Below are 288,358 nucleotides of genomic sequence, written 5' to 3'. Positions count from 1 at the left end.
AAAAATAAAGTATGTATTTTCTGGTCAAGATTCTGCCTAAATATTTATAAACAAATATTTCTTGAAATGTTATTTACATAGCTATAGTCAAAGGACTCTACATTTTTTAGATGGATGGACACTGGAATCGCCATGTCAGTAAAGCTTAAAATACTCCATCTTGACTTAGAGAAGATAAAATACATTAAATCATAAGGTGCCTATTTGCAGCTATGTTACCCTGTCTGAGAAACCCATATTTTTTGTTATCTTATTTCTGCTTCTTATTCCTTAGTTCACAGATTTTTATATTCTAAAAATGGCAATAAAAAATGAAATTTTCCTGTTTTTTTTTTTTTTTTTTTTTCCTTTTGATACGGAGTCTCACTCTGTTGCCTAGGCTGGAGTGCAGTGGCACAATCTCAGCTCACTGCAACCTCCACCTCATGGGTTCAAGTAATTCTCCTTCCCCTCGGCCTCCCAAGTAGATGAGAATACCGGAACTTACCACCACGCCTGGCTAATTTTTGTATTTTTAGTAAAGACAGTGTTTTACCATGTTGGTAAAGCTTGAACTCCAGGGCGATCCTCCTACATCAGCCTCCCAAAGTGCTGGGATTACAAGCATGAGCCACTGCTCCCGGCCAAAAAATGGAATTTTCAAAGATAAACAGTGTAAGAAGAAAGAAATAGGAAAGATAAATACAGACACAAGATGACAATATTTTTTTAGCAGTTTTATTGACAGAAAATGTAACCAGAATGTTTTTAACCACTTTTTAAATAATAAATTAATAATTAAACCAATTCTCTTTAAATATTGAATTTATATGTTTATAATTCTGTATGTAATTCTTATTACTTTTAAATTTCAAATTATTAATGTTACTTGTCCAAAATATGCAAATATATTAGTACAAACATAAATACTCTCACTACCATGTTCCTTAAAACCCTAACCAACACGTTTTAAATGGCTTTACTAGCTGCATAATATAGCAAATATAAATGTACTTTATTCAACTATTATTGACTTTGTAACTTCAGATATTTTTCAGGAGTTGGGTAGCCAGCTATCCAACTTATCTTTTGATAAGATAGATCCTGCCAAAGTAAAATGTAAATAGACACAATAGCTCATGTATAATAAAATTATAAGAATTATAATTAGCTAGGATTGATCATCATGTTTTAGTTTGGTTTGGTTTTGGTTTTGTCCATTGAATGCATAAAAATCACATTCCTTTTTGGTAGATTTATTTTCCCTTTTTGATTCACTAGTTACATATCTATTACCAAATTTATTGATAATTTGCATTTCTTCCTTTGTGAATCCTCAGATTCTTTCCTTTTCCTCTTATCTATATTTCTAACATTCATTATATTCAGGGTTCTCTAGAGAAAGAACCATAGGAGATACTGGGAGAAAGAGAAATTTATGTTAAGGAGTTTGTTCATGTGATTGGTGGGGGCAGGCAAATCTGAATCTGTAAGGTTAGGGAGGCCAGAAGAATGAAAATTGAAATAAGAGTTCATGTTGCTGTCTTTAGTCTAAAATCTGCAGGGCAGACCAGCTGGCTGGAAACTCAGGCAGGATTTTAATATTACAGTATTAGGGCAGAATTCCTTCTTCCCAGAGAAACCTTAGTTTTTGCTCTTAAGGACTTTATCTGATTAAATTAGGCCCACCTACATTATGGAGGGTCATCTGCTTTAATTATAGTAAACTGATTATGATTGTTAATCATATCTGCAAGACACCATCATACTAACATCTGGAATAGTGTTTGATCAAAGCATCATAATCTAACCAAGTTGAAACATTAAATTAACCATCACCATATATATATACATAAATATATATATACATAAATATATATATACATAAATATATATGTATGTGTGTGTGTGTGTATATATATATATATAGTGTGTGTGTGTGTGTGTGTGTGTGTATTGCCAGTTAGGCCCTGAACCCTTGAATTATAGATAACTTGGCTGACAATAAGTGTTAAGCTTTCTTGGCTAACTAGCACACTTCTAAAAATAAAGACGGGGCCTGATGTGATAATTACACATTGTACGCCTGTATCAAAACATCACATATACCCCATAAGTATATATACTTGTGTACCCATAAAAATTAAAAACAAAATACAAATTGAAAATAAACAAAAGGAAAAATGAAGACTAGGAAGTTAGGGCTTGTCCTACAACATGTCAAGACCTGTTATGAAGTTAATCTAATTCAGACAGTATGGTAAGCACAGAGATAGATCAACTGATCCACAGAATAAGATATAAAGCCCATGCATGTGTGGTACATTAATGACATGCTGGGTAAATTGGAAATACAAGGACTTTTCAATAATTGGAAGTAGAAGAAATTATATTTCATATGAAGAAAAATGATGTTCATTTCTACTTTTCACTTTAAGGAAAATGTATTAATGAAAATGAAAGTCAAGTTATAACTGGAAGTAGATTCTCATGATACACAATTGAAAACATATTATTATCAACATATACAAAAATACATTCCTCAAAGTTAGAAAGAAGAGCACAAACAACTCAAAAGTCCCTGGACAAGAGACATGATTATGCATTTTTCCAAAAGGGAAAAGCATGTGAAGCAATGCTAAGCATCATGTGACTCGTGAAAATTGAATCAAAATAACAAAGTAACACACATACACAAATTCTACAATCATTAACATGCTCATTTTGTAATATGGAATGCATCTAATCAATTCGTAGAAACTATATATTAGTGATGCTGTTTTTTGCCTGCTATATGTTATACATAATTTCCATTGTATTATTTGTCTTAGTCTTTGTGTTGTATCTTATTCCATATAAATATTTTATTTTATTTTTTATTTGTGTATATTTTTGAGACAACATCTTGCTCTGTCACCCAGGCTGGAGTGCAGTGGCTAATCTCTGTTAACTGCAACCTCTGCAACCCAGGCTCAAGCAATTCTCGTGCCTCCGCCTCCCGAATAGCTGGGATTACAGGTGTGCACCACCACACCAAGCTAATTTTTGTACTTTTAGTAGAGACAGGGTTTCATCACGTTGGCCAGGCTGGTCTCAAACTCCTGGCCTCAAGTGATCCACCCGCCTCAGCCTTCCAAAGTGCTGAGATTACAGTACTTTGTGAACCACCATGCCTGGCCTTTTTCACTTTTTGAGCGAGTATCTCCTCTGTTGCCCAGTGAGCAATGGTGTGAACACTGCTCACTGCAGCCTCTATCTCCTTGGCTCCAGCAATCCTCTCACCTCAGCCTCCAAAGTATCTGAGACTACAAGTATATGCCACCATGCCCAGATAATTTTTTAAGCTTTTTTTTTTTTTTTTTTTTTTTTGACAGAGTCTTGAGTTTTGAGGCTGGTCTTGAACTCCTGGACTCAAGCAATCCTCCTGCCTTGGCCTCCCAAAGTACTGGAATTACAGACATGAGCCACTCTGCCTGGCTCATAGGAATATTTTAATTTTATATTTAAATCTTCCAATTGAGGTGTCCAATGTGATGGAGCTTTTTTATATTTCATGTAGCCAAGATGTTTATATTTTGCTGTCATCCAATGCTATGCAAATAATAACCTAAATTATTCATTATAATAAAGAAAATTAATTAAAAGCCACTGTGAATGTATCTTATTAAATGGTAAATTTGGAAAATATATTCAACAACATCTGGCAAAATGTCCAGAATAACAACTTCCACTAATATTATTCAATGCTGACTTATGTTTTAGATAAGTAAAGGTATAGACTAGTAGACAAAGCTAAGTTAACTTCTTTTTGAATTTTTAGAAAATACCATTTGACAGATGATACAAGTACTGTTGTAAGGTACTATTTTAATGAAAGCTGTGTTTTGTCACTTGGGCTTTATTGTTCAAAAATACTGTGACTCACTGAGATAGATCAGCGGGAAATTCCAAATATATCCCAGACACCAGCTAGGTTGATTCTCTTTTAGCTAGAAATAAAATGTCCTTAAACTTTCATTACAGTGATATTGAAACACACATTGCCCTCCACAGGATTTCTGAATATTCCCAAGAGGCATATGTTCTTATAATCATGTATGGCTCATAAATTCTGCTTCTGCTAAATTAGTTCAAGTTAACAATCATATGCCATTACTTTTGGGCTATTCTCATTCTCTACACATTTGCCCAATTGTAAAACTTTGCCCTTTGTTTTAATTTTTACACACACACACACACACACATACACACAAACATATTCACACCACCATTTTTAAGTCAATTGTGTGTACAGTGTGCTCTTGTGAAAGTTGGGAGACAATGAAGAATGCAGAGGTTTCCATTATCTCCATTTGAAATATTTTACCTGCTGATCATTACCTCCCATCTTCTGGCTCATTTCCTCTAACAACCCAATACAACCCTCAAAACAAATCTGGAAGTGTCTTAGTCCCTAGATCCTATCTGGGTTTCACTGTCCATGACCTACTTCATACGTCCCTCACCCTTCTAACATCACAAGGAAAATCATCATAGTCACTCCCTCACATAAAGCCCTCAAACCTTTTCTGGCTGCATAGCACTCACTGGGTTAAACTGCAATCCTTGTTAAACCTAAAAATCTACCCTCGCCTCCTATGTACTTATACAGCTGAACCCAAATGAGACAAATAAGTGGCCTTCTTTCGTATGAAATTCATGATCAGTAACTTCAGTCGGGGCTTTATGTTGTTGACGGTTGGATTGCATTGAATTGGGGCTTTCCCATTTTCAAGTTCCCAGTTGTTATTTCCTAATTTCTTAATTTCATCAAAATCCAGCACTTCTTTTCCCATTATCACATCAAACTAATGGCATTACTTCTTCTTTTACTGAAGAAATCTCCATGATTACATTTTTCTAATTTGGGTCCTTTTACTTTTTTTGTAGGGAAAACAACCCCCTTGCCTATAGAGTACATCTCAATATTTCTCACTTATTCAAAGAGTTTGCTCTGAAAAGATTTCACTTTTTCCTTCATTATTATTATTTATGGTATCACTGGAGTATTCCTATATACATAAAAACACGCTATTATTTTTCCACCTTAAAAAAATTGTAAGCCCTTCCAATATGACCATTAAAGAGTAGATAAAATCATACTTATTTTCTTATTGTTAATAATTATACATCTTAGCATACTACAGAAACACTTCTTAAAGAAGTTGGAAACAATTAACCAACATAAAATTCGGGAAATGAAGAAGATAAGGGAAGTGATTTTTAACCAGGAAAGGGTTTAAAAGGAAGTATTAATCCAGACTTTCTTCAGGAGAGCATTTTCTAAACAATCATGGAAAAGAAAATAACAGCAAGGGCAGGCTTTTCTAATCACAATTGTCTTTCTGAGTGGAGCAAAGAGAGACTGAAGATCAGAGCTGCTTTAAAGTTTTGAACTTTCTCAGGTGAAGATCCACAGAGTAAGGATTTGCAGAAACATAGCCTGATAAATCTGTGTAAGAACTCCCATCAGTTCCTTGGCTGGCCCCTATTCCATGTATGCACAGGGCAAAATTCTAAGAGGCTTAACAGAGAACAGCCACTATAAGTCTGGATTACCTACCAGAGATTTCAGAGGTTGTACAAAACAGAAGAAATATTAAAGTTCATGTGCATCTATAGTAGAGATAACCTCTTTACGTGCACGTGGTGTGTTTATGAAACTAGGTCATATCCTGGCCACAAGGCTAGCTTTAACAGTTTTCAAAGAACTGATTTTATACAAAAGATATTCTCTGACCACTGTGAAGTATAATTAGAGCTCAATAACAGAAAAGTTGCTAGAAAATACTTGAAAATTAAACTTATATGACTCATATTTTAAAGAAGAAGCAAAAATGAAGATTACAAATACTGAATCATAATGAAATACAACAGGTCAAGACTCATGACATGCAGTTAAAGTGGTGCTAAGAGGGCATTTATAGCTTTAAATGCATATGTAAGAAAATAAGACTTGTTTAAAATTAATGATTTAATAAACTTCTAATCCAAAGATCTATAAAAATGAAAGGAATTAACCCAAAGAAATTAAAGGCAGGAAGTAACAGTAACAACAATGACAAATAGAAGAATAAATCAATTTAAAAACAGTAAAACAGAGAAACCAATAAAACAAAGTATATTCTCTCAAAAGCTTATTAAAACTAACATATTAGCCTTCAAGAAAATTAAGAACAAGTGTCCAAAAGGCATGATTAAGGGAGTTAAATTAAAAGCAAACCACAGTTTAGGAAAAGATATGAACAGTACATGCCAGGAGCTCTGATGAACAAAAGGTGGGAGAAGAAGAGAAAGTGAGTAAGTCCTTCCTCTGCCTTTTTGGTCTATCCAGACCCTCAACGGATTGGACGATGCCGGGCCACATTAGTGAGGAGGAATCTTTACTCAGCCTGCTGATTCCAACATTAATCTCTTCCAGAAGTACCCTCACAAACACAGAGAAATAATGTTTTACCAGATATCTGGGTATTTTATGATTATTAATTATCACTATTATTATTATTATTATTATTATTATAGACAGGGTCTTGCTCTGTCACCCAGGCTGGAGTGCAGTGGCACGATCATATCTCACTGCAGCCTCCACCTCCTGGGCTCAAGCAATCCTCTCTCCTCAGCCTCCTGAGTAGCTGGGATTATAGGCATGCATCACCACACCTGGCTTATTTATTTATTTATTTATTTATAATTTATTTTTGTAGTGATGGGATCTTGCTGTGTTGCCCAGGCTGATCTCAAACTCCTGAGCTCAAATGATTCTCCCACCTTAAATTCCCAAAGTGCTGAGATTATAGGTGTTAGCCACCACTTTAACCCAGTGAGGTGATCCATAGAATTACCCATGATGATATCTATGAAAAGATATGTACAAGAATGTTCATAACAGTTTCACTAATAGTAATTTTTAAGTTGTAAACAACCAAACATTCAACAGTAGTAGAATGAGTGAATAATTTGTGGTATAATTTTAAAATATGCTGTTACACATTGTGATATTACCCAGTGAAAATGAGCCATTTTATGATACCATGTCTAAATTTATAGACATATTTTTGAGTGGGAAAAAAATAAGAATCTAAAGAATGTATATCATACAACATTTTATTTTTGTATAACTCAAAAATAAGCAAGGCTAATTGATGATGTCTGGATAAGTGACCACATGGACGTACTCAGGTAAAAATGAAACAATCTACATACTTAAGACTTGTGGCCTTATGTATATTGTATATCTTCTCGATTAATTAATTTATTGATACCACTGCTTCTGTAGCTGATGGCTCAATCTTTCCTTTTCATAGCAAAATTCCATAAAATAGTTGCTATTTGTCTTTAATTTCTCTTCCAATTTTCTATTAAATCTATCATAATCAGGCTGTCATGTCCACTGCTTAAGCAAACTTTCTTATCAGGCTTAGCAATTATCTTCACATTACAAAATTCAGTATCAATTCTCAATCTTAATATTTTAGCAGCATTTCATATAGTTTATCACTCTCACCAAATGAAGGCTGTTATCTTCTTGGCTTTGTTTGTGTTTCTTCCTATCTTACTGATGACTACTCCTTCTCTGTCTTTTTTTTTTAACCAGTATTTCACTCCCCGATGTAATGTATGAGTACCCCAGGGCTTAGGTGCTGCACTATTTTCTCACTAAAATAACTTCCCAGTTGACAATCAGATCTTATGGCTTGATGACTGTTGATTTTATATCTACAGCTCTGACCTCTCTGTTGAAATCTAGGCTCATATGTCCAATTGCATAATCAACATTTTTTAGACGTCGAATGAAACTTTATACCTCCCGAACTGAACTAAACTCCAATCCACTTCTTTCTTAGTATTCTTCCTCTCAGTTGATATAAAATTCATCATTCCAGTAGTTCAAGCCAAAACTTCTGAAATCATCTTTGACTCTTTTGTTTCATTTTCTGCATCTGAAGCAAGTGATTATCTTTCAAAAATAGATAGTATATGACTGCTTGTTACGACCTCTTTTCCCACCACCATGGTTCAAGTTACTATTATATTTTGCCTGGATTGTTGCAAAATACTTCTAACTGGTCTTTCTATTTCTACTTTTTAAAAAATCACAGTGCGTTCTCAACATAACACTGAGAGAGGTCCTATTAAAATATGACTAAGATTGCTACACTCCTCTGCTCAAAACTTCTCAATAAATTTCTATCTCAAATTTCCACGTAGAGTAAAAGGCAAGTCCTCATAATTTAGCAGCCCCATGTAATCCCCTCTACTCATTAACTCTTTGGTATATCATATTACCGCTCTTCCTCTTGTTCCTTCTGGAACAGCCACACTGTCCTCATGATTGTTTTTACTCTATGCAGTTAACCAACTCGCAGCATTCACAGTTAACTCTTTCTTCTACTAGAACGGCCTTTCCTCTGATCATATCCACATAGCACACTCCTGCCTTTCTTCAGGTCAGCTTTTCAGCATGGCTTTCACTTAGCACCAAACTTACAATTTTAAACTTTTAGTGTATATAAACACTTACTATCCCTCTTCAAAGCTTTGTTTTTCTCTTTTTACACATGTCATCATCTAATATGCTATGTATTTTACTTATTTATCGGCTTCCTATTGTACTAGAATGCAAGTTCTATAAAGGTTTTTTGTTGATGTTTGTTTGTTTGTTTGAGACGGAGTTTCCCTCTCGTTGTCCAGGCTGAAGTGCAATGGCGTGATCTTGGCTCACAACAACCTCCACCTCCAGGGTTCAAGTGATTCTCCTGCCTCAACCTCCCAAATAGCTGGGATTACAGGCATGCACCACCATGCCTGGCTAATTTTGTATGGCTCTATAAAGTCTAGAATTTTTATTGTTATTATTTTTTCAAAGCATTCCCAGAATCTAAAAGAGTACCTCACCAATAGTAGGGCTCAATAAAACATCTTACATAAATAATTGAATAAATTCAAATAAAATATGAGATACATCTATTCTTAAATTTCACAGCCCCATCTCCTTTTTACTGCACTGCAGATTATGGTTTCTTCTCATAGTATTCAGACTTATTCTTATGCCTTCCCTCCTGAGGTGTTTCTAGAATTTTGACTTCTTCCACTAAATTGTATGGAACAATTCAGTGCTTTTAATTCTCAAACTCATATCCAGGCCCACACAGTCTTAGCAAAAATCCATGGATATTCTCAAGAAAAAAAAAATCCCTTGGTTCAATAATATCCACTTTTCTGAAAAAGCAGTTGCTTAGATGTTGTATAACCATGGCTTAATTCAGTTTTTAAATATATTATACATAGATATATCCCACCCAGCCCTGCCATCTGCTGGGGTATGTGCATGTATTCTCAAAAGGATTCTTTATTTTGTTATTAAACTAACATGTTCGTGGAAACTTATGAAAAACCTTTCTGTAGTTTTGGGATGGAAGTTATGGTCAAGGTAGTATGTAAATGTATGTATTTATTATGTGGAATATGTAAGAGAGGAAGTATGCTAACAGCAAAAGATCAGTTAAGACACATTCACTTTTGTAAGTGTGAGGTGTAGAGTATCTAGCTTATCATTTAAGTAATAGAAGCAGAAAGAGGAGCAATAGCTGCTACCAAGAAGTAAATGAATTCAAATGATGACTGGCGTCAGAGAGGAAAATGTAGAGAAAGAAGAATCAAGATGGGATCAGAAAAGAATTAAACCACCCTTGTTTTGAGATCTTTCTTTCTCTAGAGATATATTTGAACCTTTTAACCTTTTAAGTCATAAGCCATAAAGATAGCATGTTAATGCTAGATGCCATATAAAGGCATCTTTTAAGGCATATCCACAGTACATTTTCATAAAACATCAATTTAAGCTCTGTCGGTTACATCTGCTCCTGAGAGATTTCACCAGTCATATTGTATTATATCACATGACTGTTCATAAAATGATTGATAGTATACAGACAGGACACATCCAAATAAACAGGTTTTATTTGAAGATCTTTAAATGATCCATGAGCATTTCATATAGGACTCTAATAACAAGAGTTTACCATAATTTTATTTAACACATAGGTTTTAATTCAGATAAATAAACTTTCATTGGGTTTTTTTGTTGGAAAGACAAGGCAGAGCACAGTGATGAGTTTAGGACTGGCTAATTTGAATAATTTCAGCAGGGCTCTAAACTAGGGGTTCCTCTTTGCCTGGTGCCTGGCCCTGGGATGGTTAAGGCAGGGGAATACTGCTTTCTGGGGTAAGGGCCAAGTAGAAGAGGTATGGCTCCTTCTACTATTTGCATAACAAAGGCATGCTCCTGGCTGGGCCAATCTCTACAAATAAACTAATCTCAGTAGACGCAGTCTTTCCCCAGCTAGAAATGTTTAAGATGTGTAAACATACTGTACGGAAAAAAAAGTGTATACAATACAGAACCTCAAACAAAATGTCAATATGGAATATAAAATGTAGTTGGCATATCATCTGCCAGGTATTCATAACATTTGTATTTTAAAATCTATCAATTACCCTTCATTTACACTCATTTTCATCATTCACGTGGCAATTAATTACATGCTAATGTGTAAAGTTGCAATATCATTGGGTGACTCTTCAAGACTTTTAGTCTTATTTGGGAACTTATAATAAGTTGAGAATGATTCTATTAAAAGAGACTATGAAAGTTACACTATAAGATGTCAGGTCCTAGTGAGGAGTTATAAATAGCCCGCGGAGGAGCAAAGAAATGACAGGTTTTAATGAGGAAACTTCATCATTAAATTACCTACAAAAGAACTAATATCTAGTCATGTGGCAAACAGGAAGCTCTTATGACAGCACTTTCCATTAATGTACCATGCCCTTTTCCTTTAATTTTATATTTTTCCTTTGCCCAACAATAAAGGAGCTAGAAACTGCAACTATTGAGAGATAAAAAGAGACAGAAATCACAACAGTGTTCTCTCCCTCAGTGCCTAACAACACTGAGTCAGGTCAGATGGTCAAAGGAAAACACATTGAAGTGAATGACAGTGTACCTTTTTAATCTGAATAATAATGAACTAAATTCCTGCCTTTGATTTACTCCTTTCTACTACCCTTCTTTTCTCTTTTACTGTAGTATCTCAGATAAGTTTTAAGGTGTTTCAATATTACTGTGCTTCCCTCCTTATTAATCACAAATGACATCCTAGTTTTATTTTTCTATAACATACCCACTGAAAAACCAGCCTCTTATCCAACCATTTTTCAAAATTCTGATTTATGAAACTTTGGATACTGAGTAACGAAGAGACTTGTGCCTTAGGGAGACTGGCTTTGATAACCTGACCATAAATATAGAACAAGTACAAAAAGAAGTCCCCAGTATACTGGCTACAGTATACATGGTCATATCCAGGGCTGTGCCTGGTTCCTTATGGGTGATAAATTATAATCAGTACTAACACTTCATTCTTATGGTCCTCTGCTACATCAGACCTTTCTATGTTGCAGGAGTGGCCAATAATCACAGCAGAGCATGTCTTTCAAGTTTTGCTTGATGCTTAGGATAAGCAATTAGGAAGATCTTCCAGCAAGGACCCATACATATTGAATCATAAGAAAAAATCTGAGTAAAAAAGTTAGAAACAAATAATTATGAAGACCATAAACCTATCATTAATATGTAAAATATATTTTTGCACAAGGTTATTAAAAATATTTAAGCAATATTTTAAAAACAGAACACCTTGCATAAAAACTAAGATTTGGAGATTATCATAACAGGTTTATGTTCCTGCTGTCAAAAATCAAAAGGGGCTGAATTTTTCTCTACACTTTATGGGAGACATTTTTTTCTTGTATATATACTACATATATGTATATATTATATATATATTTATATGTCTTAGTCATTTTATCGTATCCACATCTTTGATTATTTTATGTATGTATCACACACACACACACAGAGATTTATTATAAGGAATTGGCTTATGCAGTAACGGAGGCTGAGAAGTCAGAAGACCTGCCATCAGCAAACTGGAGCCCCAGGTGCTGCAGATTAAATCTTTGTGTTGTGAAACTTGATTATACAAATTGGGCCATTCTTGTCATATCCAACTAAATCAGAGTCAAGGGGTCAGGTAGAAAAAAACATTCAGGGCACATAACACCAACTCCGCAACTGAATTTTCTACCAGGCCACCTGCTGAAATGTTTTGCTGTAGCTCCTATATTCAAAACAAAATAAGGAGAAAATACTCATGACAATTACAGTTCTAACTTATATAACTGGTTATATGGTTCCAGCTGGTATTTATAACTATCTTCTTCCACTATCCATTTTTTATTCTTTTTACCTACAGCAATCCCCTCACTTGGTTGTGGTTCTTTACCTGGTGTTGTGACCCAAATCTTTATTCCTAAAGGGTTTGGGTCATTAGTAGTTGTGTTAGTTCATTTTGTGCTGCTGTAGCAGAATACCACAGCCTGAATAATTTATAAAGAACAGAAACTTATTTCTCAAAATTCTGGAAGCAGGAAAGTACAAGATCGAGGCGACAGCAGCATCTTGCAAGGGCTCTCTTACTGTATCTGCATGGCAGAAGGCAGAAGGGCAAGAGATAGCAAAGCTATTTTCACAAACCCTTTTTATAAGGACATTAGTCTACCGATAAGGGCAGCGCCCTCATGATAGAAACACCTTCAAAAGGTCCCACCTTCCAACACTGGCATTGAGAATTAAGTTTCCAGCCCATGAATTTTGGTGGACACATTTCGACCAAAGCAGTAGTCTTACCTAGGTTGGATTGTTGTAGTTTTTTATTGACGTCAGTCACAGGGCATGGTAATACTAAAAGTCACCCTAAGGGATCTCCTGTATTCCACACATATTGTTCTTTACTTCCATCTCGTAATAGTAGTTTGATTTCCTCTCGGTAGGCAGGATTAATGTGCCCCGGCCAGCACAGTAACTCCCTGTTTACCTGTTAATTCAGAGGCAAGATGTGCCCGAAGTTGTCATAGTCTTAACTTCCAGTTTCTTGGAGTCATTGTTGCGTCTCCTGGTGGAAGCATTCCTTCCTTTGTAACCAAAACCTGAAGGGAAACATGAGATGAGGTTGGGGAAGAAGAAGCAAAAATTTCATTAGTGGGTCACTAGCAGTGACAGTGTGTAATGACACTCCCATTTCTACCCCTCAATACCTGGCTATGGGAGAAACAGCACCTGGTAGGATTGAATATGAGTGTCCCTTCAAAATTCATATGTTGAAATCCTAACCCCCAATATAATGGTATTAGGAGGTGAGAGCCTATGGGAGGTAGTTAGGTACTTAGGATAGATCCCCCATAAATGAGATTAGTGCTCTTACAAAAGAGGCCCCAGAGAGCTCACCAATCTCTTCCCCTGCTTTGTCTAGTAACGTTAGGAACACTCAATCTCATTATCAACCAATATAAGCATATTTGCAATATTTTGTAAATCTCTGCTGCTAGATCATGACATAAACTATCAGTGCTCTCTTTACTGCTGGAAAGAGAGTCATTGGCATATTTAAATGTAATCAGATATGTACTCAATTCTCAAACCCCTACAATCAACTGAGAAAATCTCTCCTTAAAATTCTGTTTCTCTAGAACTGATCATGATGCCAAAGTCTGTATTTGTCAGAGTTCTTTAGATATCTATAGATTAGATATATCCAATGGGATATAGGATTGGGTATATCCTACTGGTATATCTATATGGATATAGATATTTCTCACAGTTCCAGAAGCATTAATGTGTTCATGAGGGCAGAACCCTCATGACCTAAACACCTGCCAAAAATCCCAAACTTTATAATATACATTTTTACATCTACAAATAAATATAGACATACAGTTGACCCTTCAACAACATGTGATTGAGCTGTGCAGAACAACTTATACATGAACATTTTTCTGCCTTTGCCAATCTTGAGACAACATCAATCCTTCTTTTTCTTACTCCTCCTCAGCCTGCTTAACATGGAGATGATGAGTGTGAAGAATTTTGTGATGATCTACTTTTACTTCATGAATAGTAAATATATCTTCACTTCCTTATGATTTTAATATCATTTTTTCTCTAGCTTACTTTGTTATAAGAATATAGCATATATATATATATATATATATATATATATATATATGAGTCTGTAGGATGTACAAGGATGGTACCTGCATCTGCTTGGCTCCTGAAGAGACCTGAGGAAATTTTTACTCATGGCAGAAGGTGAAGGGAGAGCAGGAGTGTCACATTTTAAGAAAGCTAAGAGGTGAGAGAAGAGAAGGGAGGAAAGAAGAGAGGAGGGGACAGGCTCCTTTAATAACCATATCCCAAATAAACTTACTGCCAACCATTACCATTGGGGAGGGCACCAAGACATTCCTGAGGCATCTGCCCTCATGTCCTAAACACCTTTCATTAGGCCCCACCTCCAACATTGGAGATTACATTTCAACGTGAGATGAGGAGGGAATAACAGCCAAACTATATCAGTATATAATATATATAACATACAAATACGTGTTTCTCATCAACAGTAAACTATTAAGTATTGGAGAAGGAGGAGTCAAAAGTTGTATGGAAATTTTCTACTGCACTGAAGTCAGCATTCCCAACCTTTGCATTGTTCAAGGATCAACCTAAAATAAATCTATCTATCTATCTATCTATCTATCATCTATCTATCTATCTATCTATCTATCTATCTATCTATCTGTCATCTATCTATCTATCTATCTATCTATCTATCTACACACACACACACACACACACACACACACACTTACTTAAATCACTACCTCCTACCATGATAACTTCTTGAACTTACATCCGGCAGGAGTTCCAAATTGTCTAGCCAATTAGAATATAGACGGCAAGATCCCTGTAAAAACCCAACCATCCACAAATGGCAGCAACTCTTTTCCTGCTTAGATACTTAAGGGCAAATGGAGGAAAAAAAAAAGTGAACACGACTCATCTTATACCAAAAATATCAGATCAGAATAGTAGAATTTATATGTTCAAACAAATGCATTTATCCAAGAAAATCCCTTAACATTGAGAAGGAGAGTTTATGACAGTAAAGTTAATCTTGAAGTTAAAATTAAAGAAAACACATTAAGACAAATTTCCTATTAACCTATCAAATATAAAATTTCAATCAAAAATATACAATTTCCAGAAACATTAATATTATTTGTCTTTTTTTTTTTATTATACTTTAGGGTTTTAGGGTACATGTGCACAATGTGCAGATTTGTTACATATGTATCCATGTGCCATGTTGATTTCCTGCACCCATTAACTCGTCATTTAGCATTAGGTGTATCTCCTAATGCTGTCCCTCCCCCCTCCCCCCACCCCACAACAGTCCCCGGAGTGTGATGTTCCCCTTCCTGTGTCCATGAGTTCTCATTGTTCAATTCCCACCTATGAGTGAGAACATGCGGTGTTTGGTTTTTTGTCCTTGCGATAGTTTACTGAGAATGATGTTTTCCAGTTTCATCCATGTCCCTACAAAGGACACGAACTCATCATTTTTTATGGCTGCATAGTATTCCATGGTGTATATGTGCCACATTTTCTTAATCCAGTCTATCGTCGTTGGACATTTGGGTTGGTTCCAACTCTTTGCTATTGTGAATAGTGCCGCAATAAACATACGTGTGCATGTGTCTTTATAGCAGCATGATTTATAGTCCTTTGGGTATATACCCAGTAATGGGATGGCTGGGTCAAATGGTATTTCTAGTTCGAGATCCCTGAGGAATCGCCACACTGACTTCCACAATGGTTGAACTATTTGTCTTTTTATTTACAGACTTTTTTGCATAAAATGCAACAGGGCATAACATACTTCATTTAAGTATTTTATCATCAAATTTGTGTTTGTGAGTTGGAAAGGAAAAGATTTAAAATATGTTACTTTGCCTATTAAATTATTATATATTAAATTAGTTTTTGCCTATGGAAAATTAAAGTATTTGGTTTATTTCCTTCGTTATTATGACATTGAAAAATGTTTTTAATATCCGGATTATACTGAGTTATATTGAGAGACAATAGTATTACAGTCTGGTATGTTTTAAAAGTCTGACTCCCTAATTTGCTTAAAAGCATTTTCTTGGATGTTCTGAGTCAGTTTTTTTTCTAAGTTCTAAGAGCCATTGCCAAAAGTGACTGGTTTAATTAAAGTCACTTTTTGTTTTTGAAATGGTTGTTTCTCATATATTATGTCTAAGTTAAATATTCACCATGGGAAAATTTTATTTTGTTTTAACCAAGCATCAAAAATTATTTCCATTCAAAGTGATACTAGAAATTATTAGAATAAGAGTAACTTTATGTAAGCATAAAGCACTAGTGATTTGTAGAAACACTTGCATTACAAAGTTTCCACATGCAAAGGCCTGATGGAGTCAGTTTCTCAAAATACTGAGGTTTATACTTAGAGAAGATGAAACTCATGTGTTTAAAAAATAATATGTTCCATATGTTTCTGATTGCATTTTAAAAGTCACTGCCTTAAAAACTATAACCCAAAACAAATTGAATTTCCAGCTTCATGATTTGCCAGCCTAAGAACAGCTGTTGGAATTGAACATTATTTTACCCCATTGTTAACTAATGTCAGTGTGAGCATCATGGTAGAGACTATAATATACATCCATCTATATCCATTAGTCTCTCCTGAACACATGAGGGGATTATTCTTGCTTGATTTTAGTTATGCAGGACCAAATGACTGGTTCCAGCCAATGAAATCTGTGTAAAAAATAAAGATGTAATGTGTGCATGCAATTGTGTGTCCTTCTAAGGCAAAGTGTTTAACTGGCTAATACAAGAGCCTCCAGCAGCCACAGAAGTCATATATCTCTGATGGTGCAATTTCAAGGTAACAGAGCTTTCCTATCCAAGATACTTGAGTCACTGTGTATAGCAGAGACCACATTGACCCATGATGAACATGTTATGTGAGTAAGACATAGTCTTTGTTGGACTAAGCCCCTTCAACATATATGTTGATCTCCTAACCCCCAATATAATGGTATTAGGAGGTGAGAGCCTATGGGGGGTAGTTAGGTACTTAGGATAGATCCCCCATAAATGAGATTAGTGCTCTTACAAAAGAGGCCCCAGAGAGCTCACCAATCTCTTCCCCTACTTTGTCTAGTAACGTTAGGAACACTCAATCTCATTATCAACCAATATAAGCATATTTGCAATATTTTGTAAATCTCTGCTGCTAGATCATCACATAAACTATCAGTGCTCTCTTTACTACTGGAAAGAGAGTCATTGGCATATTTAAATGTAATCAGATATGTACCCAATTCTCAAACCCCTAGAATCAACTGAGAAAATTTCTCCTTAAAATTCTGTTTCTCTAGAACTGGAATAAGCCACCGGAATTTGGGAGATAATTCGTTACTGTGGTATTACCTAGTCTCAACTAATGCACGTGTCGACACATGTGTATTTGCATATATATGTATTTGCATATATTAGTACCATTTATCAATTAATAAGCAATGTTTACAGCATTTAATAACCAGCAATACAAATAATGTCTCTCCAATTGACCATTACAGGTTATTCTATCTATTTTGTCCATGAAAATCCGAATACTCTATGTGCATGTCTATTTCTCTTTTGTTCCCTATCTTCTATTGTCTAAAACTAGTCCTATGACAATCATTAAGAAGTTAGCACCTTTATTCAACATTATTATAAATTTATTTGCTGGTTTGAATTTTTTGTTTGCTTTTTAATGACAGAGAGGGAAAAGAGTCATTGCTACGTTGTATGTTAAAAGTTTTAGCTTCCTATTAGGTTGTAAATATACATTGTGGGTCCAGAGCTATATCTTATAAACTATTTCTAAAATGATTAACTTTTCAATAGAGTCACTGTGCTATCCATACTGTCATATGGATAACTTTACCATGAACAGTCTGGACATCTAGAACATCCAGACTCTGAATCCCACTCGTCTTTACTATTTACAATGACTTTTTTGGTTAGAGTTTCCTTTCTTTCTTAGGGGTTTTCTTTTTTTCCTGTGCTCCATGCATTCTACCCACTAATTGTGTTATATTCTCTACATGTAACTTATTTTCTAAAATTAGCTACCTGTTTCTATTTTTTTAAATAATGCTTGTTCTGTTATCTAACAATAATATATTTGGAAAGATACAAAATTATTGATATTTTCAAAATAATGTTTTTTATTTGAGAATAAGTTATGCCATATTGTAATTTTTTTCTAGAGAATTTTACATAAACCAAGGTAGAAGCCAATCTAGTCATTAATAAAGAAAATAATAAAATTACTTAGTATATTTCTGTGATTCATGTATGTTTTTGAATAGCTTGCTTTAGGTACGTAGGACTTTCTTTTCATTCCTTGACTTCTATAACTACATGCTTATTCAAGTTAAAAATGACAGCTGCTTGAAATACTTTTGTTATCTATGTAAACATAAAAGGAAGGATAATGTTATGCACTCAAAATAATTATCACTTCGTTAATAATATTTATTTACATTTCTCCAGGGAACCCTTAAATTTAACACTTCATCATAAAACAAAACAATATATGCAAACAATATATGCAAAACAATATATGCAAACAATATAAAGCAAGCTTTATGTTTGAATCAAAGCAATATATTTTGAAAGCTGAGTTAATTTCTTTTAATAATGGATATGGTTACATGGCATAGTTTCTATTATTAGAAAATGAAGGAAAGTGGCAATAGAAGAAAGTAGATGACAGTGAAGGAGTTCTTGTTAGAAACAGAAGATTGTAGCTCAAACATAAGAACATATGCCAAATTAAATTGATTAATTATTTCAGTCCTTTCTGTCATACTTTCCTTAGTGAAAGTACTTCAACTCAGAATAAGTGTGCCAATTAGAACCACTCAAAAAGATTGTCAAAATTTTATTAAGTGAAGTTAAAATAAAGTTGTAGCTAAAATTGTTTCTTAATCTGAATTAATATGCTGGTTGAAAATGATCTAGTCATAGAGTGTCAAAGCATTCTAGAGCTTTGGGAGAAAACTAAGAGATCATCTGAATAAATTCTTCTATGAAGCATTGAAAATTGCGGTTTATGCATGTTCTCACTCATAGGTGGGAATTGAACAATGAGAACACTTGGACACAGGAAGGGGAACATCACACACTGGGGCCTGTAACGGGGTTGGGGGCAGGGGTAGGGATAGCATTAGGAGATACACCTAATGTAAATGACGAGTTAATGGGTGCAGCACACCAACATGGCACATGTATACATATGTAACAAACCCGCACGTTGTGCACATGTACCCTAGAACTATATATATAACTATATATAACTATATATATAACTATATATATAACTATATATAACTATATATATAACTATATATATAACTATATATAACTATATAACTATATATATAACTATATATAACTATATATAACTACATATATAACTATATATAACTATATATAACTACATATATAACTATATATAACTATATATATAGTTATAGTTATATATATTTGTATTCTATAACTATATATATATAGAAAATTGCGGTTTAGAAAAATAAAGTGAGTCATTTGTGTTGACACTTTTAAGCTTTCTTAAATTTGGTATTGCTTTTGTGGTTTGTTTCTTTGAGGTTTTAAAATTTATTAGTTACCCTTTTTTTTCTTTCTTAATGCTATAATAATATTAAGGAAATTGGGGTTTTAGTCCTAAGGCAAGATATAATGTGTGCATGCAATTTTGTTTACTTTCAATTATAATGCAATTTCTAATACTGTTACCCTTGTAATTATTTACTGGTAAGATATCCTACAGTTATTTCTTACTTTTACTAGAAGCAAGCACAGAGAATATCTGACTCCTAGAAAAGTGGTGTTGGGACCCTGTGACCAAAGCATCTACTGATTGTTGGTTTTGGAAAAGCCTCTCTGTCCAAGTGTTAATTTTGTACTGCCTTTGTAAAAATGCACATTCTAGACGTAGTTAAACAACAGGAGACATGTACTCTAGCCATTTTTCTGTGTATTTAGGAAATGCTTTTCCTACAACTGCCTGAATATTCTACTTTACCATGAAACTTGCGTAGTTGGCATGAGCTGGGTAACAATTAAGAATATCATTTTTCATACCATGCCAAATATTGTTCTACTTTACTTAGCTCATATTTTGCATTTTGGACTTTCGTATTTAACTTGATTCAAATAGGTAGTTTTTGGTTTAAAATAGTTTGGAAATAACAAAGGTATTTGTTTTAGTCTTTACCTTCTATACAAGTTTAAAGCAAAACTGATCACTGGAACAAAGTGTGGGCAATAATTAGAACCTTTTTTTTCTTTTGGTTTTCAAAATTTTTTTCAGATCAAAAGAGTATGGAAATTTAAGGAGAATAGAAGTGATATAATGTGTAGGAAAATAATATGCTGGGAGCTATGTTCAGCAATCCAGCATTATGTGTTTGCTTGACAGCCTGCCTTTCATGATTTCAAATGCACTAAATAAGGTTTGTAGAAATTTCCAATGGCCAGCATTAATTCAGTCTCTACTGCTAGTGCAAGGAATGCATATGAGGTGCATGATTTGTTGAGAGCAGAATTAATGCAACTTAACTGAGTCTATTATTCTGTGGATATTAATAGGGGACACTGCTGAGAATGAACATTGAGAGACAAAAGGAAAAAAGAAAGGATATAGACCCAGTTTTTAGAAAGTTGTAAGCGAGGGCTTGATGTGAAAGCTCGTAGTTCCATTATATCTGTGAGTAACTCAGTGGTGCCTGTCCATATCAAATTCCTTCATCTGGCATGATTACAGTGGGAAAAAAGAAGGAGTTAATGTGTTACTAAGTTGTGTCTAGCTTATTTAATTCCACTCAGCAATGTTTGGAGATTGCATCAGCATGTACCTAGGATTACCATCATCCTAAAATTTAATTGAAAAAGGGAAATATAAAATACATTGTATTAAAATACTGTTCTGTAGCAGGGTGTGGTGGCTCATGCCTGTAATTCCAGCACTTTGGGAGGCTGAGGTGGGTGGATCATCTGAGGTCAGGAGTTTGAGACTAGCTTGGCCAACATGGTGAAATCCCCTCTCTACTAAAAATACAAAAATTAGCCAGGCATGGTGGCAGACACCTGTAATCCCAGCTACTTGGGAGGCTGAGGCACGAGAATCGCTTGAACCTGGGAGGTGGAGGTGGCAGTGAGCCGAAATTGTGCCATTGCACTCCGGCCTGGGTGACGAGAGCAAGACTCCATCTCAAAAAAGAAAAAAAAAAATTGTTTTGTAAAGGATATTGGGAAAGTTTTGGATAATCTTCTACCTGGAGAACTGAACAAAATCTCATAAATAGCAATCCTATAACACTTTCTCTTATTATTGCCCACATCTAAGCAATCCCAAAGCCCAGCTGATTCTCTTTTCTTAAATGTCCATTCATGTTGTCAACTCACTGCCAACTACATTCCCACTACTACTGATGAAATTCTCATTGCTGCAGTTCCTTATCAACTCTTACCTTCAAATTTATCTCTCTGCCTATAATTTTCTCTCCAAATCATTCTCCATATTGCCTCTAGAGTTAGTGCATTTGAAAAAATTCCCAAAAAATAAAATTGCAAAATTTTTCACTAACATCAGAGAGAGAGAATCCTCATCATGAAGAAAGTGATTCTCAAATCTTTGTGTCCAGAATATTTACCTAAAAACCTTGTAGTCTGGCTTAGAATAGGAACTCAAAATTATGTGTTCTATAAACAAAGTCACATTTATATTTGGTCTTAAAGGACAAAAAGGTGTGATCTGGGTTAAAAAGTAAGAGAGGATATTCTAGGTGTAAATGATATTTTGCAGAAGAAAAAAGATTTGGAAAAATAATTTTAGTGAGTCTATGACATATTTTCTATTTTAAAGGTCTAAGGTATACATAAACCATAATTAACAAATGTGTAATAAAGTATAATGTATGTATAAACATATGCCTGCATATGTTGATATGCATACATATGTATGTATATTTAAAAGAATAAATTTTAAAAATAGATTTAAAATCTTTAACTCATGCAAGAAATACTTACTATACCTGGAAACATCTTGCAACTTGTCATAGTTTTCAAAAGATTTCTAATTATCTGAGCTGCATTTTATTTTAAATTGATAACCTCAAAGAAATATCAACTGGAATATCTTCTTTGATGTCACTGTCATCTGACTAATTTTCCCTGTTCAAACAACTGTAAAAGTGGGTCAATTATAAGTTATGAAGTAACTGTTTTCACATTTTGAATGATAGGCAGCACAGGATGGTGAGCCGTAATAGAAGGGAAACAAACGAGGCAAATGTTGAGAGTCAGTCCTCCACTGGTGTTCCACATTTCTGTACATGTCAGCAGAAATACTGACATTGTTTTACCCAATCCATTTCAAGTACACCTATATAACAAACAGGCTTGGAAGAGAGAGTCCCTTCCTCCTGGGAAAAGGTTAGGCAGGTTTGCTTGCAAACCCAGTATAAAATATTGGAATTCCCTGTAATCCCAGCACTTTGGGAGGCCGAGGTGGGCACATCACGAGGTCAGGAGATCAAGACCATCCTGGCCAACATGGTGAAAGCCCATCTCTACTAAAAACACAAAAATTAGCTGGGCATGGTGGTGCGCACCTGTAATCCCAGCTACTTGGGAGGCTGAGGCAGGAGAATCGCTTGAACTAGGGAGTCAGAGATTTCAGTGAGGCGAGATCTTGCCACTGCACTCCAGCCTGGCAACAGAGCAAGGCTCAACCTCAACCTCAAAAAAAAAAAAAAAAAGATTGGAATTCACTAGGCTCTGGATTCTACAGCTGTAACACAAACTCACTGTATGTGTAGCATTCACATTGGCCTTTCTGTGGGACTTCAGGGACAAGGGAAACTCACATAAAGTTTATTATGCTGCAGCACCATGAGTAATATAAAGTCTTTTTGTCTCTGATCCTGTATAGTGTCTTCCACCAACAACCATGAGACTATGGCAGGTTAACTAGTTAACTTGTAAGTAGGGTAAATCTCAGACTCATCACAGATTTTGACAGTGAAGTCACAGTTGCTCCAGCTTTCTGTCAAGGTCCCCTCCAGACTTGGAGGGGTACCCCCCTTCCCACAAGGAAGGCAAACTCAGAGCATGGTAGTTTTATTATGAGAGAGAGGTACTAGAGTTTGGAGCTATTTGATCCGCTGGGATTTGTGGGACAGAGCACCATAGAGAGAAGAGATACCTTGAAAAAAAGATCCAGAAATATCATAGGCAATCTCTTGAATGTTTCACATATACAAAGCTGCTCATGCATGGAGCAAGGCTCCAAGGGACCAAAGAACAATTTAAAATAAAAACAGCATCTACCATAAAAAGAGCAATTACTGGGAAACTTTGAGCTGAACAACCTGGGGTTGTGAGACACTTGAGTTTCAAATAGTGACCATAGAGAGATTTCTTGAACACTCCAAGTATTGTATATATACCCCAGACAGGGAATATTTTAGGAATAGAGTTAATCTAGATCTAGAGATAAGACTACTTCAAACTCATTCTACCAAAGCTAAAAAACAAATCTTACGGGATCAAGCTAATCTGAAAGTGAATTAATTTAATATTCTAATTGAGCAAGGAAGCAAAATCTTGAAATATAAAAACCATAGCATCCATAATGTCTTTAAAAATTAATAGACAATGGAAGAAGAAAAAAATGTGATCCATAATCAGGACAAAAATCAATAAATAGAAACAAACTAGAAATGTCAGAGATTTTAGAATTATCCAAGGACTTTAAAACAGGCACTAACAATATATTCAAAGATTGGAAGCAAAAATTGAACATAATGAGGAATATCACAGGGATCTAAATAGAGAAATAGAAGACATAATAGAGAATCAACAGGGGATTCTAGAGATGAAAAATATAATCTCCTAAAAATGACAAATTCACTGAATCTACCTAATAGCAGACTAGAGACTTCAAATAAAAAGATAAATAAACTTGAAGAGAGGGCAATAGGAATTATACAAATTTAATATAAATAGAAAAAGGGTTGAAAAAATAAACAACATGGTCCATGGCACAACATCAAGCAGTCTAATGTGCATGTAACTGAAGGGTCAGCATATGAAAATAGGGAAATTGGAGCATAAAAAATAGGAAGGATTGTTACACATTTTTATGAAAACTATAGGCCAAAATATCCAAGCTGTTCAATGAACCCCAAGCAGAATAAAGAGATAAAACAGCTCCAAAGCACATTACCATCAAATTGCTGATGCTCAATCATATGAAGAAAATCTTAAAGGCAACGTGTAAAGAAGGACATAACTGCATTTGTTACCGGAAACAATGATAAGAATAACCATTGCATTATCATAAGAAACCAAATGGTGAGAATTTATAAAATATATTCAAATATATTTATTTTGTGAGCATACACAATTTTTTAAATGTCTTCACATTATTTGAGAAAATATGGAAGATCTCTTTCTCCCTAAAAGAATGTCTTTCCTTGTCAGTTTCTGCTCCTAAACTATTCATGTTTAAATTATTTTGGTTGAAATTTGTGATCGTCGATTTCAAGTGTCAACTTGCTGGGGTTAAGAGATACTCAAATAGCTGGTAAAGCATTATTTCTGGATATGTCTATGAGGGTGTTTCTGGAAGAGACTGGCATTCGAATCACAGAACTAAGATCTGTCCTCACCCAATGTGGACACACCCCATCTAATTGGCTGAGGGCCTAGATAGAGCACAAAGGGAGAGGAAAGGTAAATTGACTCTCTGTCTCTCTTTTCCAGAGTGCGGACACCTTTCTTCTCCTACATCTTGTACAACAGAACTCCAAGTTCTCTGGCCTTTGGACTCTGGAATTTGCACCAGTTCTTCCCCAAGGTTCTCCTGCCTTTGGCCTCAGCCTGTGAGTTACATCATTAGCTTTACTGATTCTGAGACTTTAAAAGTTGGACTGAGCAACGTTACAAGTTTCACTGGTATTTCAGCTTTTGGATGGCTTTTGGTCAGACTTCTCAGCCTCCATAATTGCATAATCCAATTCCCTTTATAAAGCCCCATTATATCTATCTATCTATCTATCTATCTATCTATCTATCTATCTATCTATCTAATCATCTATCTAGCTATACAATGTGTATGTGTAGCCTATTGGTTCTGTTTACCTGGAGAACTCTAATACAAAAGTATTTTAAGGTAAAATATATTTCAATCAAATAGTTAAATTTATGAAAATTAAATGCAGAAAGTATTTTTCAGTAATTTTTGCCATTTTGAGAGACTATGTATCCAGTTGTTTTTTTCTGGAGAAACAGTTGAGAGAAGACAGAGAAATATAGTAATTTTAGTAATAAAACAAGTTACATAGTAGAATACAGTGGCAAATATTGATCACTAGCACCCTCAATCTCAGCATACATATTAAGCATAAAAATAAAGCCCATGTTGTGCTCTCAAGTTTATCTTTAAACTGCTGTAAATTTCTATTCCATGGGCACAAACTTTCTACTGCTTACATCGCCCCAGACGTGCACATTCAGCTGTGTCCTCTTAAAGCTAATTATATATATATTATTCAACATCCCTGGTGTTTTTGTTATAATATTAAAGCTTTCAGGTATAAATAATAACTATCATTATATAATTGTATAATTTTAGGCTTCAGCCATAAGAGGAATCCAAGGAACGCCAGGCTGTTTCTTGTGTCCCTGAACTCATTCTATATAGGAAATTATTTACTCAATACATGAATTAAGTTAAATAAAGAATGAATATTACAAGATAACAGGCAGCCAGGAAAGACGGGTAATTAAAGGATATATCTGAATGCAAATTAAGCACACATCATAAGGACCATGATAAAGTATGATTTAACTAAACAGAAGAATCTAGAATCAAGAAAAGGGGGAGCACATAATAGGCCCATAGATGAGACACACGAATGAATTTATTTACATTCATGATTTTGATGAATACAAGTTGCAGGGTAAAAATAGTGTTGTGAGTGAAAATAATTCTACAACCACAGAAACTAGTTCAGTATTATCATTAAAAGTTGAAATAATCCATATCCTGTGACCAGCAATTTCATACCTAGGTAAATGCATTACAGAAACTATTGTAGTTGTGAACAGAAGATGTGTACAAAAATGTTTTTAACATCAACACCGTTTAAAGTGAAAATAAATATTCGTGTAGTAAAAATGAATTGTAGATTCATCAATATCACCAATGAACATAAAATTGAAACCTAAATAAACAAATCAGAGAAGAATACATGAGAAATGATTTAATTAATTCAAAATTTCAAATAAAACTAAGCCATATATGTTGTTGTCTTACATGCTATTATGAGATGATACAAATGAGATAATACCATAAATCAAACTAAGGGAATGAGCTCCACAAAGTAATGAAGATATTTTCTTTTGAAGTTTAGGAGAGAAATGTGATTGGAGGAGGACATATGGAAGGCTTGAAATGAACAGATAGTTTCTCTCTTTAAGCTGGGCACCTAGTAAGTACATGTTTTTTGTTTGTTTTTGCTTGGACATATTTTGACAGTCTGTAGGGTGTGGTGTTTGAAAACATGGCATGGTTAAGTTAAATAGACTTAATTTAAACTGCTTTCACTACTTATTAGCTTGTAGCTTTCAGCAAATTACTTGAACCTTTTGGGCCTCAGTTTGCTCACCTGGCTGTCAATTGGGAATAACTCATGAAATTATTGTGAAAATAAAATGATTGATAGATAATTAAAATATGGCACAAAGAAATAACTCTTTGAGGTTAAGTTGGTGTTATTGGTAATTTTTATAAGTATTATAAGTATCACTTTAGGAGACTCCATTTTAACTTATATGGCATGTTTTCCCTTGTTTTAATTTAAAGTCTTTCTAAAATTACATATCTTCTGGTACACTGACAGTGTATTTTTCTATCAAAAATTTATTATAGAAGCTCAACTAATAAACAGTATAATTTAACTGTCTTTAATGTGTATTATATTGAATTCCACATACATTATCATAAAAATTTGTCTCATAATAGTCTAATAGATTTAATAATGACAATAATTACCAACAATATTAATGTGTTAAAAGATATTTAATAAAGTGAAATGACAATCTCACATTTTAATTTGAAGCACTTTTGAAAAAGTATGTTAACTCATTTAACGACTATCTACATATTGAAATATAGTTGTTATGGAAGCTATTTGCATAATCAGAAAAGTAGAGAATTATATTGTAAACATTTTTATATTCACTACCATAATGTAAGATACATGTTTAATAACTTATTTTAATTTTTTTGAAAAGTGAAATGTAACTGATAACCATGCGGTTACTTTTATTTTCATTCACATAATTCTATTCTACTAAGAAGCAAACATGATCATGAATTTGGTGAATAAGCATCTTAGGTCTATATATGTGTATACATGTGAATATCTATCTATCTATACACACACACACACACACACACAAATACATGGATATGGGTTCATATGAAATATATATCATGCTTCTGTGATTTCTGACAAGTTATATAATTATATTATGCTACAAATATCTTTATGAAACACCATTTTTCATTTAATGATATTTTTGAAATTTTATTATCAGATATGTATCTATTTTTACTGGCATATAGTAACCATCTTTTATTTAATGATTCCCTACTACAAAGTATTCAGGTGGTCTATAATTTTTCACAGGTCCAAATAATGCCAGAATGAACATAATTTGCATATTAACTTATAAACATATATGAAGTTTTATGTAAAATAAAATTAATTTTGTCTCCCAAAAGAAAATTATATTCCTGTATAAAAACATGAAATATTTATTTTCTTTTTTCTTAAAAATTAGAAATGGATATCTAAATTGTATTTAGATAGGGAAGCTTTTATGTTAGTTCTGATTGAGTCTTCCTGAATGGCAATCACAAATAATTGGTATATTTACCAATTTCATTAAAAGATGAATGCTTTATTCACTAAATCATGGCCAATTCTACCAAAATATATTAATTTTTAGGTGACATTATTATGAAAATGATATTGCTTGAATAATTTAGTTTCATTTCCATCCTATTGTTTTTTAAAATGTTAAAATTAAGTCTATTTTCCCCATAAAGGAAAGGTAAATATATAGAAGTTTTTTTATACTAGTAAAATTATAGTTATTTCTACCAAAAAATAGACATGCCTAGTTTTGTGAGAAGCAAACCTGACTTTGATCTCTCACTAGTGAACACTTACAATCCAACTCTTAAAAACAGAGTCAGAGATCAACATGTATTACATTAATGACGTCTTGACATAAATATTTAGATCGTGAAAGAAATACACAATTAATACTCCATAAATTATAGTTAAAGTGTAATTATGAGCGTTTGGGGAGGATATGTAGTCATTTGATATGACACATTTTGGTCTTGCTTTAGCCAAAACCAAAGTTTGAACACTCTCCAAATAAAAATCTAAGATTTTGGAAACCAACTTCACGTATGTAAATTTTCTTCCTGCACTATTCAGAATACAACTTGATGGGTCAGAATAGAAATTCCATGGTCTTTTTTAAAATTATTATTGTGTTTTAAGTTCTAGGTTTCATGTGCACAGCGTGCAGGTTTATTACATATGTATACATGTGCCATGTTGGTATGCTGCACCCATTAACTTGTTATTTACATTAGGTATATCTCCTAATGTTATCCCTCCCCTGTTATGTGATCCTGGGTTGGATCTTGTGCTAGAAAAAGAACGTTAGTACAACAAAGGGAGAAATTTGAATAAGGTCTTTAGATGAGATAATAGTATTGTATCAGTGTTTGATCATTGTACTGTGATTATATAAGCTGTTAATAATTGGAAGTCTGGGAGAAGGGCAATAAGAAATAATTGTACTAATTTTCCAACAGTGTGAAAGTAATTCAAAATGAAAGTTTAAAAATAAAAGTATGGTGCCTGAATTCTAGTCAAAATATTCATCAACTGATGGTAATTAACAAAATGTAGCATGTCTGTAACTAGACAGTAGAATATTATTCATCTCTAAAAAGAATTGAAGTACTGACGTGGGCTATAATATGATGAACCTTGAAAACATGCTACGTGAAAGACACCAGGCACAAAAGATCACACTGTATGATTGCATTTATGTGAAATGTCCAGAATGGGAAAATATATATATACAGAAAGTAGATTAGTACTTGGCAGGGGTTGGGGGCTCAAGGGGAATGGAGAGTGACTGCTCATGGATACGGGGTGGCTTATGGGGGTGACAAAAATGTTCTAAGATTAGATAGTGGTGACATTTGCACAACTATGTAAATCTATTAAAAACTTCTGAACTGTTAAAAAAAAAAAGAAAGAAATTCCAACAGTAATTCATTTATTAGTATGGACTTTTCTCCACAGGATGAGGAAAAAGTATCCCAAAAGAAATGTATTATTTTTATTTAAGTATTATAGCTTCCTTAAGTATTACCATGAAAATTAGATGCCTGGACATGATGAAGTAAACAGTCCGAGATTTTTCCTCCCATTATATCCTCATTTTTCAAAAATAGACACAATAAATAAACTTTTCAGCATTGATCAACAGGAGGCACAGGATTGTTATCTCTGAGAAAAGCAAAACAAATTTGGTTTCCTTTCTTTCCAAGAAAGGGAACCCACGCTGAGCATGGTGCTCTCACTGAATAGAAAAGCCAGAGACCAGAGCGTGGAGGGCCTAGGGAAGCTGGAATTCACAGGTAGAGTATCAGAGAGGATGAAGTGACAATAACATAGAGCTCTCCATAGCGGACACCTCCAGTCTTTGATTAGATGGTGAACCACATGTGGGTCTGTTGAGGCTCCAGCAGACTAGGCAAAGAGCAAGTAGCATGGAGTTAAAAGATGAACAATTTCCAGAGCTCACAAAGTCCTGGGAGACCTCTGAGTTTTGATCATCCAAGTCAGAGAGAATGTAAGGTTGTTTAATATTCAAAATTAATCAGTGTAATTGCTTACATTAATGGAATAGAGAAGAAATAAATCATATGATTTACCATCCATCTTGAGAAACTACCTTAATCTAACAAAGAGCATATACAAGATAATGTACAACTAACATCACACTTAATGGTGAAAGACAAAATGCTTTCTTTATAAGATTAGAAACAAGACATTTATTCTGACTAATTATTGTCAACACTGTATTGGAGTCCGTAAAAAGGGCAATGAATCAAGAAAAGGAAATAAGATAAACAAATTGGGAGAAAAAAAGCAGAACCGTACCTATTCATAATTTATACACATAGAATATTCCAGGAAAACTAAAAAAGAACTCCTAGAGTTAATGACTGAATTTAACTGTATGTTCATAAAAAAAACAAATAATGAAAAAATAATGTAAGAAAAAATCAAATTTGACAGCATTGGAAATGTAGGAAAAATTCTTAGGAAGACATTTGACAAAATATGTATGAGATATGTACACTGAAAATTATAACATTGCTGACAGAATAAAGAAGACCTGTATATGAACAAATGTTCTATGTTCATAAATTGAACATTTATTTATTTATACTTTAAGTTTTAGGGTACATGTGCACAATGTGCAGGTTAGTTACATATGTATACATGTGCCATGTTGGTGTGCTGCACCCATTAACTTGTCATTTAATGTTAGGTATATCTCCTAATGCTATCCCTCCCCTCTCCCCCCACCCCACAACAGGCCCCGGTGTGTGATGTTCCCCTTCCTGTGTTCATGTGTTCTCATTGTTCAATTCCCACCTATGAGTGAGAACATGTGGTGTTTGATTTTTTGTCCTTGTGATAGCTTGCGGAGAATGATGGTTTCCAGCTTCATCCATGTCCCTATAAAGGACATGAACTCATCATTTTTTATGGCTGCATAGTATTCCATGGTGTATATGTGCCACATTTTCTTAATCCAGTCTATCGTTGTTGGACATTTGGGATGGTTCCAAGTCTTTGCTATTGTGAATAGTGCCACAATAAACGTATGTGTGCATGTATCTTTATAGCAGCATGATTTATAGTCCTTTGGGTATATACCCAGTAATGGGATGGCTGGGTCAAATGGTATTTCTAGTTGTAGATCCCTGAGGAATCACCACACTGACTTCCACAATGGTTGAACTAGTTTACAGTCCCACCAACAGTGTAAAAGTGTTCTTATTTCTCCACATCCTCTCCAGCACCTGTTGTTTCCTGACTTTTTAATGATGGCCATTCTAACTGGTGTGAGATGGTATCTCATTGTGGTTTTGATTTGCATTTCTCTGATGGCCAGTGATGATGAGCATCTTTTCATGTGTCTGTTGGCTGCATAAATGTCTTCTTTTGAGAAGTGTCTGTTCATGTCCTTTGCCCACTTTTTGATGGGGTTGTTTGTTTTTTTCTTGTAAATTTGTTTGAGTTCATTGTAGATTCTGGATATTAGCCCTTTGTCAGATGAGTAGATTGCAAAAATTTTCTCTCATTCTGTAGGTTGCCTGTTCACTCTGATGGTCATTTCTTTTGCTGTGCAGAAGTTCTTTAGTTTAATTAGATCCCAGTTGTCAGAGTTTTGTTGCCATTGCTTTTGGTGTTTCAGACATGAAGTCCTTGCCCACGCCTATGTCCTGAATGGTATTGCCTAGGTTTTCTTCTACGGTTTTTATGGTTTTAGGTCTAACATGTAAGTCTTTAATCAATGTTGAATTAATTTTTGTATAAGGTGTAAGGAAGGGATCCAATTTCAGCTTTCTACATATGGCTAGCCAGTTTTCCCAGCACCATTTATTAAATAGGGAATCGTTTCCCCATTTCTTGTTTTTGTCAGGTTTGTCAAAGATCAGATGGTTGTAGATACGCAGCATTATTTCTGAGGGCTCTGTTCTGTTCAATTGGTCTATATGTCTGTTTTGGTACCAGTACCTTGCTGTTTTGGTTACTGTAGCCTTGTAGTATAGTTTGAAGTCAGGTAGCATGATGCCTCCAGTTTTGTTCTTTTGGCTGAGGATTGACTTGGTGATGCGGGCTGTTTTTTGGTTCCATATGAACTTTAAAGTAGTTTCTTCCGATTCTGTGAAGAAAGTCATTGGTAGCTTGATGGGCATGGCATTGAATCTATAAATTACCTTGGGCAGTATGGCCATTTTCACAATATTGAATTCTTCCTACCCATGAGCATGTAATGTTCTTCCATTTGTTTGTATCCTCTTTTATTTCACTGGGGAGTGGTTTGTAGTTCCTCTCAAATTGATCTATAAACTCAATGCAATCATAATGAAAATATTAGGAGTTTTATTTTTTGCTGAAATTAACCATCTGATTCTAAGATTTATGTGAAATTACAAAGAACATGGAATGGCCAATATTATTTTGAAGTCGAGGAAAAAAATTAGAGGACATTTGCCAGATTTCCAAGCATACTATAATGCTACCATAATCGTGACAGTATGCTGGAATAAAGATATAGCTTACAGATCAGTGGAACAGAATAGAGAGTTGAGAAACTGACCCACATAAATATGTTTATTTACTTTTTTTACAAATACAGAAATGTTTTCCAATGGGGGAAAGAATAGTACTTTCATCAAATAGTGGTAGAACAATTAGCTATTTATAAGAAAAAATAATGGACCTTAACTCTTACTACACACACAATCTTAAAATTTTTCTTAGACCTACCTATAAAATAAGTGGAAAAATAATACAGAAAAAAATTCTCATAATCTTGGAGTTGATAAAGCCTTTTTAAATGATATAAATACAAGCAAATTTTAGGAAAAAAATGATAAACAATCAAATAAAATACCTCTGTGATTCAAAGACATATGAAAATGAGATAAAATACACAAAATACATATGTCTGGGAAAGAACTTGCATCTAGGGTATATTAAAGCCTTCTATAACTCAGTCATAATTTAAAAACCAAGTCACAAATGTGCAAAATGTTTGAAAAGGCACTTCACAAAAGAAGATGTGTAACTAGCCAGTAAGCAAATTATGCTGTGCTCAATATAATTTGTCATTAGGGAAATGCAAATTAAAACTACAACTAGTTACATAAGCACTATAATAGCTAAATTTAAATGATTGACAATATTAAATATTCGAAAGGATATGGATCAACTAAAACTCATATCACTGATGTGAATGTAAAATGGTACAATTACCTCAGAAAATAGTTTGCTAGTGTTTTGCAAAATACAGTACCGCAAAGTACATACCGCAACACGGTTATGGTATAATGCAGCAATATCACATCTTGGTATTTGTCAAGATAAACTAAACATAAACTGAAAGAAATTATCCTGTATGACTGCTCATAGCAGCTTTATTCATAATAATCCCAAACTGGATACAATCTAAATGTTCATCAATAGGTGAATAAATTAACAAGTGATGGTACCGCTATGCAATAGAATACTACTCATCAGCAAAAGAAACAAACCACCGATAAATTAACAGCCTGAATGAACCTGAAGCCGTTTGGCTGCTAAGCGGCCCAAGGAAATTTTGGGGATTCTGAAAATATTTTACTTTTTGATAATGGAATGGTAGCCATTGGGAGTATATGTTTGTCAAAACATATCAAACTTTATTATGAAAATTTATTTTATATAACTCAATATAGTTAATTACATGATTAAAAAATAACTTCACCTATACATTTTCAATTGGTGACACTTTTATATCACAATTTTATTTTCAGGGTACATACAATAAAACTAGAATAAAATAGTTTTTACACAGATACATATTTCTGGATTTTGGCATAAATAGCATTAATAATACATAAGAAATTATAAACTTCAGACACTGGCTATAAACAATTTACATTTAATTTGGTTATATAATCTATGTATACTTTTTCCTCCTGTTTATTTATATATTGTTTAATTTTTGTTTTTAAGATCAAAAGCTACAGAAAAACATATCAAGTATCACAAATGCAAAGTTTTAAAAAATGGCAAATGAGGAGTAATAAGTAATAGTTGCCATTAAAGTCACAAGCACTTAGCTGGACAAATGGATGCTAAGAGAACTTTATTTAGCCTAGTCCACAAAATTACAATATAGTTATGCCTTAGAGAAATATAAAATAAGACTACTTACATAGATTTTGGAAATGATATTCCAAATAATAAAAAAAAAAGATCAGGCCGGGCGCGGTGGCTCACGCTTGTAATCCCAGGACTTTGGGAGGCCGAGGCGGGCGGATCAGGAGGTCAGGGGATCGAGACCACGGTGAAACCCCGTCTCTACTAAAAATACAAAAAATTAGCCGGGCGTGGTGGCGGGCGCCTGTAGTCCCAGCTACTCGGAGAGGTTGAGGCGGGAGAATGGTGTGAACCCGGGAGGCGGAGCTTGCAGTGAGCCGAGATTGCGCCACTGCACTCCAGCCTGGGCGACAGAGCGAGACACCGTCTCAAAAAAAAAAAAAAAAAAAGATCATGAGCAACTGGGGTAAAGATAAAAGCAATTTTCCTCTTGATTCATACACATTGCCAATATTAACTAGTTATGTGAACTTGTATTTTCAATATAAATTAGTTTTACACCGGAATCAAATAGCTATTTCACAACCTTAACTAAATGAATCTTTATTAATCCTTATCTGAAAACCAAAATTGTATTTCAAAGTCCAGGTTTGACTGGATGAAACTATGAGTTTGCATATATTTGTTTATTTAATGTTCTTTTAGTCTATCGCCTCATTCAGATTATGACTGATGACCTAGGTAACAAATGAAATGACAAAGTATCAGGTTCGATATACTTTGAGAAAAAAAAAAAGAATTAAGTTACAGGTTCTAAATAAATGAAGTTATTTAACCCTGGTTTCGTTTTCCTTTTTTCTTCAGTAAACATGAGACAGCCAGAGTTTTCTGTGCTATTCCCAAACCAGCTTGCCAGAGCAAACAGGGCATTGAAAAGTGCCAAAAGAAAAATAAAATCACACATTACAATGATAATTACCATCTTGTTAAAACACAGTATAATAAGATTCCAATTTGGTCCATAGCTTTTGTCACATAAAATGACGCTTAAACCACAGTAAAAGGACTGATCCACATGCTACTGTATTTAATATTATACCAATGTATTTTCAGAGCAAAAGAATTAAAATACTTAAGTTAGCCAACAAATTGCCCTACTAAAAATTCCCCTAGTACATTTCTTAATATATAAATAACAAAATAACAATTAAATAATAGATAATAAATTGTTTATAATAATTAACAAATAATAATAACAAATAATAGGTGGTATCTATGGTGTACTTATCCCTGCTTGCATTATTTAGTTAAGTTTGAAAATTACTGTAAAGTGGAAATCCCAATAGTCTCTAAAATTTTAATGATATGAATAACTATTGTGAAATTAATAATTATCCTTGTCATATTACTCTTGAGAGTTAAAATATTAGATATTAATTTGGAATAATTAAATAATAGAAACAATTCACATGTAGGTTAAAGTAACTGCTACCAAAAAGGATTACAATCACCAGCACAACTTATTTTCTTTGATCTTCTATTGAATTGTTATGTAATATAAATTTAATTCTGCATATATATTATTTGCTAATTTACATAAACAGAGCCATAATATAAAGTTTAAAACATTAAGCTATTTTTGGAATTATGTATTAAATATTTTAATGAAAATTAACATGCATGTTAGAGAAATTTAATAACATGTACATGGATGTTGATTGTTTTCTCAATGTGAAATTTAAAAGTAATCCAACTCAGACCAATAAAATATGTATTTTAAATATTCTAAAGAATATTCTAACACACTAAGACTAATCAATTTCCAAAATTCTAAAATATTTACATTTAAGTTATAATTTTAAATTTTCTAAGCCATAGTAATAACTATCCTGGAATGAAATGTAGGTTTTATACATCGAAGCACAATATTAACAATGAAAACATGAGCCTTTTTCCCCTTTTCTAGTACAATATATTATTTGCTAAGCAGCTTGACACTTAGCTTTATCCAGGAAATACTAATATTTTTCTCTTCTTGTTACACCAGCTTATTCATTATAGGCATTAATTTGATGCTGGATATAAGATATTCTGAGGTCCCAATAGGATATAAGTAAGTTGCTATTCAGAATTTTCTGAGTGTTCAAAAATATTATGCATTGTAGAAGCAATATATTCATTTACAATTTGGTCTTTACTACCCACGAACTTAGCTTCCTGTGTGTTACAAATGCATCGGCAGTATTGGTAAAACTCAGGGTTTATATTGATTAGCCTACTAAGAGGGTTTTTGTTTCTTGAAGGAATTGCACAGCTGGAAAAAATGCAATAAAGAAATCAGTAAAATAACAAACTTCTTTAGAACTTATGTTTATCCTTAAGATACTATTTTGGCACCAAGTCGGAGGAAAGCAAGAGAATATTTAAACTGCCACTCATTATGCCCCATTTTCTTTTATTCTTCTAGCTCATATTAAATACTAAACAGATTTTGTATACTAGTTTTTATTTTTTGAATGTTGGATAGGTTATATCTTTCTCATTTCCACATTGTATTTCACTTTAAACTCTAAAAATTACCTTAAATCAGCAAAATAACATAAAAAAGAATATTAGAAAACTTTCACTGCAGAATTGGACTTTAAGTTTCAGTGGTTATTAATGCCTTATTGGAAGATTGAATTGGCCATTAAGCTTCCTTTCCATTATATTATCTTCATGGAATTGTATAATTTAGGCATAATAATAAGGAAAATAGTGGTCATTGCTCAAAATCTATTCAAAACCCCTCTATATAAGAGTAGAAAACAAAGAAAATAATGACTATACTACTGATGACTCAAATTTTGAATTGTGTGAATTTTGGAGGACTAATACAATTGGATAATTCAATGCTCTGATAAAAGTATTTTCAGAGGAAAGGGTTATATATTAGTTTTTTTCTTTTTTGAGACGGCATCTTGCTCTGTTGCCAGGCTGGAATCCAGTGGCACAATCTTGGCTCACTGCAACCTCTGCCTCCCAGGTTCGAGCAATTCTCCTGCCTCAGCCTCCAGAGTAGCTGGTATTACAGGCACATGCCACCATTCCCAGCTAATTTTTGTATTTTTAGTAGAGACGAGGTTTCACCATGTTGGCCAGGATGGTCTCGATCTCCTGACCTCAAGTGATCTGCTTGCCTCAGACTCCAAAGTGCTGGGGTTACAGGTGTGTGCCCCTGTGCCTAGCCGAAAGGGTTATATTTTGATGTCCCCTACTCAGGGTTTGAAAACAAATCATTGCTACATGCCATGAGTACGGGTAGGTTTTAGACTGATGGTAGTCTAAAGCAATAGCTGAATACGTACCTGCAAGCAACAAAAAATATATATGCTTTTAACATGATGCTTTTAGAGTACCCAAATGAGTTAACATCTAAAACTGAATCATTAGCCAAAATGCGTGGTCATAAGTTTTCTACAAGGAAAGATATTAAAGAACATATCAGATGCCATAAGAATATTTCTCTTTAGAGTTAGGCCACGCTCTAGTACATGATAATATTGTGTTATAGAACACTGACAGAGGCCAAAAGTTAACCAAATAATAAAAATGAAGGCATATACCATTATCTGAAATAATGTTAGTTCAGCAATAAGCAACATGGGAAATAGTATCCAAGAAACAGACCTTTAGCGTTCCGGGTAGTATGAAGAAAAGTATGGTGAGAAGAGACATTTACCACTTTGGGATGCAAATTAGGCACACTTCTTAGAGTAATGAGGCATTTAATGAGAATGATGTTCTTAACTAACATAGGATCTGTGTTCCAGGAATTATTCTAAGTGCTTTTCGTGCATCATACAATGAAATCGCATCATCCTATGAAATAGGAACTATTATTACCTCCATTGTACATATGAGAAAACCTAGGGTTAGATACATAAGCAACTTATTCTAGTCATATCACTAGAGGTAGAATTAGAATTTAAATGCAGGCAATTTGAAGCCAGAGATTAGAGGACTCAGAACATGATACCCCAAAAAATGGCATTTTTACATATTTGGTATTTTAAGCTGAAGGAAATTGAGGAAACAACAGAAGCAGAAAGATCATTCTGTTACTTTCTTCCACCTCTCTGTGTGAAGACAGGCCATAGAGAATTCTCGGAGCTACTTCCACTGAAAGTTCGTCATAAGACACTCATGTGACAGATGTCCTGCCCTATATCCAGAGGAAAGAAATGAAAGCACAGAGATACCAGGAAGAATTTGAATAGACAGGCCTTGCTACGTTTCTGTTTATTACCATTAGATCATAACTCCTTTTGTCCAATCATATTTCTATACAATTCTCCAGTCTTCATTAAATATAAGCTTAAAATAGTTTTCCCTGAGTTCTTGGGCCCTTATTTCTGAGAGCTCCTGGGTCATGTAAAAATTTGGCTAAATAAATGTTGTATGCCTTTCTTCCATTAACCTATGGTTTGCTATAAGGGTGTCAGCAATGAACCTTGTGATGGGTGAGGAAAATAGATTTCTTCTCTACAGAGTTTTGTCCGTTTCACAATAGTATCTCCTCATGAACTCAATATTTAGTTGAGCCAACTTTGAGAAACAACTTAACCAGAAACATTGGTTGAGGAAAGGATGATGGAATATTTAGTCACACATTTTTAAGTACTTGTCAAATGGCACTCAAATAGGAGCAAGCGTAGGCAGGAAGAGTAGACTGATGGATATTCTAGGCAGGTTATTAGTTAAGGAGTCTGTTAGTAAATCATATCTCTTTCAGGAAATGTATTTATAGGCCGGAGGACCTAGATACTGAGATAATTAGATTCTTCAAGTAGAAAGATCTCTTAAAAACATCAGGATAAGATGAGGGATGAAGGGACAGAAAATTTAAAAAGCAATTTTTGCAGTATGATGATTTAAAAAAATTAATTTCTTGGTAGTCCTAGGCATTTTAAGAAATTCTAAGAGAACCAAAACATAACCTCTTCCTTTATGTAACCTATAGTCCAGCATGGTAAACGATTTATGCATGACAGGAACTTTAAAATTACTGAAGGTTGGTCTATCTAATCATAAGTGTTCTTAGAATATGAGAAATTCAGTTCTGCTTTCAAGATCTGATATATTGTATAAAAATTATTCTAAGATGAAGAACATGGTTCACCAAGCCTCTGAGAAGTTATGAGTGAAACTTAGATAACAGCACCTTCTCATTTCCAGTATATCCTCAGTATTTCTCCCATTCTCACGTGTCTATCTATCTTTTGTGATGAGATCAACACCACATTGTGTTTTGGTGTTAGGACACAAAAATGCTTGTATACGTTTTAGTATTTTAAATTACAAGGACAGTAAATATTGTAATTTTTGACACTATAAAATTATGGTTTAGTGCTAATTGCCAGTTTACAACATAATTTCCTTATTAATGCCTACTAATTGTCAATTAAGTGCTCATAGAGAATGGATTTTAAAACCGAAAACGATGAATGCATTCTGCCTCATTAGGGTGGAAGTGAGATCATTTACCATACTATTAGGCTATTGGGAAGTGCAATATTTCATCAAAGGCCAGTAATAATCTGCAGATCTCAAGTTGCTTCAGATATCAACTGGCATTTACCATCTTTGCCAAAATTTGAATGAACCCTTATAATAGGAGTCAGACTGAAGTACATGACACCATGGTTAGTGATAACTGGTGTTAATTTTTATGGAGTACTTGACAGCTTCTAAGTCTTGACTTTAAATAAATATCTTAAACAGATAATTGCATGATTAAACACTGGCTTTTAATTTTGAATAATTTATCTTTAAGACAGTTTTATATTTGCAGAAAAATTGTGATGGTAGTAGAGATGGTTTCCATCTACCCCACTCCTAGTTTCCCCTATTATCAACATTGTCCATTACCACTGTATATCTTTTATGATTAATTAACCAATACTAATACATTATTGTTAACAAAAGCCCATACCTTATTTAGACATACTTAGTATTTTACCTAATGTCCTTTTTTCCATTCTAGGACTCCATTCCAGGAATCAATATTACATTAAGTTTTTATGTCTCTTTATAGGTTCCTTTAAACTGTGACATTTCATAACAATGTTTCCTATTATTCATGATTTTGACAGTCTGGGCAATTAATAATGGTCAGGAATTTTTTAGGATCACCCTTTATTGAAATTTTTGGATGTTATTCTTGTTACTGGACTGGTTTTCTGGAATTTAGGAAGGAGGATAACAAGGTAAAGCGGCATTTCCATCATGCCGTATCAAGATAACATACTACTAACATGACTTATGGCTATTGATGATGACCTTGATCACCTGGCTGAGGTAATATTTGGCAGATTTCTCTACTTTAAAGTTACCCACAAATATAGCCTCTTCCTATACGTAACTCATAATCTAGTCTTATGCATGAATAGATTTTTTAAAATGACTGATGGTTGGCAAGGCACGGTGGCTCATGCCGGTAATCCCAGAACTTTGGGAGGCTAAGGTGGGTGGATCACTTGAAGCCAGGAGTTTGAGATCAGTCTGGCCAACACAGCAAAACCCTGTCTCTACTAAAAATACAAAAAATCAGCTGGGCCTGGTAGCACATGCCTGTAATCCCAGCTACTGAGGAGCCTGAGGTACGAGAATTGCTTGAACCCATGAGGCAGAGGTTTCAGTGAGCCCAGATTGTGCCACTGCACTCCAGCCTGGGTGACCAAGCAAGACTCTGTCTCAAAAAAAAAAAAAAAAGTTACTAACTGTTGTGGTATCTAACCGTGATACTCTACCGTACATGGAAGTCAGTAAGCACAGCCCACATTTAAGAAGCAGGAGTTATGGTATACCTCATATAGGGAGGAATATCCATAGAAATTATTTGTACTTCTTCTACACTGACAATTTGTGTCTTCTCCATCATTCATTAAAATGTTCATCTATGTATTTACATTAGTATGAAAAGTTTTTTCTGTCTTTATGTAGGTTTTAAGCTTCTTTTCATATTTTTTTTTTCAAGGAAGTTCCACTGTTGATGAATTCCTCAGTTTTAGTTTGTCTGAGCAATTATTTATCATTTACTTTTTATAGATAATTTTGTTAGGTATAGAATAATAAATAAGCAAATACTTTCAAAATTTTGCCCTAGTCTTTCCTTTCTTGCAAGTTTTCTGATTAGGTGTTCAATGTAATTCTCATCCTTTTTCCTCTAGTCACTGGCCACTTTAAAGTTTTCCTTACTGTTTTTGGTATTCTACAGTTTGAATATGATATGCCTGAGTACAAAGTTTATATATATAAATGTGTATATAAATCTTGCTCGGTGTTCTCTGAGCTTCCTGGATCTATAGTTTTGTGTCTGTCACTAATTTTGCAAAATTATTGACCTTTACTATTTCCAATATTTATTCTATTCTGACCTTTTTCTAGTTATGGTATTCCAATTGCATGTACTGAAATTGTCCAACAGTTCTTGGATATTGTCAACTATTTTTTCCCTTTTATTTTCTCTTTGCGTTTCAAAAATAGAGCAAATTTTTAATAATGTCCCCAAAATTTTAAAATGGCAGAAATAATTTATATTGCCTTATTTAGTATATGTAAAATAATATACCCAAGTATATGATGAGATGAGTTGTTATGATGATAACGGTAATGGCAATAAAGCAACTATAAAAAAGATGAATTTATTGTTAAGATTGACCTTAAGGCTATATGCTTACAGAAGACAACTATACTTCTTTTTTTGGATAAAATATGTTGGCAAGTTTTTACTCTTCTATATCCATTTCTTTATTCAAGAAAATGTTATTGGTGTGTACTAAAGTGCAGATAATTTGCTCAGGCTAAGGATAAAAATATAAAAATCTATTTCCTGACCCTAACGTTGAAGAACTTAAATATAAGAAAGTAAATGTTATAAGAAAGAAAAAGAACAGCTAATGAAAAAATAAAATTTGGAAAATTAAATAATGCATCTATCATAGAGCATAGAAGAAAGACTGCTTTATAATGCTAGGGAATTCAGAGGGAACTTCACAGAAAAGGCAGTTATTGAGGAGTTTCTTGAACAATCAGTCAGAATTTTGTCACATGGGAAAGGATGAGAAGACCTTATACTTATAGGTTATAAGATTTGTTAAGAATGAATGAGAAAGACCAGGATAATTATGAGGTATAAATTGTGTAGGATTTGTAAACTGTATAATGTAAGAAGGGGAATTATAGGAAGTAAAGCAGACATACAAGCAAGGACCAAGTCATACAGGGCTTTCCAGACTGCGTGTTTGAGGAGATCCAACATGAATATTATGGAATACATTTCTGGAACCTATAATAATGTAGCTTTTTAAGGGGACTAGTGTTCTCTTGTAAGAAGTCAGCTGGAGGAAATAAAGATAAAAGCATGCAAATTTTTATCTAATAAAGCTAGTTGTCAAAGAAGAGGAACAATCATCAGTAGAACATGATGCTCTCTTGAATACTTTGGGAGGTTTTAGGCAACTCTGAGTATCCTGATTTTCAAAACCTTGAAATACTTCCCACTTAGTCTGCTTTACCTGAAAAAACAAAACAAAACAAAATCCAAAAAAACAAAACATTATCTTGTAGACAAAATTACCACTTCTCAAATCTTCCCCTCATTAGAAACCATTTAATAATTTACAGTTTCATAACAGAATATCCACCACCAGAAAATATTCACCACCCCTTGTTGACATCACCTGATAACATAATTTGTGGGACAAGGAGAAACATGCTTTTATATAGTTAATATGCACACATACTAGACAATGGTCATTAAGCCCACCAAAGCACAACAACCGACAACTTCGGTGAAGTTTCTGAGAAGCTGAACTATGTAGAGTAAAAAAATAAATAAAACTATTTATATTAAACCATGTGATCACTAGGATCTCTTGCAGGAGATTGATTGAGAAAGGACATTGGTTGAGTTAATTTGGTTGATCAAAACTGTAATCCAGAAAATCCAAAATAAGTATGATCTTAACACTATAAATAAAAGGCAGGATTTGTAGGCATATTAAGTTTTGTAATTATCTAAATACATGTTTGAGAAAATAACTAGCAAGCTATGACTTTACAACTAATTTCATTCAATGAAATGTTTTCTCTATCTATAATTTAATCTAATGAACAAAACCCCTCCTATTCCCTATGCTTAATCATACATGCATATGAATATGAAAAATTCATTTTCATATTTTGGTGATTAAATGAAATATATGCAACATTCCAAGCAGATTGGGTTGAACCATTTCCTTCCACCCAGATGTTTTGGTATCAAGTTGATGGTATTTCTTTTTATACTATAGAGCAATATAATTTTATAGTTCATTGCTGAGTATTTCATTAAATCATAAAATAATAATAATTCAATTAAATCATCAAAGAGCATGTTGTGATAATTGAAATTATGTTTTAACAGCCTCATTACTATAATTAGTCTTAGATAACCAACATGATTGGGCCCTAGTAAGATGAGATTTAATTGGCTCATTTCCATAATTGGAGCTAGCCTATTTAACTTACCACTTTTCTCTTTTAAAAACAAAGTTGTTTCATTTTCACAAAATAAGCTTTTTGAATTAGATATGAGATGTAGAATTTCAGTGAAACTTAAGCACTGGTCTCCATTTATCCCTGAGATTAAACCCAATGGACCTCCTCCTTAATTTTAATTACTGATCCAGGATGTAATACACGTGTTGCCTCTGGCATTTCTAGATAATTCAGCTCTGTCTGTCTCTGGGGTTTTAGTCTTTAAAAACAAAAAGAAAAAAGAGGAGTTATTTCTCCTCACATGGACGTTAAAATAATAAAATCAGGTTATAGATTTCTAAATATATGATATTTCCAAACTTAATTTCTAAAATGCCATAATGGTTCTGCTGAAGCTCTGGTAATTTAGGATTTGTGTGTATGGTATTCTGATTACTGGAGTTAAGACAATATCCTTATTAGCAGCTGCCTGGCCAAATTCAGTGTCACTGAGGATCTTAGTGATGCTCTCTGATATGAAATGTGGAGTCAACTCATCAAGAAGAGCAGTAAAAGATGCAGGAAATGGCCTACCGATAATGCTTCATCTGTAAACATTGAAAAAGAACTAGAAGTGATCAAAGATGTATGACAGCATCCCATTAAAAAGTTTTACTCAGGAACTCCAGCAATAGATTTGTGCTAAGGAATATATTGTGTACCTGAATATATTAAAGTGGTCTATTTGGGAATAAAAATAATATATATGTCATTCCTACTTTCTAAATAAAGATATCATAAGTTTTCATAAATGCTACCTCTGTAAGCGAAGTGAGTTTCACCGTGGTCTCGACCTCCTGACCTCGTGATCCACCCGCCTCGGCCTCCCAAAGTGCTGGAATTACAGGCCTGAGCCACTGCACCCGGCCCTTTTTTTTTCTTTTCTTTTTTTTTTTTTTTTTTTTAAATTTATCTTGTATTTTGAGCTCTAAGGTACATGTGCAGGTTTGTTATATAAGTAAAATTTTGTCATGGGGTTTTTGTGCAGATTATTTCATCACTCAGGTATTAATCACGATCCTCCCTCTCCTTCCACCCTTCATCCTCTAATAGGCCCCGTGTCTGTTGTTCCCCTGTATGTGTCCATGTGTTCTCATCATTTAGCTCCACTTGTAAGTGAGAACATACAGTATTTGCTTTACTGTTCCTGTGTTAGCCTGTCAAAGATAATGCACTCCAGCTCCATGCTTGTTTCTGAAAAGGACATTGCTGCATGTACTTTCTTTTTTATTGCTGTATAGTATTCCTTGGTGTATATGAACCATATTTCCTTTATTCAGTCTACCATTAATGGGCATTTAGGTTGACTGCATCCCTTTGCTATTATGAATAGTGCTGCGATGAACACATTAATGTGTCTTTATGGTAGAAAAATTTATATTCTTGTGGGTGTATACCCAGTAATGGGATTGCTAGGTTGAATGTTAATTCTATTTTAAGTTCTATGAGGAATTGGCACACTGCTTTCCACAATGGCTGAACTACTTTACACTCCCATCAGCAGTGTGTAAGCATTCTCTTTTCTCTGCAACCTCACTAGAGTCTGTTATTATTTTTATTTTTTAATAACCATTCTGACTGGTGTGACATGGTATCTCATTGTGGTTTTGATTTGCATTTCTCTAATGATTAGTGACATTCGGCATTTTGTCATATGCTTGTCAGCTGCATGTATGTTTTCTTTCGACAACTGTCTGTTCATGTCCATTGCCTACTTCTTAATGGAGTTGTTTTCTTTTTTTTTCTAAATTTAAATTTTATAAAGTAATATGTGTACAGAAGAGACAAATAGTTCCACAAGACTTATAATGAAAAACTGCAGTCCTCTATCCCACCATCCCAACCTTGGGGTCTCACTCTCCAAAAAGAAATGCTTGGAGCACTTGAGCTATCTTTTGGTACTTACCTCCTCATTGCTACAAAACATGCTCATATTACTATTTCCTCATTTTTTTCCATTACAGATATTTTCTCTAGGCTTCCTAATATGGAGATGAGGAATTAACCTTCTCCTATCCTCTTCTATACTTATATCACAATTTCTCATGTTTGTTTTCTGCTTGTAAATCTAAGTTCCTTATCTATTTTGGATATTAGACTTTTATCAGAAGAATAGTTTGCAAATATTTTCTCACATTGTGTAGGTTGTCTGTTTACGTTGTTCTTAATGTCTTTTGGTATGCTGAAGCTCTTTAGTTACAGTCCATTTGTTAATATTTTTGTTGTTGTTGGAATTGCTTTTGATATCTTAGTCATTAAATTTTGCCCATTCCTATGTACAGAATGGTACAACACTTATTACCACTTTATGGATGAGAAAACTAAGACATGAAGAGATTATGTAATTCGATGTCACCCAAAATTACAGAAACCCTGCAAGACAAATACCGTTCTGGACGAATCCTTATCTTTATCAATGCTTCACAGCTTAGCTAATGGTAATTCTCACAAATATCGAGCTTTTACTTTGTCTCAGGAAATGCTTCAAGTATTTTGCTTATATTATCAAATTTAACATGAAAAATAAGCCTAAATAATGATTAATGAGTCAGTTATGGAAACTACTCTTGAGTAGGCAAGGAACCTCTAGTTAAAGTCTTGTCACCACCTATAGTTTATTATATTAATGGAATTTTATTGTTATAATTAGTTTTATTTTCTTTACCTCTACATTTTAAATACAGTGTGGGTAGATGCAGTACCTATTCATCATTTACTCACACCACATAATACATTACTGTCCTCATAATACATATTTTAAAAGGACTTATTGGGCTATATAACAAATAGAGATTTGAGTTAGCAGGGAGAAAATTAGTACATTCTGAAGAACTTAGAGTTAAAAATAATTAGATGGTGTAAATGAATTCTGCGATTACTCTTTTAAATGCTTGCAATTTGAATAATGTTAAAGAATAAAAAAAGTATATTACTAGTAGAATGCCTTGATTTCAACAAAATATGTAAACAACTAGTAAAATGCTTTCATTTTGTCACAGGATACTTGAGGTGTTGCTTTTATGTCCAGAAACTTCTGTGGCCAGTGGGCCTTTGCCCAGGTTTTGCTTGGGCCCACTGGGCTCGTTCTGCTCCCTTGGCCTGGCAGGCTGTACTCTGCTCATGCTACTGGCCTGAATCCTATGCCTGCCAAGGGTGAGCCAGGTACAGAGCGGCGAGGGGTGTGTCAGTGAGTGAGTGTGGGGTCCAGCCAACTGTGCATACCTAGGCATGCCAGCTGCAGCGGGGTGGGCAGCTCCAGGTGCTGGCATGGGTGCCAGCTTCCTGCAAGGCTGGAGCTGGACCAGGTGAACTGCAAGCAGCTTTCACAGCTGGCACCAGGGATTGTGGTGGCAACCAGAAGCTTGGAGATGTCAAGAACTGCAGACGATCAAAGAGGGTGTCACAGCCTTGGCTTGGGGACCTCCTAAGTCGGGGCTTCCTGAAGGGCCTCAGCTCTTCTCTCCTTCTCTCTTCTCTCCTTATCACTTACAACGTGGTGAGCAAGGGGTGTGCTTCAGTTCTGTTTGTGTTACAGTTCCTTCAACCCCACCATTCGGCAGTTCCTAAGTTCTTGCCCCTCGTCTGGGAAGAATGAGGTACACAGAGAGTGGAGAGAGAGCAAGGTGAAGAGTTTATTTATTGAGTGACAAAACAGCTCAGAGGAGACCCACATTGGTTAGCTCTTCTCCACAGGCAAGTTATCCCGCCGGAGTCTGGCTGAGTCCTGAGGTTTTTGTGGCTTCAGAGGGGAGGAAGTGTGTGTGCTGACTGGTCCATGGACAGCCATAAGCTGCCTGGAAAAAGCACCAGAAGTTCTCACTCTGATCCACAGACTGGCTGCCTGGCCCCCAGGCCTCAGGCCGTCCGTGGCCTGAAGGTGGAGTTTCACTGCAGATCCATCCCTTTCTGACCAGGACCCTGTTGCTACCTGTTGTCATTAACCAGCCATGGCATCCAGGCTGTTTGTGCCAAGGGGTGCCTGCAGGCCCATGCCAAGCCACCCGAGGGCATGCACACCCAGTCAGGTTGTGATAGCACCCGGGCTCGCCCACAACTTTGCTCCAAAACTGGAGTAGGCACTGGGAGTGAGAAGAGGCCAGGCAGTGGGAGCAGAAACTTCTGAACCTGCCGGGACAAGGGAGCTTTCTGGGCCCCTCAGAATGCAGAGATACCCAGGTCTAGAGCCACGGCTTGGCAGCTGCAGCTGTACTCAGGAGGGCAGGGTTCCCGCCCCTCCAACATGGAAGGGAGTGGGACTTCAGCCTGTTTCCTGCTCCCACCGGATTCCTGGAGTGCACAGTCATGACCTCACCTCTACTGCGGCCAGCCTCATGGCAGGGGCCACTCCAGATGGTATCAATCCAGCTGCTCTCATCAATTTCAACAAAATATCTAAACAACTAAATTTTTTCAGCTGCCTCCTTTTGACAGGTGCTTAGAAATAAATGCATGAGCATATCCAAATGAATTAACACACTGGTCATTTCCTCCAGTACAGTTACACAGAGCTTATTTCTGCCCACAAGTGAAAATAACATGTCTTAAAACCTAAAGCTAAAGTGTTCTCTGATTTTGTCTCAAGTGGTGACTCAGATCCATAACTGTTATGCCTATCAACCTGTATGAACATTGATTTTAGCTCTGGAGTCTGCCATCTTGAACATTTTACCAGCTGACTGGGCTTTGTGCAAATGTTTATTGTATCTACCCCATCCTACTTCTCTTTCTGCGCTTTGTTCTTGATCAGTTATATTCCCTTCGGGATCAAAGCACTTGCTTTAATGGGTTTTTCCATCTCTGTTGTCTTTTTTTCTGCTTCCAGCATTTGCAGCTGTTTCCTAGTATCTTTCCTCTATGTATGAAAAAAGACAAAACCCTGAAAGGTACATGAAATAATTCAGGAAATATTCTTCTAAGCTTAAGAGGTCAAATGTTCAAGGAACTCTTCTACAGGGAAGTATGCTTAATAGTCTTTCATGTGTACAAGTGTGATATATTTAAATAAATGGACTTTGACCCAATGCTCAACCAAGTTATTCTTCCATCACTATAGAAGTATGCAGATTATAACTGTAATTTTATTATGAAATATTAAAATTGTCAGTGTACATGACATCATACATAATTTTTACAATATGCTGTAATCAATTTTATTTCCGTTGGTTTGGATGATACCTTATACCTGTTAAGGACAATCTGAAGAAATTAACTCACAGACAAGATCCATTGAGGGCATAAGATTTCAAATTACATATGTAACTTGGATATACTAACCAATTAAATTTTGTTAAAAACAAATCATTCACTCCAAACTCATGTTAAGTAATAGACCCTAAGCCCACAGTACGTTTTTAATCAAAACCTTTTACTGAATAATTAAAAGGGATATTAAGTTATTTAAATGGCTGAAGGTTAATCAGATTGTTTACATTTAAAAACTATATGAAATTAATATTATTGATTAGAAGCCCTAAATTAATATTTCCGTAATTGAGAGAGTTTTCCAATTTTCGAATGGACAGTGATTTTTAAGTGACTTTCAGCATTTGATCCTAAATAATAATAATAATCAAATGTGTGTATGTATTTTACAAGTATAACTTTGAAATATGTATAATATTAATATGTGCAAAAATAACAAATATATTGCACATATTATAGCTTAATGTTGTAAACAGTTTACCCATGTTAACACCTTTTGTCTTCCTAGTAATCCTATGTAATAGACACAACTCTTATTACCACTTTATGGATAAGACAAATAAGACATGAAGAGCCAAGATTCAAACCAAGAATTTTTGTTCAAGGCAATATGCATGTAATCCCTCTCTATAATACAACTCTACATAAATTACATGAATAAAGAACATGAGAGTTTTTAGAGTTTATTTTTGATGTCTCAAAAGACATTAAACATCAAGGGAGCTTTCTCTCGTAAATGTTTGCATCCATAACAAATGTTTCTTCCAGTTGAAGAACATTTATTATTGCCAGAGGCTTAAAAGTAAACTATTTCTAATAGCATAGGAAATTGAACAATGCTGATTCTTAGAGTCAGTGTATTTTTGTTTGTAGAAAATGCTTTTAGCAATTGTATGTATTTTTTAAAGTATAATCTAAAGTGAAGTAAACATTGAGACATTTCTTAGGTATATTGTTAATATTTTCTATACTGTATACTATCTAAATAATGAAAGATATTAATAATAGGAGTGAGAATAAAAATAAATCTCAATGGAGTATACTATTTTAATTTTCTACTGCTGTATATTATCAAAAATTTACTGGCTCAAAACAGCACCAATTCTTTACTTCTCAGACTGTGGTGTGACCAAGTTCACTAGGTATCTACTGGAGTGTCAGGATAGATAAAATGTTTAAAATATTCTTAGTCACATGGTTCGCAGTTCGGGCTGGATCTAAACTTCTGTTAAAAGGAACAAGGGCTCCTTGGAGAAATGGCTGATTCTTGGACTGGTTGGGATAAGAAACATACAAGATTGAGCCTGGAGCACGTTTTATCTCCATAAAATAAAGAAGTGTCAAAAAAACAAAAAAGAAATGATCCATAATCTTGGTGGTAGTATACCAAAAGGATTCAAAGAAAGGGCTCCCAAAGGCCAAAGGTGGAAGAAGTTAAGAAACAAAATAAATAAAGTAGCGTTGGACTGTAGCCCAAAGTTTAAAATAGATGTAAACGAATCCATGTGTTACTTATTCAACTTAAAATTGAATAAGTAAGTAAATGTGGAGAATAGACAAATCTTTCTTGCAGAAGGGCTCCAAATAAATTATGTTAATACTCTGCCCTCAAGGAGGAGGAGTGTAACTCTTTATTCCTTAGATGTGGGCTGTACACAGTGACTTTCTTTCAAAGAAACTCCGTTACTATTTAAAAAAAAAAAAAAAAAAATTAGGTGGGCGTGGTGGTACACACCTGTAGTCCCAGCTACTCAGGAGGCTGAGTCAGGAGAATTGCTTGAACCCAGGACATGGAGGTGGCAGTGAGCTGAGATTGCACAACTGCACTCCAGCCTGGGCAACAGGGCGAGACTCTGTCAAACAAAACAAAACAAAACAAAACAAACAAAAAAAAACCTAAGAAACCTTCAAAGGACAAGCTGACTCTCTTGTTAGGGATAATGTTGAAAATAAAAGTATTTTAAATATTAATGAAAACTCTTAAAGCTGGTGACTTTAAGTTAAAGCTGATGCTAACTTACTCCAAAAAGGCTTGGGCCCTTAAAAGTTGTGCTTACTCTATCTTCCTGTGCTCTATACATAGAAAAATGAAACCTGAGTGGCTACACATCTGTTTACATCGTATTTTATAGAATATTCTAAGTATATTGGGACATATTCCTCAGAAAAAAGATTCCTTTCAAAATAGTACTGTTCATTGACAATTTATCTGGCCACACAAGAGCCGTGATGGAGCTGTACAAGGAGAGTAATGTTTTCATTTCTTCTACCACAACATCTATTCTGCAGTTTTTGGATCAACGTGTAATTTCTACTTTTAAATTTCCTTATTTCAGAAATCCATTTATTAAGGCTATAGCTGCCAGAGATCATGATTCCTCGGATGGATCTGGGCAAAGGCAAATGGAAACCTTGTGGAAAGGATTTACCATTTTAGATGCCATTTAGCACATTTGTGGTATCATGGAGGGGTGGTCAAAATATCAACATTAATAGGAGTTAGAAGTAAGTTGATTCTAACTTTCATGGATGACTTTGTGGGGTTCAAGATTTTAGCTGAGGAAATAACTGTAAATGTGGTGGAAAAAAGTAACAAAACTAGAATTAGAAGTAGAGCCTGAAGATGTGATGGAATTGACGCCATCTCACTACAGAACTTTAATAAATGAGGAGTTGCTTCTAATAGATAAACAAATGAAGTCGTTTCTCGAGGTACAGTCTACTCCTGATGAAGATACTGTGAACGTTTTCAAAATTACAACAAAGGATTTAATTGATAAAGCAAAGACAGTTTGAGAGATTTGACTCCAATTTTGAAACGTCTACTGTAAGTAAAATGCAAACAGCATTGCATGCTACAGAAAAATCTCTTGTGAAAGGAAGAATCAGTTGATGTGGCAAACATCACTGTTGTTATTACTTGAAGAAATTGCCACAGCCTCTCCAAGCTTCAGCAATCACCACCCTGATCAATTAGAGTCACACATATCGAGGCATGGCCAGCAAAAATATTATAACTTACTGAAGGTTCACATGAATTTTAGCATTTTTTAGCAATGAGGTGTTATTTAAAATTAAGATATGTACACTATTTTTTAAACATAATGCTGTCACACACTACAGTATAGTGCAAACAACTTTCATATACGTTGGTAAACCAAAAACTTTATGTGGCTCACTTTATTGCAGTGGTTATGAACTAAACCTGCAAAATTTACGAGGTATGCTTGTATTATTTTACTGAAAATTCCATTTTAGAAATAAATGTAAGTATCCAAAAAAAATGAAGTCTGTAAATAGATATTACATTGCAATTATCATTCCAGGGATGATAGTAGACACATCACTAGGTATTATTTTTTTAATCTTATGAGACCCATAAAGGGCAGCCTTTGTTTAATAGCACCTTTTGACATTTATTACCCTTCTTCTGAATTTTTTTCTTTAATTTATGAAGTCATAAGTGCATCATCTCTTTTCTTAAATATCATATTATCACTAGTATTCTAAATTGCTCTTATTTTCTTTGCTTTAAATGAGACGGGTTTTAATATAATGTTCTTAAATAATGAAGACAAAGTTTGCATCTGCATAGCTAGTGTTTCTAATAATGGCAGAAAGCTTTCCTGTTTAGTGAGAGGAAAGCTACAGGTTAAAAAATTAAATTAAAACAATATAACATAAGTTATTATGTGCTTGCATATTCTTGTATGCATAGGCAAATTCATGTACGTAATTTTGTGGTGGGATAGCATATAAAGCCAATGTTTTGAATTTTCAATTACTCGAATGATAGGGTGATAAAATATCTTTGATTCTTTTCATTTTTTAACTTTGCATTCCTCTTGTTATAAAACAGAGAATAACTTTTATGATATTTTAGCTAAATACTTGCGTTTAGTAAAATAATTTGGCTACTGTATTTACCTCTTTCAATTCTCCTATTTTCTTGGTTGATTACCTTTATCACTCAATTGTCATGTCCTTTATAATAATTTATCTGTTCCTTTTATGTTTTATAGTCATCTCTGTCTTTATTCATCATAAGGCAGAAATTCAGAATATCAATACATAAAGAAAAATGCATTTTTATTATTAACGGAAACTCTTTGTTTAATTAAACTTAATAAAACTGAAACTTTTTTGCCCTCCTTTTTTAAAAATAAAAACTGTAAAACTGTTGTAAAACTGTAAAACTGTTGTATATATTTTAAGTATACGACATGATGTTAGGGAGTACATATAGATAGTAAAATGTTAACGATATCAAAGCAAATTAATATAGCCATTCTCTCACATAGTTAACTCATTTTTTGTGTATGTGGCAGAAGCAGCTAAAATTTTATTTAGCAATAATCCTGAATACAATATTAATAACTTTAGTTTTCATGTTGTACATTAGGTCTCTAGGCCTGTTCATCCTGCATATGTACCACTTTGTATCCTTCGAGCCTCATCTTCTCATTTTCTCCTTCCCATTTTGCCACCAACAATTACTGTTTCATTCTCTATCTCTGTATATTTGAATTTCTCTGACCACAACGGAATAAAACTATAAATTAATAGCAAGAGAAATTTTGGAAACGCTACAAATGCATAGAAAGTAAACAATATGCTCCTTAATGACCAGTTGGTCAATGAAGACATTTAGAATAAAATTAAAATATTTCTTGAAACAAATGATAATGAAAACAAAACATACCCAAACCTATGGGATATTGGAAAAGCAGTTCTAAGAGGGAAGTGTCTACATTAGAAAAGAATAAAAACTTCAAATGTACAATCCAACAATGCATCTTAAAAAAACTAATAGAGCAAGAGCAAACAAAACCCAAAATTAGTAGAAGAAAAGTTATAATAAAACTCAGAGCAAAAAATAAATAAAATTGAAATTTAAAATGCAAAATATTAATAAACCAAAAGGTGTTTCTTTAAGAAATATTTAAATTGACAAACCTTTAGTCAGACTCACTAAGAAAAAAGAGATAATCCACATAAATAAAATAAGAAATGAAAAAGGAAACACTAAAGTTAATGTAGCAGAAATTCTAAGGACCATTAGTAGCTACTGTCAGCAACTATATGCCAATAAGTTGGAAAATATAGAAGAAATGGACAAATTCCTAGATACCTACAACCTAGCAAGATTGAACCAGAAAAAATCCTTACTTGAATGGACCAATAACACGTAATGATACAAGCCATAATAAAAAGTCTCCCAGACAAAAAAGAAAAAGAAAAATAAATAAACCCAGGGCCCGATGGCCTCACTACTTAATTCTACCAAACATTAAAAGAATAACTAACACCAATCCCACTCAAACTATTACAAAACATAGCAGAAGAGGAGATACTTCAAAACTCATTCTACAAGGCCAGTATTACCCTGCTACCCAAGCCAGAAAAAGACATATCAAAAAATAAAAATGACAGGCCAATATCTCTGATGAATATTAATGCAAAAATCTTCAACAAAATGCTAGCAAACCAAATTCAACAATATAGTAGAAAGATTACTAATCATGACCAAGTGGGATTTATCCCTGAAATGCAAGGATGGCTCAACATATGCAAATCAATCAATGTGATACATCAAATCAACAGAATGAAAAATATAAGTTATATGACCATTTCTATTAATGCTGTGAAAGTATTCTATAATATTCAACATCCCTTCATGATGAAAACCCTAAAAAACTGAGGGTAGAAGGAGCATACCTCAACGTAATAAAAGCCACGTATTACAGACCCACAGCTCATATCATACTGATGGGGAAAACCTGAAAGCCTTTACATTAAGATCTGGAAAATGACAAGGATGCCCACTGTCACCGTTATTCAACATAGTACTGGAAGTCATAGCTAGAGCAATCAGACAAGAAGAAGATATAAAGGGCATCCAAATTGGAAAGGAAAAAGTAAAATTATCCCTGTTTGCAGATGATATGATCTTATATTTGGAGAAACCTAAAGACTCCACAAGGAAACTATTATGTGATAAATTCAGTAAAGTTGCAGATTACAAAATCAACATATAAAACTCAATAGCATTTCTATATGCCAAATGTGAACAATGTGAAAATAAAAACCTCATTTACAATAGCCATACATAAAATTAAATGACTAGGAATTAACCTAACCAAAGAGGTGAAAGATCTCTATAATGAAACTACGAAACACTGAGGAAAGAAATTGAAGAGGACACAAAAATGGAAAAATATTTTATGTTCATGTATTGGAAGAATCGATATTGTTAAAATGTTTATATTACCCAAAGAAATCTACAGATTTGATGCAATCCTTATCAAGGTGCCAATGATAGTTTTTACAGAAATAGGAAAAAAAGCCTAAAATTTATATGGAACCACAAGAGACCCAGAGTAGCCAAAGCTATTCTGAGGAAAAAGAACAAAACTGGAGGAATCACACGACCTGACTTATATTACAGAACCATGGTAACCCAGACAACCTGGTATTCACATGGTAACAGAAACATAGACCAACAGAACAAAATCAAGAACCCAGAAATGAATCCACACGCCTAGAGTGAACTCACTGTTGACAAAGGTGCCAAGAGCATACACTGGGAAGAAAACAATCTCTTCAATTAACGGTGCTGGAAAAACTGAATATCCATATGCAGAAGAATGAAATTAGATCCTAATCTCTTGCCATATACCAAAATCAAATCAAAATGGATTAAAGACATAAGTCTGAGACCTCACCCATTAAATTACTTCAATAAAGCCTTGGGGAAAATCTCCAGGACATTAGTCAAGGCAAAAAGTATTGAGCAATACTTCACAGTAACAGGCAACCAAAGCAAATGGGAACACATCAAGTAAAAAAGCTTCCTCACAGCAAAGAAAACAATCAACAAAGCAAAGAGACAACTCAGAATGGGAGAAAATATTTGCAAGCTACCCATTTGGCAAGGGATTAATAACCAGAATATATACAAAGCTCAAACAACTCCATAGGGAAAAAAAAAGTCTAATAATAAAAGACTTTTTAAAAAAATATTATTAAAAGATAGGCAAAAGATTTGGATAGGCAAAAGATTTGAATAGACCTTAAAAGAAGGCAAAAGATTTGAAAAGACGTTAAAAGAAGACACAAAAATGGAAAACAGGCATATGAAAAGGTGCTTAACATCATTGATGAACAGCGAAATTCAAATAAAAGCTAAAATGACATATTAACTGACCCTTAAAATGGCCTATATCCAAAAGACAGAAAATAGAAAATGCTGAAGAGGATGTGGAGAAAAGGGAACCGTCATACGCTATTGGTGGGAATGTAAATTAGTACAATCACTATTCAGAACAGTTTGAGGGTACCTGAAAATACTAAAAATAGAGCTACCATGTGATCTAGCAATCCTATAGCTTGGAATACAACCAAAAGGAAGAAAATCAGTGTATCAAAGATAAATCTACACTTTCATGTTTGTTGCAACACTGTTCATAATAACTAAGATTTGTAAGCCACCTAAGTGTCCATAACCAGAGGAATGGATAAAGAAAATGTGGTATATATACACAATGGAGTACTACTCAGTCATAAAAATAAGAATGAGACCCAGTCGTCTGCAACAACATGGTCGTAACTAGAAATCATTATGTTTGTGAAATAAGCCAGGCACACAAAGACTAACGTCACATGTTCTCACTTTTTTCTGGCATCTAAAAATTAAAACAACTGAACTCATTGACATAGAGAGTAGAAGAATGGTTACCAGAGCCTGGGAAGTGTAGTGTATTGCTGGGGAAAGGTGGGGATGGTTAATGAATACAAAATTTCGTTAGAAAGAATGAATAAGACCTACTATTTGATAGCACAACAGGGTGACTATAGTCAATAATAACTGTACATTTTAAAATAAAGAGTATAGTTGGATTGTTAGCAACTTAATGGATAATTGCTTGAGTGGCTGGATAACTTGTTCTTCATATTGTGCTTATTTCACATTGCACTCCTATATCAAAATATCTTGTGGACCCCATAAATATACACACTTACTATCTACCCACAAAAGGTGAAAATTTAAACCTAAAAATTTAAAAGGAAAATATACATGTATGTAATTTTACATCACCTAAACCAGACTCTAATAGCTATTAAGGTTATTAATTTAATATATTTTTTCTGGTTATAGAACAATAATTGGTTATACTTTTAATTCTAAGAATATTTTTTCTTTCATAGAAAATGAGCCTTCAAATAGCTACTGAATATACTTTATATACCATATCTTTTAAACAAAATCTCATAATTTCATTGTTTTCATTTAAATAAAAGATGACCCTGAAACTGGATGATGCTCTTTCTCCCTTGTGTCTTTGTTCAAAACATTCATATATACTAGTGGCCGGTAAACTTCACAACAATCCCTTTGTAGTTTAGCCTTCTTCCAGAAAATCCTTAGTCTTATAGCCGTAGGCATTCTGCTTTCTTTCATAAGGCTGCTTTCTTTGGGCACAATGGGAAACATTCTTATCACACGTCATGTTATGAGGCTGGTGCTAGCCACATTTGAACTGAATGTTTGGTGTGTTTTACAAATGTTCACTATGTCTCCAGGAAAAACACTGGCACGGAAAGGTATTCACTATTTTATTTGAAGAAAACAGGTTGAGCTATTGTGACATAGTTTGTGAGCTGCATCTGATTGCCTCAATTTGAGATTAATTTAAATCAATTTAGTTGGCAGAGTGTAATTCACACTGTAATATTTCATTTATTTTATTAATATTTTTATTTCACTAGGTTTTCAGGGAACAGGTGGTGTTGGGTTACAAGAATAAGTTCTTTAGTGGTGATTTCTGATATTTTGATGCACCCATCACATGAGCAGTGTACATTATGCCCAGTGTGTAGTCTTTTATCTCTCACCCCCCTCCCATCCTTTCCCCTGAGTCCCCAGAGCCAATTATATTATTCTTATGCCCTTGGATCCTCATAGCATAGATCCCACTTATGAGTGAGAACATATGATGTTTGATTTTCCATTTCTGAGTTACTTCACTCAGAATAATGGTCTCCAATACCATCCAGATTGCTGCAAATGCTATTATTTTGTTCACTTTTATGGCTGAGTAGTATTCCGTGGTGTGTGTGTGTGTGTGTGTGTGTGTGTGTATTTCATTATCCACTCATTGATTGATGGGCATTTGGGGTGGCTCTGTATTTTTGCAATTGTGAATTGTGATGCTATAAACATGAATGTGCAGGTATCTTTTTCTTATAATGACTTCTTTTCATCTGAGTAGACACCCAGGAGTGGGATTGCTGGATCAAATGGCAGATCTACTTTTAGTTCTTTAAGGAAGCTCCACACTATTTTCCATAGTGATTGTACTAGTTTACAGTCCCACAACAGTGTAAAAGTGTTTCCTTTTTACCATATTCACACCAAAACCCATTTTTTAAATTATGGCCATTCTTGCAGGAGTAAGGTGGTGTCACATTGTGATTTGCATTTCCCTGATAACTAGCGATTTGGGGCATTTTTCATGTTTGTTGATCACTTGTATATCTTCTTTTGAGAATTGTCTATTCATGTCCTTAGCCCACTTTTTTAATGGGATTGATTTTTTCTTGCTGATTTGCTTGGGTTTCTTGAAAATTCTGGATATTAGTTATTTGTCAGATGTATAGACTGTGAAGATTTTCTCCCATTCTGTGGGTTGTCTGTTTACTCTGCTGATTATTTCTTTTGTTGTGCAGAAGCTTTTTGTTTAATTAAGTCCCATCTGTTTATCTCTGTTTTTGTTTGTTTGTTTGTTTGTTTTGCATTTGCTTTTGGGTTCTTGGTCACGAAGTCCTTGCCTAAGTCAATGTCTGGAAGGATTTTTCCAGTGTTATCTTCTATAATTTTTATGATTTCAGGTCTTAGATTTAAGGCTTTAATCCATCTTGATTTGATTGTTGTATAAAGTGAGAGATGGGGATCCAGTTTCATTCTTCTACATGTGGCTTGCCAATTATGCCAGCACCATTTGTTGAATAGGGTGGCCTTCCCCCCCTTCATGTTTTTGTTTGCTTTTTCGAAGATCAGTTGATCATAAGTGTTTGGCTTTATTGCTGGATTATCTATTCTGTTCGATTGGTCTATATGCCTGATTTTATAATAGTACCGTGATGTTTTGGTGTCTATGGTCTTACCGTATAGTTTGAAGTGGGTAATGCCTCCATGTTTGTTCTTTTTGCTAGGCTTGGTTTGGCTATGCGGGCTCTTTATTGGTTTCATAAGAATTTTAGGATTTTTTTTCTAGTTTTGTGGAGAATGATGGCGGTATTTTGATGGGAATTAGATTGAATTTGTAGATTGCTTTTGGCAGTACAGTCATTTTCACAATACTGATTCTACCCATTCATGAGCATGGGATATATTTCCATTTGTTTGTGTCTTCTATGATTTATTTCAGCAATGTTTTGTAGTTTTCCTTGTAGAGGTCTTTCACCCCCTTGGTTAAGTATATTCCTAAACATTTTATTTTTTGCAGCTGTGGTAAAAGGGGTTGAGTTCTTGATTTGATCCTCAGTTTGCTCGCTGTCAGTGTAGAACCAGGCTACTAACTTGTGTACATTAATTTTGTATTCTGAAACTTTACTGAATACATGTACCAGTTCTACATTTGAATAATTCTTTATGGTTTTCTATGTACACAATAATGTCCTCAGCAGAAAAAGACAGTTTGACTTCCTGTCTGCCAATTTGGATGCCCTTTACTTCTTTGTCTTGTCTGATTTCTCTGGCTTGGAATTCCAGTACAATGTTGAATAGAAGTTGTAGGAGTGGGCTTCCTTGTCTTGTTCCAGTTCTCAGAAGGAATGCTTTTAGTTTTTCCCTGTTCAGTATATTGTAGGCTGTGGGTTTGTAATAGATGGCTTTTATTACATTAAGGTGATGTCTCCTCTAGGCCAATTTTGCTGACAGTTATAATCATAAAGGGATGTTGGATTTTGTCAAATGCTTTCTCTGCATCAATTGGGATGATCATGTGATTTTTGTTTTTAATTCTGTTTATGTGGTGTATCGTATTTATTGACTTGTGGATGTTAAGCCATCTCTGCATCTTTAGTATGAAACTCATTTGATCATGGTGGATTACTTTTTTGATATGCTGTTGGGCTCAGTTACCTAGTATTTTGTTGTTGAGGATTTTTAATTTTTATTTTTATTATGTTCATCAGGGTTATTGTTCTGTAGTTTGTTTTGTTTTTTTTTTTGTTTTTTTTTTTTTTGAGATGGAGTTTTGCCTTTGCCACCCAGGCTGGAGTGCAGTGGTGCCATCTTGGCTCACTGCAACCTCCGCCTCCTGGATTCAGGCAATTTTCCTGCCTCAACCTCCTGAGTAACTGGAATTACAGATGCCTGCCACCATGCCCAGCTAAATTTTGTATTTTCTATAGAGACAGGGTTTCATTCACCATGTTGACCAGACTGGTCTCAGACTCCTGACCTCAGGTGATCCACCCACTTCAGCCTCCCAAAGTGCTGGGATTACAGGCTTGAGTCACCACACCCAGCCTAGTTTGTTTTTTTTTGTTATGTCCTTTCGTGGTTTTTAGTATTAGGGTAATGCTGGCTTCACAGAATGTTTTAGGGAGGACTTTCCTTCTTTCTCTTTTTGAATAGTTTCAATAGGATTAGTACCAATTCGTCTTTCAATGTCTCATAAAAGTCTGGCCCTGGACTTTTTTGGGGGTAACTTTTTAATTACCATTTCAATCTCACTGCTTGTTATTGGTCTGTTCAGAGTTTCTATTTGTTTCTGGTTTAATCTATGAGGGTTGTGTATTTCCATCAATTTATCCATCTCCTTCAGGTTTTCTAGTTTATATGCATAAAGGTGTTCATAGTAGTCTTGAAAGTTCTTTTGTATTTCTGTGATATCAGTTGTAATATCTCCCATTTCATTTCTAGTTGAGCTTTTTTGGATCTTCTCTCTTCTTTTCTTGTTAATCTTGGTAATGGTCTATACATTTTATTTATCTTTTCAAAGAACCAGCTTTATGTTTCATTTATCTTTTATATTTTTGTTTGTTTCAACTTCATTTAGTTCTTTTCTGATCTTGGTTGTTTCCTTTCTTCTGTTGTGTTTGATTTTGGTTTGTTCTTGTTTCTATAACTCCCTGAGGTGAGACCTTAGATTGTCTATTTGTGCTCTTTCAGACTTTTTAATGTAGGTGTTTAAGGCTATTAATTTTCCTCTTAGCACAACCCTGGCTGTATCCCAGAGGTGTTGATAGGTTTTGTCACTATTATCATACAGTTCAAAGAATTTTTAAATTTCCCTATTGATTTTATTGTTGACTCAATAGTCATTCGGGAGCAGGTTATTTAATTTCCATGTATTTGCATAGTTTAGAGGGTTTCTTTTGAAACTGATTTCCAATTTTATTTCACTGTGGTCTGAGAGAGTACTTGCTATGATTTCAATTTTCTTAAATTTGTTGAGACTTGTTTTGTGGCCTATCATGTGGTCTATCTTGGAGAATGTTTTATGTGTTGATGAATAAAATGTATATTCTGCAGCTGTTGAGTAGAAAGTTCTGTAAATATCTGTTAAGTCCATTTGTTCTGGGGTATGGTTTAAGTCCACTGTTGCTTTGTTGACTTTCTGTCTTGATTACCTGTGTAGTGCTGTCAGTGAAGTATTGAAGTCCCCAACCATTATTTTGTTGCTAGCTATCTCATTTCTTAGGTCTACTAGTAATTGTTTTATTAATTTGGGAGCTCCAGTGTTAGGTGCATATATATTTAGGATTATGATATATTTCTCTGACTAGTCCTTTTATTATTATATAATATCCCTCTTTGTATTTTTTAACAGCTGTTGCTTTAAGGTTTGTTTTGTCTAATATAAGAATAGCTAATCCTTCTTGCTTTTGATGTCCATTAGCATGGATTGTATTTTTTTTTCATCCCTTTACCTTAAGTTTATGTGATAGCTTATGGGTCAGGTGAGTCTCTTGAAGACAGCTGATCCTTGGTTGGTGAATTATTATCCATGTTGCTATTCTGTGTCTTTTAAGTAGAGCATTTAGACCATTTATATTAAATGTTAGTATTTAGATATGAGGTAGTATTCATCATGGTATTTGTTCTCTGAATATTTTGGTTTTTTTTTTTTCATTGTGCTATTTTTTAGGTCCTGTGAGATTTGTGCTTTAAGGAGATTCTCTTTTGGTGTATTTCAAGAATTTGTTTCAAGATTTAGAGCTCCTTTTAGCAGTTTTTGTAGTACTGGCTTGGTAGTGGTAAATTCTCTCAGCATTTTTTTGTCTGAAAAAGACTGTACCTTTTCTTCATTTATGAAGCTTAGTTTTGCTAGATACAAAATTCTTGGCTCTTAATTATTTCATTTGAAGAGCGTGAAGATAGGACCACCATCCCTTCTAGCTTTTAGGATTTCTGCTGAGAAATATTCTGTTAATCTGATAGATATTTTTCTTTATAGGTTACCTGTTGCTTTTGCCTCACATCTCTTAAGATTCTTTCCTTCATTTCCTTCATCTTGACTTTAGATAACCTGATGACTACATGCCTAGATGATGATCTTTTTGCTATGAATTTCCCATGTGTTCTTTGAGCATCTTGTATTTGAATGTCTAGATCTCTAGCAAGGCCAGCGAGGTATTATTTGATTATTCCCTCAATTATGTTGTCCAAACTTTTAGATTTATCATCTTCCTTGGGGACACCAAATTCTTAGGTTTCATCATTTAACGTAATCCCAAATTTCTTGGAGGCTTTGTCAGTTTAAAAAAAATTCTTTTTCTTTGTCTTTGTTGGATTTGGTTAATCTGAAAGCCTTGTCTTTGACCTCTGAAGTTCTTTCTTGTACTTATTCAGTTCTGTGGCTGAGACTTTCCAATGCACTTTGCATTTCCCTAAGTGTGTCCTTCATTTCCAGAAGTTGTGGTTGTTTTTTATTCATGCTATTTATTTCACTGGAGATTTTTCCATTCATTTCCTGTATCTCTCTTTTCTTTTTAACTTTTATTTCTTTAAGCTGGACTTTACCTTTTGTGGTGCCTCCTTGATTGGCTAATAACTGACCTTCTGAATTCTTTTTCTGGCAATTCAGAGATTTTGTCTTGGTTTGGATCCATTGCTTCTAAGCTAGTGTGATTTTGGGGGGTTGTTAAAGAACCTTGTTTTGTCATATTAATAGAATTGTTTTTCTGGTTACTTCTCATTCGGGTAGACTAAGTCAGAGAGAAGACCTGGGACTTAACAGCTACTGTTCAGATTCTTTTGTCCCATGGAGTACTCCCTTGATGCAGTGATCTCCCTATTCCCCTAGGGACGGGGCTTCCTAAAAGCTAAACTGCAATGATGTTTATTTCTTTTCTGGATCTAGCCATGCGGCAGAGCTACTAGGCTCCAGGCTGGTACTGAGGAGTGTCTGCCAAGAGTCCTGTGATGTAATTCATCTTCAGGTCTTTCAGCCATGGAATACCAGCACCTGCTCCAGTGGAGGTAGCAGGGGAGCGAAGTGGAGTCTTTGACAGTCTTTGGATGTAATTTGGTTGTGTGCTGGTTGGCCTCCAGCCAAAAGGTGGCTCTTTCAAGAGCATAATAGCTGCGGTTGTATGGAGAGGATTCAAACTTGCTCCAGGTTCAGGTAATGGGCGGGGCCATAGAGCTCCCAAGGGATTATGTCCTTTGTCTTTAGCTACCAGGGCAGGTAGAAAAAGATCATCAGGTGGGGAGAGGGTTAGGCATTTCTGAGTTCAGACTCCCCTTGGGCAGGGCTTGCTGAAACTGCTATGGGGGATGGAGGTGTGGTTTTCAGACACATGGAGCTGTTTCCAGGGGGATTATTGCTGCCTCTGCTGCATCACTTAGGTCACTAGTGAAGTAGGGGAAAGCCAGCAGCCACAGGCCTCACCCAGCTCCCATGCAGCCTGCAGCCTGAAAGGCCAGTCTCACTTCCACTGTGCCTTCCACCAACAACACCTAGTTTATTTCCAGGCAGCCAGTGAGCAGGGCTGAGAACTTGCTTCAAGCTACAAGCCTCCCAACTGAGAAAGTGAGCTGTCTCACAGTTCCTGGGCTATCCCAGGAAGCCTGTAGTGGCAATCCACCTCCTCCAAAGGGTCTGCATATGCTCTCAGCTTTCCTGATATGTTCCTGTAGTAGTTCTTGGAGCAAAAGTTCATGATGTGAGTTTCCACAGGCTGCTCTGTGTATCCGAGTGGGAGCTGCAAGTTAGCCCTGCCTCCTATCCGCCATTTTCCCCAATAATAAAGATTTTATTTATAATACCTGAGATTCCAATATTGCTTTTATTTTGAGGAAATCAAGATGTTTTATATTTTCAGATTTCTCAAAATTGCTTGAGATTTTTAAATACTACAGTAGAGAGGTAAAGAAATTTAAGTTGAGATAAGTTAATTGAGTCCTCTATTATTAAAAACAAATAAATTATTTAATAATTATTTTAAAATCCTGTTATTAACTCAACAAAATTTTATCAAGCACCTATTATTGCTAGGCAATTTTCTAAGTGTGGGAAAAAATGTTTAAATACCTTGACAAAAATCTCTACCTTAAATGGATTGTAGATTCTAAATGAACAGAAAAAATAATTCATTTGATTTCATTATTGCTAGAGTTCCCTGTTTATTGACTTTCCTCCAAAAAATTAATTATTCTTTTATTTTGGGTCTTCAAAATTATTAACCAAACATACTCAAATAAATAAGTTACACAGAAAAATTAAGGGTGAAAACCATGACCCATGGAATCAATACAATTATTGATATCCAAGCTTTAAATTTAATAAGAGCAAATGATGTTCTTGCACTTTAGATACATTTTCTATAACCCTATTTCAACAAGAGATTGATCACTCTATAAAATTGTAGCAGAAAATACAGACTTCTCCGTTAATTCAATAATATTATTTTTGTTTCACCCATATGCTCTGATTCACTTTATAACCTAGACTACATATCTTAATTATTGAGTTCAAAATAAATATTTTTCAATTGCATGAAGAGAAGTATAAGATTGAAATTATGTTTAAACTGGCCAAACTAAGTATAGCATCTGGATATTCTTTTTACACGTGGCTTGTAGAATATTCTATGATTAATCAAATAAGAATTCTTCCCATTTGAATTTGTATAGTGGAAATTAAACTGAAATTTAGAAGATTTAAGGTAAAACATAAAACTTGAGGAACAACTCATCTTATACTGGCCTTGGCTTTTGTTCTGTTACATAAAGTCATTAGTTTAGATAATATGTAAAATGTTTTTGACACTCAAACCCCTCAAGCTATTCTGGTGAAGTCTAAATGTAGGCATTCTGTATAGGAGTACCATAAGTTTGACAGTATAATCTTGAAATCCACAAAATAATCTCATGCTAAATTTTAAAACCAGCTTCTTTAAGAGATGTACAGAAGCAGAAATCAAGGGGCTTGGGAGAAGACTTGCTTAGGTAGAGGGATTACAAAAGAATCCAGAGACAGCAGAGAACAGAACTACAGAACTACTATTGAGTTAATCTGCAACTTCAGGATTAATGAATGCCAAAGTTCTGAAATCTCATAGAAGGTCCACTGTATCTTTCTGCAGATGTTTACCGATCAAAATTTTATCTTCATTCTGAGGCAGAGCTATGATTTTTTCTGGTTCTTATTGGTTTCCAACATCCAATATCTCACACTGTCATTGGACAGCAAGTCTGGTTATTGAAGCAGTATTTTCAAGTGAGATATATTCAGGAAAAAGTTGTTGTGTGCTTATAATTTTAGGTATCTATTATGAAGTTGTCTTTATGATAGTTTTATTTGTCAACAGGATCAGGTAATTCAAAATACACTGAAAAATATCAAAAACTAAGACAAATGAGTGGATATTCAAATCCAGATTACATGCTATATGTACAACTATGAAGTACACATAATAATCATTTTTTAAAAAGAAAAAAATATTTATTTGGAAACGAAAGATGCTGTTTAGTGCAAAATAAGTATATAAAATTATGGGTTTTTGTAGTGAAGTCATATGTTTTGTTTACTGTCAGAAAAAAATTTGACAGACTTTGGAATCATTCAAAAAATTATTTGGTGCATTTTATTTGAAAACCAAGTGCTTTCAAGCGTACCTAGAAACAGTCTGGGTTATGTGCACCTTTCATCGTCTTTGATCTACTTTACAACTCTGTAACTTTGTGAAAAATTGAAAATAATGTTATGTCTACAGAAAAGCAAATTAGTTGTGTCCAATCTAATACTTACTTCCCTGTGAACATGTTTGTACCTATGTACATGTCCATGTCAATATTTCTTTTCTGCCAACATACGTGTGATATTTTAATTTTCCTTTGGCCAGTTGTAATATATAATAGCATATGGATTGCCTCCTTAATGTGTTAAATAATTTATTTTACAGTGTTTATTGTACATTGTTATGACTCTTTTTTTTTTAGCACTTTGCCATTTTTATCTTTAGCAGTATTCAAGCATTTGTCTTTACAAAAGTCAGATCAGTTACTATAATAAACATTATTTGGTTTCTCCTTCCCTTAAAAAAAATTGAAGGTTCAGAAAAGTACTAATCACTTGATGACATGTCACATATATGTTGATTTGCTTTGTGAACATACATAGTTTACACACACACACATATACTTCATATTTCAGGTATGCCTTATATGACTTATATACATTCTACAAAATACTTTAAAAGCTATTGTGTCCGATGGATCTCAGGCAAGACATAATTATTATTAGACACTTACTTTATCTAAAAAATCTAAAAAATCAAATCTAAAAATATTTTAGATATTTTTGCTTGTAACTTTAATAATTAAAACAATGGAGAACAGATTTTCAAAAAAATAAAGATCATTCTCTTTATATTTTGGGTGAGAAAACAGTCTTCAATTATTTATATTCATCCTATTGCTAACTGTCTGGCTTTCAGTTATGATGTGACATGCCTAAATAAAAATTCCCTGACTTTATGCCTGAAACTAATTTACTTATATTTACTAGAAAGGCTGCTCTCAATTCCTATAGGTGTTCTTGTTCAAAATCAATATGCAAGGCATAACAGAAAAGAACTCAAATTGACTTTATTAGCTTCAGTCTATCCACAAACATATAAAGAAGGCAAATTATCTTTTAAATTATTGATAACCTGCTTTAGCCTCTACTAATTCTTTTCAGTGGAGAAGTAAACATTCATGTAAAAGACTATAAAAAGGGTTAATGAAGTCAGAACCACTGACCTGGTAGCTACTTTCCCTATGTAAGACTAAATTATGCACAATTTATAACTGAGTTTATTGTATTTCCTTATTTCACAAATAGGCATTAAAATATGTTTTAATGGCTTGGCGCAGTGGCTCACGCCTGTAATCCCAGCACTTTGGGAAGCCAAGGTGGGCGGATCACAAGGTCAGGAGATCAAGACCATCCTGGCTAACACGGTGAAACCCCTTCTCTATTAAAATATATATATTAGCCAGGTGTGGTGGCACATGCCTGTAGTCCCAGCTACTCTGGAGGCTGAGACAGGAGAATCGCTTGAACCCAGGAGGCGGAGGTTGCAGTGAGCCAAGATCGCGAGATGGCGCCACTGCACTCCAGCCTGGTCCACAGACCAGAGACTCTGTCTCAAAAAAATACAAATTGAAAAAAATGATAATATGTTTTAACAATTTAGATTTACTAGGTATCTTTGTTATTTTGTTGTTTTTCTGTATTTGCATGTGGAAACAATGTATGATAATTTTTTAATATCCATTATAACCTCATAAAATATTTTTATAATTAGGAGGCTTTAATTCATTAGTAGTAGATATGCATTTTTGTATGTCTAATCACAGGAAAAATTTATTTGAACAGAGTCATTCCTTACAGTGTAATAGAATAAACATGCATTTCCATTTTTTTGTTCTTTACGCAGAAATAATCTCTGAGCTTCAAAACTGCCAAGGAAAAATTAAAACGTTTCACTGCTTTCTTTATATTGGCTGAAAATGTGGAGATTAACTTTTGTTTCTTTGCTTCTTATGGCTTAGAAAAAGTAATACATACATGTAAAAATTAATATGTATGGTTATGTTGTACTTTGAGAAGAGATACTTTAAGAGGATTTAAAGTTAATGATATGGACATGTAGCAGAATATGAATGTCCTAATATGAAAATTCAACAAGTATATTCTTTCTTCTCTTTGTATTGTTAAAATAGAATGCAAAATTTTCTCCATACTCCTAGAAGATTTGGAAAATTAAGGCTTCCACAATCTCTAGTTTTTCAGTTGTATGTAATAAATTTATCTATTATTGGAATTTTGTGCCGACTCTGGGGAGAAGTGAGGCAGCTAGTGACCTAGGATTAGCTAGATAAATGGTTTTGCCAAAAGACCACTGTAAGAAAAATATAAAAACCAGAAGCTTAAAGTTTCTGTGAAAAACAGAAGACATTATCACTGACTATGAACAAAGCTATGAAACTGCCACTGACTGCCTAGCTGCCATGGATATAAACACTCTACATGATCTGTATCCAAGGACTAAACCAATCCAGCCACCCAATGGTACATGAAAAGGACATTCATCATTCATCAACTACCACCTCCAGTTTTCTAGGAACTACACCGCAAACCTTTTCTCATTGTAGTTTTATTTGGAGAACTACCTATATGATGACTGGGAATGTTCATAAGCCATCCTCCCATTCTCCTCTCCCTCAGAGAAAAATGATAGTCCACAAATACCAGTTGAATAAGTAGAGAAGCCACTTAGTGAAATACCGAAATAATTTTGAGATTCTCTAAGTTAAAAGACAGTTATTGGTGACACCCAGTTAAAAATGGAATATATAGAATACATAAAATATATCTGTGAATATTCATAGTCTTGGTGAATTAGTGTCTCCTGTTTGACAGTATCTGAAGAAACACTATGAAAACTAAAGATAATACACAAATAAAATATATGCAAACAGACTATAGTTACATTTGCTTGGTATTTGAGGCTGACTTTAGTTCCACTATCTGAAGGTAGGAAAGAAGAATCCCTTTTTTCTTTTCACTCCATTCACACTATAACACAGAAACAAAAGGCTGGGCGTGGTGGCTCATGCTTGTAATCCCAGCACTTTGGGAGGCCGAGGCAGGCAGATCACCTGAGGTCAGGAATTCAAGACCAGCCTGGCAAACATGGCCAGACCCCATCTTTATTAAAAATACAAAAAATAGCTGGGTGTGGTGGCAGGCGCCTATTATCCCAGCTACTTGGGAGGCTGAAGCCAGAGAATTGCTTGAACCTGGGAGGCAGAGGTTGCAATGAGCTGAAATCAAACCATTGCACTCCAGCATGGGCAACAAGAGCAAAACTCTGCCTTAAAAAAAAAAAAAAAAAAAAAAAAAAGAAGAAGCTCATCTAATAATCCTCCTCAGTGAAAGGAATTTTAGTCATTTATTTTCTTCTTTTTTATTTCTTTTCAAGAGAACAGTAAGTAATTAGGGAAGACATTACATTAATTCAGCTACATAATCAGGGTTTTATATCTCTAAGCTAGAAAGATATTTCAGCATTTTTTCATGTGTTTTTTGGCTGCATAAATGTCTTCTTTTCAGAAGTGTCTGTTCATGTCCTTCGCCCACTTTTTGATGGGATTGTTTGTTTTTTTCTTGTAAATGTGTTTGAGTTCATTGTAGATTCTGGATATTAGCCCTTTGTCAGATGAGTAGATTGCAAAAATTTTGTCTCATTCTGTAGGTTGCCTGTTCACTCTGATGGTAGTTTCTTTTGCTGTGCAGAAGCTCTTTAGTTTAATGAGATCCCATTTGTCAATTTTGGCTTTTGTTGCCATTGCTTTTGGTGTTTTAGACATGAAGTCCTTGCCCATGCCTATGTCCTGAATTGTATTGCCTAGCTTTTCTTCTAGGGTTTTTATGGTTTTAGGTCTAACATGTAAGCCTTTAATCTATCTTGAATTAATTTTGTATAAGGTGTAAGGAAGGGATCCAGTTTCAGCTTTCTACATATGGCTAGCCAGTTTTCCCAGCACCATTTATTAAATAGGGAGTCCTTTTCCCATTGCTTGTTTTTGTCAGGTTTGTCAAAGATCAGATTGTTGTAGATATGTGGCATTATTTCTGAGGGCTCTGTTCTGATCCATTGATCTATGTCTCTGTTGTGGTACCAGTACCATGCTGTTTTGGTTACTGTAGCCTTGTAGTATAGTTTGAAGTCAGGTAGCATGATGCCTCCAGCTTTGTTCTTCTGGCTTAGGATTGACTTGGCGATGCGGGCTCTTTTTTGGTTCCATATGAACTTTAAAGTAGTTTTTTCCAATTCTGTGAAGAAAGTCATTGGTAGCTTGATGGGGATGGCATTGAATCTATAAATTCCCTTGGGCAGTATGGCCATTTTCACGATATTGATTCTTCCAACCCATGAGCATGGAATGTTCTTCTATTTGTTTGTATCCTCTTTTATTTCATTGAGCAGTGGTTTGTAGTTCTCCTTGAGGAGGTCCTTCACATTCCTTGTAAGTTGGATTCCTAGGTATTTTATTCTCTTTGAAGCAATTGTGAATGGTAGTTCACTCATGATTTGGCTCTCTGTTTGTCTGATTGGTGTAAAAGAATGCTTGTGATTTTTGTACATTGATTTTGTATCCTGAGACTGCTGAAGTTGCTTATCAGCTTAAGGAGATTTTGGGCTGAGACAATGGGGTTTTCTAGATATACAGTCATATCATCTGCAAACAGGGACAATTTGACTTCCTCTTTTCCTAATTGAATACCCTTTATTTCCTTCTCCTGCCTGATTGCCCCGGCCAGAACTTCCAGCACTATGTTGAATAGGAGTGGTGAGAGAGGGCATCCCTGTCTTGTGCCAGTTTTCAAAGGGAATGCTTCCAGTTTTTGCCCATTCAGTATGATATTGGCTGTGGGTTTGTCAGAGATAGCTCTTATGATTTTGAGATACGTCCCATCAATACCTAATTTCTTGAGAGTTTTTAGCATGAAGCGTTGCTGAATTTTGTCAAAGGCCTTTTCTGCATCTATTGAGATAATCATGTGGTTTTTGTCTTTAAATTGTTTTATTTTATTTTGTTTGGTTCTTTTTTATTAAGTAAAATCATTTTTCTTCACTTAATAATAAAAGTAAAAAAGAGCATATTGACATGGTTAAACTTCCAGGATCCTCATTTCTTTAAGGGTGGACTAAATGGCTGATATCATTGCCTATAAAAATGTCTTGAATTCGATGGAACTCATGTTGACAAATAGTTTGTATTTGAATTTTTATCTTTTAATTCCATTTTCCACAAACTTTTTCCAAGTTCTCCTGTAAAAACAGAGAAAATCCATTATTATTCCTCCTGTCTCTGCAAGGTGAAACTTCCTGTTCACAAAAATTTCCCATTTACCTTCAAGTGTCACCCATGGGGATCTAGGAGTGGAGACCAATGCTGCCATGCTACTCCTGTTACTCTTGCTGTTGATCTGAATTTATTAGAAAAAAAGAAAGAATCCAGGTGACTCATATTTCTGTAGTATTCATATATATATTTATATTATATATATTTTATATATATAGAGAGAGAGAGTACATAACAGCAAGTCTGGGTGACATCATAGAATCTTCACAGTTCTTGACAAAATACTCCTGTACTTCTAACAAAAAGCTTTGTATCATAAAGACTTGTCTCTCTTACAACTAAATAAGCTCGTTCCTCTCCACAAAAAGGTCAGTTTGAAATATTATTAGTTACCATATTCAGATTTGAGTTCACGAAATCTGGGTCAAATCATTGCCTCACCTGGAACTCTTCTAATTACATTAAAGATTCACGGTTTATAAACTAAATGGTAAAGTTATAACTAAATGTTAAAGTTATGTGTAGTCAAGTCACCCTCTATTAAATGGGTATAGAGGAGAAAGTTTAAACCAAATGGAGAAGATATATTAATTATAAAAGCATATGATTCTAGCATAGCAAGGAATAAAAAATGACAAGTTAAATATGTTGAACCTTTCTTGTTTGTAAGGCTCTTTCTATGGCATTCACAGGTATTTGAAACTTTCTTTTTCTACTACTTTTTAAAGAATTCTCTTCAGCCAGTATATCAGTTATATCATTACTTTACATATGAAGAGAATAAATGAAACTTTATTCTTAAGAGGTGGATTTCTCTTGTTTTTTTCCCTTACTTTATGAAATGATGATAGTTTTCCATTCACTTTAGTTATTGGATATGGCAACATTATCAGGCAGTAACTTGGGAGATCCTGTGGTTTTCATTTCTGTAACTCCTTGCCCCACTTGGTAACAGAAAAAGTATTTCTCTGTAGTAATCTGGAAGAAAATTTCTGGCTCAGAATGTGATCTTTTTTTGAGAAGTAATGTATTGAGCCTGTGCATAAATTCCATTTGTGTGATGGTTGACAATTATTATTCATGAGTACATGAAGCAACACTCAGGGAATAGAAATGAACTGATAGTAACATCGAGTAACACCCAATTATCGAGAGCCTCCTCAAAGTGGAGGCACTTTTGTGTATACTCACATGAGGCACAATACTATCACATTCTGGACCGATTCTAAGTGGTCCATCAATTTATCCTTGAAAAATATTTTTATTAGTCAAATATACTGTTGACTGCAAGTACCTATGGTTATCCAACAATTTAATTTACTGGTATAAAAGTCAAGGGACAAGACAGCTTGAATTACAGTTTGGGATTACCTTAAAGATAATTTTTAAATTTTAGTTCAAAACTCAAAATCTTTTGGATCAATGGAGTGCAACATCCAATTGAGACATATGTTACCTTCAAAATTTAAGGAACCCCAACAAGTCTTGTGATTTTTTTAATACCATGGGGATAGATGGCATAGAAACTTGCATTTTACTGTGAAGAGTATGCATCTTCATTTCCAAGTATATTTAATCTTCAGGGCTTGAATTCTTTGACTGGTTCCTGTATTTTTGTGAAATTACTTTCGTACTCACAGGCAGATATTTGTATTCTCAAGTCAGCTTGGCGTTATTGCTATTACTTTCTTTACATATATTTTCGGTATAATGTCCTTTAATAAATTTAGAAAATCTAAGACAATAGGAAACAAATTGTGACACAGAACAAGACAGATGTTACCATATGTCAAGATGTTTCAAATGTACTCTTCCCCTAGAAAGTCCTAACAATCAGATATCCCTTATTAATTGGAAAGGGGAGAAAGGAAGAATTTTCCACATCTGTAATTGTATACCAGGTGCACTAAGCTGGCTGACTCAGTACAGTCAGCCTTAGTACAGAGAAAACATATGGAAAGGTAATTGAAGTAACAATAGAATAAGTTCTTTATTATATAAATTTGAAGTGTATAACATGTTTGGATATATATATATATATAGTAAAGTTATTACTATAGTCAAGCAGATTAACATATCATCTCACATACTTACATTTCTTTGTGTGCTTGTATGGTAAAAGTATCCAAAATCTGCCTTTTACCAAAGTCCCATTATGCAATGTGATATTATTAAATAAAATCAACCCTCCATATCCAGGAATTTTGTATCCATGAGTTCCACATCCATGGATTCTACCAACCATGGATCAAAAGTATTCTAACCAAAGGATAGGGCATCTGTACCGAACATATACATACTTAATTTTCTTGACAGTATCCCTAAACAATGCAGTTTAACAACCATTTATGTAGCATTGACATTGTATCAGGTATTGTAAGTATATATCCCACATCAAAAATTTCACTTCCAGCATATATTCAAAGTAAATAAAATCAGGATTTCAAAGAGGTATCTGTATTCTCATGTTCATTGCAACATTATTTACACTAGATATGGAAAGATATGGAAAACAATCCAAGGTAATGGAAACAACCCAAATCCTACCTAAAGAAACAAAGCCAGGAAATTAAGTTTCACGTTAACAGTGATAAAGCATGTTGATAGTATATGCTCTTGTTATATGATTGAACTGGCAATTTATCTCTATGGTCTTCCTTCCAAAAATCCAGAGCCTCAGCTGAACAATGAGCAAAAACAATGAGAAAATTCAATTAAGAGGAATTCTACAAAATATCTGACTAGCCCTCTTCAAACTGTTAGTCCTCAAAAACAAGATAAGTCTGAGAAAATATCACAGACAAGATTCTAAGGATACCTGATAGCTAAATGTCATCTAGAATCCTAGGTGGACCCCCAGAACAGAAAAAGAACATTAGATAAATCTTAAGCAATATTAATTACATAAAATATCCCTCACTTGATCTAACATACTTTATAAGATTCTTAGGGCATTCAGTTTCATCTCTGGACAGCTCAGGAAGGATGGCTCTTCAGTGTATGAGATTCCTATTTCTAGGAATACGGGCCCAATATTATATTAAAAACAACCCTTAATAAAAGCCTCATCCACTAATCTTACCAGAACTTTCTCTAGGATAATAGAAGAAAAAGATTGCTTTAAATAGTAGAAAATCAAAAGTTACATATTTAGTGTATTTTTGTTGCAAAGAACTGAAATGTAAAATAAACCGATTTTGGTAAAAAAGAAATTTATTAATACAAGTCACTGAAAATTGCCAGGTGACATTGGCTTTATCTTATGGTTTGGGCTACAGGTTCATGCCATTAGGGCTCAAGCTTCCTATAACTGTTGTTGCTTCTAATATGTCTTCTGCTATTCAGGCTGTCTTCTCAAATGGTAGCAAATATGTCTTTAGACATTTGCGACAGAACATCTGAGATCCATGCGCCAGCATTTCCCGTAAAATTCTTTAAGTTCACCCTAATTGGAGGACTTTATTTGCATAGTCACCCTGGAGCTATTACTGTGACCATAAGGATGTGATAATCTGCTTGACTTTACACCATTCAGTACACAACCCTAGAGATATGTTGAGGACAATCCCAAACAAGTATAAAAGAGAGTAAGAATTGGGTTAATTGTGCCCAAATATGATGTTAGAGAAGTAGAATGAATACTAGAAAGTGAAAAACAAATGTATATAAAGCATTATCATTAAACATACTCAAGGGGATTTATATACATTCAGGCATTCATGATCAATGCATAACACAGCTTTTAAAATAATCCAAACAGATTAGAGAAAATTCATCACATAAATAGGGGATTTTGCAGACGGTGCTTCTCAGTCCTTTTCATCTGATGGCACATGCAGAAACGATGAATGTGTACACAGAGAAATGAGATCATCAGACAAGGCTGTTCTCTGTGAGAGAGACCGGGCATAGAGCCACTGGCTATTCCAGATCACCTACAGTGTCAAAATTAGGAGGAATCAACATTTCAGGCATCTCTGGAAACCAGTCGCAGTCCAGCTGATGTATTGTGTCAGAAGACACTGATCAGAAAGCTCTTGACGAGATCTTTTCCAAGGTTCTTGCAAATTTTAAAATATTATAATTTTTGACTATTGACATCGACAGTAAAAACATCCAGGTTGATCTGGTAGCATAATGGGAAAAATACAGGATCTTTCCTCATGTTTGTAAAGTCAAGACCAGACCATGAAGAAGAATTATATCCTTTTCCAAAATAAGTCCTTTAAGGACAACAGAAGAAATGGTGTAAGAAATATGATAAATATTTGATTAAATTTGTTATTGCATCCATTTTGTCTTAATCTTGTATTCCATCGAATCCTAAGAAAGATTCTACTAAGTCCTAATTCCAGTTTTATAACCCATTTAAAAATGAGCTGTGGTCCTTAGGGTAAGAAAAGAAATAATCTAGAATTCATGAAGTATAGTCACAGAAGGAAAACTAACGTGCATTTTTAAAGCTTAAAGCATCCAGAAGTTTGTCAAAAACTTAAAAATATATCTGATCCGAGGCGGGTGGGATCACCTGAGGTCGGCAGTTGGAGACCAGCCTGACGAACATGGAGAAAACCCACCTCTACTGAAAACACAAAATTAGCGGGGTGAGGCGGCCTATGCCTGTAATCCCAGCTACTCGGGAGGCTGAGGCAGGAGAATCACCTGAACCCAGGAGGCGGAGGTTGCGGTGAGTCGAGATGGCACCATTGGACTCCAGCCTGGGCAACAAGAGTGAAACTCCACCTCAAAAAAAAAAAAAAGTATATATATATATGTGTATGTGTGTGTGTGTGTGTGTGTGTGTGTGTGTATTTCTGGAATCTTCTGAAGAGTTTAATTTCTACTTTCTTCCAAGAGTAGAGTTTTATGTCATGCATCATTTAGAGGTAAAGGCTCTCTATTGTTCATATTGCTATATATGTTCTGAAACATTATTGACAATGATTATGATGTCACTTGTCAAGTATCAAAAAGTGGAGCATTAAAAAAAAATCACCTATAACAAGGCAAGAAATAGGCCCAACTGTGAAGGGCATTTTGAAAATTTGTTTTAGAGTCCCTTAATGGGTCTCAACATGTCTTGAAATGACTTCCTTGTACATATAAAAATGCATTATAATGATACAGTGACGATCTGACAGGTGAAATTGAACTGACTAAATCTTATCTCAAAACAACTATTTTTTTTTTTTCTGGACAAAACGGAATTTCTGATTTTGGTATTTAATCTATGAGAACTTTCCTACCATTGAACTGAAGAATGGGGCAAGGAATAATTGCGGCACAGTACATTTTTTGATTGTAGTGTATACGTAAGTAAGCATTTTAGAGGAAAACAAATCAGAAGAGATAAAAATATGGCAGCTTAGATTTTGTGTACTTGTCTTCTTGCGTGTGCTTGCATTCTTGTATAATTGAAGCACCCTTGTTTATTGCAATAATTTAGCAGAGCAAAAATGTGGACTATACAAGCAATAAATTGCATATTAATGTCTCTGATTTACCCTTCGTGCTCTTTGAATTAATTTATTCAGTAAGGAAAGATACTATCAGTCAACAAAACTCATACAGACAAGATTTTTTTTATACATTAGGAGGATATTAAACAGTGCCTAACTCTACCTCTGCCTCTGCTGGCTAGGTCTAGAAAGGTGAATACAGTGCTGATATGGGAGTGCAGAGCACAAGCTCATGGATCAAACTGTCTCATTTGAATTCTGGCTCTCCCACTTGCCAGCCATTTGACATTGGGTAAAATACATCATCATCTCTCTATACTTCAGTTTCTTATCCCTAAAGTGGGGGTAATACCAGTACTTACCATCAGTGGATATCTGACCAGTAAGCCAACGACTTCTCACCAGTCATTTATGGTTACCTCTTGTTCTCGACGGTCTGTGCGTCATTCAGCTGCATTACCTGATATTCTAGCAGCTGGAAAAATTTTGAATGTCACCTAGATCTTTATCATAGATTTTTTGTGTTTAACAAATGAGTTAATTTGTCTAAAACAATTGATTAAGTTTCTGGCACTTAATGATTTTTCAAACATATATAATCATCTATTACAAATCTCAAGAAATTTAGTTTCTTCTTGGATACAGTTTACAGAAAAAAAAAAAAAATCCTTGAATCCTATGCCATCCTTATGCTTGAGCCACAACAATTTAGTGGAAAATTTTGTATAGAGTCTACTGTTTATTTGAGAAATGGCTTGGCTTAAAGAAGTGGTAGTAATCATTATGGTCAAGAAAAAAACTCTCAGCTTGAATATCTTGAAGATGGCAGCTAAATGTGTATTTAGCTAAGAGTTTCTCCATTCTTGCATATCCCTATAACCTTAGTGGTAAGAAAATAACTATATATAAATAAGCTTTAACTATGTAGGGAGACATTGACTTCTGATAATTCAATGCATTTTGATTTATTGACTATGATTTGTCAAATAAGGTGCGTTAATTTATAATATACCAGGAATAATTCCTTTTTAAAAGTGTATTTTTACATGGCACTTACAGATCTAGGCCTCAATTACCCTTATGAGAAGAACCTAACTTCCTAATTTTTCCTTATAAATAAGGCATAACTACGTTATGTTAATTCTGATCTATTTTCTTGAAGAAGTTTGCCTTGGTTTTCCAATTCAAAATGAACCAATAGAGTATATTACATTGAAAAAAATGTGTATATTACAGACCATTAGATAAATGGCATGTCTCATTCTATGTTTATAATACACTAAAAATAAATGTGAAATATTATAATTGTTTTTGTTATTGAGAATGTCATGACAACCTCAGCTCTGAGTTCCCTTTTGTTGGATTAAGCTATGTCCTGAGGGGTTCGGCTCTCCCACACTTCACTAAATAATCTTATTCTTTCCCCTTAGAGAGCAAAGATTAATCATTCAGAAACTTAATGAGCTGGAAAAACAAATACCAGTAGAATAAAGGTGCCTGAACACTTTAAATAAAATAAATTAGTTTTCATTTGAAAAGTAAATTAGTTGATTTACAAATCCCTTTTGTCTTTTTTCTTTTCCATTTGTAGTTCTGTGTGTTTTTTACCATCTTCATCAAACCCTCTATCCATCCAAAGGTGAAGTCCAGTTTAACAGTTTTTGACTTTTCTTCATTTTTCATTTTAAACATATCTTCTCACCAGCAAATATTTTTACTTTTTATGTTTACCTTTCCCTAGGTTGCATTTCTTTCTAAATATTTACTGATGACTTAGCTACTAAACTACTATAATTAAATTTTGAAAAGTTATAGAGATATTAAGATGGGTATATAGAAATCAAAGTTAAAGGGGTGTTTATATAATAACCCACTGGGAAAATATAAATTTTCTCCTATTAAAAGAGAAAATGATTTTAGTTTTGACGTATTGTAAAATGTTATTGCTCTGCTTATTAATATGATATATTTTTAAAAATTTGTCTCAATCTTAAAATGTTTTAAAGTATATTATCTTATTTAATTATTATGAAACTTTATATAGAAATGTATTTTTAAGACGCCTTCAGTAATGTTATCCTAATTTACAAAGAAGACTACTATACTCCACCTAGAATTTGTGTATCCTTCTCTAATCAATGCTTGAAATTTTGAACATTTAATTTATAATTATGTAACATTAATATAAATTATTATAAGGTAAGACACTTATAGAGATAAGCATAAAAACAATCCGTACACATACATAATGGTGAATTCTTATTTATTCAAAAGTATGGTTTTGTTTCTTTAGATGTGCTGCATCATACCACCATTTTCTTGCTTTTTCTACCTAGTATCAATATATCTTTTAAATTATTGCTTAAATATGACTTCTCCACAAATCTCTGATTTCTTAAATCTAAAGTATCAGTTAAATAATTGTGATTCCATAATACTTTTACCAACCTCATCATTGATGTCATTGTTATAATTTTATTTTCTGAAATGATCTGTCTTTATTCTGCTATCAGAAAACAAAATAAATCCCCGAGTGTAAACAGGAGAAATATGCTACTAAGTTACTCATCATTATCTTCCTATTAACAAAATAAAGCACTATGTTTACAGTCATAAATAAACAAAACAAAACAAACAAACAAAAAACCAGAAATAGCCTGGAGAGAAGTGGGGGCTTTGAGAATGGGGAGAAGAGAAGATGTGGTGGTCGGGGCCGGGGCGGACACAGACTCCACCTCTTGCCCTGTGGGATTTGGGGCTCCCATACTGACGTGAGGGCTGTTTAGATCTTTAGAGTTAGGTGCCGATGGGATTTGATTTCCTCAGGGAACTAACTTGATGTCATTATTATATCCTCTGGCACACAGTTAACACATTAAATTTTCTAGTTAATACATGGTTTTCAGTTGTCATCTAGAAAATTTATTACTCTCCCGGACCTTGTGGACCTCTGATAATTTACCTGTGAATGCTTAGGGGACCATAGGTTATGATTTGAGGGGAAAAATAATTTATCTAAGTAATGTTTTTTTACGAATTATGAGTATCCTTGCATTTAACAGTAAAAGTCCTGGATTTTAATTTGTGGAGTCGGTGAAACTACTGAGGAAATCTAAGCAGGACTAGAGCATAATCGGTTTTCATACAGAGGGATTCTTCTGCCAGTGCTATGGAGAACAGATTTGGAATTGGGAGGTGATACGACAACACCAGCAGCTTGATGACAAGTAGATGAGAGACGATAAGTTCTAAGTAAGTGCAATTAGAATAAAGATAGAGGAAAAGTGACAAAGAAACAAATTTAGGAGATGAAATATTAGGAAATTGATAATCATATGTGAGAAGTGAGAGAAAACAAATTTCAAGGCTGACAACTTTCTCAATTAAACTGACATGCTAAAGAATCCCTACGCATTATTGATTGTAGTTTTTTCTTATGTATGAGTGGCTTTGAGGGAGTTTCAGGAAAATGATTTTTCCACTTGTTTATATTATGTAATACAAAATATGATAATTTTTTCAGATTTCTTTATACTTCTGACAAATTTTAAATAAATTTTCTCCTTTATATCACTTGTAATTATTTTTTCTTGCCTTAGAAACATTGGAGTCAGGGATTAAATAAATTTATTGACTAAAAATAAGACTGGAGGATATATAGAATATGAGGCTGTTGGTATTTCTAAAAATATTATTGTCATTATTTTGCATTCTTAATCTTAACTTCCATTGAAAAATATTGTGTCAGTTATATAGATTTGTCCATTATGCCTATGGATGAATTTCCCAATAGATCTATAAGTGAAAGTTAAATAAAAATGAACTCTAGAGGCCGGGCGCGGTGGCTCACGCTTGTAATCCCAGCACTTTGGGAGGCCGAGGCGGGCGGATCACGAGGTCAGGAGATCGAGACCACGGTGAAACCCCGTCTCTACTAAAAATACAAAAAATTAGCTGGGCGTGGTGGCGGGCGCCTGTAGTCCCAGCTACTCGGAGAAGCTGAGGCAGGAGAAGGGCGTGAACCCGGGAGACGGAGCTTGCAGTGAGCCGAGATCGCGCCACTGCACTCCAGCCTGGGCGACAGAGAGAGACTCTGTCTAAAAAAAAAAGAAAAAAAAAAAAAAAAACAAAGTACACTTTCAAAATGGTTGACATTTTAGCATTTGTATGTTTAAATATTTTTATGTTATTGAGTCATAATTTAATTACATTTTGGTCAGAGAATATTCCATAATATTTCGATGTTTGACACTTTGCATTTTCTTCATGGCTCATTATTTAGTCTGTTTTTGTTTGTTAATGTTCCATGTGTTTAAAATGAATATTTTGCACATCATTTATGCAGTATTTTATATGTCATGTGAGTCAAATGTATTCAGTAAATTGTTCAAATATTCTACATAAATACTAACTTTTAGCTTTTTGTTCAGTGAACAACAAAAATCAAATTTATAAGTTAGTATGCCTTTCCTTTTAATTCTGTCAAATTCAGTTTAATACAAAATTGAAGCCAATGCATTAAGTGTAAACAAAATTAAATTTATTATATACTTCTCATTAATTAACCCTTTAATCAATATAAATTGGCCATCTATATAATTAAATTTTCTCGCCTTATAGTTTTTGTTATACTTGAAGCTTACTTATCAGTATTAAGTATAACAAAAATTATACTTAATTTGCCTGGAATATTATTTTTTGCCTTTTTACCTGACTCTTCTTGTTTCTTAATATTGTAAATGTTTTCCTTATATTGCTAGATATGTTTAGCCAGACTGACAATCTGTCTTGTAAATGGAGCATTACACACATATTGTATGTATTTCATTTACGGATATAGTTGAATATAACACCAGTGTATTCTTTGATGTCTACAATTTGTTCTTTAACTTTTCTCCCCACTGCTAATTTGCTTTATTTTGTATTTTTTAAAACTATTCCACACATTTCCTTGTATTCAATTGGTAGGTAAACACTATTTCTTTTAGAAGTTGTCTTACACACTAATCATCAATATTTAACCTGTTAAGATGTTATTTAATTAGTATCTTTCATGCCTTGTTGAATAATATAAAGATGCTAGAATACTTAATTTACTCCATAAAGACTTTTGTGCTATTATTATTTTATTTTAAAATTATTACTTTTAAATCTCGCTAAGTTTGTTATTGCTTTACTGTATTATTAATTTTGTTTACAAAACTTTGGTTAATTTTATTTAGGTACATTTACTTACCACTTTCTTGCTCTTTATTCTTTCTGCATCTCAGGACTTAGACTTCAGATAATCTTCTTCTTGAATTACATGTCAATAATATCCATTAATGAGAATCTACTTGTATAAAACTAACTTAAATTTTAGGGTCTGAAAATGACAGGGCATGTTATTTTCCTTGAGAACATTGAAAACATCACATCACATAATTTGGCTTTTATGGTTTCTGATGAGGTGTCAGTTTTTGGTTTGCCACTGATTGAAAATAATACCGTTTTTTCTGGCTAATGTTAATATCACTGTTATATTTAGTATTTTCTGGTTTCACTATGATGTATTCATCTTTAGTTTCCCTTTTATTTATTCTGTTGGCATTTTGTAGTATTCTTTTTATTTTTAATCTGCGGAATCTAGTTGGGTACAATCAAATAGCATCATTAAACACCAAATATGTAGGAATACATCTAACAAATGATGCACAAAACTTCTGAAAAATAAACTACATAGCGATATAGTATTCTAACATCTTTATATTATTCAACAAGGTATAAAAGATACTAATTAAATGAAATTGTAATAGGTTAAATATTTATGATTGGTGTGTAGGACAACTTCTAAAAGCCATATTAACATTAAAATGATCCAAATACATAGCAGTATATGCCATCTATATAGACTAGAAGACTCAACATTACAAAGATGTTGTTAGTTTTTCTCAAATTGAACTATGTAATGAACATGTTCCCAAAGTCTTCAGGCTTTGTGATATATGAAAAATGCCAAACTGATTTAAATATTTCTATGGAATGCCATAGGACAAAAATATATGTTAGTTTTAAAGAAGTATGACAAACTTAGGACTTACGCTTCTACATTAAAGTTTACTATAAAGGTACAGTAATAAAGACAAGATGCTATAGGCCAAAAAGAAACAAATGGGCATAAAACCTAATAGAGAATACAAAAACTAACCCACATATGGTCACTGAATTCATGAGTACAGTCCTATAGTAGAGCAGTGAAAAAAGTATGGTATTTGAGTAAGTGTTGTTGAATACCTGAAACTTGGTAATTTATAAAGAATAAAATTTTATTTCTGTATACTTTTGGAGGCTAAGAAGTCCAAGATAAAGGCACCAGTATCCGGTGGGGCTTTCTTGCTGCCTCATCCCATGGTGGAAGATAGAAGGACGAGAGAGCAAGAGAAGGCTGAATTTGCCCTTTTATAACTGCACCAATCCCACCTGTGAGCTGAGAGCCCTTGTGGCCCAGTCACCTCTTTAGGGTCTAACTTCTTAATATTGTACCAATGGCAACTGAATTTCAACGTAAGTCTTTTAGGGGACAGACATTCAGACTATAACAATAGTCAAAGTGGGGGAAAAAACGATCTTGACTCCTAACATATAAGAAATCCAGGTAGATCATAAATCTAAGTACAAAAGGTACAATACATCTTCTAAAAAAAAACAAAAAAAGCCAAAAAAAAAACAAAAAAATAATCCAGAATATCTTTTTATTCTTAGGGAAGGCAAATATTTTTTAAACACCACTCAAAATGTACTAACCACAAAAGAACCTATTGATTAATTTGACTTTATTAAAATTAATAACTTCTGTTAAAAGATCCATTAAGAGATGGTATTACAGAGAAAAAGTTATTTGTAATGCCTATCTATGGCAAAGGAGTAATATGAAGAATATGTAAATAACTCCTATAGAGCAATAAGAAAGTTTCAGAGAACTCTATAAAAAATGAGCAAACATTTGAACATTAATTATTTCAAGAGGATATTCTAAATTGATGAATGAGAACAATGTATATTATTCAGGTAATGGGTACCCTAAAGACCCTGGCTTGACCATTACACAGTCTATGCATGTAATGAAATTGCACTTGTACCCCATAAAGTTTTATAAATATATAAGTATATAAAAAGATATTCATAACCTTTTTATATACTTATGTATAACAAGCATTGGTGAGTAGTGAACCAATTTTATCTCTTGTATACTATTTGTGAAACTATAAAAGAGTGAAATCACTTACTAAAACTTTTTGACAGTATCCACTAAGGCAGATGCCTTTCCTATGAATAAAAAAATTATATATATTATATATATAAGAGAGAGAGAGTCATATAACACATAATGACATTTTGGCCAATGATGGACTGCATATATGACGGTCATCCCAAAAGGTTATAATATTATAGCTTTCCTGTTTCTTGTCTATGTTTACATCTATTCAGATACACAAATACTTATTATTTGTTACCATTGCCTACGACTTACAATATTCAGTACAATCATATGCATAGAGGTTTGTAACCTAGGAACAATATACTATACCATATAGCTTAGGTGTATAGTAGGCTATATCATCTAGGCTTGTGTAAGTCCAGTCTGTGATCACTCAATGACAAAATCAGCTAATGACAAATTTCCCAGAACGTATCTTCATTGTTAAGTGATGCATGACTGTATTTATATTTATAAATATGTACGAGTGCACTAAAAGAAATGAAATAGCCACTTTATTTATTAGTTCATTCTCAACGTTCATCAACTACAGAAGGGATACAGTGGTCCCAGCTTCTCCATGGAGGATATGTTCAAAAGCCTCCAGTGGATGCCTGAAACCATGGATAGTATTAAACCCTATGTATACTATGGTTTTTTCTATATGGATTTTACCTATAATAAACTTTAGTTTTTAAATTAGGCACAATAAGAATTTAACAACAATAGCTAATAATTAAAATAGAAGTATTATTACAATATACTACAATAAATATTATGTGAATATCATCTCTGTTTTTCTGTATTTAAATACTGTAATATTTTCAGACCATGATTGGCCACAGGTAACTGAGACTGCAGAATGAGAAACATCAGATAAAGTAGGTATTGCTACATGTAAATTGTGGTTTTTTCATACATGAAACAGTATATAACAATAGGAAATAACAAATTATATTTACCGACAACAAGAATAAAATTCACACACATGATATTAAAGAAAAGATCCACACTGAAATGTATATCTCATATTAAAGCATTTTTGATAAAGTTAGAAAACAATCGTGGTGAGGTAAGTGAGGATGATGGTTATGTCTGGAGAGTGAAGTGACTGGGAAGGGGCATGAGTAGGCTCTGGGTGCTGATAACATTTGATATCTTAATCTGGGTATTAGTTGTGCCAGTGTATTTGAGTTGAGAACAGTCATTGAGCTCTACATTTATGAACTGTGCACTTTTCTGTTTGTAGATTGTAATTATTTTTTAAAGGATTTTTTAAAGTAAATTAAATGCATAGAAATTACAAATGCATTAAAAAATGAGTAAAACAAATCCTTGACTCAGTAAACATTGCATCAAAATATTGCAAAACATCAGATTCTGAGTTGTTGAAAAATTAAAGACATAAAACAAGACTTGGCTTATGTCATAGTAGGAATTAGGAGGCCTTACACATTTGTGCCACTCAGCTACTTTGTTTCCAAGATTTCTGACACGCCTACACATGTATGCTTTTGAGCATGCCTGAAGAAAATGCCTTTTCAGAAGCTTATTCTTAGTGTCATATCATGATGCAAAGATATAAATAAAGTATCAAATCTGTATTCTAAAAATTACCATAAAATAAAAAGGTTGTTTAACTAAAAGTTATTTTTCATCTTCATTTTCTATAATTCATTTATTTTATTGTGAAGCATTTGTTAAGAGGAAACTCTACTTATTTTCTTCATTAAATACAAACCAGGTGTGTGCAGTTTCACACCTTTGTAATAATGGTTGTGATTCCAGTAGAAAAAACATCAAGACTAAGACAGGAATATATGTTAGCACGCATTTTCTTCTCCATTAAAGAACATGCTGAACTTCCTTTATTTTCAAAACAGTTACTGATCACGGGGTTACAGCATTTGAAATGCACACATCATTAGAATGGAACGTGTTCCATGTTCTTTTTCCTGAAAAGGTCAATAGGGAAAGGAAAAATCTCAGAAATGGGAGTCAAGGTGTCTCCTTGCCCTATTATGGTTTCCAACTTTATGAGTTCTGAGTGTCATTTATAATTTGAAAAAGCATAAGAATATAATTTTTCAAAATATTAATATTTGTTCTTGTAATAAGCATTTCAATTTTAAAGAATTTCAAGTTTATTAAAATGAAAATCCTAGAAGTTTTAAAAATAGCAACATAAGAATAAATATCATGCAATTTGATAATATGCAGGAAAAATATTAAGGTACTCCATGAATGAGAATAAAGGACATGTAAATAGTCTAAAATTTTTTATTATCTTTAATACATATTATTAAAATGGATTTAATTTAAAAGAATGTCTAGCAGATACAAGTATAATGAAAATGGAAACCAAAAACAGCAGGGGTTGCAATCCTAGTCTCTGATAAAACAGACTTTAAACCAACAATGCTCAAAGAATAATAATTATGTTTATAGAATACGGCTAGTGCCTTCCAGAATAAGATATTTATTTACTTTATCTTTTGTTATTTTCATGGAATTGCAACTAAAGAATGCTAAGAAAATTATATTTGTGCTCAGTTCTGAGATGACAAAGAAATTATTTCAATTACATTCTACAAAATAGAACCTCTGAAGTTAATGTAGAACTACAACACTGAAATTTTAAAAAGGCAAATCTGAACAAAATTGTAGTCATTAAAGAAACATTTATTTATGGGTTATGTAGTTAATGTTTTTTAAGATGGAAACAGTAGTATTTTAGGTTAAAATAATTCACTGAATTATTGTAACTCCAATATGTATGTAGAAGTGAAAACTACAATTTTTTGGCATTTTATTGATTAAGCTGAGAAGGAGAGCTGAAAATAAATCCCATAATTATATGAGAAATGTGATAAACTTCAAAGCTTAGAGGAAGAGACAGAGTTCTTAAAAGCAATTTTCATGTGCTTGCCAGCTTTCATTTAAACTTTTCCCTTCCTTTTTCATTTTTTTTTTTAAATTTTGACATCTTGCAAAGAAATCTATAGGAACACAATGTTTTGAGTGGTTATAATTGTTGTGGAAAAAAAGAGAAAAAAAGCAAAGTGAACTTAATCTAACAAATGATGCAGCTAAAAAAAGTCTAAATAATACCATGGCATGTTAAGTGAATAAAGAATTTTTGATAATTTGAATGCAAAAAAGCGGTTATATAACTAATTCAATATACAACTGTAGACATATGAATATTTCAAAAAACACATATACCTTTGGGACCATATCATATTCTTGGGGCAGGTAGTGATTAAATTTCAGTGAAGCATCAACTGTCACATCAATATGGTAATTTGAACGTGTTGATTTTGGGACTTTAGTTATCTTCAATACATATCATTAAAATAAGTTGAATCTTAAAAGAATGTCTAACAGATATAAGTGGTTACATGCCAGTAAGTAATTATATCTTTAGAATATGATTTGTCATTACAGTAGCCTGCTACCAGACAACATCCCAATTTCTCCACTTCCAATAACAGCAGAATTGTGATGAAGCTTCGTGAAAATAGAAAATATTTTCCATGGTGATACAAATATTAATAGTATTGCATTTCTTGAAAGATCTGTGTCTACCCTGCCCTGAAAATTTCTCAGTAAGCATTTAACACATGCTACAGCCCAGAAAGCTAGGCCTGCTCGCGTGCTCTCTCTCTCCCTCTCTCTCTCTCTTACTCTTTTCTGACTCCCTTCTTTTTCTTCATCTTGCTGTTTATTCTCTCAATTTAAAGTTTTGGTTAATGGGTTATTGCTCTCTCTGTTTCTTTGCTTCTTTCAAGTTCATGTCATTGGTGGGAGTAAGGATATCTAATTTTCCACACATACACCCTTCCCAAAGAGGCATACTATGGGCATTTACACCACAGTGTTTTCTCAGTAAGATGGTAGCTGTATCCAGTTTTTTGAAAGAACATATTTCCACACTAATTTACTGCTTGGAATAGTTCATAAATTTTATGAATTAGTTTAGAAGATTTAATACTTTTATATATAAAAAATATGTTAGCTAATAACTAATCAAGGAAAATATGGGGGCAAATCTTAGCAATGCAAGCTAACTAAATAGTTCCAAACAGTTTATGGATCAACAAAATCTTTTACGAATCTGATAAAATCTATGGACATCCAATATGGACTCCACATTGCAAACCTTTGGTCTAGATGAATGTCAGAGGCCTTCAAACTCTGTTGTTCTAAGTTTATGAGTTACATAAATTTCACACTGGCTAAATTATTTTTATTCTTATAGTGGCAAAACCATAATACCATTATAGTGAAAACGAAAATAAAATCCAAATTAAAAAGTAGCCTCAAATTACTAAGCAATTCCTTTTTCATATTAATAGGCTTTATTTTTTAGATCAGTTCAATACTCACACAAAAACTGGGCAGATAATTCCTGTTCCACTACACTTTCACCTATTAATATCATCTTATGTTTGTATGCCACCTTTGTTATAATTAATGACCCAATATTGATACATCATTACTAACTACAGTCCATAGTTTACTTAGACTTCCTTTTCCAGTTTCTAGATCCTATCTAGTATATGCTACCACATTTAGTTGTTACCTCTTCTTTGGCTCATTATGGCCGTTATAATTGCTCACACTCTTACACATTTTTGTTGACCTTGAGAGTTTTGAGTAATGCTGGATCATATCTTATGTACAAGGCCTTCTATTAGAATTTGTCTGATGCTTTTCTCATTATTAGACTGGGAATATGGGTTTAGGCAAGGAAGATAACAGAGGTAAAATGCCAATTTCATCATGTCATATATAAGGTACATACTATTAATGTGATTTATGACTGTTAATATTGACTCTGATATCTGGCTGACATAGTGGTTGTCCAGTTTCTTCACGATAAAGTTATATTCTCTCCTGCCCTTTCCAGCTTGTACTCTTTGAAAGAAAGTCACTATTGCAGCCTACATTTAGGGAGTGAGGGAGCTATACTCCCACCCAATTAAGATAGAATATCTACATAATTTATCTGAAATTCTTTTGTACTTGATATTGGTCTCTTCTTCCTTTAGTAATTTATTCAATTATTTATTTATATTAGAATGAACTCATTATATTTATTTTATACTATGGGTTATAATCCAATACTACTATTGCATTCATTTTCTTGCTCAAATTATTCTAGCTTGGTCCATTGGGAGCTCCCTCAGTTGGCTCCTGTATTACTTTGATATAACCCTGTCACTATAGTGGGTTGTTTTGTTAAATTACCTTTAATCAAAGAAAGACATATTTTTATGACTGTAGAATCTGGGTCTTGTTCTTGTTTAAACACACATATGTGTAAAAACACAGAAAGGAATGAGGGGAGAGAGAAAGTACAAGGAGAGATTTTCATCATAATAGATAGGTTTATTTTATCCGGGGATTTAAAAGGAGTACTATCAATTTTGACTCTAAAAGTTTACTCAGATAGTCAGAAATACAAATGGTGTCCAACTAAGGGATGTAAAACCAACTCAAGTTCTATTACTATAATACATGAGATAATTTTCGAATGGCTATAAATTTTGTACTTCTATGTGTGAATGAGTACTCACAGAGATGAGATGAGAAGAGAAATTACCGATTTTAAGCTTGCAAATAATTTTGTCATACATCATCTCTAAGCTTCAGAGTCAAATAATTCAGGATCACTCCTTGTGCACTTAAGGGTTTTGGTTCATTTTTAAAGTCTGACATAAGAGAAAAAAACATAATGTAGAAGCTTTACTCTGCTTGTGCATAGATCACATCAGAATTGACTCACATAGAGAGGCTGTACTGTAATTAAATGCAATGGTTAGTTTCATTTCTCATTATAGTATAGAAAAAGGAACATTGAGATAAATATTTTTACTCTTTTTTTGGTCACTTTTACTTCCTGGTCATTCCTATAAGATACTTAATTATTCTGGCAGTTTTAATAAAAGACTTAAAAATATAGCCTTTCAAATAATGAAGAAGAATGCAGATCATTTCATTAATATCCCTTGGCAGCAAACATGTAGCCAAATGCTCATATAGATATAAAATATTCTCACATTTTTCTGAATTATATACTTCTGAGCATCAGTCATTATCAATAAAATATTTGCAGAGTGTAACTGAGTACTCAATATGTCACTGAAATAATGTCATATTGTTTCAAAGAAGCAGCAAACATGGGCTACTTTCCTGAAAGAAATAAATATTCTTTGAATGTATTATAGAAACTTTACGTATTTTTTGGCTGTGTGTATATCTATATCAATATGAAGAAAGGTCTCATTCCTGGAAAAGGTAACAAATTAAACTATTGTTTAATTTGGTTTAATTCTGTTGTATTTCCACCCTTTCAAACCCACAATTATTCTGTATTTATTGCTCTGCTATTCAGATACTGCTACCAAGTGCTCAGAATATCCAGTGGTGAAAAATTTCAAGAATTTTCTCTATTCCCCCCCAAATCATCATGTCCAGAGAAGTTCAGTATTTTGGCTTTATAGTATACTATTTAGGAGCCCAAGGTTTTAAGTCAGATAAGCCTGGCTCAAGCACTTACATTGTAATCTTTTCTAAGTAATCTTATTTAACCTTTCAGCACTCCAGTTTCTTTGCCTGTTAAATGGCCTCATTAGGAGTTTTATAAGGATTAAATGCAGTAATCTGTGCAAAGCACATAGTGCAATGCCAGAAACCTTCATTGTAAAACTCTCTGTGGGAATTCAGCCATGTACAGAAAGTGAGTGATAGATGGTAGGTATTGCTGTTATCATCAGCATCATTATTACTCAAAACACTCTGGTCAGCTACTCACAGACAAATTATAACATACAGCTCCTTGGGAAGAACATTTCTCAAATTTTTTGCTTCCAACTATATGATCACCTTATACTACAGAGAAAATAAAAGGGTTCTTATTCAATTTTCTAGGCTGTTTTAGAAACCTAAAATCAGAGGCTGAGGTGAAGAAATGATGAATTGCCAAGTAAGACCCTCAAATTTGTAGAAGACTTTCAATACCTAACCTGAGTCACTGCAGTTTTAGAGGATTTTAGTACAGCTCAGCAGGTATAAATAGGTAGACAAAAGTAGACAAAGGAAACTCTACATAATTTTTATACATGTATTATCCCTGAAAAACTCTACAAAGATGAGCATTCATAAAAGAAGGTATTTCATGTGCTCATATCTAAAATATTAACCTTCTGTCTGGACCTTAATACCCAAACTGCAGAGTCAACCAGGGGAATCCCAGACTTATCAAGATACAAGAATATTTGTTAGGTAATATACTAGGATTGAAGCCCTAAAACTAAGAATAGCTTCACAAATAGAAAGAAGGGGAAATTGTAGGTTAAGTAATCAAACATTATTAGGGTATAGTTCTAGTTTAGAGATAAATGAGAGCATATAAAACATTTCATGAGGCAACAGCAATAGCTGTTTAGAATTTGACAAATCTAGTTAGATTTCCCATGCCGATTTCACTTCCACTTATTAATACGTGTCTTCAGTATATTAAAAAAAGACATTTAGTAATCAGCTTTTTAGAGACACATATGAAATTAAAATTAAAAATAAATTATTTAAATAAACCTTTAGGAGGAAAGCGACATGAAGAAATTGCACTTGGGAAGAATACTAGAAGAGGAAAAGAGAAGATAAAGTTTAGTAGACAGGAGCCAATTTCAAAAGAATACCCAAATACCTTACTAAGTCAGTACGTGTCTAGAGGTTAGTATGTTAAGCCTGTCCTGAAACAGCTGACCACATAAGCAAGCATGAAATAGGTAAGGTAATAGTGGACTTAAAGGCCAAGCATCTTGAAGGCAAAGATCAAAAGATTAGACTTCAGGAGAAACACAATTGGCAGCTGCTTCAGTATAATGACAAAGAAGGTCATGTTGCTTTGAAGGAAATAATTCCAGTTGCTTTGAGTTCAATAAATTGGATAGGAGAGAGGTTGAAGGCAGGGCTCTACCTTGAAGCCTGTCTCATTAGCCCTGGCACAAGGTAAATGAATTCCAGATAAAGACTGTGGCAGTGTGAATAATGAGTGGACCTCGACGATGTCCCAAAGGGCAAAGTGACAGGATTGTGATGGACTGAATGACAAAGTCAAAAGAGAAAGTGAGAAATCAAACATCAGTTTACTCCTATGGCTCTCAGACCTGTTAACTTGCTGGTATAAGAAAGTTTCTCTAAAATGTTTACTGAGCTAAAAGCTCTGCTTTTGTCCAGAGGGCTATCTGTCAGATCCTGGTAAACATGGAGTGCTAGAATATGAGAAGTAAAGTAACTTTAGGTAAAATAACATTAGGTAGATGAGCTTCTGGAAATGCTAATAGAAAAGCAGAAGAATGTAAACATGTAAAAAAAAGACTTCTGTAAATTTTAGTATTCTAGGGACATTACACATGTGAACTCATCTTCACTTTATGATAATTGAATTAACTCCTGGACTAATAGAATAGTCCTTCCCATTTGATAACCAGCTCAGTGCTTGGTATATAAAAGCTGCTTAAAAATAATTGTTAATAAAGACCAGTATAACCTTTGTCTTTAATGGGAAATATTGAACAAATCACCGAGTAATTAGATTGAATAAGATGTGTAAGTTAAATTGTGTGTGTGTGTGTGTGTTTCAAAAAAGAAGAGAATGAAACAAAAAATTAACTTTTAAGGTTGGATACAATTATTCTCCTAATTATCAACTTAAAAGTTTTTCTCTGTTAGGCAAGTGTGACTATTGACTAAAATATTTGTGTTTTTCCTTTTCATCCTAAAGTGAGTTAAATAAGTTAGGTGAGCTAAAGTTCAATGCTTTTTCAGAATCAATACTGTTTATCTAGAACATATTGTACATGTACTTCACAGTTTGAAAAAAATAGTTTTCATTGTTTGATTAATAGGAAAATGTAGGCATTCATGCTTTAAAAGCTTCGTGAGGATCAATTAATATCAAAAAGTACAATTTTCAGATGCTTGGATTGTGAGAGGCAAGGCAATTTGTATATTGTAGTACGATGCCTTAAGTATTTCTGATTTCTTTTTCAATGTACCTACTGTGTTCCAAAAGAGTGAAAGGGTGATAGGACAGTTATTTTGATCTCAGTTGTAAAGGCCTCTGTCCCAAGGGAATTGAAAGAGGAGTTCCTGAGAATGTTCATTCCTTTCTATCATTAGAATTATTTTTGCAAATCAACATAGGGCCAATCCCTGCAAATACATTCTATTTGATGTGAAAATTAAAATACTATGCCACCCTATTTTGCAATGTTTTGATAAAAGTGTGACACAACTCTACTACACACAAAAAATGCGTATCTTTGAAATTTTTACCAATATTTCCAGGAAGGAGGAAAAATCTTCCATAGTGATTAATTTTGTTATAGGTCTCTTTACCAGTTACATGAAATAGTATGTCAAAATCTAGATCTTACTCTCACACAACTACTTCATATAGCTCAACAAATAATCTGTTTTAAATAAAGCTAGTTAGGTAGAAAAATCACGTGAAATTTGTGACTTAATTTAGGAGAGGTGAAAAAAAAAAATCAAAGGTCTCAACATACCTGTCTCAGTGGCTTTCTAAAAAGAAGTTTGTTCCCTAAAAACTAAATTTTCCACCAGACTACTTTGTTCCCACTGCTTCAGCTCGCAGTGAACTTTTGTATCCAATTATCTCCCCTCATCCCTTCCACCCTACGCATGACGATTCCTTTCCAGTATTCTTGCTGCTGTCTTAACTGACTACATCTCTGCCAAATGGTAGCTTCTGTCATTGAATCTGTCTGGATCCTGAATAAAACAGTGGTTCGTACTGGAGTAGCCTCAGGAAATAGATCCTCAAGATAGTTTTCGGTACAGGATTTTACGTATAACTATTTGAGATAAACACGGATAATTTTCTTGTTAGGGAGATATGAAGCGCTGGTAATATATAACAATCGTGGTATCATTTGGATTTCAAATATTATGATTTTCTAAGAAAAATCTCATAAGTATTTTCTATAGCCATTTTTCTCCAAAATTCCAAACATCCCATTTTCCTCAAAGCATAAATCCTAATCAGTGTACCTATCACGAAGCAGGTAGTGAGAAGCTATTATTTTTGAAGAACTCTATTTCCTATTTTGATGGAGTAAGAAAGCACAAGATAAAAGCCATCCAAACAGACAGATATCCAAGTTTTAAAACTAGAGATAGTTAAAATCCAGACAATTATTAGGTCAAAATAGCAATATGCGTAAATAGTATACTGTTGAATTTGTATGTGTGTATTTTGTGTGTGTGTGTGTCTGTGTGTGTGTGTGTTTCTCTTCATGATTCCTATGGCTAGAGCTATCTTTGACAGGTTGAAAGTATACATTATTTATTTATTCTTTTAGAAAAATTGGTTTAAATGTATAACTTTCCTGATGATTAGGCATGTGGTTAAAGGGGGATAAGCAAAAGAACAGAGCCTAAAGGCAAGGTTTGTAGGTAAGATAAGGAGAGTTAAGCTGTTCTGCAAGATAAGCTGGCAGCAGATGAATGTGTGTTAGGAGAAGAAGGATGAACCGTGACAGCTGAACAGGAGACACGAACAAGGTTTTAACCAGTGGAATACTAGAAGGAATCCATTTCCCTTTGCTTCATGTGTTCGTAATAAGAAGGAAAATGTAGATCAAAATTAAGTTGAATAAAAGTAAAGTAAAGGTGATGTTAAAACATAGAAAAAGAGAAATCAGACTAAAGACAAATCTTAAAACATAAATATTTATTTCTCTATAGTATTTGTAACTGTTATTCTGTTTAAAATTATAATTAAAATCTCATTAGGGTCATAAGTTGAGAAAGAGAAAATTTTCAAAGAAAACACTAAATGCAATTGAAATAAGTTTATATGTACTCAATGTACATATTTAAAGGTAAATGTATACATATATAAACATGTTATATATATGTGCATATGTATATGTATGTATATTTTCACATATATATGTGTGTATATAGATATGCATATATACATACATATGTGCACATTTTTACATATATATGCATAAATATGTTTACATGTTACACACATATAAATATATGTATAATTTTTTTTTTTTTTTTTGAGACGGAGTCTCGCTCTGTCGTCCAGGCTGGAGTGCAGTGGCGCAGTCTTGGCTCACTGCAAGCTCCGCCTCCCGGGTTCACGCCATTCTCCCGCCTCAGCCTCTCCGAGTAGCTGGGACTACAGGCGCCCGCCACCACGCCCGGCTAATTTTTTTGTATTTTTAGTAGAGACGGGGTTTCACCGTGGTCTCGATCTCCTGACCTCGTGATCCGCCCGCCTCGGCCTCCCAAAGTGCTGGGATTACAAGCGTGAGCCACCGCGCCCGGCCTATAATTTTACATGTATATGTATATATACACATAATTATGTGTACATATGTGTATATACATATAGGAATATATGTATGAAAATTTTCCACTATATATAAGACAATAAGCTAAGCACTTCTAGTGAATGAATTAAACGTTAAGTACAGTTGTTTAAGGAGGTTCTGACTCTAAATTCTAGTATCACTTTACAATTCTGTGTTCTGTGAGAATGCTTGAGTTTCAGATTATTTATTATCTTACCTTATGATATTAAATGTAACCCAAATAAAACTGTCTTCTTGCTCTCGTGTTAAATCTAGTTCCAGCATATCTTCCATGTAAAAAAGTGCCCTCTTTCAAAAGTACTGAAAAGCTATAGAAATCTCTACTGAAGTTTTGTCAGTACACTAAGGAGAAGATGACACAACACATCACATATCGTAACTCCTTAAAAACTGTTCTTAAATATTTTCTCTTCTCACCCCAGTTCCACCCATTATGGCAGCCTCTTAACTCTCTCTGATCTCCATCTTCCCTTCTCACTTAACCTTACTCATTGGCTTGCCTTTTCTGTCAGATATACTTGTTTCTTCCATGTCTTACCCTCTATTTCTCTTTTATCTTTTCTCACATACAGAAACATGAGGTCTCTCAGTTACTCAAATTCTATCTGCCTACCCACTAGGCTGCCCAGGCAAATGGAAACATAGTAGTTGAGCAGAAGAGTATCCTCCTTAGAAAATGATGTTCTGGTTTTCTATTGTATAATTAACTAGCCCCAAACTTAGTGAATTGAAACAATAATTACTTAATTATACATTGTGTGGACCAATATTTCAGACAGGGTTTGGCGGGGCGATTTTTAGTTTTATGAGTTTCCACCTGGAGGCTACACAGTGATATTCTGCTGGTGTTTAGTGCAGTCTGCAGGGTCTAGGAAGACTTTGCCTACATATACGTGGTTCCCCAGCAGCAATGGTGGGAAGACTCAGCTGAGCTGAAATCCTCTACTTCTCAGGGCCTCTTCATTTGTTCTATCTAGCTGGGAAGTCAACTCCTTAAATGTCAATTCAGGAATTTAAGGTCAAGTGTTTCTAGAGATTCAAGAGGAAGCTCAAGGCCTCTTACAACCTCACCACAAAAATCCAAAAAAAGTCACTTCTGCCTTATTCTATTGGTCAAGCAAGTCACTAAGATCAGTGCAGTTCAAGGTAAAAAGAATTGCACTCCATCATTCAACGGGAGGAGTAGCAAAACAAACAAACAAACAAAAAACTGTTTAAATTACCACAGAAGGTAAAGAAAAATGGGTGGAAATACTCACACTTTAGTATGTTGTGTCCCTTTTACACAATACACGGTCTGAACTACCTGGAGATTTATAAAGCAAGAATAATCATATAGCATGTCTCACACATCAGGGTGAATGAGTTGAGGAGACTGGAAAGGGAATAAAATATTATGTTCCAAGATGAATAAAATTATTTTTATATTCTTAAAGTGAAGCAAACAATGAGTCATGACAGCATTACAAAAGTTAAAAACTGAATATTATAAAGGCAACAAAAATATGAAGTTTATTTCCGTAGATTAGCACATTGTCAAATTTAAATATTATTTGAGCCCTACTTGTAATTTAAAATTTTCTAGTAACCACAGTAAAGCTAGAAAAATATGGGTGAAATTAATTTAACAAATGTATTTTATTTAGCTCAATATATTTAAGAATGTTATCTAGTCAACATACAATGAATATAAAAATTAGAAACATTTTTCTGAGTTTTTAGTGGGGCTATTTGTTTTTATCTTGGTGAGTTGTTTGGATTTCTTGTAGATTCAGAATGTTAGTCCTTCGTCAGATGCATAGGTCGCAAATATTCTCTCTCATTCTGCATGCTGTACTATTACTCTGTTGATTGTTTCTTTTGCAGTGCAAAAGCTTTTTAGTTTATTTAAGTCCTATTTGTCTATTTTTTGTTTAATTTTTATCTAAGGCTTCATCATAAATTATTTGCCCAGGCCAATGTCCAGAAGAGATTTTCCTAGGTTTGCTTCCAAGATATTAATAGTTTGGGGACTTAAGTTGGTTTAAGTCTTTAAACAATGTTGACTTAATTTTTGTATATGGTGAGAACTAGGGGTCCCATTTCATTCTTTTACATATGACTATCCAGTTTTCCTAGCACTATTCAATTTATAAGGTGTCTTTTTCTTAATGAATATTTGTATTGACTTTGTTAAAGATCAGTTTATTGTAGGTATGTGACTTTATTTCTGAGTTCATTATTTTGTTCAATTAATCTGTGTCTGTTTTGTACCAGAACTTAATGTTTTGGTTACCATAGCTTTGTATTATAGTTTGAAGTCAGGTAATGTGATGTCTCCAGATGTGTTCACTTTACTAAGAATTGCTTTGGCTATTTGGGCTCTTTTGGTTTTATATGAATTTTTGAATTATTTTGTAATTCTATGAAAAATGATGCTAATAATTTGATGGAAGTATATTCAATCTGCAAATTTATTTTTGCAGCATGTTCGTTATAATGATATTGATTCTTCCAATCCATGAGTGAGGATTGGAAGTTATCTACAATTCTAAATTGTAGATAAATTATCTAAAATATCTACACTTTAGATAATTTAAATAATCTACCTAAATTACCTACAATTTTTTTTTTGTCAGTGTTTTGTAGTTCTCCTTGTAGAGATATTTCAAATCCTTGGTTAAATGTATGTCTAGGTATCTGGGATTTTTTCCTTTGTAGTTGTTGCAGATGGGATTGGGTTCTTGATTTGGGTCTCAGTTTGACTATTATTGATGTATAGAAATGCTACTGATATTTGAACATAGATTTTGTATCCTGAAACCTTACTGAGGTAACTTATTGAATCTAAAAATCTTTTGGAAGAGTCTTTGAGATTTTCTAGGTATAAGATCATATCGTTAGCAAACAGAAATAATTTGACTTACTCTTTTTCAATTTGAATGCTTTTTATTTCTTTATCTTGCTTGATTGCTCTGGCTAGGACTGCCAGTGCTATGTTGATTACCAGTTAAGTAGGCTTCTTGTAAACAGTGTATGGTCAGAACCTTTTTTTATCCATTCTACCGAACTATAACTTTTCAGTGGAGCATTTAGTTGATTTGCATTCAAAGTTAATATTGATATATGAGATTGTGTTTTTGTCATAATACTAATTGTTACCTCATTGATTAGTATTCTCAATTGTGGAACTGCTTTATAAGACATGTGAGTTTTATACTTTCATGTTTTTATGATGCTGAGTATTAACCTTCCATTTCCAGATTTAGAATTCCTTTGAGCATTTCTTATAAAGATGGTCTAGAGTTGATGAATTTTCTTAGCATATATTTGTGTGGGAAAAATTTTAATTATCTTTCCTTTATGAAGCCTAGTTTAGCAGAATACAAAACTCATGGCTGATAGTTTTTCTCATTAAGAATACCGAAAATAGGACCCCCATCTTTTCTGACTTTTTAGGTTTCTGCTGAGAAGTCTGCTGTTAAAGTCTAATTTCCTTTATAGCTAATTAGACACTTTTTCTTGCTACTTTTAGGATTTTTTTCCACATTTACCTTAGATGGTCTGATGACTATATACCTTGGTGAAGTATTCCTTGCTATATATCCTCCAGTAGCTTCTTGTATCTATTTGTCTAAATCTCTACCAAGACCAGGGAAGTTTTCCTAAATTATTCCCTCAAATAGGTTTTCTAACTTTTTCACCTTTTCTTCTTCTCCCTCAGAAATATCATGACTCACAGGTTTGGATGCTTTACACAATCCCATATTTCTCAAAGGCTTTGTTCATTTTCAAAAATTCTTCTTTAGTTTTGACTGAGTGAATTAATTTGAAATATCTGTCTATAAGCTTTGAAATTCTTTCTTCTGTTTGTTCTAGTCTATGTTAAAGCTTTCAACTATATTTTGTAATCCCTTCAATTATTTTTTCATTTCCAGAATTCTGCTTGTTTGCTTTTCAAATATGTATCTGTTTAGTAAATTTTTCATTCATATCATCAATTATTTTTCTGATATATATGTGTTGGTTTTCAACTTCTCTTAGATTTCACTGAGCTTCCTTACAATCCGTATTTTGATTTCTTTATCTGGTATTTCAAGAGTACATTTGGTGACGATGCCTTCCTGGAGAGATAGTGTGATCCTTTATAACTGTCATAACACCTTCTTTTTCATACTGCCGAAATGGTTACTCTGGTTCTTTCTGACTTGAAGAAGCTATCACTTCTCATTTTTGAATTCACTTTCATTTGAATGAGACTTTTGTTTTTTCCCTTGAGGGTATGACTGTAATGTATGTTGAGCAAGGATGTTTGGCTTTGCTTCTGGGTACTTTCAAGGGTACAAGTCTCTGTATGAATTCCTTGGAATCTATTCACTAAAGTTATAGATAGCTTGTGTATGGTTGTTTTCTCAAATGCTGATTGTGGTGATGGTATAGTAGACCTACGCATAGGAAGGCAGAGTCTTGAGGAAGCCCATCTCATTCCCAACCACTGTGCACTTGAGTCCATAGATTTTCTATTGGGTTGTGCATTTTGACCTTTAGGCCAGTAGGTAGTGCTTGCAAGTAAGAGCTAGCTGCAGTGGTAACAGTGAGGTATATGTTTGATCTATGTTTTCTTGGAGAAGCTTTCTGACTCCTCAGGCCATGGGCTAGGCTCCTCAGGCCAATGAATTTCACGGTGGCCTGGGCTCCACTCTCAGCCTGAGATAGGGTAAAGCTGGGTAGAGCTGTTCCACACCGACCCACCCTCAGTCTTCCAATGGTGGGTGCAAGCACAAGCCCTGTTGGAGGTGGCAGAGGAGTGGCATAGACTCTGTACGATTTATTTGGTCATACTCTATTTCTCTCTCACTAGCTTCTCTCTTACTATTTCTTTCTTACTAGCTTCTCTCTTAACTAGCTTCTTTGTTGTTGCATTGCAGCCATGTATTTAAGCCTTCTTTCAAATTTTTATATAAGTCAGACTCTCTTGTACCTTCAAGTTTTTACATTCATCTCATCAACTCTACCATCTACTGCTATACTCAGATAGCAGTGTGGTAGCTTTCTCCAAATCCAGTTGCAGTAGTAATCTACTGGGTGGGTGAGCAGGCTCAGGGTTTCCTGAATCTGTGGAGTGTTTGGGGGGATGGTAGTAGCTGCTGTCACACAATGCTTGTCTCCTCCCTGAGCACTGTGAGGTTGTGTCTGCAAATGTTGTAATGGGCTATGCAGACTGAACTACTGGCCAGCAGGTGGCACTTTCAGGAAAGAGCCAGCTGAGGTAGTGAGATCTGTGCTTAACCAGGTGAAGTGCTCCGATGTCCCTGGCAATGGGTAGGGCTAGGGAACTCCCAAGGGTATCTGTCCCATGTTCTGTCAACAAAGAGGGTGGGGAGCAAACTGGGTGGGGCTGGGTCCAAAGAGTCTGTGTTCAGGCTCTCCAATGGTGAGCACAAGCTTGGACCCCAAGGGGGAATCATAGGGTGGCTTCTAGGCCGCGAATGAAGTTCTCCGGAGAGGAGTGGAGCTACCTTCACTGCCGAAAGAGCCTCCACAGAGAGAAAGGGGCAGCCCAAGCTCCATACTCCAGCAGGCAATAGTGACAGCCACCCAACTCCTGTGACCTTGACCCAGTGGACTGCTGCTGGCAGCAAGCTGAAGCAGCCAGTGGAGTCCCGAGCAGCCCACACTAAGATCATAATATTGCTCAAAGTCACAAGACTCACATACTAGGGAAAACAAAAAGCAAAAAAACAAAAACAAAAAAAACCCTGCGGCTCCCAGATCATATGTCTACTGGTCCATGTTGATAAAATGGGGGTGCCCAATTTCTTCATCCACAGCAAAAGCCCACTCTCTGCACCACCTCTCAGTTCTGGCCACAGGGCTTCTTCATCTCTGCTTGAGATTAGGCTGCAAATCTCAGTCGGAAGCCTTTCCCAACCTGTGACCCCTGCTCTAGTTGGCTGGCAGATTTCTGTGAAGTCCTCCATGAATTAAAATCAGAAATGGCTTCCTTTTATTGGCACCAGGGTCTGACAGTGCACACAAAACATCCCCTAGAGCCTCTTCTCACAGACTCGCCTCCCCTCACCAAGTCAGATCCAGCACTGGGTAGGCTTGAGGAGCTCCCCTGTGGCCCAGTTCACCAGGTTCCCTAGTGGGAATGTGTATCATGGAGATAGACTCTCCCCCGCTTTCATGCTCTGAAGACTCGCACTTTTCCACTGAACCCCCAGTGGAGGCTGGTGCCCACTGGACCATTCAAAGTATCCAGAGATTCTTTCGCTTTTTCTGTTGAGACAGTGTGAATCTCTACACACTATTTTGCTCTTTCCAAGTGGATGAGTGGATGAGGCATGCTAACAAAGCCTCCAATCCACCATCTTAAAAACAAAATGAAAAGGATATATAGTCTAGATCACACAATAACTAACACATAGTTGCCATGTCAGAAGCTTAGGGGCCATTTTTTATTCTGCTCCTTTTCTTTACTCACGAAGTCTCAGTGATCTTGTAAATAACTTTCAATACATAAGGCCTGTCTCAACTATTGCCTTTTAACTTGTCTAATATTCCCTTCTGCTCCCCTCCTATCTACTCTCTGTAAAATAATAGAAACCAGAATGACTGAAAGGCTATGGCATTTTCTCCAGTGCATAGGTGGTAGATCTATCCATGCAGTAAGCAGAATTCTAAGTTGGTCCCCAAGATTTCCACTGCCAGTGTATATGCCTTGTATAATTTTCTTCCCTTTGAGTGTGAGTGACACCTCTAGCTTTCTTTTAAACATGATAAAACTATGAGATGCCACTCCATGATATAACATTATATGGCAAAGGTGAGGGGGTTTTGCATGTGTAATTTTTGTTTTTCATTAGTTTACTATAGGATGATAGCAGGGGGATTACCTTGGCTAGGCCTAACCTAATCAGGTGCCCTTTAAAAGACAGATACAATCTTGCTGGCCAAGTAGATACAAGCAGCTGTATTATAAACTGTAATGACGCAGTAGTCTGAGAGCTTCGAAGAGTTAATGGCCTCAGTCCTAAAACTCTGAGGGACTCAATTCTGGCAACATCTTGAATGAGCTGAGTCGAAGAGCTCTAGCCCCAGTTTCAAAGTGTGGCCAACATTCTGATTTCAGCCTTGTGAGACCCTGATCAGAGAGGAACCAGCAAAGCAAAGCTTGAACTCCTGATCCATGAAATGTGTGAAATAATAAATGCATGATATCTTAACAGGGGAAGTTATTTAAATCTTTTGTTTAAAGTATTAAGTGGGTTCACAGCAACCTCAGCATAAAATCTTCAGCACGGCCTATAAAGCTTCATCAAGTAAGCTTAGCCCCTCTCTGCAGCCCTCTCTCTTATAGCTTCTCTGTTGTTGCATTGGAGCCAGATATTTAAGCCTTCTTTCAAATTTGTGTATAAATAAGATTCTCTTGTACCTTCAAGTTTTTACATTCATCTCATCAACTCTATCATCTACTGTTATCACTCTGATAAAAGCTACAGTCATATTATTCCTGAATTCCTGGAATAACCTTCTCATTAATCTCCTTGTCCTTACCCCTTTCCCTTTCACCATAGCCTATGCCTGACAGGGCAGTTAGACTAAAACTATTAATGCGTAAGTCAGATAAAGATTCTATTCTGCTCAGAACTTCACAAAGTCTCCTGATTCTCTTTTGTCTTTTACTTTGGAAAAAAAAAAAGTCTTCAAAATGGCTTCAAAGGCCATGCATAGTTTGATCCCCTATGATTTCTCTAATCTCATTTCCTTCTGCTTTTCCACTAGTTCACTCATCTGCAGTCTGACTCCTTTTTTGCCTCTTTTTACCCTGCAGCTTCTTCCACCTGAGAGCTTAGCTGTACTTTCTGCCTGAAATATTTTCCCCCAGATACACACATAGCTTATACCCTAACTTGCTTTTAGTCATTCTAATGGTACCTTGTCATTGTATCTTTCTTTGACCACACTATTTAATATAGCAACTCCCCCACCACTTCTTCAACTATTCTGTTTGGTTTTTTTTCTCTGTAGTATTTATGATGGTCTTTCATAAGCAGATAGTTGATTTTTTATACATACGTGCTGTGATGGTTAATACTGAGTGTCAACTGGATTGAAGGATGCAAAGTATTGATCCTGGGTATGTCTATGAGAGTGTTTCCAAAGGAGATTAGCATTTGAGGCAGTGGGCTGGGAAAGGCAGACCCACCCTTGATCTGAGTGGGTACAATCTAATCAGCTGCCAGTGTGGCCAGGATATAAAGCAGGCAGAAAAACGTGAAAAGGCTAGACTAGCTTAGCCTCCCAGCCTACGTCTTTCTCCCATGCTGGATGCTTCCTGCCCTCAAACATAGGACTTCAAGTCCTTCAGCTTTGGTACTAAGACTGGCTTCCTTGCTCCTCAGCTTGCAGATGGCCTATTGTGTAAACTTGTGATCATGTGAGTTTAACAGTCCTTAATAAACTCCCCATATATATAATATATATGGATATATATAATACATATGGATATATATAATACATATGGATATATATAATACACATGGATATATATAATATATAGATATATATAATATATATGGATATATATAATATATATTTGGATATATACATATTCTATTAGTTCTGTCCTTCTAGAGGACCCTGACTAATATATCTGCTGACTAGAGTATAACTCCCATGAAAGCATGGATTCTTCTCCCCTTCATTGCTGTGTCCTTAGTGCCTAGACCAGTGACTGGTGCATAGTAGAAAGTAAGTACTTACTTGTAAAATTATTAGTTGTAAAAAAAAGTATGGTTTGTTCTCTCCAATAAACTCTCCTCTACCTTCTATCTCCCCTACCCAACACTCAAGAAGCACATCCACTTTTATCTTTCCTAATAAGATCATATGTATCCCCATGTTCATAGAATAAGTTATGTCTCTCCACAAAACATTTTCACAGAACCTTGTATATAATCCAACTATAATGACACTTGTATTTAACTACCATGGCTATAAATGTGCTGTTGGTTTCAATTGCTGAATGTGCATTCCTAAATAGAGGGAAGCTCTATTATTCATTATTTTGTCTCTTGTGAGTAGTACTGTATCTGCAACACCATATGCACTGCCTGGGTATCTGTCGTAAGCAGTAAGGCATATAGCATGCAGTATACCAAAGCAAATCAAGTGAATCTTTCTTCTTTGCATCAATTCTTACCTCGACTCTGTTTTGCTCAGTAGAATATCAGGCATATAATTAGTACTTGGTGCATATTTATTGATTGATTAATTAGTTGATTTGAAGATCTTTTGAGTGTAGTTATCTACATAAAGGTAATGAGTTTGAGACATCATCTGGTCTTGTAAAACTAACTAAATAAACATATTCAGCACTGGGAAACAAGTGGAAAGTAACTGACTACCTGAAGTGTAACAATAATACTTAGGAATCAGTAATTAGAACTAAAGAGAAATGGCCGAATTAACCATGGAGTAATGAGGTGGAGCCATAGCTTTCAACTAGAAGTGATGTAAGTGGACACCTCCATTACCAAAAACCTCCCCCTGCAATTGTCATCTGGGGAACATAAGGTCTCCTTAATATCTAAATACAAAAATTAAAGCTTACTCAATAAATTATCCCTTTGAAAGTAATTTTGCATGACATTAATGCTTTCCAAGGTGAATCAGATTATTTTGAGATTTAAAATGAGATAACATGTGTGTATATGTGTATCTCCAATAAATTTGTTTGTTGAATTTTTAAATTATAAATCATAACCTCAGTATAATGTAGTTTTTTTCCAAAATGATTTTAAACTGTATTTTACTTTTATGTATGTTTTTTATAAATGAGTAAATGACTATGTTTTTTACCCAAAGGCTTGAGTAGCAATCGTCACTGCACTTAAAATAAATGTGACATATTTACTTACAAACACTTTGCCACACATGCTTCCCTTATTTGTAGAGTCATGAAGCATAGGGTTCCTGGACAAACTCAATTCCTCCATTGCTGACCTCTGTCATAAATCTTTGCATTAAAATCTCTCTTCCAGAAAAAAGAAATGTTTTGCTGTTTGCAGTCTTCATTGTGTGTTTATTCAAATTCCTTCAACATTATATAAATCTTGCAATAATTTAAATAAACTAACCCTTTAATAGCCATTTCATAAATTGTTTAAATAATTGAATCTTTCCATTTATAATTCTACTTTTTCCATTCCAATGTTTAACCTATGCAACTAAAAAAAACCCAAATGTTCTTAATGGCTACATGAATACAAAAATTATAATTTATCATTTTACAATAAGTATTCTTAATATTTTACTTTCCTAACTGAAGAAATTTATGGACATTTATGCTTAGTATACATATTGCAGCGTAATAAATTGCCCATAATATATTATGCACTTATATTTAGTTGAACACTATTTTCTAACATACTTTAATAGCTTCATATTGTGGAATATAATTTATTTATTCCAGTGCTGTCAGTTTTGTAATAGTTCTTGGTGTGTCATTTAGTGGCATACATTCAACATAATGACAGATTATGATAAAGGAGGACATGAGAATAAATGTTCATAATAAGAGAAAGTACATATGGCATATTTTTCTTCTTAATTCTCCTAATTTAAACCTCATTTTCTATGTTAAAATTTGTCCCTCTGTCATGAGGTTCTACAAACGAAACAGTCATGGGTGAATCTGTAAGGATTTAATTTTTCCTTTCACCCTAATGACAGATATCTGAGGAAGACAGAAATGCAAGATTATGATTTTGGGTAATAAAACCAAACTTCTTAGAATGGAAAATAAGCAATTTAATTGTATGTTGTAATTTTTTCCTACACATTCCCAATTGCACTCTCCTTTCTGCAATTCATGAGAGCCTGAGTCTCCCCACCTAAGAAGTAACTGAGTTGTTGTTTAGCAGATAATGTACAATAAACTTGAACCCCATCTCTACAAATGAGATGGGTAAATGTTCAGTGTGAGGGCACTAAAAGCAAGTTTACCCAGGGCTATAGAGGCCATAGATTGAGGTTGAGTGGTGTGAATCTGTCAGTATCATAACCGTGCTCTTCTTTTGGTGATTGTTATTTTTAGACAAATTAGTACCTCATTGGGGATAAAATAGTACAGCAATAGAAACATCTCCAACCTTCCACTTTGTATAATAAAATGTTTTCATCCATACAACTCAAGAGAAAACTGATAATGCATTTTGACTTTGAAATGGCTTGAGGCCCTAGGTCAAACGAACAGTCTCAGTTAAAGTTAAGTACTTTACAGGCCTCATTACTAATGTTTAATCTTTGCTTAAAATTATGATATTGCATTATTACCTGAAATTGTGATTTATAAATGATAGCAGTGTAAAAGTGTCACTAATTCATAATTTTAGGAAGTATAGCTCACAGAAATTTTCTCTGATATGTTTTATGAAAGGAAAAATACTCAAGCCCTTTAATTAATAACCTGCCCTGAAAACCATCTTTCTAGAAAAGAACTAAAAAGACTTAAGGATAGCCAATCATAGCCTGACATCCCCTTTTATTTCAAAAGAAATCATTTGCTATTAATAATGATAAGCAGGGTTTCGGGACATTTTATAGGCGCATCATTCCTTTACCTTGTCAGTTGGTTTTATGTTGTAGAGAGAAGGGTGATGGGGTGAACCAAGCTTGCAGGCATATATAACATTATGGAAGGTGAAGAATCTATGATGCTTCATCAGACAAGCCATTTCATTTTGTCATTGAGTCATAGCAAAGTCATTGCTATCTGAGGAATTATGGCAAAGTTATTATTTGCCATCCTAGGTTTTGTGAAATAATTTTACTTATAAATGTTAATATCAGTTTATAATCACATAATTCAAGAAAAACTTAGATACAAATATTTAAGATATTTTGTTTCCTTTGTAAAAATCAAGTGTATACATAAATTTGAATTATGTCTGAAAAATTAGAAATATGATGATAAAATCTTTTATTGCTTGACATTTCTGCTGGTTGATGAAAATTGTTATAGCTACATTGCTGATATTTTCTCCTCTTTTTACTCCAAACTCACTCTCTCCCATGACCACTGACTATAGTCCAAACTTCTACCTTAGGAACAAAACAACAAAGAATCAAGATATAGAACATTTTGGACATAGGTATTAGAATATTTACATAGCATTTCCTCAATACCTTGAGAGGCAAATCCCCTGAACAAACATGAAATAGCAAGAGATGAATTCACCAAGATGTTATTAGTGTTAATATTATAAGGCAGCTGATCATATTTACCAATATTATAAGTACATTTATTACATGAGATGTTCATTCATTCAAAACAATGTGCTGAAGAGACATTGTTCACTTTGGTGGAAAGGAATGAACAAGGTCATTTCCATTGAGCTATCTTACTATAATATGACAGATAATGACAAAATACACATTTAAGTACTATCTTAAGTAAATATGTTACAAATAGAATGAAGTGAAGTGAGGAAGAAATAAAACAGAATACTATCATAGAAAGCAAGTTGGGAGAATGAGATTGTACCCATGGGACTATGTTTGTGGATATCCTTTCCAACACTACATTTAACCGAGACCTGAATTATTCTATTCTGTGAGAATAGAATAATCGCAGCAAGCATTCAGAAAAAAAGCATTTCAGGCAAATAGAACAGTAAATAGTCTTCTGCTGCCACCTTTGCCCTTAGTTGAGAGATTTCAAGATCTTGTCGTACATTGGCAGCCTCTTAATACTATCAGATCTTCAGAATCTCCCTAAACACTGAATATCTTGGCCTCTTAGACTATCTGCCCCTCAATCCTGAACCTCAAGAATGCTGAATTTCTATCACGTTGATAGTGAGCTGTAAATATTCAAGTTCTAGGAGCACTTAGATAAACTTGGGCACTCTACCTCCATTAGCAGCCCAGTTAAAAAACAAACAAACAAAAATACAGATATCCAAATACTGAGAATTATTATGAATTATTTTTGCCTTGTAATATCTCCAGCAGTAGACAGGCAATGGACTCACATTTGATATTTTCTGCTTCCTTTTATTTCAGTTCCATTTTTGTTTAATATCTGGCCTCATAATTAATATTATATATCACAAGGAAAAAAACTAAGAAAAATCAATGATGGAATTATATAACTTTGTAAAATGTGAATTCATGTCATGAGGAATATCATGAGGACTCTTAGAATTTACTTATGACATATGCATTACTCAGCATGGCAACTTTTATATAAGAAAACCTGATCCTGAGAGAGGACCAGATAACAAGCCCAATTTGGGTTCAAGCTCAAGGTCCAGCACATACCCTTTATCAATAATATGCCCCGCAAATGTCCACAAAATTCCTAAAAGAAGTGAACCAGAAATTCATCTATCTCAATAGACACAATATTGGTAGTCAGGAGGTGGGGATTGGAGGCAGGAAATCATTGTGTAGCAATGTCCCTCTTTCAGTATGTTGATGCTTCTACCCACGAAATGTCATTGCAACTACCTACCTAGTCAAAATGGACAAACAAAAAAGTAAAATGTTTCACATATATCCAGATGTCCATTGGGCTAATCTCATTTTAAACTGTGCTCCTAATAATATACTCTCTTGTGTGACATTAATTTGTGTTACATTAAGAAAATGTGCTCATAGGCCAAACATTGTGTTTAGCACATAATGTATCAAATAGTAAAGCAGATTTCTTTTTGTAGAAATTTTCTAAACCTTAATATGATAATGAGAACTGCAAATTTCAAAAGAAGGAGGGTAAAGTGTTTATAAAATTTTATAAACTGATTTCAATCCTAAACATGTTTTTCTCTTGAACCATGTATGAGAAATGGACTAAACATTTTTAAAATTCACACTAATTACATTATATATCATATAATTGCCAATTTCATTTATTCTTTTTTGGGGGGTTTCCTGTGAAAGACTAAAAAGCCTATAGAAAAGAAAGCTCTTATGCAAAATATTTTATATACGGTGTCAAATAATCTAATGATAATATGAATGTTTTTACATCAGAAAGACAACATATCAGATTCTATATTAAACATTTTTCTTATGTATTCTTTTTTGCTAACTGTAACAGCCCTACATGTAAACTAATTATCTTTAATCTTCTACCGGAAAAATGGAGACAAAAAGAGGTGATTTGCTCTTTTAGGGTGTAGGCTAAGTTGCTGTGGAAGAAAGATCCCAAAATGCTCTAACAAGATTAAACTCTATTTTTCCTTTATTTTTCAAGTAAAACATATGTGGTTATTCAAGGGTCAGTGCATGGCTTCGATTCACAAAATCATCTAGAGAGTTTTCTTCAATCGTATTTTTCTAGAATCTCCTAATGTTTCTTTTATTTGCATGGTTGATACTAACTTACCAACACCATATCTGCATTCCAGCTCTAGGAAAAGGGAAATAATGAAAGGAGGTCAAGCCTTAAAGTTACCTAAAAGTTTCTTCATGCATTACTTCTCTGTAAAGGAATCTGAAAGAAATTAGTCTCCGGCTTATTCCCTGCTAAAATTTCATTAGGCATGGAAAACATTCTATTATTTAAAAGATATTCTTTTATTTAAAAAAGAGAGAGTGGGCCAGGCACAGTGGCTCACGCCTGTAATCCCAGCACTTTGGGAGGCTGAGGTGGGTGGATCACCTGAGGTCAGGAGATGGAGACCATTCTGGCCAACATGGTGAAACCCTGTCTCTATTAAAAATATAAAAATTAGCCAGGCGTGGTGGCAGGTTCCTCTAGTCCTAGCTACTTGGGAGGCTGGGGCAGGAGAATCATTTGAACCCAGGAGGCAGAGGTTGCAGTGATCTGAGATCATGCTACTACACTCCAGCCTGGATGACAGAGTGAGACCCTGTCTCAAAAAAAAATTAAATAAACAATAAAAAGGAGAGTGGATACTGGTGGTAGGATTTTTCAGTCTCTGCCAAAAAAAGAAAGAGTGTATAATATTATGAAATATATATTTTAGATTTTGTCCACAGTTCCTGGATCACAGCTCTCATAAATTTTGTAATTTCCTAAATGACTAAAGCAGTAGAAGAATCTTTTGTTCTATTATTTGGTCTCTGTCCCAGTTCCTGTGCCAGAACTCCAAATTCTGTAGAAGATAAGGTTACTAGAATAATCTCTTATTCTAATATTTAGTTTTGACCCTGGTTCTTGACAAAGAATTCCTAAATCTCTTGGGATTTCCTAGGTAATAGAAGCATCTTTTGTTCTAATAAGGTGATTCTTGGTGGATTCCTAGATAAGAGCTGGTCACCAGAAAGACAAAGCCATGATTACAGTCTTAGAGCTTTCATTCTCACTCTCCATTCTTTGGACAGGGAGAAGTGCTGGAAATGAAATTAATAATCAATCACACCTACATGATGAAGCCTGCATTCACATTTCTGAATTTGGGTTTGAAGAGCTTCCAGGTTGGCAAACACATCCTTATAAAAAAAGGGTGATGCACCCAATTCCACTTTATGGGAGCTCTTGGACTCAGGACCACCTCAGACCTTGCCCTATATATCTCTTCATCTATCTGTTCATCTGTATTTTTTATTATATCCTTTATTGATAAACCAGTAAATGTAAGTAAAGTGTTTACCAAAGTTCTGGGATCTGCTTTAGCAAATTAACTGAACTCAAAGAGGGGGTCTTATGAACCCCAATTTATGGACAGCAGGTTAGACAAGCACGTGTCACTATCTACTTGCAACTGGCTTCTGAAAAATGGAGGGAAGTCTCGTGGGACTGTGTACTCAACCTATGAAGTCTGACACCATCATGGGTAAATAGTATCAGAACTGAATTGAATTACGGGACACCCAGCTGATGTCCACTTGAGAATTGATTGGTGTGTGAAGAAACAACCTTCACACATTTGGGGCTACAGAAGTGTTCTGTTTACTCTGTAAGAATGTTTTTTTCTCCACCTCTATAGAGGGAGAAAACAAAAAAAGAAAAGACCTATTTACACTGAAATATAGTGTCCCTCAATAAACATTCCATACTGCATAATAATGATAATAATGAAAATAATTTTATCAAACATTTTTTAAACTAACTCTATGCCACACACTGCTGTAAATATTTGCATACATATATGAATTTATTTAATTCTCACCACCCTATGGTATGAGTGCTTTATATTATTGCTACCTTGCAGATGACAAAATTGAAGCAAAAATTTGCAAAGACACACACTAACAACCAGTGAACTGGAAATTCTAAAACAGGCTGTCTAACTTGAATCTGTGCTTTTCAGTGTCCTTTTCTGCTGGTTCTCCGTTACTACTTTTTTAAGAATAGAAGGGTTCCTTATGTAATTTTATTATTTCTATATGCTTGACTATACTGTGATCCAAAGTCACAGTGGTTTTATTAGAAAAAAGCAGGTAGAGTTAAGTCTTTAATAAATATCTGTTTTTCTTTTTATATTATGGTAGAAATAGCAAGAAATGAATTTTGTCTTATCTAGATCTACATGACACCACACCATATTAAACTCCATTAGCTATTATAGTATGCTATTTCAACATCATTTGGTTTCAAAATTCAGTGTGATTTGTCTCAGCTTAGAAAATCACCAGTCATAGCATATCTATTATTATAGACTCTTCATATTAACCATACATAAACATATCTAGGTTCTTAGATTTTTTTTCTTCAAAAACACTCAAGTGAAACATAAGTACATAATAATTTGAGATATCTTCAAAGGCCCTGAATATCTGGCATGGTGCCGATAGATCTTATGTGATTCTATCTTGATGCTCACTAATTGTGCCTGAATTGTGTAGCTCTGAGAGTATCCTGTTCCTATTTCAAAGTGGAAGATGCCCATAAATGGAATAACATTGCCCTGAATAGAGAGAGTAATAATTGAAGGGTTGGTGATATCAGTGCCTGCATTGCACAAGGAATTTTGGTAGGGCTTCATATATTGCTTATATATGAAAGTCCATCATGGAGAGTCTAACCACACAAAGATGAATGAGAATGACAATCCTGAAGCATTTCATAAGTGCATGTGAGTCATAAAGAAGTGAGTGGGCCAGGTGCGGTATCTCACGCCTGTAATCCCAGCACTTTGGGAGGCCGAGGCGGGTGGATCACGAGGTCAGGAGATTGGGACAATCCAAGCTAACACGGTGAAACCCCGTCTCTACTAAAAATACAAAAATAAAAATTAGCCAGGCATGCTGGTGGGCGCCTGTAGTCCCAGCTACTCAGGAGGCTGAGGCAGGAGAATGACGTGAACTCGGGAGGCAGAGCTTGCAGTGAGCAGAGATCGCACCACTGCACTCCAGCCTGGGAGACTGAGAAAGACTCCATCTCAAAAAAAAAAAAAAAAAAAAAAACAAGAAGTGAATGGAGACTATCAGCAAATGACTTGCTTCAGTGTTGCTATCATGCATCATGACTGTGGTTCTATGCCACACAACAACACTCTGCTAATTTACTGGGGGACCCTATTTAGAAGAACGAGTTTAATGAAAAATTTATGTACACAGAAGTATATGATTTTTCTGATTATTTCTAATATAAATCTTCCCATATCCATGCCCCATCCAGAGCCTGAATTAGCTAGTTAAATAAACCATTTAACACATACTGCTGACGAAACAACTGTAAAGTGGTTCTTTATTCATTAATGAGTCTCCAAAAATAAAGTGTTAAGTTTGAATTTCTAAGCCCAGAGGTGATTTTTTAAAGCTTTATTAAGCCATTAGAAGATTTCTAAATTACCCAGACCAATTGTTCAGCTAGATATATTTCAGTTCTAGCTGTCTTTTTCCCCCCAGTTATTTGTCCTCATAATAGCCCTAAATTGTTTTGTATTAAAATGCTGAAATTGGTTTGCATTCAAGACTGCCTGAGAAATAAAACTTCTTTCACAAATGTGGGGTAAAATATGTCTTTCCAATCTTAAATAGAATACAAACATTTTCTCCTTTTTTAAGTGAGATACTCCTAAATGTGATAGCTGTAAATATATACATGCTCTAAGTATGAATATTTTTTCTCACACTTACAAGTTATTTCTTCCCACGGGAGTGGCGCAAGAGGGTTTTTATGTCTCTTGAATCTCATTATTTTTCCTGTTTGACCTAAAGTCCATGAGCAAATTAAAACCACACAAACTTTAGTGATTTCTTCTTTGATTTTAAGTTTAACTTTATCAGAATCCATCCCTGTAAACAATATAAAATAAACTCTATTCTCTGCTCTTCTTAATTCTCTCCACCTCACCATCATCTTCTTTCCTCCTCCCTAGTTCAATCAATATTAATTGACCCACATTCCTCTCAGGAACCAAATACCCTTTTATAATGGTCTTTTAGTGCTTTCTCCAAGAATATCATTTACAACCAAGCTTAATCTAGCATCAGCCCAATTTTCAGGCCAGCATACTTAGCGTATCTGTGTATTTGAAACACTCTTAGAATCTTGTAACAGAGGTAATTGTTGTAAAAATATGATTTTCAAAATTGAAACAAAAAGGATGGGAAAACTTGGCAGTCAAAGGCCATTTGAAGAATGCAGTAGTCACTCAAGAAAGAATATAAGAAGGAGATCATTAAGTTAGATTAAGAGGCAGTTAGAAACCCCAGGGAAATAGAACCATAAATAACTTGGAGTCATTTTTTTTTCTACCAGAAAGAAATCATTTGAACTTCTACAGACTAAAATCAGCAACTACATAGTATCAGTTCCCTAATCAATGATAAATAGCAAGTCAAACAAAGCTAAATTTTGCTGGACAATTAAATAATCTTTGAGTGGGTCTGCTAGGCAATGTTCTAGAATGACACTGAGTAGACACACAGGCATCCTTTTGTTTGTATCTCCTTGTTTCTGGTACTTTTCCTTAACATTATACTTCCATCCTTTAATGAGAATGGGCTACTTCTCTTATAATTAAGCCTTATTAGTATAACTAACAACAACCTGGTTTAAATATATATTTTGCCTTCATTGGAGATTTTAAAAAGTAAAAATTCTGGAATAAGTTAAATATAATTTTTTAAGACATAAGCATTGACAAGACAGAAAAGTGGTATCAGCTTCCCACAGTGAGCAGTATAATATTTATTTAGAGTTTTTGAGGATGATTACGATGTCATATAATGTTATTTTTAAATAAAGGTCACTTTTTATAACATTTTGTTAGATTCTTTTAAAATCATTTATAGATACTTTTATATAAAGAAATACACATATTATAAAAATACACTATATGAAATATGTTCTGATTTTTGCTCTTTAAATAATAGTATCCAATTTTTAAGTAAAGCTGCTTCTTTAGGCACAAGGTATTTATTGAACATTTACTATGAGTAGGGTAGTAAGGAGGATGAAAAATAAATAAAGTCTCTTTGTACTAAGATTATTATCTAGATGATGCATGAAAATGCTGAGTTATAATATATTTCAGACTGTGTGTGGTACTTAAGGGAACTGAACAAAGGATTATACTAGAGTGCAAGAGGGAGAAGTCTGTTTTAACGATCAGGAACAGGTCTAATTTGGGTCATGAAAGAACAGCGTGATTCAACATGTTGAGATAAAGCAGTGGGCAAAGACAGAGTATCAGGAAGATCAAGGTCAAAGCATGGAATGACAATAAGAAATTTCCCAGGAATTTCAGATATTTGACTTGAGGATATGGTAATTTGCAAAGAAGACTAAGATGAATTATGTATGAAAAGCTAAGATCAAGGCAGTTTTCCTTTCATCCTAAAAATTCTATGTTTCTATAGAATATGAGAATAATGTGTTGAACTACTTGGAGAGAATAATTATAAACATTTTACAAGTTCCCTGCAAAGTACAAATGAATTAGATTATCCCAATTATTTCTTTTATTTTAAAAATTATACGGTTTAACTCATGAGATGGCCTGTGTTTAAGCTGTGTTAAAATATAAATTATTAATATGTACTAGCAGTCTACAAAGAACACTGGGAGTTATAAAAAATCAAATTTGAAAGTCTATATAGTAGACCCCTAGGTTAAAAGAAAATCTTAACACAAATTCAATTTAGCAGAGTTTATTAAAGAAAAGAAATAATTCATGAATTGGGTGGTATCCTGAACCAGTAAATGTTCAAGAGAGCTTCACTTAGCAATATGGGCAGACACTATTTGTAGTTGAAAAAGGAAGTGACATATAGAAATAGCCAAATTGGTTATAGCTAGGGGTTTGCCTTATTTGAACTTATTCAAGCAGTTTGTAACATCTGATTGGCTGAAAGCTTGGCTGCTATGATTGGGTGAGGCTTGGTTACCTTTTCATGCCCGTCCATGTGAAGAGACCACCAAACAGGCTTTGCGTGAGCAATAAAGCTTTTAATCACCTGAGTGCAGGTGGGCTGGGTCTGAAAAGAGAGTCAGTGAAGGGATATAGGGGTGGGGCCGTTTTATAGGATTTGGGTAGGTAAAGGAAAATTACAGTCAAAGGGGTTGTTCCCTGGTGGGCAGGAGTGAGGGGTCACAAGGTGCTAAGCAGGGGAGCTTATGAGCCAGGAGAAGGAATTTCACAAGACAATGTCATCAGTTAAGGCAGGAACAGGCCATTTTCACTTCTTTTGTGGTGCAATGTCATCAGTTAAGGCAGGAACCGGCCATCTGGATGTGTATGTGCAGGTCACAGGGGATATGATGGCTTAGCTTGGGCTCAGGGGCCTGACATTCCTGTCTTCTTATATTAATAAGAAAAATAAAATGAAATAGTGGTAAAGTGTTGCGGCGGCGAAAATTTTGGGGGGTGGTATGGAGAGATAATGGGCGATGTTTCTCAGGGCTGCTTCGAGTGGGATTAGGGGCAGCGTGGGAACCTAGAGTGGGAGGGATTAAGCTGAAGGAAGATTCTGTGGTAAGGGGTGATATTGTGGGACTGTGAGAAGAAACATTTGTCATTTAGAATTATTGGTGATGGCCTGGATATGGTTTTGTATGAATTGAAAAACTAAACGGAATAAGAGAAGGAGAAAAACAGGTATTAAAGGTCTAAGAATTGGGAGGACCTAGGACATCTAATTAGAGTGCCTAAGGAGATTCAGCATAGCCTTGACAGCAAAGATTATTTATTTACTTCAAGAGTTAAGAGTGGCAGTTTGGGGATAGCACCAGGAAATATCAGCTGTGATGGCTTGGAGAAACAGTGTAAACCAGCAGTGTAAACAAGAGCAGGGCATGTATGAGTAGTTGAGAACGGTGAATAGGAGTATGACTAGACAGAAAATAGTAGGGATGACAAGTTTTTTGGGGCACAGTCCAAGTCAGTCTGGTGTCTGGAATGAGACTGGGGCTTAATAAAAAGGAGCATCCATACAGGAGCTCAAATGGGCTGTACCCTGTAGCATTCCAAGGACAGGCCTGAATTCTGAGAAGGGTAAGTGGTAAAAGTATTGTCCAGTCCTTTTTAAGTTGGTGGCTGAGCTTGGTGAGGTGTGTTTTTAAAAGACCGTTAGTCTGTTCTACCTTTCCCGAAGACTGAGGACTGTAAGGGATATAAAGGTTTCACTGAATACCAAGAGCCTGAAAAAATGCTTGACTGATTTGACTAATAAAGGCTGGTCTGCTATCGGACTGTATAGAGGTGGGAAGGCTAAACTGAGGAATTATGCCTGACAGAAGGGAAGAAATGACTGCAGTGGCCTTCTTGACCCTGTAGGAAAGGCCTCTACCCATCCAGTGAAAGTGTCTACCCAGACTAAGAGGTATTTTAGTTTTCTGACTCGGAGCATGTGAGTAAAGTCAATTTGCCATCCTGGGCAGGGACAAATCCCCAAGCTTGATGTGTAGGAAAGGGAGGAGGCCTGAATAATCCCTGAGGGGTAGTAGAATAGCAAATAGAACACTGAGAAGTGATCTCCTTGAGGATAGATTTCCATGATGGAAAGGAAATGAGAGGTTCTAAGAGACGGGCTAGTGGCTTGTAAACCTACATGGAAGAGGTTATGAAATCATGACAGAATAGAATGGGACTGTGAGGCTAGAAGGAGATATTTTCCTTGGTCTAAGAACCATTTGCCTTGTGTGAGAAGAGATTGATAGGTGGAAGTTTCAGCAGGGGAGTAGGTGGGAGCGACTGATGTGAAGGAGAAAAACTGGCCGGGAGGGACAGAAGTTGGAAAGCTAGCTGCTTGTCTAGCCACCTTATCAGCATAAGCGTTGCCTAGAGCAATGGGATCTGACGCCTTTTGATGGCCTTTGCAGTGAATAACTCCAGCTTCCTTTGGAAGTAAAGCGGCCTTGAGCAGAGATTTTATTAAAGAGGCATTAATGATGGAGGACCCTTGAGTAGTGAGGAAACCTCTTTCAGCCTATATAACAGCATGGTGGTGCAGAATATGAAAGGCATATTTAGAGTCAGTATAAATATTGACGCGCAGTCCTTTTGCAAGAGTGAGGGCCCGAGTTAAGGCAACTAATTCAGCTTGCTGAGAGGTAGTGGAGGGGGGCAGAGCAGTAGCCCCAATGATAGGCATGGAAGATACTATAGCATAGCCTGCCTTTGCTGGTGAGTGGCAATTAGGCCTGGTGGAGCTGCCATCAATAAACTAAATATGATCAGGGTGAGGAACAGGAAAGAAGGAAATATGGGGAAATGGGGTGAATGTCAGGTGGATCAGAGAGATACAGTCATGAGGGTCAGGTGTATTAACCAGAATAATATAGGAGGCCAGACTGAAGTCCGTGCCAGAAACGATGGTAATTGTGGGAGACTTAACAAAGAGTGCATACAGCTGAAAGAGCTGGGGAGCATAAAGTATATGTGTCAGGTGTGAGGAAGAAAATAGATTTTGGAAGTTATGAGAGCTGTAGAGAGAGTTGAGCATAGTTTGTGATTTTGAAGGCCTCTAAAGTGTTAGGGCAGCAGCAGCTGCTGCACGGAGACATGATGGCCAGCCTAAAACAGTAAGGTCAAGTTGTTTGGACAAAAAGGCTACAGGACGTGATCCCGGTCCTTGTGTAAGAATTCCGACTGCACAGCCCTGCACTTCCGCTGTGGGTAATGAAAAGGGTTGGGATGAGTCAGGGAGAGCTAGAGTGGGGGCAGTCTCTAAAGCTTTCTTCAAGGAACAGAAAGAGGAGTGGGGAAAGGATTTAGGATCTATGCCGTCAGCTAGGTTTCCTTTTGTGAGTTTATATAATGGTTTTGTTAGGATGGCAAAACCAGGTATCTAAAGTCAAAAGTATCTAACCATGCCTAGGAAGGAAAGGAGTTATTGTTTTGTAGAAGGTGTTTGGGTTTGAGAGATCAGCTGGACATGATCGGCAGGGAGAGCACGTGTGTTTTTATGAGAATTACGCCGAGATAGGTAACAGATGAGGAAGAAATTTGGGCTTGACTGAAGTAATGGGGGCTCTCTGTGAAGCTTCGTGGCGGTACAGCCCAGGTAATTTGCTGAACCTGATGGGTGTCAGGGTCAGTCCAAGTGAAAGCGAAGAGAGGCTGGGATGAAGGGTGCAAAGGAATAATAAAGAAAGCATGTTTGAAATCTAGAACAGAATAATAGGTTGTGGAGGGAGGTATTAAGGATAGGAGAGTATATGGGTTTGGCACCACGGGGTGGATAGGCAAAACAATTTGGTTGATAAGGCACAGATCCTGAACTAACCTGTAAGGCTTGTCTGGTTCTAGGCCAGGTAGAATGGGGGAATTCTAAGGAGAGTTTATAGGCTTTAAAAAAGGCCATGCTGTAGCAGGCAAGTGATAACAGGCTTTAATCCTTTTAAAGCGTGCTGTGGGATGGGATATTGGCATTGAGCAGGGTAAGACTGATTAGGTTTTAATGGGATGGTAAGGGGTGCATGATGGGTCACTAAGGAGGGAGTAGAGGTGTCTTATACTTGTGGGTTAAGATGGGGAGACAAAGGGGAGGATGTGAAGGAGGCTTTGAACTGGGGGAAAAGGCAGCAATGAGGTGTGGCTGTAGCCCAGGAATAGTCAGGGAAGCAGATAATTTAGTTAAAGTGTCTCGGCCTAATAAGGGAACTGGGCAGGTGGGGATAATTAAAAGGAGTGCTTAAAAGAGTATTGTCTAAGTTGGCACCAGAGTTGGGGAGTTTTAAGAGGTTTAGAAGCCTGGCTGTCAATACCCACAACAGTTATGGAGGCAAAGGAAACAGGCCCTTGAAAAGAAGGTAATGTGGAGTGGGTAGCCTCCGCATTGATTAAGAAGGGGACGGACTTTCCCTTCACTGTGAGAGTTACCCGAAGCTCGGTGTCCGTGATGGTCTAGGGGCTTCTGAGGCGATCGGGCAGCGTCAGTCTTCAGCTGCTAAGCCGAGAAGATCTGGGAAGGAGTCAGAGAGCCTTGGGCCAGAGTTCCAGGGGCTCTGGGAGTGGCTGCCAGGTGAGTTGAACAGTCTGATTTTCAGTGGGGTCTGGCACAGATGGGACATGGCTTGGGAGGAATCCTGGGCTGTGGGCATTCCTTGGCCTGGTGGCCAGATTTCTGGCACTTGTAGCAAGCTCCTGGGGGAGGAGGTTCTGGAGGAACACCTGGCCACTGCGGTTCGGGCGTTTGGAAGTTCTTGTGTGCTGGAGATGTGGCTGGGGTTTGTCTCACAGTGGAGGCAAGGAATTGCAACTCAGAAATATGCTGCGACTTGGCTGCCTCTACTCTATTATTGTACACCTTGAAAGTGAGGTTAATTAAGTCCTCTTGTGGGGTTTGAGGGCTGGAATTTAATTTTTGGAGTTTAATATCGGGAGCAGATTGGGTAATAAAATATATATTAAGATGGCCTTTTGACCTTTTAGGGTCTAGGGCTGTAAACCATCTCAGGGTTGCTGCCAAACGAGCCATGAACTGGGCTGGGTTTTTATATTTGATGAAAAAGAGCCTAAACACTCTCTGATTTGGGATAAAGAAAGAGGAGCATTAACCTTGACTATGCCTTTAGCTCCAGCCACCTTTTTAAGAGGAAATTGCTGGGCAGGTGGGGGAGGGCTAGTCATGGAAGGAAACTGTAAGCTGGACTTGGTGTGAGGAGGGAAGGTGATAAAAGTATTATAGGGTGGAGGAGCAGAGGCTGAGGAAGAATTGGGACCTAGCTCAGCCTGGAGAGGAGGGGAGAGGTCAGATGGGTCTATAGAAAAGGAAGATTAGAAAGACTCAGCAACGCTTGGGGTTGGGACTGAGGGGACAGACGGGAGGGAAAGAAGGAAGCATCCTTTTATGTAGCATAATAAATAGACACACGCACACACACACACACACACAGAGTATTTGTTTTCACCATCCATATTCCTGTTCACTTGCCACACACAAAATGTTGGACTGAACAATGCAAAGGAGAGAAAGATGAGCTACAGGGAAATAGTCCAGATCACTGAGAAAATCCTATTTAGGTAGGCACTCAGGTGAGAATACTTCTGTTGGTATTACAACAAATTTTCTAACACTACTAGAGATTTGTTTAATGCATGTATCTGAAGACCAAAGAATAAGATTTCTGCTCATGCAATAATGATACAGTAACCTACTTGTGTAGACTACTTGATCACAACAACTCATTCAACAAATTAGTTCTCTAAATATTTTTTAAGCTAGCTAAGGTGTACAAAATATTAATCTATGTGCTAAGGATCAGTTACACTTTTTTTTCTTTTTCTTTTTTTTTCTTTTTGTGGAGAACAGATTCTCACTATATTGCCCAGGCAGGTCTCAAACTCCTGGGCTGAGCTATCCTCCCCTCTCTTCCTCCCTAAGTGCTGGGATTGCAGGCATGAACCACCACACCCCAGGAAGGATCAGTATTAAAAATCTCTATCTCTGTGGAGTTTACAATTATAGTAAGAAAAGTACCCAGTCTGTCACTGATGGGCATTTCGGTTGAGGCCAATGTTTTTGCTGTTGTAAATAGCGCTGCCATGAACATTCACATGCCTGAGTCTTTATGGTAGAATGATTTATACTGCTCTGGGTATATACCAAGGAATGGGATTGCTGTATCAAATGATAGTTCTGCTTTTAGCTCCTTGAGGAATTGCCATACTGTTTTCCACAAAGGTTGAACTAATTTGCACTCACACAAATAGTCTATAAGTGTTCTCTTTTCTCCACAACCTTGACAGCATCTGTGATTTTTTGACTTTTTAATAGTAGCTATCCCAACTGGTGTGAGATGGTATTTCATTGTGGCTTTGATTTGCCTTTCTCTAATGTTAGTGATATTGCACTTTTATTCATATTCTTATTGGCTAGATGTATGTCTTTTTTTTTTAAGTGACTGATCAGGTTAATATGAGACCTTTGTCACATGCATAGTTTGAAAATATTTTCTCCTATCCTGTAGGTTGTCTGTTCACTCTGTTGATAGTGTCTTTTGCTGTGCAGAAGCTTTTTAGTTTAATTAGATCCCATCAATGATATACGGGATAAAGAAAGTGTGATACATATATACTATGGAATACTACACAGCCATAAAAAGAATGAGATCATATCTTTTGCAGGAACATAGATGGAGCTGGAGGCCATTATCCTTAGCAAACTCACCCAGGAACAGAAAACCAAATACCGCATGTTCTCACTTATAATTGGGTACTGGATACTGAGCTTAATTCCTGGGTGATGAAATAATCTGTACATCAAATCCCCATGACATAAGTATACCTATGTAACAAACCTTAACATGTACAACCAAACCTAAAATAAAAGTTACAAATAAATAAATAAATTCAAGACCCTGAAAAATTAATACAAATTTAAACATATATATATATATATAATTATCTTAAATTATGATAAGGGATATGGTGATAAAAAAATAAAGGAAAGGGCAACAGTGAGTTCGGGGCATTGGTAGTAGTGGGTGGGAAATTTCAAATAACATGGTTAAAGAAGGATTTGCAGAAACATTGACATTTTAGCAGATATCTGAAGAAGGTTGTGATAGTGTAAAAAAAAAAATACCACCCAACCCCATTCCCCCACCCCTGAAGATATCCATGTCCTGATCCCTAAAAGCTATTAATATTACCTTTTATGGAAGAAAGAAAAAAGGAAGAAAGGAGGGAAGGAAGGAAAGAAGGAAGGGAGGGAGGGAGGCAGGGAGGGAAAGAGAGAGAGAGAGAAAGAAAGCAAGCAAGAAAGAAAGAAAGAAAGGGAAGGTGGGAAAGAGAGTGATCACACATATAGATGTGATTAAATGAAGGATCTTGAGATGGAGAGATTATCCTGGACTAGCCAGTTGGGCCCTAAATGTTAAATGCAACTGTGGTTGTTTTTTAGAAAGGAAACAGAAGTGATTGTATTCATAAACAAACGAAGGGAAAGTAATATAACCACAGAAGCAGAGGCCGGGTAATGCAACTACAAGCCAAAGAATGCCAGTAGCTACCAGTAGCTGGAAGAAGCCAAGAATGAATTCTCCCCTCGAAACTCCAGAGGGAGTGCAATCTTGTTGACACTTTGATTTTGGCCTGATATTACTGGTTTGAGACTTCTGGCCTCCAGAACTGTGAGAAAATAAATTTGTATTGTCAATCCACTAAGTTTGTGGTAATTTGTTGGAGCAGCCATTGGAACTAGTACAGGGGATGAGGATGCAAATTATGCAGAGCTGAGGGCAGAAGCTATTTGGTGGGTAAATATCAGGAGTGAGTTAACTTTGGGATATGTTAAGTTTGAGAAGTCTACCAGACATCCAAGTGGGGATGTCAAGGAGACAGTTAAGGGCTCAGGGGAGAGTTCTGGGCTGTCTAGATAAATGTGGAAGTTATTGGCATGTAGATTGTTACTAAGCCATGAGACCAGATAAGGGAGGTATTCAGAAAAATAGAAAAGGTAAAATGATTGAGCTCTGGACTCCCCCAGGATTAGGGATATGAGAAGGAGCCAGAAAAGGAGCCTAAGAGAGGAGTGGTCTTAATGCAAAGAGGAAAATCAGACAAGTTCAATTCCCTGGGAGTTAGTGAAGAAAAAGTATCAAGGAAGACGGCATAGTCAACTGTGGTCAACTCTATCAAAAGCTAGAATAAGATGAGAACTATGGGATTTATTGTCTTTTAGTCACAAGGTAACTGATATTTTTTTAAGAATAGCTTCAGTGGAAGTGTGGGAAAAATATCTGATTGAACTGGGTTCAAGAGAAAATGGAAGAAAGGAAATAGAAGATCATAAATATAGCCAACAAATGGAGATAATGTCGTTAAAAATTACATGGAGGAAGTCCTCTTTTGATTATTACATTTAATCTAATCTACACATAAAATAAGCTAACAATAACCACATATAGTGAAATAAAATTGGTCATGCAAATATTTCTCCCGAATGCCTTTAACCAAAGCGACATATGATGGAAACTCATTATGCTTTAGCCATGGTGTTTTCTACATTTCCTATAGAATTAAAATATAAAGTAGTCAGTTGGTATTGACATAGTGAAGTAATTCTTAGTAATGTCACAGTACAGATCATACTTTGTCTTCACAGAAACATGTGTGGATATTATAGCTTAAATATATACTGTAAATATTTACATTTATCAAACTTAATGGTTTCTACTCTGTCTTCTTTATGTCATATTTGTAATAAATATTCAGGTAAAAGTCAGAAAATTATAAACCTAATAAAAGGAGAAATCATATTTACCTTACCATAACATCCCTATTGTTCAGAACAGTGGCTGTGAATGTGGTAAGTGTTCAATTAGCACTTACTGAATGAAAGAAAAGTTGCCAGTAAAAGACATTTCGGCCAGGCGCAGTGGCTCACACCTGTAATCCCAGCACTTTGGGAGGCCGAGGTGGGCGGATCACGAGGTCAGGAGATCGAGACCATCCTGGCTAACACAGTGAAACCCTGTCTCTACTAAAAATAAAAAATAAAAAAAAAAATAAAAAATTAGCCAGGCTTGGTGGCAAGTGCCTGTAGTCTCAGCTACTCAGGAGGCTGAGGCAGGAGAATGGCATGAGCCCTGGAGGCGGAGCTTGCAGTGAGCTGAGATTGTGCCACTGCACTCCAGCCTGGGCCACAGAGTGAGATTCTGTCTCCAAAAGAAAAAGAAAAGACATTTCTACTCATCATTGAACTTCCCTTAGATGACCTTAAATGTCAGATTCTTCACCTTGAAAGTAGACATAATTCTACATTTGTAACAATACTACTTTGAGTATAAGAAGACAATAATGAGAAATCCTACCGTTGGAAAATTATTCAAATATGTTATTCTGAAAAGAGCAGAAGAGTGACTAAAATCCCCTGTGACATACCTTCGTACCATAGTGAAGAGCACTGTTAACTCTATCTGGTTCCTTCAACCCTCTTACAATTTCTCCTTTAATAATGTTATTAAAACATTCAGTAGCCTTTTATATCTCCACTGTTCGCAGAACACTGACCCATTCATTTGACCTTTTTGGATTTACTTCACTTTATATCATTTTATCATTAGAATCTTAAGAAGGACTTTAGGCAAATTCGTATTCCTAGAGTAACAGCCTGTACTTGAGGTTCCATAGACTAGATTTCTAACATATTATTGAGTTACAAATTTTGTACCCTCACCTTTGCCATTCTATGTTCTATGGGTCAATTGTTACTCTTATAAATAAGAAATTTCTGCTTTTCTTAGTTACCTGTATTTCCTCATTGCACTTGTCATATAGCAATATTTTTATTGCTACCATACCAACTAAACTCTGAAGTGATTTGAAATGATAGTTACATATATAATGTCCAGTAGAATTTTAGCTCTTAGTAAACATTTAATAAATATTTATCAAAAAACAAAATATGTGCATTAAGGAATTTGTCCTTAGCAAGTACTTTTATAATTGTAAAAATATTGCTATCAACATTTTAGAAATGATTTGCCAAAAGCACAGGATAGTTGTTATCAACATTAAGATAAAAGCAATTCATATTCAAGAATCCCAGCCCAGTCCTTTTCATTTAACCAGCTGGAATGATGGTAGCCTTTGGAAATATAAAAATATATGTCTAAAAGGCTGGATTACTCAGAGTGTCTGCTTCCCATATACCCAATGGAAATTGTCTCATTTGTACAGAAAATTTAAGTCAAGTTCATGCATTATAATTATTAGTGATTTTTAAGATATAGTAATAGTGTATCCCAAGGGTGACACCTATTCTGAAGCTGCCTTATTATTACTTTACTTATGACAAGAAGTTAGCAATGAAGAACAAGTTGCTGTGCACAATGTCTCACTCCTTGATAGCTGAAGATATTAATTCATGAGCTGCAGGCAAGTACATTGATCTTTCTTGCCATCCAGAAATAAAATGTCATGTAGAGCAACTATTTCTTCATTGCTATTCCAGCATAGTTTTTTTTCCTCCCTTGAAATTTTTTTTCTCACATTAAGAATAAAAATGTATCCACTCTTTTCTAAGGAAAGATGGCAAATACTAGCACAGGTTTGGAGGTACTCAGTCTCATTACGGTCCTGTTTGATGAGCACTGCAATATGCCTCAGGTAATAAAAACATACTACGGTTACTAGTCCCTAGGAAGAAAAGCTCTTTTCATTTCCTCTTGTATTAGATTAACATCTCCTCATATTGACCCCAAAGAGACCAAGGCTGGGCGTGGACAGACGCTGAGTAATGCATGTGGTAGGAAATATTGATGAAAGGGCAAAACACACAAGACCTTTCTATGTATCTTTTTTAGCAGGAGTCCTTGATAACAGACAAGTGAATTAACGTGCTACCCGAATTTCCTGTCCAAATTATACCCATTTCCACAGAGAGTCTCAGCATCCTTGTATATAGCATAATAAATAGACACACGCGCACCCACACACACACACACACAGTATTTGTTTTCACCATCCATATTCCTGTTCACTTGCCACACACAAAATGTTGGACTGAACAATGCAAAGGAGAGAAAGATGAGCTGCAGCGACATAGTCCAGATCACTGAGAAAATCCTCACATAAGTGAGGATATCAGAAAAAAAATGCCAGTTGATGCATATATGCAAAATAATTATGAGCATAAGTAAAGGTATAAATATACAATATGTACCTCTGTTGAATATTCAAGCCCAGAGTACACTTTGCCATTAAGCTTCCAAACAAAAAAATTACTGGATTTCAGGACATTATGGATTAATATTATAAGTGAGCTTGAGAAAATAGCAAGTATTATAAAAATATTTTGCTTAAATAGCAATTTTTTTAAATCATGTATTTTGAAGTCAGAGAAATCTGAGATCCAGTCATCCCTGTGTTTAACCACTTAGAGCAAGTATGTGTTTTCCCTAAAGGTATGTATCTTTATATAGAAGTAGATAAAATAGAAAATCTTTTCTATTTCCAGGGGTTTTGGGACAATTAAATAAGAAAATATATGTAAAATATGTTATCTGAAACAGACGCTTTCATAGATAAAACAGTATGATGCCATTATTATCAAATTAAATTCTGGAGTCAAGATAAGATATAAACTCTGGCTTTGTCATTTTTTAGAATTTATAACACATTCACCATGTTACTGAACTTCTCTGAGCCTCAGTTCCTTTATTTGTAAAATGATGTCATAATAGTAACTCTTTCTTCTTTGTGCTACAAAATAGCCCTATGTTCACTTTTTATTATAAAATGTTCCACCTCTTATGTAATTACTCTTTTAAGTCTCTACATCCACTAGCAGAATAAATGCTTCTGTTTTCAGGTATTGTGTCTTATACAGAAACACATAGTCAGAATCCATCACATAATAATACACACACACACACACACACACACACACACAGATTATTATATGATCTGGGTTCCATATATGTATGCCCTGGATCAATGGCTGAATTAATAATGTATACCTCATATGGTTAATGTATATGCAATGGTATTTATAAAATAATCATGAAGAGTACTTACAATTTCCCCCCATTTCAGATTCAAATTAATTTTGAAGGACACAAGACAAAATTAACCTAGAAAGAATAATTTTTAAATAAAAAAATTTTTTTTTAACTATTTTTTCCTGTCAGTGTTTAAGGGTGACCTAGAAAATAGAGACAGAATCCAAGGATTTTTTGACATAGACACATCCAGGCACTGGATTTAAGAATATAAATGGGTATAAATGGTGTATATAGAAACTAATTTATTCCTATTAAGCCAGCTCAAAACACTGAGGTTCAGTGCTGTACAAAATCATGAATTTAAAAACCATCAAGAATGTGGTCATTGCAAAATGTTTTATTCATTTTTTTTTTTACAGTCTTTAATTCCACAACTCCTCTGTGTCAGGCAACACTCTACAGAGTGGGGATAAACAAGCTGAGTTCATTACTGACCTGCACATGTAAAAGTGATTAAGATGTTGAATATTACGTTACATGTTTTTTACCACAATTAAAAAAGAAAAAGTTGAGCTAGACAGACATTTATTGCTCTGGTGGAAATGTAGGATGATGTAAATAATTAAAATAAGATATAAAAGAACAAACAAAATAGATTGTTATAGGCGACATGAATGAAACGAAGAAGGGTTAATAGAATGAAAGTGTAGGGGAAGACCAGCTTTAGATTAGATAGAGTGACCAGCTCTTTCTTAATTGGTGACATCGAAAGGCAGTCTTAAAAGTTAAGAAGGGGATACCATTCATAAGAAAGAGAAGAGCCCTCAGGAAAGAAGAATAAACATGAAAAAGTCCTAATGTCAACAAATATTGACATGTTCAAAGAACTGAAAGAAGACTGATCTTTTAAAAATATTAAATGTGGAGACCAATGGAAATGGCATGAATTTGGAGAGTTCACTCATGTCTCTGACTCATGATGGGCTTGCTATGTACTAGGTGCTGGGTGTAAACCATGACTTGTATGACCAAGACAGCTCTCATGGATCTTACACTCTGACAAAGGTGGTTAGATAATACTTAACTAATAAATAGAAAGTTCTATGCTATGCATAAAGTGACAAAAAGGAGAAAGGATACGTAGCTGACATTTTTTAGAAAATGTGATGTGGAAGAGAACTGAAAATCTGAAATTGATTTGAAAAGAATGAGAGTAATACCTAATTTCTCTTTCCAATAATAATCAGCTGCTGCACTGCACATATAAAGAAGATGTTTATTCTTCCAGGTTTTGATTTTTCCAAGATAGTAGAATGCAGACAGAATGGGGAAGGGAATTGATCATATTCCAATGAATATAATTGAGTCTATTCTAATAAATAATAATAATGCATCATGTTATTCTGGTTGGACAAATAAAAATCCAGAAAGAGGCTTGGGATAATGAGAATTTGGTGGTTTCAGTACATTAAAAGGCTTGGTGTTACGTTCATAGGTTACTAGAATACACAAGTTCAGAGAATCAATCACCCTGGCAGGAGAGCAGGGTTTAAAAATTTTTAAACTCCGCAGTTTCTAGTGAATAAATCCAACATTAACTACGTAAATAAATAGGAGAGATGAATTAAAATAGTCATTAAAATAGAGGAAGGGAGGAAGCCAGAAGCTAAGATATTCATCTGAAAAGCGAAGTCAACAAAACTGTCAACATTAAGGGATAGGATCACATTAATGAGAAAGATAATCAGAAGGTTAAGTGCTTTACATCGTAACACTCAAATTTGCTTACATTTATCATACTCTTTAAATCTGAGACCATTTAGTAAAAGCTGGTAGCAAACATTAGGTAATATTTATGATTACAGTAAGAAACTAATTAGAGGTTGTAAGTAAATGTGTGATTACTAATAATATCATATGTAATTATTTAATTGCTATTTAATGTTTATGCAAGTGCAATCGTTGTATTGAAATTAAAAAATATTCAGAGCACGCTTACCCTTTCCCCTAGCTGTTGCAAGAACTTGATAAGAATTAGCTAAATTAATAAAACACATTTAAATCAACAAATTTCAAGAGGTATTTTCTATAACTTCAAGCTGGCTTTTTTGATTTGGAAGAACTATACGTCTCTTAGGGGAGAGGTTAACTTGAGATCCTTTGAGAGTGGAATGAAGGATAACAAGTAGGCTATAACTTATTAATCATGGCTTCATCCAATGACATCCTATCCTAGTTTAAAGGAGGAAAGTCCTTTCTTACAGAACAAAATCTATTGAGTGGTAGGTATTTACTTGTTTGTGAACATTATTTATCATGAAATTTCTCTCCCTTCAAAGAAGACAGAGTTGAAAAGCGTATTCCCATATTTCATATTCCCAAAAGGACACTAAATGAAGTCTGTCTTTTGTCCCCATCAAATATTAAGAACTAAGTCACTGAGATTCCAGAGGAACATACAGATAATAACTTCTCCCTTCTGAAGGAGTAATAGTGAGAAGGAGTAATGCATTAGAAGTCAAGCTTAAATTCAAGTGTTAGTACCTTTACTTGCTACACTACCTTCAGTTATATATTTAAGCCACTAAATCTTAGTTTCTTTTACTTTCTGATAGTAATAACAATATTCTATCATCTTACAAGGAAACTAAAATGAATTAAAATTAAATGTATAGAGAAATAAGCACACGAGCTATCATATTATAAAAGCTCAGTAAGTTGTAGCTTTTGTTTTTATTGGTTAGTATTCCATATTACAGGATTGGAGAACAAGTCTAACTCAAGAGTTTTATATTTTGGTTTAGGGAATAGAATTCATCTCTATGTTATATTGTTTTGAGAGGGCCCCCATTTTTTTTATTTTTAAGAAGCCTATATCTTACAAACAATATAGATGTTGCTCTACTTTATCAAAATTTCAATTCAGAACCTTTCCTATGGTGGTTGAAACTGAATAACTGAATTGAAACTGTGAGTTTTGTTTTATCTGTAGAAAGAAAAAAGAGATCATTACTCAATGTCCTGATGGTATCCTTTGATACTTCTTTTTCAGCTGTTAGGTGATAAGCATGCCAAATTTTACAAGTCAGAAATAAAGTGATGGTTAGATGAGAATATATAGGTGGGTTTTGGGTGTTCTTAATGTGTATTTTTATTTTTACTTTTTGTATTTATCAAGAAATATGTGGAAAATAGGGAAATATTTGAAAGGTCTGGCTTAAACAATTTTATTGTTTTGCACATCGTATTCAGACTAAATCTTGTTTAAAAATCATTCTAGTTTTAAAAGGAAAAATATTATACTTAAGGCTACATGGCAAATAATAATACTTCAATATACAACATAGCCAACTTAAGTAACCCAAGAAATTGAAAGACAAAAATAAGAAAATTTGCCTATAGATAGGAGGTTACTTAATTACAAATGTATATTGTAAAACACAAAATAAAAATTAAGAAGAAAGAAAGGAAGGAAGAAAGGGAGGAAGGGAGGAAGGAAGGGGCATAGGGAGGAGACAGAGGGAGAAAAGGAGAAAGACAGGAAAAAGAGGGAGAGAGGGAAGAAAATGCAAATAATCAGGCTTCCTGCCAAGTAAACTGAACACAGGGAAGTTACTGGCTTTTAGAATAAGATTCTGAAATGCTGAAAATATGTATTGAATAGTATGAACTAATTTGATGTCTGATGAAAATTTTTATCTTTAAGGATGTTAAATAAAGTGTATGAGATGTCATTGTTTTGTACTAAGCTGCTGCACTAGGCCCCAACAGACCAGATCAAACCAGAATAGAGTCACTCATGCTCAATGCCATGTAATCAAACTGAACTTAAAAACAGGCTAGTTTTCCCCCAAAACAGGAGATTCACAGCAACCAATCATAAGGGGCCCAGTCAACCTGAGCCAGCATGATAAGAACATCTTTGCATTCACCCATACAAAGAAAGTAACTTTGAAACAAATAATCAAGGTAAATATTTTAATAGATATTTTAAAAAGTAAAATAAATGTAAAAAAAAAACCAGGATGAACAAAATACCAAATAAATACATTATCAATATTATTAATTTTTCCTTAGGCTCCAATACGGCTCAACCTCAAAATTACTTATTGCATTATTCCAGGCTCTGGCTAAAATAAGTTTCATTAGAAGGATATTAGATGGTTCACAGAATTGTCAGGAATTTAAAAAAACAAGTCTCAGGAAATTGATAAGAAATAAAATTCTAGGCTGCCAATAAATCAATCTATATGATTATTGTACTTTTTTTCATTGGATACTTAATTACAAAACTCTGAAATGAATTTTTTAAAAATTTTCCTGCATCTTTGTATCACTCCTCTGGATTCGTGTTCTTGGAAGATCAGAGCCCAGGACAGATGCTTACGTTTTAGTTGTCAGGGATTAGATAGAAATAAGTCTTACTCCTGCAGTCACCCAGTGGAAGCTTCACTGAAATAACAAAAATATTTAGGTATTCAATAGTAATAAAATGGTCTGTGTCTACTTCATTCGTTATTATCTGGGACTCTGGAATATATCAGAGTGAAAGCCCATCATTGCCAGTTGTTCAAATGGAAATACAAAAAATAAAGAAACAAATTAAAAATAAAAGGGGTATTATGAAAGCAAAAATAGCCTTTAAACTTGTCATGTAGATTTCCAAATTCGGTAATAACACCAATAATTTGAACTATAACTTAAAAAAAGAATTTAATAGGAAACAAAAATATTCCTGAGTCATAGACTATTTTTAGGGGGTGTTAAAAATTAGACTAATTCCGGTAGTGCTCAAACTTTTGCTTATGTAGGTGCAGAAAGGTTTGATACCTTTCATTACCCATTGTAATGATTACAGCTGACACACCTTCAGCAGAAGACAGGTGAACAACAGAAATGCTTATTAATTTTATTTAATTAAAGTTTTATGTGACAGGGAGCCTCCAGAAAGGAAGACCCAAAGACCCAGGAAAAACTATTTATTTTTCTGCTTAGGTTTGTTGAAGAATAAACAGCCAGTAGAAATGTGATCAGACAAGGGGGCATAATCTAATGGCAACAGACTGAGGGCGCGGCCCAGTAAAACTTGTCTGTTCTGATTCTTCTTGGCCTCTCTGTGTAGCATACCTCCCAGGGATGGGGCAAGTATGGGGCAGGGCCCCAGTGCGAATGAGTGCCTTCAAGAAGGAAGGAAGAAGAGAGAAAGTGACTTTCCTAGGTTTGATGGCTTGCTTTGGGGTACAAAGAAGGGTGAGTGGTAAGAGGGCAGGAGAAGTTCAGAAAGGCCTTCCTTTTGAGGCCTTTCCAGTCTCCTCTAGTTCAATCTACTCAGCATCACCATGTGCCATACTTTGGACTATCATCCTCTGAGTCCCAACACTTATTAGGAAAAACAAATAAATGAAAACAGATAGATTTAAAGGGCTGTAGGTAAGAAATTCAAAGGAAAATACTAAATTTTCCAACTATTATAGGTATACTAAATAAGTCATTCTGGAACATGTGTGCATATAAAGCAGATCATTAAAAAGCAACCACTTAATAGTGCACAAACAGGTCAGAAATCATGTTCCCCAAAACAAGTATACAAGATAAATTATTCCCAAATAATCATTTCAAGGCTCTGAGTATTGCTGAAATAATCAGTAAGTTGAGAAGTGTTTATTCATGAAAAAAGAAATTAAAACTGTTGGGGTTAAAAGCTGAGTCTGTAGCCTTCTTGCTTAGGCTGCTGCTTTTTATCCAAACCCAATTTTTACTGTTGTTTCATCACCCTGCTGTGAAAACCAGCATTGCCACTGCCAGAAGGACAAACTTGATTCAGGGTTGAAGGTGAAAATTCATGATTGGTAGCATTGTCAGTAAAAGTAATAAATATCACAGGAAATCATGGAGAAAGCCAGAAGCTCTGTTATCCTAAAGTAGCTGTCCACATTGGTGTACAGAGTGAAATCGGCCAAAATTTTAATGGAGAGATCTGGAAATGAGAGAACTCAAGAAACTCCAGCAATATAAGATGCCCATACATTTCTTGCTAGGAAATTGCTTTCATGCACAGGGAGACCTGGTAGGGTCCAGTGGAAAGGAAAAGCCAAGGCATACTTGAATCCTGGGTGAACTGTTAATGGCTTTTCAGTCCACAAACAGAGCTATCAGCAGAGTATGAAAACTTGAGAGGCTCAGCTCAAAGTATTTGAGTACAACCTCTCCCCAAATCACTGGCTGAACAGTAAACAATGCAAGCACATGGGACACTCTTTAGGTTGCTAACCTAAAAAATAAAAACAATATATATAAATCTGAGCAGAAACATCAGTGGCTACAACAGAGGAACCAGATGCCTGAGATTAACACAAGGCAAGTTAAAAGAAAATCATTCTGAATTTGGTATATTATAACTCATCTCATCTAAAATATTCAGGTTTCACCACCAACAAAAAAAGTCAGTAAATGCATACAATCATCAAACAAACAAAAAACCCACAGGAAGTTTTATCACATAGAAAAAAATAGTTAATATAGACTAATTCTGAGTCCAGATATTGGACATAGCAAACAAGAACTTCAAATAAGTTATTATTGCTGTATTCAAAAAATTACAAGAGCTTTTTAAACAATTAAAATATGATGGCAGAATAAAGAATTTCAGTACGTTAAACTTAAAGGAAGCCTAGAGATGAAAACAACAAATACAAAACCCACTAGATGGGCTCAAAGGCAGACTTCAGAGGGCAGAAGAAAGAATAGGTGAATGGTAGGAAGAACAGTATAAGTTATCCTATTTGAATAACAGGGAGAAAAAAAATTAAAGAGAAATAAATAGAGCCTCAGAGACCTGTGGAACAACATCAGACATGCCAATGTGTGTATAATGGAAGCTGTATGAATTTACTAAAAATCACTGAGCTGTGCATATATAATACGCATATTTTCGTGGTATGTAAACTTCACCTTCACAAGGGTTTTACTTTTTCGGCTTCAATTATTTTTCTTGTTGCTTCTATTAATGGCATTTATATTATAGGTTGGTGCAGAATTCATTGCAGTTTTTGCAGTTAATTTTAATTGTTTTTAATTACTTTTAATGGCAAAAACTGAAATGAATTTCACACCAACCTAGGATTAATTAATTTAATTTTCTATATCGCCTATTTAATACTAAAGAAAAATGTAGAGACAATTTTGAAAAAATATACATGATATTCATGTAATTGGTGGGGTCTGAGTTAAATATTATCCAGAATGGCATTAGCCAGGATAATTTCTTTACCAGAAAGAATAAATATAAGTTCCTTAACTGTAATATAAACTTGAATTTTCTGTTTCAGTAAATTTCTTTATATTGGCATATGATCATAGAACTTCTATAACCTTGGCTTTACGTATAACTGTTCCCCAAAATAAAACTTTATTTTTTAAGCAAATATGTTTTGCAGACGAACATCAAAAGTGAGTCCCACAAGCACTTCCAGTGCTCTAGTCTCAGCCACCTGCATTTCCATCCTGATTCACTGTAACATCTTTCAAATTAATATCTCACCATCTGCTCTGTGCCACTCTTCTATGTTTGCTTTAAAAATACAAAATCATCTTACTTGATGATTGATCAACTTATTTCTGATTTTAAACCTTTGAATGACACCTCAATGCTTTTCAGGTAAAGGCAAAATTCATTCCATGTTCTGTAGGGCCGTGCCTAGTTTTCCAGTCAATGCCACAGCATTCGTATTTTTTTTTTTTTATTATACTTTAAGTTCTAGGGTACATGTGCACAACTTGCAGGTTTGTCACATATGTATACATGCACCATGCTGGTGTGCTGCACCCATTAACTCGTCATTTACATTAGGTATATCTCTTAATGCTATCCCTCCCCGCTCCCCCCAGCCCATGACAGGCCCTGGTGTGTGATGTTCCCCTTCCTGTGTCCATGTGTTCTCATTGTTCAATTCCCACCTATGAGTGAGACCATGCGGTGTTTGGTTTTTTGTCCTTGTGATAGTTTGGTGAGAATGAGGGTTTCCAGCTTCATCCATGTCCCTACAAAGGACATGAACTCATCCTTTTTTATGGCCGCATAGTATTCCATGGTGTATATGTGCCACATTTTCTTAATCCAGTCTATCATTGATGGAAATTTGGGTGGGTTCCAAGTCGTTGCTATCGTGAATAGTGCCACAGTAAACATATTTGTGCGTGTGTCTTTATAGCAGCATGATTTATAATCCTTTGGGTATATACCCAGTAATGGGATGGCTGGATCAAATGGTATTTCTAGTTCTAGATCCTTGAGGAATGGCCACACTGTCTTCCACAATGGTTGAGCTAGTTTACAGTCCCACAAACAGTGTAAAAGTGGTCCTATTTCTCCACATCCTCTCCAGCACCTGTTATTTCCTGACTTCTTAATGATCACTATTCTAACTGGTGTGAGATGGTATCTCATTGTGCTTTTGATTTGCATTTCTCTGATGGCCAGTGATGATGAGCAATTTTCCATGTGCATGTTGGCTGCATAAATGTCTTCTTTTGAGAAGTGTCTGTTCATATCCTTTGCCCACTTTTTGATGAGGTTGTTTGTTTTGCTCTTGTAAATTTGTTTGAGTTCTTTGTAGATTCTGGATATTAGCCCTTTGTCAGATGAGTGGATTGCAAAAATTGTCTCCCATTCTGTAGGTTGCCTGTTCACTCTGATGGTAGTTTCTTTTGCTGTGCAGAAGCTCTTTAATTAGATCTCATTCGTCGATTTTGGCTTTTTGTTGCCATTGCTTTTGGTGTTTTAGACATGAAGCCCTTGCCCACGCCTATGTCCTAAATGTTATTGCCTAGGCTTTCTTCTAGGGTTTTTATGGTTTTAGATCTAACATTTAAGTCTTTAATCCATCCTGAATTAATTTTTGTATAAGGTTTAAGGAAGGGATCCAGTTTCAGCTTTCTACATATGGCTAGCCAGTTTTCCCAGCACCATTTATTAAATAGAGAATCCTTTCCCCATTGCTTGTTTTTGTCAGTTTTGTCAAAGATCAGATTGTTGTAGATGTGTGATATTATTTTGGAGGGCTCTGTTCTGTTGCCTTGGTCTGTTTCTCTGTTTTGGTACCAGTACCATGCTATTTTGGTTACTGTAGCCTTGTAGTATAGTTTGAAGTCAGGTAGCATAATGCCTCCAGCTTTGTTCTTTTGGCTTAGGATTGTCTTGGCAATATGGGCTCTTTTTTGGTTCCATATGATCTTTAAAGCAGTTTTTTCCAATTCTGTGAAGAAAGTCATTGGTAGCTTGATGGGGATGGCATTGAATCTATAAATTACCTTGGGCAGTATGGTCATTTTCATGATATTGATTCTTCCTATTCATGAGCATGGAATGTTCTTCCATTTGTCTGTGTCCTCTTCTATTTCCTTGAGCAGTGGTTTGTAGTTCTCCTTGAAGAGGCCCTTCATCCCTTGTAAGTTGGATTCCTAGGTATTTTATTCTCTTTTAAGAAATCGTGAATGGGAGTTTACTTATGATTTGGCTCTCTGTTTGTCTGTTATTGGTGTATAACAATGCTTGTGATTTTTGTACATTGATTTTGTATCCTGAGACTTGGCTGAAATTGCTTATCAGCTTAAGGGGATTTTGGGCTGAGATGATGGGGTTTTCTAAATATACAATCATGTCATCTGCAAACAGGGACAATTTGACTTCCTCTTTTCCTAATTGAATACCCTTTCTTTCCTTCTCCTGCCTGATTGCCCTGGCCAGAACTTCCAACATTATGTTGAATAGGAGTGGTGAGAGAGGGCATCTCTGTCTTGTGCTGGTTTTCAAAGGGAATGCTTCCAGTTTTTGCCCATTCAGTATGATATTGGCTGTGGGTTTGTCATAGATAGCTCTTATGATTTTGAGATACATCCCATCAGTACCTAATTTATTGAGAGTTTTTAGCATGAAGGGCTGTTGACTTTTGTCAAAGGACTTTTGTGTATCTATCGAGATAATCATGTGGTTTTTGTGATTGGTTCTGTTTATATGCTGTATTACATTTATTGATTTGCATATGTTGAACCAGCCTTGCATCCCAGGGAGGAAGCCCATCGATCATGGTGGATAAGCTTTTTGATATGCTGCTGGATTCGGTTTGCTAGTATTTTATTGAAGATTTTTACATCGATGTTCATCAGGGATATTGGTCTGAAATTCTCTTTTTTTGTTGTTGTGTCTGTGTCAGGCTTTGGTATCAGCATGATGCTGGCCTCATAAAATGAGTTAGGGAGGATTCCCTCTTTTTCTATTGATTGGAATAGTTTCAGAAGGAATGATACCAGCTCCTCCTTGTACCTCTGGTAGAATTCGGCTGTGAATCCATCTGGTCCTGGACTTTCTTTGGTTGGTAGGCTATTAATTATTGCCTCCATTTCAGAGTCTGTCATTGGTCTATTCAGGGATTCAACTTCTTCCTGATTTAGTCTTGGGAGGGTGTAGGTGTCCAGGAATTTATCCATTTCTTTTAGATTTTCTAGTTTATTTGCGTAGAGGTGTTTATAGTATTCTGTGATGGTAGTTTGTATTTCTGTGGGATCAGTGGTGATATCCCCTTTATCATTTTTTATTTCATCTATTTGATTCTTCTCTCTTTTCTTCTTTATTAGTCTTGCTAGCAGGCTATCAATTTTTTTGATCTTTTCAAAAAACCAGCTCCAGGATTCATTGATTTTTTGAAGGGTTTTTTGTGTCTCTATCTCCTTCAGTTCTGCTCTGATCTTAGTTATTTCTTGCCTTCTGCTAGCTTTTGAATGTATTTGCTCTTGCTTCTCTAGGTCTTTTAATTGTGATGTTAGGGTGTCAATTTTAGATCTTTCCTGCTTTCTCTTGTGGGCACTTAGTGCTATAAATTTCTCTCTACACACTACTTTAAATGTGTCCCAGAGATTCTTGTATGTTGTGTCTTTGTTCTCATTGGTCAAAGAACATCTTTATTTCTGCCTTCATTTCATTATGTACCCACTAGTCATTCAAGAGCAGGTTGTTCAGTTTCCATGTAGTTGAGTGGTTTTGAGTGAGTTTCTTAATCCTGAGTTCTAGTTTGATTGCACTGTGGTCTGAGAGACAGTTTGTTATAATTTCTGTTCTTTTACATTTGCTGAGGAGTTCTTTACTTCCAACTATGTGGTCAATTTTGGAATAAGTGTGATGTGGTGCTCAGAAGAATGTATATTCCATTGATTTTGGGTGGAGAGTTCTGTAGATGTCTATTAGGTCCGCTTGGTGCAGAGCTGAGTTCAATTCCTGGATATCCTTGTTAACTTTCTGTCTCACTGATCTGTCTAATGTTGACAGTGGAGTGTTAAAGTCTCCCATTATTATTGTGTGGGAGTCTAAGTCTCTTTGTAGGTCTCTAAGGACTTGCTTTATGAATCTGGGTGCTCCTGTGTTGGGTGCATATATGTTTAGGATAGTTAGCTCTTCTTGTTGAATTGATCCCTTTACCATTGTGTAATGGCCTTCTTTGTCTCTTTTGATCTTTGTTGGTTTAAAGTCTGTTTTATCAGCGACTAGGATTGCAACCCCTGCCTTTTTTTGTTTTCCATATGCTTGGTAGATCTTCCTCCATCCCTTTATTTTGAGCCTATGTGTGTCTCTGCATGTGAGATGGGTTTCCTGAATACAGCACACTGATGGGTCTTGACTCTTTATCCAATTTGCCAGTCTATGTCTTTTAATTGGAGCATTTAGCCCATTGACATTTAAGGTTAATATCGTTATGTGTGAATTTGATCCTGTCTTTATGATGTTAGCTGGTTATTTTGCTCATTAGTTGATGCAGTTTCTTCCTAGCCTTGATGGTCTTTACAATTTGGCATGTTTTTGCAGTGGCTGGTACCGGTTGTTCCTTTCCATGTTTAATGCTTTCTTCAGGAGCTCTTGTAGGGCAGGCCTTGTGGTGATATTCGTCTTCTTGTTCAAACTCTGCTCACTAAAGCCTTTCTGCAGTTCTTGGAATTATATCACAGGGCCTTTGCACCATCCTTTTTCTGCCCAGCACACTTCACACTACGTTTTCCCCTTCGTTAATGCCTACTCACACCTCAGATCTCACCACAAATAGCCACAATTTGTAAATTAGTTAATGATATTTTTGCTTCATGAGATATAATAGCTAATTTAAAGCAACTTTTAAAAGACTGCAGTTGTATTATAATAGTAGTTACTATGATTTGCTTAGCATTTTAATTAGGTGACACCTCTAAGCCCACAGCACTTAGGTTCTCTCTGTTTATCTCTCAAAATAACAAGATAGCTTTCACAACTTAACATCACATCTTTTTACAAGTCCAAAAGTCGGGGGAAAGAGCAGGGGCCACTGGGCAAAAAAAAATTAGCTTCCTTTATAGTGGAGACTAAAATATTTATTTATAAAATGCCTAGCATATAACTCCTTTTACCTCACTCAACAGAATTCAACAAATGAATAAATTAAAATACAAACGAGGTAACGAATTAATTTCTGGTAAACAAGAATATGTGTCATTATCAAATTAGGTATTTTGTCACCCAGAACAAATTCAAGTTCTCCTGGGAAAGAAGGAAGAAATAGTTATGGGTTGGCAAATAACCCTGTCTGCCATCATTTATCAGTATACATCTGTTTTCATAATAATTTAAGTTCTATATGTCTTCCTCGTGAGACTCTAAGCATTATGAGATCAGGAACTGGGGATGAGTTGCTCACTATTATTTTCCTAGTGAAAACAAAATGAGACATAAGTGTTTCTCTAAATATTGTCATGGTGAAAATTCAGATTCCACACAGGAATGTCAATAGATATGGAAAAAAAAATATGCTTAACTTACTCAATTTTTCTTTACTGAGTTTGCCCCCAGATGGGATAGTTGTGAATGTCAGAAGACATTTTTGATGATCACACTGGAGGGAGAGATGCTATTAGAATCCAGTGGATGGGAGAACAGGAATGCTTCCAAACATACTGCAATGCACAGGCAGCCCCTCCTCAAAGAATTGCCTCATCCAAACTTACGTGACATCTAATCTATGCCAACAATGTCAAGGTTAAGAAACCCTAGCTTAAAGTCATTGCACTTTATTTGAAATGTTCTAGAAAAATTAAAAAACAGCTTCAGTGATCACTTTTTAATTTTTACCTTCACACTATTTCCCTCCCCATATCGTTCTGTCCTAAAGAAAAATATATAAAATATATGTTGTGTGCAAAAAGACAAAGAACATATACTACATCATTACTCCTAATTGAGGTTGGAAAGTTCAGGACCAACACCTCCAATATGGATCAGTCAGATATTTAGGCAAGAGATATTTCATGAGCTGACAAACACCTTCTCTTATCTTCTTGCTGGCATTTAGGAACTCATGTTCAAGACAAAGTGAGCACATGTTCTATCTGTAGAACGCATGCTCGAGTCATATTTTCTATCTAAAGAGATATAAAATAAGTTTAATAGAACACAATTAAGAATAGTACTTTTGTGTCCTGCGAACCATTAATTTATAAATTATAGTTAATATTTGTTCATCATCATATTTATCAGTAACAATGAACAGGAATATACCATTTCCAGGCAAGGAATCTTAGGATGGAGGGCCCCATAAGACTAGAAGCCTTGCCAGAAATATCTATGGGATATTTCTTAAGTGGTAATTTCAGGCATCCTAAATTGGCTTTCGTGATTATATTAGTTAGCTATGGCTGCCTTAACAAACGATCACAACGGGGTGGTTTAAAACAAGACACATGTATTCTTTGACCATTCTGTAGGTCAGAAGCCTGAAATCAAGATTATCAGCAGAACTGCACTGCCCCCAGAGGCTCTAGGGGGTAATCCTTCTTTGTTTTGTCCAGCTTCTCGTGCCTGTCAGCATTCCTTTCCTTGGTTTTTGGCTCCATGAGTCCAATTTCTGCTTCTGTCTTTTTACCACCTTCTCCTCCGTGTGTCAATTCTCTGTATGTGTCTCTTATAAGGATACTTACTGGAGTTAGGGCCTAGCCCGAGGATCCGGAATGAACTTATCTCAAGATGCTTAACTTAATTACATCTATAAATACCCTTTTTCCAAAAAAGGAGACATTTACAGCTTCCAGATACCTTCTGCAGAGTCATTTTTCACTTCACCACGTTGATCATTGATGGTTTAAGATTTTGCTTTCACTTTAAATATTAATTTCTAAAAGACTCTATACTTCAGTCACTTCACCTTAGCAAACGTAATACAGATTTATAATATGGCTCATATTTATAAGTCTCTACTATTGGTTGTATTGCAGTGAGGATATTTTTCCTTCTGTCGTGCAGCTGGCACAAATCATTTTTTATCAATGTCAACTGCATTATTTGTTTTTTGGGGGGGATTTTTGTTTGTTTGTTTGCTTGTTTTGAGACAGAGTCTCTCTTCCTCTGTTGCCCAGGCTGTAGTGCAGTGGCACATCTTGGCTCACTGCAGCCTCCGCCTCTGGGTTCAAGGGATTCTCCTGCCTCAGCCTCCTGAGTAGCTGGAATTACAGGGGCGTGCCACCATGCCCAGCTAATTGTTGTATTTTTAGTAGAGGCAGGGTTTTGTCATGTTGGCCAGGCTTGTCTCAAAGTCCTGACCTCAAGCAATCCACCCTCCTCGTGATTCCAAAGTGTATTATTTGTTTATAATGACAATATTACACAGAGTATAAAAATCTAATCTAGAAAATCTAGATTACAATTTTCCAATGTTGAAAGCTACTGTGTAGCCATACCCAACATGGCAGGTGGGCTATTCCATAAATGTTCTCTAATATTGAAATTTATCTTATTGTTAAAAATTTAAATACTTTTTGAAAATATTTCCAAATATGTTTCCTCTAGGTCTCTCGTAACATATGAAACATTAAGGTGATTTAAAACCTGGTTCCATTTTGTAATTGTCCAAAAGAAAGAAAGTAAATTTTTCCTCATAGTCTAAAATATATGAAGCACTGGGAGCACTTTAAATTAATGAATCTTATTACAAGACAGAATGTAAATACAAAAAAAGGAAAATATTTTATACTTGCACTTACTTTTTTTGAAAACAAACTTTACTTTTGTAAACTTTAATAAAACATAAAAATAAACCACATACACATACAATCTTTAGCCTACAGATTTTTCAGGGGCGAGTAACAGGAAAGGTTAATTTGAGTTGCATATACAAGACAGCACCTATAAAAGCCAAAAATAGTTTGTTCTGGTTTGTTAGCTTCCAAGCAGATATTTTTACAAAAAAAGGTACATTTTTAAATAACTGTGAAGTAGTTATATGAAAAATTCTGTTCATGTATAACAGGATTTGTGCTAATACCTCCTACACACTACTTTTAAAACACACCCCTCTCTGGTTTAGAGATTGTTGTCAAAAAAGAGACTGTGACTTGAAAAGAAGTGGATATTTATAGAAAAAAAGAACCTTGTTGCCAGCAAAAAACCTTAATACAACTGATAATTTAAAATAATAAATAGAAAGATAAAGAAATGTGTACATATATGGGTATATGTGCAAATATGTTTATATAAGATATATATATAGATATAGATTGCCTTAAAAAAAAACAAAAACCTAAAAGTAAATGAAGATCCTAGACTTAAAGAAATGTTAACAATATATTATTTACAATACAATTTTCTGTTTAGAGCTCCTGTTTTTCTAAATCCCTTTATGATATTACATTAGAAAGAAGTCTGATTTATAGTATTTAAGAATACAGGTACAATAACCTGAATACTAGTGTGTGATCAAGAAAAGAAACTATATACATTACTGTATGCCTAGGCATTTCTCTTTACAAAAGAATAATGATGTCAGGAACAGTATTTTTGTTGAAGAGCCTCTGGTCAAAAGCAAAGGACACTTGATAGCTAAATCTAAGGAGGAGGGAGGAAATGAATGAAGACAAACAAGAGGAAATAAGTGTTTGATTATGGCTGAAAGACTGGAGCACATAAAACCATGCAGATTAGCAAACCAAAGGTGCCAGCTTTCCTTCTGAGCTGTAATTTCCTGAGAACAAATAGGCATTAACTGGGTACCCTCAATTCACAATGCCTACTAATTGCCAATGATAAAAATAAGCCTCCTGCTTCTAATCTCCAAACCTCCCACTTTGTTTCTGTGAATACCATTTGTGAATTTGCTCCTTCTATTTCTCCTATGAGAAAGCATGCCTCAGAAGTAGCATAACTGTTTTGTATGCTTCTATATTTAAAATTAGACAGATTTAATCAAAACAAGGAACGAATGCCTTAAAAAAAACTTTTGTAAGTGTAAAGATTTATTAACATTTTAACTTGTTGACCAGTCATTTAAAATTATGCACCCATAAAGAGACTTTCATAAAAAAGTCTATAATTAAACACCTAAGAAGATACCAGTATATGCTGTGTTAATGCTTAATATTTTGCAAACAAAGACATATCATAGTTTTCATTGGGATTTGAAAATAACTAATTTAGAAGGAGAAATTAAATATCCATATGAAGCTGTCCCATTATGTTTTAGGATTATGTGTTCATTACTTGTTAATATTAAAGAATATAATTTATCTGAGTTAAACAACATACTTGTTTATAGTAACAAAATCTGAAGCTAAATAAAACAAAACTAACGAAAATGACAATTTTTAAATCCTTAATATGTGCTCTAAACTCTTGTATTTGCTACTGGTAAGAATATTTTTACAATCAGGGCTTTGTAAAGACAGCAAAGTCTATACTCTCATTTAGTGATGAGGGAGACCAGAATATGCCACCCCAAAATATGCTTCTTTGGCATGAGGATCGTTTTGAGCTGAAGTAAATTCAGGAGTAGCATATGCAGGAAGGCTCTTGGCACTCCATCTATTTGCTAAAGAGCAGGTCATAGATTAACAATGACAAAAGGTATCACCACTACCTTGCACCAAGGAAGAGAGAGGATGATCTCTGAAGACACGTTTAACCCTTTATCAGCCTAGAGACCACATCAGTGGAATCTACCCAATGAGATTTCCTAACTTATCTGCCATTTGTTTGCCTTCTCCCAGTTTGCCACCCCTAGAGACTTAAAGCTCTTTTTTTTTTGGGGGGGGGGTCTTGTCTTTGTCACTTGTCACTGTAAACTGAAATGTAAAGCCACTTCTCTGAGAATTACTCATTCCCTGGTTATTTCCCATATACGCTATGGGAAACTTATGTATTAATAATATTCTGTTTGTTCTTCTCTTGTTAATCTGTCTTTTGTTCCAGGAGTCCATTGCAAGAATTTATGAGGGTTGAGGAAAAAATTATCTTTCCTCTCCTACAGGAAAACTTGCACTTTTTTTGTACTTTTCTTTTTTATTCCCCCATAACTGACATATTCCTTTTTGGCCTCTGATAAATATCCTGCAATATCTTATTGGTTTCTTTTCCAAATTGCCACAAAATTGTTGAACGCTGGCTCACCAGACATCATCGAATATCCTGTTGTTAAGATAAAGTTGAGCTAATTGCTTATAAGGGTAAAGGAGAACACCACCTCTGGGAAGCTTTGGCAGTGTCTGGAAGGGGAAAAGACAAGATCTGAATTTATTGAGAGGTGGAAGCTTGGCTTAAGGAGGATCTCTCAATGTGAAGAGAAGGATGGACTTGATTGGGCAGTCAGTGCAGTCACCTATGATCAACAATGGGATCAGTGAAAACTGCAAGATGAGTATTTTGAGGTGAGAGATTCAAAAGATTTTAGGGCATGACCTGTCTGATGATGCATTTGTCAACTTAATAAAGACAAAGTTCATGAATTTGGAAAGGAGAGCTTTATTTCTCATGAAGAGTTGCAGCCTGCATGGTGGCTGCTGTGATAGGCTGGGAAGCATAACCTCTGGGTAGACGCCAGAAACAGGCACTTCAGGCGTGGAAAGAATAAGACAGGAATTGATGCTGAATGGCGTGGCTGAGTATAAGCATTCAATAAGCTATAAGAGGACTCATAATTTTTAGTGAAAGGAGAAACATGAACATGTGCAATTGAGCTCCATTCCCTTTCCATGGGTCAAATAGCAGCTTTCGCATGATTCAAAGGTAGAATTTTCAACCCTGTGAAGTCAAAAGGTGAAGCAGAGGACATGAAGGTACTCAGTGCCCATCCTCCATAGTCTGGCCAAAACCACTCCATAGCCAGTGGTCCCTTATCAGGACAGAATGCTAGTCAGTTGTGTCAAAACTGCAAAATCAAAGGGGAAGCATCAGTGGTGGAGTGAGTCTTTCCACGGGGCTGGTTTCTATTTAACTCTTAGGAAAGAAAGCGTAATGGTGGTTGGTGAGGTAGAGGGTATAGTGAAGCATGTCAGGAGCTCACTTTTCTAGGTTTTTCTGAGGTCCCCTTGGCCAAGAGGGAGTCCATTCAGTTGGGTGGGGGGCTTAGAATTTTATTTTTATTTGTAAGTTTCCACCGAAGAGTGGATGGAGCATTCTTTAAGTTCATGTAATGAACAATTACACAAATTATTATTATATTTATACGTGCTTTTTGACTTGTTTCTTCTGTTTTTGTTTTTCTAATATTTAATGTTTATTTTTATTTTAATAATTTTTGGGGTACAGGTGGTTTATAGTTACATGGATAAATTCTTTAGTGGTGATTTCTGCTATTTTAGTGCACCTGCCTCCTCAGTAGTGTACCTTGTACCCAGTAGGTAGTCTTTTATCCCTCACTCCCCTTTCACTCTTCTGCCGAGTCCCCAAAGTCCATTATATTATTCTTATGCCTTTGCATCCTCATAGCTTAGCTCCCACTTATAAGTGAGAACATATATTTGGTTTTCTCAGTCCTGAGTTACTTCACTTAGAATGATGTTCTCCAGCTCAATCCAAGTTGCTAAAAAAGTCGTTTTTTGTTCCTTTTGTGGCTCAGTAGTATTTCATGGTGTATATAGACCATATTTTCACTATCCACTTCTTGGTTTATAGGCATTTTGATATGAAATACATGGTTCCATATCTTTGCAGTTGCATATTGTGCTGCTATAAACATGTGTGTGCATGTGTCTTTTTCAAATAATGATTTATGTTCCTTGGGGTAGATACCCAGTAGTGGGATTGCTGGATTGAATGATAGTTCTACTTTTAGTTTGCTAAGGAATCTCCATACTGTTTTCCATAGTGGTTGTACCTAATTTACATTTCCACCAGCCGTGTAGATGTGTTCCCTTTTCACCATATCCATGCCAACATCTATTGTTCTTTGACTTTTAGTTATGGCCATTCTTGCAGCAGTAAGATGATATTTCATTGTGGTTTTAATTTGCATTTCCCTGGTGATTAATGATGTTAAGCATTTTTTCATATGTTTGTTGGCTGTTTGTATATCTTCTTTTGAGAAATGTCTATTAATGTTCTTTGCCCACTTTGATGAGATTATTTTGTTTCTTCTTTCTGATTTTAGTTCCTTGCAGATTCTCAATATTAGTGCTTTGATATCTTTGATCAAAAGGCCCCAGTGACCACTATTCTACTTTCTACTTCTGTGAATTCAACATTTTTCCTATTTCTCCGAGTTCAATTTTTTTAGATTCCACATAAAAATGAAATCATGTGATATTTATCTTTTTGTGCCTGGCTGATTTCATTCAGCATAATGCCTTCCAGTTTTATTCATACTGTCAAAAGTGACAGAATTTCCTTCTATTTTATTGCTAAATAGTATTCTCTTGTGTATATATACACCACATTTTTTAATCCATTCATGTGTTGATGGACACTTAGCTTAACTTCAGGTTTTGGCTATTGTGAATAGTACTGCAACAAGTAATAGAATGCAGATATCTCTTCAAGACATTGATTCCATTTTCTTCTTTTTTTTCTTTTAAGGTAGGATCTGACCCCAACACCAAGGCTAGAGTGCAGTGGCATGATCACAGATCACTGCAGGCTTGACTTCCCTGGCTCAGATGATTCTCCCACCTCAGCCTCCTCAGTAGCTGGCACTACAGGCATGCACCACATCGATTGGCTGATTTTTTTGTAGAGACAGGGTTTTGCCATGTTGCCCAAGCTGGGATTGAACTCCTGGGCTCAAGAGTTCCACTGACCTCAGCCTCCCAAATTGCTCGTATTACAGGTGTGAGTCACAATGCCTGGTCACTGATTCCATTTTCTTTGGATACACATGCAGCAGTGGAATTACTGAATCATATGGTGTTTTTCTTTTTTAGTTTTTTGAGGAAACTCCATGCTGTTTTCTATAATGGCTGTACTAATTTACATTTCCACCAGTAGTGTACAAGGGCTCCTTTTGCACCACAACCTCACCAACACTTGTTATTTTTCAGCTTTTTAAATAAAAGCTGTTCTAGCAGGTGCGAGATGAACTATCATTGTGGTTTTAATGTGCATTTCCCAGATGGTTAATTATATTCAAATTTTTATAAACTTGTAGGCCATTTGTATTTTTTCTTTGTAAATATGTCTTCAAGTCCTTTGCTCATTTTAAAAATTGGGTTGTTTTCTTACTATTGAGTGGTTCAAGTTCCTTACCTATTTGCTTATTAACCCCTTATCAGATGTATGGTTTGCAAATATTTTCTTCCATTCAAATCAATTTCTCCCAATCAATTGCATTCTATTGATTGCAGTCTTTTCAATAAATGGGATTAGAAAAACTGAATACACATATGCAGAAGAATGAAATTAGTTCCTTATCTCACACCAAATACAAACTCAAAATGGATTAAAGACAATGTAAGATCTGCAACAATAAAACTACTGAAAGAAAACATAGAGATAAAAGCTTCATAACATTATCTGGCAATGATTTTTTGGATATAACCCTAAAAGCACAGGCAACTAAAAGCAACAATAGACAAGGGGATTACATCAGTGTAAAAAGCTTCCCCAAAGCAGAAGCAGCAATCAATAGAGTGAATATGTAATCTGTAACATTATTTTTGCAATTTGTTTTATTTTGTTTTATTTCAGTAACATTTTTATTTGTTGTATTAGTTCCTTCTCACACTGCTAATAAAGACATACCAGAGACTGGCTAATTTATAAATGAAAGCGGTTTAATTGACTTGCAGTTCAGCATGGCTGTGGAGGCCTCAGGAAACTTACAATCATGGCGGAAGAAGAAGCAAACAGACCCTTCTTCACATGGCGGCAGCAAGGAGAAGTGCCAAGCAAAAGGGGGAAAAGCCTCTTATGAAACCATCAGATTTCATGAGAACTCACTTAATGATCACAAGAACAGCATAAGAGTAACTGTCCCCATGATCCAATTACCTCCCACCAGGTCCCTCCCATAACACGTGGTGATTATGGAAACTATAATTCAAGATGAGATGTTGGTAGCAACATAGCCAAACCAAATCATTTGTTTTCTTGTTTTGTAGTTACTCTGACATTTTAACCCTACAAACAAATATGCAATGAACTATATTATCATTGTGCTTGTATGTTTGTAAGTGTATGCCTGTTTGTTTTTTATATAGTGTATCATTGTTATACAAAATGTATGTATACGGGAGTATTTTGGATAGGTTTAGAAGATGTGGCTTTTAAATTTTAGTAGGTTTTACTAGATTATTTTCCCAGAAAACTCCACAACTTTTTTTTTTTTTTTTTTTTTGAGATGAAGTCTCACTCTGTTGCCCAGGCTGGAATGCAGTGACATAATCTTGGCTCACTGCAACCTCTGCATCCCAGGTTCAAGTGATTCTCCTGCCTCAGCCTCCCAAGTAGCTGGGACTACGGGTGTGCGCCACCACACCCAGCTAACTTTTGTATTTTCAGTGGAGATGGGGTTTCACCATGTTGGTCAGGCTGGTCTTGAACTCCTGACTTCGTGATCCACCCGCCTCGGCCTCCTAAAGTGCTGGGATTGCACGTGTGAGCCACCGTGCCCAGCCCCAACTTTTTATTCCAATCAGTAGTTTGTGAAAATAATTTTTTACCCACATTAACATTAATACTGTATTTTTATTACTGAAACAACAATAACAACAACAAACTGAAATCACCTTACCAGTGGTGATATGGTTTGGATCTGTGTTCCCACCCGAATTGTAATCCCCATTGTTGGTGGTGGGGCCTTGTTGGAGCTGACTGGATCATGGGTGCGGAATTCTCGTGAAGGGGTTAGCACCATCTCTTTGGTGCTGTTCTCATGATAGCAAATGAGTGAGTTATCATGAGATCTGGTTGCTTAAAAGTGTGTAGCACCTCCCCCTCCTCTTCCTACTGCTCGAGTCGTGGTAAGATGTACCTGCTTCCCCTTTGCCTTCTGTATGATCGTAAGTTTTCCGAGGCCTCCCAAGAAGATTTTTAGAATCAATATTCAAGTCAATTTGTTAGGCTCTTTCAATTTCAAATCAATTAGTAATGATAGAAAAAGCTACTTCAATTTCATGCTTTACACAGACCAAAAATCCTTGGGCCCTTTGTTGTTTCTTGGTGGTAAGCTTTTTTACCCCCCAAAGTCTCTCCAGGTACTAGAGTTACAATCTCCCAATCCTAGGGACCAGGGATAATTTAGTCCCATAGTGCTGTTGCCTGTTTTGTTGTCCAAGGATCTTCAAAACCACATGCTTCACTTCCCTGAAGAGGATTGTAAAGATTACAGTACTTCCATCAGTTAATTCTCTAATGTCAATAAATTACACTGCACGTCTCCTCTGAGATTCCTTTGGCTATTAATTTAAACTGTTATACTAACAAATTTAAAACTGCACACAAAAAAATTTCCAAGTCATAAACTAACATGCTAATAGCTATGACCCATCAAAGATCTATTTAAATGTTTATTATAAACTATGTAGAGTTCAGTAAACACAAATTATCAGAGAAAAGAGGAAGAAAATACACTCTTGTACAAATAATATAACCTACTCTCGGTAATTTTAGATCTTTAATTTGGTCCTGCATCGTATATTCTTTCTTTCAAGTTTGAATCAATTGTAAATCTTACAGTACTTCACCATTAAATTGCCTAGTGTCATTCAATTATATATCAATAAATTACATATATGTTGATATATAATATATACACATATATACATATATCCACTTGCATGTATATTAAACCATACATTATTTTATACTGATATCTGCAACTCAAACTCATTCCCTTGTGAATCATTCCAGCTTTCTCCCCTTTTTGTTGTGACCTCCCACTCCAACAGTGAAAATGTGCTTTTCAGCATATGAATTCATTTACCTCAATTCCACTATATATATGTATAGTGGTATCAGTGGTCACATAGACTTTCTCTGGGTTTGTACTTCTGGGTATTTTGAAGTTTTGCAGCTAGCATTTAGGTTAAAATACATATTGAGTTATTTTTGTTTAAGGTATAAGTTACATCTTTAGGGCTTTCTTTTTTTTTCATATTCAATTCCTCCAGCATCACTTATTGAAAAGAAAGGGCTACACTTTCATTATTGAATAGCTTTTTTTTTTTTGCAATTTTTGTTAAAAGCGAGTTGAGTATACCTCAGTGAGTTTATTTCTAGGTTTCTATTTTTGCCTTTGCTCAATATATTTATTCCTTTGCCAATCCTATACTGTCTTGATTACCATAACTTTATTAAGCTTTGAAATCAGGAAGTACACATTGTCCAGCTTTGTTCTTTAGTTTGTGATGGCCACTATAGGTCATGCCATCCTATACAAATTTTCAAACAATTTAATTGATATCTATAAAATACCTTGCTGATAATTTATTTGGGATTTTATCAAATCAATAAATAGATTTGGGAATGATTGACAGTAGCATAATATTGAGTCTTCCAATCCATGAACATAGAATATATTTCCATTTTTTGTTTCTTTGATTTTTAATTAGTTTTCTTAGTTTTCTACATATATATCATGTAGATATTTTGTTAGTTTTATACCTAAGCATGGGGAGGGGTAATTATTCACAGAAGTATTGCCATTTTAATCCTTATATCCTGCAACCATTCTATATTTGCTATTAGTTGCAAAAGTTTTTTGTTTTTTGTTGGTAATTTTTGTGTTTTTGTCTACAGAGGTAATTAATGCAACTGAGAGTAAAAACATTTTAATTTCTTCCTTTGTAATTGGAATGCCTTGTAGTTTTTTATTGTTACATTGCCATAGCACGTAATTCAAGTGTAATGTTAAATGGGAGTCATAAGAAATATCATTGCTTTATTCTTGATTGTAGGATAAAAGCATCAAGTTTCCCATCATTAAGTATGAATATAGGTTTTTATAGATCATTGTTTTCAAGATAAGGAAGTATTTGTATCTGTAATAGTTTCCTAGGGATGCTATTATAAATTACAACAAACTGAGTGGCTTTACACGGCAGAAATGTAGTCTCTCAAGTTCTGGAGGATAGAAGTTCAAAGTCAAGGGTCAATAGGGCCACGCTTCCCCTGAAGGATCTAGGAAAGACTCTTTCTTTACCTCTTGCTGGCTTCTGGTGATTCCTTATCAGTCTTGTTCAACATCGTACTCTAAAGGTGGTCTAGGTATCTTGTTAGAGGTACACCGCTGTGGGACTATGTAATTATCCAAAAGGGAAGCTGGGACAGGTGCTGGCCACTATGAGCTGCTGTCCTTCACACACTGTAAGAGATGGCTGCTGGAAAAGCTGCCTGGGCTGCTTGAACAGGACATTTGAAAAAGCACACACACTTTAGGAAATGGAGGCTGGAGAAGCTGCATACACTGTAGCCACTTGGCACTGAAGAAGCTCTGTGTGGTTCAAGAGTCACATGCTGGGCAGATATAAGCACTGAAGGAGCTAGATGCTGCAGGGGTACTAGGGAAGCTGATAAAACCAGAACCAGGAAGAATCCTCTTGCTTCTGCAACATCTCTTCTGTACCTTTTACAAATAAAGCATAACACCATGCAAACTGGAAACATAAAGAAAGAAAAGAATCCGCCGAATTTTCATAGAGCAGGCAATGAGGGTAAATTTGCAGAATAGAAGGAACTTTTCATGATTTAATATTGTCTTTTTTTTTTTTTTTTGAGACTATATATATCTCACTGTATTGCGCAGGCCAGGGTGAAGTGGCACAATCCTAGCTCACTGCAGCCTCATATTCCTGGGCTCAAGGATCTTCCTGCCTTGGCCTTCCAAAGTGCTGGGATTACAGGTGTGAATCACTGCACCTGGACCATTTATCTTAAAAATAAAATGAAGTACAAAGTTATCTGGTTAACTCTCCTTTTCTTTTTCCTCTGTTTTTAAAAGTAATGTGGTCTTGTAATAGCAGCATGAAAAAACAGTAAGAGCATTCTCTCCTTTCCTTTTTTCTTTCCCTCTCTCAGAGTAAGTGAGAAAAATATGCATAGTGTACAGCTTCATAATACATTTTCATTCTGTTTCAATCGTCCAATGCAATAATATAATATTTAGGTCTTGGCTTTTTAGTTTATGCAACCAGAAATAAAATGATATCGTAATATAGTAGTTGTATAATTTTAAAATGTGCTACTAAGTTTATATAGCCTGAGTCTATTAAATATATAGGAGCTGAAATTTGGAATTTATTTAAAGTAGAAACGTGGTTTTTAATAATTGCATACTATAATCTCTTCACCAACCCTGTGGCAAGTCACATTTACTACATCTATTCAAAAATAGAAACATGTAGTAGGTTCAAGTAAGGGGCATGAAATGCATTTTGCTTATCCAGCTTTAGTAGTATTTTATTTTTATTCTTTTATTTTATCTATAGACTTTGATTTTTTCTGTAGTGGTAGCTATCCATCATAATGATTTTTCAGATAACAAGAGTTCAGCCAATGTCTTCGTAGACTTTAAGTCCAACTAATTCTGTATTAAAATAAGAACTTTGAATGTGAAAATGGGTAATAGTGATGCTAAACAAGACTCTGCCCACAGCTTCCATCTGTTAAACTAATTGTGTTTATATAAAAATAATAGAATCACAGAACATTAGTCCTGGAAGGAGACATTTATATTATTTAAAATAATCATCTTTCTTATGGCTGAATAAATGGAAACCTAGGGTATTTTCTCAGGGTGAAAAAGTGCTGGGATTTGGAGTGGGGAACATTTCTACTTGTTTTGACGTAGAACTAAAATTAAAAAGAAATTGTAATATATACAAAGTCCCAACTGTCAGTGGCTTAAAAATTACCACTTTATTTTGGATCACATGAAATCCAATACAGATGTGTCTGTTTGGGGGGCAGCTTTCATGTCAATATTCATATATTCTCCTTTGATCTTGTGGCCTGGTTGTTCCCTAGAGCTCAGAAGTCATTTGCTCAATCTTATGATCCCCTCAGGCAGATAGAGTAAGAAACCATGTAGAATGAACGTGTATTTGACTTTAGTAAAGGCTCTATAAACATTAGTTTTTTTCTGTATAATATTTAATTATACATGAGTTTGTATGTAATATATATATGAATATATATTACATTATTTAACTATTTATGTGTATTTTTCCTACATACCTATCTATCTGTAGTACTAGTGGTTAACAATAAACTAATATGATTTATTTTGATGGCAAAAATAAGTTTTTGTACAGACTGGCTGTGGTCAACACATACTGAAAGCTATATAATCTTGAAAACTATGTATTATGCTTACAGGTGCTCACATGCCTAAAACGAAAGTGGTCCTCTTCAATTACAAATTTCTACTATGTTAGGTTGCTGTAGCATCCAATTAATCACTGTTTGAGAAACTGGTGAAGTATGTAACATTAAAACTGACATGAAAATAAAACCTTAAGATACTAACACAACAATCTTATATATGTAGCCTGGTCTGCCTCATATCATTAATTACTTTTTTACTTTTTGTTTTTATATTTGTAAACTGAAATGGGATAGATTTTTATCTAACATTACAAAATAACAAGGTAATATTTGTTAACAAATGATAAAATTTATTAGGATAAAATCACAATAAGGCCAAATAAGACCAACATGGACTAATACTTAAAATTGTACAAAATACATTGGAAGACACCATCAGGTATAACCTCAGAGTTATTTATTAAAGTTCACTTACTATTCTCATTTTAAAGCTGAAGAAGGGGAGATTCAGAAAGCCAGAGACTTCTCTCTGGTTCAGTTAGTATTTAAGCAGTGAAATGGGAACATATAAGTGAATTATTTTACTCTAAATCCTGTGCACTTAGGTTTTTGTCATGCTGATAAAACCTTGGCCTCCTAAAATTCACTTTAGTGGCTAAGTTGAAGATTAAAAAGATAAACTTCAACCCACTTTTATTTTTCAGAGAAGGAACATGAAACTCAAAAGATGTAAGGTGATATGAACAAGCCTCAAAGAAGATTCCTAACATACAGTATTCCAGTAAATTCACCCACTCAATTTTGAACTTGATGCTAACGCTAACCTAAACCCTAAACTTGACCATTACCCAAATATTTAGCTAAAATTAAATCGGTACACAAAATTTCTTAAAAATTATTATCTAAACAAGCCAGTAGTTTTTTGGCATGAAATCAATTCAAGGGACAGTTGTAAAATTTTTTGTCAGAGAAAATAATCACATTACTAATAGAAAACTGACTCAGCACTTAAGACTGCCACAGGGTTTTCAAAATAGGAGGAAAAATAATATAAATATATTAGTATTTTGAAATAAAATATCCAGATAACATGAGAAAATATTTGTAATTTTGTTTACCCAGGTTTCAGACAAATAAGAACTATATAATAAGTACTATACAACACTATCTTAGCAAAAAAATTTCTGCATATAGTAATTTATCAAATAGCTCTAATGTTTAAGTAATATCACCTAAAACTAGCCATAATCAACTTTGTCTTTTTGTGAAAACTTGAACTGGGGAGAGAACTGTCTTTATATATAAAAACATTTGTATTAAAAGATTTAGGTCCTAACAACAAATACAGAATTTGAGGAAAGTACCTCTTTTAAAACTTAAAAAATATCACAGATTTTGAAGTGATTTCTTCATAGCTCTCATTTTTATCCAGTTGTGAAATAATAGTTCTTGGTTTTTATTTCAGTGCAAAAAGAGAGTAGCCCATGATATTGCCATTCAATCACAAATACTTTTGAGTCTCAATCCAAAAATCCATTAATAGAAATTTGATCTTAATCAAAGTTGTGGTTGTCATTTTTTTTTCCAAGTTTTGTAATTATTTTAGACACTAAAGTCAACTGTTTACCTTTTCACTGAGTAAAGATTCATTCTGTAATTGGGATTAAGACCTAGCCTTTTTAATACTGACACCAATATTTCCTGTAATGATACTTAACTACATTTAAGTATTCACATCACCCTTGTCAATAATTTTAATTCTTATTCCATTTTAGTGCAGAAGTTTATGGCAAAAAGGAAACCAGTTTCACAAATCTATCTAGATTATTTCACTTAGCCATACATAGTTCAACTCTAACTGTAGCCACAAAAATTGAAAACAATATAGAGAGTTATTAAAGGTTTGAAATGAAATATTACTTCTATCATCTTGGTTTATTTTCTAATATTTAGCTCGGTTGAAAGAAATAAAGAGACTTTCCTATTCTCTTAGTTCACCTAAAGGGAATCCCTTTGTGCCAAAACTGAACAGCGTTAGATGAAACCATGCCATGCGGAGAAAGTGGATGGATTAGGGCTGAGTCATCGGACTCCTCTCCCTGCTATTAGAATTCTGTTCTGGTCCTATGCCTTTCAACTTCTTAATCTAATTATGGCTCTCAGACACTAACTCCTTCCCCTGCAATTTTAAAGATGGAGACCACATACATAATTGATAGTGTAACAACAAATGCAGGCCTCACAAACAGGTCCATCAGGTGAAAAGACACTCCTGAAATTCAGTCAACAAGTAGTTTACTGCAATCAGATCCTGACTGGTTTGGGCCAAAGATACGTCTCTTCTCCTTGTTGATGAGATTCTAAGAACCCCCAAACGGGTTAGGATTCTGGTATTTACCGCTAAAATGTAATCAATTTAAATTACAAGGCAAGAAATCAGAAGTCAGAGGGATGATAGTTCTCTGAGTTATTCAGTGAAAGCTAAGAGTTATATTCAGAAGACAATTATGGGTGTAACTAAACATAGTATTATAAAACTTTGCAAGCTTTAAATATGTGGGCTTTTTAACTAAATGATAAACAGCTAATAAAATGAAAGTATGTCAAAATCATGAGCTTAGAAACATTTGTGTCATTTTAACTAGTAACAAAAGATTAATACATTGTATTAGTCCGTTCTCATGCTGCTATAAAGAAATACCCCAGACTGGATAATTTATAAAGAAAAGAAGTTTAATTAACTCAAAATATATGGAATTTGGACAAAAATGCTTTTCAAAATAATATTTGATATATTTTAGAAATTAGATAAATATTTGTGTGCAGCACCTGGAGAAAGTTATAATACTCTTAAAGGGATAGCATTTTCTTAATTAAAAGAGAAAAAAAACACTGTGTAACATTAAAATGACTCCAAGAGTAACCAATATTTTAATATTGTGCAATTATTTTATGTTTTTGTATGTGAATATATAACACTATTCCTTTAGTAAAGGTTCATTAAAATGCTACATTGTTAGTATTTCTGTCACATTATAAAATAGAGCTGTCTGGCTAGAAAAAGCTAAAGACAATTGCTAGCCTCTCTGCTTTCTTCAGATGACTTTATTTTTACTGTTGTATCCTAAGAAGATTATCTATACTGTTCTAACATTCTAGAATGCATTTATTACTTCCCAAATGTATAACATAATGTTGATATTTACTAGAAATGAAGATACAGAGAAATATTACGGGCTATTAGAAAAACAATCGTTTGGTCAGTGAAAAGCAAAGCCATTAGGAAAGAGAAAATATCAACTTTTTTTTTTTTTACTTTTCTGTTTTTCATAGATGGGGTCGTACAGTATTCCCCAGGCTGGCTTCAAGCCCCTGGGCTCAGGGCTTTCAAGACTCCCAGGTAGCTGGGACTGCAGATGAGTGCCACTCTGCCAAGCTGAGGAATATTTTCTTAATACCACCTTCTATAATTTAATTCCACAGTTATGCGAACATATACTAAACTTGCTTCCCCAAAAATCAGAAAAATGAAGAGAAATTGAGATTAATTACAGGAGCAGTGACCATTACTCTTAAAGAAGTTAGACAGCACGTGACAATGGTCAGGTGTGCCAAATGCAGAAATGCAGGTATGGAGATTTCTGGGAGTCTAACTGATTACATTAGCATTACATTAGCATTTATCTTACTAGATAGCGGCAGTAGTCTTTAGGGACATCATGTATTTTCAGATAAAGCGTATAATATACAGAACAGAGGTCAAAGCTTACTCAGTTGCAAAGCCATCAAGGGTGGAAAACAAGGACAAAGTGAGTTTATGAAATAGGCCTGATTGGATTGGGCCAAGGATATCCTCTTCTTACCCTCTAGCTTCTGTTAGTTGGCAGGATCTTAATACACTGGTTTCTTCCGCTTGGCTCAATGCAACAAGTGAACTCACAGTGTAAGGGGTTAATAGTGAGTGTGAATAAGGAAACACTAAGGCAGAAATGAACTCATTGCATATCTGATCATATGCAAGTACCAATGCGCAGATGATCAAAGTTGTCATAACACTAAAAATATTTCCTAGGGACTGGACTATTTATTAAATCCCTTCTCAATCATGTCTCCTCCCTTTTAACGATGAAATCTACCTTTGCTTTCCAAATAACTTGTATTACACCATTCTCTCATTGATTTGAAGAAATTGCAGAAATGTGCAGTGGGGAAAGTATACTAATAAAAAATAGCTGCACAGTGAATGCAAATATCTGAAAAGGATTGGGGATATCTTGAAATTTATTCAGATGATGTCAGAGACAAATTATACCTCACCTAGACGTTTTGACTCATAAAGATCTGGTGATGAAATCAGCTAAAAATTGAAGTTAAGATCAGTGAATACAAATGAGGATACCTTTTCAAAAGAAGATGGTTTGACTATCAAAATATTAAGGGAATTCACTAGTAAAATTGTTGAAGTCGTTTTTAACACTGATCAACTTGATAGCCAGCTATAAAAATTATAAAAAGTAAAATTTATTCCTTTTTATTGTACCATCACATATTTTGTCAAAGAAATACTACCATCAAAAATCTATTCTTAATATATTTTTGTGTTAAAGATAAGTGACTAGTTGTAATTTTTGACTATGTTCTTTAAAAAGATGTCTTAATTCATAATTGTGTTTTTTTAAATATAAAGTCCCAATAATTAAAAAATGTTTCCATCTTTTTATTTTTTCACCTTGTTTATTCCTTTGTTGAACCCTCTTGTTCTTTTGGGTCACTCTGGATTCCCTATGTGGCCTTTTATTCTGATACCAATTACAAAACAATAAGGAACGTTTTGTATCTCACTCTTTATTCATTTTAAAAATGTTCACGAGGCTGGGCTTGGTGGCTCACGCCTGTAATCCCAGCACTTTGGGAGGCCGAGAAAGGCGGATCACGTGGTCAGGAGTTCGAGACCAGTCTAACCAATATGGTGAAACCCCGTCTCTACTAAAAATAATACAAAAATTAGCCAGGCGTGGTGGTGTGCCTCTGTAGTCCCAGCTACTCGGGAGGCTGAGGCAGGAGAATCTCTTGAGCCCAGGAGGTGGAGGTTGCAGTGAGCCGAGGTTGCACCACTGCACTCTAGCCTGGGTGACAGAGTGAGACTCCATCTCAAAAAAAAAAAAAAAAAATTCACTAGGTAAGGACATAATTACATTTGATGTAGGTTTGCTTATGTTTATTTAATTGGAGCCTGGGACAGTTATATGTATATACACACACACATATATATATATGTATATATCTATATATATACATATATATGTGTATATATATATATATGTGTGTATATATATATATGTATGTATTTATCTTTTTGTCCTTTTTTTCTTCTTAACTAATGTCATCTACCAGCTCATTAGAAATGTAGAATATCAGGAGCTACTCCACATCTATTAACTCAGATTCTCCATTTTAACAACATCCCCAAATGATTCATGTGTGCACTCAGGTATAAAACTCTAGACCAATAGCTCTCAGCCTGGCTTGCACACAAGGCAAATCTGAATTCTTGTTAAGTAGGTAGGCATCAGCATTTTTTATATGCTCCTCAGGTGATTCTAATCTATAACCAGGGTGCAACCCACTGTAGACAAACTCCGGGAGGGCAAGACCATGTCTTTGTTAATTTTATGACTTTCTCAAGGGCCCAATAAACTCTCCTGGCAAAATAATTGGGTCTTTGTCAGACCCAGAATGGCATTTCCTATGCTCCTAGGATATTTGGTTTGATATAACATGAATTACTAGTGGTTAACTGAGTTTTGGGATTTCAATTCTGAAATGCCTTCCTCAGTTATGTTCTAAGGCAAATGCTGTTATAGAAACATAAACCCCAGTGACCATGAATAAAGCATGCTGACCTTGAGTTAGAGCTGACAGTAGCCTTTTCTTTATGAAAATAATAGCTTTTGTCACTCACCTTATGAGGTGAAATCAAAAAAATAAATAACCAAGAATTCTGCAAATACAAAATTTTTTTATGTAAGAACAAAACTACCACCTCATCAATATTGTTTCGTAGAACAAAGCATATATTCACAGATAATAGAAACTAAAATCTACAGAACTATACGTATGCAAGGACCCAAAACAGAGTTTTTCTTTGTCCTTCATTTGTACACATTTCTCATCCTTTAGAATACTTTCAATATACACAATAAAAGTCACATGTGGTTCTTTGCTTCCTTTCTCTGTAACCTTTCTCAATAAATAAAATATCAATTTTGATGTAAGTCAACATAAAATATTAATATTTCAGATTTTAAAAAATCACTTATAGAAATGCATTAGTTATAATTCACTTAAGTATTATTGGGATGACGTCTTCAGCATAAAACTAGTTAGCTCTAAATTGTCACTTGGCTATGTAATATACAAATTAATTCATATCATCTTTATACAGCTAGCAATTTCTAAGTATTTGTACCTATAGATATCATGGACTTGTAACAAACTCCTTGTAAAAATATCTGTTGTAATTTTTCCCACAAGTTTCTCCTGTTTAAAAATTCAGAAAATTGCTAATACAGTAATATCTAGGGCTGCCACACTGACATGATTTATGCTTTGCAATCATAAAATATTGTATCTAGTCAACTTAATTTTAAGTAGTTGAATACTGGTCCGAAAATTTTATCCCACTTAGGAATAAGTTCACAGTGACAGAATATATTTCCCTGGTGAGTCCAGACATTGTCAGTGAGGAAAGGCTTTTAGTTGCTCCCGTCTGGGCTTGAATCTCTAAAGAAAAAGGCACTTACTAAAACTATTATCTGTGTCACTTAAGATATATGGCTCTGACTAGCAGTACTTTCTCTATTTTTCACTTCAAATATGAACAAATAAGAGCTATTCCTCTCCCAGAAAATCTGGGAATATTTCTTAAAGTAGGAAAAGCTGAAAGACAGAAAGAGGATCAAGGATCTCTCAATTTTTGTTGGGAGAAGGAGGTCATTTCTTTTGGTTTGATTTTCAAATATTGTTCTCATTTTTGCCACCCAAACATAAGCCAAATTTTCCTTTCGGTACTGTGTTAATTTTATTTAAAAATCTTGAAATTTAATGGAGATCAGAAAATAAACATTTCATTTGTGTTTCTTTCTGGATTAACACTTTTTCTACTGGTTTATGGAAGAAAACTGGTCTCCCATTGAGTAGACCCAAAATGCCTTAAACAACATGGATATTTATAAACAAACCTTTTAAGGCTACAGATTCATCATTTTGGTTTGTTTCTTTGGGAAGCTCAGGAGAGTTTTGTGATTTACTAGCTGAGGAGTAATTTATTTATTGCTGACAGCTAGCCTCCGAACAAGCAACCAGCACAAATAACAATGTGGAATGGCACTAAATAAAGATTACCAGGATATTATGTCTTTCCCCATGATATTTAGGGGTCAACTAGTGAGAAACTGATTTGAATTAATATTTCGTATCAGATTATCACACCTGGGACACCAAGACTTCAGAGTATTCTAAAAGATTCTTGTATCATTTGAATTTCAAAAAAGAAAAAGAGAAAACATAACACTAGACTGGTTAGTTCTAAAGCTCTGATAACTGCAGGAGGTAAATGACTCTCTTGGAAGACTGATAAATATGAAGAATATTGACACAATTAGAGCACAGTGCAGGTTTACCTACATAAAGTCTATGTATTCATAAATATAGCTAATGGTATTAGGATGAGAAGAAATAGAAAAATACTATTAAAACATTATTCTTTACTGCCTTGGCCATAACCCATGCACAGTTTAAACAGTACACTGCCTTTGCACTTCTGTGATCAGTTTCTAATATAAAACTCACCTCCTGTATAACAAGGTCAAAGCTTGCTTCCAGGGTGACCCTGAAGTTTTCTGGACCAGAAGCCCTAAATCAAGATATCTGTTGTGTGGACACATCAAACAAGATAATATATTTCATAAAAATGAAAGACATCAAAATAAAAATACACCATTTGTTATTTTTTAACTTTGTGTTGTTTGTTTACATAGTCACAGGACTTTTTTCAAATATTGTGTGTGATGGCCTTTATTTTTCTCAAATGGCTATCAAGCAAAAGGAGAGCCACTTTGTTTGTTTTTTTTTGTTAATTTCATAATAAAATACCTAACTTATTATGTAAAATATGTGAATTTGATTAAATCAACTCAGTTTCTTCCTAATGATATCAATCACCATTTTTGTTTGTATCTGATATTGCTGTTTCTCCATAAGACACTTTACATTTAGCTTCACAGGCTTACAAACAAGTAAGAAAGAAATACTCAAAGTCAAATTCTAGTTTTATATACAAATGTGCAGTTAAGCAAATCTGATTTCATTTCCAGTTTTTCCTGTATACATTGTATGAGCTTAAAATTACTCAACCTGAATGGTCTTTATTCACCTCACATGTATAGATTATATTAGAGTTCTCCATTTGATAGCTTTTTATTTTGATTTTGATAAATTACATAATTTATATGAAGGACTAAATAGAGGTGTATTCGTTCATTTTCACGGTGCTATAAAGAAATACCTGAGACTGGGTAATTTATAAAGAAATGAGGTTTAACTGACTCACAGTTCAGCATACTTGAGGAGGCCCCAGAAACTTAAAATCATGGCAAAGGGGAAGGAAACATGTCCTTCTTCACATGGCAGCAGGAGAGAGAAGTGCAGAGGAAGTAAACATGTCCTTCTTCACATGGCAGGAGGAGAGAGAAGTGCACAGTGAAGTGGGGGAAAGCCCCTCATAAAACCATTAGATCTCCTGAGAACCCACTCACTATCATGTGAACAGCATGGGGGACCCACATCCATGATCTAATCACTTTTCACTATGTCCCTCTCCCAACACGTGGGGATTACAATTTGGATTACAATTCAAGATGAGATTTGGGTGGGAGCATGGAGCCAGACCATATCAATAGGGCCTTATCTGTAGAAGGTTAGTCATCTCTTAACTACTAAAAGTATTATTGGCACTATAGCTACTACTATCATTAATATTAATTTTGGTATTGCTGTTTAGTATTGAATAAGTACTTGCTTTATGCATGGATTACATGCATGTATTTTTGGATATTCATAATGTTTTTTTTTGTTTTTTTTTTTTTTTTTTTGAGACTCTTGCTCTGTCACCCAGGCTGGAGTACAGTGGCATGATCTTGGCCCACTGTAACCTCTGCCTCCTGAGTTCAAGTTATTCTCCTGCCTCAGCCTCCCAAGTAGCTGGGATTACAGGTGCCTGGCACCTTGCCCAGCTAATTTTTGTATTTTTAGTAGAGATGGGGTTTCACCATATTGGCCAGGCTGGTCTCAAACTCCTGACCTCAAGTGGTCTGAGGTCAGCCCCCAAAGTGCTGGGAGGCTTGAGCCCCCGCAACCAGCCCACAATGCTCTTTGATGTGGGTACATTGCCTACAAATATATTGTATGTTGGAGACTAGGGAGTTGTTTAGAGTTGGGGACAGATGATAGTCATGTAGCATTTTTGGTCAACACAATGAATGCAGTAATTAAGTCATTGCCATTATAATTGGATTATAAATAAATCAAATATAAAAAAATGAAATAAAAAGTTTGACAGCCGTTCTATAAATTAAGAATTACAGTTCCTAAGAATATATTAGAAAGTATTTACCAATCATCTGATACAAATCCAAGGTTGTGTTGACCTAGATATAGCACATAGTAACAAATATCTGAGAATCTATTTTTGGGTAACTCTTTCTTGAGAAGTCTTTACTTAGTTTTGGCGTTAAAAAGCCATTATTTTCCAGTGGAGGACATACGTAGTAGAATATTTGGTGTGTACAGAACAATATAAATAAGAAAATAAATGTGTTTATAGTTTCTAACAGAAAAACACTGATATTTTGGTCATATACCTTTCTTATGTTTTTCTCATATACATATAAATTCATATTTTTATGTTATATATAAAATTGCATTTTACATTTGGTAAAATTCCTTTTAATTCTATATCACAAATATTTTTTACCATATTACTAAATATTATCTATGACATAATTTTATGGCCACATACAGCCCAATTGTATAAATTATGTCCTTTCATATTAAACTTATGACTTATTGTTGGTCATGTAGTTTTTTTAGCCCCCCCCACAAGCACACTATTTAAAAATGCCTCTAAAATTTTAAAGTCACATAAAAAATTTTAAATGAAAAAATTTTAAACTCTTTAAAAATTTACTCTAAGAATATTAAATATATTTAAAGATGGACTGGACGTTCAATAAACAAAGTTGGACATTATTGGACTTCCATCTTTAAATGTATTTTAAGCAATTTTCTTTGATTAAAATTCTGGAAGTGGCATTACAGAACCAATGAACATGAATATGTTGAATTTTGTTTAAATTAGAGGCAAATTATTCTACAAAATATGTGTATGTTTAAATTCAACTGTTTTGGTTCTAATTACTTGGCTTTAGGCAGCTTCTGAAAGATAACAACAAATTGGACAAGATATTATATCTCTTTGTTATCCTAAGTATATTTTGATACATAAAGAATATATGTGTATACATAAATATCTGTATATATACACATATATAAATGTATATTTATACAATAATATGTAAATATGTATATATGTATACTTAAATATGTATATATACCTATATTTATGTATATATACAAATATATAAAAATGTATGTATACATACATATTTATGTATATATACACACACACATTCTCCAAGATATATATTATTTTTTCTTCCCTCCATCTTTTTCTTCTTAACTTTCCTTTTCTAGTTCTTTACACTTTCACTTTCATAATATTTTATAACATTTTTTGAATATATACAATATTTACAAGTCTTTAGAAGACATACAACAAGTAATACCTTCTTTCAAACTGCTACTTATCTGATATGTTAAAATAAATAAAAGTATACATATATTACAGGTAGAAAGTGATTATCTCCTTAAAAGAGGATGCATCCCTCCACTTACCCATCTTAAAAACATTTGTTTTATTTTCAATAATGGTTCCAGATAGAGTAACAGTTTAAGTGAAAACCTTATAAAATAGCCAATAGCTGTATAGAGTGATACTGGGTTTTTAACATGTCACTCCCATCAAAACATAGCCAGGCTGTGTTTGGTGAACACTCTTGTTCCTCACCTTGGTGGTCATCTTTAGTGACTGCCATTTTTACAGGATCTCTATTCTGGTTTCAGTCAGAAATTCAGAATTCATTAAAGTCGATGAGAAGGGATCATTGATTCAGGCCTATTTTTGACTGAGAATGTTGCCAAATATAATTCTCTGTGGAGTAACAAAACCAAAGTATACAGAAAACTTCTCTGGAACACTGTGTGCATTCAGGAAACATAGTATAAGAATTAGTATAGCTTAGCCCAACACTTCACAATTAAAGTAAACTTATCATACTGTTTAGAGTACTCAAATGTTTGAATTAATTTAAATTTGTACTTTGAGTTAATTATTTTGTAGCCTAACAAAAAGCTTAACTATTTAAGCGATTTGTACTCAATCTTCCCCAATGTCTAAATCATACTTGGCAGTAATTCAAGCACTGAGGACAGAAGAATTAATACTGTTATAGAGGTTAACAGATGTAATTATTACATCAAACTTCTAAGGTAAATATTTCTTACCAGTTGAGAAGTAAACTTCAGCAAAATGAAGTGTTTTCTCATAGTTTATGCAGTTATTAAATGTGAGAAAAGTTGGACAAAGTCAATCACATGATTGAGGCCAAAGTCACTATGAGGAGGGACAACAGAAGGACTTCATACAGGAAAGCTTGAATCACTGAGCAACAGCACAGTAAAAGTCTGGTATAACTTCTGTTTTCTTGAATTCAGTATTAATAAATTCAGAGAACTCCTTATTTAGAGGTTTTTAAACACTTTACCAAAATAGCTTTTTAATCTATTACAACAGCCACAGAAATGTTCATAAGAATTGACTAGTTCCTATGGCTGGAAATATGGAAACACAAAACTTTTCAGATGTTCTTGACTCATATTTATTTATTTATTTATTTATATTTATCACACACTCTTAGTATTCTAAAAAGCACTATGGTAGCTGATAAAACAGATAGGCATATTTTCTATGCTTATGAATATAAAAAGGATATCAAACAAGAAAAATAATTCTAAAATAAATTTGTGATAAAATTATAATTGTAAAAGTTATTTGTATATAGTTAAACAGCAAAAAGGAAACATGATTAATAGCTTGTGAGATACTTTTAGTGGCTTCAAATTTCTAAAAACAGAAAATAGATAAATAAATGAATAAAGTCTTATAGACTTCCCCTTAATTTTGTTTTGGAGGTTAACATATGTAATTATTATGCTTTTTGTTTTAATCTTGTAAAGTTTGTAGAACTATAAGATTATTTGAATGGAGGCATTTATTTTGCAGTATAACCATATAGTTCATCAAAATTTCTCATAATCAATGCCTAATAAGTATTTGGGGCATACAATTGAATGTGTTAAATGTTCCCCCCAAAATGTCTTGACTTTTAGTGTGGTTCCTTTGATCTCTTTCATTTCATCATAAAACTAAAATAAAAGAAGCTTCTTTTAAGAATCATTGATCATGGACTTGATCTCATTTCCAGGGCCAGTGCAACCTGGCAGTCGTGACACATAATACCAAGTTACATATTCCTCTGTATCAAGGACTCAGAGAGAGATTTTTGAAAAAGAGTCAATCATAGAATGCTCAAAGTAGAGGTACGGATTTTAAACGAAGCCATAGGTCCAAGCCATAGCAGCAAGATAAAAATTATTTCCATGTGTTGAGCTGAGAGCTTAAACGTATAAAAAAGCAAGGCCGGAAATTGGGCAATTTTGAAAATGATTGAGAGCTAGAGAGTGAAATAAATGAAAACATCATTATTAGAATTGCATAACTTTATGTTTAAAATGCTTAGGGCAATATTATTCACATAGCAAGCACCACCTGTGATTTAAACAAAATAATATTCATGGTTCAGGCCATATTTGACAAAAAATATACAAATGGGCTGGGTGTCAAAAATGACCTTATGAGTGGTTTGATTCATCTCTCAGGGAGGGGCAACCATGTCATTTTAAAGAAGTCAAGCAGGATTGAGCATCCGAATCTGTTTTACAGAAATACACTTTTCTATCCATATGTTCGCATATGGTCTCCTTAATTATAACTCTTTGAGGCCAGAAGTGGTGGCTCATGCCTTTAATCCCAGCACTTTAGGATGCCAGGGCAGGTGGATCACCTTAGGTCAGGAATTGGAGACTAGTCTGGCCAACATGGTGAAAACTCATCTCTACTAAAAGTACAAAAAATTAGCTGGGTGTGGTGGTGTATGCCTGTAGTCCCAGGTACTTGGGAGGCTGAGGCAGGAGAATTGCTTGAACCCGGGAAGCAGAAGTGCAGTGAGCTGAGATCATGCCAGTGCACTTCAGCCTGGGCAACAGAGCAAGACTCCATATATATATTTGTCTGCATCCCCATTGTTTTATAATCTGGTTGCATCTTCAGTCTTTATGTCATCAGCCTCCTGCCTGATTGCTTTGAACTTCTGATAATCTGTTTGATCATAGTGTCTGTTATTTCTTTTCATTTGTTTTGGTCTACTTTGTTTCTGGTCTATTACTTGCTTTGTTCTGTCACTAATAATTCTCTGAATGCTGATTCTTCTTTTGCCATCAATGTTTTGATTGCTTAGCTCCATCTCTTTACTTTTCCTTTGATTTCTGGCTTCTTTCATCCACTACTCACTTTCCACTGTTTACATATTCTATTCTATTTACTTATTTATTAAAACAGTGTCTTCCTTCTTCACCCAGGCTAGAGTGCAGTGGAGAGATCATGGCTCATTGCATCCTTGAACTCTTGGGTTCAAGCACTCCTCTTGCCTCAGCCTCCTAAGTTGCTAGGACTACAGGCCTCCACCAATACCTGACTAATTCTAATTTTTTTTTTTTTTTTTTTTTTTAGAGACAGGAGCTTGCTATGTTGCCCAAGCTGGTCTCAAACTCTTGGACTCAAGCAGTCTTCTCCCTTCAGCCTCCCAAGGTGTTGGGATTATAAGTGTGAGCTGCCACACTCAGCCTAATTATTCACTTTTTTCCCTTTTTTATCCATAATTTGTAAATACCAACTTATTCTATGCATAACCACATTTTGTTATAGTTGATACATAAATATGATGCATTGCTCGCATACTTCTTAGTGTTATTTTGTACATACTTTACAGAGGCTTTGAGATAGGGGATGACTAAGAAGAGGAAGAAAAAAGAGTGCACAAAGCATCAAGTAAGGAAACTTCCAAACAGTAAGAAAAAATTTAAGATATTTTATGGGAGATAACTTTTCTAAAACACCATCTCTATGCCTTGTAAGAAATACAACTTAAAAAGTAGAAAAAGCATAAGTAAGAGTAGTCATAGTTTGGTGACATCCTTTAAAGTGCCCAGAGAAGGATAAGCTGAAATAAGTACAATCTAAGCAGCTGCTTACTTCAAAAAGCATATTGGAGATAAGGAATGTTATAGCAACTTTATTACTGTGGCTTTTTTCCTAGTTCTGCACATCTAGGGCAGCTAAATGTTACTGACTTTACATGTTGTATGTGGATCCAAACACCATGACAGCTGAAGCACTGGCTAATAAGAGGATTAGAAGCACCAGGACAGGCATGCCACTGACAGAGGGTTGGAATGTCACGGTTACAGGTCACTAGAAGACCTCTGTCTTTCCCCTCACCCTCCCCCACCCACTCTCACTTGTGATAAAATGCTTTATTCTATAATTCTATATAGAAGCTGTCCACGTAGAGAAAACTTTCATAGAAGTTCTCAACTACTAACTTTAGATACAAAATACATATTTCACACTTGATCCTGGAATATGTCCACACTATTTCTTTACATTATTTATAAAAGGAAAGAAAAGCATAGGATTCACTTTCACAATAGATGAACAACACTATTTCATATGATGAAGAGAATACTGTGTTACTTTGGATGCAATAGAAATTATAAAAAATTGATTGAGTATAATTGGAGATACGTGAATAAAATAATTATCTTCATATTTTCTTCCTATAAAAATAAATTTTCTGAATGAGGGCCAGGGGATAAAACTTTCTCTCTCAAGTAACTTGTTAACTTAAACTACAGGTAGCAGATGTAGATAAAATGGCAGTAGTGGCATCATTTTTGAGACTTTCAGAATCCTAACATAAAATCAAAAAGAAACAAAAACACACACAAAAAAAACACAAATTTCTGGAGATATTTAAAACAGAACTAAGTGACAGTGAATCAAATAAACTCCAAAATGAAAGCTTATTGTCAGAGAGGCACCCATAGCAGAAAGATAGGCATTCGTTGGTTTTAAAGCATGACAGATGGATTTGAGTACTGCAGCAGCAACTGGGAGACTTTCCCCCACCCAGTTAGAGAGCAAATGTGAAGGTACTCGGGTAATTTGGACAGGACTGGAACAACTTAACAACCAAAAATCAGTTAAGCTGAACTGCCAGAGTTCCTTCTACGATGGAACAAAACATAGAAGAGAAATGTCTATGAGTGGAATCAAAACTAAAAAAGATAGGAGAAACAAAGAAGGGCCATAGAGCCTCCAGCAAATTCTAGAGAGTAAGCTGCCATACTTTTAAATACCACATGAAACCACAGATGAGGAAGCTCTCTAAAGTTTGAAAATTACCCTGAGCTATGCCTCTTTCTAAAAGTTCAGAAACTTTTGCATGAAAAATGATCAACTGAAAATCATGAAGGCCAAATTCCATGTAAGTTGCTAAAAAAAGAATAAGATGCAAAACAACATCCTCACAGAAAATAAAACTGTCATAAAGACATGTTCAAATATCAGATTATACCTGTAATGTCCTATGTGCTTGAAAATAAAACAGCACATTACATGCATTAAGAAAATCATATAATGTGAAAGAGTAACATTAAATATTTTTAAAACAGACAAAATGAGGGAACACAGGAGATTTTTAGAAATAAAAGAAAATAATTTTGTAAATGAAAGCTGAACTAGAAGAAACAGAGGAGTGAATAAATGCAACAATAAAATGCCTATGCCTTAAGGTAAATAGAAGATAGAAAGGATATATACATATATATTTGTGTGTGTATATATATATATGTGCATTATATATATACATATGTGTATTATGCATGTGTATATATATATATATATATACACAAAAAAAATCAAAAAGGAAGAGATAAAAATAAATCAAGAGAAAGTAAAAATATTGTATATAGACAATAGGAGATCTTAAAGAGGAGATCCAACACAAGAACCAAATTAATACTTACAATTACTTTAAAACTTAACTTTAAAAAAGCTTTCCTGAAATACTAAAGATTTGAAACTACAATATTGAAAGAGCACACTTGGTACCCAAAAATAAAAATTTAGAATGAATAACAAGATATATCCTAGCAAAATGCCTAGATATTAAAGGAAAAGAAAAAAAGTCTTTGTGTCCCTAGATAAAAAGAATATATGCAATATAAAGAAAAAGGCTGAGACACAATGGCCAACACATGGTAACGAGCATTTGTGACTTTGATTCAAAATATTATTTCACATGAAATGCAGTCAGGATTTCTTGGAGGAATGATTCTCACATGTAGAAGATAAACCTGGAACTCTGATATACTACATAGCAAGTCACTAGATCCCCAGTGTTTGTTTCAGGCTAGAACATTGCCACAGAGCCCACTGGACAGTGAAGTATCTGGCTATGCATCTTTCTTTATTAGAAGTATTCATTGTCACATTCCTCCCAAATTTCAAAAGCACCTGAAAGCTGTCACATTTCTAAACATCTAGTCACTAAATGGCCGTTTTAGTATATTTTCCTTCCTTCTTAGTGCTGCTTTTTCTTATGCATGTATATATTCTGAATATATCATATATATCATTTTCCATTTGTATATCATACAACTATTACATTATTCTTAACTATCCTTTGAATATAAAGATTTTGAATTATCACATTGAATCACATTAGACATCACTGCATTTTCTAACTAACCTACTATATTCTACTTGCAAATCGTCCTATTAGAAATCAAGCTTAGAAGAGTATCCTTGTCTCTTTGTTGTCTACATAATAGATTTTACCATGTGTTTCAAAAGGATTATGCTATTTTCCTATCAAACAATTATTACATGATACTCTCACTGCTATTTGAGTTGCCTATTCCACCAGTAAATAAGACTGATTAAAATCAAAGATAATGTTGGTGATAATATCTTGAAAATATTCTTCAAGATCCGATGTTATTCCAAGCATCTATCAGTGAACACAAGCCACTTCAAACTGAATCCTCCAATATGCAATAAGGTTAGAGAGAAAAAAAAAGAATGAGAGGAGGACAGGGATGGAAGTTAGAAAGAGAAAAAGGTGGGTAGGGGAGGGAGGAAAAGAAAAATTTGCCGAAAATAGAAATAGGTGAAAGGGATAAACAAGGACAAACAGAAATAGAGAGTGAGCCCAAGTGGAGATAGGTCCAAGTTATATAGGAAAATAATAATATCTAACTTAGATATTACTCATTCCTTGCAGCCATGCAAAGCTAATCATACTTACTACCCTTCAATAAGCAAACAGTGAACACTCATTTCATTCCACCAATAGAAAGAGGAATTATACCTCCATTATTTAGCAAAGACACAGATAAGAAGTGTTGTTCTTGCCCAAGAATGACTACTCTAACTAAACTGAAGGAGACTTCCCCAAATGTGGAAAAGTTTAATTCTATAATCTACTAATAAATTTATTAATTAAGACTTGTCTCAGCAATTATTTATTTTTGGTTTTAGAATGACTTTTAAATGTTTAAAAAAATTGAGGTCTATAAAGAGATGTTGTTCATGTGGGCTAAATCTGTTAATATTTTTCATGTTAGAAATAAAAATTGAGCAATTAAAACATTCACTTGTAAAATCATTAAGAGATAATATAACCATTGCATGCTAACATAAACTTTTAATATACAATTCCCAAATAAAACACTTTAGTGAGCAGAATGACCTTGTATTACACACATTCAAATCTCTGTAATACCTGGTTTAATAGAAGACAGTCTATTTCTCATATTTGCTTCTACATTCAATGTAACAATACATTGTGAACCCATGAGGCGGAGCTTGCAGTGAGCCCAGATTGCGCCACTGCACTCCAGCCTGGGTGACAGAGCAAGACTCCGTCTCAAAAAAAAAAAAAAAAAAAAAAAAACAAAACAAAAAACAATACATTGTTTTGGTTGAGGTAAATTAAGAAAATTCAGTCTCACATGGATAGTTAATTAGATATGTGATAATTGTGGAAATGTGATAACTGATATTACAGCAAAAGTCAACAAATGGTAGTTTCTTAACATGTAGTTGCAATGTGAAATCTAAAATAACCAGTGCATTCATTTTGCCTTGTAAAATCCATTGAAGTGTTCGCTGTTTGAATAGGCCTTTTACTCATACATAAATTTTACAAAATCAAGCATTGATTATTTGGGACATATTGGTTCATTGAGTTTGGCAAATATTCCAAATGTTTGACATATCTCATTATTCAAAAATGAAAAGCCATATTTTTAATATAATATCTGATCTCAATAGTAAAGTATTTTAGTCCTGATGCTTTCAAAAAGCCCCCGGTGGGTAATACAAGTTTTTCAGAATTTTTATTTTCACTTGAAGGTTCAAATTTTATCCTTGACAAAAATACTTTCAGCTTGTAATCCCAGCATTTTGGGAGGCCAACACAGGCAGATCACTTAAGCCCAGAGCTCAAGACCAGCCTGGGCAATATGGCAAACCCCTGTCTATACAAAAAATTTTAAAAAATTATTGAGGCATGGTGGCACATGCGTGTAGTCCCAGTTATTTGGGATGCTGAGGTACAAAGATTACCTGAGCCTGGGAACATGAGGCTGCAGTGAGTCAAGCCATAATTGTGCCTCTGCATTACAGCCTGAGCCACAGGGCGAGACTGTCTCAAAACCACCACCACCACCATCACCATAACAACAAAAACCTTTCCATTGTTTTCATTTAAATTATAGGCTCTTTATTCATTGTTGGGAAAACGTGTATCAAATTCTTTTGTCTGGATAACCATATTAGTTAACTTTTGGCCGGAGGCATTTGAAAGTAGAAAACAGACAGATGTCGACATTTGTATGATCCATACGACAATTTGTTAGTTGCTTACCTTATGTTCCCTTCCTTTTCCTAGTCTTTCAAGACTTCTTCCCCATCCCTTACTGAACATATGAGGTTTTACAGAGAAATTCTAATTTGGTATTTGGCAAGCCCGATCCTTCTGAAATAAGGAAAATTAAATAACACGGAGAGAGCATAGCAAAGCGATCTTATCACTAAGTGAACTGAAAATAAATATTTGATCAAATCCTATATTTTTTAAAGAAAGGAACATCTCCAAATGCGTGGAACAGGATTTCAAAATGTTGAAAGGAAAATGTCAAAATATTTTAATAAGTGGGAGATCAAAAGCTGGTTTTGAGAGATGAGGAATAGAATTCTGGAACCATAGAGATAAATCAGTAATGTGTAATATTCAAAGATCATGTAAAAAGACTTTGCGGATCAACAAAGAACTTTGTAGGTAATAATTTTAAATTTCAGGTACTGTATATTTATAACCATGGCAAGATCAAATTTTGTTAGTATAAAAATAATTTCAGAAATCACTTTTGTGAGTAAATTAACGTCTTTATTTTTAAATTAAACTTTTGACTTTGAGATAATTATGGATTAATATGTAGTTGTGTGAATTAACACAGGTAGATTCCTTTTACTCTTTGCCGTGCTTCTTTCAATAATAGCTTACAAAACTGCAGTATAATATCGCAATCAGGATATTGACATTGACACAATCTACTAATCTTGTTTGGATTTCTTAAATTTTATTTGTATTCATTTGTGTGTCTCTGTGTGTATTTACTTCTTGGCAATTTTATCATATATGTAGATTTGCATATCTATTACTACGGTCAAGACACTGAACTATTCTCTCACCAAAAAGATCTTTTTTGTTACTCTTTTATAACCACACTTACTTCCTGCCAGCCACATACCACCACTCTGGTCTTTACCTCTGTGTGATGGTAAATTTTATGTGTCAGCATGGCTAAGTCACGGTGCTCATATATGTGGGCAAACATTATTTTGCGTTTTTCTGTAAAGGTGAATGAGATTAACATTTAACTTGGTGGATTTTGACTCAAGCAAATTGTCCCCCATTATGTAGATGGCCCTCTTCTAATTAGCTGAAAGTCCAAATAGAGAAAAATGCACTGACCCCCCGCCTTGAGCAACAGGGAATTTTGCCAGCAGTCTTTGGACTTGAAGACTTCAACTATAGTGTTGGCTTTTTGCAGGTCTCCAGCTTGCCCACCCTGCAGATTTTGGACATGGCAGCTCCATAATCATGTAAGTCAATATCTCAAAAAACACATACATAAAGGGACTTTATACAAAGTTCAGGGAAAAATGTAATTAAAAGATAAAAGTAAAAGGTATAAACTTTATTTTTCAACACAAGCTTCATCAAGTTCAAAAGATTTTTATAAATGACAATATTAGCGGTTTAGCTCATTTCTAAAGAACAGAGGGTCCTAAGAATTTAACCATGTTAATACAATCTCTTTTTACATTAATAACTGAAGAAAAATGAGTGTCTATTACAGATTTTTTAATATTATGAAACAAAAAAAAAAATGTCAGAAGAAGCCAAATGGGCTTCTTCACTTCTATAAAGTGAATGCCTAATGATTTCCCTTTGAAACTCTCACAAAATGGTCCTTGTTTGATGGGAGGAATGAGCAGGAGCATTGCCATGGTGGAGAAGAACTCACTGGTGAACTTTCTCAGGTGTTATCCACTAAAGCTCTTTCTAACTTTCTCAAAACACGCTCAACAATCATGTTATTGTTCTTTGGCTCTCCAGAAACTGAACAAGCAAAATGCCTTCAGCATCTGAAAAAATGGTTGTAATGACCTTTGCTCATGACACTTCTGTTTTTGGTTTGACTGGAGCACTTCCATTTTTTGGTGGCCATTGCTTTGGGCTTTCTCTTCAGGATTGTACTGGTAAAAGCATGTTCCATCTCCTGTTACAATTCTTCAAAAAAAAAAAAATGCATCAGGATCTTGATCATACTTGCTTTAAATGTTCATTAATAGTTCTGTTCCTGTCTGCACCTGATATGGATACAATGATTTTGGCACCCATCTCTGGAAAGTTTTCTCGACTCTAATTTTTCAGTCAGAATTGTGCAGGCTGAAGCAATTGAGAAATCGGTGGTGTTGACTATTGTTTCTGCTGTTACTTGTCGGTCCTCTTCAATTAGAGCACAAATAAGATGATTTTTTTTCTTTGCAAATTGATGTAGGTGCCTCCCACTGTGGGTTTTATTTTCAGCATTTTATTGTCCCATCTTAAAATGGGTTATTTGTAAACTGCTTATTTGTAGCATTGTCCCCATACCACACTGTCTTTTTTTTTTTTCATTTCCATAGATTTTTGGGGAACAGTGGTATTTGGCTACATGAGTAAGTTATTTAGTGGTGATTTGTGAGATTTTGGTGCATCCATCACTCAAATGGTATACACCGAACCCAGCTTGTAGTCTTCATCCCTCACCCTCTTCACACCCTTTTTCCCTGAGTCTCCAAATTTCATTGTGTCATTCTTATGCCTTTGCATCCTCATAGCTTAGCTCCCACTTATGAATGAGAATATATAATGTGTGATTTTCCATTCCTGAGTTATTTCACTTAGGATAATAGTTTCCAGTTCCATAGAGGTTGCTGCAAATGTCATTAACTCATTCCTTTTTATGGCTGAGTAGTAGTAGTCCACACATACATACATATATATATACACACACACACACACACAATATCTTTATCCATTCATTGATTGATGGACATTAGGGTTGGTTCCACATTTTTCCAATTGCAAATTGTGGTGCTGTAAACATGCATGTGCAAGCATCTTTTTTGTATAATGATTTCTTTTCCTCTTGGTAGATACCCAGTAATGGGATTGCTGGATCAAATGGTAGTTCTGCTTTTAGTTCTTTAAGTAATTTCCACACTGTTTTCCATAGTGGCTGTCCTAGTTTACATTCCCACTAGCAATGCAGAAGTGTGCCCTCTTTTCTGCATCCACACTAACATCTATTATTTTTGATTTTTTAATTATGGACATTCTTGCAGAAGTAAGATGGTATCACATTGTGGTTTTGATTTACATTTCCCTGATCATTAATAATGTTGAGCATTTTTCATATATCTCTTGGCCATTTGTATATTTTCTTTTGAGAATTGCCTGTTCATGTCCTTAGCCCACTTTCTGATGGCATTATTTTTTTCTTACTGATTTGCTTGAGTTCATTGTAGATTCTGGATATTAGTCGTGTGTCAGTTGTATACATTATGAAGATTTTCTCCCACCTGGTTGGTTGGTTGTTTACTCTGCCAAATGTTCCTTTTGTCATGTGAAAGCTCTTTAGTTTAATTAAGTTCCAGCTATTTATCTTTGTTTGTGTTGCATTTGCTTTTGGGTTCTTGGTCGTGAAATCCTTACCTAAGCCAATGTCTAGAAGAGATTTTTCAATGTTATCTTCTAGAATTTTTATATTTTCAGGTCTTAGATTTAAGTCCTTGATGTGTCTTAACAATTATCCCAGCACCATTTGTTGAATAGGGTGTCCTTTCCCCACTTTATGGTTTTGTTTGCTTTATCGAAGATCTGTTGGCTGTAAAGATTGGGTTTATTTCTGGATTCTGGATTCTGGATTCTGTTCCACTGGTCTATGTGCCTATTTTTATACCAATACCATTCTGCTTTGGTGACTATGGTCTTATAGTATAGTTTGAAATCAGGTAATGTGATGCCTCCATATTTGCTATTTTTGCTTACTCTCGCTTTGGCTATATGGGTTATTTTTTGGTTCCATATGAATTTTAGGGTTGTTTTTTCTAATTCTGTGAAGAATGATGGTGGTATTTTGATGGGAATTGCATTGACTTTTTAGATGGCTTTTGGCAGTATGGTCATTTTCACAATATTGATTCTACCCATACATGAGCATGGGATGTGTTTCCATTTGTTTGTATTGTCTATGTTTTGTAGTTTTCCTTGTAAAGTTCTTTCATCTCCTTGGTTAAGTATATTTCTAAGCATTGTATTTTTTGCAGCTATTATAAAAGGACTTAAGTTCTTGATTTGATTCTCAGCTTTGCCGTTGGTGTACAATGGAGCTACTGATTTGTGTACATTAATTTTGTATCCTGAAATTTTGTTCAAGTCATTTATCAGTTTTAGGAGCTTTTTGGAGGAGTCTTTAGATTTTTCTATGTATGCCATTATATCGTCAGCAAACAGTAACAGTTTGACTTCCTCTTTACTGATTTAGATGTCATTTATTTCTTCCTCTTCTCTGATTGCTTTGGCTAGGACTTCCAGTACTATGTTGAATAGAAGTGGTGAGAATGGGCATCCTTCTCTTGTTCCAGTTCTCAGAAGAAATGCTTTCAACTTTTCGCCTTTCAACATTATATTGGCTGTGGGTTTGTCATAGAAGGCTTTTATTACAATGCGGTGTGTCCCTTGTATGCTGATTTTGCTGAGGATTTTAATCATAAAGGGAGGCTGATTTTTTCAAATGTTTTTTCTGAGTCTATTAAGATGATCATGTGATATTTTTGTTTATAATTCTGCTTATGTAATATATCACATTTATTGACTTGCATATGTTAAACCATCCCTGCATCCATAGTATGAAACCCACTTGATCATGGTGTATTATCTTTTTGATATGTTGTTGGATTCAGTTAACTAGTATATTGTTAAGGATTTTTGCATCTATGTTCATCAGGGATATTGGTCTGTAGTTTTATTTTTTGGGTTATGTTCTTTCCTGATTTTGGTTTTAGAGGGATACAGCCTTCATAGAATAATTTAGGGTGGGTTTCCTCTTTCTTTATCTTGTGGAATAGTGTCAATAACATTGGTACCAATTCTTCTTTGAATGTCTGGTTGAACTCAGCTGTGAATCTGTCTGGTCCTGGACTTTTTTGATGTTGGTAATTTTTAAATCACCATTTCAATTTTGCTGCTTGTTTTTGGTCTGTTCATGGTGTCTAATTCTTTCTGATTTATGCTAGGAGGCTATATTTTTCCAGGAATATATCAATCACCTCTAAGTTTTCTAGTTTATGTATGTAAAGGTGTTCATGGTAGCCTTGAAATTTTTTGTATTTCTATGGTTTTGGTTGTGATATCTCCCTTTTTTTTTCTCCTCTGATTGAGCTTATTTGGTTTTTCTCTTATTTTCTTGGTTAAACTTGCTAATGGTTTATCAATTTTATTTATATTTTCAAAGAACCAGCTTTCTGTTTCACTTATCTTTTGTATTATTTTGTTTCAGTTTTATTTAGTTTTGCTTGGATCTTTGTTATTTCCTTTCTTCTGCTGGGTTTGGGTATGGTTTGTTCTTGTTTTTCTTGTTGCTTGAGAGTGTGATCTTAGGTTGTCTATTTGTTCTCTTTCAGACTTTTGATGTAGGCATTTATGGCTATGAACTTTCCTGTGAGCATCACCTTTGCTGTATCCGAGAGCTTTTGATAGGTTGTGTCACTATCATCGTTCACTTCAAATAACTTTTTAATTTCCATCTTGATTTTATTGTTGACCCAATGACCATTCAGGAGCAGGTTATTTAATTTCCATGTATTTGCATGGTTTTGAAGCTTCCTTTTAAAGCTGATTTCCAGTTTTATTCCACTGTGGTCTGATAGAGTACTTGATATAATTTCAGTTTTCTTATATTTATTGAGACTCATTCTGTGGCCTATCCTATGGTCCATCTTGTAGAAAGTTCCATGCACTGATGAATAGAATGTATATACTGTGGTTGTTGGGTAGAATGTTCTGTAAATATCTGTTAAGTCTAGTTGTTCCAGGGTACAGTTTAAATCCATTGTTTCTTTTGACTGGATGACCTTGAGAGGTGACAATGTGCTAGCAGCCCTCTCTCACTCTCGGCGCCTCCTTGGCCACGGTGCCCACTTTGGCCACGCTCCAGGAGCCCTTCAGCCCACCGCTACGCTATGGGGGCCCCTCTCTGGGGCTGGCCAAGGCAGGAGCCAGCTCCCTCTGCTCGCAGGGAGGTGTGGAGGGAGAGGTGCAGGCAGGAGCCAGGGCTGCGCACAGTGCTCACAGGCCTGTGTGGGTTCCGGGTGGGTGTGGGCTCAGCAGGCCCCACATTCGGTGCGGCCGGCCAGTGCCTGATGGGCTTGGTTGGAGGCTGGGTCCCATGCATGGACCACCATTCTCTCTTCACAGGGTCATTGGCCACGATGGCGGGTCTCTGTCTCTTTCGTCTCTTTCTCGCTTCCCCTCTTTTCCTCTTGGTTGTCTGGGATGAGTTCCCTCTGGGCTGCCAGAATGCCCAGGCTAGGTGATGCAAAGTCCCACAGTGAGTGCCAGTGAGAGGTGAAGCCGACTGGGCTTCTGGGACAGGTGGGGACTTGGAGAACTTTTCTGTCTAGCTAAAGGATTGTAAATGCACCAATCAGCACTCTGCATCTAACTAAAGGTTTGTAAATGCACCAATCAGCGCTCTGTGTCTAGCTAATCGGGTGGGGACTTGGAGAACTTTTGTGTCTAGCTAGAGGACTGTAAATGCACCAACCTCAGCACTCTGTCAAAATGGACCAATCAGCTCTCTGTAAAATTGACCAATCAGCTCTCTGTAAAATAGACCAATCAGCAAGATGTGGGTGGAGCCAGATAAGGGAATGAAAGCATGCCACCCTAGCCAGCAGCAGCAACGTGCTGGGGTCCCCTTCCACCCTGTGTGGAAGCTTTGTTCTTTTGCTCTTTGCAATAAATCTTGCTGCTGCTCACTCTTTGGGTCCTCAACACCTTTATTACCTGTAACACTCACTGTGAAGGTCTGCAGCTTCACTCTTGAAGGCAGTGAGACCACGAACCCACTAGGAAGAATGAACAACTCCAGATGTGCTGCCTTTAAGAGCTATAACACTCACCAGGAAGGCACACAACCCACCAGAAGGAAGAAACTCTGGACACGTCCAAACATCAGAAGGAACGAACTCCAGACACACCATCTTTAAGAACTGTAACACTCACCGTGAGGGTCTGCAGCTTTGTTCTTGAAGTCAGTGAGACCAAGAACCCACCAATTCCAGACACGACCTATCTAGTGCTGTCAGTGGAGTATTAAAGTCCCTCGCTATTAGTGTGTTGCTGTCTATCTCATTTCTTAGGTCTAGTAGTAATTGTTGTATAAATTTGGGTGCTCCAGTGTTAGGTGCATATGTATTTAGAATTGTGATATTTTCCTGTTGGACAAGGTCTTTTATCATTATATAATGTCCCTTTTTGTCATTTCTAACTGCTATTGCTTTAAAGTTTGTTTTGTCTGATATAAGAATAGCTACTTCTGCTGGCTTTGGGTGTTCACATGGAATGTCTTTTTCCACCCCTTTACCTTAAATTTATGTGAGTCCTTTATGTGTTACATAAGTCTGTTGAAGGCAGCAGATACTTGGTTGGTGAATTATTATCCATTCTGCAATTCTGTATCTTTTTAGTGGAGTATTCAGGCCATTTACATTCAACATTAGTATTGAGATGTTAGGTACTATTCCATTCATAATGGAATTTGTTGACAGTATAACATGTTTTTTTTTAATTGTATTTTTATTTCATAAGTTCTGTGAGATTTTTGCTTTACAGAAGCTCTATTTTGTTGTGTTTTCAGGATTTGTTTCAAGATTTAGAGCCCCCTTTAGCAATTCTTGTAGTGCTGGCTTGGTAGTTGCAAATTCTCTCAGCATTTATTTATCTGAAAAAGGCTGTTATCTTTTCTTTGCTTATGAAGCTTAGTTTCACTGGATACAAAATTCTTGGCTGATAATTGTTTTGTTTAAGGAGGCTGAAGATAGGGCCTCAATCCCTTCTAGTTTACAGGTTTCTGCCGAGAATTCTGCTGTTAATCTAATAGATTTGTCTTTATAGGTTACCTGGTCCTTTTGTCTAACAGCTCTTAAGATTATTTTCTTCATCTTGATTTTAGATAACCTGATGACAGTATGCCTAGGTGATGATCTTTTTGCAGTGAATTTCCCAGGTGTTTTTCGAGCATCTTGTATTTGGATGTCTAAGTCTCCAGCAAGGATGGGGAAGTTTTCCTTGCTTATTCCCCCAAATATGTTTTCCAAACATTTAGATTTCTCTTCTTATTTAGGAATGCTGATTATTCTTAGGTTTGGTTGCTTAGCATAATCCCAAACTTCTTGTTGGGTTTGTTCTTTTTTTAATTCTTTTTTCTTTGTTTTTGTTGGATTGGGTTAATTCAAAAACCTTGCCTTTGAGCTCTGAAGTTGTTTTTTCTGCTTGTTTTATTCTATTGCTGAGACTTTCTAGAACATTTTGCATTTATGTAAGTGTGTCCTTCATTTCCTGAAGTTGTGATTTTTTTTATTCATGCTATCTATTTCACTGAAGATTTCTTCCCTCATTTCTTGTATCATTTTTTAATTTCCTTAAATCGGATTTTATTTTTCCCTGGTTCCTCCTTGATTAGCTTAATAACTGACTTTCTGAATTGCTTTTCATATAAATCTATAGTAAGCATTACCATTGAGTAGAGTGATTCCTGTTCATTTATTTTTCAAGATTGTTTTAGATATTCTGGAACTTGGGCCTTTCTGTAAAAAATTTTAGAATAAGATTGTCTATGGTCTGTGTCTACAAAGAACCTCTCTGACATTTGGATAGAAATTGATCAGTTAGAAAAAAATGAAAACTATAATGTTAAGCCTTCCAATTCATGGACACCATGTGTCTTTCTATTTATTTAAATCTTTTGATTTTTAAAGTTTTGTAATGTTAATTATACAAATCTTGAACATATCTTGCTAAGATTATAACTAAGTATCTCATTTTCTCTGGAGCAATTTTAAATGATATAATTTTAAATTTAATTTTCTAGAATACGAAAATTTGATTTATTTGTGTTCACCTTTTATTCTGTGATCATACTGAACTCACTGATTAGTTCAGAGAGGTTACTAAACATTTTTTTGAATTGTCTATGTTTGTCATCATGTCGGTGAAGATAAGGGTGATTATATTTCTTTCCAATCAGTATACCTCCTTCCTTCCTTCCTTCCTTCCTTCCTTCCTACCTTCCTTCCTTCCTTCCTCCCTTCCTCCTTCCTTCTTTTTTTACTTTTTACAGTATCTAAAACCTTTAGTACTATGTCATATAAGAATGACAAGGGCATACACACTTGCCATAGGATGGATCTTAAAAAACAATGTTTTATTTTTTCAGTGTTAACTATGATATTAGCTATATTTTATTTAAGATGACCTTTAGCAAATTGATATAGCTCTCTTTTATTACTAATGTACTGAGATTTTTAATCATAAATTGGTATAATACTGTGTCAAAGGCTTTTTTTATGACATTTGATATGATTATGTAATTTTCCTTCTTTAGCTTGTTCATGTAGTAGATTACATCAAATGATTTTGGAATTTTGTACCAGCATTGCATACTTGGAGTCACACTTGGTCATGATGCGTATTTGTTTTTTACATTGTTGGGTTGATCTGCTAATTTTTTGTTGAGAATTATGGCATCTGAATTTGCAAGAGATATTGGCTAATAGTTGTCTTAATCTCCTAGGACTGCCATAACAAATTACCCCAAACTGGGTGGCATAAAATAGCAGAAATTTATTCTTTCACAGTTCTGGAGACAAGAAGTTCAAAATCAAGGTGTTGATAGGGACATGCTCCCTCTAATAGCTCTAGGGGAATTCTATGAACTAAATCATGTGCCCTGAATATTCATATGTTGGAGTCCTAATCTCAATTTATGGTGTTCTGAGATGATCCCTTTGGGACATAATTAACTTTAGATGAGATCATAAGGGTGGGGGCCCCCTGCTAATTTTTTTTATTTTAGTCCAGGAGGACCAGATGCCTGAGGCATTGTTCCTTTCTTTTTCTAGTTTTGTTTGTTGTTCGGATAAAGCAATTTTTTTCTTTTATTATCAGATTCACTAATTTTATTTTCTGTCTCCTCTATAGTATTGGTCCCATCTAATGGCTGTTTAGAATTCTGTAATTTCCATTCAATTCTTTTAAATAATTTTTATATCTTTGCTAACATTTTCAATTTTTTCATTTATTTCAAGAATATTTGTAATTGCTTGTTGAAGGAATTGTATGATGGCTGCCCTAGAAGTGTTTTTAAATAGTTCCAACATCTGATTCAGCTTGCTATTGGCGTCAGTTGATTGTTTTTTCTCATATAAGGCATGACTTTTGTGGGACTTGCTAAGATATGTGTCTTTCTATTAAATTTGGAGCATTTCAAATGTTATATTAGAAGAGTGTTAATTATATTTAAATATTATATTTTAACAGGTACTTGCTCTGTTTAGGTTTAAGTTGTAGGTTCTGACTTTTGTGATCTGTATTTCTAATGATGACTTCATTTTCTGAGCACTTGCAGTGCTAGTCTAGCTTGCTTTTTCCTGGCTCTGTTTGAGCTCCTTCTGGATTCCTAATGATGCTTCTTTCAGTAATGGAAGTCACTTCATGTGATGTTCTGGTCATTTGATATAGGATGGGTTATGACAGGCCTGTAGAAGGGACAGCATTTCCCTGGGTCTGTTTTGAGGTCACCTGGTCCTGGTGGGCTCTCAACTCTGTCACTATTGTACCACCGGTGGACAGAAGCATCTACCTGGGCTAATTTATGTCTGTGTGTGGAAGGCCAGCAGATGAGGAATATAAATGTTTCTCTGCCATTTTATGAAAGGTCAGGAGACCTCAAATCTAAATCACCCTTATGTCATTGAGTGGACGGCTATGAAATACTTGGCCTGGGTTTTCTTCTGCCACTCCTGGAAAGCCAGGAGCCACTGGGACTGCACAATTTTGTTGTTGGATGAAAGATTAAAAAATGCATTTCCTGGAACATATTTTGTCATTCATTGAAGGGCCAGAAGACTGCATGGTTGGCACTCCTAGTGCGTAAAGAGGCTGCTGCTTTCAGTGGAGATAAAGCATAGGATAGTGGGCCTGTCCCAATTCTGCTGTTGCCTCTGCTGCTGGCAGGTCAGGCCCACTGCTCTCAGCAGGCATGGAATGTGACATGCTCTGACCCAAGTGAGTTCTGCTGATACTGCTGCTATAGCCAGATCACACCTACTTCTGCTACTAGGCAAGGGTCATTTTACTACATTCCTGGCAAACTTTCTGTCTCCCAGTCCTCTGGCAAAAACAAAACGAAATGAAAAATCTTTTTCTCCTTCTCCTGTCTTCTTGTTCTTCTTTCTTCTTCTTCTTTCTTTTCTTTCTCTTCTTCTTTCTCCTCTTCTTCTTCTTCTTCTTCCTCCTCTTCCTCCTCCTCTTCTTCTTTCTTCTTCTGTCTATGCCTATTGGCACTTCTAAGTTGCAGAGTTTGGAAGAGCTCAATCTGGTATATGTGCGAGATTTAAAACATTCCAGGAAAATTTCTTTCAGTGTCATGATTTAAGTCCTCAAAGACCAGTCAGCTCACACTTTTTTCACCTCTCACAGTACTAGATAATATCTGTCGAGTTATTTTCTAGGGTATTTTGTATATTCAGAAGCATAAGGAAAAGAGAATCTATGTCATCTTATATCAGAACAAAAAACACCTGAATATTCATTTTATATTTAATATTTTATATTTAATCATCTATATATATATACACACACACACACACACATACTCTATCTTATATGTGATGGTTTGAATATGTTCCTCAAAGTCTATGTGTTGGAAACTTAATCCTCAAAGCAATAGTGTTGAGAGGTGAGATCTTTAAAGGGTGATTACATCATGAAACCTCTGCCCTGATGAGTGGTTTAATGCCATTATCATAGGAGCGCATTATCTCAAGAGTGGGTCCTGATAGGAGAATAAGTTTGAACTGTTTCCATTCTCTCTCTCATGGATGCGCCTTTGCCCTTCTGCCTTTCCACTATGGATGACTCAACAAGAGGCCCCTTGACAGCTGCTGGCACCTTCATATTGGACTTCTTGGCCTCTAGAACTGTGAGAAATATCTTTTTTCTTTATAAATAATCCAGTTTGGCGTAGTCTGTGAAAGAAACAGAAAACAGGCTAAGACACTACTACATATATTTAATATTAATATTGTAATTTAAATAATTACAAATATGTGTTTTGTGATACAGTATTCTGCATAATGTTGAAAGAATACTAAATATGTCCCATATTTTGAGTAAATTTAGTTAAATAATAACAAAAAGGGAAGACTCTTAACACTTGCAGTTTGCAGATGAGAAAATTGAGAAAGATATATTAAGCTACTTTCCCAAGTCTATATGACGGCTAGTTCATATAGCTGGATAAACTTAGACAACACATAGTCTATCCAGTACCTTGTTTAACCTGTTGTTTCGATACGTTGGAAACAAGAATGTGCTGAAAGGTCCTAGAATTAATAAAATGTATTCCAGTTTTTTATTTCTTAATCAAACTTAGTAGTTGAGTTTTGCCAGGAACAGCTCGGTCGTGGAGACTCTAACCCAGTGGTGCTAGAGGAATTAAAGACACACACACACAGAAATATAGAGTATTGAGTGGGAAATCAGGAGACTCACAGCCTTCAGAGTTGAGAGCCCCAAACAGAGTTTGACCCACATATTTATTGACAGCAAGCCAATGATAAGCATTATTTCTATAGATTGTAGATTAACTAAAAGTATTCCTTATGGGAAACAAAGAGATGGGCTCTGGTTAGTTATCTGCAGCAGGAACATGTCCTTAAGGCACAGATCGCTCATGCTATTTTTTGTGGTTTAGGAACACTTTTAAGAGGTTTTCCACCCTGGATGGGCCAGGTGTACCTTGCCCTCATTCCAGTAAACCCACAACCTTCAGCATGGGCATCATGGCCAGCACGAACATGTCACAGTGCTGCAGAGATTTTGTTTATGGCCAGTTTTGGGGCCAGTTTATGGCCATATTTGGGGGCCTGTTCCCAACAGAGTTTGTTGTTGTTGCTTGTTGGTTTATTTTCCAAACCCTGGGAAAAGACAGTTCTAGATCTAGCATCAGATGGTACTTGCTGGTCAAAACATTTTTTAAAATGTTTTGATTTCTTATTTAGAGATCTTAATACTATTTTTGAAGAGAAAAATAGTGCCAGAAGTAGACGAATCCAAATTTTTATGGATGTGCACCCTGGCCAGATTGACAGGATTGATGTCAACTCTCACTGTAAAGTAAATAATTTGCTCCAAGAATACAGATTGAAAATTTTTTAATATTCCAAAATTTAAGGAAATGTGCTTAATTCAGCAGAACTGTTATAAAAATAAGGACCTTTTAAAATTTTTGAAATACTAAGAAATAATTACAATTATTTGTGAAAACTTCTACCCTTCAGAATAATATTTATATGTTGAAAGAGAAATAAATATTCTGGCTTTTGAGAAAGCTGCTGTTAACACGTAGTAAATTATTTAATTCCATGCTAGACAGATTCTCTAAATATTAGTTCTCAGTGTCTTAAATCTGAGCCTATAATGAGGTCACAGGTGACTATACCAATGCTTGTGCAACCTTCATATAGTTAGCTTTCTCTAACTGCGTATTTTTGTCATTCATTTGAACTATTTCTCCCTTGGAGTTGACCCTCCTCAATGTCCCACCTCAGTAGGACATTGAACAGTCAGTGGCCAGAGGACATTAAAATTAGAGTCAAATGGAATATTTGCTGCTTTAGTTATAATTGCCTAATCAGTGAGGGATGTACTAGAATAATTAGCCTTTAGTTCACTAAGTTGGAAGTAAGAGCACATAGGATCCTCCCACAACCTTCTTTCTAACAGACCCCACCTGCTAAAACTGCATGAAAGCCAACTAAACCAAACCGATCCCAAATAACCCTAACAAACAATAATTTCAATATACAATTATAATCATATAATTTTGCCGAAATGTCCTTAGTGATTCTGCATAGAGTATTACAAATACCTCACAAATCTCAATCTGTCAGTGTTTCCCCACATTTATAAAGCATCGCACATTCTGTTGGGTACAGAATATAGATTTTCTAGGGGGCATGTCAAAAGTTAAACAGCAGAAAAACATTTTTTAACAACTGACTTCGCTTATCAAACAGCAGAACCTGAAAAAGGTCTCTGGCACCTGAAATCATTTAATGTTTTTATGGCAGTTATAAAAATCACTTCAGGTGTTGCTGCAGCAACAGCTTTGAAAGCAATAGAGTTCTGATGTGGAGAAGATCCATCAAAAATAAATCAAACCTTGTTTCACTGGTGCCAAAGGAAGTATGTATAATGGAAAGTTATTAAGACCAAATCCATGTGCAGGCTTTGGCCCCAGCACAGGGCCCTCTTGCCTGAGTATTCCCCAATCAATCACTACCCCTCTCTTTGTTTCTTCTTGATATTGTCAGGAGACTCATGGGCTGTAGATTACAAAAGGTAAGTGCTTTAAGGCTCTGGGAGCCTTTCCTAGAGTACCATTTTGCCATCACACTACATAAACACACACACACACACACACACACACATAGAGAGAGAAAAAGACAAATGAGAGAGAGAGAGAAAGTTGCTGCAAATAGTTTCATAGAATCTATAAGCCAGGAATGTTTAACATCTACTAATTTCTAAAATAATGTAAGTAGTCTTATTTAATATTCACAAAATCCTAGATATGACCCTGAAGAAACGTTTTTTTTATCTCACTTTTCATACCAAATATCAAAGCTCATAGAAGTTACATGTTTTACAAAATGTACGAAACCAACCAATGATGGAATTAGTTTAATATGCATTCTTCAATGTCATCTTATGTATTCCTTCCATTAAAGTTTTCTACCTTTAAAGCTAAGTTTAAAAAAAAAAAAAAACACACTTGTGCATGTGTATTTCTAAAATAGAAATAATTTCTATATAAAAGTAATTTTCTTTTCTGAAAAGTGTTAACATTCATTTTTAAAAGTACAATATTATTTAAAATTAAGCATACTCTGTAGTAACTTTTAAAAACCATAAAAACAAAGTAAAAAAGAATATCTGCTGAGAAATATACAAAATTAAAATGGAGCTCAAGTTAACATGATCGAATTGTCACTAAATTCTAATCATCATTGCTCACAGTGTGACTATGCAGCTGATTGCTAATAGGACAAGTTCACTTTGGTTGCATATGCCTAAATCCATGTTTGACTATGTGATACTTCAATTTTCCACCTTTTGGGTCTCTTTGGAATACATGAAACCAGTATTTCTATGTTATGCTGTGGTGTGCCATCAGCGAGCCTTTAGTTTATGTTTCTGAATCTGCCTCTTTTCCTTTTGTATTGTCTCCTGATAAGTGAAGTAGTTCTAGCTGGTTCTAATATGATTGTAAGTACAGATAGTTATGTAATAGTTATTTACAACATAGTCACCAGAAGATACATGTGAGATATATACACATATATCTGAGTGTACATATGCAAAATATGACGAATATATTCATATATCTTTGTAATTATAACTAAAATGAAAATATATTAGAAAACAAATCTTGAGGGTCTTCAGGCCCCAGAAGACAAATCAAGGAGCAACATCTGTCCACAGATTCCAGTTTGAGAAAATTCTGCAATAAGTTAATGAGAAAACACAAGTGACATTTTTTGATACCATTTCTTACCAATTTTATCCAAATGCTCAAGTTTACAATTTAATTGGAATTATTACTATAAGAAATCTATTTGATGATCTAGACTTATGACTATAAACATCATGTCCACGTGCCCTGTTATGCAATACTAGGTTATTCATCAACTACCGTCAATGTAGCTTTCTACGTTTAACTTCCACCAGCTCTCCAGTTTAGACTATCTTCTAGGTAGCAGTCCTAAATGCTGACTTTACATTCAAATAACCTAAAGAATTTTAAATAGCAATCATACTCAAGTCCCATCTTCAAAGATTCTTATTTACTTGGTCACAAGTGGGGAAAACCTGGGCATAAGTTTCTTTTAAATAGTTCCCTGAAAATTCTATTGTAGAGTCAGAATTAAGAATAATTGTTCTAGTTAATCAGGAAAAAATGGTTTTAAATAAAATATGTCATAGAAAGTTTAAAATACCTATCTTTTCTCATGTTATTCATTTTCTGACTTGTGCATACCCATTCTCGGAGGCCAACTTACATATCCTGAAATATTCAGGTCAAATAACAATACCCTGAGACACTTTTCTACAACAATGTCGACTGCATTGATTACTCTCTCTACTTTTCTCATGGCACTTAAAACTAACCAAATAATAAAGCATATATTGTAATATTTTGAGCCCTTCTGTATATATCTGTAATCCAGTAAGCCTGTGACTATAAACTTGGGCCATGTAAGGGGCCATAATTCCAATAGCATGTGTTAGACATTTGCCAGAGATTTTTCTGAATGAATGAAAAAAGAAGAAAATTTAAAAAGTCATAAATCAATAAATATTTTAAAATATTACATCATTTTAATCCACTGTTGTTCTCAGGCTCTACCTGGGTGTACAGAGTCATTTACATCTACATTGAATAGGCAGTAGCTACTTTATCATCGCTTCTGTATGTCCTTATTGCTCATTATCGCTTCTCATTAGATCAGCTTTACACAGGCTCTGCCTATATTCTTTAGTATTTTATTTAGTACTGCATACAAGAAAACTAAATTTATTAAACTAGCAAATAGTTTTACTTTATCAAACTGAAGATCTTTTGATATAAAAGTATTTGTCTTTGGTGGTGTTTATTTTTACATATTACATATGTTATCACTCATTTGCATGTCTTTGCATTCTGTATCGAGATGACAAGAAGCCCAGACAGTAGATGAGAGTTTTTTCCTGTGTTACAGTCTTCTCTAATTACCCCCGCTACTAAAAGAGGAAAAGGGCCTTCATACAGAGTTCGGAGGCTAGTGCCCAGCCTCATGAAGAATACACAATAGCAAATTCTCTCAGTGTCACCTCGTCACTGTATTTTTTAAATCAATCTATTTAAAATAGCACTCTCCTACCCTAGTACTCCCTAACCACATTTTGTGTTTTATTTTTCTCTGTAGTCTCATTATCACCTATATTACTTGCCTAGGTCTACCTTAACTAAATACTACCAATTGCGTGTCTCAAAGCAACAGAAATTTATTCTTTCGCAGTTCTGGAGATAAGAATTTTAAATCAAGGTGTCAGAAAGCCCATGCTTTCCCACTCAAGAATCTAGAAAAGAATCCTTCCTCGCTTCTTCCGGCTTCTGGCGACTCCAGGCAATCCTTGGTGTTCCCTGGCCTGTAAGATGCACCACTCCAAATCTCCCTCCACCTTCAGGTCCTCCTCTGTATGTCCTCCTCCTGACTCATAAGGACACATCCCAGTGGACTTAGGTCCCCCCGCCAGTCTAGTATTACTTATCTTTACTGAATTACATCAGTCAAGTCCCTATTTCCAAATAAGGTCGCATCCTGACGTTTTAGATGGACAAGAATTTGTGGGAGATAGTATTCAAACTACTACACTACCTGATGTAAAAAGTGTGTTATGTATTTACTTACTTGCTGTCTTACCACACTAGAATACATTCATAAGGACAGGGACTTTATTTTTCTTCTTCATTCACGATAATGTTCCTAGATCCTACAGTGGTATTCAGTAAATTATAGTTGTTTTCAAATAAAAGAAAACATTGTAATCCTGTAGTCCAAGTATTATTTAGGAATGATATTCCTTTTGTGAATCAATATTATAAACCATAAATCAGACTTGATACCCATAGGACCAAGTATGTCAGTATAAGACTTTAAATTATCAGCATTTTCCCAATTACACTGTGTTACACAGATTGCCCATGCTCAGGAATGATTATCTTAGTTGCTAAATATCCTCATTTACAGAATCTTGACCTTAAATCTTATTGTATCAATACTTCCCTTGTTTGCGACACTCTTTTCTCTTTTCTTTTTTTGTATTCTCAAAAATCTCTCATCTCTTATCATTTCCTAGGACCAGCCAGGGTCAAGACATTGATCTAAAGAATAAAAGTGAAGTTGAACTTTATCCACAAAATAGGCCAAGTAAATTTCTACACTTCTAAGTCAGAGAGGACGGTATTGAGACACAGATTATTATCTCTCCTCTCATGCTCCCAATTTGAAAAACTGATTCTAAATATAGGAAAATTATTCTCATCTCTATGACTTTCATTTTAATCAATGTGGTTATCAGCACAGTGGAGCATCTGAGGTAATACATGAATATTTCAAAAGGATAAATGAATAAAATAGATTTTTAAAACAAAGCAATATTTAAAACCATTTATTTAACAAAAGAGAAATGATTTTAAGGTCTACATAAAGTGGAATGGTTTCATACTTTTAATTTTTTCTTGTCCCACCACCAATTCAATTAGTTTAACATCCAACTCACAACAGTGTATAACATCAAAAGAGAAAAATATCAAATTGGATATTTAAGCAGATTTACACTGAACATATTGCAAATATTGGACAAGTCCTTCAAATAACCAACAGGAAACTTAATATTTAAAAATGTGGCATACAATATACATATTTAAATATATTATAGAACTACTAAGAAAAGTAGACTATGAAAATATTTCATATGACATTGTTTCTAATCTATGCTAAAGACCACACTGAAAGTCTCAAAAATTTCCTTGCCAGTAAGGAGTATTTTAGGTTTTGTATGGAATACAAATAGACCAATTATCTGTATGTATGGAATTTCTCAGATAAATCAGTAAAATATTTGCCACCAGATTTCTGAGAGCAGCTTAGCTGGGTGGTTGTGGCTCACGATTTCTCATGAGATTGCAGTAAAGCTGTTGGCCAGGACTTCAGTCAAACAAATGAATGCTCAACTGGGGCTCAACAAATGCTACAACTCTGCTTCCCATCTCTCAGACTGCTGTTAGCAGAACTTTGTTCCCCTTTGGCTATTGGGTAGAGACATCAGTTCCTTGACTTGAGGACCTCTTCGTAGCCAGTCCTGAATGCGCTTATGACAGCGCAGCTGGCTTCCTCCAGAGCAAGTCATGAGATAGAGAAAAAGCAAGTGCACCTAAGTGTCTTTTATAGTCTAACCTCAGTAGTAACATATCATTTCTTTTGCCATATACTATTGAACACACAGACCACCCTGGTACAATATGGAGGCTGGAAATATACAAGTGTATGCACACCATGAGTTGAGAATCTTTCAGGGCCAACTTAGAGGCTGGCCATCATACATATTCATCTACATTTTGGGCAGAACAGTTATATATTGCGCAGGAATATCCTGTGTATTCAAGGATGTTACCATTTCCGGGGGTTGGGCATGGTGGCTCATGTCTGTAATCCACGCACTTTGGGAGGCCACAGTGTGTGAATCACTAGAGGTCAGGAGTTCGAGACCAACCTGGCCAACATGGTGAAACCCCATCTCTACTAAAAATACAAAAATCAGCCAGTCGTGGTGTTGTACACCTGTAATCCCGGCTACTGGGGAGGCTGAGGCATGAGAATCACTTCAACTCGGGAGACGGATATTGCAGTGAGCTGAGACTGTGTCACTGCACTGCAGCCTGTGTTACAAAGTGAGATTCTGTCTCAAAAAAAAAAAAAAAGCATGTTACCATTTCTATCCTCTCCATCTCTGTGTTCTTCCCCATGAAACTGAATGACAGTCATTGAGGAAATAAGAAATTCCCTCTGACATTTCCAAAATCTTTTCAGTAGAAAGCAACATGTGAAATAGGAGCTTCTGTTTGTTTTCAGACGCTGCTTTTTAAAAGAGGAGTCTCTGTGAACCTATTAGAAATGCAAGAGAAGTTTTTGTGAATTAGTCAGCAGATCCTTATTAAGAGGCAAGTCAGCCAGCCTGAGTTCCCCACCCCATGTCAAGGTGCATCAGAGTGTTCAGAAAGGTGATTCATTGTGACAGCAGGAATGTATAATGATGTGCATAGCTCATTGAATTTTTAATAGAATATCCTATACATGAATCACTGTAAGATATACTCCTATATAACAATGTCTGTGGCTATTTTCCCATTGTTCTTCATCAAACAACATTAGTGTAGAGTCCCTCAATTCCACCTACTGTAACAAAGCTGTGATTATTAAATCAATAAGTCCTTAGCCTGTTCAGATTCTGTTTACAAAAGTCTTTACCACAGTGGTGTCTACAGACTTCAAATTATTTTTCCTTTTTAAAACAAATAAAAGTTCAGGGATTAAATTTGTTTTCCTCTGTCAGAATAATGAAACAATAAATCATTTATTTCAAATTTATTTTACAAGTAACATATTCACATTCCTTGTCATATGCTTGAATGTCAAATGCCAAAGAGCACAATTTTTTATTCACTCACTCATTTGTTCATTTATCCAGAATTGAATACATTTATTCAATAAATAAAATATATTTATTCAATATTCTGACTACTTCAGAACCCCCTGTTAAATACCGACTAGGTTACCAAGATTAAATCTCATCTGGATTCTTTCCCCCAAAAGATCTGTACTCTCATAAGGAATGTTCATGTGTCATGATTACAAGGGAATTCATTATAGTCTTAATCAAAGGCTAGCTCAGGTAAAATGTAGGCAAAAATCATTCTCAGATCTATATTACCATAAAAGTCCCAATAGACATACAATAGAAATTTCTTTAGAGTTTTAAATATTCAGGTATTTGAAATGAAGAAACAAATTATTTATTAATATTGAATGCATAAGAACTACTAGACCAAAGTAAATGTCCTCTTTTCAGGAGTTTTTCTTTATGGCACCAGGTTGACTTAAAGTTATGTTATTTGAAATGGACATTTTCATGCCTTCTTAGGTAATACCCAGGCAGTGCAGTGCTAGAATCAGTATATGTGGCTTAAAATACCTAATTGCTGGTTTTAAAAACTCTCAAAATTGGTTGCCGCTGCATTTATAGCTTGAAATCAACTGTGGTGGGAATATTTACATCATGAAAATGCAGAAATACTACAAACCAGAGATTTTTAAAAATTCCCTTCAGAGAGCTTGTTGTTAGACAAGACACTACTGAAACAATGTTTCTAGTCTTAAATTTGTGACCAAATGAGAGAGGGCCATTCTAGTAGCACACTCAATATCATGTCATTTTCTTGAGTTTCATGGCAAGACTATTACCCTCGTCAACCAAAAGGATAATAATTTTCAGTCCAAAGGAACAAAGGATTCCAACGTCATTCAGAATATATATTTGGGATATATTATACTCCAGAAAATCAATCCGAGTATTCAAGAAAGAAAATTATCAATAAAAGTGTCTCTTTCATTTGTCTTCAGTGTGATAAGTACTTCAGATCAGTGAAAATAAAAAATACGAAAGAGAAAAAAATTCCTGGATGAATATTTGGTTAGATCAAATTTCACCACTTCTCTTTCAGGTAGAGAGTAACGGTTATTATTGCTGCTGCAACTTGGCCTCAAAATATTAGAGAACGAGGAGCTATCATCATAAAGCATGTAGTTTTATTATGTTTTATTAAAATAATAAGTTACTGGGCCCTCGACAGAACCTGTATGTCTTCTGTTAGGTAGTTATAAAATGTAAGTTTATGAATGTACACTTATTCAAAACTACCTTCATTTCTCTCAGCAATCAATATCACTATTTTCTTCATATATTTTGAAAATAAAGCAAGGAAAGGAAATGTTTGCCAAAAACTGTATTACTATGATTTTGAGACTTTGATTATGAATACACCTGGGTCAGAAAGTTTCAGTTCATGGTTCCCAGAGTGAAAATAGCTCTGGCAGGCTACATATAGTATATATAAAAAGACATACACATTAGAGTATATATGCAGTGCTGAAATGCTCCATCTGTGCACAGGGGCAGAGTTACTGTTGCTGGGGGAGATATAGCTTTCTAATGTACCTACTTCCATGTCTTTCAAAATTTTACTATGCTGAAGACTTTTGTTCTTATAGTTAATATATTTTAATATTGGAAATTTCAAATACAATATAGAAATACTGAATCTAACAAGCTTTTTAACAAAATTTTAACACCTAAACTTACAAATGGATGACCACAGACAAAATAGATACCTAGAAAATCACGGTATTGAACATGAATAACACTTCCCACTCCTAAAGCATGTGGGACATTATTTTATATGAAATAAACTACATACAAAATGTTTATCTGTATCCAGAACCTAATTAACAATCTTGCAGTTTCCATTCCAATTAACGACAGAGTTCTTCAATCTATCATTGTCGTTTTGAATTTACCATAGTTTTAAAAGAATGACCTAAAGACTACGGAGATGCACTTGCTACGAACTATAGTGCTGGCATTTACGTGCAATATTGTTGTCTTACAAATGTTGTTATACCCAATCATATCTTTCATATTATCACATTACATTAAAATATTTCTTTATGTGGTTGTCACTTCCCAATAGTTTTTAGGTTCCTTTAAATTAAATAATTTTTTTTTTTTTTTTTTTTTTTTTTTTTTTGAGACAGAGTCTCGCTCTGTCACCCAGGCTGGAGTTCAGTGGCGCAATCTCGGCTCACTGCAAGCTCCGCCTCCCGGGTTCACGCCATTCTCCTGCCTCAGCCTCTCCGAGTAGCTGGGACTACAGGCGCCCGCCACCACGCCTATTAAATAATTTTTATAGTTCATTTTTACTTATTGAGCCCCTAACATCACCTGATACATCACATTTATAGGCATTTTGATGAAATACATAAAATCAGTAATGTAATTTGGGATATATAGGTTTTTAAAAACCTACAGATTTTTGAATTCCATATTTATAATCAGTATTTGTGCACTATAATTATTCATTTTCCTCAGTAGCAGTTCTTGTGAGATAACTCAGTGTTACTTTATGAACAACAACAACAAAAAACAAGGTCTGTAGGACTTCCCTTGGTCAATATGAGTTTGTAGTTGGGGGAAGAAGAAATACATGAGTTTAGTGTCCTTTTTTAGCCCTTCATGTACTAACAGCACTCATTATTTCCCCATAGAAACCTAAAGAATTAGCCATGGGAAAGAATAAGGAAACAAGTAGTAGAGTGAGAAAGGAAAGAATGTTTTATATTTATATGAAAACAATGAGAGAATGTAGGAAGCAAGAAGCAAGAAGGGTCAGAGAGAAAGAAAAAACATGCAGGATGCCAAAGCTCTGTCAACTCGCTGACCTTAATGCTACTTTTAAATTATCGTTACTTAATCCAGATAAATGTTCCATTTCTTTCCATCTGGAAACGTTATCATGAGTTTGTATGGAAAAAAATGTAACTACAGAAGAATACATACATGCACATGCATGCACGCACGCACACACATATTATTAGTGTATTCTCACACTGGTATAAATAAATACCTGAGACTGGGTAATTTACTAAGAAAAGAGGTTTACTTGGCTCTTGATTCTGTAGTCTGTACAGGAAGCATGACAGGATCTGCTTCTGGAGAGGCCTCAGGAAACTTATAATCATGGCAAAAGATGAAGAGGAAGCATGCATGTCTTACATGGCAGGAACAGGAGGAAGAGAGAGAGTTGGGAGGTGCCACGAACTTTTAAATGACCAGATCTCATGAGCACTCTACTACGAGAACAGCACTAGGAGAAACTGCCACCATGATTCGATCACCTCCCACCAGGCCCTGCCTTCAGCATTGGGGATTAATAGTTCAGCATGAGATTTCTCAGGGATACAGATCCAAACCATATCATATGCCCTCTACCTTTCCATTCCACAGCACATATTATTAGTTGGATGAATATCAATCCTATCTATAGATTTGGAAGTCAGAAAAACAAAATAACTAAGATATGTCTTTTACTGAATATAATAAATTAGTAAACAAGAAAATAGGTTTCAAAAATCTTTAGTGATTTCTTCTTTTATGAGCTTCTATCGACAGATAATCACTTCACTCACACGCACAAGCATGCACACACACACAAATTCCATGTAAATAAACTTTACTGAACAATGAATAGAATTACAGTAGCCATAGATTAACATAATGCTAGTTTGTAATTATGTCATTATATTTCAACACAATCTATTACTATCTACTTTCCTTCACTAAAGTAAAAATTTCTAGATGGGCTCATTGTCCTGTTTTTTCAATGTTTTGATCAGCACAAATCCCATATTTAAATATTTGGTCTTTTGACAAGATAATATTTCCCTTTCAGTTTGTTCTAAAACGTTAGATCTAGGTTCTTATAGATTAAGTAGTGACTTTAGAATGACTACACATTGAGATTGAGAAGAACTTTCATCTCCTCTGAGGCACTGGTGAAGGGCATGGGTTCTGAAATCAGACAGTTTAGGATTCCCCATCTACAGTTACCCAGTCATATGGATAACTATAGACAAATTACTTAACCTTTCTGCCTTTAGTTTCCTCTTTGTAAATTGAGAATTATAATATTACTTAGCTCTATGTTTGTAAAGGTGAACTATTTAGATTAGTTCCTCATACATAATAATAAGTCTAAAATGTTGTGTTTATCTTTTTTAGTGTTATCTAGTACAGAAGCATCAAATTATGTTTGAGAACATAAAGCCAAGAAATAATGAGTAATTTCTGAAAGATTATAGAATTTATTAGTGGCACAACTAGTACTAGAAACTAGACAATATATTATCCAGAACTTGGAAAAATAGAAAAAAGAAAGGAGAAAGGTAGGAAAGATGTGTACCCATTTTGTTGGTGGTGGCGGTGGTTTCTCATAAGCATGATTTAATCTCATAATTTGAAAATACTTTGTATATACAGGTAGTATTATTGACCTTGATGCATATAGCAATACTAACAATGATATATATATATATATATATATATATATATATATATATAATCTATATATATAACATATATATAAAATTTATATCTGAGACTTCTAAACTGCAAAAATTGGTTTGGGTGAAGAAGATTAAAAGTATAGAATCTCTCAGGGGCATTGGTGGCTTTTATACATATTTTTTTTCCCAAGGTAAATTAGGCAACAATAGTCCCTTCTTTGTGTCGGTCAAAATCATCTAAAAATGTTTCTCAAAATCTCTAAGAAACTTATATGATTGGAAAAATCTATTTTCAAAGTTAAAGACATGCTTAATAATGCACTGTTTAAATCTATGTCAGTAATGGTCATTTTTGAATAAAAGTGTTAAGATCACTGACTCAAATGACTTGAAAATAGGTAACAACCAAGTAAATAAAATTATTACTAGAAAGACACCTGGGACCTTATTCCATTATATTCTAGCCACATACATGTTGAATGCATGATAACAGGTCCAAACATAGCAGACATTCCCAGGTCAATTTCCAGTGGAGGGAAGCCTACTCATAGTGCCTACTTAAGCAAGTATAGCATTATGTAATGTAAAAATATCAGAATATTTGATAGGAATTTTCTAAAACAGAATACACACATACACAAGCACATGCACATGTGTGTCTATGTGTATGTATAGATCTTCATATATGTATATGTGTGTATTTGTATGTATATGTGTGTTTGTGGATATATATGCACATATATACACTTATAGGAGGACGGCTACTCAGATGACCTTGCTTGATCCATTTTTTTCCCCCTTGTGCTTGTAGTTCTTAGATACAAAAATGCAACATCCTAAGTGAAAGAGAAAGTGCTGTCAAAACCTGAGCTCTGTCTTCATCACTCCTAGAACAGCACATTCTGCAACACTTGAACTTACTGATCCAAGAATCACCCAAGTGATCCAAGAAACACCTTAGTGATTCAAGAAGCACCCATCCAAGCACCCAAAAACTACTCTATGCTGAAGTTAGAGCCATGCCCTCTTTCAAAAACATTTAAAAATCGGTCTGGTAGGTGTTTCCTTTGTAAAACAAACAAATAAACAAAAAACAGTTGCACAGCCTGTATAATGTAAAGGAGATCTTATTGGAAAATAGAAGGAGAAATGACTTTGGTATACCATGAGTTTATCATAGATAAAGACCATAAGAACTTTTAAATCCAGTTGAAGTGCAGTGGAAAAAAGTCATTTATACCTGATAGTTATGAAAGGTGTGGAACTCAGCGCGACATTCTTTACAAATTCATCACCCATGGTACAAAACAGAGCATGCACATGCCTTCATAAGCCCTGGGCACTGGCTCACTTCGGATCCTAGGGGTTATGGTCTGCAAGTTTGTTCCCCCTCAAAAGTCATATGTTAATACTTAATCCCAATGTAATAGTATTAAGAAGTGGGGACTTTGGCAGGTGATAGATGATTTTATAGGAATTTTCTAAAACAGAGCACACACATACACTCAGATGAGATTAGTGCCCTTATAAAAAGGGCCAGAGGGAGCTTGTTTACCTTTTTCACTATATGAAGACACACAGAAAAGTTATCGTCTTTGAAGCAGAGAGTGAGTGCTCACAAGATGTTAAATCTTCTGCTATCTTTATCTTGGATTTCCTACCATCCAGAACTGTGAACCATAAATTTCTATCATTTATAAGTTACCCATGCTAAGATATTTTGTTATAGCAGCTCACATGAACTAAGGTGCTTCTATTTATTGCCGCCCATTTGTGAGTAATATACATGCTTTGCATGACTTGTGTGGGTGTTATGTCTCCCTTGTAGATGTATTGGGTCTTCTTTGTACCCCACAGCTGTTCTCACGATGTTGGGACTGCTAGGGCATCTGGGTCTACTATAACCCTGATCAGCCTTAAGAACTTTTGTAATACACCTACGCATTCTCTTAAGAAAGACAAAGGAAGTGGGAAATCCTTTTTTCAAATTTTACGTTCATTTTTACAAAAGTTTCCATGTTTGGCAAAGCTTAAAACAGACGAAGCCTTCAATTTTCTATGTCAACAGATAGGAATAGACATCTAGACGATTCAAAGAGTGTTTAGATGTTTTTCTAGTCAGTTTATTTATATATTATATATTTGCTTATGCTAATATTAGTTGGAATTGTGACTGCCTGGATAAATATTGTCTAGGAGGCAGGAGACAGCTGGAATATATTTGAAATAAAGCATGAATTAAAACCACCACTTTTAACTCTCAGCACAGATGATCCAAAGTCAGCAACACTTATTTACTTTCTGGTGTATGTATGGCTTCTTCTGTGGCCAAATACCCTAAAGGGTTTCCAGTGTTTGGAAGAGAGGCCATTTATTTATTCATTCAACACTCATTTATTGAAATATTTCAGTCATTGGCTTAAGGGATGCACAGATAAATAATGTACTGATGTTATGAAGATTATATAACATTTTAGAAGAACATATAAGAAAATAAATTATAATACAAAAAGCAAGTGTTATAAAAGGACAAGAAACAAGTTAGTTTACAGTTTAGATACTGGATTAATTGATGAGATACGGTTGAAAACACGCTTCGTAAAGTTAATCTTAAACTAAAGCTTAAAAAATAGCTTCCCAACATCAGAGGAGGAAATAAAATATGCAAGTAGTTACAGTAATCAAAGGAATGTCTTCATTTAGCAAAATTTGAGAAGTGTGGAAAGAATGAGGAATAGGTGAATGATAGGAAAACTGAGATGGAGAGAAACATGGAGTCAGACTCAGGAGATAGCATATGCTACCAGTTAATTTAGTCAGATCTTAATTAACTGGTAGCATAGGAAAAAGTATTTAAAGTAATCAGTATTTGAAATTCAGCACTAATTTTTTTTTCCCAAAGTTTAGTAAAACCCTTAATTGCAGTCCTCAGCTCAGCTCTAGATGTTTAGTTTCTACTGATATTCTATTTGGTACAGCGATTTTAAGGGAGTATTTAGAAATATGACTTGTTCATTTAGGATGCTAAAGAAAGGAGGAGAATGAAGAGAGAAACATAAGTGAGTGCTGAAAATAAAGTTAGTGAGTGGTAGGTAATCAGACCTTCATCCCCACAGAGAGTTTTGCTGAGCCCAATGTACTCTTCTGCTTGTGCTGTAGGTTACCTTTCTAAGGAAAGTATTCCACCTCATGTTTCTCTCCAATTTCATCAGACAAGAACAACTACAACCCTACCACTGGTCTATAAAAAGATGTCTTAACACCAAACCATTTTGTCAAGTTTATGGGTAAGACAGTTGCTAAGCACCTGTAGAACTTGAGGTCAATGGGAAGTTAGAGTCAGGCACAATACTTCTTGTTAGAGGGAAAACAAACAAACAAAAACAAACAAAACCAAAAAACACCAATTTACTGGGAAACTAAGGTTAAATGAAACTTACCCTGCTAGTAAAGCAGAATTCCTAGTGCCAAGAAGCTCTATTACAAAAAGTCAAAGTGAGATTCCAGGCCCAGTGCAATGGCTCATACCCATAATCCCAGCATTTTCGGAGTCTGAGGAGGGAGGACCACTTGAGACCAGCAGTCTGAGATCAACCTGGGCAACATAGTAAGACCACATATCTGCTAAAAAATAAAAAAAAAATTAAAAAAAAAAAACCAGCCAAGTGTAGCAGCATGCGCCTACAGTCCTGGCTACTCAGGAGGCTGAGGCAGGAGGATCTCTTGAGCCTAGGAGCTTGAGGTTATAGTGAGCAATGCTCATACTACTACAATGAAGCCTGGGTGATAGAGTGAGACTCCTTTCAAAAAAATAAATGAATAATTTAAAAGAATTAAAAAAATAAGTGAGATTTCAAGTTTATTTCCAATCTCCTTATCATATCACAGTGCATTCCCTGGTGCTCAATGCTTGTCAAATGCCTTTAGTTTATCTGGGGAATTATCCTGTCCCTATATGAAACAGAAAAGAGAGTGATTACTGACAGTGATTTGTTTGCACCTCGTTATTTCTTGGGGTTCAGATAGGGTGTCAAATATGTCTATATCTAATCAATAGAGATTTTTTGGCCTTTCTTGGGGGGAGAGGCAGATATTTTGTGTCTTTAGAATATAAGTGACCTTCTTGAGATGTCTATTTTCATAGAGGAATGTTTCTAATTTGGTCTTTTGACTTCCCCTTATGAATCCATAGGTCCTGCTGTCCCCTCATGACTACAGTTACAAAGGATATTGAATAATATTCCACAGGCTGTCATATGGATGAATGGGTGGTTGATTAATTAACCAATGCACCATGTGGGGGCTTTAAAAAATCAGGTACATGTGAAATGTCACAATGTCTGGGAAGAAAATAAATCTCCATCTACTAATGCCTTCTTGGCTGCGAAAATTATAAAAGGCTTAGTTCTTTATTTTTCTTCATGTAATTGAGTGAGGCCTAATGTGAGGTAGTAAGGAGAGGTTCACTGGAGCTTTGATTCAGAATAAAGTACCATACTGGTTAATCTGGAGAGAGAAGACATGCCTTCCATACTCATAAAATGGATGTGAAGATAATGGCTAAATTCAAAAGGCAGTATTGCCATGGAGGCTACAGTCTGGTTTAATAGAAAAGCTACATTTTTCATACAGTTTTTCATGGATATAAATAAACCAAATTTCTTTGAACTTTGTCAGCAATAACAGCGATGGAAAGCTGATGCACTAATACAAAACACAGATGGGCATGAGAGAACATCCAGAAAGAGAATTCCCAGGTTGTGACAAATAAGCATAGATGATGGTTATAAAGAAGTAGAACAACTATTTGGGAAAAATATATTTAGATACGCAAGGGACATATAGCATCAGGAAGATAATGAGTGGAGATTATGTTCTTCTGGGGAGAGATATATAATTTCCCTTAGAGGTTAGTGCCCCATGGTTGCCAGTACCTAAGGTGCTGAACAGCTGTATTTCCCCTGCAAATCCAGTATGCAATTGATACACCAAATCCAGGCCACTGGATAATACAATAGTCTGTTTATTTCTTCACTGACATAAGTATTTCCTCCTTACAGATGTGAGAGAAAAAGATAGAGTCCCTTCCCTGAAAGGCAAACCCAAAACAGATGCCCAACAGAACTCCTTGGCTTCTGTGTAAGAATAATGTGAATTTAAAAGACTTTAATCTTTATAGTTTACCTGCCGATTCTTTATATTTTTTCCAGTTAAGACTATTCTGAATCCATATTATATGCACCAGTGCAGAATTCATCTACAGGAACCCACATTGATAATCCCCTTTCTTCTGAAATAGCTCAGGGCTCTTGTTCTTTCTTAGTTATATCTGCAGCTAATTTGAAGCTGATTCGAAGGCATATGAAAAGTTTTATGCTTTATTCACCTCCAGAACACCTAAAATACTGATGAATACTTTTAAGTGCACGTACACAAAAAGTATTTGTTGAATAGCTGATAACTGGTTAAGACAAGATATCCTTGCAGTATTACAAAATGCATGCTAGTACCAATGCAGTGAATTTAGATAACATATATATTTTAAAATTATATTTCATTTAAAATTATAGATGTCCTTACCTTACCAGAACCTTCACAATTTTAATAATATACCAATATAGCAATTTGTGGATCATTCATTAGCATTTAATATTTTTGGGAGAAAAAGAGTAGCTAAACAGATAAGATAAAATCAAGCATAGCTACTAAAATAACTTCAGAATTAGTATGGCCAATGACTAACTCACAAACTAGTCATACTTATCTCAGTGCCTAGGGAAGAACTAATTCAATTGTAAGTCCTTGAACATTTAGTCTTATTTGATTTGCTTTTTATATTACCTCTACAGGTTTTTAAAAATTACTAAATAAAAGATTTTAGAAATTAACTGGAAAAATGACTTCCCTTTTACTAATCTCTACTGCTGTATAAATCTCACTGTTTTAATGCTATATTATATTATATTCATGCAATAAGAGAATAAAGGTGTAGTTTATTCTAACATACCTTTTCTCAATACCCCCACACAGTAGCCCTACCCAAACTTCATCAAATTAAAAGGATGGGTTTTTGTTTATATTTACATGCTATATACAAAAGAAAAAATATGTTGACTATAGAGTCGGTATCTGTTTCTCTTGGTATTCCATTTTGCTTTTTCTGTTGGTATTCCATTTTGACTGAGCTTTATTGAAGTACCATTTACAAATAATTAAAATGCACACATTTTAGTATACACTTTGATGAGTTAACACAGGAGGTCCCCAACCCCTGGGCCACAGACCTGTTCCGGTCCATGGCCTGTTAATAACTGGTTTGCACAGCAGGAGGTGAGCGGTGGGCCAGCAGGCACTACTGCCTGAGCTCCGCCTACTGTCAGATCAGTGGTGGCATTAGATTCTCATAGATATACAACCCTATTTTGAAATGGACATGCAAGGAATCTAGGTTGTGTGCTTTTTATGAGAATCTAATACCTGATTATCTGAGGTGAAACAGTTTTATCCCAAAACCGTCCTCCCTTCCCCACCATTTGTGGAAAAACTATCTTCCAGGAAACTGATCCCTGGTGCCAAAAAGGTTGAGAACTGCTGAGTTCTCAATAAATCTAGTAGTTTTTAAAGTTACATTCTAAATTACATAAATTCAAGAACAATTTTTGCCTATATATTTGTGATATTTATTTAAATATGTAACTGTTTACCAATATAACTAAAAATCAGATACCATTCACATTATTGGAAAATCCACAGGGAAAATATGTATTTATGTTGTATACTGTGACTAATCTATTTTTTCATTAGGAATAAGGTTCATTTTTCTTCCATTACTGAAAATTTCTTAGCTTCTTTTGGTGTGTCATGTTTTCCCGATTTTTCATAATCATTATGCCCTTACATTTTTTTTCTCCAACTTTTATTTTAGGATTGGGGGTACATGTATGGGTTTGTTATATTGGTAATTTGTGTGCCAAGTGGTTTTGTGTACAGATTACTTTGTCGCCTAGTAATAAGGGTAGTACCTAATAGATAGTTTTTCAATCCTCTTACCCTCCATCCTCGAGTAGGCCCCAGTGTTTGTTGTTCCCTTCTGTGTGTCCTTGTGTACTCAATGTTTAGCTCCCACTTACAAGTGAAAACCCTAAAGATTCTACACACACACACACACACACACACCACTAACACAAATTTGGTAAAATAGCAGGATACAAAATCAACAGGCAGAAATCAATGGGTTTCTATACACTGACCATAAACAACACAAAAACTAAACTAAGAAAGTAATTCCATTTACAATAGTATCAAAAGATATTTAAGAATTAAGTTCATCAAAGAGGTAAAAGACATGTGTAATGAAAATTACCAAACATTGCTGAGAGAAACTGAAGAATATACAAATAAATAAAAAAACTCATCATATCCAAATTATTTTAAGATACATCCTAGGTTATTCTTATTTCTACACTGGATGAGTATTATCAATTTCATTGTATTTCTAACTGAAATTATAGATAGTTTTGTACATATCATATTATGCAAGATTTTTGTAAATTATTTCATGGCAAGAATTACGTTATCTACATCATTATTTTCATTTTAGTATCATTACAGGCCTATCACGGAAATTGAATACGTGTTTTTTTCCAAACTTTATTGATCATAACATTGATAAGTAATATCACTGAAGGGTTTTAGCTAGTAGAATTGAGAAGAGAAATAGAAAAGTCATTTCTTCTATAGATTGTCCACACATACATCTTTTCAAAAGAATTTTTATGCCACTTGGTGAAAGAGATTTCACTATAAGATTGCATAAGCATAATAAGAAGTATTTGATGATTTTTTAAAATTCTTTTTATGGTAGATGGCTGCAGGTTTAGAGAAACTAAGGTTCCCAAGACTACCTTCATTTTTGACACCAATTGCAAGTTCAGGCATATTACAAAACCTAAGGGTCTGTAATACTTAGGACTTATTTGCTAGAAGGACTCACGGAACTATTTTTAGTTTGCTATAAGGACTCACAGAACTATTATACTCACAGTTTATTTAAGGTAAAAGATATGTATTAAAATCAGCCAAGGGCAGGATGGGGCAAAATTCAAAAAAGTTCCAAATGTGGAGCTTCCAGCATCATGAACATTCTTATATTCCTGGCATCAATGTGTGACAATATGCACAGGGGATTTTCAACCAGGAAATTTCATCCAAGTCTCCACGTCCAGACTCTTTCCTGAGGGTCAATCATGTAAGCCTGGTTGGCTGGCCACCTGGCTGACTTCAGTCTCCAACCCCTTTGGAAGTTAAGCTTGTACCATGGTACCTACTACAAATCACATTGTTATTATCTGACTGGCTTAAGGCTCCCAGATAAATGAAGACATTTGCTCAGAGCATAGAGATTGCCTCCCCAGAGACAAGGGCAAAGGCCAGAACTCTCTTTGGCTGACGTTACATTCTTTATTACATAGAGCACATAATCATAATAGAGCTTTGTTTTTAATGCTCATTGGACATTACTTTTGTTGCCACATAATATGATATTGTACCATTCAAGTTGATGGTAAAGCAGATTTATTTTGTCTTGTGTACACAGTAAAAACTTGATTATTGTACATTGGTTATTTGAAGGTTTAGAACACATTTTTTTTTAATTAAGAATACCTTATACCGCCAAAGAAATAGTGGTTGAAGAAGTAAGAATCAATTCATCAAAGTTATAATGGCAATAGGTTATAAACCTCAAATAAAAGAAGGTAGAGGGAATCTTTGAATTGGGTGTTAACAGGATATAGCCAACTTATTTTTTAATACTCTCTGAAGAGGAAAATGCTAAAAATTAGTTCTGGTACTTATTTCAATATTTAACTATGCTCAGTTGATATTCTCAATTTTTAAGTACTGCAGCTACCTGTAAAGAATATTATTCCCATTCAAACTTTAAGGAGAAACTAACAAATTTCTTATTAAGGGCTATATAATACTAACTGGTGTTATCATACATCCCTCAAACTCCTTCAAATCAATTTAAAATTCCCAACTTTTAACTCTTCCTATTCAAGTTAGATAATTTATAGCAAACTTGTAGCTTGAAAAATCTATCGTTTCATTGTTTCTCAAAGCAAATATTCTTGTTCAAAAAATAAGTGGCTTTGATCTGTAACAGTGAAAAAATTTTTTAAATCACTACGTCTTTTGTGTAATCATTAGCATTTTGGATTTAACTTGCTAATTTCCTAGAGGAAATTTAATTCATACAGGAGGTAATCTGTAATAAGTAATATGGCTAAAATTAGATTACATTAATTTTCTCTTCTGCTGTTCTAAGGCACTAACTAAATTCACATCTATACTCAGTTTTTATAAAAAATGACTTTTTATTTTCTGTTACTCTTGCAGAAACCTTTGTACTCTCACTTTTCAACACATTTGTCTGTCTTAATGTTATTAGTTTTGGACAGCCTGAACTACTGAAAATATTTGTTAGTGTGCATAGCCATGTATACTGTATTACTCACCGTTGAAAATATTTTAATGTTCTTGTGCAGTTATAAGATAACTGTACACTAAGTGTAAAGGCATGTGGATTCACATTTCTATCATAGACATGTTGTGAACCTAATTAATTTGGGAATCTATTTGCTTTACCCTAGGGTAATTAATTATGCAATCAAGAAGGTACACAGAAACACTGGTATCACTGTGAGTCTTAAGTTGCAGACTTATCTGGACACATATATTAGCTCGTTTTTTCTAAATATGGTCAACCATTTAGAGAAACGTAAGGTTTAGATTGAGTCTACACAGAAACTATAGGAGGTTTTAAATGAAGAATTAATAGTCACATAATCAGTGAAAATGCCTTCCAGACATTCTTTCAGTAAAATTTCCATAATGCACACTGGCAAAGCAAATTCTGAAGCAGTTCAAACATAGCCAGGTACAAGGAATCATGTCAGTCATCTCCAAATGTATAAGGAATGTTTCTCTTATTACTTTGTGCTCCAAAGAAAAGAATGGAAGACTAACAAGGGACCTAATTCCTTGTTCATGGTTGAGGATGTTTCTGTTGTATCTGGGAGTAACTTCTTATGTAATAGATGAGTGTAAACTGAGCTAAGTGGTTAGAATTTGAAACTCATTCCTGATTTTTAACTTTGTAATATTGGTACATGTATGTGTTTGGCTGTTTTTGAGTTGCTAAAAATGAACAACCGAAACTGGATGATTTATATAGAAGAAAGTTTTAATTAACTCTTCAGGCTGTACAGGAAGTGTTGTACCAGCATCTGATACTAGTGAGAGCCTCAAGAAGCTTACAGTCATGGCAGAAGGCAAAGGGGGAGCAGATATGTCACATGACGATAGCGGGAGCAAGAGAGAGAGAAGGAGGTGCTGCACTCTTAAGCCACCAGATTTCACCTGTACTCACAGTGAGAACACACCATTACCATGGGGAGGGCACCACACCATTGATGAGGGATCTGCCCTATGACCTAAACACCTCTCACCTCCAACATTGGGGATTACATTTCAACATATTTGGAGGGAAAAAAACATTCAAACCATATTAATGTCTTAATCTGTTCAGGCTGCTATAACAAAATATCGTAAACTAGGTAGTTTATAAACACTAGATATTATTTCTTACAGTTTTGGAGACTGGGAAGTCCAAGACTAAGATTTGTCTTCTCAATGTAACATCACATGGTAGAAGTGGCTACCTAGCTCTCTGCAATCTCTTTTATAAGGGCACAAATGTCAATCACGAGGACCATGCCGTTTTGTTCTGAAGCACAAAACTTCAGAACATAGCAGTATGCTGTTTAACAGATCCTGGTTTCAGGTCCATGACGTATAAAATTTGAATAATTATAGTAACATGCCTTATAGATAGTTGTGGTAAAATTTAAGCCAGTTAAAGCATGGAATGCTATTGCAACAATGCCTGAAAAAGAGTAACATGGAAAATGTCCAATGGTCTTCAGCTGTTGTTGTTGCTACTGGGATTCATCTCTATGTTGTTTTGATCTAAATTAGTGTTTCATAAATAATATAGAAATAATGAAACTCAAAGATATGATCAGAATTATTAACTTCCAACCTTGGCAAGAAAGTAAAGTCATGTCTGGTTTTATTGCACTTTATTGAGCTTTGGAGATTTTTAACATTTATTACAAATTGAAGATTTGTGGAAACACTGCCTGGAGCCAGACTATTGACACAACTTTCCAACAGCATGTGCTCACTTTGTGTCTCAGTGCCGCTCTTTGGTAATTCTTACAATATTGCAAACTTTTTTCATTACTGCTATACCAGTTATAGTGACCTGTAATCACTAATCATAGATATTAATATTTTAACTGTTTTGAGGCACCATGAAACATGCCCATGTAAGACAGTGAATTTAATCAATGAATGTTGTGTGTGTTCTAACTGCTCCACAGCCAGCCATGACCCCATCTCTTTCACATACTTTAGTTTTCCCTTTTTCCTGAGACACAACAACATTGAAATTAGGTCAGTTATTAACCCTACAATGGCCTCTACCTGGTGAAGTAAAAGAAGGAGTCACACATCTCTCACTTTAACTCAAAAGCTAGAAATTATTAAGCTTAATGAGAAAAACATGTCAAAATCCTAGAGAGGCTGAAAGCTCTATCTCTTGCACCAATCAGTTAAACAACTGGTGAATGCAAAATTCTTGAAGGAAATTAAAAGTGCTACTTCACTGAACGCACAAATGATAAGAAAGAAAAACAGGCTTATTGCTGATATCGAGGAAGTTTTAGGGGTCTGAATAGAAGATCAAACTAGCCAGAACATCCCCTTAAGCCAAAGCCTAACTCAGAAAAAGGCCCTAACTCTTTCCAATTCTAGAGGACTGGGAGAGGTGAAGAAGTTGAAGAAGAAAAGTTTGAAGCCAGCCGGAGTTGGTTCATGAGGTTTAAGAAAAGAAGACGTCTCCGTAACTTAAAAGTGCAAGGTGAGGCAGCACATGGTGATGTGGAAGCTATAGCAAGTTATTCAGAATATTTAGCTAAAATGGTTACAATAAAAAACAGACTTTTAATGTAGATGAAACAGCCTTCTGTTGGAAGAAAATAACATCTAGAATTCTCAAATAAAGAGGAAAAGTCAATATCTGGTTTTATAGCTTCAAAAGACAGGCTGGCTCTCTTGTTAGGAACTAATGCAGCTAGTGACTTTAAGTTGAAGCCAATATTCATTTACAATTCCAGGAATGCTAAGGCCCCTAATAATGATGCTAAAGCCACTCTACCTGTGCTTTATAAATGGAAAAACAAAGCCTAGATGAAAGCACATCTGTTTACAGAATGGTTTACTGAATATTTTAAGCCTACTATTGAGACCTACCTGCTGAGAATAAAAAAAAAAGATTCCTTTCAAAATAGTACTGCTTATTGACAGTGTATCTGGTTACTCAAGAACAGTAATGGAGATTTACAAGGTGATTAATGTTGTTTTCATTCCTGCTAATAGAATATTTATTCTCCAGCCCATGAATCGAGGAGTAATTTCTTACTTTCAAGTCTTATTATTTAAGAAATACATTTTAAAAGACTGTAGTTGCCAGAGATAGTGATTCCTCTCAATGGATGTGGGCAAAGTAAATCAAAAACCACATGAAAGGAATTACCATTGTAGATTCCATTAAGAACATTCATATTTCATGAGAGAAGGTCAAAATATCAACATTAACAGGAGTTTGGAAGTAGTTTATTTCAACTCTCATGGATGACTTTGAGGGGTTCCAGACTTCAGTGGAGGAAGTAACATTAGAAGGTGATGGGAGTAGGAAGGAAACAAATTAGAAGTAGTCTAAAGCTAAAGATGTGACAAGGTTGCTGCAATCTCATGATTAAACTATAATGAATGAGGAGTTGCTTCTAACAATGAGCAAAGAAAATAGTTCTTGACATGGAAACTACTCATAATAAAAATGCTATGAACATTGTTGAAATGAAAACAAAGGACTAGAACATTACAAAACCTTAGTTTATAAAGCAGTGACAGAGCTTGAGAGGATTGATTCCAATGTTTGAAAGAAGTTCTGTTGTGGGTAAAATGCTGTGGGTAAAATAAAAAGATGGCTATAGGTGTGTTGCATTATACCTAGGCTCTCTATTCTGTTTCATTGGTCTATGTGTCTGCTTTTGTACCAATACCAAGGGGTTTTGGTTATTGTAGCCTTGTGGTATAGTTTGAAGTCAAGTAATGTGATGCCTCCATCTTTGTTATTTGATGTTATTTTGATGCTTAGGATTGCCTTGGCTATTCAGGCTTTTTTTTGGTTCCACATGAGTTTTAAAATAGTTTATTTTTTAATTCTGTGAAGAATGTTACTAGTATTTGGATAGGAATAGCACTGAATCTATAAAATGCCTTCTAGCTATTCCTATCAAACTATCATTCACTTTAACAATATTGATTCTTCCTATCTATGAGCATGGGATGTTTTTCCATGCTGACCTATTCATGAGCATTAAATGTTTTTCCATGCTCATGGATAGGAAGAATCAATATTGATTTGTTATCAATCAGCTTTAGTATGTTTGCATAATCTCTGATTTCTCTGAGCAGTGTTTTGTAATTCTCGTTGTAGAGATCTTTCACCTTCCAAGTCAGTTGTATTTCAATGGATTTTATTCTTTTTGTGGCTATTGTGAATGTGATTGTATTCTTGATTTGGCTCTCAGCTTGGATGTTGTTGGTGTATAAGCGTGCTACTAACTTTTTTACACTAATTTTGTTTCCTGAAACATTACAAAATTTCTATATCAGATCAAGGAGCTTTTGAGCAGAGACTATGCAGTTTTCTTAGTATAGAATCATATCATCTGCAGACAAGGATATCTAAAGTTCCCCTCTTCCTATTTCTGTGCTTTTTATTTCTTCCTCTTGCCTGATTACTCTGGCTAGGACTACCAGTACTATATTGAACAGCAGTAGTGAGAGAGGGCATCCTTTTCTTATTCTGATTTTCAAGGGGAATGTTTCCAGCTTTTGCCCATTCAGTATCAGTTTAGTGTGGGCTTTCCTAGATGGCTCTTATTATTTTGAAGTATGTTCTTTCAATGCCTAGTTTTTTGAGCATTTTTAAAATGAAGGGCTGTTGAATTTTATCAAAAGCCTTTTCTGTATCTATTGAGATAATATGTCATTTTTACTTTTTGTTCTGTTTGTGATGAATCATATTTATTGACTTGCATATGTTGATCCAACCTTGCATGCCAGAAATGCAGCCTAATTGATTGTGGTGGATTCACTTTTTGATGTTCTAAATTCAGTTTGCTAGTATTTTGTTGAGGATTTTGGCACCAGGTTGATCAAGGATATTGGCCTGACATTTTCTTTTTTTGCGGTGTCTGTGCCAGATTTTGGAATCAAAATAAAACTGCTCTCATAGAATTAGTTAGTGTGGAGTCCCTCCTCCTCATTTTTTTTTTTGGTGGGGGGATACTTTCGGTAGAAATGGTGCACTCTCTTCTTTATACATCTGGTAGAATTGTAGTCCCTGGGGATTTTGTTTGTTTGTATTTCTGTGGAGTCAGTGGTAATGTCCCCTTTGTCATTTCTGATTATGTTTATTTGGTTCTTCTCTTTGACAAAGTTGACACAAATAAGAAATGGGAAAGAACTCCTTATTCAATAAATGATGCGGGAAGAACTGGATAGCTATTTGCAGAGTATTAAAACTGGGCCCTTACGCCACATACAAAAATCAACTAAAGTTGCATTAAAGACTTAATTGTAAAACCTAAAACTATAAAAACCTTGGAAGATAGCCTCGGAAATAACACTCTGGAAACAGGAACTGGCAAAGTTCATTATAATGATGAAGACACTAAAAGCAATTGCAACAAAAGCAACAATTGACAATGGGACCTAATTAAACTGAAGAGCTTCTGCACAGAAGAAACTATCAACTGTGTAAACAGAAAACCTACACAATGGGAGAAAATACTTGCATATTGTGAATCTGACAAAGGTCTGATATCTGGAATCTAAAAGGTACTTAAATTTACAAGCAAAAAAACAACAAAAATACTTTAAAGAGTGGGCAATGGACATCAATAGACACCATCCAAAAGACACACACACAGGCAGGGAGCATACGAAAAAATGCTCAACATGGCTAATCATTAGATAAATGCAAATGAAAACCACAATGAGATTCCCTCTCACACCAGTCAGAAAGGCTATTACTAAAGTCAAAAAATAATAGATACTGGCAAGGTTGTGCATTGAAGGGAACACTAATACCCTGATGTTGTGGACGTGAATTAGATTCAGCCATTGTTAAAATCTGTTTCACAATTTCTGAAAGAACTTAAAACAGAATTACCACTTCATCCAGCAATCTCATTGCTGGGTATATACCCAAAGGAATATAAATGGTTCTACCATAAAGACACATGAACTTGTACAATGTAGTACTATTCACATTAGCAAAGACTTGGAATCAACCTAAATGGCCATCAATAGTAGACTTGATAAAGTAAATGTGGTACATTTATACCATGGAATACTACGCAACCATGAAAAGGAATGAAACCATGTCCTTTGTGGCAACATGGATAGAGCTGAAAGCCATTATCCTAAGCAAACTCACACAGGAGCAGAAAATCAAATACCACATGTTCTCACTTATAAGTGGGAGCTAAATATCGATTACATATGGTTACAAATAAGGGAACAAAGGACACCAGGACCTACTTGAAAGTGAAGGGGAGGACGAGAGTGATGCTTGAAAAGCTACCTATTGGTTATAGTGCTTATTACCTGGGTGATGAAATAATCTGTACCCTAAACCCCCACAATATGCAATTTACCTATATAACAAACCTGAACATGTACCCCTGAACCTAAAATAAAAGTTTTTTTAGTGTTATCAAATAACATCATATGTTGCAGAGAAATCTTGTATGACAAGGTAAGTCAATCAATGTGACAACCTTCAGTGTTGTCAGATTTTAAGAAATTGCCACAGCCACCCCAACCTTCAGCAATCATCCCCCTGATAGTTAACACACATCAACACCTAGGCAAGATTCTCCAACAGCAAAATGTTTATGACTTGCTGAATGCTCAAATGATTCTTAGCATTTTTTAACGATAAAGTTTTTTAATTAATGAGTGTACATTGTTTTTGGAGACATTGCTATTGCATACTTTATAAACTATACTATAGTGTAACATAAGTTTTCACGCACAGGGAAACCAATGAATTTGTGTGACTTGCTTTTTGCAATATTAGTTTTATTGCTGTGTTCCAGACCCCCAATATTTCTGGGGTTTGCCTGTCTACCATATTGTATAGACTGAACCTCTTTCAAAGGTGTTAAGACTATTTTATCCCTAAAATCCTCCATTTCTGCTTTGCTTTCCATTCTCATACATTATTATGACACTAAATTACAAATAGTTTTATCAAAGTCCAAAACTCTAGTTTACAAGCAAATAAATAAAAAAGAAAAAAAATGATTACTTGCTATTCCCATTCTTTATATGATCCAGGTCAAATTCTTTAGGCTTCCTTAGTCTTATTTTTGAAAGTCATATATAAATAATGCTTCCTGTCTTGTAAATTCAGACATGCATTACCTCATCTCAACATTGGGATTGACATTCCTCATATTAACAATAACTCTATAAGGTGGTAGTTTTATTCACATTTACAAATGGGAAAATTTAGGCCTAGTGAGGTTACATAATTTTTCCAAGGTTACACAAATAGAAATGGTGGAGTCCAGCTGAGGGTTCCTTTCCTTCCCTCAGCAGGCAAATTCATAGCAGGAAGATTTACACACCTCTAATTTAAGATTTTTATTATTATTATTATTGAAGTTTTAGGGTACATGTGCACAATGTGCAGGTTTGTTACACATGTATCCATGTGCCATGTTGGTGTGCTGCACCCATTAACTCGTCATTTAGCATTAGGTATATCTCCTAATGCTGTCCCTCCCCGCTCCCCCAACCCCACAACAGTCCCCGGAGTGTGATGTTCCCCTTCCTCTGTCCATGTGTTCTCGTTGTTCAATTCCCACCTATGAGTGAGAAAATGAGGTGTTTGGTTTTTTGTCCTTGCGATAGTTTACTGAGAATGATGTTTTCCAGTTTCATACATGTCCCTACAAAGGACATTAACTCATCATTTTTATGGCTGCATAGTATTCCATGGTGTATATGTACCACATTTTCTTAATCCAGTCTATCATTGTTGGACATTTGGGTTGGTTCCAACTCTTTGCTATTGTGAATAGTGCCGCGATAAACATACGTGTGCATGTGTCTTTATAGCAGCATGATTTATAGTCCTTTGGGTATATACCCAGTAATGGGATGGCTGGGTCAAATGGTATTTCTAGTTCTAGATCCCTGAGGAATCGCCACACTGACTTCCACAATGGTTGAACTAGTTTACAGTCCCACCAACAGTGTAAAAGTGTTCCTATTTCTCCACATCCTCTCCAGCACCTGTTGTTTCCTGACTTTTGAATGATGGCCATTCTAACTGGTGTGAGATGGTATCTCATCATGGTTTTGATTTGCATTTCTCTGATGGCCAGTGATGATGAGCATTTTTGCATGTGTTTTTTGGCTGCATAAATGTCTTCTTTTGAGAAGTGTCTGTTCATGTCCTTAGCCCACTTTTTGATGGGGTTGTTTGTTTTTTTCTTGTAAATTTGTTTGAGTTCATTGTAGATTCTGGATATTAGCCCTTTGTCAGATGAGTAGGTTGCAAAAATTTTCTCCCATTCTGTAGGTTGCCTGTTCACTCTGATGGTCATTTCCTTTGCTGTGCAGAAGCTCTTTAGTTTAATGAGATCCCATTTGTCAATTTTGGCTTTTGTTGCCATTGCTTTTGGTGTTTTAGACATGAAGTCCTTGCCCATGCCTATGTCCTGAATGGTATTGCCTAGGTTTTCTTCTAGGGTTTTTATGGTTTTAGGTCTAACATGTAAGTCTTTAATCCATCTTGAATTAATTTTTGTATAAGGTGTAAGGAAGGGATCCAGTTTCAGCTTTCTACATATGGCTAGCCAGTTTTCCCAGCACCATTTATTAAATAGGGAATTCTTTCCCCATTTCTTGTTTTTGTGAGGTTTGTCAAAGATCAGATAGTTGTAGATATGCAGCATTATTTCTGAGGGCTCTGTTCTGATCCATTGATCTATGTCTCTGTTGTGGTACCAGTACCATGCTGTTTTGGTTACTGTAGCCTTGTAGTATAGTTTGAAGTCAGGTAGCGTGATGCCTCCAGCTTTGTTCTTTTGGTTTAGGATTGACTTGGCGATGCGGGCTCTTTTTTGGTTCCATATGAACTTTAAAGTAGTTTTTTTCCAATTCTGTGAAGAAAGTCATTGGTAGCTTGATGGAGATGGCATTGAATCTGTAAATTCCCTTGGGCAGTATGGCCATTTTCACGATATTGATTCTTCCAACCCATGAGCATGGAATGTTCTTCCATTTGTTTGTGTCCTCTTTTATTTCATTGAGCAGTGGTTTGTAGTTCTCCTTGAAGAGGTCCTTCACATCCCTTGTAAGTTGGATTCCTAGATGTTTTATTCTCTTTGAAGCAGTTGTGAATGGGAGTTCACTCATGATTTGGCTCTCTGTTTGTCTGTTATTGGTGTGTAAGAATGCTTGTGATTTTTGTACATTGATTTTGTATCCTGAGACTTTGCTGAAGTTGTTTATCAGCTTCAGGAGATTTTGGGCTGAGTCAATGAGGTTTTCTAGATATATAATCATATCATCTGCAAACAGGGACAATTTGACTTCCTCCTTTCCTAATTGAATACCCTTTATTTCCTTCTCCTGCCTGATTGCCCTGGCCAGAACTTCCAGCACTATGTTGAATAGGAGTAGTGAGAGAGGGCATCCCTGTCTTGTGCCAGTTTTCAAAGGGAATGCTTCCAGTTTTTGCCCATTGAGTATGATATTGGCTGTGGGTTTGTCATAGATAGCTCCTATGATTTTGAGATACATCCCATCAATACCTAATTTATTGAGAGTTTTTAGCATGAAGCATTGTTGAATTTTGTCAAAGGCCTTTTCTGCATCTATTGAGATAATCATGTGGTTTTTGTCTAATTTAAGATTTTTAACTGTAGCTGCTACTATTTTTCACATACAGGGTAAAACAAAATATGTGCCAAATTATTACTGGATGCTACACAGGATGAAAATTATGTCAGATATTATATTGAAAATTTAAATAGTCTTTCTACTCTGAGGTGGTCTTGCTGTGAGGAAGCCCATGCTATTCCACCTATGGAGACCTCATGGTAGTGTCTTAATGCTGCATAGAGGGAAAGAGAGTGATGTCCAGCCAGATCCTGGGTGCTTTAGTCCTCAGTTGTCTTGTGTTAGGTGACAGCTGGTTACAATCATAAAAACCCAAAATACAACCACCCATCCAAACTCTTCTCATATTCCTGATCCGCAAAAACTATGAGATAATAAAATGGTTGTTATAAGCTAATAAGTTTGATGGTGGTTTGTTCCAAAGCAACAGATAACTGGAATGTCATTTTTGCCTGGATATAATATAATTTATGACCTATTTGTAATAATCCACTATTGTATCACTTTGGGCTGCTATAAAAAATTACCACAGACTAGGTGGTTTAAAAACAACAGAAATTTATTTATCACGGTTTGGGAAGCTGGAAGCAAGGACAGGGTGCCTGCATAGTCAGGTTATGGTGAAAGTCCACTTCTAGAGGACAGACTTATAGCTGTGTGTTTGCATGGCAGAAAGAGAGCAAGAAAGTGCTTTGGGGTTTCTTTCATAAGGGCATTATTCTCATTCATGAGAGTTTCATTTGCACGATTATTTACCTCCCAAAGGCTGAGCTCCTAATACTGTCACATTGAGGGTTCAAAATTCAACAAATTTTGAGAGGGCACTTATTTAGTCCATTACATCCACGAAGAGATTTTATTGTGCCGTTTGCCTGGAAAAGCCTGGTTGTAAGACCTGGGAATCTCATGTGGAATGGCAGGAAATACTTAAAACTGAGACTCAATACTGAGTCTATTCTCATCTAAACCTATTAAAATTTGAGTTTAGGCTCATTAGAATCTTCTAGGCTGGTATTGCAAACAAAGCAATTGGTCCTTTATAATTATTAAGTCCTTTTGGAAAATACATTTTTGATAGGCAGAATAGATATGTAGACCACCACTTATCACCAGAGGCTTTGTTAAGAACAATTGTGAATCTTAACAGTTCTTTTTCACTAATGAAACGATAAAATGTGTAGGATCAACTAAACATATTGTGTAGCATTGTGATTATCTCATGAAAAAGGCAAAATAATATCTTACATCTGATTGCCTACACCCTGGTTTGGAGTCTGAAGAGTTTCTGGTCAGAGCTGATTATTAGAGGATTATGTTTCATTAGATCCCAAGTGGAAAAATAAATAGTTGTATCTTAGCACCAGAATAGTCCTCTACTGAGCCCTTTACAAAAAAAAAAAAAAAAAAAGAAAAAAAAATGGGATTTGGAAGCTTAGAAGGGCAGAAATCAGGGACATCATCAAATGCACAGAACATGACTCTTTTTGTTCCTGGTTTTGTAGCTGCCTACATAATATATGTAGTGAGAGCTATGGTTGTCTTCTCCTAAAACCTCATTACCAGATAACAGTGAAGTATTAACACATATTAAGTTTTAAGTGAAATCTAAGACTTGTATGTATTAAAATTTTTGACACTATATATTGAAGACAACCTTTCAGTATTATTTGTGATATCATTATGTACTCATGGGATTTTATAGATACACTGTGTCTCAACCTTTTGCAATTATTATTATTTTGAAAATTATCACAATCTGACTACTGTCAGATTGACCTTTCAATGTAGTTCTTGAGTTTCTTGACACAACCAGATTAAAATTCCTTGCTGTCTGCTAAAATAAGATGTGCCAGTATTACCTTGTATATTTCCTCCCCCAAACATGAAATTGACCATTGCTTCAAGTAGAAAGCCATGGTTCCTTTGAGTGGAAAATGATAATCTGAACCACAAGAGCATTATGTTAGGTTTATCCTGGTAAAATGACATCTCTGTTAGTTGATTGCATTGTACACACTAAAATTAATTCACATTATTTTAAAATCATAAACAAACACTGGTATTTTCAATTTTGTTCCAAAATGACAGTACTCCTTCTTCATTTCTTTGATTGTATACCATATCTTTTGTTCTTTCTATGTGGAAATCCTGATTCTTAGTAATATCAATATAATTTCTAATTTATTCAGTGATCTAAAGTTAATTTTGAATAAGACCAGTATCATTATTAACAATATCATATTAATAATGTACATATAAAATGGCAACATTCTGTCACAAAATGAATTCTTTTAAGGATACATAATCAAGACAGCATTTTCTTACTTTTGCTCAGTGCATTTGTATATCACAGTATATAGTTTCTTCCATCATTCACTTTATTTTCAGTTTGACAGTGCGGAGTGCCAAAAAAGTGAGTTTTAGATTTTAAAAAGAAGGTTATTTTCAGAGACTATTATTTGTGGAGGCAGTTTGAAGCTTCATAAAAATATCTGGGGCAGATATAGAGTGAGTGCTCCCAGTACAATTTGATATGGTAGGAAAATTCAAACAACTCAGTATCCAAGGTCCTAGGCAAGAGTTTTATTTTAATCACTTGATAATAGCCAATTCATAACATCATAAGGATGTTTAAAAGTTCACAGAACTATTCTAAAATTAGTTTTTCTATTTGGGTATTCCTGCCCCAGCAGGGCAGTATAATTTTGAATTTGCTTTCATGTATTTATTATTTATTTATTTATTTATTTACTTATTTATTTATATTTTTAAAGACACAGTCTCACTCTGTTACCCAGGCTGGAGTGCAATGGCATAATCACAGTTCACTGCAGTGTCAAACCTGTAGACTCAAGACATCCTACTGCCTCAGCCTCCCAAGTAGCATGTGCCAACACACCTGGCTAATTAAAAAAAAAAAAAATTGTAGAGGTGGCATTTAATTATGTTGCATAGGCTAGTGTGAAGTTGTGGTCTCAAGCAATCCTCCCACCTTAGCCTTCCAAATTGCTGGATTACAGATGTGAGCCACCACACCTGGCCACGTTTATGTATTTTCGATGCTTCTCTTTACAATTTATTATGGGGATTTTTCCCCTACTCAGAATACAGAAGAAATGAACCTTCTTGTTCCTAAAGAGTGGTATTCTTAAAACTTCCTTTTCTGGGAGAAATTTTCTGTTGCCTGATTTATAGCATAAGGTATAAAACCTTGTTTATAACTCTTCCATTACCATTACATTACCAGCTCTTTTTCTCAAGTTTATATCAGATGATCGTCTATGGCATCAATTTGAGGGTTACATTTCTGATTTTAAAATTTCTCTAACCTTCCAAATGTATAAATCCACCCAGATTTGCTCAAACTAATCTGCCCTAAACCTCAGCAACTTCATCACTGTGAAACTCTGGTTGCCCTCTCTGTAGCCTCACCACCTGCCTCATGTTCCTCCAGGGGGACTAATCTCTACTGTGTCTGCCACAGTCTGAGTTAAGCCAGTGGCTCCTCCTGTGTGTGTGTAGGATCTGACTTACCCGGCAGTTGCTTGAAGGGGACAGATATCAAACCAGGAAATTCAAGGAATCCAATGCTATGTGCTGTGAGTTTAGGTAAGAAAGAAACCTCTGGCAGATACGTTTTTCTCACTTTGTTTTTCCTACCACCCATCTGTCCCAAGAGGGGCAATTCCACACAGCCTCCTTCAGAAAATGCTGGGACTTAACAACCTGTTTTCTTATAACCATGTGACTAGCTTAGTAAGACACGACAATGTATTTGTGTTTCCTCTTTCCTTGCCTCACTTTATTGACTCTTTCTGCCTTAGTATTTATTTTTGATAAAGTCTTATATTTAAATTTGCCCCAAAACAGGCTAAAGCAGTTTTCCATTCCTTTCTGGCATCTACAAATTTATATATCATAAAATTATATTTACCTATAATAATTATGATTAGTGAAGTCTGGTTTTCACCAGATCTGGTGTCGCATTGCTGTGAACGAAAGCTGATTTTGAGGGCAAGTTTTGTGAGAAGTGGGCACTTTTAGCAACCTGTCCTATAGATGCTGCGATGCCTAGCTGGTAGTATTTAAGCTAGATTCATCTTAAATGTAGTCATGGAGCAGTAAGCAAATATAGAAGTCAATGTCCTAGGGCTTTTTATGGAGAAAAGCTAAACAAATATAGATTTTGTGTGTTATCTGTTGAAATTGGCAGTTAAACCCCTAGAGCTGAGTTCCAAAGAAAACCAAAACAACTGTAACAGAGAGGCAAAGGCCCTGAGGGGTTAATAATTTTAGAAACAAGAATTAGTGGCACAACTAAATCGAAGATTTTCTTTAGTGATACTAATGTTAATAAGTTCTGATAACCCACTACCATCGGACCAGCCTAAATCGAAGATTTTCTGATTCAATTTTGGTGCCAGTGACCCTAACAAGTTTTGGGGCATTCCCAGTATTTGCTTGGTGAGTGGTTTAGCTTCATTCATACGAGAAGAAACAAATCAGGTTTGTTGAAAGAGTTTCTATTTTACTTGAAAATACTTTTACTAACTACAATAAAAACACAAATAGGATTACATTTTCACTTTGTCTAAACTAATGTTGATCCCAGCAAATGGCAAGTGGTGTAGGAGCATCTAAAACTCATTGATTTGATACTATAGAGACAAAGCAAGTATTGATTGACTGAATGTCCCTTTGCAAGGTGTTATTTTGCCATTAGGTAAACTAGATGTGATTGAATACATTAATCAAATACACATTTCAATGTTTTTAGATTTTCTGCATCCTACCACATTACAACATAGAAGTATAATATATTGAGAGGTCTACAGTTAATTGAAAAGCCAGAGAATTGAGCAGAGTCATTGCAACTAAAATGGGAGAACTTGAGAAAACTGAGAATCTCATTACCTGCAACAGTAACAATGATAGAATCATTACTTAATGATATAAATATTTTATTGTATTTACAGCTAGTTCATTTCTTCTGTCAATCAGGTCTTTGTTCACCATTGTTTTCCCTTCTTTTCTCAGCAGTAAATGGAAGTTATTCTTATTTTCTGATGAAAACATTTTGGGGAGAGGGGACGTGACTTAGATTACTATTCTCAGCATCTCCTCTCCTACCTCAAAATATGTATGTAAGCATTCTTTCAAAAAAAGGCATTTTTCTTTTTAAGAGGATTTCTGGTTCTTCCCGACATTATGTCATTGACTTTTTCTACAGTCTTGGAGTGTAGCTGTTATTATGCTGTTTATTACAAGAGGAAACAAAATGAAATAGTGTGAAGTAATGTTTTGCAAGTTTTCATAGCTGAATAAAAGAAAATTGAAGCCATATAAAGCACTTCTAATATTTCCCATTATCCTGAATTTCTTGTCTTCATATAGTGTTCTTCGTTTTAAAATAGTCTTCCTTTTTATAAAGGACAAAAATACTAAATATGTGTTTGATATAATATAAAAATTGTAACTACCATTATCAAACACCGGTGTATGTCAAATACTGTGTAATCCATTTTCCATCTATTACCTCAATCAATTTTGGCAACAACTGTTTAGTATATATTTTTATTATTATTCTCCTTTGACGTGTGCATTTTTCCTCTATTTAGAAGAACCTGAGCCTTACAGAGATGGAATAATATGCTTGAAATTGTACCCTAGTACACTGCCAAACTAGAATAGTTCAAACCCCCGTCTGCATGCAAACCTGCAGTCCTAACCACAATACCATATTGCCACAGTTTCACCTTTGTTGACTGACATAAAAATTTGGATTGCTTCACAGAGTCCTGAATAGCAAGAAAGACTCTTACATTTGTTTTTACATTTCACTTACTAACACAGTAGGTTTGTGATGAATATTCATTTACTTAATTAAAGAATAAATGAATTTGTTAAAAAAGTTTCAAACATCTAAATGTTCTCATATATTTAAACCACGGCACTGCATAAAATATCATCTGTTTTCCCTTTAGAATTTGAAAATTAAAGATAAAATAGAGCCTTTAAAAAATGTATTGTTCCTCATTTTGTTTTCATGTGCTTTTTTCTACATGGGGATTGTAAAATATAGAAACTGGCCCTTTCTCTTTTCTGAAATTCCAAATCAGAAGAAGCATAAACTATTACTTACTCTTTATAAAAGGAAATAATGAATTCTTGGTCAAACGTATGAAGTAATGCACCTCTGCCAGCCAACATGTATCTCTAGTCACTTGTAAAATATCAAAATAATCATTAAAGTATAGCAATTTGAGTTTAAACATTTTACATATTTTACCAAATTTGATATTTTCTAAAATCAAGTGAGGTAGGCAAGGCCAACATATTTTTTATTAACTTTATACCTAGAAAAGTTGAAATTAGAGAATCATCAATGGTTTCCTTACCCACGATTCAAATGTAGCATTCTTCTTTGTTTTTTCTCCTTCTTCTCTTCAAATTCATCCTCATCCTTCTTTTCTTTTTTATTGGGGATACTAGACTAGTAATTTATATTGCTGTCATGCTAGACAGCACTAATAACTGATTACATTTGGCATATAAAATATAGCTTCCTTTTTTCTTTGTATTGAACCATAAGCACTACCTTCAATCTTTTCAAATTTGTTGACTAGTTTTGTGAATTAACATATGATTTATTTTAAAGAATGTTTCATGTGAGCTTGAGAAGAATGTGTATTGTGCTGCTTGTGGGTAGGATGTTCTGTATATGTCTGCTAGACCATTTGGCCTATAATACTGTTAAAGTCCACAATTTTCTTATTGATTTTCTGTCCAGATGATCTGTCTATTGTTGAAAGTGTAGTGAAGTACCCTCCTCTTACTGAATTGCAGTCTGTCTCACCCATCTGATCTAATAAGATTTGCTTTATATATTTAGGTGCTCCAATGTTGGATGCATATATATTTAAAATTTTTATAACTTCTTAATGAATTTGACCTCTTTCTCATAATGACTTTCTTTGTTTCTTTTTATAGTTTTACATTTAAAGTCTATTTTGTTTAAATATCTACCCCTGTTATCTTTTGTTCACCATTTGCCTAAAGTATCTTACCCCATCCCTTTGCTCTCAGTCTATGTGTGTCCTTAAGGTTAAAGTGTGTCTCTTGTAGGCACCATATGTTGGATCTTTTAAAAATCCATTCAGCCACTCTGTGTCTTTTGATTGGAGAATTTAATCCATTTACATGTAAATTAATTATACCAGATTTGCTAGTAATATTTTGTTACTTTTACAAACTGTTCTGTAGTTATATTGTTCTATGCCAATTTTGCTATCTGTCTTTTTAATGTGTTGCATTTTATAGTTGTATGTTTTAATTGTTTCTCTTTATCTTTTGTTTGTTTACTAGGTTTTCATAACATTTATAGGACTGGTTTATATGAGTGAAAACTCATACATATATATATATATACATGAACACATATATACACATAGGTAAATAGTGTACATTATAGTGTAATTCTCTTGTGTGTGCATGAAATGTGCCACTGTCTCAGTATAGATGCAAGCTTTAAATAGTTCAGACTAAGGTAGTAAACAAACGGGGCCTCATGTGTCCTCTTTTGATTGAGCTTTGCATCTTTCAGTGTTGTTTTAAACTGCCTCATATACTCTTTTCTCAGTACTTTTCTGCCAGTTTTGCAGCAATATAAATTTCCAGATGACAAAATCTGTTAGATGCTATAAAAACCAAACAAAGCAATGGTACTGAGGCTGGGTGAAATGAACATTTTTCTTTGAAACGGAGCAATAGAGTGACTTCTAATAATTCACCATGGACAGCATGAGCTCAGCTATATGGAAATGGTTCAAGAAGCTGGGAAATAATGTCTCTTAGTTTTAGCTGTCAAAGTATAATCAAACCACCCCAAGCTTACTTTATTTAATACTTTCTGAAAGTTTGTGGAGGCAACTTTCAGTAATAAGGCTTCACCAAAATAACATAAAATTCTACATTCCACTTTCAAAATATTGACCTTTTTTTGCCTTAAGAAAAAATGTAGTGGTGATTCTATAATTAAACTCTAAATAGGACACATTAAATGACCTGCTTTGTGGTGCCCCAGAAGCTTGTAAGGTCTTGCACATGTTTCTCTGCTCCAAGCTGCTTCAGAGAATAAACTTCAGGTAGCACAGCTGGACTTCCTCTCTCAGGATCCATCATGCTCCTGATCCAACATCTTTCAAGAATTTGCAGGGGCACTCGCAAGAATATTTATAGCTATATTCATCCCCACATGCACCATACCCTAATTATATGTGATCAGATTTCTCTTCTGTGAAAATAAGATTGGAAGGACCATGGTTATATGTGCAGTAATTCCCTCTCATCTGCATCTGCATATATATTTTATATATATGCATATATATAATATTATATATATATAAATTAACACTTTTTTCTATGCATACATACCTATGACAGAGTTTAAATTATAATTTATAAATTAGGCACAGTAAGATATTAACAATGATAAATAGAACAATTTATTATATAATTGTAACGATATGTCAGAACAATTATAACAATATGTCAGCATCACTAATCTTGCATTTTGAGGCCATTATGAAGTAAAGTAAGGGTTACTGAAGCACAGGCAGTTCAATATCACATCAATCAATCTGATAACCCAGGTGGTTACTAAGTGACTATATGTAGGTAGCATATACAGTGTGGATACACTAGGCAAAGGGTCTAGGGCGGGATGGAATGGGTGACATGACATTTCATCACGTTGCTCTGAATGACGCACAATTTAAAACTGAAGAAATGTTGATATCTGAAATATCTCGTTTCATATTTGTGAAGCAGAGTTAACCATGATTAACTGAAACACCAAAAGGTGACACTGTGGATGAGGAGGACTATTGTATAGTGCTCAAAATCTGCATATTTAGAAAAACTGATTTATTTATGCTAAAGTATATTTAATATATTAAAAAATACAAGTGACTAACAGATCAAATTGGATCATTTTCTGTTTTGGCTCAACCTTTTTGCCAAGTCTTTTTTGCCTGAAATATGCTGACTCCACTCTTTTTGGAGTAAAAATTTCCCTGTTATTTTCTTTATTCAACTAAATTTTTACTTCCTCTAAAAATTTTATTGACCTTGCCTTGAAGTACAGAGCTTGAATTTGCCCCGGTGTACCATGGCAATTTATTACTGGCAAAAATTATAATTAATATTTTTTCTTTGGGCTTCTAATTAAATTAACACTAATTAAAGAAGTTATACTGCACTCGTTAAATTAAGACAATTCACATTACAGTGATGACAATCAGCATTTTTAAACTTCGATAGCAATGGAGACTTAAAATAGTGACCTTCAGTATTAAGCATCCCATATTCCTGTGTGTTAGGAGGAGGCTATTATTGGACATAGCAATAAAATAATTTTTAAAGGGGCATCTATTTTTAATAGTACAATGCTGAGTACTGAAAAACCTCATTTTATTGTACTTTATTGTACTTTACAATTATTGTGTTTTTTTACATATTGAAGATTTGTAGAAACTGCTTTGATCAATTCTATTAGCACTATCTTTCCGAAAGCATGTGCTTATTATATACCTCCATGTCAGCATGCTTTAGCAATAAAGTATTTTTAGTTAAGCTGTATACATTTTTTAGAGATGTTATTGTAAATTTAAAAGACTATAACATAATTTTTACAAGCACAGGGAAACCAAAAACTTTGTGTAATTTGCTTTTTATTGTAGTGGTCTAGAACAGAACCTTCAACATCCCTGAGGTGTTTCTGTGTTTCTTAGACATAAAAGAATGTCTAAGAAGCATCAGAAATACTCTGTTGGCTACACAGGTTGTGAGTTGTTATTGACTTAGTTTTCTAGATGGAACACAGCCCTGAATGCCAAAGTTCTGCGCTTTGAATATTTAGAAATAATTATTAGAAATAATAGGATTTAAAATTATTATTATGCATTTTCCCCAACTAATCTTATGCATAATTCACTTCAAAATTACATGCCCTTATTTTATCTCCAAAAGACTATGAGTAGGAATCAAAATTATATCATAAAAATATTTCAAGGAAACACCCAATTATTGTAACTTTTGTTAGTAGAAATTCAATTCAAAATCTGCCAAAGGGCTTTACTTGTAGATTTTTAATAAAATTAGATGCTATTTTAAGAGCTGAAAATATATTTCAATATATAGATATATTTATATTAAATATTTACATATGTCCAATAAAATTAAATATATATAACTTATATATTATTATTTTATATTATATTTATATTTACATATTTCCAAGAAAATTAAATATATATGTAATATATATTTTTATTCATATATATTTCCAACAAAATGAAGTATATATAAATATAAAAATATTACATATGTATTTCCAATAAAATTAAAATAAATTTTTGAATATATAATTTTAAATATTTTCTATATTAAAAAGTATGCCTTCATAATTTTTAGAAATAACATTTTATTTGAAATATTTTCTTTTCTGTAAACAAAAATAGAGTAGTATCTTCGAATCAACAATGCTTTTAATAAAGTATCACATGAGATAATTAAACTCAATTTAGCATAAAAGTTTTTGTATTCTTTTTGTATACTATTACAAAATATTACAAAATATTGAAAGCATTCTAGCACATTTTTAAAATTATGCTTTTAAAAATAAATGAATACATAAATAAATCATGGGAATATGGCCATGGATATTGTGTCTGGAGACCTAAGTTCTGTTTCCACTCTTCAGTAATGAGTCAGCAAGCCTGTTCCAACTAGTGTATGGAAGAAGATGACAGAAAAAAGGTGGAGAAAAAATATTTTTAAATTTATACATTAAGTCCTCAACAGAACCCCAAACTGACCCAACATCACTCCTATGCTTAACCAACTAAAATTAACTGTGAAAAGTTTGAGGAATGAGCTATAGTGTGGAATACCGAACAGGTTTTACATTGGCTTCTGGGTAGCATGTAAGCATGGAAGACAAGAGCAGCACAACAAAGACCAAAAATTAAATTGGCCTTTGAATCGTAGCCCACAAATGTGGGACAGAACATGTTTTCTGAACCCAAACAGATTTTTTTCCTGTGAAAATAGCAGATTTAAAGAGAAAATGATTCTCATAATACCTATAATTTTCAGCATATAATTAATAATTACATATTACACCAAGAACCAGAAAAATCTTAAATGAGAAATGACAATTACCAGATGCCAAGACTGGTATGAAACAGATGTTAGAATATCCAACATGACTTTTAAGGCAGCTGTTATAAACATCCTCCCAATAAAAATATAAAAAAATCCTTAAACAAGTTAAAAAGAATAGGAAGTCTCAAAAAACATAGAAGATGTAAAAAGGAAACAAATGGAAATTTCAAAACTAAAAAATATAATAATTGAAATGAAAGAAAACACTGGATGGACTCAGTAACAACACATAGATGACAGAGGAAAAATAAGCAGTGGACTTGAAGATAAATCAACAGAAATGATCCAATTGAAGCAAAAGAAAAAAATATATTTAAAAAAATAAACTCAGACCCAGATACCAGTGGGACATACAAAATTATTTATTTTTCATTTCATTGGCATCTTAGATGAAGAGACAGAGTGTGGAAAAAGCATTTAGAGAAATAACAGCTGAAAACTTCCCAAATTTAGCAAGAGCCATAAGCTTACAGATTGAAGAAGCTGAGCACCTCTAAAGGAATAAATTTGAAAAAATACACACTATGATAATCACATTTTTTAAAATGAAATAGGAAAAATAATTATTGAAGGCAGCCAGAGAGAATATGTTATCTATGAAAAAAATAATTATTAAAATGACAGTTGATATCTAGTCAAAAATTATGGAGTAAAGAAAAAAGTAGCACATTGTTTAAGTGCTGCAAGAAATGTGTAGTCAAAATTCTGTAGCCAGTGAAAATATTCTTCAGGAATAAAGGTAATATAAAGACATTCTCAGGTAAAAGAAAATTAAGAGAATTTGTCACTAGCATACATGCCTTAAGTAAGCTGGTAAAGAAAATTCTCCCAACAGAGAGAAAATGCTAAAAAGTAGAAACTATAAAAATCAGAAATGAAAAAGAAGAAAAAAAGAATAAATACATGAGTAAATATAATACACTATTCTCCTTTAGAATTTTTAAAAATAAATTTCACCAAAAATTAAAATATATTTTAATTTTTAAAAATATTTTTTCACCGAAAGAAAAAAACATTAACTGTGTTTAATGTTGTTCTCAGTGTTTGTAAAGGAAAGATTTAATACAATTTAATACAATTACACCATAAAAGGGTGAGGGCAAAAGGACCTAAATGGTAATAACATTTCTATATTCCACTTAAACCAGCAACATGTTGATACTGACAGACTAGGATAAGTAATTTATGTTGAAATCCCAAGAGAATACAATAAAAACAAAATAAATGTACTCAAAATCACTACAGAAAAATCAAAGCAAACTTAAAAAAAAAGTTCAAGTAACTCTAGAAAGGCAGAAGAGAGAAGAAAATAGAAACAAAAGAGGAGACAGCAAATAAAATGGAAGGCTTACATTCTAATATATCAGTAACCACATTAAACATAATTAAACACAGAATATCATTTAAAATTTCCCAAAGGTGAAAAGAAATAAAAAGAAAAAAATCTCTAAAAATGAATACCAGGGTGTCATAAACATCAAATTCACATTAACTACAAACGTCTAAATGTACCAAGGAAAATATAAGAATTTAAATATTAGATAAAATAAAACATGGCCCAGTTATATTCTGTTTAAAAGAAACTTATTTTTAAATAAATAAATAAATAGATAAATTACAAGTGAAAAGAAGGGAAATACAAATTATGCAAACACTAATTGAAGAAAGCTAAAGTGGCTATATCAACATCAAATGAGCAAAACTTAAGTGCTAGGGAAATTAAAATTACTAGAAAAATAGAGGGTAATTATGTAATGATAAAAACAGCAGTTCATCAATTTATGAAGAAGACATACAAATTCTGAATGCATATCAACCAAAAAGGGGCAAAAATGGACAGAGCTAAATAAATAAATAAATGCACAATGTTAGTTACAAATTTCAACACCCGAATAAGTTTCCCATTGCTGTTGTAACAAATTACCACAAATTTAGTAGCCTGCATAAGATAAATTTATTATCTTACAGTTCTGGAAGGCAGAAATCTAAAACTGGTTGATAGGGCTGTGTTCCTTTAAAACATTGCAGGGGAAAATCCAGTTTCTTTTCTTTTCCAGCATTTAGGGATGGCCTGCATTCCTTGGCTTGTGGTGGTCTCTTCTTTGTATTACTCCAACCTCTGCTTCCATCATGAAATCTCCCTTTTCTGTCTCTTCCCCTCTTTCCTCCCTCTTTTAAGGATCATTGTTAATACATTGAGCCTAGCCATACAATCCAAATAGTCTCCTTATTTGAGGATTGTTAACTTAGTGTGTGGAGACATTTTACCATGTAAGAACAAATATTTATAGACTCCTGAGATTAAGACATGAATATCTTATAGTGGCCATATCCAGCTTACCAAGTATTTATTCCTCATTCATTGATAGATCCATTAAACTGCAAATTATCAAAAATATAGAACAACTAAATAACACAACCAATTAGTAAAATCTACTGGATATTTATAAAACACTGTATACAACAACAACAGAATACACATTCCGTATAAGCTCACATAGAACATTTAAGAAAATTGCCAATATCCTGTTTTATAAAAATATTTAATATATTCCTAAGAATTGAAATCATATGAATCATGTTTTTTCACTAATAAAAATAGAATCAATCTATAAAATTGGTAACAGACAGATAATACCAAATACCTGAAAAGTAAACATCACATTTGAAAACAATCTGTAAGTTAAAAAGGAAATACCACAGAAAATTAAAATATGTATTTAGCTGAGTTAAATACAGATTAAAAATATCTGCCAATTGTAGCTAAAGCAGTGCTTTGAGAAAAAATGATAGCAATACATGCTTTTATTGAAAAATAAAACGTACTCAAATTAATGATCTAAGTTATCACTATAAGAAACCACTAAAAGAGAAGCAAACTAAACCTAGAACAAGCAGAAGTAAAAAGAAAAAAGAATAGTAACTATTAGAACAGAAGGCAATAAAATTGAAAACAGAAAAATAACAAAGTTAAACAAAAAGAGTCTCTTTGAAAAGACCAATAAAATCAATAAAAGACCAACAAAATCAAAGCTTTAGAAAGATGGAAGAATAAAAAAGAAAAAAGACCAAATCACCATTATCCAAAATGAAAGAATGGTAGCTTATAGCACCCACAGTCATTTAAAAGATACGAGGAACCCTTATGCACCTATATTTGCAGCATTTAGATAAAATAAAGCAATTATTTGTAGACCACAAACTACCAAAAATTAATAATAAGTAGATAATACAAATAGTTTCATAGCAATTAATGGAATTAAATTTCTAGTAAAACTCTTCTAAAACAATCCTCAGTCCCAGATGGTTTAACTGTTAAGCTATCCAAAATATTTAAAAATAAATAATACCAATTCTGTATGATCATTTCCAGAAAATAGAAGATAAGGAAATACTTCTAGACTGTTTTATAGGGCCAACATTATACACATGCTAAAATATATAAACACAATTAAAAAAATAAAAAACTTCACACAAATCTTTTGTAAGCACAAGGATACTCAAATATTAGCAATTCACAATTCTATATAGTGTATTATATAATATGTATATATGTGTGTGTGTATGTAAATATATATCATATATATGTACCTAAACTGTCTTTCAAGTTTATTTAAAGCCCCATAGCCCTTTAGGTCATTGTGATGAGGCTTGCAGGAACTCAAGTTCTAGCTGCTGGGATTGGTGATTCCCCTCTGGCTAGGACTGGTTTAAATGTGCCCCGCATGGGTAGACATCAGCTGAGTTTTGTCTGGTTTTGCTTTCTGCCATAAGGAGGGCAGCACTGAGTTCAATGCCTCACAATTGCTCGTTCTCCTTCTCCCCACGGCCCAGAAACACTATGCACCATGCTCCCACTGCCAAGGGATGGTGGAGGGGTGTCTTCCACAATTCAAGACTATTTTTCCCACCTCTTCGGTGCCCCTTTAAGCAATATGAAATTAAAACCAGATATGGTTAGTGCTCACCTGATTTTTGGTTCTTATGAATGTGCTTTTTTGTGTGTGTGTGTAGATAATTGTTAAATTGGTGTCCTTGCAGAGGCGACAATCAGTGAAGCCTTCTATTCAACCATCTTGTTCCAATCCCTCCAACTTTCTAGAATTTTAATTGATTCAAAATGAACATTGTATGAGTTAAGTCAAAAGGATGTAATTCCAATAACCTTTCATATTTAAATGAGCAAGGAGTCATCATTACCTGTTCTAATCTAAATATCTTGCTGTTGCTTTTGTTGTTATGAATAGTAATCATTCACAGTTCAAAACTGTAAATAGCTACTTAGGTAAATTGATAAATTCTTATTAAAGAGCTAGGTTTTATTTAAAATCAGTACAGTAAAATCGACTGGATTAAAATTATTTGAAAAGTTCAAGAAAAATTTTGGAAAATCCTCATCTTATTGATAAAAAAATTCCTTTATAAATATATAAAGGAAATAAAGAAACCTGAAAAAAGAAACCCTGACATGATAAATTTTTATATATATATATACACACATATATATGCCTCCTATTTTTTCTTTCCTCATTTATATATATACACGCACACACATATATACACTTCATTTATATATATACACACACACATATACACACACACCTTTATCATGGTAAATTTATCTCATATATACATATATATACAAACATATATATAAACCTCTCATTTTTCTTTCCTCATTTTAAACTGCATTTGTTCCTATTACAAATATTACTTTGGTCTGAGTATTTGTCTAGTTAATAAACAAACAAAAACTGTAGTATTAATAATGTCACTCTGCATTCCCTGGGTTTTCTTCTGAGGGAGTTCTTGAGGAAATTTCAGAACCTATTTTAAATTATGTTTACAGAATCTAACAAGTTCAAATTTATGTAAAATTAATGTTCTGTGTATATATAGTTTAACAGCCATAAGCCAAAGAAGTTAATAATTGGTTTGCTTGAGTTTCACAAAGTGAAATATAGATTTAATTTAATTTTAAATCTGCATAGCTATTTATAGAAAGATTTGATCTCTACAAGGTAGCAAAACTCTTTTAAATATAATAAAAGTAATACAAAATATTACATGAATCAGATACATTAAGTGAAATAAATGGCAGTTATTAAATATATCTCAGTTAAAAATAAAGCTAAGGCATATATGATGCAGATGTTTATAAAAGAAATTCTTACTGTAGAGATCATTCAGCTAGCGAACCAGCTAATTGATGTAGACATCTTATCATAAGACTCCAATAAGATATATTAGCCACATTAGATTTTTACAAATGACCATCCATGTCTAATCATATATAAGCCATATAATTACTCAATTATAACAGATGAGAGAACTGAGGTCTAAATTTAAATTTTTTTCTTAAGTTCTCCTAGCTAGTTTTGAACTCAGAAAACCCATTTTGTAACTTCTTCATGAAATTATATTATAACGGCATATTATGTTGAAATTTGAATCAAACATTTTAAGCATTTTACCATAAAGTGTACTTAATAATTTAGATTTTCACATTGTGATCTCTTTCTTTTCTCACTTAATCTCTCTTATCTAGAGATTCGTTTCTATGTGTATTTTTTCATAAATGTCCATTTTTTTCAGAGAGATGAGAATAGAGAATAATATGAGGCAGTAATGTTCCCAGAACCCAATCCATCAAATCTTAAGAACATCTATATACGTTTACAAACTATTTTTCTTGTTGAAAAGTAAAGCAGCATCTACATAGTTGAGACAACTATCTGCCCTATTCTCTTTTCTATTCTTTCTCCCTGAAGATAACTGGCTTAAGGTGCCTGTGTTTAGCATTTCATATAAGGATATCATTTCCTATGAAATATATATTCATGTATTTATTAAATTTTCATGAATCTAAAAGTGTATTATTGTGCAGCATTTCCAATTTATTTAAATACTCCCATAATGTTCATTCCATCCTGCAGCTTACTCTTTTTAAAATTCAGCATTCTGTTTTTGAAAGTTATTCTTGTTTATGTATGTAGCTTTCACTTGTTCCTCTGTGGCAATACCTTGATTTATGGATTCTACTGTTGAAGGCCATTTGGTTCCCTTCTAATTCTTTACTTTTACAAGCAGCATTGCAATGAATTTCCTTATATATGCTCTCTGGTGTACATGTGAAAAGTTTCTTCTACGTCATCAATCTTAGTACTGTACATTTAGAGGCACATGAATTTTTCCCAAGATAGTTTTAAGGGAAGTAGTTTCCAGATAACCAATATCTGTGTTTACTCTTTCCTGAAACTGATCTACCTGAACAAACAGTGTAAATTTATCATGCCGGAATTTTTTCTTCAATTCTTTATTTAAACTCATCTTTCTCCATTTTACAGAATGACAAATTTGTACTGCTAATTTGCCAAGAATTTTTAGATTGGATAGAGATTATCCAATTAGCCATTTTTGATGAATATATTTTTCTGTATGTAATGTAAGTTTGTATGTGTTTACTTGTATAAAGATATCTAATATTCTTGACTGAGTTTTGAAAACATATTGTCTAACATGCTTAATTTTTTGTATTTTATTCAATTATTATATTATTGGATCTTTCTACAGTTTATATACTTTTATTTCTTTAATGTTTACTTTTGCCTTATATTTTTGAAAAATTATCTGACTTGAATATATATATATATATGAGATTAATGTTTTTTCAGTTACTAGATTTCAAGTCTCTATAGGTTTTATATTGAATGTGTTATTTTGCAATTTTGTAGAGGGAGAATTTAACTTACATATTTCTGTCTGGTAGCAATACAAAGAATTTCTCTGTATTAGAAAAAATAACTCAAAAGTTTACAGTAGATGTCCCTAGAGTACAAAACCCAGTAAACTTATTTTAAGATTCTTATATTAAATTGCATATATATATATACACCTATTTCCCCAAACGCAGTTTGGACAGTTTTAACATATTAGCAGTTATCCTATTAATTACTGAGTAGAATAAAATTATTTACATTGTATTTATTTTATATTTAAATTATACTGATGGTTTTATCTTTTTAAAAATTATATTTTAATGTCTAAATTTTCATTCTAGATCTTACAAGATCGTCTTCTGTTTTCTAAACAAACTTTTGCAAATAACCAAACTTTAATTTGTTGACCAACACTACATTATGTTTTTCTGTTTTATAAATATTATTTTCTTCTATCTTCTTACTCAAATTAATTTTTTGGTTTATCTTTAAAGTTCTTGGATGGCATCAATATTTCTTGTTAATTTTCAAACCTTAATATTTCTAAATTTATTACTTAAGGCTATAGACATATCTCACAAGTTTAGGCTTGTATCATTTTTAATATTATTGTTTTATTTTATTTTTAAATTTCAATTATGATCATCCTTTTACACATCAATTACTCAGTGGTATCTTTAAGTTTAAAATCTATAGAATTTTCAACAGACTGGGAGCATTTTAGTTTTTTATTTTGTTAACATGAACTATTAAGTTTATAGACGAGTTCTGCTTCTCTTTTGTTTCTTCCTTTTTTCTTAGTGCTGTAATTGTTGATCCTGAATGAACTTAACAAACTTCCAAAGAGATGAGACTTGAACATTTAGAAATGCTTGCTTCTGGAGGAACTAATAGAGAGGGAGTGCCTGCTGCCCAAAGAACCCGCTATTGCTTTACATCTTTGGGCTTACAGATTCCCCTTTTATCTTAAAATGCCAATATTTGAAACACGCTAGCCACAGAATGTTCAAAACAGAAATACATATCTATATGCTGTGCATGGGTAAACAGATTATAACAGATGATCATCTAACAGCATGCTATCTGAAACTGAATTAATTTAACACTTTCTTCTTCATAGCTTGATTAAATAAAGATAAACTAATATGTCGCATTACAATTGATTTGTTGTTTCTTCTGTGGGTTTAACTGGTGAATAGTCTGTTAAACTACTTGAAAATAGCGACAATCATTCCACTGGAGCAATGATTTATGCCACTGGAATGTAGAGAGGATGAAATCATTTATTTCACCCTCTTCAGCAGTCTGCAAAGCAGATGCAAGAGGCTGATAAGGAATTTCAAATGTTAACAACAAAACAGAACCCCCACTGCCCATTTATTTTAAAGGCCAGAATATGATTATATCAGAAAGAAGACCCATGAAACCTCAGTGAAATAAAATAATATGAAAAGAAAAAGAATTAAAAAGATTTTCAATAATATGATTTACTTCTCTTAAAGAGATAGTAATTGAAAGTCTTTAACCTTATAGAAAAGTGAATTAAGCATTTTGTATTTTCATTTAACTCCAGATTAGACAATGTAAGGTGAAAATGTATATGTTGTACATGGGTAAACAAATTGTAACAGACTATCATAATTATTTATGAAGTAAATAATTATTATAATGTAGAAGCCCACTCTTAGAGGCAATATATAAGTAAAAAATTTTTCCGCCTTTGGCTAGAGCTAGTCTTGCACAGTTTGCTGAAAACGTAATTTCTTATTTTCACTAATATCTTTATTTTTGTTGTTTTTACTCTAGCTTCCTATTCTATCTTTTATAGCAAAGGGACAAGGTGTAAAGTAGTATTATCCCACACTTCTGATTACATTTTCCTTTTTATATATGTAAAGTCAACAGAACTAATACGAATTATTAATTAGTTTATTCTCTGATGGTTTATTGTCACTTATATTATGTAGCAGTTCCACATATATGTTTATGTCTGTTTCTTTACTCTCCCTTTTTCTATTTTACTTGTTCTATGTTTAAATTAGCTTTTAAGTAAATTCACCTACTTGTTTCTAGCCTTTAAAAATTTGCCTCTCTTCACTTGTACTACCTAATTCTGTATAAAAATTTGAGTCAAGTAATCAATTCCTATAAAAAAATTGCTGGGACTATTATTGGGATTGTATTAACATATGTTTTTATGCAGTGAGAATTGGAATATTTAATTTATCATTTTCTTATCCTTTAAGAGGTTACATTTTCTTGCGTTTACTCATGTTTGATTTTATATGGTCTTCAATATTATTTTGAAATGTTATCCTAAAAGATAATTTTAAAACGCCTTTGGTTAGACCTATTCCTCTGTAATATTTGTTTTTATTGAGATTCTCAAGCTCTCTATTTTATTATTCATTGTTATAATTAGTTGTTGCTGGTGCACAGGAATGCTATTGATATTCATATGTCCATGATTCCTCCAGCAACCTTAATAAATGGGGGATTTAATAAACAATCATTTTGTCTGGATATAAAGGAATAGCCTTTTTCTATGGTAAAACATATACTCTTTTGCATTGGTTATAGCAACTTTTACAATGTTGAAATGAAGCAGGGAGTGTCTTACCTGCTTTGTCAACATATTCCTTTGCTAAGGCTGACTTAACAAAGCGCCACAGGCTGCGTGGCTTAAACAACAGAACTTTATTTATTACAGTTCTGAAGGCTACAAGTCCAAGTTTATGATGAAGATAGGTTCAGTTTCTTCTGATCCTTCTTTTCTTGGCTTCCAGGTGGCTGCCCTCCTCTCTGTCCTCACCTGGTCTTCCCTCTGTGCCTGACATACCCTACTGTCTCTGTGTGGTCAAATTTCCTCTTCTTTAGAGGAGACCAGTAAGGTTGGATTAGAGCCCACCCTAACAGCCTCTTTCAACTTAATCATATCTTTAAAGTTTCTATCTCCAAATACAGATACATTCTGAGGTACCACTCCTTAGAGCTTTAACATGTAAATTTGGGGTACAGCAGGGACACAATTGAGCATAATAACCACTAGTGGAAATATTTAAAATTTACTATTAAAGGCCGGGCATGGTGGCTCACGCCTGTAATCCCAGCACTTTGGGAGACCGAGGTGGGCGGATCACGAGGTCAGGAGATCAAGACCATCCTGGCTAACATGGTGAAACACCGTCTCTACTAAAAACACAAAAAATTAGGCGTGGTGGCAGGTGCCTGTAGTCCCAGCTACTCCGGAGGCTGAGGCAGGAGAATGGCGTGAACCCAGGAGGTGGAGGTTGCAGTGAGCCGAGATCGCACCACTGCACTCCAGCCTGGGTGACAGAGCAAGACTCCATCTCAAAAAAAAAAAACAAAAAAAATTACTATTAAATATGATTGTAGAAACTTTATAGGGTCAAGACGTTTTTCTTCTTTTCATAGTTTGGTGAATTTTTACAACAAATAAATACTGAATTTTGCAAAAATAATCTGTGTAGTTTAGGATGAAAATGTGCTTTGTTCACCTTCTGTCTAATGTGGTGAAATGCATGATCGATTTTTGAATGTCTGTTTGTAATTCTCAGATTATATCCAATTCGTTCTTAATAAATTTTCTTTAATACATTGCTTAATTAATGTGTTTAGGTTTTATATAGAATTTTGACATCTGTGTTCATTCTAAAATTTTCATTTTTTATACTCTTGTGATCCAGATTTCATACTGAGGTAATTCTGCATCCTTAGATTTTGTAGCTGACTCTATTTATTTTGCATAATAGAAATAATTTTGAAAAATGTAATAAAATTTTCTGTAAAAACATCTAGACCTGGGGGAGCTGGAATGTTTTCCTTTATTTGTGAAATCACGTGGAAAGAGACTTCTAGACATTTATTGAGTACATTTTGGAATAAGCAGGCTGGGTACTTTCCCACACTTCCAGCACAAATTCTGCAGCGGAGGCATAGAGGATCAGTGAGCGAACTCTGTGCCCCACGTCCCGTCACCTCTTCTGCTGCCTGCCAAATGAGGCTTGTCAGCTTCAAGTCCCCAGCGCATCCACACTGCGTCCCACTGGAAAACTGCAGCTGTGGTTCTACATTTCCTGGAGAGCACAACTCCCAGAGGTTGTTGACAAGCTCCTTGCAGCTGCCACTGTCACTGCTGCCTATGTCCCTGGTGGCCCCAGGCCAGGGAGGAAACGAAGACACCCAGCACCTTTTTGTGCCCCTAACAGTGAAACCCAGCACTGCATCTACAGAAGTAAAGTGCAAGTGTCACGCACTTCATAGCTGCCGGTCTCCATTGCCCCAGGTAGGCAGCCCTGCCCTTCCCAGTGACAAGTCCGCAGCACAGCCAACTTGCCCCTGCCTGAACATTTCAGCTGCAGCCTAGGGCCCTTCTGAAAACCTAACACCCACAGGCCTGTGGTCTTCCCCCATGGCCCTACTGCCTGAATGTTCCACCAGATCTGCCTGAGAGTTCTGTTGGTGACCCAGGGACCAGCCCACTCCTCTCCATCTAAGCCAGCACCTGAACTCTGGGCTGACCCAACCCAGAGGACTCACACACGCCATCCAGTGGGCCATTTAGAAGGCCTGGAAACTGAGGATTCATTGACCTAGCCAAGACCAACACTGCTGGCACCTGACACTCCCTCATGGCCTGAGATCGGGCAAATCCAACCAGCAAGACACTACTACCACAACTGATACCCACCTGCACATGTCAAAAGGTAGAACTTACCCCTCACATGAAGCAATAAATTGGATAGCAGGCAAGCCATAAAGCTGTCTGTATCACACTGAGTGAAGAGGTTCGACCCTGAAACCACTCCTGTGGAGAGTCGCGAGACAGGCATTATCCATGGCTCATAGCCACACTGTGGCCTACAGAGAGACAACACTGTGCATTTAAACTGGAGCCATGAGCTCCAAAACAGGGGTGTGATGGAGATGCAGATGGGATTTCAGCCTACCTAGGACATGGAACCAGTACAACTCCCTCATCTCCCTAAGGTACCTCAGTACATTTCACCACAAGCTCCCCCAGCCAACCCCATCAGAGCTGGTTCCTGTGCCCATCATAGAGGTATTGTTAGTAAAGCTAGGGGATCCAGCTCTGCCCAGCTATTTTCCCCTATCTTCCACAGAACAGGAAGCTCAGGGCACCAGACACTCCTCTGTACTACCAGCCACCTGAAATAATGGAGATCACCTCACAGTAGACAAAGACCAAGTACATATGCATCGGCTTGTGCCATAGCTGGCCTTTACCTCTAAGTATCATATACTTGCCTGCAGGTCAAACTGCACAGCCCAATATGAAACCTACTGATGGAAAGACACAGGACTATAGGGGCAAAGCTATAAAATTTCATCCAACTTATTCTGCAGCCATAACTTCTGGTGGGAAAGGGAATAAAAAGATATAGAAGGAAAGAAAAAAAATCAGACAAAACTAGTGTCAGCCTCTCCACATATGAAAGAATTGTCATCATAATTCTGACACCAAGAAAAATCTGAATGTGACACCGCTAAAGGTTACAGTAGTTCTCTAGCAATGAGCCCTAACTAAAATGGAAACTCAGATGAAAGATAAAGAATTCAAAGTATTTATTGCAAGAAAGCTCAATGAGATCTAAGACATGGTTGAAAATCAACACAAAGAAACTAAAAAGTAGTCCAGGAAATGAAGAATAATATAAATAGATTTTAAAAAAAAATTTAACAGAAGTTTTGGAAATAAATTCACTTAGAGAATTTCCAAATAGAGTTAAAAGATTTAACAATAGACTAGACCAAGCAAAAGAAAGATTTTTAGAGTTTGAAGACTGGCCTCTCAAAATAACCCAGTCAGACAAAAATAAAGAAAAAAATAATTTTCAAAAGCAAATAAAACCATCAGGAAATATGGGATTATGTAAAACAACCAAACCTACAACTTACTGGCACTCCTCATAGAGAAAGAGAAAATTAAGCAACCTGAAAAATGTATTTGAGGAAATAATTCAGGAATATTTCCCTAATCTTGTAACATCCAAATACAAGAAATTCAGAAAGCACCTGTGACATACTATACAATAGGGACATTACCAAAACATATAGTCATCAGGCTATGCAAGGTCAATGCTAAAGAAAAAAATCATAAAAGCAGCTAAAAAAAAATGGCCAAATCGTCTATAAAGGACAACCAATCAGACTAAAAGTGGAATTCTCAGCAGAAATCCTACAGGCCGGAGGAGACAGGAGGACTATCTTTAGCATCCTTAAAGAAAAAAATTAGGCCATGCACAGTGGCTCACACCTGTAATCCTAACACTTTGGAAGTCTGAGGTGGGAGAGGTTTGCTTGAGCCCAGTAGTTTGAGACCAGTGTAGGTAACATAGTGAGACTCTCTCTGTCTTTACAAAAAGTTAAGGGAATTACTCAGGCATTGATAGCACATGCCTGTAGTCCCAGATAATCAGGAGGCTGAGGCAGAAAGATGGCTTGAGCCCTGGAGATTGAGTCTACAGTGGTGAGAATAAGCATCCTTGCCTTCTTCAGACTCTTAAGAAAAAAGCTTTCAATTTTTCCCATTGGATGTTATTTAGTTGTAAGTCTGTCATATATGCCCTATTTTGCATTGAGGTACATTCTTTTTAAATCTAACTTGCTGAACACTTTATTATATAGCAATGTTCAATTTTGTCAAGTGTTTCTTCCACACTTCACATTATTTTTGTCCTTCAGCTATTCTGCATACATTAAGTATCTTTGCATCCCTGAGATAAATTCCACTTTATCATGGTAAATGATCTTTTTAACATGCTATTGAATTCAGCATTTTCCAGTGTTTTGTTAATAGTTTTTCATATATGTTTATCAGGGATATTAGATTCTAGTTGTTCTTGGTGTTTGTTTATAAAGTCTCTGTGGCTTTGTTATGAGGATAATTTTGGCCTCATAAAATAGGTTAGAAGTATTCCCACTCCTCAGTTTTTTGGAAGAGTTTAAGAAGAATTGGCATTAGTTCTTTAAATGTTTGGTAGAATTTCACCATGAAACCACCTGGTTTTGGGCTTTTCTTTATTGGGAAATTTTTATTATTGATTAAGTTTCCCTATTCACTATTGGTTGGCTTAGATTTTCTCTCTTTCTAATGTACTTCTGATAGATTGTGTCAAGGAATTTATCTATATCTTCTGGATTATACAATTTATTGGCATATAGTTCTTCCTAATAGTTTCATGCTTTTGTATTTCTATGATGTCAGTAGCTACGTATCCTTTTCCTTTTCTAATTTTATTTACATGAATCTTTCTCACTCTAGCTAAAGGTTTTTCAATGTTATCTTATAAAAGACTTTATTTTGTTAATCATTTTCATTATTTTTCTTGTCTTTACTTCATTTGTTTCTGTTCTGGTTTTTATTATTTCCTTTCTTCCACTAATTTTGGGTTTAGTTTGTTGTTTTTCAAGTTTCTTGAGGTGCAGCATTAGCTTGTTTATTTATCTTTCTTCTTTTTTGACGCAGGCATTCGTTGCTATACACCTCCTGTTAGAATTGCTTTTGGTGCATCCCAAATTTTGGTATGATGTATTTTCATGTTTATTTATCTCAAAGTACTTTTAGTTTCTTTGTAAATTTCTCTATTGACCTATTTGTTGTTTAGGAGCATGTGGTTTCATTTCCATTATTTTTGAATTTTCTAAAATTCTTCCTGTTAGTTTCTAGCTTTACACTTTTTAATATTATGGTCAGAAAAGATACTTAATGTGATTTCAGTCTCTTAAATTTGTTAACACTTGCTTTGTGCTTAACAGATTATCTATCCTGGAGAATTTTCTTTGTATGCTTGAGAAAAATATTTATCCTGCAACTGTTGGATGAACTGTTCTGTATATGCCTTTTGGGTTTATTTTGTCTAGCACATAGTTTAAATTTAATGTTTCTTTATTAATTTTCTGTCTGAATGATCTGTCCATGGCTGAAAGTAGAGTGCTGGAGTCCCCTAATCTTATTGTGTTGCAGTCTACATCTCCTTTCATATCTATTAATACTTGTTTTCTATATTTAGGTGCTCCAGTGTTAGTTGTATATATGTGTACAGTTATATTCTTGCTACACTGACCCTTTTGTCATTATTTAATTACCTTATTTGACTCTTTTATTTTTGACTTAAAATCTATTTTATCTAATAAAAGTATAGCTCCTCCTGCTCTTTCTTGCTTTCCATTTGGATGGAATGTCTTTTTCCATTCCTTCACTTTCAGTCTACGTGAAAGCAATTGAAGGGGGCTGAGTTTCCTGCACGTAGCATTCAGTCGGGTCTTGTTTTTTTTATTGCTGTTGTGGTTTTTTTGTTTCTTTTGCTTTTTTAAAAATCCTTTTATCCACTCTATCTTTTTATTGAGGAATTTAATTCATTTTCTTTCAAGATAATTATTACTAATAGGTAAGGACTTACTACTGCTATTTTTGCTAATTGTTTTCTAATTGTATAGTGTATCAGTTGTTACTTTCTTCCTCTCTTTTTATCATCCTTTTTGGCTAAGTAATTTTTTTGTCTAGTGACATGTATTGATCCCTTACTTTTTGCTTTTTATGTATTTACTACAGACTTTTTCTTTGTGGTTACCATGCAGCTTAGAAGAAATATCTAATAGTTATAATAGGTTGTCTTAATATAACAATTTAAAATTAATCAAAATATACAATCATCATGCTTTCACCCCACTCCACCCCCCCATATTTTTAATTTTTGATGTCCAAATTTATAACTTTTTATATTGCATATTCCTTAACAAATTATTGTTGTTATTACTATTTGTAATTGTTTTGTCTTTTAATCTTCATACTGAAGACATAACTGACTTACTCACCATCATTACAGTATTGGAGTATTTTAAAGTTGACTGTGTATCACTGTTTTATACTTTCAGGATTTTTTTATTACACATTAGTGTCCTTTTTTCCATCTTGAATAAATTTATTTCTTGTCAGACAGATCTGGTGGCGAAAAACTTTCTCAGCTTTTATTTGTCTGAGAAACTCATTCTTTTTCATTTTTGAAAAAAAAAATCTATGTGGGTATAGTATTCCTGATTAGCAGCATTTTTGTTTTAGCACATTGAATATATCATACCACTGTTTTCAGTCTTGTAATGTTCCTGTGAAGGAGTCTGCTAATAGATGTATTGGAACTCTCTTATATATTAGTGATGCCTTTACTCCTACTGCTTTTAAGATCTTCTTTTAGCAATTGACCCTTGACAAATTGATTATAATATGTCTTGCAGCAGAATTATTTGGATTGAATCTGATTGGCAACATTTGACCCTTCTGTACCTAAATATTTGCCACTCTCCAGTTACTAAAAGTTTTTTGCTATTAAAAAGATAAACTTTCTACTTCATAACTTTTCTCTTCTTCTTGAACTTTTATTGACTCAAAAAATGCTCTTTTATGCTGTGCCATAAATTCTGTAAGTTTCCTTTGTTCTTTTGTATTTTTTTTATTTTGTCTTCGCTATATTTTTGAATAATCTGTCTTTGAATTCATAAATTCTTCTGGCTGGTCAATTCTGCTGTTGTTACTTTCTGTGGCATTTTTATTTTTTTCATTGTATTTTTCAGTTCCAGGTTTTCTGTTTAATTTTTTTTTAATTATTTCAGTCTGTCCACTAAATTTTTTATTGTCTCTTATTGTTTTCCTCATTTTATTAAACTGTTACTTTGTATTTTCTGGAATATTACTGGGCTTCATTACAGCAGTTATTTTTAATCATTTTTCAAGTAGTTCCTACGTTTTAATTTCTTTAGGGTCAGCCACCGGCACTTTATTTTGTCCATTTGCTGATGTTATGTTTCTCTGATTATTCTTGATCTATGTAGTCATGCATCAACTTCTGTGCATTTGAAGTAGTTACTTATAATCTTTGCAGCCTGGCTTTGCCTGGAAATGTCTTTCAACATTAAGCCTGTCTAAAGATTCTTTTCCAGCCATCTGGTGTGGTCCCTCAGCTGGAATCAATGTGGCCATTATGGTACTTGAGTATGTCCTAAGCCTAGGGACACTGTAGCTAGCATGTTATTGGGCTGGAATTTTGTGGCCACTTATACTTGTATAGTTGTAGAGCTGGTGTGTGCCTAAAGCCCATTTCCACTGAGGCTGGTGCAGTACTGGGGCATAATTGAAGTCCACAGCTGCCAAGGCCTGCTGCAGCTGAAGGTTTTCTGGAGTCAAGGCCATTATAGTCAACAAGTGGCAATGCAGACTGAAGATTGAGTCCATCATACAGAGGTTATGGGTTTCTGCCTGGTGCTGGGGCAGCCTTGGAGGCTTAGTCCATGAGTACTGTCCTAGAGTCAGGGACCTTGGATGTCTGCTCAGTGCTGAGTTTTATTCTGGCATGTCTGGTGTTAGGGTCTAAGGAAAAGTCCTATGCTCATTCTCTTCATTTTTTTCTTAATCAGAAGGTATCTCCGCCTTTTGCTGCCTAAGGTTGGGGAAAAGTGACACAGGTAATTTGAAACTGTTCAATATGTCTTTTACTATTTTGGTATAACCTGGAACTGTTATCTCTCATTTAGTTTCCTTAGTTCTTGTGAATGTAATTGTGTGCATGAACAGTTTTTCAAGTTAATGTTTCTGTCAGGGGATGACCACTGGAATGTCCTATTCATCTGTCTTGCTCCATCTTCTTTTCTTTACTTTTTTTACATGTTTGTTTGGATTTCTTTACTGTATGACATTTCTATACATTTCTGGTTATCATGCCTGCTTTACCTCCATTCAACAAGTTTTGATCTGTTATCCTTTTGATGCTGTTAGTTTGGGTTTTTTTTTTTTTATCAATTTACCCTCTAACTTATGTTTTTAAGATTCTAAATATGTGTGTGTGACTATTTTTATTTTTGCTTTCTAATGGTGTTGTGGTCCATGAAAGTGACTATCTGCTCCTGATTCCTTGGAATTTCTTGAAACTTTGTTAGTAGAAAAGTATAGTCACTTAATAAAACTGTTCCATATATAGTTAGATTAAACATCCATACACTTAGCGGTGAATAGTGTGTTTATCTATTTATATGTAAAATCAAGCTTAGCTTTTTCCAGTCCCTATCTGTAGATGCCCCATCCACAGTTTCACATAGGAAGCCTAGTTCTACCACTTCACCATACATGGTGTACTTGTTTTGACTTTACTCAATAGGAGTTACTGTCTTCTAGGGCTGCTTTTCATCTAGGATGCCCATAATACAAAATAACTTCTTATTTAGCGCGATTTCTTTGACATCTCTTTCCCTAGAGTTGCATGTTTTGTGGAAGCATGTTTTGTTAGAGGGATAAACAGATTTATGTAGTGTTTTGATTATCAGTGTATATTAAATGTTTGGTCATTGCAGTGATGATAAAGTTATATATAAATCATCATCATTCTGACTTTCATTTCTGAATATGTTTTGTTTTATTTGACCTGTTTTTGTTTTTAATATATTACTATATTTATGGGCCTCATTTTTAGATAACATGAATCAATAGATCAGCATTTTACTTTAGGAATCTGTATTTCTGAGAAATCACATCTGACGTCTCTGATGCTAATTCAGCTTCAGGATCACTGGCTCAATATTTAGATATTTACTTTTTCTATTTTTATCTTCATTTATTGTAACATGTAATTCATCCTACTTCCTAGCCACATCAAAAATAATTTGAGTAAAAACTATTTTTTAGCTTTTATTTTAGGCTCAGGGGTACCTGTGCAGGTTTGTTATATAGGTGTACTCTATGTCGCAGCGGTTTGGTATACAGATATGTTTGTCACCTGGGTAATAAGCATAGCTTCTGATAGGCATATTGTAGACAATCCTATCTTTTATTTAGCTATATTTATTTATTCCATTGATAGCACTAATATATATTAATTTCTTCTATGTGCTGGGAGCCACTATTCATACTAAAATAATTATAGATGACCCTTTTCAAAAAGTATTCTAGCATAGTCATTCACTATGTGAACACCGGAAACAGAGTGCTTTAATTCAAAGCATAGCTCTGTCATTCACTAGCAATGTGATGAGAAATTTGCTTAATAGTTTTGTGTGTTAATTTACTTACCTTTGAAATAGATTTGATATTGACATTTTCTACATGGTGGTATATTAACTTACTGTATTAAGTCTGTTCTCACATTGCTATGAAGATACTGCCTGAGACTGCATAGTTTATGAAGCAAAGAGGTTTAATCGACTCATAGTTCCACATTGCTGGTGAGGCCTCAGGAAACTTACAATCATAGCAGAAAGCTAAGGGGAAGCATGGCACATGTTACATGGCAGCAGGCAAGAGAGAGAGACAGAGAGTGTAGAAGAAGCACCAGACACTTAACGAACAACCAGATCTCCTAAGAATTCACTCACTATCATGAGAACAGCATGGGAGAAAACATCCACATGATTCAATCACCTCCCACCAGGTCCCTCCTTCAACACGTAGGAATTACAATTCGGATTACAATTCAATATGAGATTTGTGAGGGGACACAGAGCTAAACCATATCACTAACCATTTGGAATGGTATCTGGCACAGTAAGAAGTGCTCAATCAGTGCTTGCCATTGTATTATTGAGTGCTCATCATGTGTCAGAGTGTGTTCTAAGGATTGTTGTGCCAATTTATTTAATATTTACAACATATTGTAAGGACATAGAATGCTTGTTATTCATCTTTCTAGTTTCACTATTGAGCACTGAACACTGTAGACCCTCACTAGACATGTTGATTGAATGAGCTTACAGTGAGCCAAGAATGCATGGAAGACATAAACATTTATCACAGTCCATTTGAGTGAAGGAAAAACTCAAAAAGAGACTGTATGTGAATAAAGATATCACAGACAATTAAGACTATGCTTTAAGCCTCTGAAAGATGACAAGATGAGAGAGAAACTTGTGCAATGGGAATATGGAAATTGCTTATGTCTTGAATGTCATGAGGATACAGCAAGCAAATTTTCTATATGATAACAGCATATGATATTTACGGGGAATGACAACATAAAATTGCAGCTAGATTATGATGGCTCACATAAGCCAAGCTATGATATTTGACTTTATACTGTAAAACAGGGTTCAGTAAACTTTCTTCAAAGACCAGATAGTGAAATGTTAGCCTTTGCTGGACATACGGTTTTTGTCACAACTACTCAGCTTTGCTGTTGTACTACAAAAGGAGCCTTTGAGAATAGTAAATAAATGTGAATGTGTTCTAATAAAACTCTATATATTAAAACGTGGAGCAGGCAATTTTAGTCTGAGAAGCATAGTTTGCTGAATTATGCTTTATAAGATAGGTGACCATAACATTATATGTTGATAAGTAACCGATTTATTGACTAAAAGGATTTAAATGCTTAATATGTGCCAAACCCTGTACTTTTCTGCATGATGCCTCATCCTTACTGTTTTTTTTTTCAACTGTGTCAGTACATTAGGTCTGTAATTAAAATTATGCTAATTTTTTAGTTGAACAAAGGAACCATGCTTGGAGGGATTAAGTTATTTACCCAAGACCATTCAGTTGGTCGATGTCAGATTACAGATCAGCTGTGTTAGGAACATTCGGAAAATAAATTCTAAGTATCATATTATGGAGTCTTTGGACTCCAGAAGTTTTTAATCTAGTGAGGGAAAAAATAATAACATACAAGATAACTTCATGTTAACTAGAACAATAAAATATCTGTCAAAAATAATATAATGATGTTATCTAGGAGTGTTCTCTATCTTTATGGAGCATACTACAATTTTAAACATACAATGAAATGTTAAGTTGATTAACTAAACTTTTTCAAAATAACAGAACAGTTAAAAACCAATTTTTATAGTAAAATTCTGGTTTTATAAATAAAAAAGTTACTGTTATTTTATATAAAAGGTTTTATATTTATAAATGTAATATATATGTGCAGTATGGAAAATTTTAAATCATCAAAAATATGTAAAGTTAAATTTTATATAGTCATATCATGTTATTCTATTGGTGAATATATTTTATGTTTTTTAAACCTCTATGTAATTTTCTTATTAATTATACCATATACATATTTTTCTAATAATCACCTTTGGAATGATAGTTCCAAAATACATTTTCTTTCTATTTTTAAAAGTTTAACATTGCAATTGTAGGTACACTTTGATATAAATATTTGATAAGGACTAAAGGACGGATTAAAATGTGTTGATAGTATCTGCTGCCTGTTATTGCCAAACTAGAGGCTACCTTCTCCATCTGAATAGTCCCTTGATGTCATGATATTAAAAAGGAATCAGACAAAACACAGCCCCACAAAAATATAATAAAAAACTAGTAAATCTTCAAGTCTAGAAAAAATATGATGTATCTTTATTAAAGTTTTATATATTAACAATAAAATGTGGCATGACAAGAATATGGCTTCGTTCATAAAACCAACTTCAGTGGAGGTTCTTGTTATGGCTTAAGAAAGATATATGAACAGTTTGAAGAAAATTACAGGAATAAATCTTTCTGGCTACCCCTAAAGCTCTGCAGTTAGTTAAAAACAAGAACACATTAGGGGAAGAAAAAGTTATGAATTGCCTTGGCTTACTTAATCCTGTGAAAAATCCTGTGAATTTCACTGATAAAATATTAGTGTCATTAACATTCACCTTCTTTAAATACTATAATGTGATAGACATTCTATACAACACAGACCAAAGCTTCAATTGGTAAACTAAGCACAAAATGTAAATTTTAGTAGTCATTTATGTTGCAGTGATCAAACAGAAGGTATGAAATAATGCCATATGTATCACACCAGTGTTTCTGGAGTATTTCTATAGAGAGGATCCAGCTAGTCATAAAATTGTTGATTCTAGAAAATTGCTTCCTTTGTTACAACTTGCATGATCTTTGGCTCTCTCAATTTCTGGGGAATGGAATTGATGAAATTTGATTTAATACCATTTTTTTAGATGTTAGTGCAAATAAGGATGAAAAAGATATATTTCAATCCTGTACAGTTAAACCATGTGGATTACCAAGTGATTGGCTTTTTAGATTTAATCTTATTTCTATCTCAAATCTAAGCTCTGTCTATTAACTGCCTTTATCCTCAATTGAGTTCTAAATGTCCACTTATAATTTCCCTATCCTCTTGTTCATTCTGTTTCTTATTTTGACTCTGGCTAATTGGGGGTTAACCTACATATTAAACTCTGACCCCAAATCAACAAATCCTGGTACTGAGAATTCCTATATCTCTACACTCTCCTACTTGAAAAAAAAATGATGACAGAATATAAAGATAGTAAAGGAGCACATTTTTCTTGATTGGCCTAGTATTCTTAGATTAATGACATAGAGCTATTGATACCACCATTTGTATCATAGATGTTGCTGATGTTGACATAAAGTAGACGCAGTACTTCCACTACCCAATAATAAATGATAATGGTGACTGTCAAATAATTAAAAAATAAATAAATATTTTTTACCTTAAAATATTTTTAAAACTTCTGAGAATTCCAGTTGTGTTTACTTCAAGGGACAGTTTTAAAACAATTTAGGAACAGTTTTCAGGTTGGACATGATGTGTTTCAATGATGTCTTAACATGACAGAGGCAAAACTGACCCCTGCTATATGCTTTGTTAAGATTGATCTATGTCAGAAGTTCCATTTTTTAATTTATAACAATAATGAAGAAAGAGACATCAGATTCAAAGGTAAATGATGTTATCATGTACAACTCAGAAAAACTTTCTAAGCCTCACTTGTCTCATCTGTAAATTGTGGATCATATCGCAAGCTCTCCCTTGATCAGTAAGTCAATATGAAGAAAGCAAAAAAAAAATGGTTTTAAGAAATTACATGAAAATAGTTTAGCTGACAGTTTATAAAGTCCATCCAAAATGATAGCTAGGGAATGAATTACTTTATGTTCCAGATCAGTCGTCAGGACTTCTCTCCAAATATGTTTCTATGTAAATTATTATTTGCTTTTATTGTACATAAATATATTTTGCAAGAGATGCTTTACACGACACAGTCTTAGATGCACTCCTTTTTATTTAGAATGAGGGTGAAAAGAGTAAACTATTATGTACCTTAATGACATGTTTCCAGTAAAGTTTTTAAAAAATAGGAAATGGAATAAAAGGTATCCAAAAAAGGAATAAAATATATTTCTTGCTAGTTATCACATTAATTGTACAAATCTGTTATCAAGGTATTTCATATAATGATATATTTAATATTAATGACATCTTTTCAAAGGACTTGCATTAAAATATCTTTTGCCAATGTGTCATACAGTTTGTCTCAAATATACATATGTGTGCAGATATACATTTTTAATACAAGACAAACAGAAGCTAACCTTTATATGGCTATGACTGTTGTCATTTGCTTTCCTAAAACCTACCTGCTGATTTCTTCTTTGCAAGAAGATTAATTGGATCTCTGCCTCTATATTGTCTGACATGTTATTCCTACATAGGAGGCGGCAACCTTTGCAATTTCCTAGTTTTAGATTGTGACACATTTCTTTGAAGGAGATAGCGGTATTTCATACATATAATCTCTTTGTCAAGCACATAGCAATCCCAGTCATCTGAGTAATTCATTTTCAGTAAAAGAAATAAATTTTGCGCCATCAAATTGATGTAACCTCTAACTTAGATTTTTAAAAAATTATTTGTGTAAAGCTTTGGGAAGCATCTGCTTTGATAGTCATTAGCTGTACATCTGGTAAAAAAAAAAAAAATACTGTCCACATGTTTGTTGCTGGAAAGAAAATTCCTAAGACTATAACCCCTGACTCAATGGAATATTAGTAAAGTGTTTTAGTTATCCATTGCCATTTAAAATGTCCGTATGGGTTTGTCAGTACAGCTTTTGAAATGTAACAAATTAATATCTTCATCCTAATTTGTGGACAGATGGCATGAACAGGACTGAGTGATGCATTGGGTTATCCCTCAGCTTGTCAAGACTTATTTACAGTGTAGGAGCCATTCTCCAATGGCTGATTATCTGCTTCATTTAGTAGGAAGGAAATTAACCTCTGATTTCCATGCTGATGACTCAGCAGGTAATGTACCACTAATGCTAAAAAAAGGTCCCAAAAAGGGACTGGTTTTCAAATCTAACAAGACACATTAAAAAGCTAAATTGCTTTTTATTGGACCCAGGAGATAAAGGCAATTATTTCAGTCCACTAGTTGGGATAATAAAATTTGGAAAAAGGAATGAAAAGGTTTTGTTTCCTGGCAGAATCAAATAAACAATTGTATTTTAAGTAATATGTTCTCCATAATTCCACAAAAATGCATGCCTTGTAATATACCTGGTTTAGAAAAGAAGATTCAGTGCAATAAAGCACTTATTTTAACTTCATATGTTAGATATCACTTAATTTTTAACTGAAGGTAAAGCCCACCAAAAAGACACTATTAGCTAAAACACATTATTTGAAATATAGAAGACATACGACTTTTTTAGTGAAACAAATTCGCCTTCACTCACAAATTAAACTATTTTGTAGTTTGAGTTCCTTTAATAAGAAGCTGTTTTGATTTGGTAATATATATTAATGCTTGGAATGTGCTTCCATTTGTTTGTATCCTCTTTTATTTCATTGAGCAGTGGTTTGTAGTTCTCCTTGAAGAGGTCCTTCACATTCCTTCTAAGTTGGATTTCTAGGTATTTTATTCTCTTTGAAGCAATTGTGAATGGGAGTTCACTCATGATTTGGCTCTCTGTTTGTTTGTTATTGGTGTATAAGAATGCTTATGATTTTTGCACATTGATTTTGTATCCTGAGACTTTGCTGAAGTTGCCTATCAGCTTAAGGAGATTTTGGGCTGAGACGATGGGATTTTCTGGATATATAATCACGTCATTTGCAAACAGGGACAATTTGACTTCCTCTTTTCCTAATACTAACAGGGAAAATGTAATGTTATAAGAAATATGCTTGAAGAGATACTTTTATTGTATCTTTTGGGACAAAAAACAATTTAGAAACATTAATATGGTAGCTATGTATGATATATGTACATATATAGATACAGAGCACAAATGGTGCTGGAACAGCTGGACATACAAATGCAAAAAATAATCTAGGCACAGATCTTTCATCTTTCACAAAATTTATTTCAAACCAAATCACAGATCTAAATGTAAATGGCGAAACTATACAACTTCTAGAACATAACATAGGAACACATTTTTGTACTTGTGCTTGTCAATGAATTTTCAGATATCCAAAGCATTAGAAATAAAAGAAAAAAAAGACTGACACGTAGAACTTTACAAAATTTAAGTTTAGTTTTGAAAAAAAAGACACTATTAAGAACAAAAAGTGGTGACAAATTGAGAGAAAATACTTAGAAAACATCTATCTGATACAATAAATAATTCTGAACACCCAACAATAGGAAAACAAACAACACAGTTAAAATATGAGCCAAAGATCTGAAAGAAAATGTAAAGATGGCATGTAAGCATATGGAAATATGCTCAACATCATATGTCATTTAAAAATTGCAAAGTACAGCAACAGCGAGACATTACTACTACACACCTATTATAATTGATAAAATCCAAAAGACTGACAACACGAAATGCTGGTAAAGATGTGTTATTAGTTACAAATACTCTCATCCATCACTATTGGAGAAACAAAATGGTATCACTGAGGCCGGTTAGTAGTCAAGGAGGTGACCATGTCCTTGGGACACAACAACCTTGAGACTTGAAATGTATGAAAAAGCATGTACAGCTACTGCACATGCACACTGAAAGGACCACTTGAAACATACTTACTAATGAATAATCATATAAGATTTCCATAATGGAGTCTCCATGGTGCCAGTCTTTGCTGTCTCATCCTTAAGTGCAGCCTTCCCTGAAATGTGTCTCAGGGTGTACTGTCTATTCTATACTTAACTATCAAAATACTTTTTTCTTTTGCAAAACTTACTCTACACTATATCTCTTTTGCTCTGTGTCTCTTTTTTGAATTATAATTAAGAAGACAAAAACCAAGGTCTCACAACAGCCATCAACATAGCCACTTCAGGAGACAGCTTGGCAACTTCTTACACAGCTAAATATAATTATACCATATAATCCACTAATCATACTCCTTGGTATTTTCTAATGTACCCAGGAGTATATATCCTTATAAAAACCTGAACTTAAATGTTTGTAACGTCTTTATTTATAATTGCAAAAACTTTTAGCAACTCAGATGTCCTTCAATAGGTGAATGGATAAACTGTGGTATATATAGAAAGTAATGGAACATTATTCAATGATAAAAAGAAATGAACAATGAATCCCGAAATGACATGGAGAAATTTAGCAATATATGCATATTGCTAAGAGAAAAATAATACCAATCTAAAAAGGTGACATACTATATGACTCCAACTGTGTCACATTCTGAACAAAGCAAAACTAGACAGACAACAAAAAGGTCAGTTACTGCCAAAGTTTAGACATGATGGAGGGATTAACTGGCACAACACAGAAAATTTTTTTGGCAGTTAAATTGTCTGTATCATATTTTAATGGTAGATACATTTTATTATGTATTTGTCAAAATCCACAGAATGTACAATACATAGAGTAAACTCACACCATGGCCTTAAGTTAATAATAAACACATTTATAGTCATTAATTAATGTAAGAACTACAACACACTAAATAAAGATGTTAGTAATAGGAGAAAATTGAGGGTGGAGAGGAGAGAGTATATGGGAATTTTCTGTACTTTCTGCCCAACGTTTCTGTAAACTTTAATCTATAAATTAAGTCAATTAATTTTTAAATGTATTAAAGATAAGTAAAATTGAAATTGATCAGAATGGATTTCAATCTAGAGCAATGTATGACAAATAATAAAAAGCGTTTTTTTAAAAAATGGATTCTTTCACAATTTACGTAAAAAACAAAAGTTAGAGAAGCTAAATGACATAGTTTGGCTGTGTCCCCACCCAAATATCATCTCAAATTGTAGTTCTCATAATCCCCATGTGTCATCGGAGATACTTAGTGGGAGTTAATTGAATCATCGGGGCAGTTTCTCTCATGTTATTCTCATGATACTGGGTAAGTTCACATGAGCACTGATGGTTTTATAAGGGCTTCTTGCTTTTCTTGGTTCTCATTACCTCTCTTTCACCATGTGAAGAAGGACATGTTTGCTTCTCCTTCTACTATGATTTTAAGTTTCCTGAGGCCTTCCCAGCTATGCTGCACTTTAAGTCAATTAAACCTCTTTTCTTTATAAATTACCCAGTCTCAGTATGTCCTTATAGCAGTGGGAGAACAGACTAATACAATAAATTGGTACCAGTAGTGTGAGGTGCTACTGAAAAGATACCCCAAAATGTGGAAGTGACTTTGGAACTGGCTAACAGGTAGACATTGGAACAGCTTCAAGTGCTCAGAAGAAAACAGGAAAATGTGGGCAAGTTTGGAACTTTCTAGAGACTTGTTGAATGGCTTTGACCAAAATGCTGATAGTGATATAAACAATGAAGTTCAGGATGAGATGGTCTCAGATGGAGATGAGGAACTTGTTGAAAACTGGAGTAAAGGTCAGTTTGCTATGCAAAGAGCCTGGCTGCATTTTTCCCCTGCCCCAGAGATCTGTGGAACTTTGAACCAGAGAGAGATGATTTAGGGTATCTGGAAGAAGAAATTTCTAAGTGGCAAAGCATTCAAGAGGAAGCAGGGTGTAAAAGCGTGGAAAATTTGTGACCCTGACAGTGTGATAGAAAAGAAAAACAAATTTTCTGATGAGAAATTCAAACTAGCTGCAGAAATTTGCATAAGTTACAAGGACCTGAATGTTAATTACCAAGACAATGAAGAAAATGTCTCTAAGAAATCCTGGAGACCTTACTGGTAGTTCCTCCCATCACAGGTCTGGAGGCCTAGAAAGAAATAATGTTTTCATGGACCAGGCTCAGGGCCTACCTGCTTTGTGCAGCCTCCAGACATGGTGCCCTGAGTCCCAGCTGCTTCAGCTCTAGCTGTGGCTAAAAGAAGCCAAGATACAGCTCAGGCCATTGCTTCAGAGGTCCATGAAAGCCCCAAGCTTTGGCAGCTTCCACGTGGTGTTGGTCCTGTGGGTATGCAGAAGACAAGAATTGAGGTTTGAGAACCTCCACCTAGATTTTACAGGATGTATGGAAATACCTGGATGTCTAGTCAGAAGTTTGCTGCTGGGGCAGACCCCTCATGGAGAACCTCTACTAGAACAGTGTGGAAGGGAAATGTGGGGATGAAGCCCCCACACAGAGTCCCACTGGGGCATGGCACTGCCTAGTAGTGCTGTGAAAAGAGGGCTACTGTTCTCCAGACCCTAGAATGAGATCGACTGACAGCTTGTACTCTGTATCTGGAAAAGCCACAGACACTCAACACCAGCCCATGAAAGCAGCTGACAGAGAGATTGTACCCTGAAAAGCCACATGCTCAAGGCTGTGGAAGCCCACCTCTTGCATCAGTGTGACCTGGATGTGAGACATGAAGTCAGAGGAGATCATTTTGGAAATTTAAGATTTAATGACTGCCCTATTGAATTTTGGACTTGTCTGCAGCCTGTGCCCCCTATGTTTTGACTAATTTCTCCCATTTGGAGTAGTTGCATTTGCCCAATGCCTGTACACTCATTGTATCTAGGAAGTAACTAACTTGCTTTGGATTTTGCAGGCTCATAGGCAAAAGGAACTTGCCTGTCTCAGATGAGACGGTGGACTTAGACTTCTTGGTTAATGGTGGAATGAGTTGAGACTTTGGGGGACTGTTGGAAAGGCATGATTGTGTTTTGAAATGTGAAAAAGACATGAGATTTGGGAAGGGCCAGGGACAGAATGATATGGTTTGGCTGTGTCCCCACCCAAATCTCATCTTGAATTGTAGTTTCCATAATCCCCATGTGTCATGGGAAGGACCTAGTGGAGGTAATTGAATCATGGGGGGTGGTTTTCCGCATGCTATTCTCATGATAGTAAGTTCTCATTAAATCTGATGGTTTCATAAGGGTCTTCTCCCTTCACTCAGTTCTCATTCTTCTCCTTCCTGCTGCCATGTGAAGAAGGAGATGTTGGTTTCCCCTTCTACCATGACTTTAAGTTTTCCTACATCTCCCCAGCCCTGCAAAACTGTGAGTCAACTGCACCTCTTTCCTTTACAAATTACCCAGTCTTGGGTATGTCCTTATAGCAATAAGAGAATGAACTAATACACCAAGTTCTGTAAAATTTACTTAATCTCATCCAGTGCTTCAGGTAAAAGACTAAATAGGCATAGATTTTGTTACCTGTATTGATGTGACAAATCATGTGACACAAATTTTCTCATTTCTTCACTCAAATACAAATAAACCACATGTTAAACAATCTACTAAAAGAAACCAAAAGTTAGACTGAGTAGGGTGGCTCATACCTGTATGTAATCCTAGCACACTGGGAGGCCAAGGTGAAAGATCACTTGAGGCCAAGAGTTAGAGACCACCAGCCTGGGACAACACAATGAGATGCCATCTTAATTAAAAGAAAAAAATGTTAAAGAGCAATTACAGAACGGCATAGCATACTAGATAGACTTATGAGCCTTGCATAAAGGAGAAATGGAACAAAAATATAGCAGAAATTGTAATTTATTGCAGAGGTCTAAGCATGTGAAGGAAATTATCCAAATCAGTCCCACATTAAAAGTATCTGAAAATAAATATTTAGAAACAGTGATTTATAAGCATTTCCAAAAGGTAGGAACAATTATGGAAAATACTTGCTAAATGCTGGAAGAGGTTAAGCTATTCTCAGGATGCAACGTCCCTATCACAGAACAAGCACAAATGCAAAGCCTTTTGGGGGAAAGAAACACTGGGATATTTGTTATATAAACCAAATACAAACTCACCATCTAATATAACAAATATCTTTAGATGTAGATCTTTATCAACTTTAAACATTCTATTAAAAATATACAAAATACAAAATAATTGAACATGGAATACTTTTTATTTTATTTTTCAACTTTTTTTTTTTTTTTAGATGAAATTTTGCTCTTTTTCCCAGGCTGGTGTGCAATGGCACAGTCTCAGCTCACCGCAACCTCCGCCTCCGGGTTCAAATGATTCTCCTGCCTCAGCCTCCCGAGTAGCTGGGATTACAGGCATGTGCCACCATGCCCAGCTAATTTTGCATTTTTAGTAGAGACAGGGTTTCTCCATGTTGATCAGGCTAGTCTTCAACTCGCGACCTCAGGTGATCCACCTGCCTCAGCCTCCCAAAGTGCTAGGATTGCAGGTGTGAGCCACCGTGCCCGGCCCTATTTTTCAGCTTTTATTGGTATATAGTATTTGTGTATATTTATGGGGTACATGTGATATTTTCTTACATGCAGAGAATGTGCAATGGTTAAGTTCAGGCTATTTAAGATATCCATCACCTGGGGCATTTATCATTTCTGTGTTTTGGGACCACTTCAAGTCCTCTCATCCAGCTATTTTGAAATATATAATACTTTGATGGTAACTATAGTCACTCTGTGCTGCTATTGAACATTAGAACATATTTTTTTCTGTACTACTCTATGTTTACACTCTGCCTTTGCCCATTCTTCCCCCAAAACACACCCTTCCCAGCCTCTGTTGACTATTATTTTACACTGTATCTCCATGAGATTAACATTTTTTAGGTACCACATCTGAGTGAGAACATGGAATATTTTTCTTTCTGTGCCTAGATTATTTCATTTAATATAATGACCTCAAGTTTCACTCATGTTGCTGCAAATGACAAGATTTTATTATTTATTATGGTCAAATAGTATTCCACTATGTGTATAGACCATATTTTCTTTATCCATGCAGCCGTTAATGAACATTTAGGTGGATTCCATATCTTTGCTATTGTGAATCATGCTGCAATAAATATCAGGATGCAGATCCCTTTTGAAATATTGATTTCATTTTCTTTGGCTAAATAGCCAGTTACTGGGATTGCTGGATAATATGGAAATTTTTTAGTTTTTAAGATAAATTTTACACCATTTTACATAAAGCTATGCTGATTTACATTCCCACCAGTAGTATATAAAAGTTCCATTTTCTCAACATCCTTGCCATGATCTATTATTTTATGTCTTTTTGATATTAGTAACCATTCTAACTGGGATAACATAATATATCGTTGTGGTTTTGGTTTGGATTTCCCTGATGATTAGTGAAGCTGAACATTTTTTCATATACTTCTTGGCCATGTGTATGTCTTCTTTTGAGGAATTGAGCTCACTTTTTAATGTGATTATTTGTTTTTCTGCTGTTGAGTTGTTTGTGCTCCTTTTACGTGGTGGATATTAGTCCCTTGTCAGATGAATGGTTTGCAAATATTTCCCCCATTCAACACATTGTCACTTAACTCTATTGATTACTTCCTTTGCTGTGCAAAAGATTTTTAGTTTAGTAAAGTCTCAGTTGTTTAATATTTTTGTTGTTGCCTGTGCTTTTGAGGTCTTAGGCAAAAAATCATTGCCTAGATCAATGTCCTGCACTGTTTTCCTGGTTTACTTCTAGTAGTTTTATAGTTTTGGGTCGTACATGGAAGTCTTCAATCCATTTGGAGTTAATTTTTGTGGATGGTGAGAGATAGAAATCTATTTTTATTCTTCCACATATGGACATCTAGTTTTCCCAGCATCATTTTTTAAAGAGGGTGTCCTTTCCTTAATGTATGTTCTTGGAACCTCTATCAAAAATCAGTTGACTGAAAACATGTAAATTTATTTCTGGCTTCTCTATTCTGTTCCATTCATCAAAGAGTTTTTTTGTTTTTTTTTTCCATACCAATACCATGCAGTTTTGCTTGTTATAGCCTTGTAATACATTCTTAAGTCAGGTACTGATGCCTCCAGCTTTGTTCTCCACACTCAGCATTGTTTGGGATATCCAGGCTCTTTTTTGTTGCCCCATAAATTTTAGGATTGTTTCTTTCATTTCTATGAAATAGAAAAATACTTTTATTTTTGATACGAATTGCATTGAATCTGTAGACTACTTTTGGAAGTAAGACCATTTTATTTTATTTTTATTTTTTGAGATGGAGTCTTGCTCTGTCGCCCAGGCTGCAGTGCAGTGGTGCCATCTCGGCTCACTGAAAGCTCCACCTCCTGGGTTCACACCTTTCTCCTGCCTCAGCCTACTGAGTAGCTGGGACTACAGGCGCCCACCACAACGCCTGGCTAATTTTTTGTATTTTTAGTAGAGACAGGGTTTCACCATGTTAGCCAGGATGGTCTCAATATCCTGACATTGTGATCCGCCCACCTTGGCCTCCCAAAGTGCTGGGATTGCAGGCGTGAGCCACCGCACCCAGCCAGAAGACCATTTTAACAATATTAATTCTTTTGATCCAGATATATTTCCACTTGTTTGTATCTCCTTCAATTTCTTTCATCAATGTTTGGCAGTTTTTCTTATAGAGGTCTTTCACCTTCTTGGTTATATTTATTACTAAATATTTTATTAGTTTTGTTTCTGTTTTAAATGGGATTCTTTCTTGATTTATCTTTCACCTAGTTTATTTTTGGTGTATAGAAATGCTAACGATTATTGTATATTGATTTTGTATTCTGCAACTTCATTAACTTTGCTTATCATAACTAAGAGGGGCATTTATTTATTTATTTAGCTTTTCCTAAATATAAGATTACATCATCCGAAAAGAGAAGAAACCTGACTTCCTCTTTTCCAATCTGGATACATTTTATTCCTTCCTCTTGCCTGATTATTCTGGCTGGGACTTCCAATAACATCTTGAATAGGAGTAGTGAAAGTGAGCGTCTTTGTCTTGTTCCAGTTCTTAGAGGAAAAGCTTTCTATTTTTCCCTATTCAGTATAATGTTAGCTGTGGGTTTTTAATGTATGGCCATTACTATGTTGGGGTATTTTCCTTCCATGCCTACTTCATTGAGACTTTTTAATCATGAAGGGATGTTGCATTTTATCAATTTTTTTCTGCATCTATTGAGATGATTATATATTTTTTCATTCTGTTGATGTGATGTATCACATTAATTGATTTGTGTGTGTGTTGAGTTGAATTATCCCTATATCCATGGGATACGTTCCACTTGATCATGGTATATTATCTTTTTGATGTTCTGTTGTATTCAGATTGCTGGTATTTTGTTGAGGATTTTTGTGTCTATGTTCATGACAATTTTTGGATTGTAGTTTTCTTTTTTGGTGTATTCTTGTCAGCTTTTGGTATCAGGGTGATGCTAGCCTCATAGAATGAGTTAGGGAGAATTTCCTTCTCTTCAAGTTTTTGAAATAGTTTTAGGAGAATTTGTGTTTGTTCTTCCTTATAGGTGAAGCTATTCTGTAATGGACTTTTCCTTGTTGAACGACCTTTTATTATTGCTTCCTTTATGTTACTGGCCATTGGTCTGCTCAGGTTTTCTATTGTCTAGTGATTCATCCTTGGGACGTTGTATGTGTCTAGAAATTTACCCATTTTCTCTAGGTTTTCCAGTTGGTTAGTGTAGAGTTTTTTCATAATATTCTCTGATGAGCTTTGGTATTTCTTTTGTATGATTTGTGACATCTTTTTTTCTAACTTTCTTTATTTGGGTCTTCTTTTTTTCTTGGTTAGTCTAGCTGTGGCTTATTAATTTTGTTTGTCTTTTAGAAAAAACAACTCCTTCTTTTATTGATCCATTGTATGTTTAGTCTTTTCTTTGTTTAGTTTTGTTCTTGTGATGGTTAATATTGTCAACTTGATAGAACTGAAGGATGAAAAGAATTGTTCCTGGTATGTCTATGAGGAGATTAATATTTGAGCCACTGGACTGGGAGAGGCAGATCCCCCCTCAATCTTGGCGGGCACCATCTAATCGGCTGCCGGCATGGCTAGAAAAAAAAGCAGGCAAAAGAAGTTGGAATGACCACACTTGCTGAGTCTTCTGGCCTTCATCTTTGTCACATGCTGAATGTTTCCTGCCCTAGAACATAGGACTCCAAGTTCTTTCAGCTTTTGGACTCTTGAACTTACATGAGTGGTTTGCCAGGGACTTTTGGGTGTTCTGCCACAGGCTGAGGACTGCACTGTCAGCTTCCTACTTTTGAGGTTTGGGGACTTAGACTGGCTTTTCTGCTCCTGAGCTTGCAGATGGCCTGCTGAGGGACTTCCCCTTGTGATTGTGTGAGTCTGTACTCCTTAATACACTCCCTTTCATATATACATCTATCCAATTAGTCCTGTCCCTCTAGAAAACCCTGACTAATACAGATTTTGGTGCCAGAAGTGGGCTGTGCACAGCAACATCCCATCATCAAATGAAAGTGCTATATACATGATCAGGCTCCAGCAGGTCCTGAAGATACATATAAGTTACATGAGGAAGTGGATCAAATGTCCATGGTCTCCACTCCTGCCTCTCTGCCTTCTCTCCCCAACCTGCACTGATGGCTTCATGGGGAGCTCCCTATGATCAGTTGACAAAGGAAGAGAAGACTAGGGCCTGGTTCACAGATGGTTCTGCACAATATGCAGGCACCACCCAAAAGTAGACAGCTGCAGCACTACAACCCTTTTCTAGGACATCCCTGAAGGACAACGGTGAAGAGAAATCTTCCCAGTGGGCAGAAGTTCACGTAGTTCAGCTGGTTGTGCACTTTACATGTAAGGAGAAATGGCCAGATGTGCAATTATATACTGATTCATGGGCTGTAGCCCATGGTTTGGCTGGATGGCCAGGGACTCTGAAGAAGAATAATTGGAAAATTGATGACAAAGAAATTGGGATACAGGTATATGGATGGACGTCTCTGAGTGGTCAAAAACTGTGAAGATGTTTGTATTCCATGTGAGTGCTCACCAAAGGGCAACCTCAGCAGAAGAGGATTTTAATAATCAAGTGGATAGGATGACCTGTTCTGTGGACACCACTCAGCATCTTTCTTCAGCCACCACTGTCATCGCCCAATCTACCATGAACATATGGCTATGGTGGCAGAGACGGAGGTTACACATGAGCTCAGCAATGTGGACTTTTACTCACTAAGGCTGATCTGGCTACAGCCACTGCTGAGTGCCCAATTTGCCAGCAGCAGAGACCAACACTGAGCCCTTGATATGGCACCATTCCTCGGGGACATCTGCCAGCTACCTGGTGGCAGGTTGATTGTATTGGACCTCTTTCATCATGGAAAAGGCAGAGGTTTGTCCTCACTGGAACATACACTTACTCTAGATATGGGTTTACCTATCCTGCATGCAATGCTTCATCCAAGACTGCCATCCGTGGACTCATGGAACGCCTTATCCACTGTCATGGTATTTCAAACAGCATTGTCTCTTACCAAGCCACTCACTTTGTGGCTAAAGAAGTGTGGCAGTGGGGTCATGCTAATGGAATTCACTGGTCTTCCGTTGTTTCCTATCATTCTGAAGCAGCTGGATTGATAGAACAGTTAAATGGCCTTTTGAAGTCACAATTACAATGCCAGCTAGATGACAAGACTTTGCAGGGCTGGGGCAGAGTTCTCTGGAAGGTCATGTATGCTCTGAATTGGCGTCCAATATATGGTACTGTTTCTCCCATAGCCGGGATTCATAGGTCCAGGAATCAAGGGGTGTAAGTGTAAGTGGCACCGCTCACCATCACCCTTAGTGATCACTAGCAAAATTTTTGCTTCCTGTTCCTGCCACATTACATTCTGCTGGCCTAGAGGTCTTGGCTCTGGATGGAGGAATGCTGCCCCTAGGAGACACAACAGTAATCCCATTAAACTGGAAGTTAAGATTTCCACCTGGCCACTTTAGGTTCCTCCTACTTTAAGCCAACAGGCTAAGAAGGGAGTTAGAGTGTTGTTTAAGGTGACTTACCCAGACTATCAAGATGAAATCAGTCTACTACTCCACAATAGAGTTAAGAAATAGTATGCAAGACATCAGGAGATCCCTTAGAGCATCTCTTAGTATTACCATGCCCTGTGAGTAAGGTCAATGGAAATCTACAACAATTCAATCTACGCAGGATTACAAATGGCTCAGATCCTTCAGGAATGAAGTTTTGGGTCTCTCCACCAGTTAAAAAACCACAACCTGCTGAGGTGCTTGCTGAAGACAAAGGGAATACAGAATGGGTAGTAGAAGAAGGTAGTCATCGATACCACCTACTACCACGTGACCAGTTGCAGAAATGAGTACTGTAATTGTCATAAGTATTTTCTCCTTATTGTATTAAGAACATGTTTGTGCATGCATACACTTATACTAATAAAATATATCCATTGTATTTCCTTCCTTTTTTAAAAATCATATGACACAAGATTATTGACATACCAACATTTAACTGTTGTTAACTTTATATAATAGCATTTGGGTTAAGGATTAATGTTCTTCCAGTTATACGGAGGATAGCCGTATTATGTTAGGCGTAATTATGGCGTAACTATTGTCTTTATTTAAATATTATGTATGATTTCAAGAGATGTGTATGGGTTCAAATTGACAAAAGTGGACCTGTGGTGATTAATATTGAGTGCTAACTTGATTGGATTGAAGGACAAAAAGTGTTCTTCCTGGCTGTGTCTATGAGGGTGTTGCCAAAGGAGATTTAACATTTGAGTCAGTAAACTGGTAGAGGAAGACTCACTCTCAATCTGGGTGGACACCATCTACTCATCTGTCAGCATGGCCAAAAAGAAGCAGGCAAAGAAGTTGGAAGGAACAGACTTGCTGAGTCTTTCAGCCTTCATCTTTGTCCCTTGATGGATACTTCTTGCCCTCGAACATCAGACTCCACGTTCTTCAGCTTTTGGATTCTTGGACTTACATGAGTGTTTTGTCAGGAGCTCTTGTGCCTTTGGCCACAAACTGAAGACTGCTCTGTTGGCTTCCCTACTTTTGAGATTTTGCATCTCAGACTGGGTTCCTTGCTCCTCAGCTTGCAGATGGCCTATTGTGATACTTCACTCTGTGATTGTGTGAGTCAACACTCTAATAAATTCCCTTTCACATATACATCTATTCTATTACTCCTGTTCCTGTACAGAACCCTGACTAATACAGATCTGATCTTTATTATTATTACTGTTATTTTCTGGAACAGAATCTCACTCTGTCACCCAGGCTGAAGTGCAGTGGCATAATCTTAGTTCACTACAGCCTTGACTTCCCAAACTCAAGCAATCCTCCTTCCTCAGCCTCACAAGTAGCTGAGATACAGGTGTGCACCACCAAGCCCAGCTATTTTTATTGTTGTTGTTGTTTATTATTTGTAGTGATGAGGTCTCACTGTGTTGCCCAGGCTGGTCTCACACTCCTCAGCTCAAGTGATCCTTCTGCCTCAGCCTCCCAAATTGCTGAGATATTAGCTTGTGATCTTTATTACTTTTTACATCTATCTAATAATTTCGTTTTGTTTACTCTTGCTTTTCTAGTTCCTTGAGGTGCAACATTAGTGTGTTTATCTGAAATATTTCTACTTTTTGATATGGTCATTTACTGCCATAAACTTCCCTCTTAGTATTGCTTTTGCTATATGCTATAGGTGTTGATAGGTTGTCTTTCCATTTTTATTTGTTTCTTTTTTTATTTTCATCTATATATTCTCTGATTATAGAAGAGAATGTTCTAAAAGTGTCTGTTAGGTCAATTTTGTCTAAATTCCAATTTATTTCCAGTGTTTTGATGGGAATTGCTTTGAATGTGTAGATTGCTTTAGGCAGTAAGGCCATTTTAACAATAGTAATTCTAATACATGACTGTGAGATGTCTTTCCATTTGTTTGTGTCATTTCTTTGTTGATTTTCTGCCTAGTATTATGATAATCTGTCGAGTATTATGAATGAGGTGTTTAAATCCCCTACTATTATGGTATTGCTATCTCTTTCTTTAGGCCTAGTAATGTTTATTTATACGTGTAAGTGCTTTAGTGTTGAGTACATATATGTTTTAAATTGTTATTTTCCTTTGTGAGTTGATTCCTTTATCATTTTATAGTGACATTCTTTATATTCTTATTTTAACAATTTTGACTTAAAACCTGTTTCATCTGATACAAGTATAGCTACCCAGTGTGAATTTTTTTTTTTTTTTTGCATGGGATATGTTTTTTCCTTTACTTTACTTTGAGCCTATATGCATTTTTAGATGTGCACTGGGTTTCTTGTTGGCAGCATATAGGCAAATGTTGTTTCTTTATCAATTCAGCCCATCTCTCTTCTAGGTGGGTACCTTAATAATTTTATATTCAAAATTATTATTAACATGTAAGATTTTGTTCCCATCATATTGTTGTTTACTTGAACATTTTTTATTCTTTTTCTTTTGTGTTGTTAATCATTGATGTTTGGTGGGTTTTCTGGAGTGACAGCATTGAATACTTTGTCTTCCTCATTTGTGTGTTTGCTGTACCAGTGACTTGTATACTTTTGTGTGTTTTTATAAAGATATATATCATTCTTTTGCTTTCAGGTGTAGTATTCCTTAAGCATTTCTTATAGGTCCAGTCTAGTGGTTATTAATTCTTCAACATTTGCTTATCTGGGAATTTATTTCTCCTTCAGTAACAAAGGATAACTCTGCTGGGCATAGTATTCTTAGCTGACAGTATTTTTTAAATTTTTTTTTCATTTTAGTGCTTTGAATTATTGTCTAATTCTCTCCTCACCCTAAGTTTTCTGCTGATAAATCCCCTGTAAGTCTGTCAAAGTTGACTTATATGTAACAAGATGATTTCTCTAACTTTTAATAAAATTATCTCTGACTTTTAACATGTTGACTATAATTTGCTTTAGAGAAGACTTTTCTGGGGTATATCTACTTGAAAATATTTGAGCCCCTTGTATTTTTTTTTTTTTTTAGACAGAGTCTTGCTGTGTCACCCAGGCTAGAGTGCAGTGGCGCGATCTCAGCTCACTGCAAGCAACATCTCCCGGGTTCATGCCATTCTTCTGCCTCAGCCTCCCGAGTAGCTGGGACTACAGGCGCCCACCACCACGCCTGGCTAATTTTTTGTATTTTTAGTAGAGATGGGGTTTCACTGTGTTAGTCAGGATGGTCTTGATCTCCTGACCTCGTGATCCACCCGCCTCAGCCTCCCAAAGTGCTGGGATTACAGGCATGAGCCACTGCGCCCAGCTGAGCCCCCGTATTTTAATGTCTAAATCTCTTGCTGGACTTTGGAAGTTTTCAGTTATTATTTTAGAAAATAGGTTCTCCATACCTTTGACCTACTCCTCACCTTCTCAAACATGTAATATTTTGTTGGCTTACTGTGGCCCATTTGTCATATAGGCTTTTTGCTTTCATTTTTTTGTTTATGCTGTTTAAAAACCTGTCTGGGTTATTTTAAAAGATGTCTTCACATTCTGATACTTTCTTCTGATAGATTTAGTCTGCTATTAAAATTCTTGGTTGCATTTTTAAAATATCATTTATTGAATTCTTTAGTTTCAGTTATATATATGTATGTATATATATATATATACATACATACATATACGGTGAATTTGTGATTCATATCCTGAATTCTTTTCTGATTTCTTTCTTTCATTTATCTGTGTTCTATTGTACATAACTGAGCTTAATATCATTATTTTGAATTCTATTATGGCGTTTTATAATTGTTTTCCCATGGGAATCTTGCTGGAGAATTATTGTGTTTCTTGGGAGGTGTCATATTTTCTTGATTATTCATTTGTATTGTGTCCCTTTGTTGATATTCTTGTATGTGGTATAACAGTTACATCTTCCAATTTTCTGAATTTGCTTTCATAGCAAAATGCTTCTCCTAAAGATGTATCTTTGGTGTTGGTTGGTTAGGGCACCTTAGCTTTGATTCTGGGTGCATGCAGTAGTGTAATCTTTGTATAATTCCTTTGACTATAAACAGCAGTAATAGTGCCTAAGTTTCTCAGTGGCTTCAGATATGATTGTTAGAAGAGGGTATGGTGGGGCTTTGCTGAAGATAGTTATGCCAGATGGGCCAGTCCTTGTGCTACAGTGGTGGCAGCAGTAGGGTGAACATTCTTGTCCTTGTTCCCATGGGTGGCACACATGGTTCTGTTGTTACAGAGTCAAGGTGGGTGAATTCCTAGACCCCTAGGCAGCTTAAGTGCTGGCAGTGGCAGCTTGGAGTCTGGTAAGTTTGTGGATTCTTGAGCCCCTGAGCAGTAGGCATGGCATTGGCATGGGAGATTGGCAGAAGTGGTAGTGAGACTACCTTGGGCTCCCAAGCATCACATCTTGGCATTAGTCATGGCTGTAATGGGCTTGGCAGGACAGTCCCCAGTTCCCCAGGTGGTGTGTGCAAGTGGGTGTGGGTGATGATGGTGGTGACAGGATGAGCAGGCCCATCTACTGACCTCCAAGGATTCTGCACAGATTCCAGCAGTGGTGGATGGAGTAAGGTGATCTCAAGTCACTTCAAGCAGTGTGAGAACTAAGAGGAGAGATAATGCCAGGCCATGTAGGTCTGCCCTCAGGTTCCCCAGTGGTATGCACAGGTGCAGGCCCTGGTGTGTAGATTGGGGTGATCACCAAGATCACCAAGCCTCCAGGTGCCATTTTTGGGTGGCAGCAGAAGCAGTAGTGGTGGATGAGGAGAGCCTCTCCTTAGGGCATTTGCAAGCGCAGGGCAGTCCTGAAAGTGTGTGTGTGTGTGTGTGTGTGTGTTGGGGGTGAAGGGGCTTCTGTCAGTTGCAGCAGCACCAGACAGTCAGCTCTTAGGCTCTGGGGAGCGCACACTTTGGCTCCCCTCACCCCCACCACTAGTGGTAGCAGCAGTCATAGACAGACAGTGGCTGGCCTCAAGGCATATGAAATTGCATGATAGTCCTGTTGTTAACATGGTCAGGATTGCTGTCAGTGGGAGCAGCCCCAGGTGGGTATCTGTCAGGCTCTCAGTAGCACACACTTTGGCTCCATTTGTCCCAGTGGAGCAGCTTCCTCTGTTCACTGTCCCACTCACTCCCCCCGGTATAAAAAATGGTATGCACGGCCGGGCGCAGTGGCTCACGCCTGTAATCCCAGCACTTTGGGAGGCCGAGGCGGGTGGATCACGAGGTCAGGAGATAGAGACCATCCTGGCTAACACGGTGAAACCTCATCTCTACTAAAAATACAAAAAAATTGCCGGGCGTGGTGGCGGGCACCTGTAGTCCCAGCTACTCGGGAGGCTGAGGCAGGAGAATGGCGTGAACCTGGGAGGCGGAGTTTGCAGTGAGCCGAGATTGTGCCACTGCACTCCAGCCTGGGCGACAGAGCAAGACTCCATCTCAAAAAAAAAAAAAAAAAAAAGTATGCACAAGAGTGCTGGAGACTCTACCATACTGCTGAGTTTCACTGACATTTGCCACTACACATAGATTGATGCCAGCGGGCTTCCAGGTATGTGGAGGTGCAGGAGCTGTTTGGCCCCGGCGCAGTATGTAATGTAGTGGGGGCTAGTTTCTCAAAATGTTGGTTAGCTGAAGCCGCTTGGGTCTTGGTGGGGTGTGTGGGACCCAGGGTAAGCTCCCTCTCTGGAGTAATGTCACTCTGTGGACTCCACACAGCTCCCTATGCTAGTCTCAGTGCCAGTAAGACTCAAGAGGCCCTACTGTGACTAGGATTGCAGGAGTCAATGTTGGAAATGTTTGCCACTGAGAGTTTCTCTTAACTCTTCCCCACACTGGGGAGCCTCTCTGGGCTACTAGCCAATTACTGCCTGACTTACTTCTGTGCCTCAGGTTTTTCCTGTCACTTTTATGCTGAATTTAAGCATTCTCTTTTTGGTGCCCAATTTGAAGTGTAATTAACTAATCACTATTTGAGATCTTCTTTTTGAAGAAGGTAAGCACTAAATACATCTTGTCAACCATCTGGAAGCCACTCGAGTATGGAATTTTCTAAAATAAATAAAATCACAAAAATAAGCAGGCCAGCTACAATAAAAGACAAATGAAAGTCGTAGAGTTGAAAAGTGTGTGTGTGTGTGTGTGTGTGTGTATGTGTGTGTCTGTGTTAGAGATAGTCACTAAAAATAGTAAATTCGAAAATGCTTTTTAAGAATTTAACTTTAATGTACAATAATTTAATTAAATTTAATGCAAGATCTCTCTCTTCGGAGACAAAGTATCTGGGATGTTTAGCAGCTAAGTAGAGTTGAAAAAGAGAGAAGAAATGAATTCTGGTGGTATATTAAGCATTAGATCACAGAAATTGCCCCCAAAAACTTTACTGCCAGAAAGGCTTCTTTCTGAATGCAATATTAAGCAAATGAATCTGAGAACAGCTGGTGAACTTGGGCAAGTGTGGAAAAGACAACAGTGTCACAACAAAAGCCCAGATGATTTCAGAAGAACCCAAGAAAACACATTTTCAGTAGGACTGAGGACTGTACACAGGAAAATCAGCTGAAGGTATGATCCAATTTTAAAAATGGCAATAAGGTTTCAGAGGTCACAGATCTCAGAAGAGAAGGGAACACTGCACAAATAGGCATAAAGCCACCCAGGCACACTTGCAAATTTCACCTAGGAAACTATCTGATTTAAACCAGACTAATATAAAGAAATTTCCAATACCAAAATACTGCAGTAAAAATGAAGAAAATTATCTTCATAAATATCTTCATAAAGGCATACTGACAAAAATAAGGCAGGAGGAAAGAAATTTTAGCTTGATACTACAAAACAATCTACTAGAGAAATCAGATTCAAGTAACTAAAGAATCATAGGAGAAGTTGTGGCATAACGACAGATAATAATTTGGATATAATTAAAGGTAGCATTAAGAATAGATTATAAAGGTATATATGTTAAAATAGCATGTAAATGTTATATATTCTGCTATATGAATATAATGCAAGTGTTAAAAATTGGGAAGAATAGTAGAAAAAATAAGTCTGAATATATATTTTGGAATTTCACTTTAAAATGTATTCCTCCTTACCATTGTATTGGTTATTCTTGGCTTCTTATCTTTTATTTGCATTTTAGAATCATATTTTTAATATCTTAGAAAAACTTCAGTAAGTTTTTAATTGAAAATTTGTTTGAAATTGCATTATATCAATGAATAACTTAGTAGAGTAATAACATATGTATAATATTTAATGAGCTAGTCATAAAAATGTTATGACTCTCCATCAATACTAAATATTTAATGAATTTTAACGTTTCTTTTAAATTGCATAAAATTATTATACATATTTTTGTTGGACTCTGTCTTACGTACCTGCAGTTTTATTTTTTGGTTGATCTGCAAAATACAACTGAAGATTGTATAACAATTTTCTGTCTAATAATCTTGCTAAATGCTCTAATTAGTTTGAACAATTTAACAGTGTGATCTTTTTGGTCTTCGGTTTAGACAACCATATCATCTCTTAATAAAATCATCTGTGTTTAATGACAGTTTTTCAACATTTTCTCCTAATCATTAAAAGTATTTCATATAAAGATGAAATAAAATAATAAAGATATAATAGCAGATAAAGTTAAAACCAGAAAAGTAATAGATTGAAATGCAAGTGAAATTCAAAGCTAGTTCTGTGAAAAGAGCAACAAAAAATGAAAATTTAAGCAACATTCATCAAAAGAAGTGGGGGAGAACCCATAAATCATATTAGGAATTATTAGGAGGCATCATTACAGATCTTGAGACGTGAAAAGACTAATAAGGGAATATTTGCTAATAAATTTGTATCTTTGATGAAAGGAGAAAAAAACATTGACAGATGAAATGTATCAATCTCAAGATTGATACGTAAATGTATAATCTCAGGAGAGATTACCTAGTCACATACACACACAAATTAAATATTGTTTAGAAAAAGACCTTTCCAAATGGCTTTACTGGGGTATTCTACCAACATCTGGGCAAGAAATAAATTCATTCTACAGATTCTGCTATATATAAATTTTAAAAAAAGGAAATGCTTTCTAATTTATTTGAGGCTAATATCACTGAGATATCAAAACCTGACAAAAACATGAACCAAACATATAACCACAGTTTAATATCATTTATCAACACAGAAGCAAAACTCCTTAACCAAATATTAGAAAATTGGATCTAGCATATAAAAAAGAAAAATACATTATGACTAAGATGAGCTTTTTGATAAATGAAGACTATTACATCATGAGAAAATTATACAAATCTAGTTAACCATAAAGAAGCTTAATAAAAGAATAACTGCATGATTATTTCTACACATGCAGTAAAGCATTTGAAAAAGTCAAAATCAGTTCATTATAAAAACTAACAACTATAGAATAAAAGCTAGAGTCCTCAACTTGATAAAAACCATTAACAAAAATATTATACCAAATATTATACTTAGTGGTGAAACACTGAATATGATTCTTCTAAGACTGAAAAGAAGCAAGGATGCCCATTTCTATGCAACATGATCCTGAAAGTTTTAGCCAGTATAAAAGGCAAGAAAATGAAATAAAAGATAAAAGTTGCACATACTGGAATATATATTTTCCTTTATTTGTAAATAACATGCATGATTATTTATGTAGAAAAACCTAAGAAAACTACAATGAATTCTATTTAACTAAGTGAATTTACCATGTCTTCAGATGTAAGTTCAATATTTTAAAAAATAAAACATTTTTATGTAGTAGAAACAAAAACTTGCAAATTAAAATTCAAAAAAATCAGTGACTATAAAATTAGATCAAGAAACCAAAAGATACTTGGAAATAAATTTAGCAAAATACGTGTGAAACCTATAAAATAGAAATTTAAAATATTGCTTAAAAATGTTAAAGACCTGAATTAACTGAGAAATTTGCCATGTTTGGTGACCAAATGGTTCAGTATTGTTAAAATACCAATTTTTTCCAAATTAATCTATATTTTCAATGCAATCCCAAGCAGAATCTAATGGGATGTTTTTGTTTTGTTTTTGGAAAAAAAAAAGACAGATTGATTTTACAATTTCTACAAAAATGCAATCACACATAAATAGAAAAAGTAATTTTGTAACAGAAAAAAAAAATTGGAGAACTTGACTATGCAAGGTCAATTGGTTTTTGACAAAATTCAGTGATGGTAAGCTTTATATCCTAACTGGGCTAGGCTATAGTTTATAATTACTCATTAACACTTATCTAGAAAATGTAAAATTATTTTGCAGATGTAATTTAAGTTCATTATCAGTTTACTTCAAGTAAGGGAGATTAACGTAAATAATATGGGGTGTGCCAGGTTTAGTCAGGTAGAAGGATTTAAGAGCAGAATTGAACTTCCCTGAAGAGATCCCATCTGTGGATAACAGCTTTGGCTCGTGCCTGGAGGTTCAGCTTACCCTTCAGGATAACTACTCTAAGGATTTAGTACTGGCCTTGCCAGCATTCCTAATGGCGTAAGCGAATTCTTTGCAATAGATCTATTAATATATATCTCCTATCAGTTTTGTTTCCTGATTTGGACCCTGGTTAACACGAATTTTGGTACTGATTACTTGTCCTAGAGAAACAGAATGATTTTTTCTGAGTTGGTTCTGGGTTTTCTAGAGTTGGCTCTCTAATAAGCTTTAGATCTAAAGGTACTAAGGAATCTAATTTCTATGAAAAAGAGGGCCTAGTAGTCCATGCCATAATGTGAAAATAGAAATAGGCAAAATATTGCCGGTAAATACTCCAAACCAAATACCTATAGAAGACAAGGATTTGTGTACCATGTGTTTGATACCTTAGAACATTTGTTCAAATTACGAAGTATAATGGGATTCATGTTTTTTAATCCTAATTGCACCGGTGAAAGTGAGGGAAAAAAAAGAATAAGCTAGCATTTCAATGACATGAAAATTCCGTGTCTGCCCATGTAGATAGATACCTTTATCTCTCTATGGTTTAATGACTGAGATTTCTGAAAATCAAACCCAGAGTCACATCTTGAAAATAGCTGATTTACAACGTCAGTTGAATCCCCAAGCATGCAACAGGGTTTCTCCTGTAAAATGAGGACATCGATTGGGAAGTAATAGGTCCTGCAAACAGCAATGGGGGCATTAGGGCATATCACAGTGAAGCTGGAGACATTAAAAAATTAAATTCTGCCAACCTTTTATTGTCAGTAGAAGTTGCCCTTCTACCTCGAATGAGTTGATTAGCCCTGCTTTGTCTAAAGAAACTGTAATTGTCTCCATTCAGGTAGTTACTTTGCAAGGCTCTGCTGATTCTCCTCAAGACTCATACCTGCCATCTCTCTTGGCTTCTGACCTATAAAGAGACCCAAGTTTCAGCAGACCCCAAAGGGTGACATATAAGTGTGACCTTCATGGAGGTGCATGCCAAAGGAACAGCATATTTTTTTCAGTTTATATAAAATCATAACATGTGCGAGGATGGATCTTAATGTGAAAGACAAATAAATCTTGGAACCCAAAAATCACTAAGCCAAAGGGAAAAGTCAAGCTGGGAACTGCTTAGGGCAAACCTGCCTCTCATTCTTTTTGTGAAAAGGGGAGCTACTAAGACAAAAACAAACAAACAAACAAAAAAACCCAAACAACTACATGCCTTTCTCACAAGGCAAGGAATTTCCTCATAGACAAAGGACAGACAGAACTCAAAAGTCATCCCACTGCTCACTGAGATAAATGCATATCTGATTGCCTCCTTTGGAAAGGCTATTCAGAAACTCAAAACAATGCAGCTGCTTGTTCCTATTTATGACCTGGAAGCCCCCTCCTGGCTTTGAGTTGTCTTGCCTTTCCGAACAGAGCCAATGTACATCTCACATATATTGATTACAATGTATAAAACCAAGGTGTGTCCTGACCACCTTGGCAAATGGACCTCCTGAAACTGTGTCATAGGTGTACATCCTTAACTCTGGTAAAATAAGCTTCCTAAAAAGACTGAGACCTGTCTCAGATATTTGGAGTTCACTTTAACAATGTGTGAACATGATGGGAGAAACATAAATTGGATCAGGTTGAATTTACTGGTATGGACCCACTAAGCAGAGACTCTGGATTTAATGTTTTAGTTCAAGAAGTTAGAAAGGGCTCAAATAGTTTGGTTCATTGACTTTTAGATGGACCCAAAAGTGGCCAGAAACAGAATGAAGTTAAATGCTAGGGCCAGGTTGATATACTGCAGAGGAAGGTATCCTAAGGCTTAGGGAGACTGAAATGTTAGAGTGCATTTGTCACGGAAGACCTACTCATCTACAACTATGAGAAATACGTTTTTGAGGGAAATCCCACAATCTTTGAAGAGCTCTGTGGTCACTTTTTCTGTGAGTTGACAGAGTTCTTACACTGGATTTTTCTCATCTTTATGGGGTTATGTTCCTTCAAGTTATTGTCCTCTGGATGGATTTTTTTAGGTAGTCAGAAATTACACTGAGAATGCCTATCATTGAACTGTGATCCTTAAATGCAATGGCTTCCCATGCTGGATTCTGGGCTAGCAGGGGCCAAGTAGTAGCACTTAATCATCAAAGGCAAGGTGGGTTTGATTACTGTAATGGAAAATCTGATCAAGCAATAGTCAAATGGGGCCTCTAAGATGGCTGACGGCGGGAGATGCAACCAGAAGGAACATCTACCACTGAGGGGTTGGGACATTGGGAAGACTGGTGCACTCCAAGCAGATCTGAAGAGGAAAGACACTGAGAGTGGATGGAGAGAGGACACAGATGTTGGGCCGATGGAGGAAAAAGCTAAAAACCCTGCATCAGGCTACCATATACAGGGACTTATTCCTGGACCCCAGTGACTCCTGGGGAAGGAAATCAAAGCCAGTCAACTGAACCTGACTTATGGCAACATCAGACTTTCCATGACATCAAAAAGGATTTTTAAGAAATCCTCCAGAGGACAATAATTTCAAGGATTGAAGGAACATCAACTCACAAAAGAAAAATGTCCTCTTAAATTCTCTTGTTTCTTATTAATGAGTATTTTAATCATGAACATGTGTTGAGTTTAGCAAATGCTTTTTCTGCATTTATTGAGATAATGATATGATTTGTTCTCCTTTATTTTGGAAATGTGGTAATCGCAGTTTTTAAAATGTTACAACAATTTTGCATTTCTATCATAAATCCAACTGATATACTGTCATTTTAGTGTTTTGTTTGATTCAATTTGGTAATATTTTAAGAATTTGTCCATGTTTAGGAGAGAGACTGGCCTGTATTTTTCCTTTTCGTGTAATGAACTTGCCCTATTTTGGTATTAAGTATATACAAGTGTTACAAAATTAGTTGGGAAGTGTTCCGTTTTCTTGTCCAGTGCTCAGGAACAGTTTGGTATTAGTTCTTCCTTAAGCGTTTGGAAGAATTCATCAGTGAAGCCACCAGAAACCAAAATTTTTTGTAGGAGAGTTTTAAAGTATGGATATTAATAAACATAGACCAATGCAGATTTTTTAAAAAAGTTTTCTTAACTCTGAAAAACAAACAAAAAATCAGCAGTGATTCAAACCAAAGAAGCCACACAAATTATTTCAGTCCTCCATTAGTTCAGTTATCCAATCAACTCCTGCTCTGCTTTCTATTGGGTAGCAATTTTCATGAATACATCCACATTTTAATTAGAGTCCTAGAAGTATTCTCTGTAGTTCAATGGCACCGTCTCCAAAGTTAACAGAAATCTCCTTTCAAGAGTCGTTTTTGAACTATTCCCAAATAAGCAAGCCCTGGACTATGGTTGCTTGTAACCACTTTTTGAGAAGAATCAAAGCAAAACAACTGTGGCTAACAAAACTCTTAGGACAGACACACTTGAAGACACAATTGACAAGGAAATTTGGTTATCTTAGGAAAATTTTATAAACAATTTCATTAGTTTAAAAATAAGGTAAGTTTTTTTTTTTTTTTTACATTCGTGTTATTGCTTTATTTGGATCCCCTCCTTTTTTTTTAATTATATTTTAAGTTGTAGCATACATGTGCATATCACGCAGGTTTGTTACATATGTATATATGTGCCATGTTGGTGTGCTGCACCCATTAACTTGTCATTTGGCATTAGGTATATCTCCTAATTCTATCCCTCCCCCCTCCCCCCATCCCACAACAGTCCTCAGTGTGTGGTGTGTGATGTTCCCCTTCCTCTGTCCACGTGTTCTCATTGTTCAGTTCCCACATATGAGTGAGAACATGAGGTGTTTGGTTTTTTGTCCTTGTGATAGTTTGCTGAGAATGATGGTTTCCAGCTTCATGCATGTCCCTACAAAGGACATGAACTCATCATTTTTTTATGGCTGCATAGTATTCCATGGTGTATATGTGCCACATTTTCTTAATCCAGTCTATCATTGTTGGACATTTGGCTTGGTTCCAAGTCTTTGCTATCGTAAATAGTGCCGCAATAAACATATGTGTACGTGTGTCTTTATAGCAGCGTGATTTATAATCCTTTTGAGTATATACCCAGTAATGCGATGGCTGGGTCAAATGGTATTTCTAGTTCTAGATCCCTGAGAAATCACCACACTGACTTCCACAATGGTTGAACTAGTTTACAGTCCCAGCAACAGTGTAAAAGTGTTCCTACTTCTCCACATCCTCTCCAGCACCTGTTGTTTCCTGACTTTTTAATGATGGCCATTCTAACTGGTGTGAGATGATATCTCATTGTGGTTTTTATTTGCATTTCTCTGACGGCCACTGATGATGAGCATTTTTTCATGTTGTTTTTGGCTGCATAAATGTCTTCTTTTGAGAAGTGTCTGTTCATATCTTTACCCACTTTTTGATGGGGTGTTTTTTTCTTGTTAATTTGTTTGAGTTCATTGTAGATTCTGGATATTAGCCCTTTGTCAGATGAGTAGATTGCAAAAATTTTCTCCCATTCTGTAGGTTGCCTGTTCACTCTGATGATAGTTTCGTTTGCTGTGCAGAAGCTCTTTAGTTTAATGAGATCCCATTTGTCAATTTTGACTTTTGTTGCCATTGCTTTTGGTGTTTTAGACATGAAGTCCTTGCCCATGCCTGTGTCCTGAATGGTATTGCCTAGGTTTTCTTTTAGAGTTTTTATAGTTTCAGGTCTAACATTTAAGTTTTTAATCCATCTTGAATTAATTTTTGTATAAGGTGTAAGGAAGGGATTCAGTTTCAGCTTTCTACATATGGCTAGCCAGTTTTCCCAGCACCATTTATTAAATAGGGAATCCTTTTCTCATTTCTTGTTTTTGTCAGGTTTGTCAAAGATCAGATAGTTGTAGATATGCAGCATTATTTCTGAGGACTGTGTTCTGTTCCATTGGTCTATATCTCTGTTTTGGTACCAGTACCATGCTGTTTTGGTTACTGTAGGCTTGTAGTATAGTTTGAAGTCAGGTAGCGTGATGCCTCCAGCTTTGTTCTTTTGGCTTAGGATTGACTTGGCAATGCGGGCCCTTTTTTGGTTCCATATGAACTTTAAAGTAGTTTTTTCCAATTCTGTGAAGAAAGTCATTGGTAGCTTGATGGGGATGGCATTGAATCTGTAAATTCCCTGGGGCAGTATGGCCATTTTCACGATATTGATTCTTCCTAACTATGAGCATGGAATGTTCTTCCATTTGTTTGTATCCTCTTTTATTTCATTGAGCAGTGGTTTGTAGTTCTCCTTGAAGAGGTCCTTCACATCCCTTGTAAGTTGGAATCTGAGGTATTTTATTCTCTTTGAAGAAATTGTGAATGGGAGTTCACTCATGATTTGGCTCTCTGTTTGTCTGTGATTGGTGTATAAGAATGCTTGTGATTTTTGTACATTGATTTTGTATCCTGAGACTGTGCTGAAGTTGCCTATCAGCTTAAGGAGATTTTGGGCTGAGACAATGGGGTTTTCTAGATATGCAATCATGTCACCTGCAAACAGGGAAAATTTGACTTCCTCTTTTCCTAATTGAATACTCTTTATTTCCTTCTCCTGCCTGATTGCCCTGGCCAGAACTTCCAACACTATGTTGAATAGGAGTGGTGAGAGAGGGCATCCCTGTCTTGTGCCAGGTTTCAAAGGGAATGCTTCCAGTTTTTGCCCATTCAGTATGATATTGGCTGTGGGTTTGTCATAGATAGCTCTTATTATTTTGAGATACATCCCATAAATACCTAATTTATTGAGAGTTTTTAGCATGAAGCATTGTTGAATTTTGTCAAAGGCCTTTTCTGCATCTATGGAGATAATCATGTGGTTTTAGTCTTTGGTTCTGTTTATATGCTGGATTACATTTATTGATTTGCATATGTTGAACCAGCCTTGCATCCCAGGGATGAAGCCCGCTTGATCATGGTGGATAAGGTTTTTGATGTGCTGCTGGATTGGGTTTGCCAGTATTTTATTGAGGATATTTTATTGAGGATTTTTGCATGGATGTTCATCAGGGATATTGGTCTAAAATTCTCTTTTTTTGTTGTGTCTCTGCCAGGCTTTGGTATCAGGATGATGCTGGCCTCATAAAATCAGTTAGGGAGGATTCCCTCTTTTTCTATTCATTGGAATAGTTTCAGAAGGAATGATACCAGCTCCTCCTTGTACCTCAGGTAGAATTTGGCCGTTAATCCATCTGGTCCTGGACTTTTTTTGGTTGGTAAGCTATTAATCATTGCCTCAATTTCAGAGCCTGTTATTGGTCTATTCAGAGATTCAACTTCTTCCTGGTTTAGTCTTGGGAGGGTGTATGTGTCAAGGAATTTATCCATTTCTTCTAGATTTTCTAGTTTATTTGCGTAGACGTGTTTATAATATTCTCTGATGGTAGTTTGTATTTCTGTGGGATTGGTGGTGATATCCCCTTTATCATTTTTATTGCATCTATTTGATTCTTCTCTCTTATTTATTACCCTTGCTAGTGGTCTATCAATTTTGTTGATCCTTTCAAAAAACCAGCTCCAGGATTCATTGATTTTTTGAAGGGTTTTTTGTGTCTCTATTTCCTTCAGTTCTACTCTGATCTTAGTTATTTCTCGCCTTCTGCTAGCTTTTGAATGTGTTTGCACTTGCTTCTCTAGTTCTTCTAATTGTGATGTTAGGGTGTCAACTTTAGGTCTTTCCTGCTTTCTCTTGTGGGCATTTAGTGCTATAAATTTCCCTCTACACACTACTTTGAATGTGTCCCAGAGATTCTGGTATGTTGTGTCTTTGTTCTCGTTGGTTTCAAAGAACATCTTTATTTCTGCCTTCATTTCGTTATGTACCCAGTAGTCATTCAGGAGCAGGTTGTTCAGTTTCCATGTAGTTGAGTGGTTTTGAGTGAGTTTCTTAATCCTGAGTTCTAGTTTGATTGCACTGTGGTCTGAGAGACAGTTTGTTATACTTTCTGTTCTTTTACATTTGCTGAGGAGTGCTTTACTTCCAACTATGTGGTTGATTATGGAATAGTTGTGGTGTGGTGCTGAAAAGAATGTATATTCTGTTGATTTGGGGTGGAGAGTTCTGTAGATGCCTATTAGGTCCGCTTGGTGCAGAGCTGAGTTCAGTTCCTGGATATCCTTGTTAACTTTCTGTCTCGTTGATCTGTCTAATGTTGACAGTGGGGTGTTAAAGTCTCCCATTATTATTGTGTGGGAGTCTAAGTCTCTTTGTAGGTCTCTAAGGACTTGCTTTATAAATCTGGGTGCTCCTGTGTTGGGTGAATATATATTTAGGATAGTCAGCTCTTCTTGTTGAATTGATTCCTTTACCATTATGTAATGGCCTTCTTTGTCTCTTTTGATCTTTGTTGGTTTAAAGTCTGTTTTATCAGAGACTAGGATTGCAACCCCAGCCTTTTTTTGTTTTCCATTTGCTTGGTAGATCTTCCTCCATTCCTTTATTTTGAGCCTGTGTGTGTCTCTGCACGTGAGATGGTAAGATATTTATACACCTTTTCATTTTTGTATTTAAGAGCAAGAAAATGCTGGCCCTGTGTCACCATGCTTTAAAAAAACTCAGAACTACTTCTATCCTTAAATCAGTCCTTAAAATTTTATATGTCCACTTCTTCCACCATAGTTCCTGGGCCTAGAGAGATTGAATAGTTTTAATTTCCAGTCCTGTGTCTTACAAAACCAGTTTATTTTCACTGTGGCCTTTTCCCAGGTCTGAAGATGAGGCTTTGACTGGTGTCAATGTTTATGATTTAACAGGATTCAGTGCCTTCTTCAGACCCAGTAATTCAACAGGACAAAGACTAGCTAGTAGGCTGTATATCAAGCTTAAAATATTTGCTAAAAACAGAATTACAAGTTATTGTAAATTAGTAGTTATTCATTTCTAAGTGATAATCAAAAGATTGTGAAAGCAATATAGAAATACAATTATCATAAAGGAATATTCTACCTATAATATGCAGATATAATACTTTGCTATAAGATAAGTTTCCATCTACAATATAAGTGATCAAGCATATTATATGCATTTATGCTAAGAACATAAGCCAATGAATGAAATGTTTAGAGACATGAAAAAGAACATATATAAATTAGTAGTTCAGTTTACCATACTGCAGAAAGTCTTTTTTTTTTTTTTTCTTGAGACGGAGTCTCGCTCTGTCACCCAGGCTGGAGTGCAGTGGCGCAATCTCGGCTCACTGCAAGCTCCGCCTGCCGGGTTCACGCCATTCTCCTGCCTCAGCCTCTCCGAGTAGCTGGGACTACAGGCACCCACCACCACGCCCGGCTAATTTTTTGTATTTTTAGTAGAGATGGGGTTTCACCGTGGTCTCGATCTCCTGACCTCGTGACCCGCCCGCCTCGGCCTCCCGAAGTGCTGGGATTACAAGCGTGAGCCACCGCACCCGGCCAAAAGTCTTATCATTCTTTCCAACATATCACAAATTAAAACTCTGTGATTTGGTGTCTAGTAATACTGCCTGCAGCCCTTCAAACCATTATCTTACAGTGATTAGGTTACTCCTGGTGTATGCCTAATTGCTAGCATCTTAGTAACAGAATTGTGACCAAACCCATAAAAAATGTGGTAAGTCCTATGCCAGCTTTATCAAAGTAAGACAATTAACCTTTTTCTCCACAAAAAAATGGTAAATGCATATATTATTTTGGAAACTCAGTATGAAAATAAATTATCTTGTATATTTAAATACCATATAACAAAAGAAGGACAAAGTAAGAAAAAGCACTCAATAATTTTTTTCAGCTATCTTAAAAGTGTATCATCACACATTTTCAAAACTGGATTTTAGATGCAGTATTGACAACTGATGAGGTATCTTTCTTCATATGCATCTTTATACCATTGCAACACTTGTACATATCTTGTTCTGAAGTACAGACGTGAAGGACCAACCGTGATAAAAGACATAACACAACTGCTGTAACAACCAGCAAGCCCCAAGAATGTCTAAAACTGAAACAGTTGGGATGATTTCCTCTCTAAATTGGTTGGACTTGTTCAACATGCAAATGGAAATTCCTTCCAAATTTCACAAATCGAAAGGAGCAGATCTCACTGTTCGGTACCCAGAAAAGACACTCTTCTGTCTGGACACAGATGACAAATTTTAAAGGCTGTTCTTCCTAGCAATTGGGAACATGGCTGGAATCTGAAAGAGCAGTGCCAAAGAGAGAGAGGCCCAAATCCATTTCCAGCCAAAAAGGGTCAGGTAGCTGCTTAAGAGGCTTCTGAAACTCTTCTGGCCTATTGCAGCCAAGCCAAGGAGCAACGTGTTCCCAGTCAGGGAACCAAAATCTGTTACCAAATGTCAGGAAATCTGTCTAGGGCCCATTGCTCACAGAACAGAAAGCCAGTCACTGAGACAATGAGTATTGCCAGAAAAGAAGGCTTTACTTAAGTGCTGCTGCTGAGGAAATGGGAGAGCAATCTTATCTCATATTCCTCTCCTCAAACAACTAAAATTAGGGGTTTATATAGAAGGGAAAAATGTAACTATGTGTGGGAAAACAGGAATTAGGAAGAGGTAAGGAAGAGGAGTTGGTCAACAGGAAGCAGGTGGTCAGTTAGGCAATCATGATGGCTGAGGGTGTCTCGTGTCTCATTGTCCAGATGTGGTGATCTGGTAAATTTCAGTTCTTTGATACTGTCTGGGAGGGCTGATAGTTGGTTTTCTGAGAAAGAAACTTAGATAAGACAAATGCGAGTTTTTCAAGTTTTAAAACTTGAATATTTCTATGTTCATTTTAAAAAACATAAACATCAGTTTTATAAGACAATTGGGCTGATCCCATAACCATTCCATTGAAACTGCCTGTGTAAAATCCACCCATAAATATCACAATGCCAATGCAGCCATCAGTTAAAAGCCCTTATTTTATGTGGACTCTTGGCTCAAGTGAGCACTTCACCAGTTTATCCTATGCTCCTTCTTAATCTCCTTTGATATTTTCTCTCTCTATCCTACTCTTAATTTTGGAGCATCTAGTGTCCTTTTTCCTATTTTATGTCATCTGTTTCTTTATCTCATCTGGTCTCATGTATTTAATCACAGTGATAGATGGTATAATTGTTAATAATCTGAAACTTAATGTTACAGCTTAATCCTTGTTCCTAAATTTAAAACTTGCACATACAGTTACCTACTGATGATCTCCCACTTATGTCTGATAAACATGTCAAATATAAAATGTTCAGAAGCCCATTTTGCCCCCACACTTGCTCCACCACAAACTTCTAGCTACCTTAGTTGATTGCTGGTCTACACTTCCACTTCCTCAGGCTTCATCTATGCAGTTATCTCTGCTTATGAGGACATCTTGTTGGTTCTGTCTCTGAAATATATCCAACATCTGATGAATTTTTACCAGTCTCAGCGTTGCCATTCTGGCCCAAGCCACCATCTTTTCTGATTTAGAATACAAAACCCTTCAACCAGTTTGCTTTTTCTTTTCTTTTTATTTGTTTTATTTATTTATTTTTCGATGGAGTTTTGCTCTTGTCATCCAGGCTGGTATGCAATGTCTCGATCTCGGCTTACTGCAACCCCTGACTCCTGGGTTCAAGCAATTTTCTTGCCTCAACCTCCTGAATAGCTAGGATTACAGGCATGCGCCAGCTAATTTTGTGTTTTTAGTAGAGATGGGGTTTCATCGGTTTGGCCAGGCGGGTCTCGAACTCCTGACCTCAGGTGATCTGCCTGCCTCAGCCTTCCAAAGTGCTGGAATTACAGGCATGCGCCACCATGCCCAGCTAATTTTTGTATTTTTATTAGAGATGGGATTTCGCCATGTTGGTCAGGCTGGTCTCGAACTCCTGACCTCGTGATCTGCCCACCTCAGACTCCCAAAGTGCTGGGATTACAGGCATGAGCCACCATGCCTGGCTTCACTTGGATTCTTTTATGCTCGCCTTCTTGATGATCCTTGAACACATTTTTACATTGTGTTTCCTCTGCCTGGAATATATTTCCTCCAGATAGCAACATGGCTAACCTCAGATCTTTAATTCCTTGGTTTAATGTCATCTCAGTAAGACCTACCTTGACTACCTTACTTAAAATTTTAAACCATCCCTCAATCAACTAGCATTCCAAATTCCTCATTTTCAAGCTTTAATCCCATCATTTTATCACCAATGCATATATCCTGTAATCTAATTATATAGTATGTTTATGATTTGCTAGCTTCCCCCTGTAGAGTGAAAGCTTCAGAAGTGTAGGGATTTTTGTTGTTCTTAATTTTTTCCAATGATGTGTTTCAAGTGCCTAGAACAGTGACCATTAAGCACTCAAAAAATAAGTGTTGAATGCATATGCAAATGTTCTCAATAATGTCCTACCATAACTCTTTTAAAGTTACCTTTTGTCTCTAGTACATATTTTCATATTTAGACATTTGTTTAATAAGTGCTTCATAAATGTGTGCTACAATTTCTTCTAGCATGATTTATTATGAAGCCAATAGCTTTAGATTTCTGACACTCCTACAGCAAATGACAGACTACTCTGTCATTTGTCTGCTGATATGAGATTCTTCTTTTCCTTTACAAGAAGGCAGTTACTCCACCAGTGGCACCTCCCATTACGACTTCACCAGAGAGTGTGTTAACCTGCACACACTCAGCTCTCTATCATCATCCCATGTCTTTTTTTTTTTTTTTATTATACTTTAGGGTTTTAGGGTACATGTGCACAATGTGCAGGTTTGTTACATATGTATCTATGTGCCATGTTGATTTCCTGCACCCATTAACTAGTCATTTAGCATTAGGTGTATCTCCTAATGCTGTCCCTCCCCACTCCCCCCACCCCACAACAGTCCCCGGAGTGTGATGTTCCCCTTCCTGTGTCCATGAGTTCTCATTGTTCAATTCCCACCTATGAGTGAGAACATGCGGTGTTTGATTTTTTGTCCTTGCGATAGTTTACTGAGAATGATGTTTTCCAGTTTCATCCATGTCCCTACAAAGGACACGAACTCATCATTTTTTATGGCTGCATAGCATTCCATGGTGTATATGTGCCAAATTTTTAATCCAGTCTATCGTTGTTGGACATTTGGGTTGGTTCCAACTCTTTGCTATTGTGAATAGTGCCGCAATAAACATACGTGTGCATGTGTCTTTATAGCAGCATGATTTATAGTCCTTTGGGTATATACCCAGTAATGGGATGGCTGGGTCAAATGGTATTTCTAGTTCTAGATCCCTGAGGAATCACCACACTGACTTCCACAATGGTTGAAGTAGTTTACAGTCCCACCAACAGTGCAAAAGTGTTCCTATTTCTCCACATCCTCTCCAGCACCTGTTGTTTCCTGATTTTTTAATGATGGCCATTCTAATTGGTGTGAGATGGTATCTCACTGTGGTTTTGATTTGCATTTCTCTGATGGCCAGTGATGATGAGCATTTCTTCATGTGTTTTTTGGCTGCATAAATGTCTTCTTTTGAGAAGTGTCTGTTCATGTCCTTTGCCCACTTTTTGATGGGGTTGTTTGTTTTTTTCTTGTAAATTTGTTTGAGTTCATTGTAGATTCTGGATATTAGCCCTTTGTCAGATGAGTAGGTTGCAAAAATTTTCTCCCATTCTGTAGGTTGCCTGTTCACTCTGATGGTAGTTTCTTTTGCTGTGCAGAAGCTCTTTAGTTTAATGAGATCCCATTTGTCAATTTTGGCTTTTGTTGCCATTGCTTTTGGTGTTTTAGACATGAAGTCCTTGCCCACGCCTATGGCCTGAATGGTATTGCCTAGGTTTTCTTGTAGGACTTTAATGGTTTTAGGTCTAACATATAAGTCTTTAATCCATCTTGAATTAATTTTTGTATAAGGTGTAAGGAAGGGATCCAGTTGCAGCTTTCTACATATGGCTAGCCAGTTTTCCCAGCACCATTTATTAAATAGGGAATCCTTTCCCCATTTCTTGTTTTTGTGAGGTTTGTCAAAGATCAGATAGTTGTAGATATGCGGCATCATTTCTGAGGGCTCTGTTCTGTTCCATTGATCTATGTCTCTGTTGTGGTACCAGTACCATGCTGTTTTGGTTACTGTAGCCCTGTAGTATAGTTTAAAGTCAGGTAGCATGATGCCTCCAGCTTTGTCCTTTTGGCTTAGGATTGACTTGGCGATGTGGGCTCTTTTTTGGTTCCATATGAACTTTAAAGTAGTTTTTCCAATTCTGTGAAGAAAGTCATTGGTAGCTTGATGGGGATGGCATTGAATCTATAAATTACCTTGGGCAGTATGGCCATTTTCACGATATTGATTCTTCCAACCCATGAGCATGGAATGTTCTTCCATTTGTTTGTATCCTCTTTTATTTCATTGAGCCGTGGTTTGTAGTTCTCCTTGAAGAGGTCCTTCACATCCCTTGTAAGTTGGATTCCTAGGTATTTTATTCTCTTTGAAGCAATTGTGAATGGGAGTTCACTCATGATTTGGCTCTCTGTTTGTCTGTTATTGGTGTACAAGAATGCTTGTGATTTTTGTACGTTAATTTTGTATCCTGAGACTTTGCTGAAGTTGCTAATCAGCTTAAGGAGATTTTGGGCTGAGACAATGGGGTTTTCTAGATATACAATCATGTCATCTGCAAACATGGACAATTTGACTTCCTCTTTTCCTAATTGAATACACTTTATTTCCTTCTCCTGCCTGATTACTCTGGCCAGAACTTCCAGCACTATGTTGAATAGGAGTGGTGAGAGAGGGCATCCCTGTCTTTTGCCAGTTTTCAGAGGGAATGCTTCCAGTTTTTGCCCATTCAGTATGATATTGGCTGTGGGTTTGTCATAGATAGCTCTTATTATTTTGAGATACGTCCCATCAATACCTAATTTATTGAGAGTTTTTAGCATGAAGGGTTGTTGAATTTTGTCAAAGGCCTTTTCTGCATCTATTGAGATAATCATGTGGTTTTTGTCTTTGGTTCTATTTATATGCTGGATTACATTTATTGATTTGCGTATGTTGAACCAGCCTTGCATCCCAGGGATGAAGCCCACTTGATTATGGTGGATAAGCTTTTTGATGTGCTGCTGGATTCGGTTTGCCAGTATTTTATTGAGGATTTTTGCATCAATGTTCATCAAGGACGTTGGTCTGAAATTCTCTTTTTTGGTTATGTCTCTGCCAGGCTTTGGTATCAGGACGATGCTGGCTTCGTAAAATGTGTTAGGGAGGATTCCCTCTTTTTCTATCGATTGGAATAGTTTCAGAAGGAATGGTACCAGTTCCTCCTTGTACCTCTGGTAGAATTCAGCTGTGAATCCATTGGGTCCTGGACTCTTTTTGGTTGGTAAGCTATTGATTATTGCCACAATTTCAGAACCTGTTATTGGTCTATTCAGAGATTCAACTTCTTCCTGGTTTAGTCTTGGGAGGGTGTATTTGTTGAGGAATTTATCCAATTCTTCTAGATTTTCTAGTTTATTTGCATAGAGGTGTTTGTAGTATTCTCTGATGGTAGATTGTATTTCTGTGGGATCGGTGGTGATATCCCCTTTTTCGTTTTTTATTGCATCTATTTGATTCTTCTCTCTTTTCTTCTTTATTAGTCTTGCTAGCAGTCTACCAATTTTGTTGATCTTTTCAAAAAACCAGCTCCTAGATGCATTAATTTTTTGAAGGGTTTTTTGTGTCTCTATTTCCTTCAGTTCTGCTCTGATTTTAGTTATTTCTAGCCTTCTGCTAGCTTTTGAATGTGTTTGCTCTTGCTTTTCTGATTCTTTTAATTGTGATGTTAGGGTGTCAATTTTGGATCTTTCCTGCTTTCTCTTGTGGGCATTTAGTGCTATAAATTTCCCTCTACACACTGCTTTGAACGTGTCCCACAGATTCTGGTATGTTGTGTCTTTGTTCTCGTTGGTTTCAAAGAACATCTTTATTTCTGCCTTTATTTCATTATGTACCCAATAGTCATTCAGGAGCAGGTTGTTCAGTTTCCATGTAGTTGAGCGGTTTTGAGTGAGTTTCTTAATCCTGAGTTCTAGTTTGATTGCACTGTGGTCTGAGAGACAGTTTGTTATAATTTCTGTTCTTTTACATTTGCTGAGGAGAGCTTTACTTCCAACTATGTGGTCAATTTTGGAATAGGTGTGGTGTGGTGCTGAAAAAAATGTATATTCTGTTGACTTGAGGTGGAGAGTTCTGTAGATGTCTATTAGGTCCACTTTATGTAGAGCTGAGTTC

This window comes from Symphalangus syndactylus, chromosome 17 (genome assembly GCF_028878055.3).
Source record: "Symphalangus syndactylus isolate Jambi chromosome 17, NHGRI_mSymSyn1-v2.1_pri, whole genome shotgun sequence".
NCBI lineage: Eukaryota > Metazoa > Chordata > Mammalia > Primates > Hylobatidae > Symphalangus > Symphalangus syndactylus.
Note: the sequence above shows the minus strand (reverse complement) of the source record.